Source organism: Macrotis lagotis, chromosome 1, assembly GCF_037893015.1.
Source record: "Macrotis lagotis isolate mMagLag1 chromosome 1, bilby.v1.9.chrom.fasta, whole genome shotgun sequence".
Lineage (NCBI taxonomy): Eukaryota > Metazoa > Chordata > Mammalia > Peramelemorphia > Peramelidae > Macrotis > Macrotis lagotis.
Genome location: NC_133658.1, coordinates 72,505,089 through 72,781,371, shown reverse-complemented (window position 1 = coordinate 72,781,371; position 276,283 = coordinate 72,505,089). Strand labels below are relative to the sequence as shown.

General features: G+C 34.5%; 1 protein-coding gene across 1 annotated transcript; it reads right to left on the bottom strand.

Moving 5' to 3' along the window:
* Positions 1–33,639: 33,639 nt before the first annotated feature.
* LOC141500226 (cadherin-8-like) lies at positions 33,640–190,161 on the bottom strand. The gene is made up of 3 exons (XM_074203233.1): positions 189,811–190,161; positions 171,725–172,175; positions 33,640–33,999 (listed from the first exon to the last, which is right to left on the bottom strand). Exons 2-3 carry the CDS (start codon positions 171,974–171,976, stop codon positions 33,691–33,693), a joined length of 561 nt encoding a protein of 186 aa, XP_074059334.1. The 5' UTR covers positions 171,977–172,175; positions 189,811–190,161; the 3' UTR covers positions 33,640–33,690.
* Positions 190,162–276,283: the final 86,122 nt, after the last annotated feature.

The window sequence follows — 276,283 nt, the reverse complement described above, 5'->3', positions numbered from 1 at the left end:
AGACAGACAGACAGACTTTTCTTTCATTTTCATTTCTCATATCAATTAAAAGGATCATACTTCAGTGTCAAAAATTACAATGGAAAGAGAACTAAAGTATAAATCAGAATGATTGTGTTTCAGTCCCAGATCAAGTTTTTATTAGTTTCATGGCCTTGGACAATTAATTTCATCTCCTTGGGCTTCAATTTCTTCATTTTCAAAATTCATTGTTATGAAGCAAAAGTTTTATAAATTAGAAAGTATTTTAGACATGAAAATTCTTATGTTCAACTTGTAGCTTCTTTTATTTCCAGGTTCTAAAGAAAAAATCTCAGTTCTTGGGGAAAAAATTGAACTTGTTCTCTCTCTTGGATACCATTCTTGTCTTCTACTCTTTCTTTTGTCTCTAACTTAACTTCCTTATTCACGCCTCTCTCCATCTTCCTTCCCTTTTATCTTCTCTTTGTATGTCTCTGTATGAATTTCTCTGCCTCTCCTTTCCCCCCATCATTTTTTCTCTTGAGAAAAGTCACTATGTACGTGGATGGGGTGGGGAGATTTGTGGAAAGGTAGCAGTCATAAAATCACAAATGAAAGTTGTCCCTCCTTATTTTCAGGCTTCTCATCATTATTTTTGGGGTCCCATTAGTGCAGTATTCCTACATATGCTGACAGGATGGGATGTTTATGTTGATATAGTCTGTCCAACTTGGATAGAAAATTCTGTTTTCCCTTCTAAATTGGAAAGGAAGATTTGCAGTCGGGGGGGGGGGTGGGGGTGGGGGGGAGATACTGCATTGACTCTCAGTAATCTCCACCCAACCACTATCTAGCCTGTCCTGTAGGAATTCTTTTCTTTGTACAAGCTGCCTTCACAGCATACATACACATATATTGAAATATGTGAGAATGTTGAAGTATTCATGGAAACAAGATAGATCATCAATCTTACATCATCTTGTAGAAAAAGAAAATGAAAAATGTTTTAGAGAGCTGACTGGGGTGAAAGTGAATTCACATTACAAGGATTTAAATTGGACAAACATCCAAAAAAAAGTGTTTCTTCGGGTTGAATTTCATACTAACTCACCTTGCCCTTTTCCAAGATTCTCAAATTCTTCAGCTTTCTGCACTTAGGATAGAGCCATGGACTAATCATATGTTTCTTTAAAAACTTTCTTATCTTCTATTTATTTTGATAGATTCAGTACTTCCCTGTACACTTTTCCAGTGGGTGAAAATTAGCTTGAGGTTCACTCTATAGGTTGAAATTCCAAAACTAAAAAATTGCAAACCCTAATCATGGTGCTTGATGTTAAGATGAGGTCAGAAGGCACAAGGAGCCCTCAGCAAAGGCAGTTACTAAGATTGCAAGGCATAACTAGCAAGTTAAAACATTCCTCCCTTATATTTGTAGCTTAACATCCTACAAATACACTCAGTGTCCAAGGGAAAAGTGATCCTAAATTTAGAGTAAAATAATAATGAGCTGATCCTAGATGGTGCTATAGAGATTTGCTCAGGAAAAATCTCCTCAAGTATAGAATCTCTGTTGGAAGGGCTCTTCAGTTGACATCTCAGTGACAGCTCCTCTTGCAAGCTTCTCTATTGATTATCAGGATGGACTTCACTCTATTCCATAGCCAGTCATCTTCTTGGGTGTTTACTGTCCTATGCTTTGATGCTAACTGAAAGCTGCCTTTCTCTGGAAAGTAAGCATTTCTTATTTAAGATGTGGTATATCTTACTTTGCAGCAAGATCACCATGGGGTGATAGGAGAGGGGAAAAAATAACATTAAACCAACCAACAATAAAACAAAATTTCAGGCTATTTCTTGCTGAAGGTTGAAGAACATGTGAATTCCATCTTTTAAAGAGGCATGGCAAGTTTTTGCCTCTTCAAATTGAGGGGGAGGGAAATGTCTTCACTTCATAACTGGATAAGAAATGTTAATACTTTCTTGACACATTAAAGACATCATCTATAATTATGACTGAGAGGAAGAAATCAACTGGTCAAAAAAAAACCCCACTCCATTTTATACATGCATATATATGTGTATACCTACCTATATATGTATATAATGACATGACACAGTAGTAAGATCAATGGGCCTGAAGTCAAGAAGACTCCTCTTCCCAAGGCAAATTTCTTAACCCTGTTTGTATCAGTTTTTTCATCTGTAAAATATCCTGTAGAAGGAAATGGCAAGTCATTCCAGTATCTCTGCAAAGGAAACCTTAAGAAGAGTTGAAAATGACTGAAAGTGACTAAATAACAAAAAATACACACACACACACACACACACACACACACATGTGTGGATGTATCTCTATAGATATATACATATATATTTAAATTACATAAATTTAAGCCATGCCTTCCTATGGGAGTGGAGGGCATGAAAATAATACCAAAATTCAGTCAAAAGAGCATATTAGAAACCTATCTTTTACTCCTTGCTTTACATTTAATTAATCATCTATCTATCTTTAGGCAAAATCATTTCTCTGTAAGCCTTATCTGAAAAATGAGAGAGGTTCATTAGGTGATCACTAAGAACTAATTCCATGTTTATATAAAACATATATAATGTTGCATTAAAGCTGTAAAAAAAAATTAAGTTTGTTTGAAGCATAATGCTTATTTACTAAATGGAAAAATAGATAGTGATCTCCATATCAATAGCTAGATATTTCTCTATAGCTATAGATCTATATGCTTATCAGTTTTTCAATCTAAAACTTTTCCTTTCTCTTTCATTTATTTTTTATTTTTATTTTTAGTTCCTTCCTTCTTCCTCTCTCTCACTCTCTCTCTCTCTCTCTCTCTCTCTCTCTCTCTCTCTCACCTTTTAAATGCTTAAGAACAAAAGTCTTTAACTCTCATCCTGTTCATCACCACCACAAGACTTCTCTTTGCTAACTAAACATTCCAACTTGCTCCAATTAGTTATCATATACCATGAACTTCAGGTTTTTCATCTAAGTTGCCCTTCAGATCAGTTAAGGTGTGTGTATGTGGTTAGGTGGGGAAGGGTGTGATTGCTATCCAGGATGTTTAGATTTGCCTAAGAACAGATTCCATTGCATCTATGGTAAGCATTTCAGTGGCACGCATATCAGAAATACATATTGATATTTCCAGAACAAATGGTGTAAAAGTAAACTAGGACCAGCCCTGCCAAAATTTGTGGAAGTAATGTGTAAGGACTTGAAATCAGAAGGCACATAATCAAACCCAAGTTCTGCCTCTCCACTACTATGTGGACATGGGCAAGTACTTTGGGTCTCAATTTCCTAACATGTAAAATGGAGGGAAAAAATATAGGAACTGCAGAATCACAAGATTTCTGTGAAGAAAGTATTTTGTAAATTGACAAGTCCTATATAAATTTAAACATCTATAAAAGGTCAGTATGTAGCCACATATTCTATCATTAAATGACTAAAAATATTTTTAAAATATTTCACAAAATCTATTCATGTCTTAAAGGCAGTATTCAATGGAGATGCATTCTCTGTCACTGGGAAACACCACCTAAGCCCAGATCACAGCATATGGAGAGTCTCTGATAATAACAGTAAAACCCAACAGCCATAGGAAGAAAGTCTGTCAGGGTAGTCTGATATGAAACCTCTGGAGTAAGATTCCTCTAATCTTTGAATCTGGGTACCCCCAAGAGTCTCTGACACATATGCAATCTAATGAGGAAGGAGTGGCTCAGAAGGTGTTCTTAAGGATATAATGATTATTGACCTAATCACGCAGATGAGTCACAGTTAAGACTATGATATTCCCCTTGCCTCAGATTTCAGACATCTGAGCAGAATGGTCCCAAACATAGGTCCCCATAGAACAATCACAGCATGGGAAAAGAACACAACATTCAGAAGAGAAGATATTTAGGAACATCTGATCCCCACAGCTGGATTGTTCTGCAGCCACAAAGTTTTTAACTGCTTCTTCTAAAACTCCAAGGTTCTGCACAAACAGTATCTTTTCATTGTCAGTGAAAGTTCTACTTGAAAGGTAGCCTGGACAAATGGATTGAACCCTTGAATTCATTTTAATGAACCAGTTTTCTAATCTTTAAAACAGGACTACTACTAGAACCTGTTATTGAATTACTTGTTTGTTTAGTTTTTTAACTTGTTTTTTAAAGTGATGAAGCACTAAAAATCTGCATGTGAAACTTAATTTTTAAGAATTTCCTGATGGAAATAACAGATTAAGTGCATTCAGAACCACATGGCCAGTATGTTTAGGGACAAGACTTAAATTCATATTTTACTGACATGAGACAATCAATTCTAAAATGACATGCACTTTCTCTCTCTCTCTCTCTCTCTCTCTCTCTCTCTCTCTCTCTCTCTCTCTCTCTCTCTCTCTCTCTCCCTCCCTCCCTCCACATATACCCACTTACATACAAAATGTATGCATATATATGTACATATAAAATACAAATAAAACATTTATAAAATAAGTGTGTGTGTATATATATATATGTATATATATATATCCCTTTATGTACCTTTAAATGATACAGAAATGCCAGTTAATTGCCTCCTAAAACTAGAACTAAAGAAAGCTCAAATATTATCTAGTGTTGATTTACAGATGAGGAAACAGAGGCCCAGGACAGTTCAGAAATTTGCTCTTGATCCCAAAGGCAGTGAGTGTCAAAGTTGGGATTTGAACCCACGTGTACTTATTCCAAAGCAAGTCCTTTTCCCTCTGTAACACGCTGCCCATGTTTTTTAAATCTCATGTATTATCTTTAAACAGTCCCATTGTAGGAGGGAGGCTGAACCCTCTGCAGGGTTATTGCATTGTAGTCATCTATTCCTGTCTGCCTCCCCCGAGAGTTGTCAAAGTCAGTTCCAACCAGCAGAAATTATTGTTAAATTTTCAGTATGAGACTTTCTTTGCACTTTGGAAATCTGAAAAAATGCTATAAATTAGGGCTTATTTTATTGATGGCTGCTAGTTTAAGAGTCTAGACTTAAGAAAGTTGTTAAGAAAATGTCAATAATACAGATGAGACAAAAGGGTGTTTCCCTATCCAGTTGTTCTGCACTCATTGTGCCCCACCCTCAGCTGTCCTTCCTTCATACCAAGTTAGAAGAGTCTCCTACAATTGTGGGATCATTGAAATTATGGAAGAAATGAGAATTCTCCACTACAATCCTCCTCTGAAGCTTCATTGTCCTGGGAAAGTGACTGTCTGAATACTCTGAGGTCATGGTAGAAGAGCATGGGCTCTAGCCTACTAACACTACACCTGGAAAGACTGAATATCAGTTTAGAGCAATGGACTATTTTTTCAGTTAATCCAAGATCCAGTTTTTCCAAGTGGCAGAAGTCTTATTACCAGAAGCTAAACTTTGGGATTTTTGTTATCACAACCCACGAAGATTATCTCCTCTCACCTGGTGGTGACTGGGGTATCTCCACTAATAAATTCACAACCTTTTGAAATATTAAGATAGTGAAGTAGCTGTGGTGAAATTATTTTTAATCTTATGAATATTACTATTAGTTTTAATAAAAAAAATCCTTTACTCAGAATGATATATGGGATTTGGAAGAGATTTGTTGCAATTTTGGAACCTCTTATTTTTATTTCATTTTTTTTTTACTTAAGGCAATGGGGTTAAGTGACTTGCCCAAGGTCTTACAGCTAGGTACTTATTGAGTGTCTGAGGTCACATCTGAACTCAGTTCTTCCTGACTCCGTGTCTGGTGCTCTATCCACTACACCACCTAGCTGCCCCCCACTCTGGAACCTCTTATAATCTACCAAATTCTACCGGAGGTCATGCTGACATTGAAAAAGGCAGAATGTTGCTCTGGAAAAAAAATCAATGGATACAGAGTATACCTCCAAGACTCAATAAGAGAAGAAATAGAAGATTGTCTCTGCTTTGTGGCCATTTAAATAAAAGGTGAGAGCATTAGATTTAATGTTAGAGGGGCACAGTTCTAAAATTTACTACTTGTGTGATTCTGGGGAAATCACATCACATTTTTTGCAAACTGTAAGGATTCAACTACATTTGTCATTCAATTAATCAATCAGCAAGCATTTATGAAATATCCATTCAGACATTGTTCTGGGAAGCAAATCCTCGTCTTAAGGAACTTAACTTCTGATGGGGAGACAACAAATATAGATATTTGCAAAGGTGAACAGGAAGGTTCTCACATCTAAGGTGAATCCAAAAATTGAGTAAGTGTCAATAAGAAAATAAACCCTTAATTTGAAACGATCGTAGGGATTTGTGTCACTGGAGAAAAGCAGATGATACCACAAAGGAAATATCTTGTGACTAGTTGAAAATATTCAAGCATAATAAAATGAAAATAATAATAATAACAATAATAAACAATTATATAAACTTTAAGTTTTGCAAAGCACCTTACAAATACTATTTCATTTCACCTTCACAACAACCCAAAGAGGCTGTTATTATCATTCTCATTTTATATGTAAGGAAACTGAAGCTGCACATGTTGATTGACTTGACCAGAGTTACAGCTAGTAAGTTAGTAAAGCAAGATTAGTGCTCAGGTTTTCTTGACTTCAAATCAGTACTCCATCACAATTCGATCTACCTCCCATTCAGCTCTACATTAGAAGGAGCACAGAAGGCAAATTGTGGGAGAGATTTAATTTGCAGGATTGGATATGGGTGGGGCAAGTGATTTATAAAGTAATCTCTGAGACATCTTCTAACTCCAATTCTATACAACCATGTCCTGTGGAGGGATGACAGAATTTTTCCCCCCTTTATTAGCACTCCATTATGTAGTAGTTTTTTGCTTGCATTTTGTTTGCATGCTCTCCACCCCACCCCCCCAATTAAGCTGTGAGTTCCATGATGACAAGGACTTTTGGGTTTTTTTTTTGCTTTTCTTTGTATTCCCTGTCCTTAGGAATGGGTCTGGCACGTAGTAGGCAATTAAATTCTTATTGAATAACTGGTTGCTGGCATTCTATGAGAACTGTTAGAAAACCACCCAGTCCCATGACTGGTAGCAAGTAGGAAGGTCCCCATTGAGGGGTTGGAAGGCATTGTATCCATCCCTTCTGATTTTGTTGCAGTTCAGGCGTATTGGTCACTTATTCATCAAGGAGACAAGACTATGACTAGTTGCTTATAAATTTAAGTTGATTGGCCCAACTTTGTGATTTTAGGATGCTAAGTATCTTTATAGAGGGTCAGTAGGACCCACATAGTTCTAAGGGACTGAGGAAAGTTACTGATACTATGTTGTCTAGGTTTCCAGAGGACAAATACTCATGATACTATTGAATCTCTAGGTCATTTACCAAGTGTCCTCACCAGAAAGAAGACTATTTGAGGGAGATTATATGTATGCATGTCACTTCCCTAGTGTCTGCTTTTCTTTTACCACTACTTAGTATCATCTCTGTGTGACAAGGTCTCAGTATTCCAAAATGAGCAGTGTTTGTTAAGGGTCTCTGAAGGTTTTTAAGAGTCAGCCCCAGAATCACTTCTCCTTCTCACCCTCCCTTAAAGGGCATCCTTAAGAACCCAGAGGGTAATGAACACACAAGATGATCCAGATGCCCTTCTTACTTCTAGGTACTATGACCACAAAAGAGACACTAGGCTGAGACTAAAAGGTCATGGCTATCACCTATGGTATAGTACCTGGCACTCCTAGGACTGAAATGCCCTCCTGAACCACTACATAGAGAAATATAAAATGCAATGTTATTTGTTGTAGCTGCCATATAGCTGTTTCTTTGACTTTTTATTTTTTTATTTTTCAGGGCATCGGAAAACAGCCTCTTACTAATGAGGGAAGAAATGTAAGCTTGTCTCTGCTTTATGGCCATTTAAATGAACCACTGAGTCCAGTGTAGATTTTCTTTTAAAGAAAAATAAAGACTTCAATCATCCCACGTTAAATTCCCCTTGCTACAATGAATATTATCATTTGTAAGAAAATAAAATGAATTTCATAAAAATATTAATGATTAGGTTTTTTTTAGAACATAGTCATAACATATGGTATATGTACCAAAATAAACAAAACCCCCAAACTCAACAGGAACCAGGTGGCAAATACCTCTCAGATATTTTTATTATCAATATGCTAAGGTTTTGAGTGCTGCTGTTATATAGAATTCAAATATAAATATATTTAAATAGGTGTGTGTACCTGTGTATATATGTATATATATATATTTATATATATATATATATACATATATATATATATATATATATATATATATATATATATATATGGACAGGTGACCATTGTTTACAAATAAAAATACTCAGGGGCAAAAGATCATCAGGTTTTTTATTCAGGATAACATTACTTATCCTTACTCAGCATTTAAAAGCAGTTGTTTTTGAGGAAGAAGAAAATTTGGGATCTTTTGTTATATAGGAAAACACTGATTCTACTGCTAATCCTAATATTATTACTAATCAACAATCAGTCAATAAGCATTTATAAAACATTTTCTATATATCAGGCTGTGCCAGGGATTAAAAAAAAGAAAGACAAAAGACACTCCCTACCCTCAAGTAGTTTACAATCTAATAGGAGAGATAACATGAAAACAAGTGTATACAAAGCAAGCTACTTAAGCTATATACAATTTAAATAGGAAATAATTACTAGAGGGAAGTCATTAGAATCAATGGAAGCTGAGAAAGTTTTCCTGTAGGAAGATGAAATTTTAACTGTGACTTAAAGGAAGACAAGGAGATCAGTAGTAGGAATGAAAGAGAGAGATCATTATGATTATATTGTAATTACATTTTATCATTAATTATAATAATATCAAATTTCTGCTATTTGTAAAATAGTTTATAACACTGGAAACCAATAATGTTGATTTAAATGAGTTTTTCCACTTGTTATTGGAGTAACCTTTCTGGATGTCAGTTTCTTTATGAATAAAATTAGGAAATTGGTCTAGATGACTAGAGACACAGGTCTCTACCAGTCTAAATCTATAACTCCATGTATTATATAATGCAAATATTTTCCATGTTTTTCCTGAGCTGATTTTTTCTGTATACTTTATAATTTGTGATGTGATTAGTACAATTGTCTCATTTGATCCCCTACAACATTCCTTTGAGGTAGTACAGGTATTAGTAACAATTTTATACAAAAAAAAAAAAACAAAAACAAAAACGGAGGCTGAGTGGTTGTGATTTCAGAAAACTACTAAAGTCCAAAGATAATTAAGGAAATTGGTTTCCTCTGGATCCATTTCTATTAGAAAACATTGCCTCTCCCCTGTAGTTACAAGTTCCTTCAGAATCAGTTTACCCTTTGGGCTCATAGATGATTCCATGGGCTAATATGAGGCTGTAATGGCATAAGGAAAGAACACTGAATTTGGACTCCAAAGGCTTAGGTTGAATGTCCAGTTTTTCCCACTTACTACCCAGAAGAAAACTTAAGACAAATGACTTCTTATCCATGTGGTTGTGTTTCGGTATTTCAACTGCATTTTCATCCCAAAATTTTCTACAATTAGTCCACAAGGACTGAGAGAATGCAGAGCCCTTCTGAAGCATAAAAAATAATGATTTTGCTTTCTGTATATGAGTTTGGATCTTTTAACTTTTTATTAAAGAATTTTATTTGTCCCTACAAGACTTATTTTGATATTCCAACCTTAAAGAAATTAATAACAGAACCGATTTAGCTGACTCATTCTTCCAAAGCCAAAAAAAGCAAATTAGTAATAAGAAATTATATATATATATATATATATATATATATATATCATGCTGTGTTTAAATCTACAATGATGTTTGTCCTTCATTCTCAAAAAAGACCGTGACATCAGTGAGGTGATGCCATGACAATCACATGAATTGGATTTGAGTGAAGGGGTGCTGTGCTAAGTCACCAACCTCACTTTTTCCTCCAGAGCCATCTGGATCCAGTGACCAGATTTGAATCAGGATGATTGGAGATGGCCTTGGATGTGGGGCAATCAGGGTTAAGTGACCTGCCCAAGGTCATACAGTTAGTATCAAGTGTCTGAGTCTGGATTGGAACTCTCATTCTCCTGACTCCAAGGCCAGTGCTTCATCTACTGTGCCATCTAGCTGCTAGGTGGATAGAGTCCCAGCCTCAGAGTGAGGAGGACCTGAGTTCCAATCCAGACTCGGACACTTAATAATTACCTAGCTGTGTGACCTTGGGCAAGTCACTTCCCCCCATTGCCTTGTAAAAAGCCAAACAAAATCTACAATATGTACAAAAACAATAACCTTATCAGGTAGTGCAAAAATTATCTTCAACTTTATAGAATGAGAAACAACTTCAGAGAGGCAAAATGACCTGTCAAATAATTGAAAAGTATCTAAGCCTGAACGTGAATTTAGATCTTCTCACTGCTAGTCTAGGGTTATTTCCAGTCGCTTAGAATTCCAACTTGTCTCTCTTTTTAACTTGATCTAGTTTACCTTTCTCCTTTGACAACTTGTTGGCCTCCCAGTTCACTGTGACTATGCCCACCTGATCAGCTTAGTCCACTGCCTCTCAGATCTCTTCAAATGAAGAGATCCACCAGAAACATGCTTCCCCATACCTGGGATCAGAGGAGTGAGCCTTGAAGTTAAGTCACCTTGCATTTTAAGTACTTTTTTATTTTTATTCATTTATCTATTTATTTACTTATTTGTTTGTTTATTTATTTGTTTATTTTTTAGTTTTTGCAAGGCAAATGGGGTTAAGTGGCTTGCCCAAGGCCACACAGCTAGGTAATTATTAAGTGTCTGAGACCCGATTTGAACCCAGGTACTCCTGACTCCAAGGCAGGTGCTTTATCCACTGCGCCACCTAGCCACCCTTTAGGTACTTTTTTTTAAAAGCATATTTTATGGCACTAATAATAGTTATTTGTTTTGGTCAAAAAAGAGTAATGAAAAATAAATATATTGTATCTTCCCTGCCCCCCAATTTCTTTTTCTCCATCATAGCTATCAGAAATCCTAATATCTTATAAGAATGAGTTTATTGCATGACAGTCTAAACAGTCGTTAATCCTACATATTACAAGGAGATTTTATAACATGAGAAAATTTATTATACTTTTTCAAAAAGACAATCAAATTTCTTAAAACTCATCTGACTGTTCATGTGAATTCAATAATAATCTCCATGAATTTACCAGTTCACTTAGTCTCATTCACTGAGGAATGGTATCTAAAGGATTTCTATTTTTAAGGGATCAATCTTTTGACAATTAAGCATGAAGCTGAGTGGTAGGGGAGGGGGAGATTGAACAGAAAACAAATAACCCCATCTCCGGCAAATATTTGGGTGCCTAGTTTGCCAGCAGAAGGAACCAAAGACTTGCTTTGCTGTTGTTTTTTCTTCTTTTGTATGAACCAATCTTTACTAATTATTGCAAAAGTAGCAAAGCACTGTGTTAGGATACAAGAGATTTGCTTAGGAAAGACATCTTCTATTTTACAATCTTCAACTTCCTGATCCTTATAAAGGCATTGGGCTAACAATTCTAAGATCCAAATTAGTTCCGTCATTCTCCATTTCCAAAAACACCCTTTGAAGGAAGTAGTAGCTGTCAGATCAGCTGTCCTGCAGGCTTGGATTTCTAAACCTGAGATTTAAAAGGAATCTTTGAGATCATTTAATCCAGGCCCCCTCATTTTGAGGATAAGGAAATTGAGACTCAGAGTAGAGCATCAATTTGTTCAGTGTCATTCAAAAAGTAAATAGCTTTGCCAGCATCCCAATATTCTAATTTCATCATGCTGCCCTCAAGTAGAAAAACAAATTCTTGTGTTCCTTAGGACTTGGTCAAAAGACTGATATACCCAAAGATGGTAAGGAACACAATTTAATGGAACCCCCAAGCAGTGAATACAAAATTAAAAGATGAGAATTCAAAAACTTGAAATACATATATGTATTTCCTATGTGTATATAAATATATAGATGTGTGTGCATATATAAACATATATATGTAAACAATTTTTTGTTGTTCAGTCATTCAATTGCCAATACTGTGCAAGGAGTTTCCTTGTGATTTGATATTTCCTGCTCTAGTGATTTTTTTTAATTTTTATTTAAGGTAATGGGTTAAGTGACTTCCCTAAGGTCACACAGCTAGGCAATTATTAATGTCTGAGGATGGATTGGAACCCAGGTCTTCCCAACTCCAGGGCCAGTGCTCTATCTACTGTGCCACCTAGCTGCCCCTGCTCAAGTGAATTTAAATAACAGAGGTTAAGTGATTTGCCCATTGTTGCACAGCTAATAAGTGACTCAAGTGGGATCTGAATTCTAGTCTTTCTGATCCAGTTAACTCAGAGTAACTACTCTAGGCTTCAATTTCTTCATGAGTAAAATTAGGAAATTGGTCTAGATGACTAGTTAATTAGATCCCTACCAGTCTAAATTGTTTCCATGTATACTATAATACAAATGCTTTCTGTCTTTTTTTGAGCTGATGCTTTTGGTGTACCTTATCATTTATAATGTGATTTGCACAATTATCTCATTTGATCCCCCACAATATGCCTTTGGGATAGTACAGGTAGTACTAATGCAGGTAATAGAAATTTAATTTTACACAAAATACCCAGAACTCTTTCCACTGAGACATGACCTCCTCTATAAATAAATAACTTGATTCATATTTTCAAGGGATATCATGTGAAAAATATATTAAAATTAATCTGCTTGTCTCCAAATATAAAAGTAAGGGATAGTAAGTTGAAGTTGTAAGGAAACACATTTCCCAATAATTAGAGATGCCTAAAATGAATCAAAATGACTAGGGAGAAAATAGGTTCTTCACCAAGTTACTTTCCAAGTTTGGGAGCTGTTGTGGTTAACTGTCACCGTGGATCGTGTACTGGCCTCAAGTCAGGAAGATCTAGTTCAAATTCCCCCTCAGATACTTACTAGCTTTGTGAGCTTGGGCAAGTCACTTAACCACAGCTTCCTCACCAGTAAAAAAAGGGGCGTATTAATAGAACCCACATCCCAGGGTGGTTGTAAGGTTCAAATGAAGTACTAATTGTAAAATGCTTAGCACAGAACCTAGCATATAGTAACTACTATATTAATATCTATAAAGGCTTAGTCCCTTCCTTCTCAAAGTACAAAAAAAGACATTTGATACATGTTTGATAAACTGACTTCTAATTTTACAGTGGAAAAAAGTGAAGGCCAAAGAATAACAATGATTTGCTCAAGGTCAGAAGATGAGTCTCAGAGACAGATAGGTGACACAGTGAATAGAGCACAGCCCTGGAGTCAGGAGGACCCGAGTTCAAATTTGACCACTTAATAATTACCTAGCTGTGTAGCCTTGGGCAAGTCAGAGAGAGAGAGAGAGAGAGAGAGAGAGAGAGAGAGAGAGAGAGAGAGAGAGAGAGAGAGAGAGCAAACCAGATAGTCATTAAGTATTCTGTCAAGGTTAACACAGCCAGGAAGTGTCTGATTCTGAAGTCTTTCTAAACTCAAGTATAGCCTTATATTCTTCCAGGCTGCTAACTAAGTCTTGCAGCCTGAAATCAGAAAAACCTGAGTCCAGCTCCAGCCTCAGTCCCTTACTACTCATGAGACCTCATAAGCAGGTAGCTTAACTTTTGATATCTGTTTATTCAACTATAAACTGATAACCACAATTGCACCTATCTCCCAAGATTGCTGTGTGGATTCTTTTTTTTTTTATTTTACGTTTTGGCAAGACAGTGGCGTTAAGTGGCTTGCCCAAGGCCACACAACTAGGTAAGGCCAGATTTGAACTCAGATACTCCTGACTCTAGGGCCAGTGCTCTATCCACTGCGCCAACTAGCCACCCCTGTTGTGAGAATTCTAATGATATAATACTTGCATAGCATTAAGTATAGAAGGCACTTTTAAAATGGTAGTTATGATTCTTGGCTCCAGACCTAGAGCTCTACAGACTGCTACCTGCTCTAAGGAATAAATATAAAAACTATCCAGCCCAGACCTTTAAGAAGCTGCCTTTCTAGTAACTGGGAAAAATAATGTGTACATTTAGTCCTTCAGGTAATTCCTAGAACATAGTAGGTGCTTCATAAATGTTTATTGACTGACTGTCATATGTAGAAATACAAAACATTGCTATAAAATGTAATTTTTTTTTTAAATAAAGGAAAAGGAACTGCCAATTAGGAAAGGTCTCATTTGGGAGTTAGCATATTAATTGTACAACTTATTCCCTAAGGTTCTTATAAGAGAAATACTTTGTAACTTGTAAAGCACCAGTGGCAGGTTAATATTCATTATTATCATTTCCCTGCACTATAACAGAGACACCAGGAACATGCACAGATAGGTCTTGTTTCCACTGCATTTTAACATTGTCACTTACTCTATACGAAAAATGTGTAGAAAACATTGATATTACTTTCTTGTATTCTAAGGCAGCACCTATGCTAACTGTACATAACATAAGAAAAACTCTCATTAGTTGATTATTGCTATCAGATTATTCTGTCTAGGTGAGGAAAGTGACAATAGAGTCAGTGCCAAGAATTGAATTCTGTCCTCTATTTGGGAAACCAAAAAACACATGACCGAAAACAAAGAAAGGCAGGATGACTGCAGGGTACCTTATTTCCACTGCTCGGGATTCATTTTGATAGATGTGGTCTGGAATAGCAACATGATATTCAGAGTGATGACTCTCTCACTCTGACCCAAGTGATTATTGTCCCTTCTCTATTCCAGGTCAAAGAGATGTATTGTCCCTTCACAAGCCTGGGGAGAGGAACATTTTTTTTTTTCTTCTGTCTCTCCATTTCTTGCTTTTCCAGAACTCAGGGTTACTAGTAACAGCTGAAAATATTTCCTCTCCATCTATCTGAGTTTTATTTGGGGTGGGGGAATACATAATATGCTATTATTCCTGCATGACAAATATAAAGTGGCTGTTTATTTCCATCTAAGCCATGCCCCACCTATCCCCCCCCCCAAAGAAAATAAGGGCATAAGGAACATATTTGATTTTCAGTTTTATTTTCTGATGCACTAAGAAAATGAATTCACATTCACTGGGTTCCTATTGTTTGAAAGCTGCTCAGGAATCACAGAGCCCGTATATGTTAGAAATGTAAGAGATCATAGAAGAAATAATGTTTAAACTTAGAATATCAGAATTGGAAGGGATTTTTAAAACATTGAAAATTGAAAAGGCAAAGAACTTTAAAAGATGAAATGGAGGGGTAGCTAGGTGGCACAGTAGATAGAGCACTGACCCTGGAGTCAGGAGGACCTGAGTTCAAATCTGGACTCAAATACTTAATAATTGCCTAGCTGTGTGACCTTGGATCACTGAACTCCATTGCCTTGTAAAAAAAACCAAACAAAGAAAAAAGATGAAATGGAAAATTTGAAAGAGTCTTCAGAAAGAAGAATGTTAGTCTTCAGGACAATAGTAAATACCAAATTGAAGTTAGAATGAATTTTAAAACAAAAAATGAAATATGAGAAGTAAAACAAAGAGTATCTAGGGGTTATTGATTAATGCTAGCAAGCATTTTAGAATTTAGAATTTTAGAACTACCATGCACCTTTGGAACACTAGGTCTGGAAAGGACCATAGAAAATAGAATGCTTCAAAGGTAATTACAGGGTCAAAATTTGGAGCCAAGTCTTATAATTATAAAATTGTCTTTTAATGCAAAAATTTGTAACCATTCTACTACACTGCACTTCCTTCACTAATTGGAAGTTGCAGGGGAAAAAAATTCGGCTGAATATAGAGAAAATCTTAATGGAGTAACCCAATAATTGTATGGGAAGGCAGTGAATTCATCATCTCTTCTGGTTGGGCATCAAAGTTTTGCTTAATATTTACCTTTTAAGGGAATTCTACTAAGAATGGGTTGTTATAGATCAACTTTGAAATATCTTCGAAATCTGAGATTTTAGAAAATGATATAGAATCTCAAAAGAAAAATAATTGCATTATACCACATGTAGTTGGGAATCATCATCAGTGACCTGTAGCTATGGAGAACTACTTTTTTAACAAATATTATAGACATTTCCACATTCCCCCTCATGTAATCTAATATTACTCTGCCAGTCAGTCAACAATCACATATAAAGACATGGTGTACCAAGCTAATGTAATCACTGTAATGGATGAAGAAATTTTAAGTGTATGAAAAAAACAATTTTCAGAGATCATTAGAAAATTTGTGACCATCTTCAGTTATATCAAGGAAGGGGAAAACTCATTGGATAGCCAAACAAGCTAACTATATTTTGAGGGTGTTAAATAATTGAAGAAATTTCAACAGATGGTAGTTTAGCAATAGTCAAGCAAAGGAAGATTCTGGGCTCTGCAATATGTGAGTTTGAATCTGGTCTCAGACACTTACTAACTGTAACTGTAGACAGTAACAACTTCAGTCTACTTCTGATTCCTTATCTATAAAATGGGAAAAATAATAGCTTCTCTTGTAGAGGAGGAATTTACTTTGATTATCCCCATGGAACAGCATCAGAAATACCTTGGTACAAGTTGCCAAGAGGTCACTAAATTTGATGTCAGCAAAAACTTGTAAAATGATTTACCTAGATATCTGATAGATTTGTTCTCTCTGGAGATCTTTAAATGAAGGCTCAGAAGAGCACTTACTTAAATTTTTTTATTTTGAAATGTTTAAATATAGTCATTTTTTTGGTATGGGTTATATTATATATCAACTTAAGCCCCAAAACAAATTAACCTATTAAAAAAGTGGATGAATAAACAATTGTGCATGTGTGTATTTTTACACATATAAAATACATGTGTGTACATAACCACAGTTTTCTTTGTATAGCTACTTAAACTATACTTAAAGCAATAGGTCATTCTGGGGTATCAAACAGTGTGGCCCCAATAAGATCAGTTCAGATTTATGCTCATAAAACTAAGAGCACCCTATATATACTTATTGAATTTAAATTAAAAATTTTAATTGAACAATTATAATGTTACATTTGTTTAAATCTCTAAATATATAGATGAAAGTATTTTCAAAGAACAACTTAAATTTTGTTTAGGTTTCTCAGAAAAAGCCTGTTTTTCCTTCTGATAAGACCATGAATGCCACTAATAAAACATTTGACCAATATGTAGCATATACATTTCAAGTCGAGTTTATAGTATTTCAGAAATTTGAGTTACTGTGTTGCTTTGATGTGCCATTGATTCATTTCCTTTGCAGGCAATCAGTGTGAAGGCTGAATTGTTTCTATTTCTCCTCTTCTGATACCACATAATCACGTTTCTTAGAATGAGTAAAGAATGATAAGTATGTCCTAACAGTACTAAAAGATGAAGGTAATTTAGAAATGCCTGTATATAGATAAATAATTTTATGTATTCATTTAAAAAATGCTATTATCAGAATTATTAAATAGAACCCCAATTACTATCACCTAAATACAAAGATTTTGTAGAATTGGTTGTGGCAATTGCTATAATATTAAATGACCAGGTTAAAAAAAACTCTAATTTTTTCTGCCTCTAACATCATGAGTTTAGAGATTAGCTTGACTTAGACTTCAGCTTGTCCAACTCCCTAATTTCACAGATGAAAAAACTGAGTCCTAGAGAGGGAAGTGACTTGGTAACCATCAAATAAGTTGGAAGGTAGAGACTTATCTCAGACTTAAGAGTCTCTGACTCCAAATCCAGTCTATATTCCACTTTACCTTGGATTACAAGGTAGCCTGAAAAAAGAGATGTTGAGAGAAACATTGTTCATTCTCTAAAAAGTACTTATCATTGGCTAATTATTCAAATTTCTTAAAAATAATTTAAAGTATTTCAAGTTGTATTACACAAATGATGTAGGACTTATAATCATACTAAAGAAATATCAAGCGTTGGATGCTAGAACAATTTAAGGCCATTTATTGCTCAATTAGATCCCATTCTACTCAAAATACAACCATGAAGTAGAGGTGATGAAAAATTGTATTACATGTGGATTGATTGAAGGAGAAGTTGTTTTGTCTAGAAAAGAGGTTTTTTAATTGTTGTTGAAGGTTGGACTCATTGAGAATTGATGACTGACTTCAATTGTATGAAAGCTGAAGTTAAAAAAGGGATTCAATTTATTTTTCTTGATCTCAAAAGGTGAGAATTAGGAACAGTTGAAAGAACTATAATGAGGAAAATTTCAAATTGATATAAACAAAAATGTGTTAAAAATTAGAACACTACAGAAATAGAATATGTTTCCTCAGAATTCCCTTTAGTGGAGACTGTCAAGTAAAGGCTCATGAACTGCTTGTGAGTGGTGCTGTAAAAGATTTCTGCTCAAGTATGCATTGGACTGAATGATTTTGAAAGTCCCTTCCAACTGCAGCCTGCTATTATAAGAGTAGAATCAATTGAGTAAATCAACCAAATTATTCCATTCCACCTAAAGTAGGTGATAAAATGCTATACTCTAGCCCCCTAATCAGGTGAGAACTTGCCCAATTGAAATGAATCAATCAAAGGCATTCCAACTAAGTATGAAAAACCCATAATCAATTTAGCTGTCTCTGTTGAACCACTGGGTAAATTAGAATAATGTTTACTGGAAGAAAGAACAGATTGGCTGAGGAAAAAGCCATGTCTCAAAGCTCTTCTTTAAAATAGCAAACCAATACAAAACTGAGATATACAAAGATTCCACTCTCCGTAGGAGGGAGCATTACAACTAAACAATCTGAAAAGTCATTGGTGATTAGGGGACAGGAAGGAGAATATATTAATTTATGTATTAGTCACTACCACCTGCTGGAGCTAGAGTGGAGGACAATCAGAGTCCCATAGAACTTCCATCCTCTCTTTAGAATCATAAAATCTTCGAAATAGCTGTCAGTCTTGTTGACACCAGAAACTAAAAACAGACAAGACACTGATTCATGACTCCCTAAGGAACCTAGAAAAGATACAATATTCATAAGGTAGAATTAATGGAAATATGTTTTCTAAACTTAAGCCCATTTTTCATTGGACTCTATAAATTTGTGGAAATGTGTGGCATTGACTATTGAGGGGATGCTTGTGTAAATTATTCCAACTGTATCATATTAATAGTTATGCCTTAATAAAAGTCAAATAAGACAGAATAACTAATGAAAATACACTCATGATCATGGTGGAAAGTTTATTTCTGAGTTCTCATGAGCTGTATCAATAGAAAGGAAAATTCTTTAATTACTTAGTAGTATTCTTAAAATCCCAAGGAAAAATTGTATACATGTTAAGGGACTCCAACTCATCTCAAACAAGAATTGGGTTAGTTATCTCAGAATGTGCTCTTAAATATTATTCTAAGTACTTTTAAATTTTAAGCCTCATTTATTCTATAATTCTTTTATCTCACACCATCACAAACATTGCCTACCAACTAATACCCCAGAAAACTTCAAGAAAATTTCCTCTAGAAAATGTACATCTTGTACACACCTAGGGTACAAGGGGAAAACCAAACATAAAAATTCTATACAGATACTGCAAGTAAGTTTGAACACAAATAAGTCTTCCACAATTAGGAAAATTACTTAATCTTTGGTTTTCCACTTATATATAGGATTATAAAATATTGAATCAAAATTCTTCTTCATCCTCTTTTTTCTTATTTGTTTTCTCTTTCAATTCTTCTTCATCTTCTCCTTTTCCTTATTTTCTTTCTCTTTCTCTCCTTTTTCCTCTTCTCTGTCTCTCTCTCTCTGTCTCTTTCTCTCTCTCTCTCTCTCTCTCTCTCTCTCTCTCTCTTTCTGTCTGTCTGTCTTTCTGGCTCTTTTACACACACACACACACACACACACACACACACACACACACACACAAACACACATCCCGTATAATGGAATCTTTCCACTGGAATCAAGAACAAGTTCATCGCTCTTTTAAGTGAATAAAGCACTGGTTTTAAGAGTTAGGAGGTAAGGAGTTCGGATTCAGCCTCAGACTCTTGCCACTTACTAGCTGTGTGACCTTGGGCAAGTTACTTTACCCTTATTGCCTCACATCCAGTTATACTGATTCATATCTGGCCACTGGACCCAGATGACCCTGAAGGAGAAAGTGAGGTTGGTGACACACAATTTATGTGCTTCTCATGGCATCACGTGCCTGATGTCAAGATCTTCTTCAAGAAGGAAGGACAAACATAATACCAATCTCATATAAACAAATCTTATTCTCAGTAAACCTCTTCTTAAAGTTAAACAACCCCAAATGTCCTAGTTTTAAATTCTCCAATTATCTTTGATAGTCTGTTCTAGGTGGGTCTTTTATATATGACCTTACTGACAGAGGTCAGTAGGTCTATAACCTCCTTCATTCTGAATACTTTGCTTCAGTCCAGGTCCTTTAAGATTCCATTATGTTGTTTTTGTTTTTAGTCTGTAATGTTGTACTATAGATTCATTAAGTTTGTAGAACACTAAAAAACTGGTCTTTTCCAGATAGACATTATCAAGATACACATTCTCATATTCAGCTTATTAAAGTGATTTTAACCAAATGTAGTATTTTATGTAGTATTTTATTTCTATTTTTATTCAAAAGCTGTCAGATACCCATATCATTATTATTTAAATTCACATAAACTTTCTTAGAATGTAATGTTATCTTCTTAAAGCAGAATGGATACTTCTCTCTGCACCCTATCTTAGAATTTGTGAACCACACATATTATAGCCATTCAAATCAGGTAGAACAACATGAAGCCAGCTGGTTTCCTTTTGAGAGTGTTTATTTCAATCCACATGATTTCCCACCCATGTTTTCCCCAAGAATTTCAATTTCATTCAAGTCTCTCTGAATCAAATGAGACAAAAAATATAATCAAAATCCATCAAGTTTCTTTTTTTCTGTTTCAATTTTACAGCTCTTTTTAAAATTCTATTCAGTGCTACTGGGTTCATTTGAATTCTAGACCACTGACTGGAATAGAATCATAAACTCTAAATTAAAATAAAGAAATATGTTGAGATTAAGACAGTATGTAACTGAAAGCATATTTTAGGCTATTGAACTTGTGTGATAAGACTAAGAAAAATAATTAAAAGAACTCAGAAAACTGAACCACTTAATTACTATTTTAATTTAATATCTGGGCATAAAATGCTCTGTCTATATGCTGAACAAAATCTGGAACAGTATTGTCATGATTAGCCAATTAATTTAAACATTTACCATGAGTGCATAAGATTTAAATTATACATAAAATTATACATTTTGTAGGTCTTAGTTAATTTTTAATGCTAGACCAATAAACATTCTAATTTTAAATAATGTTTGATAGCTATATATTTACTGCAATTTGTTATAACATATGGGAGAATAAATATCTATTTATAGCTGTCCTATATCCTGTGTGTATGTATACATTCAGATAGATATATAACTACATCAATATGCAAATATAGATGTAGACAAAGATGTAGATATAGACATAGACATAGATATAGATGTAGATGTAGTAATTAATATAGCTGAATATATTTTATCCATAGATTTACTTATGTGTATATTCATACACATGTAGTTGTGTGCTTGTACATGTTTTTATTTTTATTTATTTTTTTAGGGTTTTTATTTGCGAGGCAGTTGGGTTAAATGGCTTGCCCAAGGTCACACAGCTAGGTAATTATTAAGTGTCTGAAACTGGATTTGAACTCAGGTACTCCTGACTGCAGGGCCGGTGTTCTACACTCTGTGCCAACTAGCCTCCCCATTTGTACATGTTTTTAGCAGTTATAAGTATCTAAAATGGAATTATACACAAGGACATTCTGTATTGGCTTACCAAATGTTTTGGTATTGCCTCTTTTCATTGACCACAATGTTGAAACTGGTTAGGACTTTATATATGCTTGCCTAAGACATAGTCACTCTGTTTTTTGTGGTATCCAAGAGTGAAGGGCTTGTTTGAATACAGCAAGTATCCCATGAAGTAAAAGGAAAGAGCCCGAGGTTCACCTCTTTCCTGAAGCCAGATGTCCCCAAGAACACAGGTTTTGGGTTTTGTTCTTTTATTTGCTCTTTTCAGTTCTAGATATAGAGAATAGGGTTCCAGACTTTGAGATATCCACTTCTGGAGACATTAGAGCCTAGGCTTCCATACAAGTTTATTCAAGCAATTCAACAGGGAATCATTGATAAACCAAGTTCCAGACCCCATAATCAGGGACACATTATGGACTTGGAGCTTGGTGTGATAATGCTTAATCATGGACATATTTTGGACTTGGAGCTTAGTGTGATAATGCTTTGTATTTGCTAAGTCAATTTAATCAAGTGAAATGAATTCACTTAACTTTTTCAAAGATTCAAATAGGGCAGGGGATTATGACACTGAGGCACTGAGCAAAGAATGTTCCGGTCATACTCTTGAAGCAAATATTCTGTTTTGAATATTTATTGAGGCAAATCTAACTGTCATGTGGTGAAAGACCTAGGGTGAATGGACCAATAAAGTTTAAAGGAATACAATCAGTGGAGGTATGAGACAAAGGCAAAGCTAAGAGACCCCAACTCCCTTCTGGATTCTGGGGAAACTTGGGGGAGAATCACTTTATTTATATGTATGCCAACACTTGGGTCATAAACACTATATATCTATATAGGTGATTTAGATTGCATAATGTTTGCATGTGTGTTTAGAAATGCATGTATCCATGTACAAATATTCTGTGATGAATACTCCAGAAAACATTTAGATATTCTCTGACTATTCCAAGTTTCTTATCACCTGATCAGAACTGAGCACAAAATACCACAATGATTTAGTGCTTTTAGTGTCTAACTATATTCAAAACTTAAGGCAGTAATTCTATAAGTCTTCAGTTAGGAGAGTACTAGGGACCTATAAGTTGAAACTTGTATTGACATGAACATATGAACACATGACCCTACTATTGTTTCTGTCTCTAATTGATATATTTTTCTGCTTTATGTGACAGAGGGCTTGGCACAGAGCAAGCACTTAATATATGTTCATTCCTTGATCATTAGAGATGGAATGAACTAGATGAACTAGGCTATGATCTTGTGAACTCAAATGATTGAGGGAGCCACCAGAGATCTGAAGATTGAGTCCATGACAAGAGTTTGTGGCCAAAAACAGTGTGGTCAGTCAGCTGTCCCAGAGAACTGGGACCTTACTCTTGGACTGATCTTTAAGTCAATATGTCAGCTTCTACAAAGTCTTTTCCATTGACTGTCATTCTTGTAAAAAAAATTGATGGGATGTAGCACTTACTTTAAAAGGCTAAATTCATTTTTTAAAGGAACAAGATGATTTGATGTGAAGCTATTCCTATTGGGGGTGATATAAGTTATCGTTCTGTTCTTACTATATCTTGCCATGAAATATCCTTCTGTAAAAGTTAGCTATTCTTTTTTGGATAGATGATGTGAGGGCCCTAATAAATGAAATCAATTTTATTGAGAACATATTAATAGAATTGATTAGATGATGTTGAAGTGACAAATTGTGATTGATTTTTAAAACAATATGCCATAATGGAGGCTTATAACTGTAACTTCCATGTAGACTTCCTTTAAATACAGATGTATATGTGAATATAATATGTGTTCATGTATATATATATATACATATATATGTATATACATATAAATGGCTATGGAAATATATACATGTATGTATTATAGAAATGTATTATATAATCAAATTAATTTATACATACATATACATGTATTGATGTGTACATATGAACTCATGTATTATATACACATACACATACACAGGGCTTTAAGCTATTAAAGATTAAAGCTTCACTAACAATATGAGAATGTATCATAAAAATAAAGGAATAGATAAGAGTGGGACCTTTAGAAAGATAGATGCATATATAATATACATTTACCTACTATATATGTATATGAACACATTTATCTTCAACTAAATCTGAAATTCATCAATTTGAACATCCTTTTGAAAAACCTCAATGCATTATGTATGCTTTCTCATTCTGTGTGGCTTCTGCCTATGCTATCTGATGTTACATTGCCACAAATGCACGATCTAGAGGGTTTTATCATCCAACTATTCAACTTGGAATCTGGGCTTAATTTTCTCTATCCTGGTTGAAAACTTTCATGAATATTTGGAGTTGTATGAGATTTTATGTTTCACCTATTCTTTGGTTGGAAGCTAATAGAGCAAAGCATCTCTCTTGGTATATCTTTGAAGGAATCTCAAATAATCATGGTGATGGTTAGGAGAAAAACCTTTAGGAAAAGAACCATTATTTTGATGGGCTTTATTTAAAAAGGTCTTATTAAATATCCAACAAATTATAAGCACAATGCAATTGTATTCTTTATAATTCCCAATCAGTTTTGTAGAGGCCAGGATTTGACCTACAGTGGAATATTTTTGTGAAAGTTTGTCTATGACCTATTGATATTCTCTTCAAAAATGCCTTCCTTATTTGCATGTAGACAATTGTCTTTTTTTAAGTGCAAAATAAGACTTAAATGTCAGGGTTCATAGCTGTACTCCAATCACTTATTTTTATTATTAAAAAAAAGTTCAAGATTTTTCTATATTTTAGTGTCTTCCCCTCCTTCAGATACCTTATGATTCTGTCCCTCAAAACTTAAACAATTTTCTTACCCTCAGCATGGAGGTTTTCCTACTTAATTTATTATTTCTTAACTACTTATTTTTCCTGTCTATGCTTTCTCTAATGCCATTTTTACCTTCTAAACAAGAAAATAGAAAACTAGATATTTAGATAGATAAATAGATGACAGATACATAAATTCATAGACAGACATAGATAATATATAGTTATACAAATAAATTCAAAACACATCTAAAAAGAGAATATACCTAAGGAGTGAAAAACATTGTACCTTATTAATAGGAAATTGAAAGAACATCCACAAATATCAATTTATATGTTTTCCCATCTATATTCAAAATGAAGGGAACCTTTTATACATGCAGTGAAATGATCTGTTATGTAGGTGTCATTAGAAAACATGCAAACTTTCATAAGTAGCACTTCACCATAAATCATATCTTAATAATAACAAAATTTGCTGGAAGTTGTATAAAATATAAGATGTGTATATATGTTTTATATATATGACATATATACATGCATACATATATTTGCATATGCATGTAACTAAATTTATTTAATATGCAGGGCATACATACAAACTCATGTTTCATATGGTAAACAGCATCTTAAAGATTTCCTTAAAAAATCTGTGTCCCATTCATAAATGATAATTTTAAAGATTCCTTGAAAGATCTAATAACAGTTATATAGATAACAAGTATATAAATAATATTGCTTAATTATCATTTGGCTAGGTTATGAAGTGAGGTATAGAACATGAATATGAATAAATAGATATAGAGACAGAGACAGAGACAGAGACAGAGATAGAGATAGAGATAGAGATATATTGATATGGAGTATTTTTCCTAATTTTCAGAACATTTGTTTCTAGGATAAAGTTCATCATCTCTATGAATTGTCTTTGCCTATTACTGACTATTCTATTTTATATTTCTTGTTTCATTTCTTCCAGTTACACTTAAAATCTTTGAAGCCAAGTATCTTTTTGTTTGTTTGGTTGTTATAAACAGACTAACTGTTTGTTAATCACTCTCTTCTTTTTTAGTTTACTGACTTGTCATCTCTCATTCCAAATTCTTCTTCGTTGTATTTAGTGTTGTCTTCTGTTAACTCATATCCTCAATTTCAGTTTCCAGACTGGAACTTGTGCTTGGTTCAAACTTTACTTCTCTACTTCTAAATATTGCTAAAAGTCCTTCTTTGTCCTGAAACTAGTGCCTAATATGAGACACTACCTTCTGAAAGAATCTTTTGGATTTGCCTTCTCCTGTACTTAAGGTTCACCCTACCTCCTTTAGATGTTGATTTAGGTCTGTCTCTAACTGCAGGCTAAGTTATGGAACTTCTCTGTTTTAATCAGTACTTGGAATCTCTTTTCTGTTTGGTATTTAGGGATATTCTGCATTGAGATGGAGCTGCTTTGCACACTATTTCTTCCTTCTAGCCTGGATGATCTATGTTTAGGACTTTTGTAGCATTCTGAGTTTGGAATATGTTTTTCCTAGTCCTGCACTGGATAGAGGAATTTATAGATGATTTTGTTAATTTAATACATTTCACAGCTTTATTAAGGTGTTTTCAAAGAAGTTGACTTCTCTAGGTCCTACCATACTACCATCTTCTCACATTACTACTCATTGGGTCACCAAGAGAGTAATTTATTTGTTTTCAGACAAACAGCCAGAATATGTTAGAAGCAAAATTTGTAACTAGCCATTTTTAATTCTATGGATATTTTCTATGCCACTAATGTAATCATAGAATAAAATTATTATAGAACAAATGATTTTGTTCTCTTACACATTAAATGCATTATGACATCTTCTACAGTAAGAGAAAGCCATGTTATTTCAGAAAAGAGGAATATAAAAGAGTGAATAAGGTAGATAAGACCATTTAAAAGTTCCCCCTTAATCAATAAGATTCCTTCTTCATGTTTTATCCATAGGCTACTCTGTGTTCTCATAAATTGTCCCAATGATCTATACCTTTATAGGTGATTCTTTCCATGTCTCTATTTGTCTCTGCTTCTGTATCTTTGTCTCTAACTCTATCTTTTTCCTGTCTGTTTTTCTGTTATGTGTATTTCAGGTTTGTTTGAGTTTTCAATGCTTAAAATTGAAATTAAAATTTATTTAAAATTAATAATTTAAGGAAATGCTAATTTTTAATTATAGATTGGTGAAAATAAAGTTTCATTCAAGTTCATGAATTCCCAGAAATTTAACATTAGATCACTTAGGAGCCATATACTCAAGAAACTCTGTTATACATGAAGATGGGGTCAACAATTTCAGCAATCCTGTCTCAATTTTTTTTGTCATTTTAGACAAGGTATAGGAAATCTTTTATTCTGTCAAGGGCCATTTGAATATTTATAACATCATTAACCTGCTATATTTAATTAATTCATCCCTAAAAAACTCCTAAATATATTGAATTTCAAATCCTGTCTAGGGTTGCCATGGTAGTGTGAAGTCAAAGGATTTCATAAGCTTTATAGGGCCCACTGACCAGAACATCCCCCCAAATCCCCCCACTTTAGATAAAAGTTGTATTTTTAATGATCACATTGTTACTGAATAGTAGTTGAGAGGAGTCAAAGTGACATCATATCTTCTACTCCAAACCTAGCTGTTAATTGACACTCATAGCTATTATTTTAAAGATGCTGTCCTGGACTCATCATTAAATATTTCAGTTTTTTCAGTGATGGCAATGGGAATAACTAAGTTTTAGAATAAAATTAAATAGCAATGATTTCTGGTTATGGCTGTAGGAAAAGCACATTAAAACAAACAATCAGAAAAAATCCCTCTCATCCAATTCCTTAGCTATACTGAACTGTATCTTGTTATTAGAGTAATTGAACTATGCATATATGTTTGAGAATTCAGAAATTAGTCAACTTGAGTCAATTCTGCAAGCATTTATTAAATTATAATGAGTGTCTCCCATGTTGATGAATGGAATTTGCATCTTCCAAAGATTCTGGTTAGCACAAAGTTCAAAAAAGAATATAATTTGCTTTCAATGGTGAGATACTCTCTATGTTCCTATTATCTTGTAACACCACACTGCTTATGTCAAGCACCAAACATTATCAAGTCTCCTAAATAAGGTATGTAATTATTCAAACAGAGTTAAGTTTAATTATTACCATAGAAAAGCTCAAGTGGATGAAGAATGCCTGTTGAGCTGGACAGACAGCCTATAGAGCTGCTTCATTAGTACATGTCTCTTGGACAGATCCTACATCTGGATAACGAATCTGGGTCCAAATTTGAACAGCAGGAGGAGTCCAGGCCAGAGAGCCTTTGTGGACCTATGAAGTGATGTTAATGAACACAAATGTTTCCCTGAAATAAAGGTACACATTCCTAACATTGACATTTTTCTTCTAGTCATCAATGAACTATGAACAAAGACATTCTCCAAAGAAGTAAAGTTATGTGTCATTTAAAGAACAAATCAAGAAAGGTTCTAGGAGGAGTCTGTAACCTATTTACAACAATTAATTTTATAGGCAATTTGAAAAGGCATATTTATCTAGTGAAAAGCAAGGGACAACTCGTGACAACTCTCATTTTTCACTAGTTTCTATCCAATGTCAAGAGATTTAGGGGAGAGGATTTGTAGAAGAATATAGGCATTCAATTTTTAAAAAAGTTATAACAACATTGAGATAGAAGTCATGAATGGAGAACTAATTTAAGAAGTTATGACCTCAGGGTGGCTAGGTGGCACAGTGGATACAGTACTGGCCTTGGAGTCAGGAGTACCTGAGTTCAAATCTGGCCTCAGACACTTAATAATTACCTAGCTGTGTGGCCTTGGGCAAGCCACTTAACCCCATTGCCTTGCAAAAACTAAAAAAAAAAAAAGTTATGACCTCAAGTCTTGCCTGTGATGCATCGTGTCAGCTAAGTTCTCCTAGTGTCTGAGTGAACTCCCAAAGACTAAAAGTTGTAGAAGTGCTGTTGATATGCATTATTATATAGAGTTTCATTTTGGGGAGTTTTCTTTTATAATACAATCTCAAGAGCAGCTCAAATAACCACATCAAACAAGTATTGTAAGTATGCAATGGCATTTTCAGATTGACAAAATATTTCACATTCTAGTTTAGTGGTGAACAGATAATGACCTGCACTTTTGAAGGAACACCCACATTGATGTGATCACAGACCTTCCACCTTTCAGAGCAATGCATAGTCTTGCTTATTGTATGTGTACCTCTTCTACTTAGCAGGGTGCTTGGAACTAAGTTCTTAGCAAATAATTTTTCATCCAGCCATTCTTTTCATTCATTCATTCATATAGTTAGCATACAAACCAAAATTCAAATCATATTTTTTCATTTAGAAGTCTTGTGTCCTTTATTCTATATATACCATCTCAATGAGAAAATGTGATGTCTCTGACCTCAGAGACCTTATAAATTAATGAGAAGAGACTATAAAGTAAGGAAGCAAACTTTAAGTCTCTATTTCATGAGTCTTAACTAATTTAATTTAGCAGAAACATTTTTTGCCCATTTTATTTTGTTATGGATTGAGAAGACTTTTTTGTTTGTGTGCTTAGTTGGTTTAGTTTAGTAGTAACTGGAAAAAAAATACATCTAAAACAAATCCACATTACATCTATGTGACTGTATAATTAAAAAGTGATTAACATCTTAAACCAATTTTTGGTGAAAGGAAGTGACATTGGAGTTGAAGATGCATATACCAATTTCATTTGGAGTGACTGGTAGATAATAAATCTGGGGAAAACATAATTAAAAAATAAAATCCAACTCTGCTATACCAGTACCTTTCCTCAACAATTAAGTACAAAGAAGACTGCACAAAATAAATGATTTTACTGTACAGTATTTCTTTAAATGATCCTGCTATAACTTTCTTCCATGAAATTTGTGTCTTTTAAATGTATTTCTAAAACTGTTCAGCTGTTGTTTAGGCAATATAGGCATATATATATATATATATATATATATATATATATATGTATATGTATATACATATATATATATATATGTCCTGAGAGTTCATAAGCTATAGAAAATTGTTAGAAATCAGGTTTATTTCAATTTGATATTGTTAATTTTTACAATTAGAATTATTCTTGATTGTTCATTGAAGTAAAAGTATATGAATTCACTTGGCATCCCTAGGAATTATGGTGCAAAAATTAGCTTTATGTTGAGAAGGAAGGAATAAGGAAAAATGAAAGGGAAAGATGGGAGAAGATGAGAAAGTGAAAAAAGAAAGAGGAGGAGAGAGAAGAGGGATAGGGAAAATATTATAGTCATTGACATTTAGCATCATATTCACCTACATGAGAAATTAAAGTTATAATTTTTATTTATTAGCAAAATAGTGATTTTTTGATCTGTATTACCATGATTGAAATAACAGATGTGGTTGTGATAATGTTTGTACAGGTCAGAGAGAACCTGAAAAACTTTAATTCTTATGCCCAGCTTAAGCTCCTCTAAAATTAAACATGCCTGACTTATGTTTCTGTTTATTAGCTTATTTGTTTAGCTTATATTTACAGCCTCAGAGATTACAAGGAATGTGAAATTTCTGAAAAATTAAAAGAGAACTAAAAATTCATTATAGTAGAAGGATTTCAAAAAAGTAAGAATTTAGACAAAATTGTATATATTAGCAGCCAGGTGGCACAGTAGATAGAGCATGGGAACTGGAGTCAGGAAGATATGAATTCAAATTCTATTTCAAACACTAATAAGTTGTGTGGCTCTGGGTAGGACACTCAGTCATGTTTACCTCAGTTTCTTAATTTGTAAAATTATCTGAAGAAGGAAATGTCAAGCCATTTCCAGGTTTTGTCAAGAAATACCTGAATCAGATGTGACTGAACAACAACAAAAATATTATTTGTAAAATATTTTTATTTATTAATTCTTATATTAAGAAGTCATTTGGGATAGAGTTGGGAAGACTTGAGTTCAAATGTGGCCTCATTCACTTACTAGTTGTATGATCCTGGGCAAGTCATTTAACCAACTGTTTATAAACAAATAAAATAAAAATAAAAATAAGTCATCGAATAAAATAATGCAACCATCATTGTTATTTCTTTGTTTTCAAAATCCTTTCTTGGGAATACAAGTCCCTTAAAATTCACATACATCTTTCTTCTTTCCATGAATGTTTATTGTATGTATTCATTGGATTCACCCAGCATTAGTTTATGCTATTAAATCATGCTATTAAAAACAGGTTTTCCATGAAGATTTATTTTCCAAAATATGAAAAATATTTAACCAATCTTTAAAGCAATTTAATCAATATATATTTAAATCATGAGGGCCTGAACAATAAGTTAAGTACTACCTGTAGCTTCTGAGGCTTCATTTGGGGTAGTAAAATGGTAAATTGGATTTTGAGTCTGAAGATTTGACTTTAACTCTTGCCTTTGCCATCTGCTGCACATGAAACTTTGAACAAGTCACTTAACTTTCATGGTTTCCTCATCTGTTAGAACAACAACAATAACAGCAACAGAACTGTAGTATATAATCTCTAAGAACCTTGCTAGTTTTCAAATTATATAGAATCACCATGCCAGCTGCCTCTATTATGCCCTCCTTTCGGTCAACATTGAGCTCCTTCTTTAGCGTTATTTTAATTTTGCTCTCAGCATACACTTTTTTTCTTCTATTTCTCAAAATCAATTGCCAGATACACAAGCTTCAGCTTTCTTATTTGGAACCTGAAATTATTACCTTAAAAACCAAAAATATCTATAGATAGCAAAGGTTTTAGGTAAAGACTCTTATCTTATTCATAGAGAAACTGAGGTTCAAATAGCAAGCTTCTCAAGGTTTATGTATTTGCATAAGAAGAAAGTTATTTTGGGGGGAGGCAAAGTCTACTATTTAAAAGGAGGTGGCCTCAACTGAATTTTGTTTTGGAATTTCTAGGGAGTAGGGGTTAGCTCCAAATGCTGGGGACATTGTTAGCTACCACATTATGCAAATTAAATGTGAAATTGCAGATACATACAAACACATATGTACATTTTTTTCTGCTCTCAAATCTACCTGATGTCTAATTATTCGATTTAGATCTGACCTCACACTGAACTTGCCAGCTTTGCCCTTTGCATATTGATCTCCGAGTTTTGTTTGCATATTTGGGACTTACTTCCTATTTCTGGTCACTGTCTGACAATTTTTTAAGAAGAGAAAGTTTGTTGTCTCACTTGAATTACTCCTTGCTTCTTGTTTGCTGTTACCAGAACTATGACTGTTAGCAATGTCAACTATACCTGTCCAGTAAAGATTATTCTGCTAAGTTGCATCCTGATCCAGAGAGGGCTATTAGAAATCTCTTTTAAAGAGATCTGTTCTTGGACCCAAAATGGAGAAGGAACAAAAGAGAAAAAATCAGATTCACAAATGGGATTAGTGTCGACTCCAACTTTTCATTTATTCAAGTTTTCTCACTCTAGCTACATTGAGAAAAAATGAAAAGTGCCTCAAATTTAGGAAGTAGACCAAAAAGGAAACTTTATAACTGAATACTTATTGCACAAACATATATGCATGTACACAAATTACATATGTATAATGTATATATAAAAAAGCATGATTAGTGTTAATTATGGTGCCATTATATCCTTAGAATATTATGTATCATCAATAATCATTTCACATTCAAAGCCTAGGTTCCACAAATAAACTGTAGATATCTAGAGATTAATGTTCTTTGTGATATTTCTATTCCTTCCACCCACATAAAACCAAACTTTAATTGCCAAGGCAATAGGAAATGAATAAATTACTGATTGCATCTTATTTGATTGGTGAAATTCCAATGTATCATTTTGTCCATGTCACACTTTGACTCAAATATCATCTGGAATTTTCCATTTTCTACCAATCAAATTCTTTTTGATATTAAATATCATACTTACAATGTATAATATGGTGCTAAACTCCCTTTCCCTTCTTATTGTATATTATGCATGCCCCCTTTAGTATTTTATGTTCTAGGCACACTCATATTCCATATTTATTTCTTCTGACTTTTCCTACCTTTGCTTTTTTTGAGACTATTATGATCCTTCAGGATGCAATTTTTATGCCTCCTCCATGTAGACTTCCTTGAACCTCTGAATGGAGGTTTATGTCTCTTACTAAATTTATTATATACCTTTCCTTTGTCCCAAATACACTGCTTCTGTAACAATACCTATGTTATATCATGTCCATATTTGTAATTCCATGAATTAACATGGGACTATGTAGATTATAAAAATTTGTTCAGTCAAATTGATTTAAATACCTATTATTACTTTGCTTTCACTTATTAAGGGAGTACTACAATTATGCTATTTATTCTATATTATGATTAGTTGTCATTTTTAATATGTATGACTTTTGATATCAATAGATTCTATTATTATATATATATCTAAAATGATTCCCTTTAATTTGACTTTTGGACTTAAATTGGCTTGACATTTTGAACTCAAGTTAAAATAATATATAAGATGTTCACAAAATAGTTTATATAGTGACTTCGCTAAAGTCACTTTTAATTTACTAATCTATTTTCCAGTGTCTAGTTTCCAGCTCAGTTCCTGTTTTTGGATTATGACAGTTCAATGTAGACTTTTTCTCCAAGTGTGTAAGAACTACATCTGCATGTGAATATAAACAAACAAATAATTAACCAGCAAGCAAATATCAATAGGATTAGCCTAGCATGTTGGAACAAATCTTGATAAATCCTCCTCAGTAACAATACTCTAACTACACCATCATGAATAGAATATAAATTCAGTCAATTGAAGTATTGTTGTGTCAGGAGAGATATTTTAATATAATTGTTAGTCAGCTTCTATTAATGGAGGACTAAAGCTATTGTGCTGCCAATGGAACTTGGGCCAAAAAAAAAGGGAACTTGAAAATGCAAATGTGAAGAAGACAGTCATAAATATATTTTATTCATCAACAAACCCACACTGATGCAAGATGCTATTTTAATGAGTGACTTTTAATAGTCTTTTGTATTTCTATGCATACATACCCAAAATGGACATCTCTGGAACAGTAGCATGATATGGTCCATTAAGAAACTCCGGTGCATTGTCATTGATGTCTTGAACTTTAATAATGAATTCTGAAGGAGGCTCCAGAGGTTTGTTTGTTTCCCAATCGACTGCTTGAGCTGTTAGCGTGTATTCAGCTTTTTCCTCACGGTCAAGTCTTTTTATAGCATGAATATCTCCTGTTATGTCATTGATCTGAAAGATAGTCCCAGCTCCATCTCCCGATAGAATGTACTTGATTTTTTTGCTTCCAGGATCCAAGTCAGTGTGGAGCTAAAATAACAAATTAGTATTTTTTTAGTGAGGAAGCATCATCCTACCTTGCTCTGTGGCAATTTAATCATGCATTTCTTCAGTTATCCTTTTTGTAACTTAATCTCAGTTTCTGTAATCCCTATCTCAGTTGTAATGTACAGAGGCCATGCATTTATATGCATACTAATCAAAGTGGAGTGTAATCATCAGTACCTAATGAGTCTGTTTATTTAAAAAGCAGTTAATATATATATTCATATATATATAATTTTCTCCTTAAATATGAATGTTTTTTGAAGAATAAGCATCCCATTCAAATAGTTGATTAAATGATTAGATCACAGTTTCTCACATTTTCATTTCTGATCTGACTTTTACCAAGTCCTGCTTTTTTAATGATCACTTTCACTTGCCACTCTTGAAAACATGAAGAAAGGCAACAGCACAAAATTCCACTGGGTACTATAGCAAAAGGTTGTCTCCATAAAATGTTAGTAAATGAAAACTGTTGTTCAAATACACATATAAAGTGTTCACTTCAGTTATTTAACTAGTTAATACAACTAAACTTTTCTTAATCTGGCATTCAAAACCTAAACAAGAAAAGAAACAAAAATACTGTATGGAAGATTCTAAAAATTCAAAATACAACCTTCCCTCAGGGTTCCTTTTTATATTCCAAACAGGCTTTTTTTCCTTTGTCATTTGAAATTTTGTTAAGGACTTCAATAAATAATAAGAAAGGTTTATCTAAATAACAAAGAAAAACTCCAGATATATTCTAGTATGTGTTATTTGAAGTTTTTTTCCCCCCTTAAACTCAATGATCAGGTTACATCAAATATTTATTGAATCTTAAAATGTATTCTTTTCTTTTATTGCATTAAATTTATTAACAAGAACAAATATTGAAATGTTACCTTATCTTAATGAGTATGGGATTATAATTCATTTAATATGATATTAATCCTAATTTGTGATCATTTTAATTTATGTACATACTTAACGTGTCCATTAGCATTTTTATTAAAAAGAGAATTTGAATAATATATCACTAATGGAGGGTTTCCATTCATATGCAAGACATTCTTATTACATAAAAATAGTTTAGGGTACTGATTAATATACTAGAAGCCTCCTAGTAACAACTGAGAAATTTAAATTGCTTTGGGGTTCATTTGAATTTTTCTTGGTGATGCTAGAGAGGATGGACTATTATCTCCGAATCTTTCAACCATATCTATCTGTCACTGTTCTGATTTGGAGATGTTAGTTTTGAAACTCAATTTAGATCTCAAGTGCTATGATATCAAAAATCTCAATCAGAATTACGAAAACTGAAACCCTTGAGAGGTGATACCTGTGAATAATTCTGAAGTAGGACTATGTCAAAATAATGCTGTGTGTGACATTTTGCTTCCTATGTCACAAAATTTTAACTTGGAAGACTGTACAAATGGTCGCTTTAAGCTTTTTGGCTCAATATTTTTGGAAGTGGGATGGGAAGAGAAGGTAGGTTGGGATAGGGAATCAAATAATTTCAAATACATTTTCTGCCATCTTAAGATTTGCAAATCATTTCTTACCTAAAAAAGAACAGATTGTGCTTGATAATACCATGAAAGTAGCTGCAATGTTGTGCTCTGATCAATACAATGATCCCAAACAATTCCAAAGAACTCAGGATGAAAAAAAATGCTACCCATCTCCATAGAGAGGATTGATGAAGTATATTCTTTCACTTTATTTTTCTTACCTTTTCCCAAAATATAGCTAATATGGAAATATGTTTTACATGATTTCACATGAAGAATTGATAACATATTTTTTTACGTTTTTGCAAGGCAAATGGGGCTAAGTGGGTTGCCCAAGGCCACACAGCTAGGTAATTATTAAGTGTCTGAGACCGGATTTGAACCCAGGTACTCCTGACTCCAAGGCCAGTGCTTTATCCACTATGCCAACTAGCCGCCCCTGATAACATATTTAAGGGAAAGAATTTGGAACTCAAAATTTAAAAAGAAAATAATGTCAACAAGAAACAAATAATAAATTGGTGTGTTTAAAAAATCAAACTGTGAAAACTTAAAACACTCTGAAAACAATTTTCTATACATTTTCTATGTCAATATAATTCATATGATTTATTCATTTACACACTTGTTTTTATTCCAAAAATTAAAAAGAGATAGTGTGTTATAACATATAAAGTGTTGAACTTGGTATAAAGAAGATAGGTTTTAACTTTAATGTGATACACTAAATGGTATCCTAATGACCCACTCCTGATTCTTTCTAGCTATGTAACTATAGGCAATTTATTTAACCTCTATAATCTCAATGTTCTCATTAGAAAATGGACACAGTAATATCTTTAATTTATACCTCTAATAGGATAATGAAAGTAAGTTGTTCAGTTGCTTTTCAGTTATGTCTGACTCTAAGATCCCATTTGGAGTTTTTGGCAAAGATGTAGGAATGATCTGCAGTTTTCTTCTCTAGCTCATTTTACAGAGGAGGAAACTAAGACAAACAGTGTTAAGTGGCTTGCTCAAGGTCATATAGCTGGTAAGTGTCTGAGAATAAATTTGAACTCAGGAAGATGACTCTCTATGTCTCCAAGTTCAGCACTCTATCCAATGAGTAAAGTACTCTTCAAAATTTAAAGTGCTATAATTTTTGTGGGTTATTATTATTGGTATAACAAATAGTTTAGTATCCATTTATCTAGTTTCCTTATAAAAAGAAAAACTTGTGCAGGAAGTTGTGATCTTGCCTAAACAACTAAGGTCTCCCTAGAAACCTCTCTTCCCATTACTTTCCACTATGTACATATCAGTTATTACTAATCTGAGTATGCTCCTCCAACTTTTAGCTTAGTCACCCCCCCCCAATCTCACCAAGATTGATTCCAATGATGCAAATTCATGGCTTTTTAGGGACATAGTGCCCTTGGATTACAAATATTTAAAATTTCCTAAATCATCTTGAATTCCATAACCATATCCCCAAGAACTGAATTAATATGATTTATAAGCAATGGAAAGGAGAGACTTTTAATAAAAAGAGAGACCGGAATAGAGTGGTTCTTTGGGTTAACAGTATTTATAATTATCATCATCATCATCATCATTCAAAGAAAATATTTTTTCAATCTGAAATTGGGATATCATTGTAATTTCTACAATATTAAATTCTACTACTCAATTTGACTGTAATTTATAAGCTCAGAAAACTGCTTAGGGGAACTGAGAGGTAAGTTAAATTGTCCATGATCACACAGCCTTTTGGGGCAAAAGAACTAAAACCTTGGTCTTAGTGACTCTAGCACACAAGTCTAGCACTCTATTGTATCAAGGTTCTTTCCCTGACAATATGATCAATACCAATAAGGTGTGACATTTCTTAAGCATTTAATAATTTGGCATAAATTGTTATAAGAATTGAAAGCTTACATGATACATTGTCTCACTATATAATGTGTCTTTGGATTTTTGAGGTTTACACCATTATCTTTATGAAATAAATGGAAAGGGAAAACAGAATATTGACAACCAGAAGAAAACAAAAGAGAAAAGTAAGATCAGGAGAGATTAAAAAACTTGTCAAGGGTTAGTAAGTGTCATACGAAGGATTTAAACATACATTATCTCTTAGTGCTGTGTTCCTTATACAGCTCTTTTGCTGCAGTTTCTAACTTTGAGAGATAGTTTGGACAAGGATTGTTATCTCAATGGATAGATGGAGAAATTAAAATGAATGACATAGAGAGTTATGGAACTAATTAATGGCTGAGTCTGGAGTTGAACCTGGTACTCATCCAGCAAAGCAGAAAAGAAAATGAACATCAAAACTTAAAAATGCCTCTAAGCAACTCTTAAGAACCAGCTGCTTTCAAGCTGAGTGAGCTACAAGGGTAAAATTAGAGATATTGAAAAAATAGAATAGTGAAAAAGGGGATAGTATGAAATGGCCAAAGCTGACACAAATACTGAAAAGCCAAATGGAAAGTTAATGTCTCCCCAAAGAGATCATAAAAAAGGGGAAAACATTCACATGTACAAAAAATATTCATAACATCTATTTTTGCAGTGGCAAAGAATTGGAAATTGAGGGGATACCCATCAATTGGGGAACGGCCGAACAAATTGTGGTATATGAATATGATGGAGTACTATTGTTTGGTTCTTCAGGAACTCATGAGGTGGTAGATTTCAGAAAAACTTAGAGCTGAGTGAAGAGAGCAGAACTAGGAGAATATTGAACACATTTACGTTAACATATTATGATGAATAACTATGATAGGCTTAACTCTTCTCAGCACTACTATGATCAAAGGAATTGTATTGAACATACTATCCACATTCAGAGAAAAAAAACTACTGAATGCAGATCAAAGCATATTATTTTCAATTTTTCAATTTTGATTTTTTAATTTTCCCCCTAATGGTTTATTTTCTCTTTTGTTCTGATGTTTCTTTTACAACATGACTTATAGGGAAATATATTTAACATTGTTAGATATATATAACATATCTTATTATTAATTTATCAAGGTGGGAGAGGAAAGGTAAGGAATGAGGAAAATGTCAAACTCAAAATTTTACCAAAACAATGAATTTTAAAAATTATCTTTGCATATAGTTGGAAAAAGAAATTAATTAAAATTAAAAAAAGAGAAGATAGAAAATATTCTAAATTTTCAATAACAATGATTCAATGTTCAGAGAGCTAAGAAAATTCTTAATTTTTAACACAGGGTTCTCACAGCTAGACATACATCACAAGGAGAACAAAAATAAAATTAGTGTTCTATGCACCCAAGTATTTATAGTAGAAACTATTTTTTTTATTTAGAAGCAGAGACTAGGAAACAAAGTAAATGATAATGAATTGTAAAATAGCTAAACAAGATACTTGAGCACTGGATTTACAGTTCAGGAAGACCTAAGTTCAAAACCTACCTTTGATTCCTGTAAGCTGGATGTTTAAGAACTTACTTTTAACTCTCTCAAGCCCAGTTTCTACATCTTTTAATTGGAAATAATAATAGCACCACCTTCACAAGTTGGTTGTGAAGATCAAATGCAATCACACGTTTAAAGTGCTTTGCAAATTTTAAAGTGTTAATTAAATTCTAGTTATAATTATTACCAATATAATAAGCTATTGTAGGAAATAATGAATAAGGAGAATTTAGAGAAGAATGGGAAGCATGAAATAAATTTGCTTGTATGAGAAAGAAAATAATTTAGATCATGAAATAAATGGAAAAAAACAGGACAACAGCATAATAACAACAAAAAAACTTGATTCTACATCTTTATAATGACCAAACTTGATCCTGAAAAAGAGCTGTGAAACTACATATCACTCCTTGCCTTGTACAGGTGGTAACGTATGGATGCAGAACATTTCACAGACTGTCAGATTTTGTCCAATATGCTGATTAGTTTTACTGAATTTGAGTTTTTCCTTTGCTTTCTTATTTTCTATTATAAAGAATGATTTTTGGATAAGGGAGAGAGAATGAAATCTTTGGAAATGATAATGTTAAAGGAAAAGATCTCAATTTTTAAAACTGATACCCCAAATCATCCAAAGATATAACTAAGGAGAAACTGGACTTTAGAGGGAGACACAAAATTAAGGATTACAGAGAGCACTTAATTTTTTTAATAGGCAAAAAGCAACTAAAGATAGTACCTTGTCAATATTAATTACTTTAAATAGTATGCTTTCTATCTTGGGTAGTCTCATCCTAGTTCAGTTCCTCTTCAAACTGGTCCTCTCCATCATGTACCCCATGATCTTTCTCTCCCAAGATATTTGTCTCAAAGTCAAAGAAATCTTTAAAGTTATAACACCTGCTCCCCTAACTGAATTTATGTTTACTGATTGTTTTGCATCATCAATCATGGTGATGACCAAGCTCATGTGTTCATTCCTTAACTTTGTGTTTACTCATTCTGCCATCCCCCTCTAACAGAAATACTAGTTATAGCTCTGAATTCACCCAATAGTTTGTGGGATTCTCCCCTTTGTTTAAGGCATGTGATGATCTATCATGGAGGATCACTATGGGACTTAATCAGTATACTAGATGGACCTCTGTTGGGAATCTATGTGAGTCACTGCATTTAAATGGAACAATCACCCCATAGATTTCTCTTTTGAGGACTAATCATGGCCCATGATTATATGGTTATATACCCGGACTACCACACCAAAGGCCACTCAAAGTTTCTTCCTAGCCACCTATTTCTCTTTTGCACAAAGCTATAAAGGAATCCTGAGAACAAAATTTAATGTTCTGCAGCCGTGATATACCAAATGGTACCCTAGTGGCCTGAAGCATTTAATGGTCCCTAAGTGTTCAATTTACTAGCAAGCATGATGGTAAATAGGAGCTAGATTTGAATAGACCCGTCTAGACTTGTTTGTGCCTCCTACTCCTATTCCCACCTCCCTCCATTCACAAAGGTGGGGGACAGGTCACCTTTCAAACGGTGGAGATCTGACTCTTAGTATGGCCCCCAAATATATAGCTCTCTATACACAATATTCCCAATGACACTATTGTAATGTCTCTCTAAATGCTTAAATATCTACTATGAAAGGCCTCAGGCAGTAGAGAGAATCAGGATCATTATGAAAGGTAACAGAGTTTAACAGTGATTAACACAACCTGAAACAGCTTCACTTGCTTAAAATCAGTATTAAACAAGTATTTATGGAATCCTAAAACATCATTGTTAGGACAGAATTCTGCAAACCTCTGGATGTGATATACTAGAAAAAGTATTGGATCTGGAATCAGGAAGAACTTGAATTTCAATCCTGGTTCTGCCATTTTGTAGCTCTGTGACCATTAACAAGTCATTTTCCTGAGTCTTAGTTTTATCCACTCTAAATTAGAATAGCATTTCTCTTGCTACCTACCCCACAAGGATCTTATAAGAAGAATAATTAGCAGTGATAAAATTGTTGTAGAAATATGGATTTTTGGTGGTAGAGTGGCATGAAGGCAGGAATTCCCAGAAACTCATTCCCCCCAAAACTCCAAAAGCTGTCAAATGATGACTCTAGCCAAAATTTGAGGGGCTGAAACCACAGAAAGATGGAGTGATACAATTTCTCAGTCCAAGACAACTTAGAAAATCCACAGGAAAGTTCTGTTTCACCAGGACCAGGTGTTGGAAAGAGCCACAGCACAGCATCCTCACAGACCAGAGTAAAACGAGCTCTTATCTTCAAGGAATAGCCCACAGGGCTTCTGGGTCCCTGGGAGCACCTGAGTCTCTGGCAGATGGAGTGGTTTCCAGACTTCTTGGCCCAGGAATCACCAGGGATAGTTTAAATGGGCCGTGAGAAAACTCTGGAGCAACAGAGTGAGCACCAAGTACGGGTCTCAGAGCAACCCTGCAGTGAGAACCTGCAGCTGGAATTTGCAGAGCCATCCATCACTTCCAGAGTGTCCAGCCCAAGACAGGTGGGGAGAGACAGTAGAGGTCTCTCTGTTATCCCTGGGGTACTCTGGGCCCCCTTACTACCATAGTGGAGCAAGGACCCTCCTCACAGCTCCAAAGCAGAGGGGAGACTCTGTGGTCGTCCATACACCAGAGTCATGTCAAGAAAGTAGTCAAAGACTCTCATAAGACCTTGGAGGAATTAAGGTCCATATGGGGTGTCCCAAAACCCACCCAAAGCCTTAGAAGTGCAGTAAAGTGGTCATAGGCTGAAGAAATATGCAAACAACAGAAAAAGAAGAATCTGACCAGAGATAATTACTTTGGTACCATGGAGGATCAAAATATACACTCAGAAGATGACAAAGTCGAATCTTCTGCCTCCAAAGCCTCCAAGAGAAATAGGAAATGGGCTCAGGCAATAGAAGAGCTCAAAAATAGTTTGAAAAACAAATAAGGGAGGTAGAGGAAAAAATTGGGACTAGATATGAAAGTGATGGAGGTAAATCATGAAAATAGCCAGCAGATTGGTGAAAGAAATAAAAAAAAAATACTGAAGAAAATAACACTAAAAACCAGTTTAAGCCAAATGGCAAATAAGCAATCCAAAAGGCAAATGAGGAGAAGAATGCCTTAAAAAGCAGAATTGGACAGCTAGAAAAGGACATAAAAAAGCTCTCTGAAGAAAATAACTCCTTCAAATGTTTAATAGAGTTAAAGGAAGCCAATGAATTTGCGAGAAATCAAGAAACAATAAAGCAATGCTAAAGGAACTAAAAATTAGAAGAAAATGTGAAATATCTCATTGGAAAAATAACTGACCTAAAAAAACAGATCCAGAAGAGATAATTTAAAAATTATTGCACTATCTGAAAGTCACAACCAGAATAAAGAGCCTAGACTTCATTTTTTTAAGAAATAAGGCAGCAAAATCGCCCTGAGATCCTAGAAGCAGAGGATAAAATAAAACTTGAGAGAATTCACTGGGATAAATGGAAAGGAAAGGAAGAATGGGTTAAGATATTTCACATAAAAAAGTCAAGAAAAAGCTTTTGTAGAAGACTGGAATGGGGGAAGGTGGGGGTGTGCATGAGTGAGCCTTCATTCTCATCAGAAATGTCTCAGAGAGGAAGTAACATACACTCTTAATAGGGAGTAGAAATCTACCTTACCCTAGAGAAAAATGAGAGGAAAGCAATGGGATAAGAGGGAAAGGGGAGATAATGGGAGTGGATGAGGGAATAGGAAATAGGAAAGAGGGAAGATCATGGAAGAGGGTACTCAGATTCAAAGCACTTTTGAGGATGAACATGGTGAAAGGAAAGAGAGAGAATGGAATAAATGAGCATAGGGAGGAATAGAATGGAGGGAAATATAGCTGGTAATAGTGACTGTGGAAAAAGATATCAAAGCAACTTCTCTGGTGGACTTATGATAAAGAAGGCAACTCATGTCAGAGACAGAGCCTCTGGAATCTGAACACAAACTGAAGTACATGGTTTTATTTCTCTCTCATTATTCTTGAGGTTTATCTTTTTTTAGGAGGGGGAGTTTATGTTTACTTTCACAACAAGATAATTGTATTTATATAAAATAAACCATAAAAGTAAAAAAGTGTGGGCCACAAGATGGCACAGTGGATAGAGTACCAGCTCTAGAGTCAGGAGTACCTGAGTTCAAATGTGACTCAGACACTTAATAATTACCTAGCTGTGTTGCTTTTAGCAAGCCATTAACCCCATTGCCTTGCAAAAAGAAAAAGTGGAAAAAAAAATAAATGTGGATTTCTGAAGACTTTTTTGGCTATTCCATAAGCTACTACCTTCAATCTTCAGTCATAATCCTTCATAATATTTTGAATAGGAGCCCATATTCTAAGTTACTTTTATCTTTTTTCTGTAAGTTTTCCCCACCTAACAAGGAAATCAAGTGTTTGTTGACTTGCAGGTTCCAAGCTCTTTCAACCTTCCCATTATGGCAACTATTCTGCTTCATTTAAATTTCTGTTAAAAAATAGTGATAATTGGTGCCTTTATTTTTGTCTACCTCCTATTTTTTGGTAGTGGGCAGATTGTTTAAAAAGTACAAAAGTACTGTTAGACAATGGGGATTCCAAAACAAAAAGAAGACAGTTCTGCACTAAAGGAAATTATTGTCAGTGGGATTTGCTATAATCATGCCTATTTCTTCTCATTTTTATTATTCCTTTTAATTCGCCATTTATTTTGACCTTTGATCTAACTAGTCAACGATTTTCCTGCACACATGGCTAATTCTGAAGTTGCTTCCACAATAGTAATTTATCAGTTTCACTTGTCATTGTTAGTTTGGAGTTTTTTTGGTAATATTATCTGGTGTTCTCATGTTCAATGACTTCTATTATGATTTAAGTTCATAAAACTTGTGAATATTCTGTCCATCATTAGCCTCTTTCAATTTTTGATCCAGAATCATATTTTCCAATATAAGTTCTGCCATCCCTTCCATTCTCTACTTTCACATTGCTCTAACCAAGTAGCGAGGCATATGTTGACTTTGCTTAGAGGATCTTGTCAAGTAATTAATTGAACCATTTTCTTTCTTTATCAGCTTTTGTAATATATCTTGGTTCCTATATTGGCCTTTAAGATGAAATGATCAATTATCAACTGTCTATTGTCATAGAATCAAAAGCTGAGAATTAGAAGGGACTTCAAAATTCCCTTAAGTGTTATTATTCGTCATTTTCCTGGGAAGGAAGTTGTAACCCAGGAAGGTTCTGTGATTTCTTTAAAGACACACCAGAAGTAAGCATCAGAGATGAATTCTGAACACAGATTTCGACACCTGACCTCATTGTAGCGGATGGGGCAAAAGTTCCAAATCTCTCATGAAAATGTTTTTCTTCCATCATTCAAATGGTGAATCCATCTCCTCGACTTTATTTACATGAGCTGTCCACTCATTCAAATATAAATTCAATGTTACCTCTCATTTATGTTACAATGAGAATATCAATATAGTTGAACACCTCCATTGCATATCACCTTCTTGATTATTGGACAGTGGTTTTATACTGAGTATCAACCAAGAGTACAATTTATGACTTTGTTTAGTGTAAAAACTGTTTAGTTCTTAACATACTATTACCCTCCCCAACTACTGCTTAGTGATCATACAAGATTTCTAATACACTATTTTCTTCCTTTTCATTAGTTTTATGAATCACCAGAGACAAAATCACCATCTTGTATAAATCATATTTCTGATGATAAGCATTTCTTTTTTGTTTTTAGGTTTTTTTTTTTTGCAAGGCAAATGGGGTTAAGTAGCTTGCCCAAGGCCACATGCCTAGGTAATTATTAAGTGTCTGAGACTGGATTTGAACCCAGGTACTCCTGACTCCAGGGCCGGTGCTCTATCTACTATGCTGCCTAGCTGACCCATGATAAGCATTTCTATATTTCTTTTGGATGTGTCTAAATAATACAATTTAGAATATCAGATTAACAATTAGAAAGATAAATACACACACATTCACACATGTATAAGACCCAATCACAGTTTAACACAGACAGGAACAATATAGTGAAGAAGAAAAAAATCCTCAATTTTTGTCAAATTATTTTCCTGAGCAAGAAATATATACCACTCTAGTGGTTCATATTGCTTCCTAGCTCTATGTTGAAGTTTCTAGCTTGGAGGATTAAATGGGTTAGTCAGGGGTTCCAGCAGCCTTAGCACATTGAAATATAGTATTGGCAGAGGTTCAAGGTGAACTGTTAAAAAGGAGGAATACATTCCCTGAAACACGCTGCAGGAAATAAACTAAAGGGGAAACACATTTATTGATGCACACCGTAGGAAATAACTCGAAGAGGGCACACATTTACTGAAGATTGGATGCTTGAGTGAACCAGGAAATTTTATAAGTGTGAAGCTTAAAAGAGTGTGTACCCAATCTTCTGCTGCTATATGAAATTCATAAAATAAAATTATGGTATATTGAGGTGATTTATAACAACACTACATTTTTTCTGGGGCTAAGACAATGCCATTTGGTCCCTGCCTTTACTGGTAACTACCCAGGAATTAGGAACTAGTTTTGGGTAGTTTTTTGTTTGTTTGATTTGGGGGTTTTTGTTTTGTTATGTTGTTATTTTTTTTCTTTTTGTGGGGGATTGTTTTGTTTTGTTGGGTTTTTTTTCTTTTTTTGGGGGGGGGTGAATGGTAATAGTCATGAAAAAACATAGTTCATCTTATTCCACTGTGAAGCTCATAACAAAATGTCCTGATGAAGACATATTCTCAGACTAGTCCTTCCAGGTGCAATGAATGAATTCAATCTTGCAAGCATTTATAAAATGCCAACTATATGCAGTCTAGAGCCTTGAGTGAGTAGAAATGGAGATCCTGCATATGCACAACATAAGCGTACAATTTGTTGGCACCCAATGTGAGCACATTTATGTGACTGATAAAGAACAGGAACAAAATGTGAGCAAAAAGAAATGTATTTTAAACAGATAAGGAAATATGTTCAGCACATATTCCAAAGGGCAATGAGCAGCAGGGTGTTTGATAGTACTGTGGGAAAAGGAGGAAAAAAAATGATTAGAGAAGGCTTTCTCTATGTTCTTTATATTTCAAAAGAACTTAGTTAACTACAGTCCTGATAAGAGTCAAAAATACAAGATAAAATTCCTATTTTGCTAATGGCAATTAGTTTATAAACAGAATGTAATCTGTTATTCAAATAACCTAAATGGTCCTGCAGAATGGAGGATGGGTCTTACAAAATGTCATTAGTGATACAGGCTTTCCAACACCAGTAGAATGTAAGCCATTTAAGGACCTGGACTTTTCAACTGATTAATTGATCAATTAAGAAACATTCATATTTCAGCTAAGTGGCATGGTTGATAGAGCACCTGCCCTGTTTTAGGAGGACCTGAGTTCAAATCCAGCCTCAGACACTTAAAACTTACTTAGCTGTGTGACCTTGGGCAAATCACTTAATCCCATTGTCTTGAAAAAAAAAGAAAGCTTTATTAAGTGCTTATTATGTTCCAAGCACTATGTTAAGTGCAAAGGATACAAAAAAGAGATAAAAGACAGTCCCTGCCCTTAAGGAATTTGCAATCTAATGGGGAAGTCAGCAAACATTTTTTTATATGTAGTATGTATGCATATGTATATGTATTATGTGTGTGTGTGTATACACACAAGACAGGCTATGTAAAAGATAAATAGGAAATGATTAAAAGAGAGAAAGTACTGAAATTAAGAGGGGTTATCAGAAGGCTTCTTGTAGAAGGTAGAAATTTAGCTGAGCCTTATAGGAAGGCAGTGAGCTTAGTAGATCAGAGAAGTGAAGCATTCTAGGATTGAAGGACAGAAAGACAAAATAGCTGTTGCTAAGAGAGACAGAGTGTCTTATTTATGGATTACATAGGAGACCAATATCACTTGGCTGGATCAAAAAGCAGAAGAATTAATATTTGATCCTGGAGGTATGAAGAAACCAGTAGGGTTTATTGAGTAGAGGAGGTGACATGATCAGACTTGTGTTTTAGGAAAATCACTTTGGTAGCTGAATGAAGGATGGATTGGAGGGCAAGCAAACCCAGTAGCAGACAATTACAATTATCAAGGTAGGAAGTGATGAGGCTTCCAGTAGTGTCATTGTCAGAAAAGAAAAAGGACTTATTTCAGATATGTTGAAAAAGAGAAATTATCAGATCTTGATAGCATTTTGGATATGGCCATGAGATGGGAAGGGGGAAGGGGGGGGCAGTGTTAAGTGAGAGATAGGGAGGAATCCAGAATGGCTTCTAGGTTGTGAGCCTGAGGACCTGGAAGGGTGCTGTCAGCCTATCATAATAGAGAAGGTGGAAGATAATGAGCTCTGTTTTAGACAAACTGAATTTCATATGGTCTACTGTCATTCAGTTTGTGATGTCTGAAAGGTATTTGGAGATGCAAGATGCCAAATAGAGATTGGGGTAAGAAAGATAGATTTGAAAATCTTCAACAGAGAGATGGTGATTAATTCCATTGGAGCTGATGAGGTCCCCGAATAAAGTATTACAGGTAAAGAAAAGAGGCTCAGACAGAAAAATCCCCTAGGGATCTGAACTCATGAGACTCTTCTATACCCACAATGCCAACTTCATCTAAATAATTCAAATTCCTTAGTTTGGCATTCTAGACTCCAGTTATATGATTCCAGTCTGCTTTTCAAACTTTTTATTAGAGTTGTTTTTTTTTTCCCTTTGTATTCCTTACCTTCCAGACAAATAAGACCATGCTTAATCTCCTTGCCCAAATTCTCTATTTGCCTGATTATTTTCTCTTTGCTTCAAAAGACTCCTCTTTCCTTCTCAAATTCTATTTCAGATTCAACAAGCACATCATAACTTTGTTAGGTTTTTCTTTTTCCCTTCCTTAAATTTGAAATTAATGAATCAAAAACTATTTTAACAAAATTTCAGTATACTAGTTTCTGTGTTAATGTCCAGGGAACTCAATAAACCAAAGAAAGACAGATTGAATCCTTATGGTGAAGAAATATAAAATTTTAGTTTTTTTTTTTAATTCTGAACTTACCAAAAAAAGCAAAAAAAATATTTTCCATATACACAGAAGAATAAACGAATTATATGCCAAACTATTTCAATTTTACACTACTACATTCTTCCTTTAAAAAAGTATAAAATAAATTCTACATGTTTTTTTTTTCCAAAACTCTTCTGTCTCCTAAATTTCATTCTATGGTTTTCTTTGTAATTAAAGGAAAAAAATTTTTTGGCTTCTCTCTTGCTAACTTTCCTCTTTCCCCCAGCTTACATGTTTCTTTTTTTAAATAAAATGAAAGAGAAACAAATAAGAATGGATAAAAGAGGAGCAACTAGATGGCACAGTGGATAGGGCACCAACCACGGAGTCAGAAGGACCAAGTTCAAATTCAGCCTCAGAAACTTAATAATTACCTAGCTGTGTGACCTTGGCCAAGGCACTTTACTCCACTGCCTTAAATAAATAAAAAAAAATTTAAAAAGAATCAATAAGAGAATCAAATCTATTCAGTGACTATTGAAAAATCTATATACTTATAGATTCATATACATTTCTATTTATATCTATCAATTGGGGATCAGCTGTCAAATGTTGGATAACATGCTTCCATTATAATAGCAGGAGACAACTCATAAGGGAGTGGTGACCAGGAAAGACCTTTTTGGGTCTGGGAAGCTATGGGAATGTCTAATGGAAAAATTGAGAAGTAAACTGGCATGATTTTACAAAAATTAATTCTGGTGTTTATTATTTGATTACTATAGGGTGTGGAGTGGGAAGAAATAGCAGAGCACCAGGTCAGAAAATGAGTGAAATAAAAGATAACAGGTATGAAGTCAACTAGTGCAGGGCAGGAAATACAGTATTTCTCTCTTGGTACTTCCAAAGACCTTCATTTATGGACTTATCTTATGTAACTCTTTATGAACCTATGAATTTTTTCTTAGCAATTATGTTTATATAGGCTTATGTCATAATCCTTCTACCATCACTCCCCAACTAATTGTAAGCAGCTAGAGAATAGAATCAACTGATTTAATCTTAATATCTCTCCTAGCTTTTAGAAGAGTATTCTTCATTTAATATTTGCTTAAATAACATTCAGGAAGTTGAATTTAAATCAAATTGAATCATTATTATCTCTCAAAATTAAGAAATAAAATAATTTCTTTGTAATTTTGATCCATTTCTTATTTGGAAATGACACTAAATTTGAAAAATTCATGTTTTAATATCATTTCAAGATGGACAGACATTGACAGAGATATAGAGCATTTATTAAGAACTTACCTGTCAAATGTCATATAAAATACGGAGAATACTAATATAAACATGTCTGTATTGGGGTGAAAAAACAATGGAGAGGTGCTAGAAAGGGAAGAGTACATACATCATCATGGCCCTTATCAAAGCAGCCATGGGAAGAATCCAATGTCAACAGTTTAGGAAAATGAAGATAATGGTCTAATAGAAGAAAATACAGACTAGAGACATCTGGAAAATGGCATGGAGACCCAGACCTTAGTAAGTTAAGATGAAATCTCATTAAGAGCCTTTAAGGTATACAGGAGCAGAGTCCTAAGTTCTGATGAAAAAAGCATTTTCTTCATAACATCTCTGTGAATCTGATTCTGTAAATATCTTTGTGTACCCCTCTTTCCCACCTTTCTTTGTTCATTTGGGATAACAGGTGAAGGGTCCTCCTGGTTTCTGAAAGTTGACCACATGTCTCTGGTGAAATTTAGTCATTAAAGACGGGGTAACCTTTGGGTGAGAAAATATTAGTCAATGAAGAATAGAAAGATAATGTGACTAGATTCCTTTTTTCCATTCCAAACCTGTCTGGAAGAGATTGAGGGAACTTAATTATCAAGTAGCTAGGAAGTTTAGTTGGTTAGACTATTTAACTTAGAGTCAGTTTGAATCCTGCATTAGATAATTTCTAACTAAGTGACCCTTGTCAAGGATTCTACTTTAGTTTTCTCATCTGTAAAAAATGGAAATAATAATATTAAAATATCTAAACAATACTAAAATATTTAAATTATTTGTAATTATCAAATGATATAGCATATCAAAAGCATTTACAAACCTTAAAGTCTAACTGTTGCAGTAATAATACTATAATACCAATAGATTATTTTAGTTATAATTACTATTTTATAATCTATTTAATTTATTATTTGGTTAGAAACCTTATCATAAGATTATTACTTCACAGTAATCATTCTAAAATCCCTGGACTTTGTCTCTTCTTTGTCTCTCTGTCGCTGTCTCTGTCTCTGTCTTTCTGTGTCTCTGTGGTTTTCTTTTTTCTTTTTCCTCTGTCTCTCTCATCTTCTTACTTTCTGTTTCTTCTATATATAAATAACTTCTACATACAGTACACACACACATATATATATATATACAGATACATATAAATATATATGTATTTATATATGTATAATCTTGTATGGAATTAGTTATTTACCTTTTCTGCCTCCCATTAAAATGTGTGCTCCTAGAAGGCAGAATATACTTTTGATTTTCTTTTTTACCCCCTTGTCCAATATAGTTGGTACTTAATAAATGTTTGTTGACTGATTTTATATTCATTTCTATGTTGCCTTATAATCTACTTTTAATAGTGGGGGGAAGTGATGATTTTTTTGCCCAAATGTAGAAAATATTTTTCCTCCAAATTCAGAGAAATAAAATTTGAATTTATATTTAAACAAGGAAAGTGAAGGTATTATGTTAGAGATAATGGAGGAATTAGGTTTTGCTCCTCAATTCATGAGATTGATCAAATATAGTAATTTCTGTGTGATTCAATTCACTGACTTATTAAATGTGGGAAAATCATTATCGTGAGCCAACATACCCAATATAAAAAAAATATGTTTTAAAATGAATGTTTCTAATCAGGCCCATACCTATGAACTTTTGTTATTCAAAGGGGTCCCATTTTATGGCTTGAATTTAAACTCAAGACTAATTGCTGTTTAGAATTGTTTGGAACCTTGGAAAAAATAGATCAATAGTTCTCAAAGTATCATTGTAGAAATGCTAGGAATCCCTGAATTTTTTCAAGGGCCATCTATAAAGTCTATTTTCATAATAATATTAAGACATTTTAATCTCTAAAATGGTAGATAGATTATAATTCAGAGAAACAAAAACTTTAGGGGATTATCAATAATTTTTAAGAGTTTAATGGGAACTTAAAGTTTTAAACCTCAAGGTCAAAGCCCTTCTTTAGCAAAGAAGGAAACCAAATCCCCTAAAAGTCAAAGGGCTTACCCAGGTCTGAGATTGAACCTGACTCCTCTGACCTCAAAGACCTCTGATCAATGTGTCTATCTCTTTGTAATTTTTTAAAAAGCTCATCACAAACAGAATCCAAGTAGAACTTTCCAGTCTGGCTCCTAAGTAAGGCTCAAATAGAGTAAAGATAGGAAATCATGGCTAAGTCTGGAATAATTGTATGACTCCTAATTTACATGTGAAATCAGTAAATCATATATATATAAATATGCATGAATGATACAGTACCAATACCACTACTTTTCCTTTTCCAAAGAAGAAAATGTATCTACTCATAAACATATCATTGTAGTACCATATGAATATATATATATATATATATATATATATATATATACACACATTCATATGATGATTGATGTCTGTCCTTCATTCTTGAAAACCATGACATCCAGGAGGTGATGCCATGACAAGCATATGAATTGGATTTGAGTGAGGGGTGCTGTGCCAAGTCACCAATCTCACTTTCTTCTCTAGCAACCATCTGGGTCCAGTGATCAGATATGAATCAGGATGACTGGAGATGGTCCTAGGCGCATGGTTATAAGGAATAAGTAACTTGTCCAAGGTCATATAGCTAGTTAGAGTCAAGTGTCTGAGGTCAGATTTGAACTCAGGTCCTCCTGACATCATGAAGAGTGTTCTACCTACTGTGTCTTCCTTCTTTCTATGAGATGATACAAAAATCTTAGTTCAGTTTTTAAACTTTTAAACCTTAAACTGTAATAAAAAATGGGGTAGCAAGATGGCATAGTGAATAGAGCACCAACCCTGGAATCAGGAGGACCTAAGTTCTGAGTTTAAATCTGGTCTCAGATAATTAATAATTACCTAGCCGTATGACGTTGGGCAGGTCACTTAACCCTCATTGCCTTGCCAAAAACAAAAACTGTACTAAAAATTTTGGTACCTTTCATAAATGTTCTACCATGATGACTATCATCACTGTCATCATAGTTCTTTAATCTGTCAGAGATATTTTTTTTATCAGGGAAATCATTCTCTTTGTCATAGTAGCTAGCCTATGTGTATTGGTTAGACTATTTTATTTCTAATGGGGAAAGTCATTTTGTGATGTACCCCAACACCTGATTAACCAGTTTCTTGGGTTTTGAACACCAAGTTTACCTCACAGTTTTTCCCTGAAGTCTTTACAACTTGTGAACACTGATAAACCATATACTCTATTCAGTATCACCATGCAACAGTACAATTTTAATAAATAATTCTTCTTTTAAAGATGTGAAAATTGAAGCTCATGGGGATTTTATGAATTGTCTTTAGTTAACTTGTAAATTGAAATCATAAAATCCCCAAAGTTTATAGTTTGAAAGATTACACAATCTCAAACAATTCCTTTCATTCAGTATGAAAAAAAAAACTCTACAGAACAGGATTTCTTTAGAAAAGGAATGAATAGGGGGCAGCTAGGTGACCCAGTGGACAGAGCAACAGCCCTGGAATCAGGAGGATCTGAGTTCAGGGCTCACCTCAGACACTTGATAATTATCTAGTTGTGTGACTTTGGGCAAGTCACTTAATCCCACTGACTTGCCAAAAAAAAAAGAGAAAATGAATGAATAATGAAATTTTGAATTGATTATACCTGCAAATATTGAACTGCTCTTATTGATATAAATACAAGTAAGACATCATCTTCCCTGCAGGATATTTTCCTGAAGATTATTCAAATGACAAGTGAAGGAAATATAAAAGGGAGGGAACACTAGCAATCTGATTTGAGAATAACTAGGAAATTACAAAGAGTGCTAGTTCAAGGAAAGATAAAGTGAGACTTCACCTATCAGAACCCAGATTTCCTAAGGACAGAGTTGAGGAGATGTGTTCTACTAATTTCCATTAGTAAACCTGCAATGTAGGGTGAAAGAGGTGCATCTATACATAATCTTCTAAATGCACCCATTTCAATTTTGGATATCTCTTAATTCTTAGAGAATTTTCCTTTTTTCCCAAGTTAAACATCTTCTTAAAACCTCTTGCTTTTGAGTCTGTCCTCACAAGGAACAAAGCTCTTACTATGTCTTTCGTCCATGACTTTGGCCAAGGTTCCTCTTTTAATGATCCCTAGTTCCTGTAACCTATTCTTGTCCACTAATGACTTCTATATCTTGGTTGCCTTCCTCCAGATGACTTCTAGGATGTAAATGTGCTTAAACTTTGGTGCCCAGAAGTAAACACTGTAATTCAGATATGATCTGATCAGGGCAGAGTGAAAAGGAATAATAACTCTATTTTTTTCTCACCAGAAGCTAATGCTTCTCTTAATGCCACCAAGTATATTAATTCTATGTCCAATCATTTTATCATTATTCCACTCTATTTAAGAATCTCATGGAAAAAACATTAATCTCAGTCCCAGCATGTGATCAACTAGTTATGATGTTTGCTGTGTTTCTTTCTGCTGATTTTTTTATCATTTTATTTTGGTTTTGGTTTTTTTGTTTGATTTTTTCTTTTTAGTTTCTTTGCCCCCAGAGAGTCCAATCTGTCCTTTTCATATCTAATTTGTTCATTGTTCCCCTTTTTATACCGAAAGGTTTTTGAATCTTTCTCTGTACTTTCTGTACTTAGCAAAGTGCTGTACATATACTACGTACTTAGTAAACAGTAAGTGACTGAGGAAAATAGGGAAAGGAATTGCTGTATGTACTTAGAGTCCAGTGAAACCACTGAAACCACAGATCCTTGAAATATCAAAATCATAGGAATAATAAGGTTTATAAAAAGAATTAAGTGAACATGTTTTCACAAACCTTTTAAATGTTGGAGAAAGACTGAAAGACACTTAGAAAAATGGTTATACTTGGTTCTAATAGTGAATTTCCAAGGTCTCTGATCCAAGTAGCTTTTAAATACATTAATGGACTTTGATCTTAAATATTGAAACACTGTAGTAAACAACCTAAGAGTCGGGAGATTGATTCCAAATGCTGTGTTATCTGGTGTAGCAGACATTTTACTTTCACATTTTGTAGGGTTAAATTGCCAGGGGAAGTAGTTTTGTTCCAAATTCTACATCCAAGTATCTTAGCTTTCTAATAACAACCTCTCTGTTCTACAAGTGTTGAGGGAATAAATAAAACACTACAATCCAATATAATCATCAAGCTTCACCAGTCTGCATGCATGTGAAGGTTAAAGACCATTAAACTCATCATTATACAAGGTCTAGATGGATGATGGAAAGACAATCAGTTTAAATGAATGCTGGTTTCTGCTTTAAAAAGAATAATAAATGCTTAAAATGGATGCTTTTTTCCCCTCACATTTGCTGCCTTATTCATCTCAATTCTGTCTGAAATTCAACCTGCTATTTTTACTGTCTTGGACTATTTTAGCAAGGAAGCAAGTTTAAACAAAGGCTCCTTTAGTTATCTTAAGAACATGCAGCTTTTCATGACATCTCTATTAATGTAAAGTCCTAATCTAGTTGCTAATTGTTCATTGTTTTAATATTCTTTATTTTAAGAAGTAATGAGATGCATTGAGTATTGTAAATATCCAACAGGTAGAGTATATTATTCTGTATTAGCATTCACATTATTATTCAACCATAATTAATGCATTTCTAAAATAGAGTGTTGACAGCACTCTTATTCAAATATATAGCATATGTTTATAGTCTCACACATCGAAGTACACACATAATTACAATATATGTGAGAGGGAAATTGCAATGACAGCCTCACAAACACTTGCCAAAGAGAACTGTGTATTGCACTAATTGAAAAGTGCCACAGTGAACAATTACAGCAGGTGAGACTATCAGATGAAATCACTGTGAAACATAGACCAGGTTAACCTGCTAAAAAGCCCCATTGCTCTTTTTCTTCATAACAAAGCTACTGTACAACAGAGCACAAATTATCATTTTTTTAAAGCTAGAGTAAGATAGGTTCTAAATGCAATAACTGGCTATTAGCTTGTACAGTATCTGAGAAATTGAAAAGTTGTGACTTAACGTTTCACCAAAATGTTAGGGTTAAAATAAAACATAAATGTCAGCCAGAAACCACGAGAAAATAATTTTCATTTATTAGAGATGTGCTTTTGGATATTTTTAATTAGGAAAAGAAAAAAAATTGTTCCATTACAATTTTTTTACATTTGAGTTCATTAGGGAGTAATTAATTCATCCGTGTATAATTAGATAGCTATTACCCAACACTTACTCCAAAGTATTAAGCAACATGCTTTGTAAATGTAGTTTAAATTTGAAGTGACTCCTGCCAAAGTATCAGATGTTATTCTGGGTTTTCAGAATTTCTAAGGTAGCATCATATTTTTGAGTGATGCCTAGACTTGGAGTCAAAAGGTCTGGGTTCTAAAATTGTTGCTATGATTTACTTTAACTGAACATAAGTTCATATACTGCATTGTAGGGAAGTTTTAAGAGGACAACCAGTTAAGGACCCAGAAGAGTACCTATAGACATTATAAGAGGTTACTTAACATCCTCTTGAGGAATTACTTCACCTTCCTTCATCCTAGTGTGCTTTCATTACCTATCGTTTTTTCAACTGATAGTAATTAATGATATTGATCATTTTATAATGATATATAGTGTAAATATAAAGACTTTAGGGCTCATCAAAACCTATACTCAGATTATCTCATTTGATATACAGAAAAATTCCTTGAAGAAAGTAGAAGAATTATTGTGACCTCTATCTTGCATATGAGGAAATTAAGACTCAGAAACTAAATGACTTACTACTTATGGATACATAACTAATAAAAGTCACAAGCAGGATTCAAATCCAGACCTCTTCAGATTCCAAATTCAATGTTCTCTCTACTACACAAAACCAACTCATAAGATAATGTTGGTAAAGTACAGTGACTATATAAAATGCTAGATAAATGTCAGCTACTGTTTTTCTCATTGTTCTATAAAAATTAATGATGAACCCCCTGTTCTCTGATTCTTTCCTCCTAAAAAAACTCTTTTCTCATTATGTTTTCACTTCTTCACCATTATGAAAAATTCTTCAAAAAATTGCATATATTTTCTCTCTTTAAAATAAAATCAAAACAAAATATTATTTAGTCTCCTATGGTGCTATTCATTCCTGTTTTGAAATATAGAGAAATGCAGAGGGGATGGAGAGAGAGAGAGAGAGAGAGAGAGAGAGAGAGAGAGAGAGAGAGAGAGAGAGAGAAAGAGAGAGAGAAACAACAAATACACCAGTCTTGTCATCTCGATTTGTTTCCATATAACTTGCCCTCCCACCCTGCTAACATCTTCCTAAAGCTATGATTCTGTTCCCTGTTAGATCTCCCTTCTAGAGAGCTAACTTTTTGTATTCACTAGATAAATGAATACCTTAAGGTGGTGGAAGAATAGTGTATTTTTGCTTTGTTTGGTCTTGGTTTTTTTCTTCTTAGGTTCCTACAACTATGACAGATGGAATATGTACTCATGAATGACCTAAGATTTAAACAATTGTTCTTTATTAGACGAGTGAGACTGGGATACAGCTTGTTCATTCACATGGCAGAGTTCTTAAAGGGTTCATAATTTTGATTCAATAGGGTCTATTGTTCCCTTTGTGGGTCTACATAGGTCTCATTATTAGTAATGGCAATTATATGTGGAGACTGGGATCCAGTATGTGGTGAATTATCATGGAGCTTCTTAGTGGGGAATGGTTAGAAAAGGTCTCATTTAAGATGTTATACTCTTAATTTGAGTCAGCTAATTACCACTATTCAATTTTGTCACTATTACCTTTTAACTATAATTTCAAAATAATCTCAAGGATAAAATGTGAAAAGAAACAAAGATATCAAATATATGGACTATCAGCTATGAATTAAGTGTAATGCAGTTTAGAGTTGGAGGGAGTACCTTATTTTCCTTCAAATCCATTGCTTCAAATTCTTTAACATTTAATTTGTAGTAATTTATCTTCACCCGTTTATAAAAAAAAATTGCCTTTTTATTTACAGTGCCTTCCACATAGGCATGTAATATTTTTTTGATACAAACTTGTTTACCTCACAGTTTTCTATGCATATTTCCATCTGTGGAAAATATTATCATATATGATCTCATAACTCATGTATAAATAATGTTTCCTTCCCTTAGAGCCCTGATGTAGGAGAGCTAGATATTCATATCTTCATGTATTAAAAAAAACCCTCAGAGAGTGGAAATTACTTGATCTGGATAATTTCTCTGGTAACCTGGAATTAGAACAGATTAGTCATTTTCTTTTCAAAACTAACCAATTGCTGTTTAGGATATAATGAGTAGGTTTTTATTTCAAGTTCAAAAGCCCTTTAAACTACATCTTACTATCAATGATTATTTTTTAATCCAAGAAATTATTTTTTTATTCATTGTCTTAAAATATCCTCATTTATTTGAACTCTCCTATCTCTGCGCCCTTCCCCAAAAGCAATGCCTACTCAAATTCTTTTGCTAAAAGCATATTAAACAGAATTGTGAAGCTGTTTCAAATCTATAAAACACATTCTCAAGTGAGTACCATAACTGTTTTTAATAATAATAATATGCACTCCTAGGATAACAACCTCAAAATAGAAAAGCAACAGTTAATCATAATGGAACCACAGTGGTAATTAGAAAAGACTGCTCAGTCAACCTTGTGTTGTGAAGCACTGATCAACAAGGAAGGAAAACTTAATAGGCCAAAAATGTATGAATAGTAAAAGTAAATCCCTTACTAATTGTGCTAATTAGGGGTGAGGACTGTCTAAATTAGTCTAAAGTCTGAATTATGGAATTAGTTTAAAGGCATACATTTTTTATTATGTTCAAGAATATTTTATAGAATAAAAAATTTGTTTAAAGGCAAAGAAATAGGGAAATAGGCGAATCAGGAGACCTAGTTTCCAGCTCTGTCTTTAGCTGATGCTATGACCTTGAAGAAGTCACTTCAACTTTCTTGTCTTCATTTTCCCCTTTGCATGATAAGAAAATTGGACTAGATGAATGAAAAGAACCTTATCCTGTTCTAAAATTCTCCTATTCACCCTTAATAGTTTTATTACATTAAACAATATGCAGTGCTGATAGGGAGAAGGCTAAACATCTTTTGCCTAGAGAACATCAATTTCTAATGAATAGATGTAACCGATTAGTCATTTTCTTTTCAAAACTAACCAATTGCTGTTTAGGATATAATGAGTAGGATATGAGAGTATAAAATAGGAAATAAGGCTATATCATCCTTGTGACTTTAGCTCTAGGGAAGGCTTTGTGACAATCTATCTCCTTCATTTTACAGGTAAGGAGACCTAGGGAAAGTGCAAGGAAAGAGTGGTATCACACAAAGGGTGAGGTACTTAGAGTAAAAAGAGAATTAGGTTGTTCTTTGAGGACTACTATATAAATATATGTATATGTATATACATATATATATATATATATATATATATATATATATATGACTTTGGAAATGGCACTTAACCTTGTAGAGGTCCAATATCATCATCTATAAAAAAAAGATAAATATACTTCTTTGTGAATGTCTGTGTGTGTGCATATGGCTAAGGTAGAGTTTATTGGGGAGGAAGGATACCTGATCATTATAACACACTGTCTTTGAAGCAGGTGAAACTGTTTTTTCAGAACAACAAGGTTGCTACATCTGGCAACCTTGAGAAAAATGATATAATCTAAAGACCCTGAGGGAAGTCTCAGTCCATACTAGGGAGAGTAGTGTGATCAGAAAGTTATTCCTTGTAGGATAAATGACTGGGGAAGGATGGGGGAATGTTCCTTCTGTAATCCTTTCTTCTTTCCTGCTTCCCTTATAGCATCCTGGACAAGATGCCCTCCAATCCCCAGTTAAGTTCTTGGTTGTAGATCATAGGCCCCTCTAAGTAAATAATCATTCTAAATTCAACATTCAAAAGCCTTCAGAGCATTTCAGTCAGAATCTGAATTCAGACAGTGTGTGGGCTTTTATTTGCCACAAATAAAGTATAAGCTCTAACTCTGTCCTGTAAAGAAATGTTTCCATTTTAAAACAACTAAAGTAATAGGTTGCATTATGTAGTTCCTTTCTCCATGGACCTTAAAGTATTTTTACAAATACCATCCAGCTAGTTGAGAAAACTGCTCTCTAGGTGGTGACAGTATGAGGAGGTACCCAAGGGTATCATTAAAGTATCCGTCTCTGCCCTGGAGCAGTGATTTGTGCAATGGCCTGAGGGGCCAGAGGGACACAATCTAGGTTTCCAAAAGTACCTCACTTGCTTTCAGGAGCACCTGGTTGGCTCTAAATTTGAAATTAATATTTAGAACTGTCCAGAAGCTAGACAGGTTGCCAGTCCAATCAATTCAAATGATTGCCCTGGGCCTCCAGGCCTGCTATAAGGTTCAAGACCCAATAGCTAACCCTTTGGATCAGATAACTCAGTAGCAAAGGATGCAGGGAAGGGAAGCAGACAAACTTCGGCTGATTTTCTCCAGTTTCCTCTTTTCCTGTCCTCTGCCAGCAGAGGATAGTTTGACCCATTTGTAGAAATGACTGAAAAATAGAAGAGTGACAGGAGGGGAAGGAAGTTGGAGGTGACAGAAAAGCCTTAATATCTTTGCTGGTTAAGCCAATCATAAATCTGAAGAGAAAAATGGGATATAGGTGTTCATAGACTTTCATCTAAAAGGATGAGATAATAATGGTAATAATCCAAAAGCATTTAATGAGTTCTTACTATGTGCCAAGCAATTTGCTAATTGATGGACACTTATCACGATCATTATCAACATCATCATCAAAAGAAAAAATAACCAAAAAACTTGCCTTTATGTAGTCCTCTTATGATGGGAAAGCACTTTTATAATCTTTTTTGTGCTTAACAATCATATCTTTGATGTCAACTAAATTCAACATTAATTTATTAAGTTCCTATTATGATCCAGGCACTCTGCAAAAGGCTGGGGATCCAAAGAAAGGTAAAAAAACAATTCCTGTTCTCACAGAGTTCATAGTCTACTGGGAAAGACAACTTACAAAAAACTAAGTACAAAAAGCTACACAAGATAGACTAGAAATAAACAGAGGGAAGGCATTAGAAGTAAGAAGATTGGTAAAGTCTATTCAAAAGTTCGGATTTTAGCTAGAATTTGAAGGAAGAAGAGATTAACTTAGAGAATTTTAAGTTTGGAGGAGAGCCAGTAAAAATGCTCAAAATATGGAGACTGAATGTTTTCATAGCAAAGAGGTTGGTATCATAGGACTGCAGAAGTAATAGAAGACTGGAAAAATTGTAGGGATTCTGGTTATGAAGGGCCCTGACTGCCAGACTGAGGATTTCATATCTGATATTGGAGATAATAAGGATACATTAAAGTTAAGAGACACCACAATTAGAATAGGTCAGATGTGAATTGAAGAGAGAGGGATTTATTGACTCCATTTTGCAAATGAAAGAAGTGAGACATCAAAAAAATGATTGGACCAGAATCTTAGAATCCTAAAGACAGATCCAGATGTTCTTATTTCTTAATTCAATCCGTTTTCATTCAAAGAACATTAAGTTATTCAGTGTGGTGTAATGGGAAAAGTTCTAGGTTTAGAATCAGAGAATCCTGGCCTTGTCATTTTGCTACCTATATAAATTTGAGAAAATCATTCAAATTTTGAGGTTTCAGTTCCCTCAACTGTAAAATGAGAGTTGGGCTAGAAAGCTCTAATGTCCCTTTAAATTCAATGTTTATGATTGAAACCCCTGAAGTGTATACTGTACCTAAGGCACTATACAAGGACCTTATACTTTGAAGGAAAGAAAAATGAGTGCAATAATGTAAAAAATATGAGAAAAATAAAGATAATAGTAATAGCTAACATTCATAAAGTATGTGCCAAGCTAAGAGAACTTCAATGATTATCTCATTGGATCCCCAAAATAACCCTGTGAGGTAGGTTCACAAAGTGATTATTATCTGAATTTTATTAATGAGGAAACTGAGGTGAACAAAAGTGAAGTGACTTCCCAGAATCATACACCTAGTAAATGTCTAAGGACAGATTTAAATGCCAGTCTTCCTAACTCCAGACCTGGTATTCTATCCACTGTGCTACCAAGCATATCACCTTCCTAAAGAAGGAAAAGGCAAAAAAACTAATGTAAATTGAATGAGGAAAAGATCATGGAAGAAGAGAAAAAAGAGATTTTTATGGGGAAAGGTAGTTTCTAAATAGAGTCTAGAATGAAAAGATTCCAAGAGAGAAAGTGGGTAAGAGAATACAGTCAAGGACATTTCAAAGAAAGGAGTAAGCGAATTCATGGAGATAGAAGGGTGTACTCAATATGAATACCTATTAAATATTGCTAAGATAAACTGATGCTGAAGGCAAAAAGGAACCCACATTTCTGTATATTCTTTTCTCAGCTCCAGATCTCCAGATATACCATTGACTAAGTAAAGTCATTACAGGATGGAGTTGGCTAAGGGAAGGAAGAGATTAGAGTGTTGTGTTCATCCATCTAACATGAAGAGAGTAGGTTCTTCAATAAGGTTGGGTGCATCAGTGTGTTAGTAATCAAAATCAAGTTTATAATACCTCATTCCCCTCTGCTGCCATGGTTTCCCCTTGGTATTGATGAAAAATTTCTACACTGAATTGAATTTTCCATAAATACTCCAAATGAGATGCAATGAAATGGCTCAGTAGATACAGTCTCAAATCTGAAGTCAAAAACAAATTCATCTTCCTGTGTTAAAGCTAGCCTCAGATACTTATATCACTTGACCATGAGAAGGTCAATTAACCATGTTTGCCTCAGGTTTCTCATCTTTAACATGAGCTGGAGAAGTAAAGGGTATATCACTCCAGTATCTATGACCCAAATGGGTCACAAAGAGTCAGACACAACTAAAATGACTGAAAAACAACAAACCAGTATATCAATACGAATAAGCATTGGTCTTATGATTTTCTTGCTATAAAGAGTTTCTGGTGAGGAGCTTACTCTGTCAGTGCAAATATACACTTTCTAAAAGTCTTGCAAAATGGGGTTAAGAGAGTTAACATAATACTCCATATATGAGCAAACAAAGTCAGAAGGCAGCACAGCTAAAACTTCCTTTTTCACTCTCTTCTTAAAGCTTAGGTTTACAATAGCTTTCTTAACTTTATCACAATATTAATTGAAATTATTTCTCTAATCAACTGAATTGCCCAGATCTTTCTTAAATTAGTCTCTAATCAAACCTCCCCTGTCTTGTATTTAGGAAATTAATTTTTTGGTCTAAAGTGTTATATTTTATATTTATTCTTTAAAATATTATTTTATATTGCCCACAGATTCAAGCCATTGGCTTATTTTTGTTCTTATTTCTGACTCTGATGTGACTTAACAATCTATGTAATCTGACAAAAATGAAATAAGTTTAGTCTGTCATGATTTTATCTTGATGATAGCATATAAATTCTGTGTGTCTGAGACCACTATTGTTTTTTGCTTTTGTTATTTTTGGTTTTGTTTTGTTTTTTAATGTTTACCAATGATCCTGGAATAATACAATTTAGAATATTGATAGTCATCGAATGAGTTCACTTTCCTATAGCATGGAGATGTGATAAATCATGCAAGTGTCAAGGATAGGTTCAAGAATAGAGTGATTAGAAAGTCAATCAACTCTATGAACTTTATAAAACTTAGATAATGATATGTTTGTTTCTGAGATGCAGTGTGACTTAGCAGATAGATACCTGATTTCAGAGTCAGGATTATATATGTTCGAGTGCTCTTTCTGACAGAGATTAACACTATAAAGATGGCCAAGTCATAAACTCTCAATACCCTCACACAGATCTGGAAAAAAAAGTTATAGACTAGGGATTAGATCATATCAATGGAAGAAGTATTACTTGTAGATGGAGCCAAGCTGGTGACACAAAACTGGCATGCTCCTAGATCTTTTCCTGACATAACTTTAAATGAATCCTTTACACAGACCTTAAAACTAAAGATCCCACAAAAAAGGGAAAAAAGTCCTCAACTCAAGATATCAAGTAAAGGTTTGTCTTTTGTGGGGTAAAGGGAAATATAGCCCGGCATAGGTGGGAGAGTTTAAAAAGTCAGTGGGAGGCTCTTAGCCACAGCAAAGCTCAGGTCTGAACTCAGCAAGTCAGCTTGATAGCAAGCCAGCAGCAAGGGTCCCAACCCCAGATAAAGTTAGAGACCTGGGAAAGTTGGGGTAGCAGGCAGGATTGGATTGGGAACAAGCTACTGCATAGGCAAAGCAGGGCCATAAAAAAAGGAAACAAACATCTTCATAGGCAACTCCTGAGCTGCACAGGCAACCCCTTGGCAATAGATTATCCAGGGACCAGCTAACAGTGGCAGAACTAAAAGCTTGGGACTTTACTCCCTGTACCCTAGGAGCAGAGCTCAATGAACAAAATAAGCAAAGAAAAAAAAAAGCAAAAAACAAAAACAAAAAGAACCCTAACCATCAAAAGCTAGATAGAGATGATAAAAATACCATCTCAGAAGTAGAAACCAGTGGCAAACTACCTGCATGTGAATACTCAGAAACTTATGAATTGACCTCAAATTCAGAAACTCATGGAAATACTTAAAAAGAATTTTAAAAACCAAAGAAGAGAGGAAGAAGAAAAATGGGAAAAAAGAAATGACTCATGCAAAAGAATTATGGAAAATTGACTGAAAATATCAACTTCTGTAAATGTATAAATGTTCATCAAAACTCATCAAAAATTATATTGGCCAATTGGAAAGGAATGAAATTCATTAAAAAGTAAACTTAACCAAGTAAAAAAAGGAAAACATAAAAACTAACTGAAACCCTATAAAGTTGAATTTAACAAATGAAAACTAATAACTCACCAAGATTCCATCAAATAAAAACAAAAGACTGAAAAAATAGAAGAAAAGGTTTTTTTTCTTTTAGGAAAACACAGATCCAAGAGAGATAATTTACAAATTATTGGTCTACCCAAAAGCCTAGTTCACAAAATGAGCCTGGAAAATATCTCTCAAAAAATTATCATGGACAACTGCTCTAATTTCCTTTAACAGGATGACAAAAGAATCCTTGAAAGAATTCTCAGAACACCTCCAGAAAGAGATCCCAGAATAAAAATTCTGAGGAATATTGAAGTCAAATTCCAGAATTCTAAACTAAAGGAGAAAATACTACAGTCAAAAAAACCAATTTAAATACCAAGGCAGTACATTCAGAATTACATTAGACTTATTAGTTTCAACATTAAAGAATTAGAGAATCTCCAAGATGACCAAGTAATCCAAGGTCTCCATTTATTGAATCAAATGCCAGTGCTTAAATATCCTTCCCAGTCCCTTAATCCACTCCCACTCCCTTAGCACTTAGTAAAATAAGGTTCTGATGCTCAAGGACACCAGGTGAAGATAACTTACAATGCTCCCACACACAACCTCCCTAACAGAAAAGCCTTGGATTACAACCAAGAATTCACTACCCTGAAAAAATTCTGTATTTTCTTTCAGGGGAAAAGATGGATTTCTATGAAATAGTGGACTTACAAAATTTTATGATAAAAAGATCAGAATTGGACACAAAATTCAATCTTCAAATACAAGACTCAAGAGATACACATTAAAAGGTAAACAGAAAGGGGAGAAAATGCTGTCAAGAACATTAAAACATATCCATTTCTATAAGGGAAGGTAATGCTTAAGAATTGTATTTCTCTTAGAATGGTTAAAAGAAACATACTTAGAGAGAAGTTATGGGCATAGGATGACCACAAAAGTATTGAGCCTTTGACTAACTCCTTAGCTAATGAAGCTTGAATATGGTTTCAGGGATTGTAATTAGCGGATATGAGTACAAATGGATTTTGAGGGTAATATTTTCTATTAGTACAGAGGGAGAGAGTATATTTGGAAGGACTGGACATAAACAGATTATGAAATAATCTTGTGTAGCTGGAGTACTATAGGAAAAGAGAAGGAGAGTGAGCATGACAATTTAGTTAAGGAGATGATAGTTCTATGGTTGGAGGGTTTTAGGGACAGAGGGAGAGAGTATGTCTGATACTTTGGTTGAGGAGGGTTATAGTGTTGTGGGGTACTATAGGGGGTGAAGGAAGAGAGTGTACTTGGAGGGACTGCTCATAAATAGATGATGAAGTGATTTTGCTTTTCCTGATGATTTGGCTACAATTAGAGGGAGTGTACTTGGGAGATGGGGATATAAATGGTTCATGAAAAGATTGTGCTTTGTGATGCTTGGCTTATGAGGATTGTATGTCCATGGAAGGTACTTGAAAATAGAATGTGATCAGTATTGACTATGATTTGATGTTATTTATGACTCTTGAGAAGAGCATTTCTAATGGGACAGAACAGGGAAGTATACTTAGGGAGTGACTAAGAGTCAGTGTTCTTTCTCCTTAAATCAACCAATCAACCTTAAGAAAGATATTTCTTTCAAGACAGATAAAATGAGGATATTTTGACAGAAGGGTTTTAGATAAAAGACATGACTAATACAATAAAGATATGAAAATAAGGATTATAGTAAAAGAAGGCAAGCATTAGAAAATAAATTACACCCCACAAAGAGGCAAACTCTTCTACTTATGGTAGAGGGAAAGAAGGGAGGGTATGAACACTCAGAAAATCCTACTGTCAACAGATTTGACAGAAAGAGGGAATAACATATCTTTCCAATTGTTTTTTTCAAGGCAATGGGGTTAAGTGGCTTGCCCAAGGCCACACAGCTAGGTAATTATTAAGTGTCTGAGGTCATATTTGAATTCAGGTACTCCTGACTCCAGGGATGGTGCTCTATCCACTGCACCACCTAGCCACCCCCCAATTGTTTTTAAAAAAGTCTATTCTAACCTTCAGGCAAATGGGAGAGGGGAAGGAAAATAAAGGGGAAGAAGGTACTGATAAAAGGAAAGGAGAAAATAAAAAGCAGAAGTAAAGTTAAAGTTAAAATTAAAAAGAAAAGTTTAAGGAGAAAGAGAACAAAACCATGGTGAAGTGGGATAAGGGGAAAAGAAGAGAAATGTATAAATAGGGGAAGAAAGCAAGGAGGGAAATACAGAGTTAGCAATCCTATAAATGTTAATGGAAGGAACTCTCCCATAAAATAGAAATGGCATAAAAAAATTAAAAACCAGAATCCTATACTATGTTGTTTCCAAGAAACAAATTTGAAGCAGAGATACACACAGGCTAACAGTAAAAGCCTGGAGCAAAATATCTTATGCTTCAGCAGAAATTTAAAAAATTAGAGGTAGCAATCCTTATCTTAGATAAAGCAAAAGTAAAAAAAAATAGATCGCATTAAAAGGGATAAGGAATGGGGAGGCTAGGTGGCGCAGCGGATAAAGCACCGGCCCTGGAGTCAGGAGTACCTGGGTTCAGGTCTGGTTTCAGACACTTAATGATTGCCTGGATGTGTGGCCTTGGGTAGGCCACTCAACCCCATTTGCCTTGCAAAAAAAAAAGGGATAAGGAAGGTAGTTGTATCTTCTTAAAAGGCACCAAAGGTAATGAAGTAATATTATTATCAAACATTTATGCATCGAATAGCATCCACATTCTGAGAGGACAAGCTAAACAAATTACAGGGAGATGTAAACTGCAAAATTATAATAATGGAGAACCTCAAACTACCTCTTTCAGTATTAAACAATCGCACGAAGGTAGGATTTATATCATATAGGAAGGGATTGTTCAATATTAGGAAAACAATCAACATAATTGATCATATCAATAACAAAACTTGCAGAAATCATAGATGCTGAAAAACTTTTAACAAAATGCACACCCATTCTATTAAAAAAAGAGAGAATACAGGTATACATGGAATTTTCCTTAAAAAATAGTCAGTATCTGTCTAAAACCATTAATAAAAATTATATATAATGGGAATAAACTAGCAACATTTCCAATAAGATCATGGGTGAAACAAGGATGCCCTTTATACCCACAGTTATTCAATTTTTTTTGAATTTGAATTTATTTGAAATGTTAGCTTTAGCAGTAAGAGCAGAAAAAGAAATTAGAAAAATTAGACTGGGAACTAAAATGAGGAACTAAAATTTTCTCTCTTTGTAGATAATATGGTATACTTACAGAATTGTAGAAAATCAACTAAAAAATCTATTTGAAACAATTAACAACTTCAACAAAGTAAATAAAATAAATCCACATAAGTCATCAGCATTTCTATAGATGAACAATAAAGCCCAAGTGCAAGACATAGAAAGAGAAATTCCACTTAAAGTTACTATAGACAGCATAAAGTACTTGGGAATCTACCTCCCAAGAAAACCCAGAAACAGTATGAACACAATCACAAAATATTTTCACACAAATAAAATCATATCTAAATCACTGGAGAAACATCAGCTCACAGTTTGACTGAGTTAATATAATAAAAATGACAATTCTACCTAAATCAAATTACTTGTTCAGTGCCATATCAATCAAACTATCAAAAAATTATTTTACAAAGCTAGAAAAAATAGTAATAAAATTCCTCTGGAGCAACAAAAGATCAAGAATATCAAGGGAATTGATGAAACAAAAAAAAATGCAAAGAAATATGATTTAGCTGTACCAGAACTAAAACTATTTTATAAAGTGGCAGTCATCAAAAGTGCCTGATACTGGTTAAGCAATAAAGTAGTGGACCAATGAATTAGAGTAGATAACAAAAGAAACACTACAAAAATGACTATGGTGATCTATTGTTTGAGAAACCCAAAGACTAAGAACTCACTGGGCTTGGAAACAACATAGTATAGGATTCTGCTGGGAAAACTGGAAAATAATATGACAAAAACTACATCTCACAAAATAAGACAAAATTGGGTACAGGATTTAGACGTAAAGGGCAATACCAAAGGCCAATTAAGAGATCAAGAAATATTCTGTGTCGGATCTATGGAAAGGGGAGAAATTTATGACCAGGCAAGGAATAGAGAACATTATAAACTGCAAAATGAATGATTTTGTCGATATTAAATTTTAAAAGTTTTTGTATTAATAAAAGCAATGCAGTCAAGATTAGAAAGAAAATAGAAAGATGGGAATTTCAATAACCACTGTTTCTGATAAAGGATTCATTTCTAAAATACATAGAGAAGTGAATCAAATTTTTAAGATTACAAGTGATTCACAATTGATAAACAGTCAATGGATACAGACAGGCTGTTTTCAGATGAAGAAATTAAAGATATGTTTAGTCACATGAAAAAATTGCTCCAAATGGTTATTAAATAATGAAATGCAAACTAATACAACTATGAGTTACCATGTCACACCTATCAAATTTGCCAAAATGACAAAAAAAGGAAAATGATCAGTGTTGGAGAGGATATAGGAAATTTGGGATAAATTCACTATTGGTGAAATTGTGAAGTGATCCAGTCATTCTAGAGAGCTATCTGTAATTATGGCCCCAAAACAATAAAAGTGATCATACCCTTTGACCCACCAATACCATTATATACATAAAAAATCATAAAAAATTGGGGAAAGTCTTACATGTTCAAAAATATTTATAGTAACTCTGTATTGGCAAAGAATTGGCAATTGAGGGGATGCTCATCAATTGGTGAATAACTGAACAAGTTATGGAATATGAATGTTCTATAAGAAATCATGAGTGATTGAACATTAGAAAAGCATGGAAAGAATTATCTGAACTGATGCTGAGTGAAGAAAGCAGATTCAAGAAAATATTGTGTACATGAAGAACAACATTGTGAGATGATCAACTATGATGGATACAGCTTCTGTCAGCCGTTCATCGTTTTATGACAACCCTAAGAGTCCTGCTATGGACAATGTCATCCACACCCAAAGGAAAAAAAAATGTGGAATCTAAATGCTTACTATATTCACTTCTTCAAAACTTATGTTTTTTCCTTCCTGTCTCATGGTTTTCTTTCTTTCCCTTTAGTTCTAATTCTTCTTACATATAAAGAATAAATATATAACTATGCTTAACACAAGTGTATACCAGACTGTTTACCACCATGGGAAGGGGGTAGGAAAAGGAAGATGGTAGAAAAATGTGTAGCTTATAAATCTGAAAATGGAAGAATGTTGCAAATCTACCATAGCATTTAGTTGGAAAACTAAAATAAAAGTTCAATTAAAACAAAGAAAAATTTCTGTTTTTCAAAAGCTGACAAATGAAGGGTTTATATGGAATTTTTAAAAGTTTTTAAAAATGCAAATTTACTCCCCAAGCTAATAAGACTTAAGAAAAGAAGAAGAAAGAAATATTATTTGTAGTCAATTTTTTAAAGGAAAGACAGGTGGCTGAGTAACAATGAGGCAGGTTTGCAAACTGCCTCATCTGGAAATTCCTAATAGTTTAGTGAATAGAAAACTGGATTTAGAGACAGGAAACCTGAGTATGAATTTCTATTCTACCACATAGTAATGTGAGCGGATCATTCTTCCTCTCCGTGCCTTAGTTTCTTCCTGTATAAATTAAAGGGATTTGACTAGATAATCTCTAACATCACTTTCAAAAACAAGTTTAACATCTTATCTTTTCCATTAGGATTTAGGAGAGAAAGTACCTGTGGGATTATGCCAAGAATAAGAGTTCCTTCTCGTTCTCCTTTAGAGTCAAGAAAAGCTTTACTCCTAATTCTACCAATGACTGAATTTGTCTATCTCTTTGAAAGACAACTTCATCTTTTATGAAATGGAAATGCTTCTTTCCCTATCTGCATATTCATCTAGATCCTCTAATAAGATTGTCATTTTCATTTTTGGTGTTTTAACCTCCAATTATTTTAAATGTTGGGTACTATACTCTCATAAATTTCTCTCAAACTTTACATGAAACATGTGATGCAGGGTTGAAATCTCAAGTATAAACATGAACCTGGGCTGCCACTTAAGATGGGTGGATCTAGGCTAGGGGGAAGCCAAGTAAATTCAGGAAGTGTGAATGACCCTGGTTCCATCAGATTGGATCAAATAGCATAGAAAATCTCCCCATATACTATTCCAATATTCTTGGAGAAGATGACCAAAACAAGAGGGAAAATTGACCCATGTGTGGCCACTTTCTCAGTAGAAATATATCAGGAATTGTTTGTACGGTACATATCTGTGATATATAAAATGCCTAATTAGGAGTTCTGCAAACTGCTTTATGTTTTCATGAGTGTTAAAATATCATCCTCCTAGCAGATTGTAACAGTATTTCAAAGTTAGTGAATTCTGTTTTAAGTTGTTCTATTAATATGTGCTCTAAGTCTTATTTATGTTTAGCATTTTATTTGTGTATTAGAATAAATTACCAGTCCCATACCTGATTGATTGTGTCCACTGAGTGAGTACTTTTAACTTTCTGCATTTTGGCCAAACCCTAGATGTGAACTTTATTTTAAACTATAAGCAATTTTCCCTCAAGGGACCTTGGGGTAAGGGGTGTTTTATGAACCAGATAATCTGAGAAAAAAAAGGACCTAAATGCTCTCTTTAAAGGCCAGATTCTTCACACCCTTCTCCCATTCTAGAACTGTAATTAGTCAAACTAAATACTTGGGTCCTAAGAGGAGAAAGACCACTTCGTGAAAAACAAAAAGATGATATCTCCTACCCCCTGACAATCTAGCAGTGATGTCTCAAGTTTATGGTATGATTCTATGATCTTTATTTTTCAGGGAGGAAATAGGCTCAGAAACCTTAAGAATATGGCATCATAGTATAGTAGAGATAAGAATAAATTTGGAAGCAGAAGAATTCAATTCAAATCCTTGCTCTGTGATTTATTTACTAGAAGTGTAATCCATATGCAAGTCCCATCATCAGTTTCCTCATCTACAAATTAAGGGAGTTAGACTAGACAAATCTCTGATTTTTTCCACTTCAAACCATACACTACCAAAGCTGACATATATTAGAGCTACCCAGGTAAGTCATATTAATTCAGACCTTGTCTTTCCAGAATAAAAGGCTTTCTTTCGTTTCCTAATCTTTCTTTTTTGGTTTGTTTGTTATTTTGGTGATATACTTAGTAACTCATTTCATCCATAGATTGAAGACAAAAGTTATCTTCCTAAAATTTCACAATGAACGTTATAATCAATAAATCTTAATAAAAAATCTTCTCACGGAGTTATATACTCTTACATGGAGATGACTTTAAAAAATATATTTTATTGATTTCTTTTGTTTTTACATCTCCAGATTTTTCCTATGATTGCTTTCCTGCCCCTTTTCAGAGAACCATGGCATACAAAAATAATGATAACTTCTTATTGTGTTTTTCTCCCTCCTTGTCAACCTTCTCCTGAGGTTTGTGGACAATGCTGTGTATTTTCACTGCAGTGTTTGTAAACGGGGACTTAATATCTAAGGCAGACAGATTAGATCTATTTTAAAAAAAGAAGCTTTTTTCAGACAATTGGCTGTTGAACACATTTTGAATTTTAAAATGCAAACATTAACTATCCAAAGAGCTTTTGTATTAGAACTAGGAGCCATGGGGAATAATGCTACTGTGTCAGGGGGAGAAGATGATTGGGTATGGATTGGGAATGAGATTAAATTATTGATTATAATGTTCTAAGTACGTTGGCATAAGACTCAGCAAGTGTTTTATTTTATAATCTCCAAAGGAAAACCTATGATCCATAAGATTTAAATGAGTATTCTATTTAAAAGCTCACATTCCTAACAGCTCATGCTTAACATAATCATAAACATTTAGATAGATACTCATGCAGAAATGCTGAATTGAAGAAACTAAGAAATGAATTATGTGTTACAGGATAAGATATTTGATTTAGCTAGATTTCAAACCTTAGATTTCTGTCAGAGAGTAAAACTAGTTCTAAGGGGAGTGAAGATAAAATAATGGGAGATTTCAATTTAGTATAAATTAAATATAAATTCCTAGTATTTGAATCTGTTAAGCAAAAGAATTGAATGATTTAAGGTGGAGTGAATTCCTGGTTATTAGAGGTGTTCCAATAGACTAGAGGCTCACCATTAATCAGAACAATAGTAGTAATGAATATATACAATATGTGATAGATTGCTAACACATTATAAATGTGTTAGGATAAATATGATGTATAAGATATGAATTTATGTATTTGTGCATATGTGTGTAAATATATGTATATATAGTCATCTATGTATTACCATGCATAATTATCTTATTTGATCCTCATAAGTGCAGTATGATATGAGGTAATCATTTTCTGTATCATTTCCAACTTACAAATGAGAAAAATGAGCCTGAGAGATAGTAAGTGATTAAGCAACATTGAATAATACAGACTAATTAATTAAATTAAGCCATGGAAATTCTATTAAGACAATCTTAAATGACACAATGAAAAAAAAGCGTTAAATTTGGAAACAGAAGACCCGAGTTCAAATGTCTACTACAGCACTGCCGATATGTTTTTTGAGTAACTCTAATAGCCTACCTGAGCCTCACTTGGAAACTTTGAATTTTGTCATTTGTAAAAATAGGATGAATGTAGTAACAAATCCTTTTTAGCATGTCCAAAGACTGAAGCAATCACACTGCTTAAAAAAGCAATTAAATATAGCAGTTAGGTAAAACAGTGGATAAAATGTTAGATGGAGAGTTAAGAAGATTTCAATTTCAATTCTGTCTCAAATATTTAATTAACAACCCTTAGCAAATTACTTAATCTTTCAGAATCAGTTTCTTCAGCTGTAAAATAGGAATAATAATAATAATAATAATAATAAAACCTTTCTCCACAGGACTGTTATATCAAACAAGAGAATACATGCATAGTACTTTGAAATCTATGTGTTGTATAAATGGTAACCTTGGGGAAAATAGCTGGTTCATTGGATTGAATGCCAAGCCTGACCTCAGATACATACTAGCTGTGTGATCTTGGGCAAGTCACTTAAACCCTATTTACCTCAGTTCCTCATCTGTAAAATGAGACAGAAAAGGAAACGGAAAACCATTCCACTATCTGCAAAGAAAATTCCACGTGGAGTCATGAAGAGTTGAATACAACTGAATGAAAACAGCAATTACAGTGGGGGAGAGGAAGAGAAAATAACTGCTTGTTAAATGAAGAAAAAATTAAAATATACACTTATACACATATACAGGCATGTATGTATATATAAAGCATGATTCTATAAAGAAGGGGTTCATACATTAAGTAATGTTAAACTTCATGATCTTCAAAGTTTGAATTTTTGTTATTTTATTACTTCACTTTGGTTTGAAAAGTCATATTCCTCCATTTTTTGCTAAGACTCTTCCCTATAGAGGTTCTCTGTGAGGGTAGGAAGTCAATTCTAGATGACACTACCTTGTTGGCGACTTTTCTGCCACAGCTCTTTTTATTTCCTTACCTCTTTTCAGGATAGCAAGCTTGGTGATCATATTTCAGTGACATTATTTGCAGATAAATGATGATTTACCCCCTCTTGAAAAAGATTTGTCCACTAGAATTAGTAATCATTATACTCTCAAATGTATAATGATCATATAATACATTGTTGTTAGAAGTCATATCTCCCCACCTACCTAATGAACTTAAAACTAGTCCTCAGTAAATGAGTATGAACAGTAATAAATAGAAATAAACCTATAACATTAATTGACCTAGGAGAAATTTAAATTAAACAAAATAATAAAAGCAATATGATTAAAAACAAAATTAAAAAAGACTCTAGGTCCAGGACATTTAGATTCTGTCAGAGTCATAGAATGGCAGTCTTTCGTGTACAGCCCATATTTAAAAATGAATTATCTTCACAATGTATCCAAGTGGCCATCCAATTTTTGTTTTAAAGTTTTCAATGAGGAAGGACCTCCTGAGGAGGATCAATTAACTTTTTCAATAGCTCTAATTCTTAGACCTCCTTTAACCAAGTGAGAAGAGGAGAAGCCCAAATTTACATCTTCACAACATTCATACATCCACCAGTTCTGTTCATTAGCATCAAAGTCTAACTCTTTTTTCACATGGCCAGTCTTCAAATATTGGAATAAAACTTTCATATTACTCCCTTAATCTCTTCTCTTGATGGAATACAACTAGTTTCTTCAACCATTCAAGTGTACTATACTTAAAAGTTCTTTCCTATCTTGATTGTCTTTCTTTGAAATCCTTCCAGCTTTCTGATTGTTTTTCAGTCACTTCAGTTATGTCCAATTCTTAGTGACCCTATTTCAGATTTTCTTGGCAAAGATACTAGAGCAATTTGCTATTTCCTTTTGAGGAAACTGAAGGATTAAGAGACTTGCCCAGGCTCACCCAACTAGTAACTTTCTAAGGCCATATTTGACAAGTCTTCCTGATTCTAATCCCTAGTCCTCTATCTATTGTGCCAACCAAATGCCTAGCTTTCTGTTGTCCTCTGTATATGTGACAGTCATAACTGATGATCCTGCCTTTAAGGTAGGATCAAACAAGTAGATTGTGCTTACATTCTTCGAACTTCCTCATTATTTACTTTTGGAGAATATTTATTATTTATTCATTTATTTATTAATCTCTTTGGACCTTAATTTTCTCATCCAAAAATTGTGGAAGGGGGTGGAGAGTACAACTGAAGATCTCTAAAGTCTCTCCCACTTGTGACTTTCTAAAATTTTAAATATAGTGGTCTTCAAGAATAGTATAATCAAGAAAAGGAGAGAGAGAGAGAGAGAGAGAGAGAGAGAGAGAGAGAGACAGAGAGAGAGAGAGAGCAGGAAATACACCACATTGACAGAGCCAATTAATTTTGCCTAGTGTCATTAATTGCCTATTTTATCTTGACCAAGTTGTTAGATCTTGGTTTCCTCCTCTGTGTGTTTGTGTGTGTGTGTGTGTGTGTGTGTGTGTGTGCACGTGTGTGTTGGGGGGAGAGAGTTGTGAATTATATGACTTCCAAGGGTTTTTTTGTTTTTAGTTAAAACATTCTCATCTTTTGTTATCCCATCCCTAAACATTACAGGAACTACTTAGATCACAGGAAGACCTACAAGCTGTACTTTTCTTTGTTGATCATTGCAAGCATTTACTTAATTTAAACACTGCTTTATATAAATTATAATAATGGAGCTTCATACTAAATTTGTTCAGAGAATTTAAGAAAAATACAACATAAATGCATGAATCCTTAGCTCCTATTTTGAGGTTTCATAAACTGGAGAGCTAAGATTATGATGTGCTAAAGAAACTGAGGCATAAAAACATAAATCTAGAAGAAACAGAACCCTGGAGTCCTGACAGAGTCAGAGGCTGATTCTCTAATCACATTTCCTTTTCATACCAAGGTACACCTGCTCTTAATTGCTTTCTTTATTTCTATTTGTATTTTTAGCCTGGAGGAGTGCTAGGAGGATTAATTACAGCAGTTAATGTTTCCATTTGAAGGGAGATGATACCTTATAAGTGCTAAATATTATTATATTTAATAGAATTAAATTGGTTTAAAAGAGGCAACTGGTGCATTTCAAATGTCTCATTGAAGCCCAGGAAAACTCCAACACCTCACATTAAGTAATCTAGATAAAGTAATGGAGATACAATCTCAGCCAAATCGTATATAAAATAATTTCAACATTGAGTGTCTCTCTCGCATTACTAATGAGCCACAGATATATGCAATACATTGGGTAGCTACAGACGTGCTGATGAGGAATGAATTAATTACCCAGTTATCCCAAACGGCACCTATTTTATTATATACATGATTTCCATATTTTTAGCAGTCATTTTTTAAATTGTAGGAGTTCATTCACAGAGAAAAATACCATGAAATTGGAACTATTCACTATCAGATTTAGCTACTGGTGATAATATATTTTCCCATACTGTCTCGGTCTCACTGAAGGAAACAATCTTTAGGGGGATAATGAAGGAGTAAAGAAACTTTTTCCAAAACTGATTTATTTCCAAGTATAGGCATTTCCAAATGGTTTTGCATATTTTGGTTTTGAGAATTAATCTACATTATATAATGTAATGGGTTTTGGTATAGACATGGAAAGGAAAACTGTGCAACAAGGAAAGGTGAGGATGAGTTTGTGAACTGATTTAATGAAGGTGATAATCTATGTTTATGAGATTTAAAATATTAGAAATATAAAAAAGAAAAACATTCAAGGATGCTAATAACAAAAATCATTAAATTTCATTTTGGGGGTACCAGAATTCAAGAATATCAAATTAGAGACACTCAAAGAACTGAAAGAATCCTTAGCTATTATAGTTCAACTCCCTCTTTTTATAGAAGAGAAAAATGACTTAGCCAGGATCACACAGATAATGAAGGTCAGATTTAGAATTTTTCTAATTCCCTTTCGTTAGTTATAGGCGTTCCAAGATAATCCACTATTTAAAGTAGTCATCCCATAGAGTGATGGGCCTGGAGTCAAGAAGATGTGATTTTAAATTCAACCTTAAATACTTGCTAATTGTATTACAAGTCAAGTCACTTAACAAATGGGATTCACTACATTAGTGGTGAAGATAAAGTCACTATTGAGCTTTTAAAAACTTAATAGTTGACTAAAAGTGATCAAAAGTACAAGAATTCCCAAATATGAGAGCAACACAAAAGCTTTTGCATATATCTGCATATCGTTCCTCTCCAAAACTAAGTTAGCACAGTGTCTGGAACACAGTAGACACTTAATAGTTATCGATTGAATCCCTATTTTAAAACCTTCAGTGTTTTCCTGTTGCTTCTGGGAGGAAGAAAAAAGACAAAATAAAAGGAAATTCTTCCATTTAACTACTAAAAGTCAATTGTAATCTAGGTCAATTTGACTTCCCCCAGGCTTATGTCTTGTTATTGGTCTTTATGTACATAGCACAGGATGTCTGTGGGTATAGAATTTATTCTCTCCTCCACTCTACCTCTGAAATCTTTTAACTCCATTCCAGGTTCAGTTCATGTATTACCTCCTCTGAGAATTCTCCCCCAAGTCCCTCAGCTTTTACTGCTCATTTTTCAGTCATTTTTCAGTTATAACTGGGTCTTTGTGATCCCAATCGAGATTTTCTTATCAAAGATACTTAAGAGGTTTGCCATTTCTTCCTCCAAACTCATTTCACAGATGAGGAACTGAGGCAAACATAATTAAGTGACTTGGTCAGGATCACATAGTAAATCTCTAAGACTGACTTTGAACTCATGAAGATGCATCTTCCCCATAACAAGCCCTGAGATCTATCTACTACACCACCTACTTCATCCTCATTGTCATATTTATGAATATATGTATACATATATTCTCCTTCCTTTATTCCTTCTTCAATAGAAGAACAATTTCTGGAGAGCAAGAACTGAATGTCATTGTGTCCTTCCCAGAACTTGCATATTTAATTGCTTCATAATTACCTTGTGGGCTGATTTATATTTAGCTAATTAATAATAATAATAATAATAATAATACCTAACTTTAATATATAACTTAACTATATTCTAGGACCTATGCTAAAAGCTTTACAATTATTTTCATATTTGATCCTCACAACCCTAGAAGATGGGGCTATTATCTCCATTTCACAGAAGAGAAACTGAGGCACACAGAGTTTAAAGAACTTGCTCAGCATCATACAACTAGTAAATATCTGAGATCAGATTTTCCTAACTCCAGATCCAGCCCCCTAGACACTATGCATGTGAGACCTAGATGCCTCTTTGGATTAGATTGGATTTGACCAGCAATAAACATGCTTGGGCAGTGAAAAAGTCTGTATTTAATTCAACTGAGTTCAGGTGGTTTCAGTTCAATCCAAGTAAATAAATACTTATTGTGTACCTATTAAGTGTAAATCTCTAAGCTCACTGGAATCTGACCTTTAACATATTATTCCTCTCCAATTTCTTCATTATAAAATGAGAAAGTTTGCCTATAGTATTTCTAAGACCTTGGAAAAAATAAAAATTCTCTGTTCCAAATCTTCATCTAGCTATATTCTAGACTCTTAAATACCATATCCCTTCTGGATCTGATATTTTGTAATTCTGTGATAAATATTTGTGCTTTAATACAGTCATTTCTTAATTACCAAATTGGGCTGATCACAAAAAGCTTATCATTAAAAAATATCCTTTGAATTTGTGTTATGTACATTTTCTACCTCCTTATTCACCTTGACCCAGGCAAGATATCTAATTTTTATACAATAAACCCAAATATTCTAAGGCTACTTTGTCTATTCTGCATTTTACTGGAACAATGGACATACAAATTATACTTGCTATGGAAGTCCTTGAAATAATAATCCACTACTATGCTAGTTATAAACTCATTCTCACCCCATTGCCCTTAGAGATAGGATAAGAGAAAGGCAAAGCATCTCTAAATAACCTAAAGACTCATTTCTAAGATACCAAGGAAGGTAATGGAATTTCAAAAATAACATCTGAAAAATCCTTCTACATAATTATTCAAATATAGTTCTCCAATTATACTGTTACAATTAAAATAAGATCTCTTTGAAAGGGGAAAAATCAAAGCCACAGGTTCTATACTAAAAAACAACACTAATGTCCCTTCCAGTCTAATCTTAGGATACTCAGTTCTTCTACAGGTGATGTTTGACTAAAGATGAACTAATACAGTATTTGGAAAAATATTTCTTCTCATGTTTCATTTTCTTTTTAGATAAATAGTAGGTTAGGAAAATAACACTTTGTTTAATGTATAAAAAAAATTGAGTGAAATAAGGTCCTTTCTTCCCTTCCTTTCTTCCTGTCTTCTCTCCTTCCTTTTTTCTTTTATTCTTCCCATCTTTGCCTTCATTCATTCTTTCTTTCTTTCTTTCTTTTTCCTTCCTTCTTTCTTTCCTCCTTCATTTCACCTTTCCTTCCTTTGTTCCTTCCTTCCTTCCTTCCTTCCTTCCTTCCTTCCTTCCTTCCTTCCTTCCTTCCTTCCTTCCTTCCCATGGTCATTCAATAAGTGATTAATATTGTGTTGGGTGTTATCTATGATGCAAAGAAATCTATTTAATATTGTCTGTGAGGATATAATAAAGGAATATATAATTCTTTGACAATAGGGTGTTCAAGAACAATTGAATTCAATTAAACAAAGTATTTTACTTTGTATAAGACTCTGTTCTAGGATCCTGGAGAAATAATGAAAAAATAAAAATGATCACATCCCTGCCTTCACAGAGTATGTGTTCTACTGGGGGAGGGGGTGGGGATGGAATGTAAAAAAAAATAAGTATATATAATATAGGTTGATACCTGCAGGTTTTCCAAGACAGCAACTTTGGCAGGTAATGAAGTAGAGGTCTGGAAGAGGCCAAATAATTAATGTGTATAGTCATTTTATGTAAAACCTGGAGTTCCCAAGTTCCTCTTAAAGGACATGAGAATTTATTAAGTGGCTAATGTGCTTTGGGTAAATGCCTTTATAAAATACCTGATAGTAAAACCAGAAGTTTATTGAGTTATCAATCAATCAATTATCAACCATTTATGAAATGCTGTTTGTGTCCAGATACTCTGCTAAATTCTAGGGATCAAAGATAAAAGTGAAATCTGCTCTATTCTGAAATAACTTCATATATATATATATATATATATATATATATATATATATATTCATATTTGAATTAATTGTACCCAATACATAGAAATGAGATAAAAATTAATCTTATAGAGTAAGGGACTAGTAGAATGGAAGGGGTTTGGAGGAGACCAGGATAGGCTTGAATGAAACCAGGGATTCCATGAGATGGAGGTAGTAATAGAGAATATTCTGGGTATGGAGGATGAAGGACAGTCAATGAAAAAAGCATAGACCCAAGAAATGTAATCTCATATGTGAAGAACAGTACGAGATGTTTTAAATACTGTCATCTATTATAGGAAGTTTTTAATTTAATTCATTATAACTGAATAAATTGTGTTTTATTAATAAAATGAAATGCCATAAGAAATGAAATGGAAGATGTTTTCAAAAAAACATTGAAAGGGGAGCAGCTAGGTGATGCAGTGGATAGAGCACCAGCCTTGGAGTCAGGAGGACCTGAGTTCAAATCCGACATCAGACACTTAATAATTGCCTAGCTGTGTGACCTTGAGCAAGTCACTCTTAACCCCATTGCCTTCAATAAAAATAAAATAAAAATAAGATATTGAAAGGGGCACCTAGGTGGCCCAGTGAATAGAGCACTGACCCTAGAGTCAGGAGGACCTGAGTTCAAATCAGACCTCAGGTACTTAATAATTACCTGGCTATGTAACTTTGGGCAAGGCTTAAAAAGACATTGAAAGACTGATATGAAATGATACAGAATGAAGTAATGATAATCAGAAGAACAATTTGTACTATGATATTAATATTATAAAAATGAACAACTTTGAAGATTTTTATAAATCAATGAAGAATAAAATAAGCACAGGACTGGGAGAATGGTTTATAAAATAGCAAATTGTAAAGATAATGGCTTTGAAAGTGTAAGAATGATGATCAATATCATGACCATTCATGATTCTAGAAAACTGATGGTAAAATGCGCTATCTTATGACAGATATGATGAATTTAAAAAACAGAACAAAAAAGGTATATTTGTGTATATAGCTGTTGATGAAATATGCTTTGCTGTACTGAACACTGAATTTATACACACCTTTCAATGATATTGGATTGAGAAAGACAGAAAATATTTTTTTCTTAATGTATCTTAAATTAAGTAATGAGGGAAGGTATCATGGATATGAAATAAAACTTAATTTTTCAGGAGAAGTCACTGTGTTACATTTTATTAATTATTGAATTTTGTTACAAAAAAAGCTCTCATAGAGTAGGGATACAACTTTGAAAATATTTAATACTCATTCAACAAATTTTTATTAAACCTCTATGAGGTAAACGTTCCAAGTTTATCAATGAGGAGGAAAGGTGGAAAACAATGCCCTTGTCAATTTTACTAGCTAAGAAGAAGATAGGTACAAGGCATGTAAAGAGATGAGTATCCTGTGTATTAGAATGTGATGGGGGCAAAAAAAAATTATTCAATGTGATCAAGAATAATATGAGAGGAATCAAAAATTTTCAGTTAGAAAGGACAGAGAAAGTTTCATAGAGGAACTGATGGCTAAGATAGACAGTGAAGGAAGGGCTGGGAAGACAATTCAGAATTAGACCATGGAGAGTTTTGAATACTAGAGAAACAGTTTTTAATGTTTATAATATATATACATATATCAATGTTTTGAGTAGAACAGTGATATAATTTGCTTAAAATTAAAATGTAATAGGGCCTGTCTGAATGGAGAATATCATACTTGTCACTGGGGGAGAGATAGTACTTTAATAATAATAAATGTTCCCTACCCTCCTAGAGTTTATGTTTTACCAGTAGATAATTCAGATAAAAAATGATGATAAATATTATTCCATAAAATGTACATTATCAAGATAAAAATCAAAGTTTTGTGTGAAATATAAGGAGAAAATGTTCTGCTTAGAGGACCACCTTGAGAATAATGTAGCCGTTTAGCAGATTTGTACATTGAAAAGTTTACTTGGAACAGCTCTCTTGAGAATGAACTATGAAGAGAAGGGACTGCAAAAAGAGAAGCATTAAATATCCAGGGGAGAGTTAATGAAGGCCTGACTAATGATCTTGTCAGTCAAAAAGATGAATATGATAGATATTTCAGAGAAAAGGGGGGCACAGTTTAGCAACTAGTGACAGTTGAGGGCAACAGAAGTGATAAAGACAGCTAAGGGATTCCAAGCCTAGTAGAATGAGAAAATGGTGGCACCATCAACATGTTTCACTACAGTGAACTATTTGTAAACATCAAAATATAGTAAAACATATTTGATGTTGGCTAATCAGATGCCAAAAGATTTCTGGAAATAGCTTCATCAGATTTATTATGGTTCATATCTGTTTGTGTTTGCAATGCATAAAGTCAAATTGAAATAAATTATCTTTGGGATGGCAATGCATTTCTTCTCTTTTGCAGAGTTCTTCTGACAGCCAAGCTTAATTTATGCTATTATTTGGTATATTTTCATCAGGTGACTTTTACTCTGCTGTTGGGAAATCCAGCTCTTATTTCCTAACATAATATTATAATTTATTAGCATTCCAATTAAAAACATAATTTATCTATAACCTTCAAGTTTATTATTTATATTGCACCATCCTAATAGCTAATAAATCATTTGTAATTGACTTTAATACCAAAAAACTAAATACCAAGCCCTACAATAATCTGAAAATGATGGGCTATGCAAATAGACCTGCCCCTTCCTGCTACAAAGTGAAGTTAAAGGAAAATGCTTTGAGTAATCTATGAGGCAAAAAAGGCTTAACAATATGAAAAAAAAAAGATCTCTCTGTAGCAATAAATAAAAAGTGATTCATTCCTTCTGCCCAAAGGATCAACTTCCTAATTAATCAATTTTCAAATAATCTTTAATAGCAAAGACAATAGTGAAAAAAACAATCAGCTGTGCTATCCAATTTCTTAGTTTGTTTATTGAGTTCCTTATTCTAAAGGAAATCACATATCTAAGATAATACAGTGTGGATGATATTACCTCAGCTATATTCCTTCCTCTCAATCTCCAGCTCATATTTGATCCTAAATGAATCACAGCATGATTAAATCACATTTTTTCCTTTTTCTCTATCTTATATTTATTTGCACATTAAAGATCTCATTATTGGCCACAAATGGGTTCTGAATGCTTGTACTTCTCATCATGGTCATGATTTAGAGGTTTAGCCAGAAAAGCTTAGCTAATAGGTTGCTTTTTCACCAAGAAAGTCCTGAGCCCATAGGAAGAGGATGCTGGAAGCCCTAATCTCCTTCAGCATGCTGCATAACTACTGTTGATTAGGGAGCAACTTGTTGGCCAGAAGGCTCAGCAGGCTCAACCCCAGGAGGTCTCCCTTCCTCATTTTTTGGTTTCTGTGTGTTAAAGAGCAAGTTAGTCTTGAGAAGACTCAGATAAGAACATAAGAAACAGATGTGGGGGGGAAATAATTAGGATGATTTGGAAATAAGAAGTGAGCATATTAATACCATGTCATTTTTAAACAAGTGTCAAACTCAATCAAGTTGAACTTGACACAAAGAAAAATATATAGTAATTTCACGGTAATGCAACACTGTTTTCATATAATTATGTAGTAATTCACAAGAAAAATCAGCTCCCTCTGAGAACTGCATTCCTTTTTTGTTCCACATTTTCCTGATATGCAGGAAAAAAAAGCAAAAAAAAAAAAACCCAGGCTCAGTCCTACGATGAAATTTTCATAAAGATAACCCCAAACCACAGCAAATCCTTTCTATTTATTTCAAGTTTAGTCATGAATACCTCAAGCAGCCCTTGCTTCAATCAGAACTCATTTTTAATAATAAAGAAAAAGGATCCAAATATCATCACAGGCAGCCTAATAATAGGGAAGAAAGTCAATTTATTGAGATGAATTTCAATCAGCTAATCACTGGCATTAAAAAGTGTAATTCTGGGGATTAAGTCACTTGCTGTCCTACTACAGGCTAACTCGTGACTAGTCGGAGGGTTACAGATGAAGCCCACATTTCCGGATCTCCACCTGGAATTCCACACTGTGATCATTCTGGGCTCTGTCAGACCTCAGCTGCTACCATGAATACCAAATTATCTCTCACCAACCTCTAGTCAAGAACTGGGCTTAGAGGGAAGAAACTGAAGTCACAGCCCTTCTGGAAATAAGAAAAAGAAAAGAACTTCAATATAGGAGGTGACACCATAGTTGCCCTTTTTTAGCACTGGCAAAAAAAGGTGGTGCCACTCAAGTGGTAGACAGAGAATGAGAATGAGAAATGACTGGGATGAAAACTTCAATCTCTTGAGACAAAAGAAATTCTTTATATTCACAGAAAACTGGGACTCAAGACTGACTGATGAGTTTTGGCATTTGTATTTTTTCTTTTGTTTTTTTGTCTCTGCCTCCAAAAGAGAAAGGGGGTGAGGGATTAGCAAGATAAGAACAAAATAAACAATGTAGATATGCAGAAGATCTGGAGAGATGAATATAAAGATATAAGGAAACTGGAAATTTCTAATCACAAAACAATAGAAAGATCTGGAAAAGATAAATCAGTAAGCATATATTAAGTTCTTGCTATGTGTTAAGAGGGCTATGTTAACCTATGAGTCAGTCCCATTAGAAAATGAATAATATTCATCTTGATAGCATATTGCTAAGCCCTGTGAATATAAAGACAAAAATGATAAAAAAAAAAAAATCCCAGTGCTTACATTTCACAGTAGGAGATAAGGAGTATACATACAAGCTTATATGGAATATATGCAAGATGAATAAAAGATATGAAAGATAGGTGTGGGTGGAGGTACTCTAGAAGCTGGGCAAGCAGCTCAAGGCTGTATTTGAGATAATTCTGAAGAAAAATAGGGATTTCAAAAAGAACAGGCAAGGTAGAAATTCATAGGGGACAGGCAGGTCATAGACACAGAAATGAGAGTTGAAGGATCATGCATTTGGTCATTCCAGCTGGATAACAAAGTAAAAGAAGCATAAAGACAAGGAAATTGGAAAGGTAGTAAGGGGACAACATTTAGAAAACTTTAAATGTCAAAAAAAAAAACAAGCTTCTCTTTGATCCTTGAAACAGTAGAGAACCATGGGGAGCCCTGGAGGGAATAGAAAGGGTATGATCAGACTTTTTTAGAAAATCACTTTATTAATTAAATGTGAGATGGATTGCAAGCTCTTGAAGTTAAAACAGAACAGCTATAGTAGGTATAATCATGGAAGCAGAGGAAGGAGTGTTCTTTTACCATCACTTAAGCAGTGACAGAATGGGTAAGAGAGGGTTAGTTGGCAGAACCACAAAGAGGAGAAAGAATGCAGAACAAGAATTATAGTATGCCTGCTGGTAAACAGGGACCTTTTGGCATGTCTCTGAAAGGTATAATCCAAAATGGGTAGAAGCCAACATGGTAGCCGACTATTTGTATTGAGGAGTCTCCTGAGATTCAGAGTCAAGGGTTTATATTCTGAGAAAGATTAATAATATTCTTCTAAGAAGAAGGTAAAAGTAATTGCAGTATGTTTTGAAGGAAGGACTTAAACCTAGGTAATTCTTGTTTCTTGGGTTGATTCTCTACCCACCATGACATAGTACTTCACATGTGATTTTACATTACAGTTTCATTGTTTGTTTGTTTTTTTGCTAAAGGTCATACCTCCTTTCCACATTGTTAAGTTTGAAGGGAACAGATCACTTATTAGAACTTTTCATTTTCTCCAATGTATATACCATAGTGCTCAACCCATAGGAAGTGCTTAAGACCCGCTCATCAAAGAGAAATGTACCATACCTGAGTGATTTAGATGTACTGAGTTGACCCCTTGGGCAAGGCGTGTGCTCCTCTTAGGAATTTAGTGCTAAAGCAAGCAGTAGGTAGAATGAACAATGGGGAGATCCATTGGGCTTATTCTGACTCTTACTACTTACTTCTCTTACTTCTCATCAAGTCAAGAAAGTCCTGTAGAATTCCATTGATCCATCCCATTTTGTCATTTGTTTTTACTCCCAACAGTAATCTGGCTATATAAAAAAATGTAGACCTGAGTGAGTTTTGCCCAAAGTTTATCTTTGGCACCTCCAACTGTTTAAGATTTAATGATTTGCCTAGACAAAGGATATCACAGTAGGTTAGACAGCCACAGAGGTTCTGACATTGTCTTTAGGAAGTGCAAACACATGGGCATGACCATCGAAGGTTAAAAGAATAGCTTCAAGGAACAGCAGCTATTCCAAGACACTGAGGAAAAATTAGAAACGACCAGCTGGTGCGAATCAAGGAAAATATGCTGCTAAAAGGTGGGGGAACAAGTTGTTTACAGATAACGCAGCTTCATAACAGCTTTCACAGACATGTTTCTCTCCCCCCTCCCCTCCTCCTCCCAAATCCTTCAGAAGGGAGCAGAATGAATGGATAGAAAATGTGAAAAGAAACGTGCCTGATTCAAAAGGATGTCTTGTGATTTCTCTTCAGTTTAATAAGTAATGGGCAGAATGGATCTCATCACATCCACAATAAGTGCCTGTCATTCTATGCTACTCAAAACCTTAAGCCCATTTTCTTCTGTTTTCTACCTTACTGCCAAGCTCACAAGCTTCCCCCCTTGGTAGTTAAATCTCGGTTTTTTTTTTCTCCCAAAAGCAAGTCCCAAAAGTCCAATATAGAAAGCCCAAGGCAAAATTATTACCCTGCATCTAGACCAGAGGTCCTTGAGTCAGAGTCATTAGAAAATTAATAATATTCACCCTGATAGTATGCTTTCCTGTAGTGTTCTGAAAGTTTTGTTACATTCCTTCTTTAAATTCCTTGAGGCAGGGACTATGGGATATATGCTTAGGATTTAAGACATGAAGTGGAAGATTGAATGAAAAGGCAGGGTTCCATCTAAACAAGTGGTCACTCAACCTCCATCTCAGTGTTACCAGTCTCGGAGAGTGCACTACTTCCTCCTTGCCCCAAAAGCAACACATTCCTAAAATGATGGGGTTCTCTCTCTCTCTCTCTCTCTCTCTCTCTCTCTCTCTCTCTCTCTCTCTCTCTCTTTTCCTTTTCGCCCTACAGATTTTACAGATGAGGAAACTGAGGCAAACAGGACTAAGTGGATTGCTAAACTATTCAGTATCTGAGGTCAAATTTAAACTCAAGAAGAATCTTCTTCATGCCAGGTCCAATACTCTAGTCACCTAGCTCCCTGGTTGACCTTCATTTTCTCATAGCACCTGACAAAATAATAGAAACATGGCATGAACTAAATAAGCATTCTTTTTTAGTTTAATTTACTAAAAGCATTATGAAACCAGAGCCAGGAAGAACATCACAGAAATCTAATGAAACTTTCTCATTTAACCTATAAAGAAACTGAAATTTAGGGAAGTTAAATGACTAATGTAAGGTCACACAAATAGTAAAGAGATGGAATTTGAACCCAAAACCCTTGACATCAGAATTCTGTGCCTGTTCCATACTGCTTCACTAGTTTTATTAGCCTTCCAAAGAACTAGTACACAGACAATTTAAGTAGGTAGAAAGATAGATAGACAGACAGATAGATAGAGAGATAGAGAGATAGAGAGATAGAGAGATAGAGTACTCAAACTTTTTTTCAATGTCTGATGTCTTCCCTCTTTTAGGCTAAATAACCACAATTCTTATGTGCATTTATATATGCATATATATATATATATATATATATATATATATATATATGTGTGTGTGTGTGTGTGTATATATGAAATTGAATTTGTCCATCAGATTGGATAATAATAGTTAACATTTATTATACAGTATTTATTATGTGACAGATGCAGTGTTAATTGCTTAACAATGATAATTTCATTGAATCTTCACAACAACCTTTTGTAAGTAGGTGTTGCTATTATTATATTACAAATAAGAAATTAAGGTTAAGTAGCTTGCCCAAGGTCACACAACTAGTAAATATCTGAGGCTGAATTTTGAACTCAGATTTTCAACAGTGCAACTTGAATACTCTATCTACTGTGCTATCCAACTGCTATTAAGATTCAACAAATCCATTTGTTATTAGCTGACCTTTACATTGTATATCCCCCTAAATAATTGCTCAACTTTTCCATTCTCATATCTAAGTCAGTTAGAAAGAGGAAACATAGTAATTTGGGTGTCTGGTTTTTGTTTGCTTTTTGGCTTTTTGTAGGAGGAGTTATAACTCGAAGTCATAACAAGAAGATCATCAATTCTAAAATTAACAACTACATAATTTTTTTACAGAAACTGCCATATTAGAGACTAGTTTCTCCCTGGATTTATCTGAAGCTTTCCATGAGTTTAAACATACCTTTTCTAATGCCTGTAAGCTGGAGACATGGGTTTTGTGAGTCTCCAGGAATGCAAAGGATTTCAAGACCCCTCAAGTTTAGTTATCAAAGATAAAATACCATGAAACTTTTATTATTTTTCCCACCCACACCAATTCTAAATTAAGACACATTTGGCTTTGGGCATAAGCACTATTGTTCATGCCGTGATTATGAAGAAATAATGCAAGTGGGAATTTTTCATAAGCTTTGTCTCCAACAGACAATTACTGAGCTTTCTTTTGAAAAAATTACAACAGTTTGAGTAAAGATTTTGTGGAATCCTTCAAAAGATAGCGATAGCCTTATATGCACTGAGTACATGTTTATACAACCAAAAATGTAAAATTAGATTAAATTGGTTTTCAGTAACACTAATGTTGCCTTCTCGTTCATACTGAAATTATCTAGATGCAGGAATACTGAGCTGTGAGTTCTTTAAGATGCCAGACTTGATACAGGACATGTATTGGAGGGTGATATGGGGTGAGGGGGCATAAGAAAAATGCACACTATCAAAATGAGACAATCTTTTTAATCTAACAGTAATCCATTTTGATTGATCCTTCTTATTTCATTGTGATCCTGAACTTGTTCCATTTGTCAGTCGTTTTCCCTTTCCTTTTGTCCTGACCACTTTGGCCATTTCTTCCTGGCACCATGCTATATTTGAACTTTCTTGAATTGGTCTTTGATCACTCACTTAATCCATGGTCTTCACTTAAGTTTTCAAAACCTAACTTCTGTTTTTTACAGACTCTTCTCTGTACTCTTCCTCAAAGCCACACAAAGAATCACTTAATTCCTATTTCCCTAAACAGAAACATATGAATACATACTAGTGGCTTCTCCATTCAACTTATACTGCCCTTAATGACCATAACACATTGCTAATAGGTCTTATCAGTGGTTCATTGTTGATCTGGCTCAAATAGGGCACAGATGCCCTCTGCTGGTTTCTGTTGGTTAACTCCTGTCCTCCCTACACCTATATAAGGACTCTGATAGGAATGTCTTTTCAATCAAAGGGGTTGAATTCTTTGAAAGGGTGAAGCATCTGAGCTCAATTGCAAGTTATGTAAGTAATAGATTTTCCCTACCTCCACCCCTGCTAAATGGAGTGCAATATTTATTTTCAAAGTTAATACAAGTTTATTCTATCAAAAAGTCAATACATCATGGATCTGTTATACATCAGTTTGGGAAGTCCCTTACCTACAAAGATGCAACCTGTCTATAATTTAGTACATAAATCTTAGTTGCCTGAGGTTCAGAAGAGGTGACGTGATTTGCTTATGGTCTTACAGCAAACAGGAGTCAGGAACAGGATACAAAATCAGGTCACTTTCATTCAAAAGTCAAGAACTAACCATTATAACACATTGCTGCCCCTATTTAAAAGGACTGATTTCCTTTCTTACCTTCTATTTATTAAAAAAAATAAAATGTATCCTGATAACTCAATAAAGATCAAGAGATGTTAGCTAAACTTTATTTGTTACACTATCATCATCTCAATTATGTCTGCCACAAAATGTAATTCCAAACAAAGTAAACAATGTGATTAAATCTCACCACCAAATGATTTCTTTGATCTTACAGTTTCCTAAGTAATAAAAAGAGCACTGAATTCAGAGGATCTATTTTCCAATCCCCATTCTCCTATCTGAGTTTCCTTGGTTAACTCACTAAATCTCTCTATTCTTCATCTTTATCATCAGTAAAATGAAGGGGTCAGAATAGAAGTACTTGTTTCTTACAAATCTATGATCCTTTGAATTAAACTCTATCCTAAATTCAATATAGTCAAACAAATATAAAGAAAGAAATATAAAGGAAACTAAATCAAGGAGTCTAAATCACTTCTCAATTCAATGTTTTCTTATATTTTAGCATTTTCTTTTATTTCTTCTTTTACCTTTCAATATATAAAATTAAACACAATATTTTATTCTATAGGAACATACTCCTGATTTTGTAATAGTAGCCAATAAGAACTTATGATTTATGTTACAAAGTCCACTTTCACCCTTTCTTAATATGTATATAAATGTCCAAGCTGAATGCAAGCCTTTTCCAGACAGAATATTTAGTTTTATTTTAATTTGTATACACTGTCTAGAATATAGTAGAGTTTATTTATATTTATATATATACATACATACATATATACATAGATACACACACATATAGTTGTGTGCATGCATATATGCATATGGAATATGTATAGTGGGATTGAATTGAATTAAATTGAATTGAAATGAAAGTGTACCCTAAATTTATGTGAGTGAATGGAGGGAACTTTTCAGAAATATACTTTTTCTTGCAAAATGAGGGATATGTAGTCATTTATTTCAAAAAATAGCACAAAACCATTGGTGTAGAAAAATTATAGATAGTAGATAGATAAATATGATAGATAATAGTTGACAGATTTAAATATGTATATATATATGTATGTATATATAGGTGTAGATAGCTCATAGATATTGGGAACCTCTATAGTTTGTCTATTTAGGAGTTCCCAATTAATAGCCTACGATCATAAGATTTCAGTTGGGGGAGAACCTTAGAGATCTCAAATACAAAACCTTTTTTCCCTTTTACAAGGGAAAAAACTAAGATACAAGTAAAGGAATTATTACATAGAGAGTAAATAACACAACTGGTATTTAATCACCGGTGTTCGGATTGTAAGTCCATTGCTATTTTCACTATGGAATGCTATTCCCCAAAGTCCCATATGACATATCTCTTAGATAATATTAGTTCTTCTCAATAAAATGAATATAAAATCATTTGACACCTAAGATTGCTGAGAAAAACAGATAATATTTATAAAGTGTTTTTAAACCTTAAAGAACTATATACACACTATTGTTATCAATTGTAAGATATGGTAGCCAAAATGTTAATGTTCTTGACAATTAAGAGCAGTATGGTCTCCAGAACCTAGTAAGGCAATGATAGTTCTTCTCTCAGTATGCTGTCTTAACATATCTTCTGGGGAATTGTTCAGTTTTGGACACCAAATTTTAGGAAGGATATTTATAAAATGAAGAGTATAACTGGCTTGCCAAAGGGACTCAATATCATGTTATATGGTGTTCAATCATTTTTCAGTTGGGTCCAGCTCTTCCTGAGCCTATTTGAGATATCCTTGGCAAATATTCAAGAGAAATTTCTTCTCCAATTTTTTATACAGATGAGGAACAGAGGCGAATGATGTTAAGTGACTTACCTAGGTTAATATAGCCACTAAGAATTTGAGACTGGATTTGAACTCAGAATCTCCAGACCCCAGGGTCAGTACTTTAGCCACTGTCCCACCTGGCTATTCAATATCATAACATATGAAAATCTTTTGAAGAAATTTGGATGTTTTGTCTGGAAAAAATAGATACTAGATGCATAAGAGATGACTTAGAGTATCTGAGTGGTTATCCTTTTATGGAAAGTTTCGACTCAATCTGCTTAGCTTCCAGGGTGAGGAGAATTAAGAGAAATGGGTAGGAGTTACAAAGTAACAAATGCTCACTAAATATTTGGGGAGGGTATATTCCTAAGAATTAGAACCAATGGTTAGGTCAAAAAATACTTATTAATGCCTCACAATATGACAAACATGGAGGAAAGAGAAGGAAAGGCAAGGGAAAGAGAAACAAGCAAGAAAAAATAAATATATAAAAGAAGAAAGGAAAGGAAAAGAAAAGAAGAAAATACAGAGATCAGTATCTGCTTTCCAAAGGTATGTGTGAATACATACATATACATATATATTCATGTACACATAAGCACTTGCACACATATACACATATACATATAGACATAGATATGCTACATACACAAAAACAAAATAGACACATATATATGCTGATACATTTGCACATGCATATACATGTGTGTGGATACTAATGGGCTGGGTTATCTTGAATAGAATATGCTGCCTTGGTAAGTAGTGCAGAATCATTTTTAGAAGTTTTCAAGAATAACTTGGTTATATTATCCAGGTATAGGTTGGAATGGATTTGAGGTTTCTTTCAACTCCAAAATTCTATAAACTATTAGTATGTGGAATTTTTTTTAAGGGAGAGGAGAACTATAACCAGAAGAAAGGACTTCTTTTCCTATGATACAAATGATCAAAGATTCATAGAATCCCAGGTCAAAGAAAAAAATATTAGAAATCATGAAATTCAACATCTTCATTTGATGAAAGTGGAAACTGAAGTCTCTACTTGTCAAAAAATCAGTCAGTGAGGAAATGACAGAACTAAGACTTCTTAGCCCTTCTACTCCCAAGTCAGTTCTCATTCACTCAATCCCTCCAGTTTCAAGAAAGACTTTCCCATTTGCAAAAGTCTTGTCTCATTCCATTCCAAGATGGTGGTTAAAACAATTTAAAACCCCTCATCCCTGCTCTCAGAAATTGTTCGGAGTTCCAACTTTAGAATATAAAATTATCCAGATTAAAAAAAAATCAGAAAATTCCTGTCAATAATCTAGGCATTTCAATAATAAAAGCATTTAATGCAGTGTAGCCAAAATGTTCAGATGGTTCCCTGATTTCTAATCTTTCTGCTCTCACATTTTAATATTGGATAGCTATGGCCTTTATCTGTTCTCTTTATTCTACATCACTTTCCTTGACTGACGATGTACAAGAAAAGCCTCCTTGTCAAGTGATTTTTACTTGGAGGCACAGAACAGTGGAAACCTTTGAACAAGGAAATCCTAGCAGGACATATCTTTTAATATTCCGTAGGAAATCAAGATCATTTTTATTATACTGCATAGATTCCTAAAAAGATATATAATCCTTATAAGACTCATGGGAGAATTGTTGCTATTCAGCTGTCTCCATGGTAAATACTTAAATATAAGAGGATGAATTCGACCATTAAATGTACCAATATTAGTGGATTCTAAAGAAGGTTTGTGAAATATAGTAAAAATACTACTGTACAAAACAATCTATTCTCATTAACATATATTTTAAGTATCTTTCATTTAGTAATATTTCATTATACTTATTTATAGGGGATGTTGTAGATATACACAAGCATTAATTATAATTTCATTGAATAAATGTTTCCTGACAAAGGAAACATGTATTACTGACATTTGATTAGATGTCTACTATATGCAATGTGTTGTTTTAGGTGCTGGGAATGATGAAAATAATATGTTTATAGAGCACTTTCCAGTTTACAAAGTTTTTTTTTTTCATAAAACTCTTGAAAGGAAGTTCAAGTGTTATAATACCCATTTTATACAAGAAAACATTGGATAGACCCAATTCAATCCATGAACCATATATAATATATTCCATTCATAAATCTCCATGCTAGATTCTGAACATACAAAGAAAAAAAATTAAAAATAATACTTGCTATTCAAGCGCTTTAGTCTGCTAGGGGGGAAAAGTGAAGCAAATTTATCAACCACACTGAAATAATGCATGCATCCAGAATGAGTGGCACACAATGCTAGCGCTGCTAGATTATTTTCCATTTTTGTCTATGTATCTGTCTCAAGTGCCTAGCATGGTGTCTTTCACAGAGTAGAGAGAAATGAATTTTAATAGATTGAATTAGATCTACATTTGATTATCATTTGATCAAAACACATTAATTTTACAAATGAGGAAACCAGGGCCCTTAAAGTTAAAATGCTTTACTTCAAGTTTCTGATCATAATGTGTGTATACAAATATTTGTGTATATTATATATATATATATATATATATATATACATGCACACACATATATATATGTATATAAATATAAACATATTTATGTTCTACTCTAAGACTATGATCTCATGATCCAATTGCTGAACAGGTAGTGAAAATCAAAGCAAGCATTCAAAACCAAAACTCTTAAATCAGGTTGGTGTTTTTTCCTATGCCATGCTGCTATCCAGGTATTTTTATTTCATATCCAGTGCCCTTCCCACTTCCCTCTAATGTCTCAAAGAGGAAAGATGACATATCATATATCCCTATATGTTTACATATAATAATTCACAATAAAGAATCTAATATAAATATAGTCAGTTCCCTCCATTCTATGATTTCTTTACTTTTTGAAATCAAAGGCCAATTTAAATGAACTTTATATTTCAGAATTCCAAAATAATTAAACCCATACTTAAGTCTTTAAATATAGACAAGACACTGGGTAATTATCTGATTCAGTTTTCCCCATTTTAGTTTATAGTTGAAGAAAGTGGTCTAAAAATAAGCAAATGACTAATGTCAAAGTTAGCAAATGTCAGATGCAGGATCTGAACCCAGGTTCTCTGCTTCCCAGTCCAATATTCTTTCCAATACAACATAGTTTCTTAGCAAAAATATTTACTAATTTTGTTTGTTTAACATTAAACTCCAAATTAAGCAAGTGGGTAAGCACATTTTAGAGTTTATTATGTCAAACCCTTGGGAGTATTAAATGATTTGAAATTTTCTTTGCTTTCACTTTCTTTGCCTACTCTGCAACGTCTAAAAACAAAATTATTAGATGCCTATCATGTCTAAGATATTACTGGAGGTCCTAGAGATAAAAGGCAAAATAAAAACAGTCCCCATTCTTGAGAAATCTATATTCTACTATAGTTCAAAGTTCTATTAAGCATTCAAAAGTCCTGACATTTTTTCATCCATTCATTGTGTCTACTATGTACTTGCAGCAGTCTCTACCCTCAGGGGTATATATTCTATTGGGAGAGATGCTGCACATACACATGTAAAGAAATACCAAATAATTTGGAAAATAATTTCTAGCAGGAGGAAGAGAAGGTATATTGGGAAGGACTTGATTTGAATTATAAGGGAATTTAAATAATAAAAGAGTTAAAAGTAAAAAGAATTCATTACATGCATAACGAATTCTGTGTCCAAAGTCATGGAAGTGAAAGATGAAATATTTTGTAAAAGGAACAAAAAAGTAGACAAGCTTGACTAGTATATAGAATTGATTAAGGGAACTAACATCTAGTAAGTCTAGGAAGTTAAATGGGACCCAAGCAATTCTTTCTCACTATTTCTCATTACCTGCCTGAAATGTATTTTTTTTCTTTGGCATTCAAAAATCTCTTAATACCTCTCTTTTGACCTTTCATTCTCTACTTTTCATTGTGGATATATGGCTTCTTACCATATCAATCCTATTAAACTAAGCTCCCTGAAGGTAGGGTCTCTGTTTTACTTTTGTTTCTCTTATAGAGTAATGTTCTGCATATAGTAGGTTCTAACAAATAAATGTTAATTGAGATTAATTTGATATAATTTATTTGTTTATATCTGTCAATGATCACCCAGACAAATAGTGTGCCTCTTGAAGTCTTCAATTGTAAATAGAGTGTTTTTTTTTAAATAAGCAAGCTATAGCCCTCATATGATAAAGGTAGAAACTTGCACAACAAAAGTTGACAAAAAAAAAAAACCTAGATTAAAAATGGGCTGTGATTAACTCAAATCATCAAAGGTGAAATTTGTTTTAGAGGGAGGAAGAAGAGAAGATGCAAACAAAAGTTTCCATGAGACTTACTTTAGATCCCATTTTTGACAAAAGCAAAACACCCCAATGCAATGCAAATTATGTTTCATAATGACAAATAAAACCTTAGTTTTCATCAGCATAAAGCAGAATCTATTTTTACAGTTAAAAAATACTGAATCCCTAAGCAATTTTGAGGCGATATCTGCTGACAATTTTGTACTTAACGGGCAAGAAGAAACTATTTTACATATCTGATGTGAAACCAGAAAGCTGTGATAAAAAAATGCTCAATTATGTGAAACTCACCTTCATCCCCAGAACTCTGTTTATTGGTGTGATTATTCAAATCACTTTGAGTTTATGGGGACAGTCCTTAGGCCCTTCTCAGCATACAGGCTTCAGGGCAAGATCTGACATATTATTAAACTCAAGATCCTCTTATTACTATCTGTGTACAGTCACTTTTTCTTTCAATTTTCCTTGTGGAAAGAGCAAAGGATATGAATCTGTGCCCTGGGATATTTCCCATTTTAATGATATGATGCCAAAAACAATTGGATCCCTCAAAGTTCTATTTTTTTATTCAGGAAAATCTAGAATAAAGAATGGTTTACCCTAGGGTCAGAAGAATTGGGATTTGAAATTAGGACCTTTGTATTAGTTTTTTGAGGTGTATAAAAATCTAAAATTAATAATTTCTGAGAAAACAATGTTGGAGTTTATCAAACCCAGTCTTGAGAATTGAAACCTGATATTTTTTTTCCTCTTGAATTCTATATGACCACCTTGACTACCTGGGCAATTTACTATTTCAAACTGATTTTCAAAGTAGATTAGGTGTTAATGTAATATTGCCTGGCAAATCATTTCAGTAGAAACTAGTTATCAGAAGTGGTTATATATTCAAAATTAGGTTTTGCTCAATTGATTTCTAATTACACAATAAGAGACTCAAGAGATCAAAGTTAATAGCTCCTTTCCCCTCCCCTCAGACATGGATATATACATGTAAACACAGACACATGGAAGCTCTCCCTGCTTTCCAGAGACTCCACCAGCCCAGCAGTATTTGTCTAAGAATAAAGCTTCGAATGTCTAAGCACAGACCACCTACAGTCTATCTGATTGTTCCCTTCAAGTAAGCGAGAAAGAATGTCGATTTAAGAGCTATGTACGGCAGTTAAGTGTACTTTAAAGGAAAATCATTGGAAACCCCTCTCTTCTTGGCAGGTCTACTGTTTCAGAGAAAGAGAGAGAGAGAGAGAGAGAGAGAGAGAGAGAGAGAGAGAGAGAGAGAGAGACTGAGACAGACAGATAGAGGCAAAGACAAACAAAGATGGGGGGGTGGGGGGAGACAGAGACCCTGATGGAGTCAGAGATTGAGACAGTGGCAGAGAAGAGAATGAATAATAGTTAATCCAATTTGACCATTTACAGACAAGTCATGGACCTAACAGGTAACTCATGAACAAATTTAGAGATCTTAAGATTTGAGAATATGTGTCATAAAATTGGACCTAGTCATTACAAAAAAGATGTATATGATCTTGTCGTGTTCTCTCTACCCCTTTTCTTGTCTAGATCCAATGGTACGAGGGGGAAAATGTCATATCAATAGTTTGAGCACTGTATTCAAATTCTAACTCTTACTCTTGCTATCTATGTAACCCTGGGCAAGTTAATTTCTCCAGGCTTAATTTTCTTCAGTAAAATGCCAGGAAATGAATTAAATAATCACTAAGGTCCCTTCCAGTTCAAAATCTATGAACCGATATCTGATGAAGTCTTTCTCAACCTGTCTTTTCTGAGATCCTTTAGCACTGTGATAAATAAAGAGAATAAAAGGAAGACTTTTTGAGCCCATTGGAGATCTCCTCTCAGGTGAAAAATAGAGTAAAATCATATGTTGGTGATTAAGGAGTTTATGAGGAAAAAGTCTGGAGATTGTAGTGGACTACAAACTCAACATGAAAAAGTGTGGTTTGTCAACTTTTTTTTAAAAAAGTGAATTTTGATTACATTAACAAATATAGAATTTAAAGGGAAGGCTTCAATAGCCTCAATGTACTCTACCCTGGTCAGTCCACATATATGGTAGTATATTTGGTTCTTGGAGATACATATTAGCTGTGACAGTTTAGAATCCATTAAATGGAGTAATTGAAGGAATTAGGGATGTTTATTCAATAAAAGCAAAGACCTAGGAAGGACATAGTAGCTATCTTCAAGAGCTTGTAAGTTTATCCTAAGGATTTATCCCTTTTTTTCTGCCTAACACCAGGGTATAGAACTACAGCTGATGAACATAAGGTGGAAGAATATAGAATTTGTTTCAACTCTGAAAACTGGGGTTTTTCAAAGGTGAAATGACCTGCTTCAAGGCTTTGAAATCCCTAACAGGGAAGTCTTTAAGAAACTAGGTGAACACTTTTCCAGGATGTTGTAAACATGAATCCACATTTGAGTGTGGGTTGGTTGGGCTAACTGACCACTGTGGTTCCTTCTAGCTATTAATGTCTATTATTCTCTAACAGCTGATACACATGTATGAGGATATAGATCTTTTAAAGTACCAAAGTAAAATGTGAATAATTCATTTCAGTAGTGAGCCACATGTATGGCTTGATAATGTTTTGCTTTAGCAATTTTTTCGAATGGGTATATTCATAGACTCTCAGAATTGGAAGAGAACTTCATCGTTATCTTAATCCAATTTGTACCTTGACAAGCATCCTCTTCATGACATGCCCAAGGAGTAATCTTTCTTTGAAAACCTCTGAGAGGGAACCTACTACAGTTCAAAAAACCACCCATTCTAAGCATTCTTTTTAATTGGGTCTTCCTAACCCCACTTCCTTTAATACATATCTCTCACCTTCTTCTTAGCAACTTAAACCTATTACTTCAAGTACTTCCCATTAGGGTCACACAAAACAATTCTATAGAAACCAGTTATATACAGTATAAATTTGAAATTATCAGGAGAAGCAATTGAATTTAGAGATAGGAAAATACTTATTTTAGAAGATGGGACCACAACACTTGTAACAGTAATTGGAGGGGGGGGATTCATACATGAATAATAGTTATCTTCTAAGATGGGGGAAATAACCCCACCAAGTGAAACTATTTTCCCACTGTCTTTGTTGTTCAGTCATTTTTCAGTTGTGTTGACTCTTCATGACCCAATTTGGGATTTTCTTAGCAAAAATGCTACAATGGTTTGTCATTTCCTTCTCTAACTCAATTTTACAGATGAGGAAAGTGAGGCAAACAGGATTAAGTGACTTGCCCAGGGTCACATAACTAATAAGTGTCTGAGATCAGCTTTGAACTCAGAAATATGATTCTTCTTGATTCCAGGCCAAAAACTCTACCCACTGTATTATCCATAGGTTCATTTCCATACTGACAAATGTATAGGTCATAGTTTCATCATAGGATCATAGGTTTAAGATTGAAATGATCCTAAAAGGGTATCTAATTTAACTCTCATCTTGTCACAGATGAGAAAATTAAAGTCCAGAAATTTTCAAGTGGCTAAACTAAAGTAATATTTGTTGCTGTCTCGGGTCAAATTTGTTTTTTGGTCATTTGAGACACCTTTGAGGTTTTCTTGGCAAAAATACTAGAGTGGTTTCCATTTCTTCTCCAGATCATTTTATAAATGAGGTAACTGAAGGAAAAGGGTTAAGTGACTTGCTCAGGATCACACAGAGATCAGGTTTGAATTCAGTTCTTCCAACAAAAGGTCTGGTATGCTATATTCACTTTATCGCCAAGCTGCCCTAAAGCATGGATACAGAATTTTATTTTTCTAGATCTATATACATATACATATATATTTGTTTTTCAAATGCTTAAATACGGCATGATTAAGTAAACATAAATTCATCAAACTGACTTTTTTTAAACCTCAGTCCCTTTTAGACAATCCCCTTGTTAACTATCACTTATAATTCCTTAATTTTAATGATACTCATTCTATACTTCAATCTTTGAAGACAAATATCCATCAAGTACCTTTTCAAAAATCAGTTTTCCAGAGCAAATCTTCTGCTAAGCTTCCAATAAAATAAATTCAAATCACCAAATGATAATATATATCCTGTAGATGAAGAATTAGACATATTACTACTTGAAATTAACAATTGGCGAGAGCCACAGAGAGATAAATACATAGAGTAGGAAAAAAGTAGTGCTTGCTTACATGTTTTAGACTCTCTTTGATAGTGCTGAGTTTCCCCCTCACTGAAAGGTTTAACTAGAGACTGGATAATTAAGCACATGGTAGAGGGGATTCCTCTTTAGAACAGGTTATACTAGATGATCTCAAAGGGTTTTTTTGGGGGGAGGGGTTTGTTTATTTTTGGTTTTGCAGTTTTGAGATTCTATAATGAGTTGCAATTAAAAATTTAACAGGTTATACTAGATGATCTCAAAGGGTTTTTTTGGGGGGAGAGGTTTGTTTATTTTTGGTTTTGCAGTTTTGAGATTCTATAATGAGTTGCAATTAAAAGTTTAAAAGTTTCCACCTAAATATCTTCATGGTGAAAATGTTGAGAAGGGTACAGCAGCAACTAGTGTACATTTGGAAGAATTGCTTCTGCACATCTGTGATGAGGTTTACTCATTTGCAAATGGGCATTTACCAGAAAATGGGCTATAATGCATATATTTTCTATGTAAGTTGCATCAAACAATACTGAGAGGAAAAATGATTAGCCAGTGTGTAAATTATCCTTCTGTTTATGCTACAATTGTGAAAACTAATTTTTGAGATAAGTTCTTATGATTTTTCACAGCTGTTACCACCCAAAAGTATTTGGTAAATATTTTTACCTGGTGTAAATTATAAGGCATGGTAATAAAATATAAAAATGAATTAAAGTACATTTTTTATTTTTATTCACATTGACAGAACGATTCTTATTTTAGAGGAATAAAATAACCTTGATGATAAGTAGTCAGGCAGAACCACAATCTCTGAATATTACTCTTTCCCTTCTGCTACAGACATTAGATCACTAAAATAAACTACAAATGGAGTCAATTTAGTGAGAAAAATAAGCAATCACCTTTGGCATCTAGTAGACCAAAAGTTACACATGTAGATTTGATTGAATTGGTTGAATTGGTATTATATGGGTTTTATTTACATAAGACCAACAACATAAGACCATGTAACATTTTGTTCACCCTGCTCTACCTTGAACTCTATTTCTTTCAGCTCTCTTAATACACTCACCATGAATTGTTGTGTATCATAATTATCTGTTTATCCTCCTGCACTTCACAGAAAATAGCTAAGTTGTACAGTAGAGTACTAGGTTTGCAGTTAAGAAGGCAAATCCTATTTCATACATGTGGTCAAATCGCTTAACATTTCTCAATTTCCTTATCTATAAAATTAGGAAGTTAGACCCAATAGCTTTTAAATTTCCTTCCAAACCTAAATCTATGAGTTCCATGAAGGTAAGGAGTTTGTTTTACTTAAAATTTACATCTTTTTCAACATCCTGCACAATATTATACATGCAATGACAATTTAGTAAATGTTTAAAAGATTAAATTGCAATAAAAAGTAAATAGGGAAAGATCAGCCTATCCAGAAATTTTGCTTAATTAAAATTACATTGTTGATGACAATTTTTGACAGTTTAATATTATACTGGTGTTGTCTAGTCACAGACTGCATTCTTCCACTTGGATGTTGACTATAATATTTAAGCATTTGTTGGAGTTTAGGTGATAGTTTTATATAGATATATTCTTGATTTCAGATAAATAGTATTTGTTTTATTTTATTGGTATCTTTTGATTTTTACCTCATCATAGTTTTCTCTGCCTAACCCAGAGAACCATGACATATGACAGCAAGTGTATTTAAAAATGGAAAAAATGAATAAAAATAATCAAAACTTATTGAGGCAGTAAAAGCATGTACAATATATAACACTGGTGGACCTCTCACTTCCATTATGTCTATATCAATTTTTCTTTATTATATTTCTCAGTGTCTCTGTTCTCACATAATTTGTATCACTGAAACCCTTACCCAGAATTTGGTCTTTTGATGCCAAAATATAATTCCATGAACTTCAGAATTTCATCTAGTCTATATCTATCTAGATCTTACTTCTCTAGTTTCTGCATTTATATATATATATATATATATATATATATTCACATATTTAATCATATACAAATTCTTCTTTGAATTCAGTGACTATCAATTCTTTGGGTCAATCAAATCTGTTGATGAGAGTGTGATTGTCAAGCTACAAACACATCATCTGAGAGCCTGTGGATTTTAGTGGCAAGAATAGTGGACTTGGAGTCAGGAAAAACTTTTGTTAGAATCTTGACTTTGGGATCCATGGAATGATTATGAGCAATATATATATATATATATATATATATATATATATATATATATATATAGAGAGAGAGAGAGAGAGAGAGAGAGAGAGAGAGAGAGAGAGCTTACTTCAAATTCAGTTTTCTTGTCATAAAATGTAGGTCTATAGGAGGAAGAGGAGGATATAATACCTATAATATTTCTTTTACAGGGTTGTTATATAGAGCAAAGAAGATATTTGTGTTTACATGCTTTGAAATTTTTAAGGTGCTATGTGCTAAGGTGCACTATTCCTTACTCTTTTGTAAAATGAGAGGATTCTACCTGTCCATCATAAGTATAACATATGTTGAATTGTACTAGGAGTTAGATTCTTTTATGTCTGATTTGACCACTTCTTTCCCCAATTATAATTGTATTTAAGGATAAATGGACTGTGCTGTCTCAGAACTGGTTGAAATCTCAGTGGGTTCCAGCCTGAATTCCCTCTACGGGCATCTCTCAGACATAATCAATTAGCCTCATCTTGAAGGGTAGCAGAGTAAAGAAACTAACAAGTATTATCATGAAAACAGCATGAAGCAACTTGATCCAGATGAAAAATGGTCTCATCAACATGACCTTGCTAAAAATGATCCAACATCATCATCACAATCATCACAAAATTTACATCAGTTATATGATCATCCCCATTTTATAGATTTAAAAATTGAGGTTTAGTAAAGGGGAATAACTTTCTCAGTTATGGTTTTTTGAACTTGATCTGAAACCTAGATGTTTTGGCTCCATAGCTAGAATTGTACACAAGGGGAAAACACATCTTGGACTTTAAGTTCCATATTTGAAAAAAATATCAAGGAGATGGATGTGGTGGTTCGCATCTAAAATCTCAAATACTGGAAAGAGTAAGTCTGGTGGATCACTTTAGCTTTAAATTCTGAGTTTTGAGTTTTAGTAGACTAAGTCGATCAAATGGCTGCACCAAGGCTAGTATCAATAACAAGCATACTCAAGAAACTTCTGAATTTCTTAAAGAGAGTGAATCAATCCACTTTGGAAATAGAGTATGTCAATCATCCTAAATGTATAAGTAGTGGTTTTGGGTTCATGATTAGCCTTTGAATTTTTATCTTGAAAGAAATATGGAGATCAAGTTTGAAAAAACTATTGATATCTATATTTCCCCATTATGGACTATGAACAAGGCAGTGTAGTACCCTGGATTGAGAGCTGGCCTTAAAATGATGTCTATGTTTAAATCATCCCTTTGCTACTGACTCTTCAACACTAGGAAAGTCACTCAACCTCATCGATGTCCCCAGACAGCTCTCTAAGATTAAGCTTCAGAGAAAGTGTATATCTGAAATCACAAAGGGTAGCTTCCTCAATAAAAGTTTTGTTTCATATGCCAATGCATCTGTTCCACTTTCCAGTACATAAGAAGTCAAAGAGGATTTCTGAAAAATTTTTATTCTTAATATCTTAAGATAGCAATGTTAAATCTGAAAGGGGTCTTAGGTCACATAACCTGTTAGAACATGGAACACAGACTATAATAAAATTCTTGGAAGGAAATTTAGATCACTGAGACCAAGTGTTCTTAGTGTGGTCTTTAAAAATTTATTTTTTACTTTAAAAATTATTTCTGATAATTATTTTAATGTAATTGGTCTCCTTTGTAATATTATATAGTTTATTTAAAATATATTAATCTGAGAAGAGTTCCACAGGCTTCACTAGATAGCCAAAGGGAACTGCACCAGAAAGAAATCCAAGATATATTCAAAGTCTTTCATTTTACAGATGAGGAAACAGAGACCCAAAGTGTTTAAGTATTTTGTCTGAAGTCATTCGTTTACAAAGCAGCTGAGAGAGAATTCAAACCCACATCAAATCCACTCGAAATGCAATGCTCTTTCTACTACATCATTTAGCATTGTCAGAATAGAATTTCTGTGGTTTAACTTAATAAATGAGGCATCTTTTTTTGTCTCTGAGCATAATAAACTCTCATTTGCACTGACTAGATTCATAAATTCACGCTGTTAAAAACCTGTTTCTGTCAGGATTGGCCCAGACTCCCATGCCTTTCACTCATATTCCAATTCAGAACAGCAGGAGGGAGTTTGCCCATCACAAGCATCAGTTATCATTAGCTCATTTCTTTCCCTGCTGTTGGAGGAGGCGACATAGACCCTGGCGAGCTGCTAGCTGCTCATCTCAGATGAGGTACCTGGTATTTACAAAGGAGTTTGTTTTGCCCACATAATGCCCATACTTCCTGGCAGCAGATCAAGCCGAAATGTTAAGACGGGGTCACACAATAAACTCAGGTACCTAATAAGAAGGGAAAGAAGACACTCACTATTTTATTAGAGATAGTGATTTCTATAAGCAGAGATACAACAAAAGTAAGACATAGAAAAGATCACTGTACCTGGTGCCACACATCCAAGGTTGTAAGCCAAACCCTGCCATTGCATAACCTCAAATATTTCACTTAACTTTTATGCATTTCAGTTTTCCTAATCTGCAAAATGTAGTCAGTGATAATCAGTGGTACTTGATTTACTAGAATGTTGAAGACTAAATATAAAATGGTACATTATTATAAGCATTTATTGTGCTATATTTTTAAAAGAGATAAACAAATAATTTGATATGAATATAGACTATTCTGAAATATAGGCTATCTAGAGAGTGATTGAGGAACTAGACCTATGAAGTCTCTGGTATTCCTAATGTAGGGAAATCCTAGATGAGGAAACTTGCCTTCTATAAAAGCAGATCAGTTACTTCTCTGAAATATATTGATCTGGAAAGCCCCTTAGAGTTCCAAGAAAATAAGGGACTTGCCCAGGATCACACAGCTAGTATGAAGCAAAAGTGGATCTTAAACCAATGCCCTTCAAGCAATAAGGGCTTGTTTTCAATCCACTATTCCATACTGTTTATCTTAAAGTAGGTAGGTAGATAGATGTGAGAGCTATCCTGTAAAAGTTCACACACACACACACACACACACACACATATATATGCAATATATATACAAACATACGTTTATATCTATTTACATATTTTGTATATATTATGTATATTATATATAAAATGAAATCAGAGAATTGAAATTTATCAACAAGCATTTATTCAATGTTGACTCTGTGGTTCTATTTCTCTCCACTGGAGTAAAGCAGATAAAGCTGAATTCTTCTTTCACATGAGAAGTCCTTAGAATACTTGAAGACAACCAAATTCTTCTTCAGTCATTTTTTCTCTAAGATAATTTCTTCAAACAATACACACATGTCATTATCTTTTCCCCAATGCCATCTCCTCTTCTTTACTTTCCTTCTCTTTTGAGTATCAACATTCTTCCAGCCACCCAGACCTCAGAGTGACCTTTAAGTCTTCTTTTTCTTCCTCCCTCAAATCTAATTGATGTTGTCTCCATAGAATCTCTGGTATTCATTGTTTCCTCTCCAATCATGGGACCAATCTCTTAATTTAGGTCTTTATCATCTCTTTTGTGACTTACTGCAAAATATCTTAATAAATATCTCTTCATCTCCCCCCCTCCTCTCCACTTCATCCTTCATAGAGCTTCAAATTTGAAATCACTAAAGCATAGGTATATCCATGTTCATCCTATGATAAAAAAAATTCCAAGGGCTCCTATTTCTGACTATGATAAAATACAAACTTCTCCATTTTGACTCTTAATATTCTGAAAAATCTTCCCAAATAAGGTTGTTCTACTGTCTACACTCGATTCATGATATTACACTTTCCACCTCCAATCCCTTTCACAAGTTTTCCTTCATGTCAGAAATTCACTAGTTCTTCAATCTCCATCTCATAGAATAGTTAGTTTTTCTCAAAACTCATATCAAACTCAGAAATGACCTTGAGTGTAGTTTATATTTCATTTTCTATTTACATGCTGTTTCCCCTAAGTAGAATGTAAGCTCTTTAAAGGAAAGGATTATTTCATTTACTCTCTACATTTCCATTACATGAAAGTGGGGAATACAGAAGCTAGGAATATCTGTGTTCAAATATCACTTTTTTTTCCACATTCTTAGTGGGCAAACCATGTAACTTCAAAGGACTATGGGTAATGACCTGAGACTTGAAGTTGAAGAAAAATTAATGACTTATATTGGTAGAGGTATTTTTCCTCATCTCAAAATTCCATTCATTAAGAAGCAAAAATCTATTTTTACCATTTCTATCTCAATGAATAGTTATTTGGGTAATACTTATCAAATTGAAAGATAATTTATAATAAAGGTTCTTAAACATGTTTATGTCATAGACACTTTGGTCGATCTTATGAAGCTCACAAATCTCTTATAATTATTATGATTATTAATTCACTAAATAAAATTAATTAATAAGATTATTACAATATAAATTAATTAAATGAAAATATAGTTATCAAACTTTTAAAAGCATTCTGTATAATCCATGTAGTTGCTGAAATATATTTAATAATCAGCTGTGATTCTATTACCCCCAAGTTAAGAGCTCCTTAATTTAAAAGAACTAAACATTGTAATAAATTTTATTCATTAGTAATTAATTTAAAATCCCCAATATATTGATTTGGACATATAAATTGAATTATGACCCACATGAAAAGTGGGCATGATTTTGCTTGGGTCAAGTATATGTTTTAGAATTTATATAGAGGGATCATTCATCTTCCCTAACACAGTAAGCAGAAATAAGCCTTCATACCTCTACAAGAGATGGAGACAGAGAAAGGGGAAAGGTATGTTTATGCAACTGGAGTTTGCCTGCTTTTCTTCTATGTTGTTAAGCTAATGTGAGATTACAGCTCCAAATCAGATGGGGATTTTTTCTAGGTCATGAGATTTTTCAGGATTGTAGCCCATGGTCAAAAAGTGTCCTTCTTTTATATACCCAGGAGATTCTTCTATATAAACCTTGTGAAAACTGAAAGGAAATTGCAGCCTAGTCTGTCCTTGATTGTATGCTAACATCTCTGCTGCCATATAGAATTTTATGCCCATTCTGCAGACATCATTTTCTCTGATTCTATGTAAAGAATGAAAAACATAGCTATTCACAGCCTTTTAATACCCACTGAAAACACAAAAAATTAGCCAGTGCAAGTGACAAAATGAACTCCACTCAAATGCTCTAAGTGGTACCTTTATCATGGGCAGTAATTCCAGGAGTTGTGACATCCAGGATGATAATACTCACAAGATCTTAGATCAGGCAGAGAGCTCTAAATGCCAATTCCATCTGCTTGGACAGATGGCAAAGTGCTCCGAAGTTCCCTGAATTTCTTTATCCTTAGTGCACCATCAGCACATTGATTTCCTGATAAGACTATAAGAAGGGTTTGAGAACAGAAGGTTTTGTATTTTTCACACAATGTATTGACACTAAGTCTATTATTCTTCCTGACATGACCTTAAGAGTAATGAATGATTGTTTGTAGGGTGACTCTTTTATGGGAAGAAAGATGTATATGACCTGAGAATAATAGAAGACACCCAGGATATAATGTATTATGCAAAAAAAAATCATTTGGTTGGAGGAAAAACAGAGGAAAACCAGGAAGATCCATTGTTCACTTTGTTTTTCTTTAAGTAATCAAATTGAGAGAGTAAGGGTGTCCCTTGGTCTATGAGATTGTCTAGATGGACCAGAGACCAAATTATGCTGCAACAAATGATTCTTACACTCACAAAGACTGAGTTTTGAACATCAGAAAATTCATAAGAAAAATTAAAATTCAAGGCTTCTTGTTGTTTAGTCATTTAATTGCATCCATCACTTTGTTACTCTGAACCATACAACACCAAGCACTTCTTTCCTCCACTTTCTCCTGATGTCAAATTCAAGGCAATTCAATTCACTTTAACAAACATTTGCTGTGTTTATTGTGTATAGGTCTTTGTCCTAATAATTAGAAATAAAAAGATGAAAGCTAAAAGAATCTCTTTCCCCAAAGAACTTATAGTCAAATTGGAAAGATGACTGAGCTATGAAACAAGGGAAAATAAGGTAAATACAAAGAAGAGCTCTAGAGAAAATTTGAAGAGTGAGAAATTACTTTTATTTTGTGAGGTTATAGAAGGGCTTCAACGAAACTATAATAATCAAGTTAGACCTTGAGAAAAGAAGGAACTTCCACAAGCAGGTGTGAGGCTAAACTAATTCAGGGCAGGAGGAATTATACAAAGGCATCAAATCATGACAAAGCAAGAGAGAATGAATGGAGGAGGTGTTATACAGTCCAGTTTTATGAAACACAGAGTATATGATGTATTCTCCTGTTAAATATGCCTTTGTCATGCTTTCATGACCAATGGAACAAACTAAGTTAGCAGTCTGGGGATTTTGGTATTAATGAGAGGTGTGAGTCTTGGCCAGAGTCACACAGCTTAGTGTCCAAGTCTGGATTTGAACTCAGTGTTTCCAAGATTAGTGTTCTATCCACTATACCACCTAGCTGCCCTCTTAGCATTTACACATCTGTCAAATTTATATTCCTAAAACATAAGTCTGATCAAACCTTTCCCATGTTAAAAAGCTTTAGTGACTCATGCTTGTCTCTAGCAAAATATAGTGCCTATTTTTAAAACCCTTCATAATCTGGCTCCTGTATCTCTTTCAAGGTTTATTGAATGTGACTGGCAGTTAGATGGTACAGTAGATAAAGTACTACACTTGGAATCAGGAATATTAAGTTCAAGTCTAACCTCAGACATTTACTTGCCGTATAACCCTGGGCAACTCACTTAACCTCTTTCTGCCTCCGTTAACACAATTGAAAAAAGAGGAAAATAATATTAAGGCGCTCTCCGGGTTGTTGTAAGGATTAAATGGATAATATTTATATAGGTCTTAGTAATATACAATAGATGCCTAATAAATACTATTTCCTGTGTTCCTTTTTCATTACTTCAAATCAAACAGTCTAGGTGCTGCCTTTTCTTAGATGTTTCCCTTAATATGCCTGTCTTTGTACAGACTGTCTTTCATTCTGTGAATATACCTGTTCTTTAGGTCTGATTAACAGAATTTTCCAGCTCCTTAGGCTTGATCAGGTTTCAAAAGATGTTAAGGTGCTTTCTTTACCACCACACCCCACCCCCATCCATAAATTATCTTGTTTAAAGTCTGTGATTCTTTCCGATTTACTTTTCTGGATATTGTTTGATTTCTTCCTATAGACTGTAAGCTCTGCATTGGAAAGGGCTATTTTATATTTTTAACTGTATGTGGGAATTTAATAAATGCTTCTTAAAGAATGAATCATAGGATATAATTGAGTTCTTAATGTAATGAACAGTAAGCACAATATCAATTGCAAGCATTATCATAAAATTGCAGAATGTGAAGGAGCACCAGAGGTCATTTAGTCAACACCCAAATGATAAAGTAGTTTTGTAATAGCTTCCACAGGCTAGGTAGTTCTGGTCTCCCTGAACAAAAAGAGCAAATATACTCCTTATTCAATCAATTAGCACTTATTTATAAGCCCTTATACTTGAAACTATACTAAGATTTTGTGGCAAAAAGAAAACAAAAACAGAATTTCTTAGAAAGTTATCTTTATTAAACCTTTCTCAAACACTGATTGTGTCTCCTCTCTCAGTTTTTGATTCAGATTAAATAGACTTATTTCCTTCCTCAATACTTAGATGGCTTTATTTCTAAATCTTCACTATCTTAGTTGTTACCATCTTGTCTAAGAAGGAGGATGAATAGTTGAACTATTCTTGTATGACTTTATTTCCAATCCTTCACTATTTTAGCTGCTGCTATCTTGTCTAAGGAAGATGAATAGTTAAACTATTCCTATATACTTTATTGTCAGCCCTTCACCATCTTAGTTGCTGCCATCTTAACTAAGAAAGAGGTTGAATAGTTAAACTATTCTTATATGACTTTATTTTCAATCCTTCACTATCTTACTTGTTGCTATCTTGACTAAGGAGTATGAATGGTTAAACTATTCTTGCGATTAGTCCCTTGTTATTCATGCCCATGATACTCATTGTGCTTTTTGTCAAGGAGATATCCAGGCAGCAAACAATTCAAATATATCTTAGAAAAAATGCAAACTAATCCTTTTGAGAAAGGATTTTTGAGAAAATGAACTGAAATACAGACATTGAGTTTAAATACTAGTTTTCAGCATACCTAATAGCACATGCAATCAATGGTCTTCGGAACAGCATATTTTAAGAAGGAAGCATTGGAGAGAATAGCATGCAGCAATTGGAGTCAGGAGACCTTTCTCATATAGAATGTATCACTGACTTGCTGTGAGATTTGAGACAGCTCACTTAACTTTTCAATGTTTTAGCTCATTTTTCTCATCTGTACCCTTCTGTTAGAGTGATGCTGAGATTTTATCTTTTAGGAACCTTTGGGGAAAAGAAAGAGTGTTGTATTAGTATAAGATTTTTTACTGTATTTTTTTTCAACCTCCATTTACCTCGAATGCTTCCTCAGAATAACCTGATTCAACAATGGAGAAAAGTCATGTCCTGCTGATTAGAGAGAATAAGGGAGATGGAATGAGAAACCAATGAGGAAAGCAGCATTTTGAGGAACCAGCTCCAGAAAGAATCTTCTTTTAAAGAAGGGTTAAATCAGGGAACAAGGTGAGTTTGGGGAATAGGAAGACATTTACGTCCATATAGTCCAGGGAAGTTCAGAGGTGTGGGGAAAGTGTGAGCAGTCTGACATATAATATCCATTCGGTATTACTTTAAAGCATGGAAGTAGAATATTATTTTCAGGTAACAGAGAGAAAAGACAAGGCCAAGCCAAAATTTTTCATCTTTACCTACTCCCTAATTCTAATTTGATGCCAGAATAAGTGGTATATATATACATATATATATATATATGTATATATATATATGTATGTATGTATATATGTATATATATATATAAAAACAAAGTAAATAGAAATACAATAAAATATATCAATATTTTATTGTATTTCTATTTATTTTGTTAGAAATACAATAAAATATTGATAATAGTACATTTTAAAACTATCACTATGTGGTCAATAGGAATTCTTATGTGCAGTTTAGTGCCCCCATTTCAATTTGAGTTTGATACTTCTTCAATATATAACTTCCCTTGAAGAAGACTATGAATTATGTTCAAATCTCACAGGATATGTCATAAACACCAGATCCTGTCCATCAGACCAGGGGAAGAAAACATAAGTGGCTGTTTACATTATTACATAAGCCAAGTAACACCACAGTTACCATTCTAAAATTAGGTCAAAATATGTCTAATAATAATGGCAGTTTATATGTCTCTAGAGTTTAATTGCTAAAAGATGTTTGTGCATGAATTCTCTCTCTCTCTCTCTCCCTCTCTCCACCTTTCCTTGTCTTCTTTTAGGCTTTATTTCTGCCTCTAATCCCTCTGACTTTCTCAATCTCTGTCTTTTCCTCTGTTCCTCTCTCAGTCTTTCTCTGTTTTTCTCTCACCTTCTCTCAATTATTGTTCTAATCAATATTTGTTTTGAGCTGAGCTTACAATTTCACCAGTACAGACAATGCCCAGTATAGCAACTCCCTCTTTCAATGTGAAGTTGGTACCTCAGACATCTATCTGGGTTACTAGGAGCTCAAAGGACTCATCTAAGTTATGTAGGATCCAGAGTTACCAAAGAAGAAAGTAAGTTGATCTCTGCATCAGCAAAAGAACTTTGTGTGCCATAGGCAAGATTTAAAAACTGACCTCCTTCCTGGCTTTTGAAGCTAGAGCTTTGAAAATACGTTATCCTTCACCAGAGTCTACGAGTTTCCCACTATATCAAGAGGGTGGCAGATCTGGCACCAGAGAAAGTAGAGTTGAATTCCAGCTCCCATATTTGATTACTGGGTGGTCTATGCAATTGTCTTTCTGAATTTCAGTTTCCTCATCTGAAAAATCAGTAGACAAATCTTCAAAAATATCTCAGTCTTTCTGTGGGTCAAGTGCTTGATAAACCTTAAAGGTAAACTGAAATTAAAATGAAGATAATGATATATTATCAAACCCAGAGGTTTGATATGAGTAAGGTACAGTGCAAACTTCATAGCATTTCATCAAAAGGAGTTATAAATAAAATGAATATACATGTTCTCCCACCAGAGGTCATTTGACATAGTTGATAAAGTAGGGAACTCCTGAGGTCAAGACTTGTCTCTGAGCCATATTGGCTACCAGGTAGTAAAGTGAATAAAGGTCCTGGACCTTGAGTCAGGAAAACCTGAGTTCAAATCATCCCTCAGGCAATTATTAGCTTCTCAATTTCAATAAGGGTTATTGTGAAGACCAAATAAGATTATATTTGACATCATTTTACTTGATATTTGGCAGATACTTCATAAATGTTCTTTTCTTCTTTGGTGACCTTGGGTCCTTCATGACTCCAGAGGAGTCCTTTGAACTCTCAGTGATCCAAAAAAATATCTGAGGTTCATACTGTCCTGGTAGAGGGAGTTTCCATACTGGGCATTGCTTACAACAGTGAAATTATATGTCCAGCTCAGAAAAAAACTATTAATAATAAAATGTTCCTCATAGAAAATAATATATAGGGGCGGCTAGGTGACACAGTGGATAAAGCACCGACCCTGGAGTTAGGAGTACCTAGGTTCAAATCCGGTCTCAGACACTTAATAATTACCTAGCTGTGTGGCCTTGGGCAAGCCACTTAACGCCATTTACCTTGCAAAAACCTAAAAAAATAATAATATATAACCCTTAGATTTCTATAATTATCCATAATAAAAAAAACATTAAGGCTTCCTTTTTTGCAAGTGTTCTAGGCACTGTCAATACAAGACAAAAATAATACATTTCTTTCCTTCACTGAACTTTCATTCTACCAAGGGAAGCAACACAGAAAGATGTGCCAAATAAATAAAATAAATGTTATTATATTAAGCATTAATTTACTATAATATGAATAAAAATAAAAGAAATATAAGCCTTTTGGGAATGGGGTGAGAGGAATGACTTTATGTAAAAGGTATCATTTGAGCTATGCTTTAAAGAAAAACTAAGGAAGTGGAAGATGGAGTAAAACTTGTAAGGAACAGAAAGGTTATTTTGACTGAAGTACACAATACGGAAGATGAGTAACTTGTAGTATACGAAAAATATTTTATTGTTTTGTTATCACTCAGTGACATTAATTCATCACCAAATTCTGTTTAGGGAGGGCAGAATTTCTTGGCAGTCAAAAATGTATTCTAAAAACAATATAAATCATCTGTCTTATATTCCCCTGAGTTGTGTATTCTTAAAATATTGCCTTGATTTATATTTACTAGCTCTCTGCCTCAACTTCCTTCTGTTTAAAATGAACATAATAAATAATATGTGCCTCCTAGGGTTGTTGTGCAGATAAAATGAGTTAATATTTGAAAGCCTACATAGATACTTGCTATCTACATATAAATATATATAAAATATATATATATATTATTTTATCATTTTTATTATTACCATAGAGCTCTGAGTAACAACTTTTTTAAAGTACTTTATTGTGAAAAAAGCACAGAGATTCTGAGTCCAGTTACATGACTGAAGTGTGAGAATGTCAGCCCAAATATAGCCATGGAATCAAAACATGAGCCCTACTGCTGCTACTATAATATTTCTTGGAAAGACGCAACAGAAAGTCTACAAATGAAAAATATGACATTCATCATGTTGATTGTGTAGTTAACTTTAAGTGCTAGGGCTTCCTTCATCAGTTGTGGATTAAGATTTTAAAAGACATTTACAGTATAATTACTGATTCCCACAGCTTTCAAATTGTTGCTTATATTGAATTATAGATGAGAGTTGTTAAATTATACCTTCATTTATTGATAAATCAAATCAAAATTCTTAAGGGCAAAAAAAATGTATTTGAAGCAGGGATCAGGAACTTTTGTCCAGAAACCTTCCATCACCACCCTACCCTATTAAGACATGATCTTTTGCTATAGACTAACATTGATCACAATCCCATAATTCACTTAGCATACATTATAATTATTTGAGTATGCTTCATATGCTCAATCTTAATTCTAATCTTAATGGGGGCAAGGATCTTGTCTCACTGTAACTTTTAATCTAACCCAAAAATAAAGAATACTTTTCTAACCATAGAACTAGATGCCTTATAAAAGTTTGACAAGTTTAATGTTATATATTAAGAGATATTAATAATTTGATCTAGTTTCATGTAAATGTCCACTTGGACCCTAAAATAATAACTCATTGTTATCACCTGTATCTATCTGTTCATTACTGTCTCTTCCTGCCTTTCCAATCATTATACATTACCTATTTACCACTCCTTCCTAAAACTAACACACACACACACACACACACACACACACACACACACACACACACACACAATCTACTATTTAGTGACACTAATCTCTTTTCTTTTCTTTCCATAAGACATCAATTCCTGACTGGCAGCATTTCCACCAAGCCTACAATTCTATCTCTCCTATTCTCTTTCTCTTAATTTTTATCCTTTCCTTCCAGTCACAGTTAAAATCCCATAGTCAGAAAAAAGTCTCTCCCAATATCCCTTCCTTGAAGAATAGGGAGGTGATACAATGACCAGTACATGAGTTGTATTTGAGTGAGGAGATGCTATGCCAGGTCACCAGTCTCTCTTTCTCCTCTAGAGCCATCTGGGTCCAATGTTCAGATATGAATCACAATGACTGGAGATGGTCTTGGATGCATGACAGAGTTAAGTGACTTACCCAAGGTCACATAGTAAGTGTCAAGAGATATAGATATGAATAAATAGATGTATCTTGTTTATAAATAGATATTTGCATTTCTCTCTCACATTAGAATGTGAGCTTGAGAGAAGCTTTTTTTCTTTCATTTTTTGCCTTTCTTTGTATCTTTGAAACAGCACAATGTGTGACTCATAGTGTATACTAAATATATATATATACATATAGATAGTTATTGACTTAAACAGACTTCATAATTGTATCTCTTTTTATAATTCTTATGTATATATATATATATATATATATATATATATATATATATATAAAATCTTATTTTATGTACACAATTCTGTGGAGAAGGTAAGGCATGTATTACCACTGCCATCTTACAAATTATCCAAAATATGACTTGCCTGTGATGTAGGGGAAAAAATTGAATTTCAAAGATCACACAGTTATTAAGTGGTAGTCTTTTAACTTCAAGCCCAGCGCCCATTCTATCATGCCATAGAATAAATAGGTGGGAAGGATAAGATTTGGAGAACTCAGTAGCTTAAAACTCCGATTATCATAGTTTTCAGCAATTTGGTTTTGTCTACATATGATCATACTTAGTCCACTAGAATTGTTTTGTCTAAAAAAATCATCACTTACTGGTCATTAAGAGTAAAATATTATAGACAGAGCTAGTAAGGACATTAGAAACTATTTAATTCAAATCCCTCCTTTAATAAATGAGGTAACTGAATTTGGGAAAGATTAAGTGATTTATCCAGAGACATAGGATGAGGAAGTATTCAAAACAAGATTTGAAATTGGGACTTCAAACCCATGACTCTTTTTGTTGTACCACCAGATTGTCAAGGAGATAAATTTCTCAACATTTAATCTGGTCCCTAGAACAAGAAAATTCTATGACAAGTCTCTTTTTTTTGAAGATTTTTCAGGAGGATAAAACTTGTGAGAGTTTAGGATTTGTTGACATAGCTTTTGAGAACTCTGAGTAACCTCCACTCTATGAATAAGAAGTTGGAGGAGTACCTTAGTGGAGGTGCAAATTTATTTCCTGAGAAGGAGTCTTGCCTTTCTCCTACATTTCAAAAGAAAATTGGACTTGCTTAAGTACTATATAAATACACAAGACAAATACCAGATATATCAATATCTATTGCATGCATATTCTGAATAGTCATTTGGGCAGCATGGATTGATTAGGTTTTTCTATATCAGCAGGATTGAGACTAGATGAAGAATAGAATTTTGCACAGTCTGAACACTCATAGTTGCCTCTTATTTCTGATACTGATTTCAAATAGTTTTATAAAAAGAATGGTATATTTAATTTCTGAGAAGAAAAATAAGTAAAGTATACAGAAAAGTAACCTCTCAATTCAATTTAGAATTTCCTGTTGTTTATCTTGAGATCATGAGTTTAAGGTTGAAACTTCATTGAAACAACATGAATAATGACAGTAATGTACATTGAAAGTCCAAGGTGTCCTATTGAAACACTGTTGTGACCAAGTGCTGTAAAAATAGAAAAATGTCAATGTTTCTCTACAAAATGTAAATTTTTTAAATTTTTTTTATTAATAAAGTAATGTTTGATGAGTCAAAAGACTTAAGTACCTCACTGGACAACTTAAAAGTTGAGAAGAGAAAACTGATTTTTTAGGGTTTTGTTTCAAGATTGCTTTTGAGGAAATTTGATCTAGAGAATTTCCTTCTGACTCAAAAATTTTAAGAAGTCACATATAAGTCCTATTTTTAGACACTCTGCAATCTATAAATTCTCATTTGATTTTTGCAACAACCCTTTGAAATATAAATAGCACAGAGAATATTATTTCTACTTTATAGGTGATACAAAGGAGGTTTTGAGGGAAGAAGTGATATTCCATATATAAAAATATAAATAATGAATTAAGTAAAAATGTCCATAATCCATATAACCATAAAGCTCATATACCTCAAATGCTGATGGGCATTATGTGTTATGCCTTCAAATGAGAAAAGGGAAAAATAAGTAAATGTAAAAAGTTGTTGCTGTTGCTTTAATAACATCCAGTATAAATGATATTCCATACCATTGATGTCTGAGAAATATGTATAATACTCATAGCTTAATATGCCATAATAACTACTAAGCATGTAGTCAGGAAACCTGAGTTCAGATACTAGCAAATTATTTTGTCTCTCTATTCTTCAATTTCATCATCTGTAAAACTTAGGGTTATTGGTTCATTTCTTGGTCCCTTTGAGTTGTGTAACAATCTGTTTTATATTCTTACATTCTGCAATCTTAGGTCCTTTCCAACCTTAATTATCAATGCTGAATTAATGTGATCTTCTGATTACAGTTCATATGGACCAGTTAAATGTTATATGTCATCAAGGTCAAGCTTACATAAATATACGAACAGTTATGGTGATGTTGTTGTTGAGTTGTTGTATCTAATTCATCATGAACCCATTTTGAGATTTTCTTGGCAAAGATACAGTAATGGCTTGCAATTTCATTTTAAAGATGAGAAACTGAGGTAAACAGGGTTAAGGGACTTAGAGTCACCCAGCTAGCAAATGTGTGAGGTTGGATTTGAACTCATAAAGATGAGCTCTATTCATTGTGCCACCTAGCTGTTTGTATATATGTATATGTGTGTGTGTATTTGTGTTTGTCTGTGTGTGTGTGTCTATATCCTTGATAAGTTAAGTGCCTTGCCCAAGGACAGACAGCCTCAGTTTTACCATTTGTAAAACTGAAATGATAGGGTGGGGAGTATAGCATTTAGGATTTGAGCTGAAAGTTTCTGCCTCTAAATATAGTGTTCTTATATCACACCACATTGTTCTTCTAGGATCTTTGAATCAATGAATAAAGAAGAAATTATCTTGAACAGTATGTAGTATTATATACTAATTCAATAATTGAAGAGATTCTCAATGATCATAGTTAAACAAAAATTGAGATATGAGATGATGAAGAATTTTTTTTAATTTAATCCATAGGAACCACTATTGATTGGATTTTAGAAAGACTATGTAAAGGATAGAAGATATCAAATTGAAATTGTCCTACAAAATCTGGGATAATTGATCACTATAGAATGTAGTCTTGGTCAATTAAAATGTTCAATTATTCAAAATGTCAAATAACTCAAACTATAATGACAAACATGAATTTACTGCTTTCTCCTCTTTTCAGTTATGAATCTGATATTTTATTTCTTCCAAATACATATTATGAAAGCTTTTCAACATTCATGCCTATGTATATTTTTAAGTTTCAAAAGTTCCTTCCATCCTCCCTTCCCACCTGCCTCCCCTCAGCAGTAAACAGTCAGGTTAATATTGTACATACACAATTGTATTTAACATGTTTACAGATTAATAATTTTTGGTATGAGGAATTAGGATTAAGGGAAAGAAATCCAAAAGAGGTTTTTTTTTAAAAAGTTAATTTAGTGTTCATCAGATTCTGAAGGGTTTGTTTTGTTTTGTTTCGTTTTTCTTCTTCTGGTTGGGGATAGTATTGTCCATAACCAGTCTAACGGGGTTGTCCTAGCTCTTTGAACTGCTGAGAGGAGCTGCTTCCCTCAAGGGTGATCATCTCACAATGTTTTGTACATTGTTTTCTTGTTTCTGCTCCCTTTGTTCAGCTTCAGGTCCTCTAATTCATTCCATGCTTCTCTAAAGTCCAACTATTTATGATCTCTTATAGAACAATAGCATTCCATAGTATTCATGTACCATAACTTCTTTAGCCATTCCTTGATTGATGGGCATACCCTCAATTTCCAATTCTTTGCCACTAAAAAAAAAGAGCTGCTATAAATATTTCAGAATATGTAAGACTTTTCCCATTTTTTTTATGATTTCTTCTGAGCATAGGCCTAGAATTGGAATTGTTGGGTCAAAGGGAATGAACAGTTTTATTGTTCTTTAGGCATAATTCCATATTGCTCTCCAGAATGTTTGGATAATTTCACAACCCCACCAGCAACACATCAATATCCCAACCTTTCCAACATTGATTATTTTCCAGTTTTCCTCATCTTAGCCATTCTGATAGGTATGAGGTGATACATACCTCATAGTTATTTTAGTTTGCATTTCTCTAATCAATAATGATATGGAGCATTTTCTTCTTCTTCTTCTTCTTATTATTATTATTATTATTATATAGCTTTAATTTTTCATTTGAAAATTGTCCATTCATATTCTTTGACCATTTATCATTTGGGGGATGACTTGCAACCTTGTAAATTTGATACATTTCTCTGCATCAGAACTTTATCAGAATTCCTAGTTGTAAATATTGTTTTCCATTTTTCTTCTTTTCTTCTAATTTTGGCAGCATTGATTCTCTTAGTGCAAAACCTTTTTAATTTAATATAGTCAAAATCATTTATATATGTACTCTTATTTCTTGGTCATAAATTTGTCTCCTTTCCTTAGATCACAGAGATAATATCTTGGTCTATTAATTTATCTAGGGTGTCACCCTCCATGTCTAAATCCTATACCCATTTTGACCTTATTTTGGTATGGGGTGAGATGTGGGTCTATGTTTAGTTTTTGTCATACTATTTCCCATTTTTCCCACAATTTTTGTCAAATAGTGAGGTCTTATCCCATAAGCAAATGTCTTTGAGTTTGTCCAATGGTAGATTACTGTGGTCATTTACTTCTGGTACTTTTGAACCTATCCTAACCCACTGATCTATTATTCTGTTTTTTAACCAGTTCCATGCAGTTTTGATAACTGCCACTTTCTAGTACAATTTTATATCTGGTAGAGCTAGGCCACCTCCCTTTAGATTTTTTTTTCATCAGTACCATTATTATTCTTGATGTTTATGTTGCTGAATCTGGGAATCTCAGAAAAGTTCCAGATCCAGAATCCCCAAATTGGAAAGAATCTCAGAAATCAGCTAGCCTATTCTCTAAGTAGGATTATTTTTCTGCAAAACATCTCCCAAGTAGTCATCAAATCTCCACTAAGGAATTCTCAGAAATAGAGAACTTACTGTCTTCCAAACTGTTTCATTCTACTTTTGAATGGCTCTAATTGAAGGAGGATTCTTCCTTATATTAACTAACTTCTACTTCTTTGGGTTTGTGGTTCAGTCAATAAATTGAGTCAATCAACATTTAAGAAGTGCGTATAATGTGCCAGATACTGTAGTCATTATGAAATACATCAATTCTAGTTTCTATCCGGGGGGATCAAGAAATGCAAGTCAAATTATTTGTCCATATGGGAGCCCTTTAAATTTTTGAAGACAGGAATTAAGCCCCACCCCCATTTTAACTCCTATGATCTCCAGACTAAATATTCCCATTCCTTTAAGTGATTCAAATTTGATGTGGTCTCCAATTTCTACTGCAATCACTTAGCACAGAATGTGTTCCATAATTAGTGCTTAAAACTTTTTTTAAAAAATTCATACATTGGGGCGGAGCCAAGGTGGTGGCATGAAGGCAGCATTTCCTGGGAACTCCAATCCCCCAAACCCCCCCAAAACAAACAAAGGATGACTCTAGACAAAATTTAGAAAGGCAGAAACCACAGAAAGACTGAGTGATACATTTTCCCTCTCTGAGATAACTTAGAATTTCTGCGGAAAAGGTGTGTTTCACTAGGACCTAGGGTTGGAAAAAAAAGCTGCGGTGCAGCCCAGCGCAGCCCAAAGATCACTGGCAGCAACTTGAAGGGGTGGGGAGAGAACTCTGCTGCACTGGGTGAGTGTGGAGTAAGGAGAACGGCTGCAGAACCTGCAATAAGAATCAGGAGAAAACAGCCTGCACCCCCAGAGACAGTAAAGGAAGTATGCAGAGATTTCCTCTGCTCTCCCTGGGGAAGAATGTGGCTGTTTGCCTACACTAAGATAATGCAATTTTGGCTTCCATACTAAATAACCAAGCTGGATCCCTCCTTATAGCCCTAGGGCAGAGGGAAGTACAGGGGCCATTTACATATCAAAGCACTGGCTAAAGAGCATAAGACCTTGGAGTAATAAAGATCTCAGGGGTGTACCCCCAAAATAAAAACAACCTCAAAGCCTGTAAAAGTGCTGTAAATTAGTCTTGGGCTGAGGAAATGAGTAAACAATAGAAAAAAAAAGAATCTAGCCATAGAGAATTACTTTAGTCCCATGGAAGATCAAAACACATACTCAGATGATGACAAAATCCAAACTTCTGTATCCAAAACCTCCAAGAGAAATAGAAAATGGGCCCAGACTATGGATGAGCTCAAAAAAGACTTTGAAAAGCAATTAAGTCTGGGGCATCTAGGTGGCACAGTGGATAAAGCACTGGCCCTGGAGTCAGGAGTACTTACTTGGATTCAAATCCAGTCTCAGACACTTAATAATTACCTAGCTGTGTGGCCTTGGGCAAAGCCACTTAACTCCACTTGCTTTGCAGAAAAAAATAATTAAAGAAAAAAAAAAGAAAAGCAATTTAAGGGAGGTGGAGGAAAAACTGGGAGGAGAAATGAGAGTGATACAGAAAAAATCATGAAAACCAAATCAAAACCTTGGTGAAAGATATACAAAAAATACTGAATAAAATATTGTTAAAAACCAGTTTAGGCAGGGGGTGGCTATGTGGCACAGTGGATAAAGCACTGGCCCTGGAGTCAGGAGTACTTACTTGGATTCAAATCCAGTCTCAGGACACTTAATAATTACCTAGCTGTGTGGCCTTGGGCAAAGCACACTTAACTCCACTTGCTTTGCAGAAAAAAATAATTAAAGAAAAAAAAAAGAAAAGCAATTTAAGGGAGGTGGAGGAAAAACTGGGAGGAGAAATGAGAGTGATACAGAAAAATTCATGAAAACCAAATCAAAACCTTGGTGAAAGATATACAAAAAATACTGAATAAAATATTGTTAAAAACCAGTTTAGGCAGGGGGTGGCTATGTGGCACAGTGGATAAAGTACTGGCCCTGGAGTCAGGAGTACCTGGGTTCAAATCCGGTCTCAAACACTTACTAATTACCTAGTTGTGTGTCCTTGGGCAAGCCACTTAACCCCATTTGCCTTGCAAAAAAAAAACAAAACAACAGTTTAGGCCTAATGGAAAAAGCAAAACAAAAGGCAAATGAGGAGAAGAATACCTTAAAAAGCAGAATTGGCCAGCTAGAAAAGGAGATAAAAAAGCTCTCTGAAGAAAATAACTCCTTCAAATACAAAATGGAACTAAAGCAAGCTGATGACTTTGCAAGAAAGCAAAAAGAAATAAAACTTTGCCAAAAGAAAGCCAGAAATTAGAAGAAAATGTGAAATATCTCATTGGAAAAACAACTGACCTAGAAAACAGATCCAGAAGAAATAATTTAAAAATTATTGGGCTATCTGAAAGCCATGACCAGGAGAAGAGCCTAGACTTAATTTTTCAAGAAATAATAGCAAAATTGCCCTGAGTTCCTAGAAGCTGAGGGTAAAATAGAAATTGAGAGAATTCACCCCAGTCACCCCCTGAAAGAGATCCCAAAAGAAAAACTTCCAGGAATATTATAGCCAAATCCCAAAACTCCCAAATCAAAGAGAAAATTCTAAAAGCTGCCAGAAACAAACAATTTAACTACTGAGGCTCCATAGTCAGGATTACACAGGATCTAGCAGCATCTACATTAAGGGCTTGTAGCAATTGGAATATGATATTCCAGAAGGCAAAAGATCTTGGTTTACAACTGAGAATCAACTACCAAGCAAAACTGAACATCCTCTTTCAGGAGAAAGGATGGACTTTCAATGAAACAGGGGACTTCCAAACTTTCCTTTTGAGACAACCAGAGCTGAACAAAAAGTTTGATCTCCAAGTACAGGACTCTGGTGAACCATAGAGGGAGTGGAAGAGACAGACTAACTATGAGGAACTTGATGATGTTGAAATGTTTGTATTCCTCCATGGGAAGAAGATATTGATAACTCATATGAACTTTCTTATTTATATGAGCTGTTAGAAGGAGCATATATAGACAGGACATAGGAAGGAGTGGAATATAATGGTATGATGTGGTAAAGGTATGGAGTCAATGGGTGATGGGGAAAAGTACTGGCAGGAAGGAAAAGGAGATGAAGAAGAAGCTAAGAGATTTCACATAAGAGTCAAGAAAAAGTTTTTTTCAATGGAGTGGAGTGGGGGAAGGCAAGGGGGAATGAGTGAGCCTTCATTCTCATCAGAAATGGCTCAGGGAGGAAATGACATACACACTTAATAAGGTGAGGAAATCTATCCTGGACTGGAGAAGGATGGGAGAAAAGAGATGGAATGAGGGGGAATGGGGGGGGGGGGACAGGTGATAGAAGAGATGGAAGATCAAGGGAGAGGGTGCTCGGATTCAACACACTTTTGGACAGGGCCAGGATGAAAGGAGAGAGAGAATAGAATAAATGAGAGTGGGGATAAATAGAGTGGAGGTTCATCTAGTAATAACAACTGAGGGAAAAATATTGAAGCAACTTCTCTGGTGGACTTATGATAAAGAAAACAACTCACCCCAGAGACAGAGCCATTGAACTCTGAACACACACTGAAGTACATTCTCTCTCTCTCTCTCTCTCTCTCTCTCTCTCTCTCTCTCTCTCTCTCTCTCTCTCCTTGAGGTTTCTCATCTTCTTGGGGGGGGGGGTTATGTTTATTCTTATGTTTACTCTTATAACATTCAATTTGCATCAATGTATGGCACGGAAGCAATGTAGAGACTGTTAGAAAACATTCTGTGGGAGGGGAGGGAAGGGAGGAGGGGAGAAAAATTGTAGAATTCAAAGCCTTACAAAAATGATGGGTACATATTGCTATTGTATATAATTGGAAAACAAATAAAATGTTAAAATGAAAAAAATATTAAATCTTAAAAATTAATAATTCATTCATTCATTCATCATCCTCTGAATCTTCACTGAATCATCAATAACTACCCTAAGATGTAGTTCTTTCCCAAATCTGGGATTCTAGGATTCCATTCACTAAGTCCCAGTTATGTCAAAAGGAAGAATATAATAAAATGTTCTGTCCAGAACTTAATATTATGCTGCAGGACTATCACTTCTGTAACTACACACACAAACACATACACACACACACACACACACACACACACACACACACACACACACACTATACACTGTACTTCTCTTAATATAGTCAATGGTGACATTTTTCTTTTGTGCCTGGTATTTCCAGTTCCTGGCTTATATGGATATAATCTGCTTCTGGGGGATTTAGATGGCTACCCACATATGCATGCAAACCAGTACATTCATGCATACATATATGCATGCATGTGTGTTACTTAAACCAACATGTTAATGGCAAAAAAAAGCCTTAAATATAGGAAGACAAATCCAAGCTACAATGAATATGTCATCCTTCCTGAATATAATTTCAGCCTTAATTTGAACTGAGTATATATCTCCTAAGAATTCTCTTCTGTAAATGGAAATCTCCACCCAAACAGAGAAATAGTGTTAGTGCATTGGTATTCGAGTCAGCTCTACACCAAGTGGCATATACAAAATATGACTTTCTCTCCTTGATTAAACAGGTGCTCTTTAAACCAAGCAGCACTGCATTTTAATTGTAAATATTCTTGTAATAACAGTTTAAAACCACCGCAGATAACATGTAGCAGTTAGTCACAGTGCCAGGGGCTTCCTCAGGCCTATCTTCTTAAACTATAAGTATGTTCTAAAGAATTATGTATATGGATGGAAGGGAATTCTCCCTGAGGCAGGGGATGGGGAAGGTAAATATAATCACAGGTGAAAGAACCCTGTTTTTTGGTTCTGTTTCCTCTGTCCCTTTTTATTTTCTCTTATGAATATGAAATAAGAGCTGTCAGATAACTCTTTTCTAGAGATTGGAACCCTGATTCTCAAACCTCTTTTAGGCTTTTGAATAGTAGGCAAGAATTTTCAATCTGAGACTGAATGAGGAATAATGAAAGCTGCTGAGGTCATTAATATTAACACACAATGCCACTGCATCAATATAATCCAACATAATCTCATTAAAATATTCTGGGAAGAGGGAAGACAAAAATAGGGCACAGAGAGAGAAACCTGGGCTATTAGGGACTATATATCAAACAGGAAAATAAGAGGACATAAGTTTTATATTCACTAGTAGGGGCGTAGAGAAAATTGAGGGAAGGGAAGATATATACATTATATCTCATAATTGCCTCAGATACAACAAGTCTAAAACCAAACACTATTGGATTCCATTCCATCTGCAGTATTGCTATCATTGGCCTCACTATGTTTGATTGTTTTTCCTATGTCTGTACCATTAACTGAACAGATTCCAATACACAACCGTCCTCCTCATTTTTACTTCCTGGAATTGTACTCATCCAACAAGGTCAAGCTTAAATTTCACTTCCTTGGAAAAGTCTTCCTTCATTCCCAAGGTGACAAGTTTCTGAAAACTTATATACCTTTCTTATCATTTTTCATAAAAAAGGAGCATGGTGTAGTTGAAAGAACTAAAGATTTCGAGTCAGAAGATCAGGTTTTGTTTTCATGGTTTTGCCACTTATATGTCCCACTGACTTGGGGAAAATTACATATCTTTGAACTGATATGATATAAACGTGTAAACAGAAGATAAGAAAATAGAGCTTTTTTTTAGGCTCTTACAGATTATAATCATATTTGAGGTCTAAATAAAATAATTTATGTAAAGTGATTCACAAATATTATGGGTCTATCCAAACATCAACTATTACTAGCAATATTTAATGAGTCAAAAGAATTCAGTTCAAGTCCCCGTTCTTCCATTTACTAGTTTTGTGTGATCTTTGACAAGTCATTCTATCCTGCTGAGATTGAGTTTCACCATCTGTAAAATGGAGAGAAAACTCTATGTGCTACTGAGCTTAAAGGCTTAATGTAAAGCTCAAATAATAATATATGTAAAATGCTAGAATCTTTGAGCTAAAAAATAATTCAGAGGTTATAAAGTCTAATTCCTTTCTGAAAAGCTAGGTCTCACCAGTTGTTTCCCTTAAAAGCAATAATTCCCTTCTCAAGTTTAAGCCTTTTACTAATGGGAAAGTTCCCAATTCCCAAGGCAGTCCATTCTACTTTGAGACAACTCTAACCATTAGGTTATTATATTTCAGATAATATCCTTCAATTTGCTTCCCTGTAGGTGCTACCCATACAGTCTAGTTCTGCCCTGTAGGGCCAAGTGGAACAAGTTTAATCTATCTTCTATATACGAAAGTCTTTCAAATATTTGAAAACAGTGGTAACCTCCCACCCCTGATCTTCTCTTTTTCATACTAAATATCCCTCCAGTCCTTTCAAGTTATCTTCAACTGACATAATTTCAATTCAACCAAATTGGTTTGTTGAGTTGATTTATTGAATTATAGACTTGTTTCCTCCAGCTACTCCTTTTGCTCAAAATGTATCAATGTGAAAAAGAACCAAAGGACACTGCCATTTGAGTTCCATATATCTACCTACACTCTCCTGCAAGAGTAGCTGTACCTTTGTCTTTTTTTTTTTAAAGAGAGGTAGTTAAAAATATTTCAGATCAATCAATATCATGATTGATTGAAAAAGTACAGCACATATAGGGATTGGTAAGCAAAAAATTGCTGAGATCAGATTTTTTGCCTGAAAGATCTGATAGAGCAGGGAGCTCCTGAGACATGGAGAGATATTGAGATTAATAGGAACTTTTACAGGCTGTCTGAGAATAAACAGTGCAGAGTCAGAATGAGGAGGCAGGAATATACTTGCCCAGGAATAGCAGAGGGTTGCATCATTTCAGCTCTCCTGGGCAGGAGACAGGTTTTGGCAAGCATGGATCCTGAATATTGGCAACTGTAATTCAGTAATGTCTTTAGATATCTGTCAGTACTTCCTATGATTTATCTTGGAGGTGATGAAAAGATTAACCATATAGAATTGTATTACAGACCAGGGAAGATTGAGCAAGTGACTGCTCTTTCCTTTCCTTTGTTTTCTTATAGTAATAAATTAAGCACTTACAAACATTAATTAAGCCTTCTCTGAAACCCTGGGAGGTTGTGTTTAAGAGAACTATTTTGATAATTCTCTCTGTTAAATATGGCCTTATTAGGAAGTTGAATGACTTGCAAGATCATATGATAAGAATTGTTAGCAGTAGAAATAAAGAAATCTATGTTCTTGTCATATATCCTGAGTTGGGTTCTACGCCTGGAGGAGGAAATAATCATTTTATTAATTATTGATATTAATTCTTCATGATTTCATCTTTCATTGCTGTGCAGACTAAATCCCAATTCCTTCACACTTGAGCCATATCAATTGGAGGATATCCTACTTTTGATGAGCCTCTGAGTCTTTAGCTAAAATGGTCCTGATAATAGTCACACAGTCTATAGCCAAACTCAAGACTAACAACTTTCTAACTTGCTAATACCAATCAAAGTTTGCTTCCCATTTGGACAGCCTTCCAGGACCTTGGATAGCTTCTGTACCACGAGGAGGCACTAGAAAAGGATTCCAGTGGGAGATAGATATTAATTTTTAATAGCAAATGCACAGCTATTGAGAAGTAATACTAAAAGCTTATATGTCTATCATGCCCTCCAAAGAGAATTGCATCCATTATCTTATGTGATCCTCAAAATAGCTCTTTGAGGTAGGCAGACTACATTTCCCCCCCCCTGCAATCCCCAACCCCCATTTTACAAATAAAGAATCAATTTAATCTCAGAGGTGATGCCCAAATTCACACAGGGAGCAAATGACAGCCCTGGGATTTGAAAGCAGGACTACTAATCCTAAATCTTCCTTATCCTTTACTTGTTCTGAAGCTCCCTATATAGAAACAGCATCCACTCAAGCAGAATCAATTCATCTGTAACTTATGATCCTAGAAAGCAGCTTAGAGGATTAAGAAATCAAGTGACAGTTCTTGAACCCAGGTTTTCCTGATTCTTGTGGCTATCTCTATATTCATTATTTCATGTTGTTTCTTGCTAAGCTATTCCATTTCTCAACCAAAAACAATAATAGTTCCTCAAATTTGTATTATGCCTTTACTTTAAAAAGCACTTTATGTAACTACATATTATCCTTCAGCAGCCCGTCATAGCAAATATTAATATTATTCATTTTGCAAATGTGAAAACTGAGGCATTATGTGACTTGTCCTACAATAGATATTAAGTAACTGAGTCAAACATCTAACTCAGATCCTTTTATCTTTTTATATAATTTCTTTCAATTATTTTCACTTATGTATAAACATATATCTTATTTTACTTGTATATATTAGTTTTATATATGTATATAGGCATATATATATATAATTTTTACTTATATGTTAAACATAAGAATAACTTTCTGTTGCAAATTATACACATGAATCTTGTATTGCACATCAAAGGATAGCTACCTTCATTTTAGGAAAAACAGAACTATTTCAGTTTAAGTTTTGTCTCTCCCATATACATTTACTCCCACATTTCTAGGCTCCAGGAGACAGGCAAGAACATATTTACCTACCTTCATACTTACAAATGATATTTATAAATTTCTGAATTTCTCTTGTACAAAAATGAGATACTGATATCAGACATTTAAATGAACTGTTTTTAATTATAATAACTTATATTTTCATAGCTATCTGAAATTTTCAAAGCATTTCATACATGTTATCTCCTTTGATCCTCATGACAACCCTCTGAAATAGATGCTCTTCTTTTTTGTCATTTGAGTCAAATGAGATTAAGCCAGTAAATAACCAAGGAAAGATTCAAACTCAGATCTTCCTGATTCCAAGTCCAGAACCCCATTGACTGCATCATCTAGCTGTCCATAATCTTATTGTATTCCCTTCAAGTAATCAAATAAGATAGGATCTGTAGTTGGGATAGACCTTAGAAACCTTTTCTTACAGTTCAAGAAAATGAGACCCATAAAGGTTAAATGATTTGTTTTAAGCCACTCAGTATTAAATAGTCTCTTGATTCCCAATAGGGCAGAATGTGCCCTTTTTTTCTGCTCCTCTCCTTTTTAAATTTCAATCCCAAGTGACTTGTTTGCTTCCCCACCTCCTGGAGTATCTGGAAGGTTTTGCGCTCTTTGGGAATGAAGGTCATGGACCTCTTTTTTTTTTTTCCCTTCCCCTTCAAAAGTCAGACTTACAGTGAGAACACCTAGAAATTCATAGACAGCTAGACTGGCATGAATCTCAGTTTTGTGGAAGTCTACCCTTTAACCTTGGACATATCACTGCCATCTTTGTCACAGCCACCCCACCCTCCTTCCCTGGGCTCCAATGAAGAAAGCATTTTGGTATACTGCTGTTTTATGAGCAGAGGACTCTAATGCTCCACAACTTATCCTAGAAGCACATTAAAATAAAATTCCAATATGTGGGCCTGGAGTGACACAATAATTGTATGGTTTTTATTTTCTTCGACAATCTTGTTGAAGTTCTAATTGTGTCCCACAATACTTCCTATCACATTGCAGGTCTGTCTCAAGGTTAACTTTGGGTCCCAGTGAGATAAAGAAAAATGAATCTCCATTCAAAAGATTTGATTACTTGTATAGGATCATGCTCGTTCTGTTGTTTCTGGGCATGACACTGCTGGGCCAAGTTAGATTAAAGAGGGAATACGAATAGTGTGCATACAAAGAAAATATTTTCCAATTATGTTTTGTAAGAAGTAGAAAATATTATTTGTGATAGAGGATTATGAATGAGATAATTACCTGGAGCTTAATGTACCTAAAGCTTCACTAAAGAGGAGAGGAAAAACATTATTAAGTGACTATTGACTACTGTTCTTTCTCTTTAATGCTAAAAGGTTACATTATAGGCCCAAGGACAAAAGATGGTGTAATATAGGGAAAATGCAGGGACAACGGGACTTGCTCTTTCTGTTACCCATCAATCCATGAAAAGAAACAGAACTAGATCTATTGCTTTTTGTTCGTCCTCCTCCTCAAATGTTTAATAAGAGATTTTTCCATTAGCAGTCGACTGAAATTAATAAATTAAAAGGATGTAGGGTACAATGATTGATGGTGCAAATCCTTTTTTACATTAAGATGACCTATTGCATTACCCTGCACATCACCTCTCCCAATAATGAATTTTATATTTGGTGTTGTTATTGTGGTTGTTGTTCTTATTATTTTTCCAGCAATGAAACGGAGTTAAATTTGAGTCAGTGGGGATACATCAAACAGGAATGGAAGCAGGAGCCCTGAATTCAAGTTCTCAATTTGACACTAATACACTTGGGAACTTTGTAAAGTGACTGGAGAGAGGAAGCAGACCATAATGGATAAATCAACTGAATTGAGATCAGGAACATGAATTCAAATCCTGTATCTGACACTTACAAATTGTGTTATGCTGGACAAGTTGCCTAAAATCTCCTCATCTTTAATATGGAAGATTGGATTCAATGGTCTTTAAGTACCATTCCATCTATAAATTTACAATTCTCTTAGTTCCCACGTCCCATAGCTGTTTGGTCTTCTGTCTTTAGAGGCATTATCTTAGACCACTTACAGTTTACCTTCAAAGGTATAGAGCAGTCTGGATACACCATGATTTCAATTCAGTCTCAGACATTAATTAGATATCTAATGATAGGAAAGATACTTGACCTTCCCTGCCTCAGTTTCCCCAATGGTAAAATGGTGAAATAAGTAGCATCTACTCCCAGGGCTTTTGAGATTTTGAGCTTTTGAGGCTCAAATGAGATATTTGGAAAGTGTTTATCATGATATCTAGCACATAACAGGATTTAACAAACATTTGTTCCATTCCTAAGGATTATTTTAGCTACAATATTTTATTTTTAAGTATTCTATATTCCTCAAACAGTTGTATATGGTAAACATGAAGTCTTATGCACAGAGACCAAAGACACTCAGCTGAGTTCAATAACTTGGCAACTTAGCAACTATATGGCTGTAGATAAGCCATTTCACATTTCTCTGTTTAAATTTTCTTTCCCTTAAAGTGAAAATAACAATTCCAATAGGATCTGCAAAAATACAGAGTTATTTTAAGAATCAAGTGAGAGAGTATTTGGAAAGAAGTTTACAATTGGTAAAATGTTAACGAAAATGTTCAGTTTTTAGTATTAAGCTTCTTTCCACTTTAATATTGAATTTTCTTTGTTTCCTTCATGTCCCAAAGCAGGAATTTTAACATTTTTCAGGAACAGATGAAACCTATGGTACCTTCATTTTCACAATTATGTTTTTAAATTCTTAAAATAAAATGTATTGTTAAGGTTATAGAGGATCACCTAGGGGAAACCAGTTAGTTAAAATCTAACCTGAGAAACTTACCAGATGTGTTACCCTGGGCAACTCACTTATCCCATTTGCTTCAGTTTTCTCATATATAAAATGAGCTGGAGAAGAAAATGAAAAATAACTCTAGTATGTTTTCCTAGAAAATCCCAAATAGGATCACAAAGAAGAGGATATGATTGAAAAGCACTGAACAATAGCAACAGCAACAACTAATTACAAAAGAAATCAGTAATACTGAAATAAAGTTATAAATTAATTTTAAATTCATAGAACCCAAGCTTAAACTACTATATTATAAAGTTTTATGCTTCAACATTCTTTGTTTCCAGTTCTTTCCTATGAGAAACAATCATAATATAGCCAGAAAGCTGACTTCAGAGTCAGGTAAACTTGAATTCCAGTGTTCACTGTCTGAGTGATCTAGAAAAAGACACTCAGCAATTTATTAAGTCTACTAGTAATAGCAAGTACCTAACAGTTTCAACTGCACAACACAAGATACCTCTCCCAGATTAAGTTCATCAATTCTAATCTCATCACCCAGTGATTTATTCAAGCCTTGACTATCACCATCTCCCTCAGCTTCTTCTCCCTTTTTATTGGAAATCTAGAAGGTGACATAGCAAACTCCTCCTAATGCTTTCTTTTATAGAGGGTGGGAACTGGACCTTTGGCTCCCTCCAGGCTACTACTTTACCTGCTTTCTAACTCAACAAACAAGATGACTGATTCTTGACCAGATAACTCTTGATGACAATCCATTCCTACTTTTCCTATATATTTTTGTGTATTGTCTCCCCTTTAGACTGTACATTGTTTCCTGTTTAGACCATAAATTCTCAAGGATGGGGACAGTTTTTACCAGAACTTAGTATAGTTCCTGGCACATCCAAGGAACTTAAATGGTTATTGGATTGAATTGGGGATAATTTCCTCATCAGGAATTCCCTACCCAAAAATCCCATATTTTTCAAAAGTTTCCTTTGAGTTTTAACATATTGTGACTCTGTTATAAGAAGAACTTTAACTTTTCTTATAAAAAGTCTAGTAGAGAATATTGGGTCTGGAGAAGGGCCTGGAATAAGTTGCAGAGATGGTCAGAAAACTCTGGATTTGCCCCTTTTTGAAATTGTCAGTCTCCTGACAGGTACAATAAAGTAAATTTAGGAGGACCCATCTCATTAGTTCTTACCTGGAAAAGTGAACTCATGCAATATTAATGTCTACTATTTCTAGTTATGTAGCAGTTGCCATTCCATGCTCTGAAGATGTTCCAGAAACAGTGACCTAGATCAGGGGTCTCCAAGTGGCAGAGAAAATCTGTCCCATTTAGACAATGTGCTTTATAGAGTTGCCTCATTTTATGCCATAGAACTGACTGTAAAAAAGTTAAGTGGGAATAATTTTCCCCTCTAACTTAGAAAATTCCAGGAACAATTATTCTATTACTAATAGATCTTTAATCAGAAGATTAGTTTCACTGCCCCATTCATCTCAAATACTGTTAGTAATTTGTAAACAAACACTTCCATGAATTGGGAAAATTAGGATTACAAAAGGAATTTTAAAAAAAATAAAACTTTAGGGGCGGCTAGGTGGCACAGTGGATAGAGCACCAGCCCTGGAGTTAGGAGTACCTGAGTTCAGGTCCCGCCTCAGACACATAATAATCACCTAGCTCTGTGGCCTTGGGCAAGCCACTTAACACCATTGCCTAGCAACAGATAAATAAACAAATGAATGAATGAATAAACAAACAAACAAATAAATAAATAAAGTTTTTATAGACATATAGTCCCCCAAATTGTTAGAGCTGCAAAGGACCTTAGAATAAAATCTATTAGAATAGAGATATTGTACAATTTGACTAGAAAGGCAACTGGATCATAGATAATAGGATGTGTAAAATAACTGAGAATTAAAAGTACAGGAGAACATAAAACAACAAAAAATTTTTAAATTGAAGTAAGTGAGGACAATGTGTGTGTTTAGTAGAATATGGTAAATATGTAAGAAAAACAAAATACAGTGCAATCAAACAGGGTAGGACAGACCAGTCCCTTGATGTGCCTACTTGGAGGATAAGGAAATACACAGAAAAGAAGTGACATATCAAAGAACTGAAAGGTTCTGTTTTTCTGGATCTTAGACACAAAGAAAGCTATGTTTTTAGTTCAGTATATTCTGTCATTCTTTCTATCTGTTGTGCATCAAGTGAAATATTTAGATGTTCCTTACCAACATCCTTGTACTTATTCCTCCACAAGTGTTAAGCATACTTGCTACTGTGGTATCCTTTAAAATGTTATCTTCTTTTATTTTGTCCCAGGTGGACACATGGACAAGGCACTTAGGAAAATGGTATATGGAAAACTGTATTGTTCAAAAAAAAGTATTGAGACTCAAAGTCTCTGTTTTGACAATTACTAGATGTATTATTTGGGCAAGTCATTCTGAACCCTATTTTCTCCACTACCAACACAAATACCACTGTACTACTACTACTACTACTACTACTACTACTGTTGATGATGATGATAACACAAATAATGATATCATTAATCATAATGATACAAATAATTATACATTAAAGTCAGTAATAGTAACAGTCCATTCTACATAAAAGGAAAGCAGATTGTGAAGTTTTGACATATTGGAAATTTAACATACTGGCACAACTTTGAAGTACTATAGAAATGTGAGTCATTATTATTAGCTCTTTGACATCCAAATCTTGAGTCAAGCTTTCACTTCTTAAAGTGACCTAGACTGACCAAGGGACAAAGTTGATCACCTGGAGTTTAAAACTGATTTCTCATGGTCTAAGATTGGCTCTAAAAGTATTATCTGAGGACCTCTTGGAGTCTTTGAGGCCCTTTCAGTTGGGCTACAATGCCAACACTATTTTCATAATAATTCTAAATCTTTTAACACTATAATAAATGTTGGGACATATAACCATAAACAAAGTTCTTTGGGAGAGTTCTCAATAATTTTTAAGATTGTAAAAGGCTCCTGAGATTTTAAAAAAAAGTGTTAGGGAACAGCTATTCTGTACCATGACCTCAAATGACTCATTGGACTGAAAACTTAAGTGAAATCAATAAAGAAAAAAATAAGCCTGAGGAACCTTGAGGATAAGTGTGAAGTGAATGAAGACACTAAAACACTGGTATACTACATGCTAGAAAAGTTCACTAAGGACATGGTTTTAATTAACAAAGAAAACAAAGTGAAAATATGTTAAATATTCAATATTTGAGAAAAATTGATATTCTAGCATCTCTGGAAACCAATGGTGCAGCAGACTTCATCAAATCAGGGTTCAAAGGACAATAGAACTCTAACTCTCCTAAAAGGCAGCCCTAGATTCTATTTTTAGGTAAGTATTTTTAAAGATTTGTAGGTATTAATGGATTTGTGAACTCAATGTGAATCAGTCATGTGATGAATTATTCCAACTGGGTGGCAGAGAAATGCACAGGAAAACAAAAACATTAATATCAATGAAAGCTCAAACTATTGTAGGAAGTTACACTTACCTCATATAAAAGAAATGATAATATTATTGTCTTCTAACACCAGACCACATCTGGAGAAAACCATTCCTGGTTTCCATATGTCCTATGAGAACATTAATAATTCTCAACTTTTCTTGAGTTGTATAATAAGGACTTTAAATTTCTGAAAATCATGGGTGGTAAGGGTTGATTGAAAAAACTAGCAGTATTTTATCTTGCGCATCTAGGTGGCACAATGGTTAGAGTGTGAGTTCTGGAGTGAGTAGGACCTGAATTCAAATCTGTCCTTAGACAGTAGCAGGGTGACTTTGGTCAAGTCACTCTTAACCTTATTTACCTCACTGCCTCACATCTGTTAATTGAGCTAGAGAAGAAAATGAGAAACTACTTCAGTAACTGCCAAGAAAACCCCAAATGGGGTCATACAGTATCTGACATAAATAAAAAGACTCAACAAAAAATTAACTTGAAGAATGTAGGGTTCTACTTCATTCAAACTATTTAAGATTATTCCTATTAGGGAGAAATTAATCGTTCTAAAGGCCCTATGAGCAAAAGGTTGAAGTCATATATTGAAAAAATTAAGTTCAATATAAATAAAATGTTCTCATAATTAAAACTGAAATTAGGATATATTACTTTGGGAAATAGTGAGTTTCCCATATCAGCTCTTCAGGGAAAAAACAACTGCATGTATATTCCTTGGAGATGTTGTAGAAAGGATTTTTGTTCACGTACATGATATTTTTTAGTTCCCTTGCAACCCCTAGCTTCTGTTGTTCTGTATCTTAGACCAGTACCTGATACATGGATTGGACAAAATAGCTTTTGATACCCCTCAAACTTTGAGAATATGAGGTTTTATTGTAGAGTCATCAAAGAGGGAAATGCTTCAGCCTTTAAAGCGTCAAACACCACAGGAGTTCAAGTTACATTCTTCAAAATCTTCTGTGTATACTTCAATCCCTCCTGCTGCCTCCCCCATCAAGAGAAAAAGTTATTCTCATTTAAAAACCAAGCTGCTCTATAGACCAGGCTATAATTATGCACTTGATGATCCTCCATGGCCACCTGAATATCTTTTAAAAATCCTAAGGCCAGAGCAAAAACATATAAATGTGACTCACATAATCACAGACTTTACAGAACACAAAATCTGAAAAAGCAAAATATCATGAAGCAAGTGTTTTTCTATGAAACAAAAAAAAATGATATAGTGCAGGGGATATTTTAGCAGAAACTATGTGTCTTTGGTCAAGTTGCTTACATTCTCTTGACCATGATTTTTTTTTTTAATTTTAAATACATTAATGATAAAAATTTATATTTATTATAGCTCTTTAGAACTTATAAAACATCCTCATATACTATCAGAAAAATTATTCAGAGTAATAGAACATTGTGCAAATTATGCATATCTTCTCAGATTCAAATCCTCATCTCAAAACGAACAAAAAATATAAACACATTTTCTAGTATAGTAACTATTATCATTGGACTTGGAGTCAGAACACCTGGTTTCCATATGTCCTGGGTTTTAGTATTTATTTTGACACTTTGTAGTCTTGAGACTTTAGCTAATCATTGTATTGCTCAGAACCTCATTTTTACTAAACTGTAAAATAAAGAAAATAATACTGGAATTTAATACCCAATTATTAAATGAGATAATGGATATGACTCTGAATGAGTACTTTTCTTATCATTTAGTTAATATACAGTTTTTTATGGATACTTTTCCTTCTATAGTAAGGAAAAGAAATGAATCATTTTTAGGAAAAATAGATGTTTAAAGTTTCATAGAACTGACACGTTCTTTGAATAATTTCAATGCACTCAAATAGTTCACATTCATCCATTCAATGCATTTTTCCTTGATTCAATTAATTCAACTTAACAATCATTTGTTAAACTCTAAATTCAGAGATTCTTAATTTTTTCATTTTATATATATATATATATATATATATATATACACCTTTGACACTCTGTTGAGTCTCTGGACCACTGTCAGAAAATCAATCAATAAATAATTATTAAGAACTTTCTATGCTTATTGAGTGCTAAGTCCGGGGAATACAAAAAAAGAAAAGACTATCCCACTTTCAAGTATTTCACTGCATATTGAGGGAAATGACAAGCTAACAACTATATGCAAACATCTTATATAGATAATTAACTGGATTTAATCAAAAGACCATGGATTTTTTTAAAAATTTTAAATACATTAATTAACAATTAAGAGGGATCAGAAAAGGATGCCTGGAGAAATTAAAAATGTTAGTTGAGACTTGAAGGAAGCTAGGAAGGAAAGATGAGAATGGAAAACATTTCCAGCATGAAAATAGTAAAAAAATCTGAAACTTGGAGATGAAATTATTTTTTCAGGGAATACTGGATGACGGAATTTTAAATCCATAAATATCCTAGGCAATTTATTGAAACCAAAAGGAAATTGGTAATTGATAAATATAAAAAAAATTGTTCTCCTAAATACAGCTAAATTATAAAGTGGAGCATTTGTGTTAGACTGTGTCCAATATGAAAAATTAAGGAATTCAGTACAAAATAAAACAATTGATTTAGCATAAAAAAGCTCACATTGTTTTAAATGTCATCATGTCCAAAATGAGAGAAGCAATATTCCTACTGTATTTTTCTCTGGTCAGACCGCATTTAGTATATTGTGTTTAGCATCAAGTACCACATTTTACACATATCACTGACAATTTGGAATTTCTCTATAGGGTAATGACCAAACTGGAGAGGACCCAAAACAATACCTTAGAGATAACATGATACAGTGGATAAGATGATAAATTCTTGATCAGAAGTGCTGAGTTCAATTCTAATTTACTAACTACATGATTTTCTCTATGAAGCAACACCTCTGGACATGAGTCTCTCATCTGCAATATGAAGAACCTAGGCTACATTAGCTCTAAGGTGCCTTTCAGCTTCAAATCAAGTGAATTAATCAACTGAAGAAATTGGAGATATTTAGCCTAAAGAAGAAGATGGTTCTAAGAGGAGGGCAGAATGAACACTCTCACTTTCCTCAAACATTGAGGGCTGGACAAGTAGAAAAATTGTTCAGATATTTCAAGATTAGGATTCAGATTTGAGATCTAGATTCAGATGTTCTAGATGTCCTAGGCCACAGAACTGGGACTAGTGTTTATATTATATCTGAAATTCTCAAACTATACCAAAGTTTGTTGGATCCAGGTTTTATAGGCACCTTTTGAAAAATGCAAGCCTAAGCTGTCTCATGAACGGTTTATTAACAGTTAGTTAACAATAGAAGTTCTGTCTCTAAAAGGTGGAGAGATACTAAGTATAACTGTGTTTCATAAAATTCCTAAGGGTATCAAAATCAGAAATATCACTTCTTTGGCTTATTTTCCAAGTGTTGGCATGCTTAGAGAAACATACATAGACAGACCAATTTCATAAAAACTTTGAGAAATCACAATTATGCATTCATGCATTTCTATATTTCCAAAGTATCACCTGGGTCTTAATAACTCTGAAAGCAAGCCAATCTATTATAATGCTTCAGAAGTTCAAACACTCGGTTTCTAACTGCCAGCAGCAAAGTCCACTTTTCCTCCTCTTTAAATATCCCTTTTCAAACACTATCCACCCCCCAACAGTGGCCTAAAGCATTTTCAAATTCTGTAGTTCTAAGTACTTGCTACACTCATGCCACTGGCCATGGTGCTGACAGGTTGAAAGTTTCAAAGAAGATTACAGAATCCCAAACAATATAGAAATGTATATCCCAACAATTAAGGATATGCAACATAATAAGGACTGCCTTAGGAGATAAAAACATCCTAGCTATTAGTGTTCTTCAAATAAAGCTAACTGATCCTTTGTTGAATATATTGAGTGAATTTACTTTTCAGGTAGGGTTTAGGTTTAGACCTCTATGATTTCTCCCAACTCTAAGCTTCCATGATTTTGTGCCTAATTCTTGTATAGATTATGGGTTAATCTACAGAGATAAGCCATGTTTACATAAAAAAGATGAACATTTGATTTAGATAAGCAACATTTTCTACAATCTATGGCATAATAAGTTATTCCTTTTACTCAAACAATCAACAAATATTTATTAATCACCTACTATATACTTAGCACCGTGTTAGTTGCTAAAGGTACAAATAAAAATAATTGATTAATCCCTCTTATATTTTCACAATGCTTGGAGAAATCATGCAGAGTTGCAATATGTTGGTGGAACCTTTAGGAACCCAGGGTAACTTCTCTGCCACAATGATGTATTAGTCACTTGAAAGGCATATTTTTCTTTCATACATGACCAGATAAAATGATGATAAATCAACCAATGATCCCAAATCTATTTTGTTCTGTTTAGCTAAAAGAGTATTTGTTATTTTCATTAGTCTGGATGGCAACTATTTTCCTGAAATGTTCTAGTCATCTTGTTTGCCCCAAAATTATGTTTAAGAATGACAAGGGGGTAAAAGCAGACTGGACTTTAGAATATTGAGACAATTGACACGATTATTACAGAAGGAATTCAAGAACTAAACTTTCAGAAAAATATTGTTTTTATACATGAATATCCACCAACTATATGATTTTTTAAGCTGTCCCATGAAGACAATGAACTAAGGTAAATCTACAAAACATACATTCTGATTTTCACTTCATGCTTAACTTGTAACTAATAATGATTTACATAGCGATTCCTTGCCTGCCTAAATAAGTTGCACTAGCTTTAATCTATGTGCTCCATGGAGAAGTGTTAACTCTTTCAATTCAGACTGGTTATCATTAGTAAATTTTGTCCAGTAATGAATGTAGTGAAAGGGATTGGCTATAATGAACCTTGGGACTGAACTGGGTATAGCATAACAACATTCAGGAAATCATTCAAAAATATTTAATAGTAGTAACTAATAGTTACAATTAGCCCAGCATTTTAAATTTATAAAATGCCTTATATGAATTATTTCATTTGAAACTCACAACACCCCTGTAAGATTTACTAGCATTTTGATAAAAAATAAATACAAAAGGAAGCTAAATGACTTGCCCAGGATGACACAGTTAGCAAGTGACTGAGGTAAAATTAGAATGCAGATATTCCTGACTCCAAGTCTGGTACATTATTCATTATGCTCAATAATCACACCTGTTAATAAGGACTTATTATGTGAAGAGAATTGTACTACAAACTGAAAGATTATAAGATCTCCTTCCCTCATGGAATATACTGTTCAGTTTAAGGACTGGAATTCTAAACAGACAATTATAATACACAATGCTACGCTATAAACTGAAAGTTCATTAGCACACAATGAGGAATAATTAGCTATCAAGGAGTAAAAGAAAGCTTCCTCTATAAGGTGTTATTTTAATTGTATTTAAAGAATTAAAAAAAAGTTCAGCAGATTATGAGTTAATATGAAGGCATTCTAGGCATTAAAAAGCAGAATGAATAAAAGTGTAGAGAAAAGAGATTAATGTCTTTGTTAAGGACTTAGGTCTAACTCAAGTGGGTGGACTTACAGAGTGCTTGGGGCGGGACAAAATAAAAGAAAATTTTATAAATGTTTGTGTCACCAGATTCTAGATATCTTGGATTTTCAGACAATGAAATTTGAACTCTGAATTGTAGTAAAGAATAATAAGCCAGAGAGTGTTCAGAAAAGGATAATTTGAATAGTGAAGATTCTCAGGCCCACATTATATGGGAATCTGTTTAAGGAATTGGGGATGAATAATCTCAAAAAAAAAGAAAAATCAGAGAAGAGAAGATATAATAGTTACCTTTAATTAATTAAAGGAATTATTAGATTTATTAATTTTGATTTCAGAAAAAGAGCTAAAATTTTTAAGAGGTGAATTTGGGTTGATGCTAAGAAAAAAAAATTTCCAACAATGAGAGTTGTCTCAAAATGTTATATGTCTCCATTGGTTCTGTTTCCCCCTTCTTGGAGGTCTTCAAGTAGAGGCTGAACGCTCATTTGTCAAATAAGTATAGTAAAGATTCTTTTTATGTGTGTTAGATTGAATGGCTCCTGAGGTCCCTGCCAACTTTCATTCTGAGATTCAATTGGCATCTCTGAACACTTTTGAGAAGAATTATTATATGACCAGATATATCAGTAATAAAAGTCTGTCTGGCAGTGTTGTAAAGGGTGACTGTTAGAGAAGTTGACATTGAAAGCACAAAAGTAGTGAAAATGATGAGAAATACTTTACTTGGATGTGATAGCTGTCCTTCCTTCTTTGGGCAAAGAAAGGAGAAATATCAAAGTAGAATGACAATGACAAAGAGATATGGGTAGAACATCAAAAACCTGGAATAATCAGGATGATACATTGTTTGTAACAAACCAGATTAGCAATGATTTATACCCTATATTTAGACTGATATCAGTTAGTAAACAAAATGCTATAATGATCCCTAAAGAACACTACTTTTTGTTATTTTTTGGTGAAAGAACATAATGTAGAAAATTTTCAATGGACTCTATCTTCTTTGCTTTACTATCCTTAAATTAGAACTAGATTAGACTTGAAAACTAAATGAAAGTTCAATAATGAATAATTCAAATGTCCTAGAAAATGAGTTCTTTACTAAATTTGGAATTTTCTTGGAAAAATTTAAAATAACAATAGGCCAATAATATATTTCATTGTGTGAAGTAATCATAATAAAATTGAACTAATCTCTTATTTCCTCAAATTCTAGTGGGTGCATTTTATTTTTTTAAAGTTCATTTAGTATTTTATTTTCCCCAGTTAGATATTAAAACTATTCTTAAAATTTGTCTTAAAAGCTTTCAGTTCCAAAATCTCTCCTTTCTTTTCTTTGCACCCCCCATTATTGAGAAGACAAGCAACTCAATATGGCTTATACGTGTGTCTTCATGTAAAACATTTCCATATTAATCATGTTATGAAATAAAACATAGAGCAAAAAAACTCAAGGAAAAGAAAGGAAAAGAAAGGAAAAGAAAATATCCTTCAATCTGTATCTACACACCATCAGTTCTTTCTCTGGGGATGAATAACATTATTCATTAGTACTTTAGAATTGTTTTGGATCATTTTATTGCTGAGAATAATTAAGCCATTCACACTAAACATCTTACAATATTACTATTATTTCTTATACAGCACATTTCACTTTGCATCAACTCATGTCTTTCTAGGTTTTCCTGAGAGCATCCTGCTTATCATTTCTTATAATCCAATAACATCCCAACTTAATTGCAAACCACAATTTGTTCAGACATTCCCCAATTGATAAGCATCCCCTCAATTTCTAATTCTTTGTCACCAGAAAAGAGCTGCTATAAGTATATTTTGTTCTTATAGTTCCCTTTTTCCTTTGGATTTTATCCCTTTTAGGATGTAGACCTAGGGGATAATATTTAAAGATATTGCTAGGTCAAAGTGTTTCATGTTTTAGAGCCCTTTTGGCATAGTTTCAATTACAGAATTCTTGAAACAGTTCATAACCCCATCAACAGTGCATTAATATCTCATTATTCCCACAACCTCTTGAATATCTGTCATTTTCCTTTATAGCTTTATTAGCCTATCTAATAGATATGAGATGGAATCTTGGAATTGTTTTAATTTGCATTTCTTCATTCATTGCTGTTAGGGAATTTTTTCTTATGGTTAAAGTTAGCTTTGATACTTCATCTGAAAATTATTCATACCTTTTAATCATTTATCATTGGGAAATGATTCATGTTTTGACTCAGTTTGCTATGTGTATGAGAAATGAGGCCTTTATAAAAGAAATTTGCTTCATGTTTTTTTTTAGTTACCATTGTGTTTTTTCCCTCCATTCTAGTCTCCCCTTCCTGTTTATTCTTTTCTCTCTCTCTCCTTTTACCCTGTTCATCCTCAAAAGAATTTGCTTCTTATTACCCCCCCCCCAAACTTCCCTCTCTTCTATCAATCATCCCCCCTTCTCATAACTCCTTCCTCTTCCACTTTTCTATAGGGTAAGATAGATTTTTATACCCAACTGAGTATGTATGTTATTCCTTCTTTGAATCAATTCTTATTAGAATAAGGCTCACTAATTACCCCTCACTTTCCCCCTCTTCTCTTGCATCATAAAAGCTTTCTTGTCTCCTTTAAGCAAAACAATTTACCCCTATTCCACCACTCCCTTTCCCTTTCTCCCAATACATTCTTTTCTCATCCTTTAATTATTATTTTTTGGAAATTATCCCTTCATATTCAGCTCAGCTTTAAGAAAGGTTTACCCCTGCCTATAGATAGATATAGTATGTATGTATATATACATACATACATACATACTCCTAAATAACAAAATAATTAAAAGAGCATTTTTTCATTATTATCAAGGAAATTATCAAAAAAAATATCCTGATTTCCTAGAACCAAGAGATAAAATAGAAATTGAAATAATCCATCAAGCTTCACCTGAAAGAGATCCCAAAATGAATACTCCCAGAAATATTGTAGCCAAATTCCAGAGCTCCCAAGTGCAAAAAGAAAATATTGCAAACATCCAGAAAGAAGTAATATTATAGAGTCATAGTCAGGATAACGCAAGAGTTTGTAGTTTCTACCTCAAAGAATCAGAAGGCTTGGATGTTTCCAAATGTTCTGGAAACAAAAAATGCTAGGATTATAATCAAGAATCACCTGTACTGGGGCGGCTAGGTGGCACAGTGAATAGAGCACCAGCCCTGGAGTCAGGAGTACCTGAGTTCAAATCTGACCTCAGACACTTAATAATTACCTAGCTGTGTGACCTTGGGCAAGCCACTTAACCCCATTTACCTTGCAAAAACCTTAAAAAAAAATCACCTGTACCACAAAACTGAATATAATCCTTCAGAGGGAAAAAAAATGGATACTCAGTTAATTAGAGAGCTTTCAAGCATTCTTGATGAAAAGACGGATCTGAACAGAAAATTTGACTTTCAAAGATAAGACACAAGAGTAGCATAAAAAGGTAAATAGGAAAGGGAAATCATAAGAGACTTAATAAAGTTAAACTACTTATATTCCTATGAGGAAATATGTTACTTTTAATTCATATGAATGTTTTCATTATTCTGTCATTTAGAAGGAGTATATATGTATGTATGTATGTTTGTATGTATATTTAAAGGAATGATTTCCAAAAAATAAAGTTTTATAAATGTATTTGGCTTTTTACATTATGAACATTTACAAATTACTCCCACTACATAAATGACCTTTTATAACAAAGTAAAACAATTCAATAAAACTAATAATACAGTTATTTCATCTGAAAGTGCATACATGTGGGCAGCCGGATGGTTCAGTTGATAAAGCATCAATCCTAGAGTCAAGAGGAACTGAATTCAAATCTGACCTCAGACACTTAATAATTATTTAGCTGTGTGACCTTGGGCAAGTCACTTAATCCCATTGTTTTACCAAAAAAAAAAGAAAAGAAAGGGCTTGAAACATGTCATATGTTTTATACATCTTTACCATTCAAGAAACAAATTTATTTTAACAAATATGGAGAGTAATGCACAACAAATTCATCCATAATATAAAACATAAATTCACAAAAATATATTCACAAATATATAAATGGCTCATTTTGCAACCTCTAGTATCTGCTCTATGTAATTGATAGCATGTTTCTTCATTGATTTTCTGGATCATGAGTGGTCATTTTATTGATCATGGAACTTGCAACTTAAAAAGTTGTTTTTATAATATTGCTTTCATGCTATAAATTGTCCAACTGGATCCATTCTTTTCATTCTTTATAAGTTTGTAAAAAGTATTCAAAAATGCTTATATTCATATTATTGTTGTAATAAATCATTCATTTTGTTAACCATTCTTCAATTGATGGCCATCCCCTTGGTTTACAGTTATCTGCCATAAATATTTTAGTACATAAAGGCTTTTTCCTTTCTCTAGCCTCTTTTGGTTATAGGACTTTCAGTGATGCAGATGGGTCAAAGGATACAATTTTTAAAACTAATTTTTGGTGTTTAATTTCAAATTGCTTTCTGGAATAATTGTACTCATACACAATTCCATCAATAGCATGTCCACATGCCTATTTTCCCACAGCCTCTCCAATATTTCTCATTTTTTGTGAGTCATCTTTGCAAATCAGATAATTGTGAAGGAACTTCAATCTTTTCCCTTTCTAATTTATTTTTCATAAGGATGCCAAAATGTTTTACTGAACTATGTCTTATTACTCCATTTTTGTTGAGTCATTTTAGTCATGTCCAACTCTTTGTCACTGCATGTGGAATTTTCTTGGCAAAGATAATGGAGTGATTTGCCGTTTTCTTTTCCAGTTCACTTTATAGATGAGGAACTAATGCAAACAGTATTTGGTTAACTTTCTCAGGGTCACAACACCAGCAAGTTTCTGAGGCTGGATTTGAAATCATGAAGATGAGTGCTTCTGATTACAATCTAAGGCTCTAATCACTATGGTGCCTAGCTGCCCACACTATTCTATGATCTCACTTTAGAAATTTCTGTGTCTTCCTGTTACTTTTAAGAAAAAATATAAACTCCTTAGTTTGGCTCTTAACCCTAATAATATTTCACCTCTAGATTGCCTTTTCTGATACATTTCAAGTCATTTTTCCTTCATGAACTAACTCAGTATTTATTCAAAATGGCCAACTTGTTATGCTAAAATTGACATGAACCTACATGTCTTTATACATATTGATCCTCATGATTGGAGTGTCCTTTTTTGCTAACATCTATCTCTTAGTATTCTCAGCTTCCTTCCAATGTTCAATTCATGTGACACCCTACTCAGGAAGTCATTTCATATCTTTCAAATAATTGATGCTCTCTTCCTTTTCAAATGTTATTGTGCTTATTTGGTTTTTTCTTGGTGTTGTTATGTTCTCTACCTTCCTCTTTCCCCCATGCAAGTAAAGTATAAATTCTTTCAGGATAGGGCTGTTTTCCTATTTCCTTGTATATGAGTGCTTAATTAATGAATGTTGAATTGTACTGTATTTCTTGTCATGGAATTAAATTGAATCCAAGCATGTATTTAAATAGCTCATTCCTTATCATATGGTCTGATGATTAGTTTGTTTCTTTGCTTTTATGATATAGAGATTTTTCTTTTTTTTTAAAAAATTTATTATATTTTAAGTCTCTCTCTCTCTCTCTCTCTCTCTCTCTCTCTCTCCCTCTCTCTCTCTCTCTCCCCTAATTAGAGAAGGCCACCATATGACCATATGACACAAATATATAAATATATGTAAAAAGATATTATGCATACTTTTATTCTTCACTTCTTTCTCTGGAGGTGGATATCAACTTTAATAGTTCCTTAGTAATTGATTTGAGTATTTATAATACTTAGGATAACTTCATCATTCACAATGACTCTTTGAATGATTGATGTTATTGTGTACTTTCTCTTGGTTCTGCTCATTTCAGTCTTCATTATTTCATGCAGAGCTTTCCATGTTTTTTTTTCCCTAAAATCAGCCAGTTAATAATTTCTTATTAGTAGTAGTAATAGTATCTTATTATAAGTATTAGATCAGTAGTATTCTATCATCATCACATACCACAACTTGTTTATAAATTAGTTGATTTTATAACACAGCATGGCATAATGAACACAAGTTCAAACCAGAGTCAGAAAGAACTGAATTCCAATCCTACTTCAATAACTCTAAACTAGTCATTGAACCTCTCTGTACTATGATTTCCTCTTTTGCAAAATAAAAATAATAATATCAATTACACAGGGTTGTTATGAGACTAAATAAGATTTTGTAGCTCAAACACTTTACAAAGTGCTATGCTCTGTATAAATGGGAGGTGTTATTGTTACTAAAATTATCTGGGTAATTCAGACGAATAATACACATGGGTATGAGACCATATAATTGTTTAAATTAAAAGCAAACAAAATAAAATAAAATTCCTTTCCTAATGTACTTGGGATAATTGTGGTCAATGAGTATTGTTTGACCTCAATTTTCTGAGTAATTTGCAGGTATAGAGTCAGTCTGTATTTAAGGACAATCCTAGTATATCCCAAACTTCTAGTTCTATATGTTGAAGGACTCTACTGATTGAGGTTTTTTTTGAGAATTTGTTTTTTAAGCAATTGAATATAGTTAGAGCAATTTAGATGTAATAGCTTTTTGAAGTGTTTTTATATGCTGCTCTCTTTCTTCAGTCTTCTTACAAAGCTGTATAGATTTATACATTTCATTGTAATTAGTATTATTGTGATGATTGTGATTTGTATTTATATTCCAAGAATACTCCATAATACCTGGGTTCCTTGTGGGGGAGGGGAGGAGGGGAGGAGGGAATAATTGTACCTCCTACACAACTTAAAGAAAAGATCCTTTGTTGTCCATGAGTTCTTGGGAGGTGGCCTTCAGCAGGGGTGCTGAGGTCTGTTCCATACTGAGGGGGTAGTTCTTAAAACATTAATCCCCACCACACATAATACTTGGTCCTCTTGACACAGTGACATTTTTTTCAATAACATAACTATTTATGTAGCTTTGTTCTGCCTTAGTTCTTTTTCCTGAATCTCTTTCACAACTGGTGAATAATAACAATTAAACACATAATTAAATATATGCCTTCCTATGGGGAAGCAAACTAAGAAGGAAAGTTCTTTGTTTCACTAGATTTATTTATTCCTTAAATTGAGCTCATTGTAAATTTGAATGACTAAGAATTATAAAATCATACTAAGTTAAAATTGGAAGTGATTGCAGAATATAGAATGTCAAAGTATAGGGCAGAATTTTAGAACTTTGGGCAGAGATTGTGGAAGACACAAATGCAGAATCTTCAAATATATAACAGACTATAAGAATTGGAAGAGGTCTTAGGACATAGAATGTAAACAGTATTTGTGATTGTATAACTAGAAGGGATTTTAGAAGACAGAATGTTAACACTGGGAGGGAAATTATAGAACATCTAGTCTATTCCCTTATTTCGTAGTTAAGAAAACTGAAATAACAGAACTAGCTAGAGAATGATAATCTGAAGAAAGTATATTATATTAAATAAGAAAGAAATCCTGAGACACAAGTTGGTTTCCATTCAAGTTAGTCCTGAAATAAGACACAGAAAGATAACAAGTTAAATAATGGACACAGAAGACTTTTCTCTTGATCTTTAGGGGTGATTTCTATTAGAGTGAGTTATATTCTCCGTGAGACATTTACCCCATGAGAGAAAAGGGAGATCAGGGAGGTCATTGGGGGTGACAAGTACAAAACAAAAGTCTTAGACACTTATGACTGTTACACATAGGACCTTCTTGTGCTAAGCATCATCTATAGAATATGTGTATGCTTGTAGATAAATATGTATATATATATATATATATATATACACACACATATACATATGTGTGTATGAGTGTGTGTGTATTTGTACGTGTGTCTAGAGCTGATTGTGTAGCCATAGTGAATGTCTCAATCTAATAGACATAAGACAACCCAGTCTCAATAAGATTACTACAGGTGGGCTTCTGTAAATGGGAATTTATAACAAGCAGGGGAGTTCCGATTGGAGATTTTAGTTTAACTGGAGACATTTCAAGTAGATCTTACTGAATGCAAAGAGGAAACCTGGCCAACTGATTTTCACCCACTCCTTTGGTATTTCAAGTGTTGTAGTGACAGGAAAAGGAGCAAAGGAAGGAAGAAATAAGAGGGAGAAAAGAAGAGATGGGCAGAATTTAGCAGAGAGAGAAAGAAGGAAAGACATAAAGGAGAGACAAGGGTTAAAAAGAGAAGATAGAAAGTAGAACAAGGAAGACAAAGAGTGAGAATGAAAGAGAGGAAAAGGAAAATGGGAAGAAAAAAGGAACAGAGGGTTGGCTAGGTGGTGCAGTGAATAGAGTACTGGCCCTGGAGTCAGGAGTACCTGAGTTCAAATCCAACAACAGACAATTAATAATTACCCAGCTGTGTAGCCTTGGGCAAGCCATTTAACCCTATCTGCCTTGCAAAAAAAAAAAAAAACCTAAAGAAAAAAAAGGAACGGAGACAGAATACAGGGAAGAGAAGAGTAGAGAAAGGTAAAGAAAGAAAAAGATGGGAAGATGATTTGAAAAGGATAAAAATAGAATGAGATTAGGGAGAGTCCAGGGAGCAAAAAAAGGGTAAAACAAGGATTTGGGGAGAATGAAGAACTGGAAGTTTTGAAGCTGATGGAAAGAAGTGGATAAAAATGGAAAGAAGTGTATGTTAGAGGGAAGGGTTGAACAAAAAAAGGTGATAAGTGACAGTGACAGGGAAAAGGGAGAATATTTTCTGACTAAATGTGACTTTTTGAGTTACATAATCTTTCATTTGTTTGTTTTTGTGGGGCAATGGGGTTAAGTGACTTATCTGAGATCATCAACCAGTAAGTATCAAATGTCAGAGACCAAATTTGAACTCAAATCCTCCTTACTCCAAGGCCTATATTTTATCCGCTGGGCCACCTAGCTTCCCCTGAGTTATATAATTTTTTATCATGGTAACAGTTTAGTAAAAGAGTATGGGGGGGGTGGCTAGGTGGCTCAGTGGATAGAGCACCAACCCTGGAGTCAGGTGCACCTGAGTTCAAATCCAGCCTCAGTCACTTAATAATCACCTAGCTGTGTGGCCTTGGGCAAGCCACTTAACCCCATTTGCCTTGCAAAAACCTAAAAAAAGGGGTTATGGGAGGTATAATTGAACCTCAAAGTCAAAAAGACACATTTTATAGTCCGGACAGTCCAAGATTCACAATTCTCAAGAAGAATGCTATCTCCCAAAGTTCCCTACCAATGGCAATCACATCACCTGGTAAGCCACCTCTCTGTAATTGGAATTTCTCATCAGAATTTCACAAAAACATGCTTTTATTTCCTTCCTTCCTTTCCTCCTTCCTTCTTTCCTTCCTTTCTTTTTCCTCCTTTAATGATGCCCTTCTTTTTTTCCTGCTAGTTTCCAACTAAGAATCCCAAACTCACACATATAAAGTAAATCCCTGCCAAGGAATTGGCTCCTGCTGCCAGCACTGCCTTTCCCCCTGCAGCTAAGCTGGTGACCACTTCCCATACAAAGATTAAACTGTGCAGCCTTTTCTGGACCATTAACTAGAGAGCAAAAACAGCAGGCTCAGATTTGTGGTCCCCAGGTCCAGCGCACAATGTCACTCTGTGCTCTCCTGGTGCCACCAACACCAACTGAAACACAGACTCCAGTTTCTAAAAGCCTCATTCTTTAATTTTTACTTAAGCTCAACAATTATTCCTCAAAATTCTTATCACACCTTTTTAGGTTATGGGTTTTTTGTTTTTTTTTTGCATTCTAAACAGGGATTCTGAATGCTTCCAGGCTTTCTGAGATACTACAAAAGCTGACTAATAGGATGCTGCCATTTAAAGGCCTCAGCATCAGATACATACACATCTTTCTAGCAGTGGGAATTTAGCTGAGGTTAGACCTTCTGTGAATGCTCAGTGGCCCAAAGAAATGAGGGAGTAATATTAAGACTATTCCCAATGGATGCATCTACTTGGCAAAACATTATATGATCAGAGATTTAGAGCTGGAAGGGGATGAAGAGGTTGAGGAGTCCAATCCCCTCATTGCACAGATAAGGCAAATGAAACTGAAAGAAGCGATTTACCCAATATTACACAGCTAAAAGTATATGTCTCTCAGGGAGGACTTGAACTCAGTTTTTTCCTACCTTAAGGGCACGCTATTTATTAAACTACTTAGCCTCCACTCCCATGTATGTTGCAAAAGGAAAAAAAAATTGAGGAAGGGAGGGAGGGAAGGAATAAAAAAGGGAGTGAAGAAAGAAAGAAGGAAGGGAGGGAGATAAGAAGGAATGGAGGGAAGAAAGAAGGAAGGATATAAAGAGAGGACAGGGAAAGCAGAGAGGAAAGGGAAAAGGAAAGGAGGGAGGGAGGAAGGAAAGAAGGGAGGAAAATATTGTAAGGGAAAGCAAAGCAACATAGAACCCAAGTTTTCCAATAAGTTCAAAAACCATATATTTAGAGTTCCTGAAAAGTTAACAGAAATGTGGGCCGGCTAGGTGGCGCAGTGGATAAAGCACGGGCCGTGGAGTACCTGGGTTCAAATCTGGTCTCAGACACTTAATTACTTAGCTGTGTGGCCTTGGGCAAGCCACTTAACTACATTTGCCTTGAAAAAAAACCTAAAAAAAAGTTAATAGAAATGGAATTACTGATAAATTGAGAATTGTCTTTCTCTCTTTCTTTCTTTTTTTTTTCTTTTCTTTAATGGAGATCTCCTTCTCTAGGTTAGAAATAGTAAAACTGTCTATGCTTTCTCCTCTTCTCTTCCTGCCTCCCCACTCCATCCCTCAAGAACCTTTATTCAGGTCTTTTTTAAGGAAGGAGAAGGGAGATCAGGACTTGTGTATGATCCCCTGGGATGTGGGTATATTCTGCAACTTGGAATAATTGCTCACTTTGAATACAGTCTCCTCCTCTTCAAAGAGATAATAAACACCCTGGAGCAACTTACCTGGAAAAAAAATTAGGTGTTTAATGGGGAAAAAAGGGACTTTGGCAACCTTAAATACTTATAAATATACTACTACTACTACTACTACTGCTACTACTACTACTACTACTACTACTTCTACTACTTTAAATGCAAATTACATATTTAAATCAACTTGTAAAAATAATAGAGTCATGAACATTTTACATATCTTAACTTTTAAAATCTCTCCAGTCCATCTCCCCTGAACTTTCTTACGACTTTGAACCAATTCAACTTTAAGCTGTCCTCTTCATTTGAAACTCTAGTTCTTTTCATATGACTGACCATAAGGAACCAAACCTCAGCCCTGGATAACTCCCAATAATCATTGTATTTGTACTTTCAAATATGTTTTGCATAGTGCCTGGCTCATCGTAGATGTTACTAAATATTTATTAAATTGTGTTTCTGATGATCCAAAGTGGGGAAAAGTATGCAATCATTTGATAGTCAAATTTGTTACATAAACTCAACTGGGTTCTCTCTTCTACTAGATGACCCTATCTCCCTTATCAACTCACTATCACACTCTCCACAATAGCTCAGTCTTCCTCAAATCTCCCATGGTTCCATCTCTCCCACTCTCTCAACTGGGAACCTTGCCTTATTCAATCCAGGGGAAAAAAATGAAGTCATTTGCTAAGATCTCTTCTTTTATTTTCTTCACCTCCTATCACTCAGATGCTTTCTGCCACTATCCCCTCTTGTATAATGTGATGAGATGACTTTACTTTGTACAAGAGTGATCCTTCTACTTTGTTCAAAAGGTTCCATTTCATCCTTTCTCCAACAAATTGACTCACCTATCATCTCCACTCTTTCATTTATTTTCAATTACTCTTTTTAGGTATTTCTGACTATCTACAGACATGCTTATATCTCCTCTCTGAAAAAAAAAACACATTTGATACTTCCATCCTTGCTCTTTCTATCTCTTTTTCACTTTGTAGATAAACTCCTTAAAAGGTTATCTACAATAGGTGTTTCCACTTTCCTCTCACTCTCTTTAAACCCTCTTACCATCTGACTTACAATTGACAAACCCAATGGTCTTTTCTCAGTCTTCATTCTCTTTGACTTCTTAATGCTATTGATCATTCCAATTTATACTCTTCTATCTATATTTTTGGGACATCATTCTCTTTCTGGTTATCTTCTTAGTTATCTTGCTACTCTTCTCTGTCTCCTTTGCTGGATCCTTCTCCAGATCTTATCTTCTAACTAGGTATCCTTTAGACTCTAGTCTGAGTCATTTTCTCTTCTCTATATAGTCTTTCACTCAATCTCATCAGCTTCCATGGATTTAATCACTACCTCTATGCTGATGATTCTCCATCACCTTTCCTATTCCAATCTCCTTCCTAATGTCTAACTGATGTCCAACTGATTTTCAGTTATTGGAAACCACATGTCCAGGAGACACCTTAAACTCAACATACAAAACAGAACCCATGATATTTTCCCCAAATCTCCCCCATCCCTAAATTTCCTATTATAGTAGAGGACAACATTCCCACCCCCAGTCCCACAGGCTCACAAACTAGGAATCATCCTAGATTTTTCACCATCTCTCACCCCACCGCCCCCCACCCATCCACTTGTTCTTGATGTTGCACTATCTCTTATATAGTTCCCTTCTCTCCTCTGACACTGCCACCAATCCTTCTCTACTCCAGGTCATCCTCAATTTAGGCACTAAAGTGATTTTTATAATATGTAGATCCAATCATTTCACCCCCTACTCAAACTACTTTGGCTTACTGATGCCACCAGAAATAAATACAAAATGTTCTGACCTCTTGGTCATGCAGAAGAAGAAACACCTCTCAGATGCAGATATTTTCTCTGTCTGTCCCCCAAACCTGGAATATTCTCCTTCCTCAGCTCTGATTACTACTTCCCTAGCTTCTTTTATTTTCAAACAAAAATCTTGCCCTCTACAGGAAACCTTCCTTATTTCTACATAATTTTTGTACCATCCTTATTTTATTTCCTATTTATTCCATATATAAATTACTTTGTACATTATTTTTTAACTGTTGTATCCTCAATCAGATCATAAATTCTTTGGGGATATTGACTGTTTTTTATTCCTAGAACTTAAAATGACACTTAATAAATGCTTATTGATGAATATAAAAAACATTGCAATTTATAATGACAATAAGAAAAAAATTTATTATTGTTATTTAATTTTTAATTTATGGAATAAAACAAGCATTTCCAAAACATAATTTAATAAAAAAGTGATTACTCTTGAAACTGCAAATCTCTTATGTACAACTTGCGATTCCTTTTAAATATTTAGTTGTTATCATGTAAATTTTATTTTCCTTTTTACTCTCTCCTTCCCTGTAGAGATAGTTACCATTTATATATATATATATATATATATGCACACACATTTAAATGTAAAACTATTCTATACTTAATTCTACATTACTGAATATAAGTCAGACAATATTTGTTACTTAAGGATTTAGAGAAATTTAAATCTGCATCTTACTCATTCTTTGCCATTAATTCTCTGTATACCTCATCTAAAAAAGTTGAAGTTCTGTGTTCAAATTTTAACTGATTAACTGAATGACTATTGTCAAATGTCTGATGCACAGATCACTCACTAAAATTTACTTTCTCCATGACTAGCACACATAGTAAACACTGAAGAAATTCTTGTGGACTTGACTGATGGTTGAGCATGCTTCTAAGTATATAGAGAAGCTACCTCAACTGATAAATCCTAGATCCTTGGCGTATTAATATGATATATTGATAATTGATCTGTCTAGTTGACAGGGAAAACTATGTGGGTGATAAATGGTATGGTGGAAAAGGAATGAGACAGGAAATGAGGAAATTGGAGCACTTGCTTGTGGACTCAAATTGAACTTGGACATAGCCCTTCCCTTCATTCAGATCAGCTAACCTCAACTGTATGAACAAGGGACTCAATCAGGTGATTTCTTTCATCCTTCCCATCTCTCAAATCCTGTCCTTCTCTTTGACCTACCTAATTCACATAACTGGGTGAAAGAGTAGATGGAGCACTGGACCTAGAGTCAATTCCTAAGTTTAAATTCAGACTCAGACACTTAATACTTATATGAACCTGAGCAAGTCACTTTATCTCTATCAGCCTCAGTTTCCTCAACTCTAATCTCTTATCTCACAGATTATTATGAAGATCAAAAGAGATAATACTTGAAAAACACTTTTATTGTGTGACTCAGCAAAAGTTTAATAAATGTTTATTTTCTTCCCCTTTCCTTCATGAGATTATTGTTAAGATCACAGTATTTTGGGGCAGCTAGGTGGCGCAGTGGATAGAGCACCGGCCCTGGAGTCAGGAGTACCTGAGTTCAAATCTGATCTCATACACTTAATAATTACCTAGCTGTATGGCCTTGGGCAAGCCACTTAACCTCATTTGCCTTGAAAAAACCGTTAAAAAAAAACAACAAAAATAAAAAAAAAGATCACAGTATTTTGCTAAGGAAACTCTGAAGCTATGCAAATGTAAAAGGCCATGATTACTGTAACATATTCTTGTAGGAAAAAAGAGACATTTTTTTTAATGCATTCCCAATATATCCTAAGAAAGGGGGAGGAGTGGGTAGGGAAAAAAAATGTGTGTCTTTGTGTGTGTGTGTGTGTGTGTGTGTGTGTGTGTGTGACCAAACTGCCTGTCTTGACATTGAGATCATTCTAAATGAGTCTTTAAAAATCCAAGACAAAAATGGCTGTGTGCTCAGCCTGGAAATGCAAACTCTAATGAAATAGCTTATTTCTTCTTCCACTATTCTAAAAACTGCTCCAAGGTTTTGGGGGTGCTTTGGGAAAATCTATAGGTTTCAACATGCTCTTCCCCCATATAAACTAATGTCATGGTAGATAAGTTTGAACCTTGGAATAACTTTATTTAATGAGACAATGTCAGACTATTCTGCTCCAGATGTGACCTAAGGTAAAATGTGCATGATCTAGTTTCTGGCTCCTGCCCAGTAAGAACGTCATTTTAAAAGCTGCTGTTTTCTCCCTGGAAAAGTTTAAGGGGGGGGGGGGAAACTAAGGGGAAAAAAAATCACCAACATGTTTGCAGGTTCCCTCAAATTGTTCTGACTCATTCGCCTAGTGCTGCCAGCAGGAGTTATTCAACAAATGTTATATGCCAGACCCTGAATTCTCCTTTTCAGGAAAAAAAATGCCATTCATGATCACAAATGCCATGAAATTATTCATTATATTTAGGCCAGGTTCCTAAAAGAAATCAGGTTGAGACTAATAAGTAAGTGAATGAAAATTTCAAATGTTCTCGTTTTCCTTTTTTTCCTAGTTTTGCTTTGTTCTGTTTTTTTGTTTGTTTATTTGTTTTGGTAAGGGTTGAAGACAAAGGAATCAATCAGAACCCAAAACATTTTTTTTAACCTGGAACAAATAAAAAAGTATTTGTGGAGAGGGTTTATATGAAGGACAGATTGCCATCAATTGCAATTGTATTGGAATAAGATCTCAAAGATGCACAGTTTGGAAGTGGAGGTATCACAGTTAAAATCTTATGATCTTGAACATTTTATTTCCCTATGTATTTTTTATTCCCTTCACCTGTTACTGCTGCCCTGCCTGCCCTCCTCTTCACAGTGGACCAACAAGGATCATACAAAGGAGATCTCAGTCACTCAAGTTCTGTGCTCTCTGAGATTGTGAGTCTTCAATTTCTTGCCCCTTTTCCAAAACATTCTCCATTTCTCACACTGCAACTACTACCTTCTTGCTCTGAGAAATGTAATCAAAGGGAACACTAACAGCATCATTACCTCCAGAAATTCAGTGTCATTGGATGATCCTATTGCCCCATTCTCCATTTCTATAGGTTCCTAGATAAAGGTACCTTTTCTTGACTATTATTCCCTTTATGAGTTGTTTTCTATTAGGAGAGATTCTTGAGTGCTGTCTTTTGAATCTACATCCCCAATGTTTAGTATAGTACTCTGCACATTTAATAAATGCTTATGAATTCATTCATAGATTCAAACATTCTCAGATTCAATTCCCTTTTGTTTAAAAGGGAGGCACTAATATTTCTATAACTTACTTCACAGGAATATTTAAGGGTTAAGTAAAATATTGTATAGAAAGTACTATTTAAACAGGAGAAACTTCCTTAGCATTAGAGTCATCCAAAAATGAAATGGGCAGTCTTAAGAATTCACCATCCATCAAAGGGAATTCACATTTTTGAAGAGACAAAAAACTGCTTTATAAAAAGGCAAAGTTTGCAAGTCATCAAACCATAAGGACTTCAAGAGGAAAAAGTGAGAGAAATCAACAACAAAAACAAAAGAATGAGAAAAAAGCAACAATCAGAAGTTTATTTATACTTTCCCTTTCAGAAGAAATGGGGAGGAGGGAGGAGAGTAAATCAAAGAGACAAAAAACTCTTTCGTAAATATCAACTACACATTCTAAATAAAGCCTTCAAATGGCAGTGTGATGTGTTCTACTTTGTGGTGTGGTATGATCTGGACTTCTTTAATGCCACTGATTACTATCCCTGTAAATGATTTTCTCTGAAATTCTTCTCATTTTTGTCTGGTGTTCTGGCTACCTAAAGTTTCCCATCAGTGGAGTGACCTTACGTCAACATAAAGCACTTTTTTCTTTTCTTTTGCAAAAGTAGTGATGGAATGGGATAGATTAAGCTTTTGGTAGGCAACAGGAAATTTGTAGAGCCAAGGGACTTTTGAAGACACGCACCAGAGGGTCCTGGCGATTACAAATGCTACCCGTTATCAACCTAAGATACCCTTGACCAAGTTCCCTTCTGGTAGAGCGAATTGTTACTGAATTATTTAACTTTAAAATAATTAGTTGAAACTGTAGAAGAAGAATTTGTTGGTTTTCTCTGTTCTTGTCTCTTGGTTTGGGATTTGGATTTTCATTTTGCTCAGACTAAACTTGGAGTTTAAAGAATCTTCATTGTGCCCTATTTTTGATCCTTGGCTGAAATGGAATCAGGGTCTGGTTTATAAATCCATAAAATAGAATGTTCACACTCAGCTCTTCATAAGGAAAATTGTTTATATCCCTTAGGCAGGCTATGCATGCCATATAAGGTAGAATATCCATATCTTATAAGGAAGGAAGCTTAAGGTCTTTAGTTCAAAGAGCAAATATCCTAAAGCATACCACACACAACCCTATGAGGTATCCATGCATTGAAATCTTTTAAAGATCGGTGGAACATATACCATCATGTACCATAAGGCCCTGTATTAATACTATAAAAAAGAGGATATGTGTGCTTCATATAGTGGATTGTGTATAACCCAGGAGTCAGGGTATAAATGCTACAACTTCTGCCCAACCATATAATTTTGTTTGCTTAGACATAAATGAGACAAAGCAAAAAACAATGGTTGTTAATAAAAGGAGTTGAGTTACACAAGCCTACATTTCAACCTGAAAGTAACAGAAAATAATATTTTCTTCCTAAATGGAAAAATCAGCAAGTTTCAATGGTCTTTATTTTGCCTAACAATATCTTTCCTACTAGTCTAGTAGAATGATGACAAATGTACATATAATATATACGTGGACTCCATGATATGGAAACATGGAAAGAAGCATGACATCTATACTTTGGTTTCTATCATGCAGTTCCTCATATTTCTTAGCTCTATTATCAACTTCATTGTGAATTCTACTGTTGTCCCACTGAAAGAACAGTGACATTTGATACACCACAGATTTCATAGCACATCTGCCGAGGAGTTGTAAATGCAGACCAAGGAGGCTGAGAAGGCTCAGTGGCATATATCACATAAAAGTTCCCTCTGACTAATCAACTCTATGGGGACAGTCAGCAATGTCACATAACACATCACTTCAGAGCTGAATGAGATCATCAGTTACCCCCTCCCAAAAAGCTACTGCCACCCCTTCCAACCTGCAGTAACCAAGGCTTAAAAAAAAAGAGAGAGCAGAGACATGGGTCTTTTTGTTTGTCTCTGCTTTCCTTTCTCATCATTATATCTGGTAAGAATGGAAGCCCTTTATGAGGCAAATATTTGATGAAGCATTAATTCACCACCACCATTAATGCACATTCAAAATAATTTCCACTCTGTTGATCCTTTGGGGGAATAATAATAACAATTAACACCTAAGTTTTTCAGATCACTTTATAACTATTATTCCATTAAATTCTCACAACAGTCTTGGGAGGAAGGTGCTATAACTCCATTTTACAATTGGGAAAACTAAGGCAACCAAAAAAAAAACTCTCCAGGGACATGCAACAATAAGTGTCTGAAGTTGGATCCTGAAATAAAGCCTTCCTGCCTTGAGATTCAGGGAATTATCCATTAGATCATCTAACATTAAACACCATTCAGAATCAAACAATTGTTTCCCTTGACCCTGCCCTTGAGGCTGCTTCATTTACCTAATCTTCCCTTAATTCTCTCTTCCTGGGTTTACATCCACCTCTTTGAACTTAAATTTTCCCCCAAAAAATGTGAAACAATTTGTAAGTCCTTCACCTGATCCTCCACCATACTGAACTTTGGCGGGAGTTCCTCCCTTCTTTTACATTCTCTCCCATGTCCTAGGTGATATTTGTACTTTTTTACTGTTCCTTACTAGACTTACTGAAGTTCAAAGTTCCCAGCAAACAATCCAATTAGCATATGCTATTTAGCTCCTGCATTTGGCAAGCTTTTCATAGAATATCTCCTGTGAGTCTCCAGGGCCCAATTCTACTTCAGTACTTCAAAAAATGATCACCACTGACCCTGCTACATGGAAATATGTGAATCAAAAGAAAGAAATCACAGGATGTAGAGGACAGGGGAAAGATATCTTTTCAAGCAAGCTGGGTTTATTTATTTATTTAGAAAAAAATCATTTTAGGTCTTTACAAAACAGGAGTAAGAATTCATCACATCCTAAGGCTTTTTTTTCCTCATCCAAGGTGAAAGCATAAAAGGAAATCCTACATGTATTAGAATAAGTGATATGTAAGCTGAATATGAAGAAATGTTACCCTTCCAAATATTGATGCATTTTCTGAAACCTGCATAAAGTTCCATGATTTTCAGCTGGAAGGAATCTAAGAAAATGGAATATTAAGGGCTTTGGAGGTCAGGTAGCCCAGTGATGTAAAACACAGAAAGAACCTGTGCAACACTGTCCAGTAGGATGCAAACTAGATTAAAAAGCAACTGGGAAATGTTTAACAAAATAAATAAAAATACAATAGTGCATAGACAACGTTAATTTTTGGCTAAGTCAAAATATGGCCTACAGTGATTCTTCTTTATGATTTAATAGTCCTATTTCTATTTGAGTTTAGCAACTCTGATCTCATCCAACCTACTCAAGCTTATGATTGAATATCATAGATCCACTTATTAAAAGTACATTTGCCAAATATTCTACAAGAAACATTTATATAATCAAAATATCATGGAATCTCAGAAATAGAAATGACCTCCATTGCCAATTAGTTTAACCCATAGGAGGACAGTAATTTTCTCTATAGCATCCTTACATATGATCATCTAGTTCCCATGACTTGTATTCCTCTGGTAATGAGAAACTCATTACCAATTAAACATTCCATTTTTTGACAACTTTCAAAGAATTTTCTTCCCTTACACCTAGAAGAAACCTACTAGTCAACAGCTCCCAAACATTCAGGTCTAATTTTTTTGTATCATAGTTCTTCAGATACTTGAAGACAGCAATCTTCAATCTTCTCTTTTCCAGACAAAACATTTCCAGTTCATTCAATAGATGCTGTATGGCATAGTGTCCCTCCTCATCTCCGCCTTCTAAGTTTCCTGGCTTCCTTCATTTCTCAGTTAAAATTCCACCTTTTGCAAGAAGCTATTTCTGATCTCCCTTAATCTTAGTTTTTTTCTCTATTGATTATTTCCAGTTAATCTTGTATATAGCTTGTTTGTACATAGTTGGTCCATTTGTCTCTCCCCATTAAATCACAGGTTCCTTGAGATCAAGGGCTTTCCTTCATCTTTCTATGAATCTCTAGTACATAGCATAGAGTCAGGTGCTTAGCAGAAACTTAATGAATGGCTGGCTAATAAAAGTCAAATCAATTTGTTCAGTCTCCAGGATCTTCATTAGCCTGTCCTCTGCACATGTTTTAGTATGTGAATTTTTTCCCTAAATCTTCCTTGTTTTCTTTTTTTTCCTACATAAGTATGTATTGTATAGGTAAATATGTTCTTTCATGTACAATTCAAATTTTCAAGGTCTAATGAATAGTTGATCTTATAAATAAGACATACTATATATATATATATATATATATATATATATATAAAATGTAGGTATGTATGTATATACATAGATACAGACATATATATGTGTATATAAGTATACACATATATAATGTCTGTCCTTCATTCTTGAGGGAAGATTATGATATCAGGGAGGTGCTGCCATGACTTGCACACAAATTGGATTTAAGTAGTGGATGCTGTGCTAAATCACTAGACTCATTTTCTCCTCCAGAACCATCTGGGTCTAAATGGCCAGAGATGAATTGGGACAACTGGAGATGACCCCGAATTCACAGAGGCAATCAGGGTTAAGTGACTTGTCCAAGGTCATATAACTAGTAAGTTTCCTAAAGCTGAATTTAAACTTAGGCCCTCATGACTTTAAGGACCATTAAACCATCAAGCTACCTACATATATTTGCATCCAGGGCCATCTCTAAACATTCTGAGTTATATCTGGCCAATGGACCTAGATAGCTCCTGATGAGAAAGTGAGACTTGTGACTTTGCACAAGTCTCCCTCACTCAAATCCCATTAATATGCATGTCATGGCATCACCACCGTGATGGTACAATCTTCTTTGAGAATGAAGAATGAATGACTATAGTAACACACACACACACACACACACACATACACATGTTTACAAATATATAGGTTTAGTAAATATATACCTATATTTGTGTACACATTATAATATTTATATAAAGTACATTGTATAATATATATATATATATATATATATATATATATATATATAAAATATATGCCTAAATACCAATGGTCACATATTTTTCATAGATCATCATAAGATTTTTCTATGCCAAAATTCGATCTTTCTGTATTTAGGACCAATAAAACACATTCCTCTTTTTCCTTGCATGACATTGAGCTTCTGTCAATTTTTATGTACATTTCATTCTGTAAAGATATATATCATATTTTTACAAATGCTACAGAATTGCAGCATTTCTTTCTCTCTGAGCAATTCCATTATAAAGACTGTAGAAAAGCATTTGTGACATCTTAATTTGTTGATTAATGAGACTAGTACTTTCAGGTCTTATGAAAATTCATTTAAAATTCTAAATAAGATTTTTAAAAAGAAAATTCTATTTACTGAATATTTTTTCTTTAGAGTCCATTGCTTTGATAAGAGTCAGCAAATCACATTTGCCATGCCCTGATTTTCATTATTGAGGAATACATTATAATATAAACCCAAAAAGTTATCAAAGAAGTAAACGTGGGTTCAAATTACAAGACCTGGATTCAAATTCCTTTGTATCACTAACTGCCTCTGTGATCTTTAGTCAAGTAACCTCCTTGTGTTCAAAATTTCTATAAAATGAAGAGAGTAAGCTAGATGATTTCCAATGTCTATTCCATAGATAGGAAGATCATGTAATAAAAGCTGACATTGATATATCACTTTGGAGTTACAAAGCACTTTGAGTATGTTTTCTCATTTGGTCCTCTTGATCACCCCATAAGATAAATAAATATTGTTGTTGTTTGGTTATTTCAAATGTGTCCATTTCTTTGTCACCCAATTTGGAATATTTTGTCACCCAATACTAGAGTGCTTTGCCATTTTGTTCTTAGATTCATTTTTCAGACAGGGAACAACCCAGGAAAACAGGGTTAGGTGACTTGCCCAGGGTCATATAGCTATTAAGTGTCTGAGACCAGATTTGAACTCATGAAGAAGAATCTTTCTAAGTCCAGTGTTCCACTCATTATATCAACTAGCTTCCCAGTACAAATATTATTTTTCCTATTTAGCAGACGAGGAAATTTAAGCACATAGAGATAAAATGATTAACTTGGCAAAGGTCACTATTTCCCTGTGATAAGATTTATTATCATTTATTATCATTATTATCATATTTAGCAGTGATTTGCTTAATATTTCTTTTTTAAAACAACTACAGGAAGCATTATAAAGAGAATTCCTATTTGAGATAAAAGTTGATGATCTCAGAGATATTTGTCAGATCTGATATTCTTCAATACATATAAAAGTTCGGAATACTAGAAATAATTCGAAATTTATTGAATGCATAAATTAAAAGGTATTTTAAGTGTTTATTTAAGTGCTTATTGTGCCAAATACTGTGTTATATCCCAGTAATATAAACAAATAAAAAGCTAGTCTCTACTCTGAAGGATCTTTCAGTTTAAACACATATAAATCCTTAAGATTTACAAAGCACTTTGCTCATGAGTTTCGCAATTGGATAAATTCAAGTATTATTGTCTTCCCTGTGGCTCAGAGATTGAAATTTGGTCATACGTCTATATAGAAATTGTAATTACTACCCCTAACACCTATAGAATCCTATGATGTAGAACTGGAAGGAACAAAAGTTGAAGATCAAGAAATAAGTTTCACAGGGTGGGAGTAACAACTGATTCCTGCCCATTGGCTTCCGAGGTAGTTAGCAGACCAGAATTGGGATCTGTCCCCCCAGGTCCCCTTATTCTAATTCCAACATTTTCCACTATCTTTAACATCTCTTTATACAATATATTCAATTTTTAGAAATTAAAAAAAAAAAACCTCAGGAGCTGAAAGGTGAAATGATCTATCCGTCAGTTTCAGAACCAGGTCTTGAACTAAAGTTAGTACAACTAGTATTCTTATCCAGATACTGTGATGATGCTTCACAATCAGTATTATTACCTGGACCTGGGACTTGAACAATGTTTTGTTTGTTTGTTTTATTACAACTTTACTTTTTCAGGTTACAACTTCTTGTTATGTTCTGACCAATTTCCTTTGAGTTCAGGGCTCTAGGATCTATGCTAATTTGTGTAACTGATACCATTCAATTGATTTTAATCAGCTTTGGCACCAAGCAATCTTCAATAGTATAGAGATTCCTGGGTTTTTTGTTGTGTTTTTTTTTTTTCCTGTGGAACAGTCAGTCAGTGGGTGACTCACAGGTGTGAAGAAGGAGATATTCTGGAGTCCTGAGTTAGGGGGAGGAGATGCTGACTTGCAATCCCTGAAAACAGGCTGGCTGGCACACCGACACTGAGTAGGCAGGAGCTTTACTGAACCGAAAATGAATTGTACTCGCAAGACTGGAAATACAATTTTACTCCAACTATTTGGCCCAGTACACTTAACATGCAAACGGCCAGCAAAAATAATGGTATGTCAAGTGTAATTTTCTCAGCAGCCACTGACACTGTATACTATAATGCAGGGTAATTATTTGGTATTCCGTGTCCTTCATATAAAGCACCACCCAAATGATTTGCCAGTTAAAGCGAAGGAGGAAGGTTAGAAGGTCAAATTTAAAGAGAGAAAATGAGTCAGTGCCTTGGAGGGAGAGAATTATAAATAGATGTGGCATCACAAGTGAAGGAGCTATATCCAAATAAGGAATTATTGGGAAGGACCAGGTAGGAGGAAAATATAATGAGGAAAAGGAGAGGGAGAGAGAAGATAATGAAAGAAAAGAGTTTAGAATAAGATGGTACTGAGTGCCAAGAAGATACTGTTCAGGTGGATCCAGAACTAGGGGATGGGGAAAACAGGGTTCATCTGAGCAGGTAAGAAACTACAAAAGATCATGGAATCAAACTGATCTTTCTATATCATCTCTGGCAAGTAATCATCCATCAGCTCCTTGGAGTAAAGGGGAACCCTCCTCCCCAAGTCTGAAAGCAGCTCCTTCTGAGCAGTTTTATTAGCATGTTTCCCTTTAAAGTGAGCTAAATTTGTCTCCATATAATTTGTGTCCCCTTGCTCCTAGTTTTGACCATTAAGCTTAATAAAACAAATCGACTTTCTCTTCTTCATGATGGATGTTAAGTAGCACAGAATGCTCACACACCCCTCCCCACCTTACGTTTTCTCTTCCTCAGTTCTTCCAATAGATAATTTTTTTGACCAAATATTGTGTGAAATTAGACTGGAGCAGAAAGAGACATGGTGGAACTTTCCCCCCATTTGTCTCCATTAATAAAATGTTATTCAGCCCTTAAGAGGATCATTTTTTCAAAAGACCTCTGAATTTCATATATCTTGCATACATATGGAGAAAACCTTCATCAATTTGTACTCCATGACTTTTGAACTTGTGATAATTTGGAAAAAAATTGGGCTGGTATTTAACATTTTTTTTCTAGAAAACTCTTCTTTCCCAGAAATTAAAATCAATAATATAAACAAAATTGCAGATTTTGCAATTGAGATTTCTCTCAAGATTCTTGAGAAAACAAATTATGCTCACATTTTTTTTTGGAAATCCTCATTTCTATTAATAACAATGAAGATTCTTTAGAAAACATGCTCATCTATCAATTAAACTACAACTAATAGAAATCATTCTTTTCATTGTTTGAGTTATTGTATGTTTTTGAAACTGATAAAATAATATTTCTAATGTTCTATTACAAGAGATTGGACTTGTTCTGCCTAGCCCCAGAAAGCAGGACTAAAAATCAGTTGAAGAATGTTTCAGAGAAGTCAAATTCAGTTCAACATCTAAGGAGGGAAAAGGAAAAAAAAAACAACTTCCTAGCAATTAGACCTGGTCAAAAGTGACATGGGCTGCCTAATAAGAGAATAAATTCCCCATAAGTGAAAATCTTTGAGTAAAAGCTAGATTGTTACTAACTAGGGAATGTTTGGGGCATAGACTATGTCTCAATAGGAGGTTGAACTAAATAACCTCTGAGATTTCTTCTCACTCTGACATTTCAAGATTTAACAAAAAGTAAGGATTTGTAGCAATCGAGATTGGTCTCTGCCACCAGTGAGTTTTACTTTTTAAGTTTTTGCAAGGTAAATGGGGTTAAGTGGCTTGCCCAAGGCCACACAGCTAAGTAATTATTAAGTGTTTGAGACCGGATTTGAACCCAGGTACTCCTGACTCCAGGGCCTGTGCTTTATCCACTGCGCCACCTAGCCGCCCCTACCAGTGAGTTTTAAATTAATTTAATTGAGTACTATATCTTATGCTTCATTTTTGTGCCAAGAAAATACTATGCATTTAATAAACATTCTATATTCAAAGATGTCTCATGAATAAAGTTTCTTATAACTAACAAAATGGTGTCTTGTATATTGACTCCAAAATACTACCCACTAGACTCCCTTTATTTTTTGCTGTCTTTTTTTTCTTTTAGGTCTGGGAAATTCTGAATCTAATCATAAAAGGGAGAACAATCAGATAATGAGGAGAAGAAAAGAACCTTTAAGAGAATCTTTAATCGGAAATAGGAGCAACAAGGTAAAAATCAAGTCCTCAAGGCTTTTAGTTAGTTTAATGATGCTGAATGATACTGGTAACATGATACCAGTTACTGAGCTAGGCAAAGATTAAAAACATTAGCAGCAACAGTCCTCCATCAAGGCTTTTGTGGTCCATATCCACAACAAGGTGAATGTAAAGGACATTCTGAAGGAACTCGAGACTTGTAAACCAAAAATCAAGTTCAATTTTCTCTCAGGTGCTAAGTATTACCTTGAAAAGTCATGTAACTGCTTTTGGCCTTATTTTCCATTTCTGTCAAAGAAGGAAATAAGATTAAATGATGCCTAAGGTTTCTTCCTGTCATAACATTTTTTACTCTCTGCTCTATCATTCTATATTTTGTCTTCTAATATGCGATATTCTAAAATCTCATCTAGCTCTAAAAACCTGTTTTAAATTCTCTCGTAGTTCAGAGTTCATATTTTACATTTTTTGAGATCAAATTAGAAAAAACAAAAACCAAAAATGTTGATCTAGTCTTCAGTTAAAATAACTTCAATCATCTTCCAGTCTAATAACACAAAAGTTTATGTGAAAATATTTCAAAAAAGCATGTTTTATTTATTAATATTAAACAAATAAGCAATGTTTCCCCACCTTGCTCCTAGGAAGAGACTCAGTGATGAATTGGATTAGTATTAAAAGTGGAGCAGTATACAAAAAGGGAGGGGGGGAAGTTATAATAGAAGGTGTAAGGACCCAAAAGCATATTGCTTCAAGCACTTAGCCTGCTCTTATTCTGAAGCAGTAACCTGAAATGTATTTTTGACTTAGCTACAATTCAGTTCCACAAAGACTACAGTAGAACTGTGCAAGAGCAGTTTTCTTTGAGAAGGAAAAAAAAAGGGATTATTTGAAGTGCTTTTTGAAAGTTTTTTTTTCTCTCTAAGTTCAAGTTTAGAATCAATTTAACTCTCCTAAGAAAAAAAGGTTAGGATGTGCCATGTTCTTAGGAATGATTCTTCCAAAGTTCTAATTATTTTGGTGTTTATTAAATACTAATGAGTAGCTTTGACAAATGCCTTTCAATGGCATATTCAAGATTCCTAGGTTACAAGTGGGGTCAGGGCATTTGGATTTTAGAGGGAAAATCTGTGTTTCCAAGGTTTCATTTGAAAAAATCAGCAATATTCAGGTAGAATTTGAGGGTGGGGAAGGAGAAGAAGTTTTTGATGCATGAATGGCAAACCCAATTATTGACCAATTGAAAACATCATGACATCATGGAGACACTGTTTGACTTGGTATATCAGGAACATGGGTTCAAGTCCAATCTCAAACAAACATATCATTTGGCTGTGTGGCCATAGACATGTCATTTAAATTTTCTGTACTAATGTATGAAATAAGGCCTCTTTTGCATTAGCATGTAAAATACTACAGGAATGCCACTTATTCTCATTAACCAAGAAATGCTCCATCATGAAAAGACATACAATGTTATAAGGAGGATAATGTAAAAAATTTACAAAGATGATATCAGCAAATATTATATCTATGACAGAGAGTGTCACACCTAGACGTTGCCTTAAAGGATAGATTATGATGACAAAGAATGTGAAAGCTGAAAGAATCCTTAAAGGACAATCTTATTCAATTCCTTCTTTTTAAAGAAGAAATTATAACCTGAAAGATGTGACTCTGTCAATATCTTGATGGGTATTAGTGAGCACAAGCTAGAATTCAGATCTGCTGAATCCCAGGTTCCTGTTTTTTTTTTTCCAGTCTCCAAAGAGTAATGTAATGGTTCAGCCCAAATAAGTCAAATGAATGGAATTTGATAACAGGGCCAGTTGGACATTTTGGTGGTGGTTAGGGAGCAAAGAACCATTCAGGTAGAGAGGGTCGGGGGGGGGGGGGAGAGAGAGACAGACAGACAGACAGACAGACAGACAGACAGACAGACAGACAGAGAGACAGAGAGACAGAGAGAGAGAGAGAGAGAGCCATTCATTTTTCATTTTGAGTTGCAGGGCTTTTTTCCTCTCTCTCTCTCTCTCTCTCTCTGTCTCTCTGTCTCTCTGTCTCTCTGTCTCTCTGTCTCTGTCTCTCCAATTATAAAACACCAGGCTTTGAAATCCTAAGTAGAGAAAATTACAAAATTAATAATGACCCCACAAAATAGTGAATAATGTTTAAGTGTTGCAATTTATTTCTTACAAATATTTTAGGATTTGTGCAATTTGCCTTATCTAGTGGCCATAGAACACTTTTATATCCTATCAAAAAGAGATATATATTCTGGGTTTTTTCTTCATTTGCTGTTGTCATACTGTCAGTGGTCTATGTGTGAATTTGTGTGTGTATATTTCTTTTAGTGTTTAAGGATGATAATATAGTTTTCTATTATCTGTCATATCTAGCATTATGGTTTTCACCTAAGTTTTCTGTGGATCCAGAACTAGTCTTTCTGTTACCTGTCACATAGGGTTTGGTAACTGCTTGTTAGAAATGTATTCCAGTTGTAGAGTTGGAATTGTAAATGGAGGAGATTTCTGGAGAACAATTTCAAAAAAACATAAGAGGTTCACAAGCAGTATATGCACTTTGCCTTATTTATAGTCCTACTTGTTCTCAAAGATCCTAAAGAAATCAAAGAAAAAGGTGGGGGGGGGGGCGTCCTTAGAATGACTCCTTTTGTGCAGACTAAAAAAACCTGGAAACTAAAGAGATGTCTATGAATTGGGAAATGACTGAATAATTTGTGAAACATAATTACAATAGAATGCTATTCTACTGTAAGAAGTGGGGAAAAAGATTATTTCAAAGAGACATGGACAGACTTCTATGAACTGAAACAGAAGAACAATTTATGCTATAATATCTGTGTTATATAAAAAATGGATAATTTTGGCATATTTAAGAAGTTTAATCAACTAAATAATCAAACTTAATTCCAAGGGATTGATAAGAAATAATGCTGTCTATTTCATGACAGTGAATGGACTAATATGCAAAATGACTGATATGGAAGAATGTTTTGCATAACTGTTCTATTTTCCTCTCTCCCTCTTTCCCTCCTTCCTTCCTTCTTCCCTTGACTCTTTTCTTCCTTCCTCCTTTCCTTCCTTTCTTTTTTCCTTTTCTGCCCTTCTTTCCTTCTTATTTTTCTTACTTCACTCTCTCTCTCTTTTTCTCCTTTCTTTCTTTCTTTCTTTCTTTCTTTCTTTCTTTCTTTCTTTCTTTCTTTCTTTCTTTCTTTCTTTCTTTCTTTCTTTCTTTCTTTCTTTCTTTCTTCTTTCCCAGAAAATATGAGGGAAAATGCTAGATTCTTAAAAAAATTTTTTTTAAAATGATTTCCTCTCCTCGATCACTCTCTTAAATGTTCCTATTCATTGGAGGTCTGAGTCCTCAATGCTATCAATGGGAAGAACATGTCTATTCCAATATAAATCCCTTTGGTCAAGAAAGATGGGAGTTTTCTGACATTCAGGATGTTTACATTTTTAACATATATATTAAAACTAAAACTTTATAGCACTGCGAGTGTTAGATTTGGTATCAGATGATCTGAATTTGAATAATTGTTGTCAATTTCTACCTGTGTGACCTTGGACAAATCACTTAATATCTTTGTACCTCAACTATCTCATCTGTAAAAGGAAGTAGATGATCTCTAAGGTCCCTTACATTTACAATTCTATAACCCTATTTCGTCTCACCATCCCCTCACTTGCTGAATTTGATACCTAACATTAGTTCTGTCACTAAAGACTGACTGAGTAAAATCTTAATTAGGACTGTATTAGTCATTAAATTTAATAATTCTGTATAAAATAGTTTGATAGTTGAATTCCAACAATAATTCTATAAATAAATTATGCCATTAATTATTTCTTGTGACATAGATTTGAAGTCTAATGTAGTGGAAAAGTATATGGAATTCAGAGCCAGAAAGCTCGAGTTTGAATATTGTCCCTGTCATTTATTTGTATGATATGGAGCAAGTTCATCGAAGTCATTTATGCCTCAGTTTTCTCATTTGTAAAATAAGAGTCAGAGTAAGAATCTTTTACTAAAATTCCTACCAATTCTAAAGCTTATTCCCCTTCACTCTTTCTTCACCAGGGTCTCTGATGTGTGATTTAGGTCAAAGGAAAAAATCGAGCCCCTTCTTGAAGTATATTGCCACTTTCAAATCCCTGAGGTAACAAAGGGGAAAATGAACAAGATGCTCACTAACATTTTTTTCAACTTTTAAGATTTTTATGATTCTAATATCCTCATCAAGTTGGAAGAGCTAATGAAACTCTCAAAGTGCACTATCTAATCTCTTTGATGATGTCCTTTCGAAGAAGGACTTGGCAGAGTCACATCAAGATTTTTACTTATCAGAAAATAAGGCATGTCAAAGTCCCTCCGATCATGGCGAGCTTTGTATTTGGGAGCATTTGGACAGAGATTGAAGAACAGTGCCGAGCAGCTGTCTGGCATTTATGGCATCCAACAGAGCTCCGTGTAATTTAGGCTAGCAGATAGCACGCTTCTAGTGATCACTGCTCTTGCCCAGAAAATGCTGATTGAGAAAAACAATCCTAGCTGGGAAAGAAGGGGGGGAGAAAAGGAAGCCAGACAAGATTCAAAAGACTCAAACATAACAGCTATATGTTATCCAGGCAAATATAGACACACACACACACACACACACACACACACACACACACACACACACACACACACACACACACACACACACATAAAGAAAAAACTTCAAATTACTCTATGCCCTAATATTTCCCACTGATTTATGAACCCTACTATAAGGAAAATCAAAATCAAAATGTTGTGAATCTCAATCCATAGCCATTAAAGCCTGATTTTACCAATGCTTTTAATTACCTTTGAAAAATGCCATAACTTCATCTCTCACAAAGCTGCAGAAGCTAGAGCTGAAAGGGATCTTAGATGATCCAATGATCTTATTTTCCAGATTAAGAAACTGAGTCCTTAAAAATGAAAACTATCATGCCCAAATGAGGTCTGAAGAGCAGAGAATTGTCTAAGTCATTCATTTTAGGTAGTTATTAAATAAATGAATGGAAATGTAAGCCTGGGATAAGGAATAACCTAAGAAAAAGGTTAAATGTGACCCCATAGGTCAGGAACCATGTTTTGGCTTTGTCTGTGTCCTTTCTACCTGATAAGTACTGTATACATAATTGGCACTTACAAAATACTTGCTGAATTTTATGTAATTAATTTGATTTGAGAACAATTGGGTCAGACTGTATATCAATAGAGGGAGGGAAGAACACACACACACACACACACACACACACACACACACACAAACACACACATTTGGGTTTAAATTTGGATCTGTTTGGACCACTTAATCTTCCTGAGTCTCAAATATTCTCATTTATAAAACATATATAACACTTATATTACCAACCTCCCTGAATTGTTGTGAGAAAAAGATTGGAAACTGGAAAGCACTTATATAATTGGGAATTTATTGATATAAGTATTATTTCCTTTTTGTTGTTACCGTTAATATAAGTAATAAAATACAACTCAGCAAAATAAGTAGTATTTTCAAGGCATTATGTAATTTGAATACTACAAACCTGAATACAAAGATAGTTCTACTTATAATTGTTAAGAAATCTCACTAATGCTCGGAGATTTCATGTACTCCATTTTACCTGGGCTGATTAGCTTCCTTCCTTTGGGATCCAGGTGCCATTCTTAATGAAGGGATCTGATAATTTTAGCCCATTAATATACAGACACCTCAAGATGAAGAGATCTAAGATGATCCCAACAATAATAGCCATTAGAGGTATCTGGCAAAATCTCTGGTTATTAAAGAAACATTAAAAATGAACCTTTTGGATAAGCAAACAATTAAAAAGAACACCTTAATTTTGTATCAATGACTTTAATACTATGGATTGACCATTAAGCTATTATTTAAAAAAAGAAAAAAATAAACAGCTTACCCGGCCAACTAGTATTGGTTCAGGTCCAGAAAATTCTTCCAGGACAAACATTTGATTCCAAACCCAACCTCTCTTGGATCGGTTCAAAACTCGCTGTTCTTCACCCAATCCATTTAGTCCCAAACTGGATCCACTTGGTAAAACCTGAGATGGGGCCATTGGAGCCATATAAATATATGGGAGAACAGTAATCCACAAGATTATTAATGGAGTCCAGAGATCCAAGAGCATTTCTGCTAGACGTTCTGGCATTGCACCCCCAGTTAAGCAAATTGCCACAGAAATGAAACAGTTATTTTGCCTGCCTCCAGTCTTTGGCCATCCAATTCATCATGTGGTACCAAACATTCATTTACTGTTCTACCAGGCGTTTATGGCACAGGAAACATGAATAAAAACAGTTCAGAGTAGAAGACCACAATCCATCAGATTTCCTGGTCATTGAAGATTCCTGCCAAAATAATGAAAATACCAGCTGACAATACATAGAAACAGTTCGCAAAAAAACGTCACTTACATTCAAAATTCTGTAACTGAACATTTTAACTGGCCAGTTTAGGTGCTTCCCAGTTTCTTCAGGTAAAAACAGTATTTTTGTAAATGTATATCAAGATCATATTAATGGAATTTACAAGTATTTCCTTTCTACAATGACTTATCAAATAATTTTATCATTTAGAAGGAATCAAACTTATCCTTACTGAAACCAGAATACTCTTTAAAACCTGCTGACAAGTAGAAGAAATGGGTTTTTTCTCAATAGAGATCTTCGAGTCAATCCTGGCTAACCACTTGTGGGGGGGGCAATTATAAGAGGGATTATTGATCAATCAGCAAACATTTATTAATCATCTACTTAAATGTCAGGCACTGGGGATACAAATTTAAAGAGACAGTTCACATGGTCAGGCAGATATTGGATTAGATGACCTCTGAGGTCCACCCCCCAACTCCAAAATTCTAATATTCTGGTCATTAAGTTGCCCTTTAAAGACCACCATTGACATAGAAATGACTTTACATAGATTAAGACAGTTGGGCAGTTCTAATTATTTTTTCTTTATATTGAGCTAAAATTTTTCTCCCTGTAGCCTTTCCCCAGTCCTTAGAGTTATTCTCTGGGTCCAAGGCAAGTTTAATCTTTCTTCTTCTTGAACTACTTATTAACAAGAACTGTAACAGGGAATTGTTTTCTTTTCACATTTTTTTAAAGGGAAGACAAATCAATTTAAGGTTTTGAAAATGCAAACCTCCATGGAAGTTAATGAAACTATTGTAACCTTATTTCTTCATAAGAATTCAAACATTATTTCCCAAATTTCATGGGAACAATTACTACCATTAGGCAAGCTGGACAAAGAGAATAACTATTGATGTAAAAGAAAAATAGCCTATGATTTCAAGAAAAAGAAAAAAAATTTACACTGCAATCTTCTACTGTCACCACACACACACACACACACACACACACACACACACACACAGACAATACGTTTTAAAAAGTTGCTCCAATTCAGTCTATAAATGTGTTTCTCCTCCATGCTACTAATAGTGATGGAATAAAATTAGAAAGCTCCCAGAAAAAATTCTATAGTGTCCAGTTTGTACATAGAGATAATCAAGGTCATGCCAGGGCTCTGAAACTAAATGCACAGTTGAGCAGGACATTTAAATTACGTAAGGAAAAAAAAGTCATCCTTTGGGAATAAAATCTGTTAAAAATGCAGTTTTTTTTCAATTGGGAAGATTCAGAAATGGATGACCAAAATAAAATAAAATAAATAAAATAAAAACCCATTACTGGAGATGTCAAATAGTTGTTTTTTTGAGTTGTGTATTTTTTTTGTCATACCTTCTATGTGACAAAAATATATTTATTTCCCCCTAAGAGTATATTTTTTAAAAGGACATACAATCACTCTAGGTTTTAAGAAGAAATGCTTCTGGATTGGATTAAATGTGAAAGTAATTCTTTAGGAAACAAAAAGAAGTGGTTGACTCAGGGAATTCATAATAAGATAGGGAACCTTTCACTTTTAGGTCAACAGTTCAAATCTGACCCAGGACTGCAGTGATAGAAAGTCATTACCTTTGGATGAGCTGGTTAGCCACCTATGTGAAAAAGAGCTGATTGCTTTAGGGCTGATTCTGCTACAAATAAAGGCAGTGTCTCTAATTTAACAAGATGACCACTGTAATCACCCCTCTTGTCACTCTTCCCATGGGCTCAGAGGTTGAATTGAAGTACATTTCACCTCAATGGGTGGCTCTATCCATAAGACTGACATTCTGAGGAGGCTTTAAGTAAAGCAAACCTCTCATAGAAAAGATAGACAGCTTCCAGGGCTAGCCATCACATTTTTTTTTCCAAACCTGGATACCCAAAGCACAGCTCAGGGAAAATGGTCATTTTTCTAGAAATTTGAAGTCTAAATTCATAAATGCCATCATCTCCTTTCCTTTCAGGTGTTAATTCATAGCTTTGAATTTTCATGTGAACAGTCTACTTCAAGCTAGTAATTTATTCCAAATAGGACTAAATGCTCTAAGAAATTATTTTTAAAGGACCAAAAGGAAATTCAGAAGTGTCAATTTTAAAAGTAACAAAATCTTAATTGTTTATAGGTTTTGATTAAGTCAAGAAGCACATTGATATTCATATTCTCATTTGACCCTGGAATGTAAATATCAATAGTTCCCTTTTAAAGATAAGGTAACTGAGACTTAAAGAGATTAAATGATTCAGTCCCAGATAGTTTAACTAGAAGCTGATGAGCAGGGTTTTGAAATGAGGTCTTTCAGATTAGGATTGGAAGAAATCTTAGAATTTACTTAATTGTTAAGTAAAATGAAAGGACCTTAGAATTAACTGACCAACAAATTTCAATTATGCAACTAGCAGATTTTAAAGCACACAAAACAGAATATCAAAGATGATAAAGACTTCACAACACAGAATGTAGAGCAGAAAGGGCTCTTACAAAAAATGTTAGAGTGAGCTCCCCAAATTGAAAGTTAGAATGGGAAAGGATTTTAGAATCCCTACAAAAAATTGCAATCAGATAATCTTAATCCTAATCCAGAACAAACAATATTTTGTTTTGAAGAAATTTTGGAATATAGGATATTCTGATATGTATGTTAACATGAATGAATGAATAAATGAAAATATATTCAGAAAGTATTTACTATGTTCAAAACACTGCTAAATTCTGAGTATAAAAATAGTTAAGTGGAGATAGTCTTTGATGTCAGGAAGCTCACATTATATTGGGAGACAAATATACATGGTAGGGTTCAATTGCAAGTCACAGGTCTAATGGTCCTTAGGGTGCAGTGCCAAGTCAGACAGTAATACATCTTCTTTCAGTCCCATTTCTATTAATTAAACTATATCAATTTTAGATATTTGAATCATTTGAAAGTTTCAAGGTCTCTGAAATGAAGATGTCATGAACTGGCAAGCTGAATATTTTCTGTAAATGTATAACTTTGTAAAGAAGTAAATTCTTCCATGACATTTTCTCTGATCCTTAGAGTCAAATTGAAGTTAAAAGTGACCTTAGAATAAAGAAGGTGAGTACTTTAAAAGGTCTGAGATATCATTGAATCCAAGTCCCTAGTTTTACAGATAAAGATGCTGGGGACCAAAGACAGGTAGTGAATTTTCAAAGATTATTCTAGGAATTAAGGGTGGGATTAAAACTTGGATCTTCTAATTATGAGTTCAATGTCATTTCAGTTTTTCTAAGCTGCATGGAGAGGGTGCTTTGGCAAACACATGCATGCATCATATGTATACATATATGTATATGTGTATATACATATATGTATATATATGTATGTATATATGTATATGTGTATATATCTATATCTATATATATATATATATATATCCTTCACAGCTACTTATGCCCATTTATAAAAATTTTTAATTTCCCAGCACAAATATCAGCAAATCATAGAAAAGAGGAACAGGGAAATAAATTAAGACTATTTTATCTGAGGCACCCCAAAATATGTAAGAATGCAGAGGTAAATCTCAAAGTCATCCTAAATAGATTTCTAATCCAGTTGCTACTGTCATACTTCTATACTTCTGTTTCCACACTGGTTTTTCCAGGGTTTTCATCAGTAAAGGAGGCACTGCTGTGCCCCACATAGCCCAGGATCCTTCTGATTCCTTTCCTTAACATTGTAGTGATTACAAGATATTGAGGGAAATTAAAAAGTTGCTTTCCTGAACACACACACACACACACACACACACACACACACACACACACACACACATACACAAACAAAATTGGAGAGTATCTGAGGTAGTTCAAAGCTCTCATTTTTATAGATAAAGGAATTGAGGTTTAAGCGACTTATCCAACAACATAAGGGCTAGTTTGACTGCACTCCAATGAGAGCTCATGTCCCCTGGTACACTGGAATCCTTTAATAAGTTGGGGCAATCATTTCAATAGTATTTACTCAGTGTAAGTGCTGTCACATTTGGGACTCCATCAGTGACAGTATCTCTCCCATCTGCATTATTTCAAGCACTTGAGGGAATTGCATTGCTAGCTGATGTGACCTCATTCCCACACATACCATCATAGCAAAGAAGAACTTGACTTTCAAGAATTGAGGCTGAGCTGTTAAGAAAGATAAGATTTAATAGTGACAATTACAACCTCCCAGAATGTCAGAGTTGGAGAGGCTCTGAGGAGATCATCTAGTTCAGCACTCTGATTTTAAAGGTGAAGAAACTGAGGCTAAAAGAGGCAAAAAGACTCCAACCTCCTCATTATATAGATAAAGGTTTAGGCTTAAGAGACAGACAGTGACTCCAGCCTACTCAATTTTTAAATGAAGAAACTGAGGCACAAGAACAGGAAGTAATTTGCCCAAGCAAGGATAAACAGCAGAGAACCAATAAGGATCAGAGATAAGTGGCCTCAAAGAGATGTCCTATCACAAGGCTGAGGGAAATGGATTAAACCATTTAATCTCCCCTTGTACCTTAATTTCTTTATCTGAAACATGAGGATGTCAGACAAAGTGATAAGCAGTGTACTTTCTGACTTAAAAATATGACTTTATGAAGTCTTATTTCAACCCCACAAAGCTACTGACTTTTTTTTCATTTATTTATTTGTTTGTTTTGTTTCTATAAGCCATTACCAAAAACACTAATTAATGCTGTGGGGGATTAGATGATAGCCTTGCCTAGTTTCATGAGAGATGAGGAAATGCTAAAGGTCTGTTAGCAGAATTAATAAAATTTCTAAGTAGTTGAACATACAAACTGCTTACCTATACTCAATGAGAAATAAATTGAGTAAGGTCATAAAAGCTTGGCGGAAAAAAAATCAATTTATTTTTAGGTTTTCCAACCACAGTATATCTGTCTGGCCAAGTAATCCACTTTATTATAATGCTGCAACATTGATTCACACCCCGAAAGTGAAAGGAGGAGATTTTACAGTCTCTTTGGAATTCCTTCACATTGGATTATGTTTAGATTTCACTTTAAGAATTTCATCCTCTCCAGGGCACTTTACTGTGAATTCCATTCTTTCTTCATTACTGTTTTGTAGATGCTTCTTATTACAGGCTCATGCTAAGTCTGCTGACCCCAACATTTTATTAAGGTGAATTTAGTCAATTCTTGATTGTTTGTGCAGTTATGTAAAAATATTGGTCCATTAGCTTCACAAACAAGGTGTATTAGACTCAAATCTATTAAACTCTTAAGTCTAAACTGAATTTCTATAGGTATTCAAAAACAATGCATTAAATTATTAGAGATGACAACAAAATATGTTTTATTGGCCAGTCTCCCCTTGAAGATTCTCAGTAATACTGACTCTTATCTCCTTCACTTCCCTCATTGGAGAGACCATTTTTCTTTTCAACAGATTTTTAAATTGTATGGAAGTGTTTCGACATGTTTACACCAAACGAGCCTACAAAATTTAAGAGTGGTTCTACTTGTGCCCTTATTGACAAAACAAAATGAATATAATCCCTTTTTCTATATCACAAATTTTAAATCTTTAAAGATTTCAAATACTTAAGTCCTTTCTCAGTCTTTTTTTTCTTTATCAACAAATGGTTGAACATAACCATTTCTTTATTTGACTTGACCTTCAATGTACTTACCAGACTAACTATTCTATTCCATACACAATTCTGAATTTAATATCAGTCCTGTAATGTGGCACCTTGAACCGAATACACAATTCCAAGTGCAGGCAGCAATTAGACATTAAGAAGACCACTGGATCTGGAGTAGAGAATTTAACTTCAAATCCTACCTCTAATGATTAGTACTTATATGAACTTGGTTGATTTATTCAACTTCCACTGAATCATGAGTTTTCTTATATTAAAAGATAGGGTTCTCTTGAGGACCTCCAAAGACTTTCCAACTCTCAATCTCTAATAAGATTTTGTCTGACTGAGGCAAAATATAATAGAACAATGAGATTCTTCCTGCACCCTGAATCTATTAATGCAATCTAACAGTGCACTAATTTTTTTCATGGCCTGTCATAAAGAGAATTTCATATCAATGTTTATATCATTTCCATAAGAATTCATTGATTCTTAAACAGAATCACTACTGATCCTTCAGAGCCCAGCCTTCTACAAAAACTCATTCAGCATATCATTGCTTCTTGTTATCATCCAGAGAAACTTATGCAAAACCTACTTTCTTCTGTACTACCATTGATTTTTACATGCTTGTTAAAAAAAAAAGATCCCCTTGGGGCTAGGTGGTACAGTGGATAGAGCACTGGACCTAGAGGCAGGAGGACCAGAATTCAAATTTGATCTCAGGCACTTAATATAATTACTTAGCTGTGTGGCCTTGGGCAAGCCATAACCCCATTGCCTTGCCAAAAAAAAAAAAAAAGATTCCCTTGTCTTCTGAGTAGGAAAGAGTAGTACAGATCAATATTTCATGACTCCTCATGAGACTTTGAAATATAATGGTAATCACTTCTAACTTTTTGAACTTGGAACTTTCTGTCTTCATTTTCTTGACCTTATGGTCAATGGAAGTTTTAAAAAACATAATTTCCTAAGAGAGTTCTTATGAAAATCAAATGAGACTGTAAAGTGCTTAGCATAAGATAGGTACTTAAAAAAGGCTTCACTTCCTTCTTTATCTCCCTTTCTTCTTTCCTTCTTCCCTTTCTTCATCCTTTCTTCCCTTGTTTCTTCCCTTCCTTTCTTCTTTCCTTTCTCCCTCCTTTCCTGCCTCTTTTCTTCCCTCTTTCCTTTTGTCTCTTACTCTTTCTCTTCCTTTCTCCCTTGGCCAATCAATATCTTATTTTCCTCGAGTGCAAAAAAAAAAAGAGATAGAACTTGGATGATCTTTTGTACAAGACAGTTGTGAGGAAAGTGTTTTGTAATAAACAAAAAAATATTGATAAATAATAAACAAAAATAAAGTGTTCTGTAAACCTTATAAAGCTTGACAATTTTGATCATTTTTGTTATTGTTCATATCAAAAAAATGGGAATTTTGTCTTTCCTTGCCTTTGACATGCTGAAGTATCTCAGCGTTCGTTTTGAGAACCCTTAGCAATTTCTCCTCTGTTAAACATACCAACATTAAAACTTAATTAGTTTCATGCCTCACTGTAAGAGAGAAGAGGTTTGTTTACTTGGTCAACACTTCCTTGGCTTTTTTTTCCCCCACCCTTCTCACACTGTGCTGCTTCTCTCCACTCCTTCTTTGTTCTTTTCAAAGGAATCTACCTGTACCCCTAAATGTTTCATCCCCTCTAAAGAGGTAAATTCTTCTAACTCATGAACTCACAATATTATCTATGATCCTTATATTGAAATATTTTATAGACTTTACGTCCCATTGGGTTGTATTCTACACTTGATATCTGATGGCCTACTCTGTACTGCATTCTCAAAAATCATGTCCAAAAAAAATTAAAAGTACAGCTCCAAATCATTGTAAAGGATTATTTTCCATCTAAATTCTCCAACCAACACCCAGATGACTGTTTTTACATTTGTCTGTCTTTAATTCAGTTGATTAGTCTAACCAAGTCCTTTATTTTTACAGTCTTTTTTTCTATTAGTCATAAATCACATAATAAATAAAAATTCATATATAATTATAAAATAATATATACTATTAATATTACTCAAGATAATCACATTATTATTGAATATTTTATTCAATAATTATTTTAATAAGTATTTGAATTAGATATAATTATTGTAATTATATAATAATATATAGTAGATGCTTATATATACATATTTAAATAGCATGCTCCAGGTACTATGCTAAATGTTTTATAAATATTTTATTATTTTATCCTTAGAACAAATTTGCAAAGTAGGAGCTATATTATTATCCTCATTTTATAAATAAGCCAAGTGAAGTCAAGTGACATGTTCAAGGTCACACAGTTACCAAGTGCCTGAGGTAAAATTTGAACTCAGATCTTCCTGACTCCAGGAAATGTACAAATGTACTCTATATTCTGTGCCATCTACCTGTCCATATATATATATATATGTATACATATATATATATATATACACATATATATGCAGAGAGAGAAATATCTATCTATATATATGTTTGTGTGTGTGTGTATAATAATCCCAAATTAATCTAAAACTAATAGTATTATATGACAGATTGACCTACATTTGACTGGAGAATTTGGTGGGGGGAAAAAAGAATTTGTGACTACATTGATGACTTAAAGAAACTTAAACAGCACTATAAATCAAGCTATCAGGATTTATGTTCTTTATTCTGATTTCTTAGCCTCTTCTCTTTCTACAATGGTCTTAACATATCCACAGCTTCTTTTTTTGTCAAAGATGCATATATTATGAATCCATTATTCATACTATTCTTTTAAAATAAATTATAATTGGGACATGGATTCTAGATTGGTTATAGTTATGTTTATATCATTTCTATATGAGTCAAATTGTTATGTGATCCTGGGGAAGTCATTTTAAGTATCTGTGTCTCAATTCCTTTCCTTCCTACCTTCTTTCTTTCTTTCTTTCTTTCTTTCTTTCTTTCTTTCTTTCTTTCTTCCTTTTTCTTTCTTTGTTTCTTTCTTTGTTTCTTTCTTTCTCTTCCTCCCTCCCTCCCTCCCTCCCTCTCTTCCTTCCTTCCTTCTTTCCTTCCTTCCTTCTTTCCTTCCTTCCTTCCTTCCTTCCTTCCTTCCTTCCTTCCTTCCTTCCTTCCTTCCTTCCTTCCACATTCTAAATTCTAAACTCTTGTCCAGTACTAGTATTCTTTGATACAACTAATCAATATATGTCTTTGTCTTCTTTTTTATATGAAAAATTATGCCAACCTTCCTCAATATTAAAACATAAGATCCATTGTCCAGGTAAATATTAAAACATAAGATCTATGGTCCAGGTAATAATCTCACACATGTATATTATAGTACTTTAGAATTTAAAAAGTACTTTACATATATTATCATTTGAGCCCCTCAATAATCTTGTGAAGTGATTACATAGTTATTACCATCTTCATTTTAGAAATGAGAAAACAGATTCAGAATAAGCAATTTAACCAGAGCGATTTGAACCATTTAACTCCAAGTGCAATGTTCTCTCTCTGTGTCACACCACTTCTTAAGGGAAAGTTTAATGGGGGAAAAAAAAGTGAACAGGTCCTATGAGTATCACAGCAATCAAAGGTTTAGTATATGGCACTTTTCTTTTAACAAATTCAGCATTCTTTACAAATTTATTCCATTTTATTGTAGTAGCAATTCTGGGAAATAGAAGACAATGCTATTGCTTCCTTTCATTTGTGTCTCAGAGGCAGAAGGAGATAGTTGGATAGTCACCCTTCCCTACCTTTCAGGCCTTTTGCTTTTTTCCTCTTATACTGTAGATCCAGGGTTACCCACCTCTTTGCTGTTCCTCATACACAAAACTCAGTCTCTCTCCACTCTGAGCATTTGTACTGAATTCTCCAGCATTCCTGGTACGATCTCTTCTTCTTCATCTCTGCCTCCTGGATTCCTTCAAGCCTCAGCTAGTCTTACCTTCTGCAAGATAGTTTTCCCAACCCTTTTTAGTCTTAGTGTCTGCCCTCTGATACTGTCCTAACATATCCTGTCTATATCTTAATTGTATATAGTATTGGTGTATTGTCTTCCCTATTAGATTGCAAGCTTAATTGGAGCAGGAACTTTCTTCATAGCCCTAGTGCTTATTAGCACAGTGTCTGATATATAGGAGATATTGAATAAATTCTAATTGACTAACTGATTGATAGAGAGTCATTTTAAAAGTCAGAAAGTCCCAGATCTTGTCTGACCCTGGGCAAAATATGGAACCACTCTATACAAGTTACTCAATGTCTAAGATATAGAAAAATTACTTAACTTCAATAATAAAGGGCATTACATCATTTGGAATTTCCCTATGTCATTAAAATTTACACTTCCTAATCTTATTGATGCTGAACCTATCCAATCCAATTAAATTACTTATTCTGGATTAAATAGTCTAATACTGAGTTTGAAATGGAGTACAAACTTCTAATATTCTGAGTTATAATCTTCATTATTAAGCAGTGTTGGCTAGTTACTGTCCTTCAAATATATCATACATATAATTTTTTTTTTGGGGGGGGGGGTCAGTTTGCAGGGCAATGGGGTTAAGTGACTTGCCCAAGTCCACACAACCAGGTAATTATTAAGTGTCTGAGGATGGATCAGAACTCAGGTCCTCCTAACTACAGGTATTCTATCCATTGTAATACCTAGCTGCCACTATAATTCTTTTCTTAAAAAATAAAATATGTTTGTAGTTTTAAAAAAATGCCATACTTATTCTGACAACCTATGGTAAAAGTTTTAGATATTTCAGTTGTCAAAAATAATATTGAGACGTCACACAGAAAGCATTCTCCATATGGGGAAATAAATTTGCTTGTGAAGATTCTAAAACAGTATTTTATCTTCACATGGAAAATCATGTTAATGAAACACTATAAAGATCTCCAAGGGTGTGTTTGCACCTCCCATCAAAATACCTACAAATGGAATCATTCCACAGGGGAAAATACACCTACTATGAAGAGGGGGGAAAAAAATCAAGATACAGAGATGTTAAGTGATTTTATCAAAGGTACACAGCTACTTTCTTAGAGAAAGGAAGAGGCCCAGTATTTCTCCTCCAAGCTGAAATTTAAAGATAGAAAATCATCTTCTTTCCTATTTGTAGCTGTCCTGTGAGTGAACTGCAACATAATTCCATGTCACATCTTGAATACTAAAAGGATTACAGAGATTACTCTCTCTGAATAAAAAGAACCATTCACTTATTGAACCTGATGCATCATTCCACCTACCCTTGACCCCAATAAATTCATCTTGCATTATTTTTGGATGTTATTCAAGCATATCAAAATTTGTACAATATAATTGTTATACACTCTTTACCTACAAAAAAGAAACATATATAAAAACAGACCTCTATCTAGTAATAGCTGCAAATAATAATAGTTTTCACCCTATAAAAAACAATCAAATAATAATCATAGGTTACATACGTTTTCAAATATCTTAAAGCTATTTTAAACAAGGAAAAGCAAAACCACATCATAGAAGACTGAAAAGTTTAGTTTTTGTTCTTGTTTTTGTTTGATTTTTCGGTGTTTTCAGGACAGTGCAACTGATTTTAATCAATGCCCAACTACATAACATTGTTTTCAGGGAATCTCAAACTTTCAACTCACCTACATGCATTTAAAGTAAATTCTTTTCTATTGAAGATATTCAAAAGGAAGGAAGGGAGGGGGCAGTAGAGGCAGTCAGCTCAGAGGACATTATCATGGAAAGGAAAATCAGATACATCTCAAGTCATTTGGGTTCTTTTTTTTCACTTTACACTGAGGTAAAGGTATGGAATTTTTCTTTTTGCCAAATAGAGCTTGGGACCACACACATGACTTTCCTTTATGCCAATCTAGTCTCTGAGATCCATATACTTTTACAAAGCTCTATCTCAAATATATAATTGTATAAGTCTTATTCCACCTTTAAAGGTTGGGGAATAGGAGGAGGAAATTAATTGCATGTAAGATGAGCAAAAATCAAAAATTAAACCAAGCTATATGTAGCGGTGGGGGAACATATCCACAGAATTAAGAAAAACTAGAATGGAAAAACTTCTAAAGTTTCCCTGTTTGAGAGAGGATATTGGATATATTTGAGATAAAAAGAAAGGGGTGGCAATGGCATCTTTTACAATCTATTGATTGGGTTACCAACTACTTTTTCAATATCTACATTTTTCTTCAAAGAAAATTATTTGCTTGTTTAGTAGCAAATTAGATTGGAAATGAAATTATATTTTGCTCCATACATATATAGCATGGACACAAGGCAATAGTAAAAGTGAAAGATGTTGTTAGCAACTTGAAACTATATGTGGCTTTTTACTCTGAAAACAAAAGTTTATGTGTCACCAAGAGGAAATGTTATTGGCAACAGTTTTGGGCCACACAGTGGCAATGAAGATTTAGTTAGCAGCAACATATGGGGGAAGTATCTAAATGGCATCCCTTAAACTTATTTCTTTTCTGACCTTTTGAAGTTGCCAGGTTCAACTAATTTTCTCTCTTCAGTTATATTCGAAGCAGGATCCCAGAGGCAGGAGCCCACAGTTCAAAAGCAATATAGTTCTCATGGTAACTTTCACTGAGAATGAAATGATAAAAGGCTAATAACCTTTTGGCTAATTAAACCCCACTACTCAGAAGGTGGTTTTGTCTCTTAAAAATCAAAACTGTTTCCTCCTTCCTTTTCCCACCCCCCAACAAATGGGTATTTGCTTGTTCGAGCAAATCTATGATCTATCTGATGCTTCTAGGGGATCCTAATTTTCTGAGCTTGCCCTGAGTGATAAAAACAATAAAAGGACAAAAAGGAATTAGTCTCAATCATCTTAGTTAAGCAGGCATAATGGTAAAGGTCAGCTAAAAAATCTAGGACATAGATTACTAATGGAATGAGTAACTAATCCATGCATATTTTCAAGGAATTGACTAGAAATAGACAGACAGACAGATAGAACCCAGGGAGATAGCAAGCTAGATTATACACAAAGAAAGACAGACAGACAGACAGACAGACAGACAGATAGATGACTGATAGAAAAAAAAGAAAGACAGATAGATGACAGAAAGTGAGAAAAATCATAAAAAAGAGTTAGACTGATAGAAAAATAGGCATACAAACAGGCATAGAGATATATGGATGTGGGAGATTAGATAGATAGATAGATAGATAGACAGACAGATAGACAGACAGAAGAGAGATCGCTAGAGCCATGCTTCCCTTTAAAAGCAATAACACTGAAACATGCCAGTTCTTCAAAGATTTCTTTCCCTTCCAGTTTCAGAAGCAAAGTGAATCTCTTCCAGGGAAGCATGAAAGTACAGAGGGATATGTCTGTTTTCCTTCCCTCTTGGACATACTTAACTTTTGAGAAAATGGAAAGTGGCTAAAGTGTGTATTTGGAGCCCCAGTGAGTACAATATTTTCTAAAAGAAACCTTACAAACTCCAATTGCACCAGTAATTGTAAAGCTACTGTGCTTGCTCCTTTGCCTTCATTTGTCAGACTAAAAACTATACTGAGGGCCTGGGAAAGAATAGTGCAAATGTAAATTTGAATGTCATTTTTTTCTGGGTACAACCAAAGCTTTGAAAGGCTAAATTTACTCAAATAGGTACATGGATAAAGCTGCAAGCTATGCTACCTTTTCTATGGCAACAAGGCGTAGGAAAATGAGGACCATTAAAAAAAAAACTTTCCATTCACAACAATCAGAATATATTGATACAGTTTTGAGAATCAGGGATAAAGATTTACTTTACCATTTAAATTGGACTCATTTTCCCCAACAGCAAAATCATGCTTACCTTGAAAATACCAGTAGTCAAGAACAATTTTCTTAGTTGAATCCTTGCATGTATTTCTAAGGTGAAGGTGTTTCTTTCCTACAACAATTAGTGACTGAAAAGATCAAATCCTAAAAAGTTGATGTGTAGTCTAAGATGAAAGACTAAGTGGTTTATATGTGGTGAATAACTCTCTATAGAAGTATCTTGTTGTAAAAGAAAGGTCTGCATCTGGGGTCAGATCATCTGGGGTTAGGACCTGATTTTGAAGCTTATGAGCTATATAAACAATGGAAATTAATTTTCCCTCTCTGAGCATTAGATTTCTCATTTATAAAATGGAGATAATAATAATAATGATGATGATGAAAACCTACCTTACAAGACTGTGGTGAGGCCAGGGCTCTGTCAAGCTCAGAGTCCTATATGAATTTTAAATATAGTCATTTATGCCCCAGCCTTTCATATATATTTTCTTTGGAATAAGTTAGCTCATTCAGCCAATCATGATTTTTAGTTTCTCTATGTGCTTATCAGATACTTACTGAATGCTCAATCATTATCCCCTGAGTAAGTGCTCTAAATAAATAATATTTCTTGACAATACTGTCATTGACCAACTAACACAAAGTTACTTTCTTGGGGAAAAGGGGGCTAAAAAGTGTTTTCTTTCGGAGATGATGTTTAGGTACCTAAAAAGAATTGTTATCCTGCTATCAGCCTATTTTCAGAAGGTTATATTGACATAAGACTTCAAGGGTTAATGGGTGTATCCTTTATGCCAAAAGATAAATAAAAAAAAAGTTTGATAGAACCTATATGGAGAATTAAAGTCCTGAAGCCTAAGGATAGCTATAAAAAGGCCTTTTACTATGTTCAACCTTGAGTAAGGGGGGGAGCCCATAATGTAGAGTCGATCACGCTGATGTATTCACTTGGAATTGGTTACAGTTCCCCAGAACATTAGCTATAGCATGACTGTTATAACTCACAGAAGTTCTGCCCATTCATAAATTGTTAGAGGTTGTCTTTCTTTTTCTTATCATAAAATACAAAGAAGTAATTTTAAATGTGACCTGGACTACTCCGACAATCTTTCAATAGTAATAAGGAAAAAGAATAGTGAAGATACAATGGTATGCTAGACATGCAGTAACCAGAGACAGAGCTGAGGAATCTTTTTCAGGTCATTATAAGGGGTTTTTTCCTCACTTCTCTTCTTACCAACCCTCTTTCTCTTCCCCACCAAGGTCAAAATTATTTAAAATCCTTGATCTTTCCAACATGAAGTTTCTATGGGGATAATGGTTTTCAGATTCAAAGAAACAGAATATCAAAGTGAAATTATTGTGTTTCAGACATTTGACTAAATTAAGGATTTCCCCCAAATTTCTTCCTACTCTAGGTCTCAGGGAGGTTGGATGGAAGGGAAGAATGCTAGTTATCCAATTATTAAGGGACAAGCTCTCTCTGAAAATAACTGTATCAGTCTTTTCAATTACCTCCTCCCCCCCAGAAAAAAAAATTTCTGAATGAGATCCTTGAAAACCCTTTGTGCTGTATTTAAGCCCAGAAATGGGACACAGTTCACTAAATGAATGACCAGGCAAAATTTCCAGCTGTGTTTAGAATAGAAGGCTATGGCTCATTTTACATTCAGTGAGGTACAGCCTTAAGCTTGAATGGAGAGACAATCCTTTACCAGAATATTGCCTAAATATCTCTTTCCCACAATAGTTTTTTCAGTTGAAAAGCTCCTGTCATGAAGCCAGGAGATGAAACTGTGTAGCCACTTAGAAAGCACCCTATGTGTTGGGAAGAATGAGGTTCTAGGAGGATTGGAAAACAAAGATCAGTTCTTGACTTAACAGCTGTCTGAGGTTTGAATTACTTTAGGATATCAGAATACATTGGTATTTATGTTTAAATACATGGGAATACATACATACATACATACATGCATGCATGCATACATCTTCATTTTTCCAGCCTGGTTAAACTTGGATAATTCCATCTAAAGCAACCATTTACTGGGTGGGTAACCAGTCTCAGGGAATGGACTATGAATCTGATTATGTGGACATCTCCTCAGGTGCCAGTCACATGGAGGTGTTTCTGATCGTTGCTATTAAGGAAGAAACTCCTCGAGAATCTTCACAGGAGGATGATAAAGTTGAAAGCCTCCTTTGTCCATTGCTCCCTTCATTATCAGCGCTATCCTTTAATTGGCGCTAAAGTGAGCAGCTGCCAGCTTGCTTTTCCATTAAGGACTAATGTTGTACGTTTGCAACAATAAACAATTAATGTTGTTTGATTTCTTACATTCAGCAACCCAAGCAAACATCTGGCACCCATACCCCACGGATGCGAATGGCTAGTCATTCCTGTGCCTAGCCACTCGCCAATTGTTGAAGGTCCGCTCTAGTCAAAGTTAGAGGTCTGTGCCTACCTCTTAGGGGAGAAGAGGGAAGGGAGAGGGAGAGGAAGGGGAATAGGAGAGGAAGTCTTGGGTACCTGTTGGCATCCGTGTTGGTCGCACGGTTTCTCTGTCTCTCAATCTTGCCTTTAACACTAGAGATGTGGGCTCCATTGTATTAAACCTGTTCCTCTCACTCACAGCATGCACACCCTGGCATGCATGCATGCATGCATACATACACAAATGCAGGAAAACACCCACCAAAAAGCGCCCTCTTTTCTAAGTCGTGGCGGGGGGCGATGGTTCGCTCCAGACCTTCTCCTAGCTCTCCCTGGCGGAGAGCTCTTTCTGGAAGGAAGCCCCCAAGTAGCCTCCTGGGTTTCCCTTGGCGATGAAGGCTGATGCGGCTCAGTAGGGTTGGGAGGTTAGCTCCCCAAGTCCGGGCAGAGCTCTAGCGCGCTTCAACCCAAATGCAGGGCTGCCAGCTGGCCACGCATCCTCTCTCTCTCTCTCTCTCTCTCTCTCTCTCTCTCTCCTGGCACCCCCCCACCCCATCGCTTGCAGGGGGCTGCGCCCTGAGGGGGTGACTCTAGCCAGGCGGAGATGCTGCCTGAATGCGCCCTAACAAGGGGCAGCCGGCGGCGTGACCCTGGCTTTGGCACTGCGCTGCCTTGGGGGGTCCGGAACTGAGCCCAGATTACAGTCCTGGGGAATGCAGAGGAGAAGTGGCTGTGGCGGAGGCTGCAGTGGGGAAAGACCCAGACTGAGGTGTGAAGCCGAACAGAGAAGCTCTCTTCTCTTTCTGGGCACTGGGGTGATGGTTTCACCCCCTAGGGCGCAGCTTCACCACCAGAAGCGGGAGAGGAGCCTGGCTCCCTTCCTGCCGCCCGGGAACCCGCGCTGGGGGCCGTCGCCAAGTTTCAGGTGGGCGCCGCGTCTCCCCACGAGTGGCGGGCATGGGAGCGGGGATGCCACTTGTGGGAAAACCCCGCTTCGCCACCGACTTCCATGGGCGGCTTCCCTCGCAGCCCCGGCCACCTGCTCGCCTCCTCTGCGGCTCTACTCACCTCCCAGGGAAGTAAGTGTCTGCGGTAGGCAGAGGGAGGATCGGGGGGCTTGGGCCAGGGGCTTCCCCTCTCTGGCCTCTTCTGCTCCTTGTCTTCCAAGGATTCCATAGCCGGCTGCTGGGTGCTTTCTATTCTCTGCACGAAAACGGCACCGAATGGCAGTGCGTGGTTGCAGCCCCTGCGTGGAGCAAGGAAAGCACCCCGAGGTGCCTCGGACTCAGTAAGAAAGCCCACGGACATGGGGTAGGGCTGGGGGAGCCGGGCAGCCCGGCGGGCAAAACTCCTCGTGATCTTCCTGCACAAACCGATCGGGGGAAAGAGACTGGCAGCAGCGCTGTGACATCTCCATTAATCAGGGATTTTTAAAGAATGCGAAGGACTGAGCCCGGAAATTTCAGCCTGGAGTCCCCTATTTCTTGAGGAGGGGACACAGTCTAAGGGAAGTAGCCTGGAAAGCCTGTAACCCTGCATAACGTCCAGCAAGTGACAGAAAAGGAGCAGAGAAGGAAGGTTTTGGTCCTATCCCCAGTTTCCCCTTCCCTCCTCCCAGACAGGAGGGAAAGAAGAAGAAGAAGAAAAAAGAAGAAGAAGAAGAAGAAGAAGAAGAAGAAGAAGAAGAAGAAGAAGAAGAAGAAGAAGAAGAAGAAGAAGGGGGGGGGGGACTACTTACTCTTGCAGGGACCCGAGATGACCGATGACACCCAGTTCACAAATGGACGCGCTGGGTCGGCTTCCGAGAGAGGAGAATATTGTCCAGCCCCCGAAGGGTGGTCCGGATTCCTCTCATGCCTTCTGCTGCTGCTGCTGCTGCTGTTGGAGGAGAGGCTGGCTACTTCCACTCTCAGGTTGCTGAGCCCGCAGAGTAAAGTGCAGTTAGCATTTCTCCCTTTGCACAAATCAGTGACGGCGGCCGCGGCAGCAGAGCTCCAAGCAAGCCGGGATATTCCAAATAAATCCACTAATTCAGGGTCTGAGCTTTCCAGCGCGCGGGCCGGCCTGCCTTGCCTGCCTTCCTGCCTGCCAAATGTAACTGTGAAGTGATGTGGAAAAGTGAGCAGGGAGCCTCCCCTGACAGCTCTTATTGGGCTGATCTCGGAGGCAGGTCTACCGCTTGGAAATTCATGTAAGCAGCCCCCACCCTCCACCCCCACCCCCGGTCTCCTCTCTCTCTCTCTCTCTCTCTCTCTCTCTCTCTCTCTCTCTCTCTCTCTCTCTCTCTCTCTCTCTCTCTCTCTCTCTCTCTCTCTCTCTCTCTCTCTCTCTCTCCCCCCTTTTCCCCTCTGTCTCTGTCTGCTTCTATCTCATTCTGTTCCTCTCTCTGTCTCTCTCTCTCTGTCTCTGTGTGTATGTATGTGTGTGTGTATGTCCCTCTCTCCCATCTGTCTCTATTCTTCTTCTGTCTCTCTCTCTCTGCCTCTATCTCTCTATCTCTGTCTCTCTCCCTCTCTCTCCCTCCTGCCTTCTGTCCCTCTCCTCCCTTTCCTTCTATCTCTCTTTTCCATACTCTCTCTCTCTCTCTCTCTCTCTCTCTCTCTCTCTCCCCCCCCTCCCCCCACCTTCCGGGCTCTGCCTCCATCAATTTGGGCACAACTTTTCTCTCTCATTCTTGCAGAACGTGCTCAGCTCCAGCTCCTTGATGAGAGTCACCATGGAATTGGTTTTGGTAGGGAGCCATCAGCTCTAGTATTCCATGTCACAGAGGTGAGGGTGGCTTGGGAAAGAAGCTTTGGAGGAGACTGAATGGGGCTTATAGCATTTCAAGTACAACGTGAAAATGAGGAACAGAGAGAAGGAAGAAAGATTCTCACCTCTTTATTCATCGATGGGATTTTGGGTAGGCTATTAGAGACATTATCAGACATAGAACCCCACAACAGCCTGGTTTTGGAGGAAGAATTTGCATGAAGTTGGCAATGGGATAAGGCACTCCTTTCTGAAAACATTCCCCATGCATTTTTATATTTTCTCTGTGAACAATTTGACATCTTTAGCAGGAAGACTTAGAAGCTGAATGATATTAGTTTTCACTGTGGCAATGATCCTCCTTAAGTTTGCTTTCCCCAGCATCACTGACCACCTGGGAAAGTGAAATTAGAAAGGATAAAATAAGCAAGAGAATCGCCTACTAGGGGAAGAATTAGGGCTAGATGGGAGAGCCTTTTCTATGACCAGTAGGAAAATGTCATTAGTTCTTTCCAATATCTTTGCCATCGTATCTAGCATTTTCAAAGCCACTTAACCAAAAACCCTGGAGATGTTTGTGTAGGCTGGGAAGTAAAGAAAGGAGTTGTGTCCTGAGCAGGCTGTTACGGCCTCCTCAGCAGGTTGGAACCTATCACTCTTATTCCAGAAATTTAAAAACTTTCTAGGAAATGATACCCAATTCACATCCCTACTTCTTCCTCCAAAATAGATCCTAAATCTTAAGAAGTGACATCATTAATTGTGCATATCTGCCAGTACTAAGAGAATGGTTCAAGTTGTCAGAGACCCTGATTCTTTTTCTAATCTCTCCAAAACCCCTTTAAGAAATAAACATCTGATGTCATTTTGCTGATTTTAGTCTCTTGGAAGTGGATGCTATTTAAGGTTCATCAAAACCTAAGTTTTCCCCAAAATTGTGTGCCTGCATACTTTCTACACATCACACTACTTTTCCTGGCTAACCCTTGTACATGATAAAATTAGCAGGGCTTCTCACCTGGACATATTTCAACAAAAGGAGAAGGGATAAGGGAATAGATACTAAATCCAAAGACTTTCTTTTATAGTCGCACTCAAATTAATGAAAGTGAGTGAACAGAATGAGAAAATAAGGACAATATGCTTATAATATTTATGCAAATTTGACATTTTTGTGCTACATCCCATTGTGAAGCATTGCAAAGAATATTGACTGGATATCTAAAATTTTTATAATCTTACTGTCACAGAAAAGATGCTTAGTGAATTCTTTGGGGAGGGGCGGTGGTGGTAGAGTGCCTGCTTATGTCTTATATTGCCCAACCCTAAACAGATATTTGCTCTTTGCAAATTTGCTTTTTGTGGCTCCTCATAAAATACTCTGAAATTGAGTAATTCTGTTATGGAATAAGAACTGAATTCAACCCTAAATCAAATGATAGATGCTTCTTGACCAGACAGTCCCAAATGGGTTAATGTATAGATCTCTTCTCTGGTTGTGTGCTTAATTTTTAGGGAAGTGTTTTCATTGAGTCTAAAAGTTATGTAGCTATTTCTTCACCAGAGCTTCCAGGAGTAATAGAATTAAAACAATAGCAGTAACTTTTAAAAGGAGGGCTGCATTACTTGGGAGGGGTAAAGAGAAGGGATTGAAATAAAGATTTCCTTTAATGAGTAATCCAGGTAAGAGGAAGTGATGGTATAAAGAAAAAAGCAAAATAATATTGTGCTTAGAATCCAAAGATTTGGGTTCAAATCCTAATATTCACTTTCTACTTATTTGAATCAGGGCAATTTATCTCTTTAGTAATTCCCTCTTTTTGGAATGATGTGATGGAGGGTACTGGAATGGGGGCATCTATCTGTAAGGTTTTCTCCAATTCTAAAATTTAGGATTGCTATAACCTCTAGCATTAATATAAACTATGAATGGAAGTTGGGAAGAAACTTGAAATTATCTAGGATTTAATATATGAATATTTAAGGCCTAGAAAGGAGAGGTGACCTGTTCAATATCATGCCACAGCCAGAAATCTAATCATGGACTTTTAAAATATATTTCATTGAGAGTTTTTGTTTCTATATCATTCACATTTTGTTTTTTTTCTGAATCTTCCTCCATCTTCAGTCCAGGGGAGTAAAAAATGATTTTAAGAGGAAGAAAAGAAGATTGTAACATAGGGAAAAAATTTGTCATTTTATGCAATGTGTCATACCCATGAACACTCAACCACCTCACCTCTACAGAAGAATTTAAGGAAACAATGTCTCCATATCTCTCCTCTTTGCAATCAAAACTTAAAAACTTACTAGCTGTGTGACCCTGGCCAAGTCTGTTTTCCTCAGTTTTCTCATCTCTTAAAAAAGTGACTAATAAAAACAACTCTCTCCCAAGGTTGTTATAAAGATCAAATAAGAAAAGCAATGAGCACAGAGTAAGCAATATATAAATGTTAGCAATTAGCTATTATTATTGTAGTCATTGTTTCTTATAGCATAGTACTATTCCATTATATTCATATATCACCATTTTTATCCATTCCCCAATCAAAGAGCATCTCCTTTATTTACAAATCTTTGCCAATACAAAAAGAGCTACCTTAAATATTCTGAAGAGCATTCATCTTTCTTTTTGCCAATATCTCCTTGGGGTATATATCTAGTTATGGAATCTCTAAGCCATTTTAATCAGTTTACTTTTACAATTCTAAATTTCTTTCCAGAACATAAACTTTGGACATGTTATTACAAAAGCAATTCTCTTTATGTTAAGCTCAGCTACCCCTCACTCAAGTAGAATAAATTAAATAATTATTTAAATAAAAGTAAACTTTGTGGAATGATAGAAGGAATGCTGGTTTAAGAAGTTTTTAACTCTGTGAGGTTCTGGGCAAGTCATTTCAATTGATGAACCTCAGTTTCTCCATACATAAAATGGAGAATGATAGCATTTGTAATACTTTCTCTAACAACATGGCTGCAAAATAAAAATACTTTATCAGTCAGTTCAACAAATGTTCAATGAGTATCATCATTATGAAGAGTTTGGAGAAGGCAGGTAAAAATTTTGGATAAGGCACAAGTTCATGCCTTCGGAGAGTTTATAATGAAACCATGATTGCACATAATTCTAAGTTACAGAGAAGCAATACGGTATAATAAAAAGAATAGGGGGTTTGCTTGTCTGTTTTATTATCTATATGATTTTGAACAAGTCACCTAGGCCCTCTCTCTGGACTTTAGTTGCACTACTTGACCTTGGGTATCTCTTCCCACTCAAATTACTGGCACCTTAGAGAGTATACAGAAATCTGAGTGGAAAGGCCATTCATTAGGGACAGAAAATCTTTCCTGAAAGAGATAGTATGTGAGATGAAGTTTAAAGAATGTCATCATTCCCCAAGAGGAGAGGGATGGGACAAGACTGCTCACCTTGGCTATGTATCTTCATCCTTGAGCTAGGCTTATCTCTTTACCTATGGATGACTGCTCAAAGAAAAAAAAAAGGCTTAGATATATTTCCCTTCTGATACTCAGGAAGAAGCAGGATGAATGAGCTATTTAGAAGAGCACTGAGATCATGGGAAAAACAGTATAAGGATATTGCTAAAATAAATGGGGTTACTGAAAGAGGAGGCATTTCTGCCTCTTTAACAGTTCCACCCTTAAAGATATGCAGTGTAATCTCATAATGGTGAGAGCATACTCCTTAAAGAAAGTATTTTCATTTTGACATCCTCTTGGTGTGGTTACATTCCTTCAGCTGATGGGAAGTATTTGACTCTTTCGAGAAGGACAACTGAAGAACAGCATGGTCTGTGTTTAGAGTTTTGAGGGGGAGGATCAGGCCAAAGGAATTTTCTGATGGAGGCCTATAGATGATTAAATAGTTTAAAAAGGAACTGGCATTCACAATAACTTTAGGTGCTCCTCATAAATAATAGTACAGAAGTGGTCTGTAACCTGGATCTTAGTGAAAGACACTTTGAAAGAAAAGCTTGCTGTGTTTTAATTTTTAATTTAATTGTATTTTTCCAATTGATTTTCAACATTTATCCATTGACAAATTGATGAGTATTACATTTTTCCTTTCCCATTGTGGTGAACAATCTGGTAAAAACTGTACGTATACAATCATGTATAACATAATATCTACTTGATTTTAGGAGTTATGGAAAGCTCTAAGATAAACCCTTGAGATTGAGAAAGATTAACGAATTTTCCCAGGTTCACATAGCTAGTAAGTGTCCCAGGCAGGATTTGAACTCCTATCTTCTTAACTCTAGGTCCAATACTATATCCTCTAAGATACCTTCTCTGGAGCTGTTAAATAGTGCAGTGGAGAGAGCACCAGTCCTCGATTCAGGGGGACCTGAGATCAAATTGGAGATGACACTTGGCATTTCCTAACTGTGAGACCTTGGGTAAGCCACTTAACCCTGATTGCCTTCCATCCAGGGTCCATCTCCAATCGTTCTGATTTATATCTGGCCACTGGACTCAGGTGGCTTAGGAGGAAAAAGTGAGGCTGGTGACAAAGCACAGCACCTCCTCCCCTCCACTCAAATCCAGTTGATGTACTTGTCAGGGCATCACCTCCCTCATGTCACACTCTTCTTGGAGAATGGAGGACAAACATTAATCTAGAGCTACAGAGGTTGGGAGGGGGATTTATGTGGCTCAATGAATAGCTCACTAGCATTAGAATCATGAAGAAACAATTTGCTGAATTCAAATTCAACTCAGGCACTTAATATCTGAGGGCAGGTCTCTTAACTTTTTTTTTGCCTCAGTTCCTCACCCAGATAATGTGTTGGAGAAGAAAATGGAAAACCACTCCAATATCTCTGCCAAGGAAACCCCAAAATGGGGTTCATGCAGGACTGAAATCATACAGGACAGCTGATCTGAAGGAGCGAAAGACCTGGGAAGGGAGAAGACAGACCAGACAATTCCTAGAAGTTTTCACAGAGCAAGAAACATTTAAGAATGTTATGTTTCAGACCTCCCTGTGTTTTTATGTCATAAAAATGCTGTTTTTTCTCGTCCTTTCCCCTATCCTTTCCTTTCTTGCCTCCCATGTGATAAGAAACAAAGTAAACTCCATTCTCTGTGGCACAAGCACTCAAACCATTGAGCTTATACAAAATCAATAGAAATGACTTAGATTAGAATGATCTTATAGTAGTGGGTTATTGTCATAACCAGTGAGTCTCACCAAAAGGATCTGTTTATTCTCACCTGTAAAGTGAAGGGACTGAAATAGATAATCTCTAAACTCTTTCTAACTCATATTAATTGCAATCATAGATTGTAATGTCTATGTGCTGAGATCCCTGAAAGTCCATTGTCCAGTATTCTACCAGAGTTCCCCTGTGATTGTAACATTCTTTTGTTATAAAGACCATTCCAGGTCTAATATTTTTTATATTCCGTATTCTATGGTCCTTGGATTTTAGTTCAGTTATAAACATATTTAGAGTCATTTCATTTAAATAATATTATAAACCTCAACACCTGAAACATTAGGAAGAAAAATAAATGGAAGTTAATTAATTTTTAATCTTCATTAACATATCAGCTTCTTTTTAACCCATTAGGTGATTTAGCAAATGATCCTGTCATTATGATTCCCAAAATGTTCTGGAGGATATTTTAATCACAAACACAATTCTAAGAATTGGCAAGGAAAGATAGAATTGCTTCATAGTTATGATATCTGATGAGTGACAAATGATTATTTGGTGGTTTGGTAATTGTTTCTATAAATATTAAGAAAAATAAATGTGAAGGGAAAGGAGAGGGTAGAAGAGGCGAGAGGGGAGAGGAGGAAAAGGGAAAAGAGAAGAGAAGGAAGGGAGTAGGAAGGGAGGAGAGGAAAGAAGAGGGTAAGGAGAGGAAATGGGGAGAGTAAGGGAAAAAAAGGTAGAGGGGAAGAGAAGGAAGAGAGAGAGGACACTGCAGGGAAAAGGAAGGGGAAAAGAGGAAAGGAGGGAAAGGAGAGGGTAGCAGGGGGAGAAGGGAGGAGAGAAAAATGGAAGGGAAGAGAGAGAAGAGAACTAAAATATGATAGACAATGTGGCTAATTTCTTTACCATCCCAAATACAATCAAAGTGGTCCAAGAAGCCTTATTTTCTAAAATGTCAAGCGAGTGTTTCAATAAGAAAATAGTATTATGAAGAAAATATTTCACCAAAGAGATGTTAGTATTAGTGACACACTTACTAAGGTATCTTCTTTATTGAAACTCAATTCAGATTATATCCAATCTCATTTGATTATGTCTTGAAAATCAGGATGGGGGGGAGGACTGAGGTGAGAAGATGTTGCTATACAGGCATGTCCCACAAGATGTCATTATTGATTTACTTCAAATGGGTTCCATGAACATAACTTTTAGAAACAACTAATGATCTTCAGATCATGCGACTTCTAAATATATTTGACTCCAGAAATTATCTAAAACCGTCATTTTATAGATGAAGAAAATAAAGCTTTCAAAGGTTAAATGACTTCAATAAGACCATGCAAGTTCCATAAAAGAGAATTGGTATTGTAACACCACTTCCCTCTCTGGCTCTACATTCTAGGTTTTTTTTCCATGATTCCAGACAGGTGCTGTTCTATACTTCTGTATAAATGAGTGAATAGACAAACAACACTACACAGAGCTTTCTCAACTTCAGAATAGGAATTTGTTATTAATTCATTTTATACTGGCATGAGTCTTTCTTTTTTTCTTCTGTCTTTTCCTCTTCCTCCCTTCCTCCTCTCCTTTCCTTCCTTTCTGAATTCCTTCCTGTATCTCTCCTCCTTTCTTCCTCTCTTCCTATTGGACCTATGATTTGATACTTGTAGGAAGCTCCTAGTGAGGAACCCCCCCCCAATAATAGGAGTTTAATAAATGTTATTATATTAAACTTATTGATATTCTCCAAGGCAATCTTAATCAGAGAGGGAGCCAGTCCTAAAGTCAGGAAGACCAATATTCTAGTCCTGCTTTCATTCTAAATTTGCTGTGTTACCCTGGACAGCATTCTAAGACCATAGATGTAAAGAAAATTTCTTAAGCAGGAAGTTCCTATATCAGTAAAATCACAGGACAAGCCCCAGGGCAACTTTATCCTGGACATTGCAAGAGATAGAACATTGGTCCTGGAGTCACGAAGGCCTGAGCTAAAATTTGACTTCAGACAACTTACTAGCTATGCAGTCTTGGGTAAGTCACTTAACTTATGCCTGCCTCAGTTTCTTCATCTGTCAAATGAGAGTAATATGAATACTTATAAAGTTAAAATGAGATATTATTTGTAAAGCATTTTACAAACCTCAAAGCACTCTATAAATATTAGCTAGGGCAGCTAGGAGGGGCAATGGATAAAAGACTGGCCTTGGATTCAGGAGGATGGGAGTTCAAATCTCACCTCAGACACTTGTCACTTACTAGTATGTGAACTCGGGCAAGTCATTTAACTCTGATTGCCTTACATCCAGATTCATCTCCAGTCTGATTCATATCTGGCTACTGGATCCAGATGCCTCTGGAGGAGAAAGTGAGGCAGGTGACTTAGCACAGCACCCCTCACTCAAATCCAATTCATGTGCTTCTCAAGGCATCACCTCCTTGATGTTGTGTTCTTCTTAGAAAATGAATGCCAAAAATTATATTATATAAATATTAGCTGTCATCATCATTATTTATGCTTATCATCATCCTGGCAGATGGGTGGCTCAGTGCATAGAGCATTGGGTCTGGAATCAGGAAGACCTGAATTCAAATATGATCTCAGATGCTTTCTTACTAGCTGTGTGAGCCTGGCCAATCCCTTAACCTCTTTTTGATTTAACTCACTGGAAAAGGAAATGGCAAACCATTCTGGTTGTTGTTCAGTCATATCTAACTCTTTATGATTCCATTTGTGGTTTTATTTGCACAGATACTGGAATGGCGTGCTATTTTCTTCTTTAGCTCATTTTATAGACAAGTAACTGAGGCAAACAGTGTTAAATAACTTTCCCAGGATCACACAATTAGTAAATAAATATCTGAAGTCAAATTTGAACTCAGAGCCTTCCTGACTCCAGACCTAGCACTCTGTTCACTGTGCTAACTAGTTACTCAACCACTTCAGTATCTTTTCCCATGAAAAAGCTGAGGATGGTATTGGCGTGTTATCGTCCGTGAGTTCATGAAGAGTCAAATATGATAAACAGCAATTATCATCATATTCTTTTATATCTCTTGGTTTTTCTTCATCTATAAATTATGGAGGAGAAAGGAATGGGGAAGGCAAGGCTCATTTTATGATTTAGACAGTTAGAGACTAGTGATTTAGACACTTATGCATGACTCCATCCCCCTTTTTTCTTGTCCTTGAACTTCCATTAATTCCCTGGGAAGATTCTCCTGATTTATTGAAGGCTTTCCTCCCTTCCTGTGAACATTTTGATGATATTTGGGTAACATTTCAGCTATCCACTGCTGTGACTCATTTTTCTCACATGACTGGAAGGAAGGAAGGAAAGGACAGAAGGAAAGAAAGAAGGAAGAAAATGGGAACAGAATCAAGAAAACATTGTACACATTAACAGCAACATTGTGAATTGATCAGCCTCGAAGGATGCAACTCCACTCAGCAGTTTGAATATCTAAGACAAGCCTGAGAGACCTGTTATGGATATTACCATCCCCATCCAGAGCTAAAAAAAAGATAACGAATAAAATAACATAGAATCTGAATGGATACTATGTTTATTTAAAAAAAAAAAAACTTCTATATTTTTCCTTCCTATCCCTTGGTTTTCTTTCTTCTCCCTTGTTCCCAATTCCTGATATACAAAATAACTAATATGTGGTCATGTTGAACATGGGTTTATACGTACAACTTTTACTGCACTATTGGTGCTGTGGGGGGATGGGAGGATGGAAAGGGAGGGTGGTGGAAAAATGTATAATTAATGAATATGCAGGTGGATGAATGTTGAAAGACTTTCATGACATGCAGTTAGAAAATTAAAATGAAATATCAAAAAAGGGGGAAATGATTCCTTTTCCAAGTTTATTTCTCTTTAATGATATCTTTTATGCCAGAATTTTCTTTGCATTTTGTCCATAATTTATCTTGAGGTTTGTAATTAACTTAGAAATATTATACTTCTATATTTCTAAGGGCCCTAAAGAAAAAAGAACAGAAGATAAAAGCTGTTTGACATAGTATAGGCTTCTACCTGAAAGGTGTGTTATAGTGGGCATTCTTTACAGAGATGGGCTCAACCAGAAGGCCACCAAGATCCCTCTCAATTCTAAATTATATGAGCATTAAACATTATATGAGTATTAAACATTGCATGCATTTTCTTTGAGATAAGAAGATTGTGGTTTGCTAGACACAATGCCACAAATGATGTATACATACATTAAAGATTATTTTTTAGTTAATACTAACAGTAGATAGCATATGAATTATTCCAGAGATGAGGTCTTGTATCTTTTAAAACTGATTGTAGTTTCTAGTCTGAAGCTTACCATTAGAGTTTCAGTAAACATTATTTTTTTTTTAAAAAAAGAAAAATCTGTATTGAGGCTTTTGGAGAAGGCTTTCAAAACGGCAATATCTGACATCTTTCCAGGTGTTGGAGGGAAGATAAGATTCAACCCCAGCCCTTCAACAGAAACTCAAGAGGATGGACTGGCACAAAGCTATCACAGTAATCCTGCTGGGGGAAAAATAAAATAAAGAGGGCTTCTGGGCTATTATGGATAGCACATCTGGCATTTTAGGCTTCTGTTAGTGGACAGTTACTGAAAAGGGATTTCATCTCCTCCTTCCTAATTGTGTGTATATTCCAGGTGAAGGTGAGAAGTGTTCATTTAGTACATATAGGTCACCCTATGTCCTCTAGCTATGGTCTTTCTTCCTCTCCAGTGCCTCATAGTCGCTTAGGTTTCATGCTGCTTCAGTGTCCACCAGCCAGATATACAAATTTAAAGTCCAGTCTGTGAAAAAAGGACATGTTGGTTTGCTTACACCTTAAAAATACAATCTGAATATTCCCACAAAACTCATGCAATTATCCCATGTGTACAGACAAAAGACCATCCCACCCCACCTTGCCCCCACCTACCCTGATTTACTTAATTTTACCCAGAAAGGGGTTTACAATTCCAATTAGTTATTATTACATGAGCTATTGTGGAAAATACCAGAAAATGATCCAAGAAACTAAAAGAAAATATTGCATTAAGCAAAACATGAATAGAATTTCTTTGTTTCTCAAAGCCTGCATACATTAAGGATTTCTTTGTTTATTAAAGAATCAGCTGCTATGAGAACAGCCTAAGCAACTGTATTTAGTTCCACACATCTCTTTTTCAGGCAGGTAACTTGCCCTGGTATAGTGGAGATGAAGGGCTTCCTTTTTTTTTCTTTTTTTCTTTCTTTTTCTTTTTCTTTTTTTTTTTTTTTGTTCTTCCTCAAGTGCCCTCTAGCGTGCAATAACTAAGCAGGTTGCAATATAGAGGGGATCAGAAGGAAATATTCTAACAGCCAGGTTTCTAATTCTTCAATTGTTCTGCCATTCCTTTTTTTCTCTCTCTATCCCCTCCCATCCCTCAAAAGGGTCATTTTAACTTAAGTGTTCAATAAATGGGTGGTTTGTCGGTATATAATGGCAATAGCCATTTCTTTTATTTATTTATTTTAAAACAGGGAAACACAGTCTGATCTTTCTTGGGACTTTCTATGGAGCACTGATCATTACTTCCAGAAGGTTTGTAGATTCTACTAATCAGAAAAACGAAGGGAGGGTGTTGTTCCCTAGGAAGGATTTCTATTTTATTTCTAACACTGCAATAGACCAGCTGTAGGACTGAAAGCAAGCTGATTAACCTCTCGATGGGTTTTAAGTTGATGTCTCCATAAAAATGTCTAATGTTTCTCTTCTACCTCAGGGGGGAGGTATGAGGCCTAATTGAGGTTTATAAAACAATTCTAGCTCCTCGGATAGAATTTGATGTACAGTGAAGCCTCCCTTCATCCCATAGATCCTAAAAGGATTTCAAACTCTCTTTAGGTAGTCCACAGGGAAAGTCTTATTGAGATATGTATTTTCATAAATGTGTTGTAAAAACTGCTCTATTGTAAAGAAAGAAGACACTAAGGAGACTTTTACTAATCCGAATGAGGAAAGAATACTTTTAGAAGAAAAATATGCTTCTCTTTGCAAACAAAGTTCTCTCTTAAAAATAATAATGATAATAATAAATGCATTTCTATACTGGGTTCTGGTACCTCCATGTGATATAGAGCTGAGTGAATGAATGCTTAGGTACTCCTAGCAAACTGGAAAGGTTTGGAATGCCATCCCATTATAGGATGATAAATAAGATGCCAAGGGCTATTCTAGTTAAAAATAAAGAAACTCAAAATCAAAATAAGGTATTGGGAACAACAATCCAAACAAAAAACCCCTAAATAGTCATAGCTAGGAACAATTAAAATACTAATAACATGGGTAGCAGACACCAAAGCATCTCTAGAACTTAAATGACATCTTTGGACCTAGTCACTTTTAATTTAAAAGAAGCATAAAAAAGACACCCACTCATATATTAACATGATGATTAACTCTCTTCACTTATTGAAAAAGTCCAAATTTCTTGTGTGTGATATTCAAAACCCTTCAGAATCAGATTCCAATTTATCTTTCCACTTTTATTTTTTACTCTGTTCCATCACATATGCTATGTTCTTATCAAATTGAGTAACTTTCAGTTTAGCCACCTTATATCTTCTCTCTTCATGGTCATCAGTCATGATACCATGCTAATAGTATGTACTTAATAGATATTTTGAAATTGAATACTTTAAAAAATTTTTATTTATTTCATCTATATGCAAATGTATATTTTTAAGTAGTAACAAACTTTCCTTCCTCCCTCCCTTCCCACCCCCCTCCCCTCAGTGGTGAACAGTCAGGTTAGCATTGTATATACATATTTTTGATAAACGTGTTTACAGATTAGTCATTTTCAGGATGAGGAATTAGGATTAAGGGAAAGAGATGTATGAGAGATAATTTTTGTAAAGTGTTCATCAGATTCTGAAGACTTGTTTTTTTGTTTTGTTTTTTTCTTCCTTTGGATGGGAATAACATTGTTCTTAGCTGGTCTAATACAGTTTTCCTAGCTCTCTGTACAGCTGAGAGGAGCTGCTTCCATCAAGGTTGTTCATTTCACAATGATGTTGTTCATGTGTACATTCTGCTCCTTTCACTCAGCATCAGATCCCGTAATTCATTCCATGATTCTCTATAGTCCAACCATTTATGGTTTGTTATAGAACTACAGTATTCCATAGTATTCATGTACCATAACTTGTTTAGCCATTCTCCAGTTGATGAGTATCCTTTCAGTTTCTGATTCTTTGACACCAAAAGAGCTGCTACGAATATTTTGGAACATGTGGAACTTTTCCCATTTTTTATAATTTCTTCTAAATAAAAGACTAGAATTGGAATTACTGGATCAATGGGAATGAACTTTTTTTTTTGCTCTTTGAGTTTGTTAAATTGAATACTAAGGTTATTTTTAAATTGAATACTAAGGTAAATTTTTAAAATTTAAAAAAATAGAGTTAGGAATTTATCTTTATATATTAAGAAGACAGATTATTAAGATATTAAAAAACAGTATACATAAAATTTGAAGTTGAAAAGGATATTAGAGATCCCAAACTCTTTTAAAAACAAACAAAAACCCCAAATAGCAAACTTAGACTCCCCCAAAATACATGTACATGCCCAAGATCACATAGGTAGTTACTAGCTGAATCAATATTTAAACTCTGTCCAAATTTAGCTTCTTTTTCCTCCCCATTATGCCTATTTACTTCTGGATACCTGTTATATAAGAAATGAATGTATCAATATAAATTGCTTATAATAAAAAATATACATTTTGTGAATTTGCTTTAAAAGGAAAAAGAAGCTTTTCTTTTTTAATCACTCTAAAGTAGGATTTAATCTCTGATAGGGACATTTCCACATTTATACATATTGCTACTCCTATGTGTTTCATGAATTGATAATGGGAAAAACATTAAGTTATTTTCTTTTTAAAGTGAGATTTATAACTGAAAGAAATCTTAGGGATTATTCCAAAATTTTCATTTTTTAAATGAGGAAACTGAGGTTTACATTAAGGGAAATAACTTAATCAACCTCATATACTCACCTGTCTATCAAGTATATGTAAATTTAAAAACAGGAAGCATGATATTAATGATAGTAAGAAATCTAGCAGGAAAACAGGTGACTACTTAGATAGTTGAAGTTCTACCCTTTAGAAGAATCACTGGACTTTTCTACTTGGATTTAGAGAACAAAATCAAATGGAGAAAAGATATTAAAACATATTTTGCTTGATATAAGGAAAAATGTCTCCTTCCAATTCATATTGGGTAAACACTAAAACAATTTACTTAAGAGGTAATGAATTTCCTGTCACTGGGGGCTTCAAATACAGACTTCAAATATAGTCAATTGTCAGAGATCCTGGAGATTCCCATTCTATTCAAATAAAATTTGGACTATATTACCAATGAAGTCCTAGAAAATCAAGAAGTCTTTGATTCCACAGTGCTATCAAACCATATTACTTCCATTTCCTCCATTCCTTCCTCAGCCTTATAATTATCTAAATAAGAGTTAACATTTATACAGAGCTTTGCAATTTTGCAGAAGATTTGGAGGGAGGGAAAGTTAAGTGGCATGTGCTCCCATAACCAATCAATTTAAGGAGATTGAAGTCACAAATATACTGAATTGAATCTCTATGGAAGAGATAAGGGAGAACATACAAAGAGTCCTGCAGTTTGGGCAGGCATGCCACTGAAGAGGTAAATTGATGTTGTTAGTCCTTTCAGTTCTGACCAACTCTTCATGATCCCATTTGGGGTTTTCTTGACAAAAATACAGGAATTATTTGGCATTTCCTTCTTCAGTTAATTTTACAGATGAATAAACTGAGGCAAATAGAGTGACTTGCCTTGGGTCAGAGACCCAAATGAACCTAAGTCTTCCTAATTTCAGACATGGTACTCTATCCACTGTGCTGCCTAGCTACTCACATGGATAAGATCCTAGATTTATCTATTTTATTTGATCCTCATCTTTTCTCTTATTTTATATTATCTTATTTTCCATCTAATATTCTGTTTGATCCTCATAGCCCTATGAAGTAGGTGGCATATGCCATTTTAGTATAATGATGATGATGATGATGATGATGATGATGGTGATGATAATGATGATGGCTAGTATTTATCTGGTACTTATGTGCTAAATATTTTGCAATTGTTGTTTCATCTGATCCTTACAATATTTTAAGAGACAAGTACTATTATTATTCCCATTTTGTAGACAACAAAAATGAGACAAACAGAAGTTAAGTGACTTGCTGAGGATCAGACAGATAGTAAATGTCTGAGACATGCATCCTAACTCCAACTGCAGCACTCTATCCACTGTACCACCCAGCTATAGATAAGAAGGTTAAGGCTCAAAGATGCTAAGTAATTTTGCCCAAAGTAAGGTTGATTACCAATAGACTCATATATTTTTAGAATAAGAAGATACCTTGAGGATGTTCTGTATTACCCTCCTCATTTTACAGGGGAGGAAACTAATGCCCAAAATGATAGAGATCTCCTAACTTTAAGCCCACTATTTATTCCATTATAATGCATTCATTTTTGAGCTGTGTAAGGATGCAAAATTCAATGAGAGTCAATATAATTTTACTGGAAATAGGGTAAAAAAAGTAACACTATCATCTATCTCTCTCTCTCTCTCTCTCTCTCTATCTATCTATCTATCTATCTATCTATCCATCCATCCATCCATCTATCCACCTCTCTATCTATCTATCTATCTATCTATCTATCTATCTATCTATCTATCTATACATCTATCCACCTCTCTACCTACCTATCTGTCTATCCATTATCTATATGCACATATATAATGCATACATATAGATATAAAATATATATTTATTATATATGTAAAATATATTTTAAGTATGTACAGTTCATGTGTATATATACTCTAAATAGGAATGAAAAAAAAGTCTATGAAATTGGTGAGATAATTGTTTGATAAACATTTATTAACCACTTTCTACAGCTAGTGAGTGCCTGAGGTAGGATTCAAAATAAGGTTTTCTTCACTCTAAATCCAGTATTCTATTCATTACATTACATTACAGCTTGGTGAATCCTACTTATTCTCTGAGGTGAATAACAATACGTAACTGAGGTTAACTAGTCCTAACTTCAGTTTCTTTACAAATGGGTTGCCTGTGAATGGGACTAAGAGGGGAAGGGAATGAGTTCTTGCCAGAAGAGCTGTCTCTTTCCCTGAGGCATTAAAACAATCTGAGACCCCAGCTCATCTTTATAAGCCCTTTCTGTCCTTCAGATTTCCAGACCAGGATGTAGCAAAGGCTATGAGGGAGCAGAAAATGGTGACTGACAGGAGAAGTGTATGGCAGGCTGCCAATGTTTCCTCAGGTGGCTTGAGAGGGAAGTTCATGGACTCCATATTCCTGGCTGCCTTCTTCCTTTCTATTTTCTTTTCTGAGCAGAGGTTTGAGAATGAAATTCCTGAGAATGGTTGCTCCTTTGCCTTAGGGTTTGCCTTGTGGGAAATTTATAATGCCAAAATCTGCTTACTTAAGAGTTGGGAACTGTGTTCTGAGAAGGGAAGATATGCTTAACAGTTGACATTTCAGCTTGAGGGAAGAGGATAACCCTTTGAAAGACTAAAAAACTTAGCAAAGTTGGGGAGGGGACCCAAGAGATCTGGAACTTGCCAGTTCTGATACTGCTGTGAGTTGTGAGTTAGCAAAGCCCTGTGGTGAATAGAGAGTTGTTTCTTCTGTTGGCTCCCAAATGTCTTTAATCCCCTGGGAGATGTGGGGCTGGAGATGAGGGAAAGGGGAAGATGATTCCAATGGTCTATGTTTCTGAATACCTCTCTACTATTATTAATTGTACAGTGCTTGCTGATCTGCATTGTAAGAAAAAGTTGTTCCCCACCCCTGGTCTACTGGGGTACCCTACATCAATGAAACAACAGATCTCTTTTTTAAAAAATCATGTCTGTACATTTGTTCTTTGGATAGTATAATTATATACCTCATAGTAACTGATTTAGAATTGGAAGGGACCTTAAAGGTTACCAAATTCAACCCCCCTTATTTTACAGATGAAGAAACTAAGGCTCAGTGACTTACTCTGGGTCACACACTAATGAGTATCTGAGGTAGGATTCAAATCAAATTTTTCTTCACTCTAAATCCAGGATTCTATTCATTACAACACAATATATCTTGGTAAATATTACATTCTGAGGTAAATAAAATAGCCTTTCCCCACTTAATTCTTTTATTGGCTATTGAGTGTTTCTGAGATATTTGGGACCTTGACTTTTTACTTTTAGGGAAATCTACAAGGGCCAAATGATGAGTATATTTTAGAGAGTTCCTGGACTAATTCCATATTGGAACAAAGGGTCAAAAGAGAAATTTGTACTTTGGGATCAAACCTTCATTGCTAAATTTGATTCATCTGAATGATCACAAGAGCCATGCGAAACAACATGCTATTAAGGAAATCTTCCTCTAGAACAAGTTATCCAACTCATAGACTGCTTTCAAGCTTCACAGTCCATTCCTGCAGCATTATTGCATTTTATTACTATATTCATTGAATAATATGGGTTACATTGTAGTCATAAACAAATATTATATTGTTTATGCTACCTGTGACAAGTTTTTGTTGGCTGATATGGCTCAAAAGAGCTAAAAGGTTGGACACCCATATTCTAGAAGGAAACCAGTAGACTCTAAAGGGCTCTGGAATTTAACCATCCTTTGGACTTGATATCAGAAAAGGATACAAAAATGCAGAAGGAAGTCAACAAAGATCTACAAATTTTCTCAGGCATCCTGGACAAGCATAGGAAGATTGAAATGTGTTTCCATTTTAGTCACCAATTTCTAGATCTGACATGGAAGCAGGGGAAGGAGGCAAGAATCCTCTCCCCTGTAGACCTTGCTGCATTCTTTTTTTTGACATTCTAAAGGAAGATTAAACATTTCAGCTTGAATGTATTTGCCTGAGAAGTGTCTTTTCCAAACTCGACCATCAATCATCTCAGAGGTAACCTCAATCTCTGGCAATAAATCAGAACACAGTTGAGGGGGTTATGTCTGATCAACCAGGAGAAGGAAGGAAGGGAGAGAGAGAGAGAGAGAGAGAGAGAGAGAGAGAGAGAGAGAGAGAGAGAGAGAGAGAGAGAGAGACAGACAAAGAGAGGGAAAGGAGAGAGGAAGGAATGAAGGAAGGAAAAAGGAAGAGGCAGAACAGGAATGGAGGAAAGAAAAAAGTAAGGAAGCATAGGTCTAAATGAATCAGAAGAGACAGAGAACTCACTTGGAATAGGGTGACTTTAGAAAAGAATGGGTATAAAAAGCAAAAAAGAAATAAACATTAAGAAAATGAAAGCAAGTCAGGTGACTCGATTCCTGAGATACATCCTATGAGTTTTTCAGCTTTAAATAAATCATGCATATAAGATACTTGAGTGATTCAAATTCAATTCACAGGCATGTATTCAATGCCATGATACTATGTTCAGTCCAAGAGGTAAGAAGTTAAAAAAAATAGAGTCTCTCCCATCAAGAAGCCTGGTAAACATACAAAAAAAGACTTACTTGAAGAGGTTGACACCTGAATTGAGCCTTGAAAATATTTAAAAAAACGCATATTATTCTTGGGAGAAAATTTTATATTTTCAAAATATTGTCAAAATGATCACCTTTAAAAGACCCTTCAGTGAAATGATCAGCCATGGTTCCAGAGAACTGATAATAAAGAATGTTATCTCATTACAGAGAGTTGATGGACTAAATATGGAGGATGAGCCACATATATTTGGACACGATCAATCCGAGAATTTATTTTGTTTGACTACAAGTTTGTTGCTAGGTTTCCCCATTCACCACCACTGGGAGGTGGGTGAAAAAGAGAGAAAGTAGATGCCTCCTAAAGTAGGGCCCAAAAAATATAGACGGAAAGGAAATGGATTCCATGAATTGTAGTTATTCTGGAGTAATTTCCACAATTGGGAAAGGGTGAGATGGAATTAAGAAATAGAACATGAAACACAAATGAAAGGGGGAGAATTGGTTCCCCTCTTCTAACCTATATTTCATGTGAATAGAAAAGAAACTAACAGATAATGAGGTAACAATAGGTTTGTTACAATATATTAATCCCCAGTGATCCATTTAATTGGTATTTATTCATTCTGTGAATGAAATGGAATGGGCAATATCTTGAGCTTGACTGAAAATGCTCTACACCTTGAGGACTTTAAATAGCTAAGCCTTCAGGAAAGGTTGGGAATTTGGGTATGCTCAGGCTAAAGGCTGACTATAAAGTGGATCCCTATAGGAATTGGAGAAGGATTTTTTTCTCTTTCTATTCCTTCTCTTCTCCAATGTTCATTTTTCCTCATCTGTAGGGAAATACTCCTTTTAGCAACCAGAATGTCAGTTCAGGAATAAGCAAAAGAGTAGTCAAATAGACAGGGTCATACAGAGACAGTGACTTGAGGGTAGAGTAACTTCAAGGATTATGACCCCTGGCAACAGAGAAAGTCGAATGTAGACTCAGGAAAGAACTAGCTCTGCTAATGGAGAGTCAAACTCTACAGGGGAGATGTCTCTGGGAAGCTGTCTGGGCAATCTGCCCAGGAAGAAAAACTTTGTGAAAACTATGAGGAAAGAAAAAAATCAAGGCTTTGAAGTTGCAAAATTGTAAGTTGGTCACATTTGCTCACTAAATGGGTACCTTACTAACAGCACTCTTTTTGAGATCATTTCTTCCATTGTTACTTTGAAGTAATGGGAAAGTAGGTCCCAGATTCTTGGTTTGGGGTCATGGCAGGGAGGGATGTTTTGTGGTTACACTTCTTACTCTACCATTTTAGTAAATGACTGTACCAAGAGTTAATTGTGTCCATTGGAGTGGAAAAATAAAGATGTGATAAATACTGTGGATAAAATCCAAAGAACCTAGAAACTGATTGGATTGTGGGAAGGGGGTGGATGACTGATACTATCCAGAAACAAAAAAATCAAGGGATAGGACAGGTTTTTGGAGGAATAAATTGAATTCTATTTTATTTGAGCTGCCAGCAGTATATCTTTAAGTGAAAATATTCAGCAGACAAATGGAAGTACTGGACCACAGCTCTTGAGGGAGATTAGAGGTGAAGATATCAATTTGGCAGTCATCTGCTTAGAGGTGATAATTAAAGTCTGGGAGGGAAATAATTATTGGAAAGAACATGCAGAGTAAAGAATGATATTGTTAATATCAAACAAAACCCAGAAGATACTGAAGGAAAAATATGTGATTTTTTTCTTTTATGGAAAAAAAAAAAACAAAACAAAATACCATTAGGCATTTTTACAGTATTTTTGTGGGAATCCAAAGGCAAAAATCATGCAGATGAATCATTTCATTTTCATCCATAATAGAACACAAGGTTCTAAGAGGTAGAGTCTGTCTCAATTATGTCTCTGTATCTTCAACATTTGGCACAGTGTCTGCCACCACGGAAGGTACTTAATTTTTGTTGACTGAATTTTCCATTGACAGTACACCCAAACTCCAATCCTCATCTCAGACCAGCTCAGAACAATGAAAAGGGATTGAGTTATATTTGAGAGAAGATGATACCCTCAAATTTCCTTTCAAACTTTTAATGTTATGGAAACAGGAAAGGCATTTTACATTTACATTTTAAAATCCATGTGTATTCTAAGGAAAATTTAATCCATGCATTTCTGATTAATTTACACTTAAATCAATGAAGTGTTTTGCAAAAGCTATTTGATGTTCAAGAAGCTTTTTGAGGAAGTCTAATGAGACTTTTAAAGCTTTTTTGCCTTAAAAACAGGAACTTGTTTTTTTCCTAGAGTAAATGATTTTAATACCAAATGATTTCATTTCAAAGTTTCACTTTTGGAAAAGAACCTATTAGTATAAACATATTTATAGCAACTCATTTTGTGGTGGTTATGAATTGGAAATCAAAGGGATGTCCATCATTTGGGAAGTGGATGAACAAGCTGTGATATGATTATAATTGAATATTATTGTGCTATAAGAAATGATAAGCAGGAAGATTTCAGCAAAACCTGGAAAGACTTACATGAACTGATGCAACATTAGGTGAACAGAACCAAGAGAATGCTGTACATAGTAATAGTAATACTGATTGATGAAGAGCTTTGCAGATTTAACTATTCTCAAAAATACAATGATCCAAGATAATTGCAAAGGACCAATAATGAAACATACTATCAGCCTCCAGAAAAAGAACTGATAGCACTTGAATACAGACTGAAGCATGCCATTTTTTAAACTTTCTTTCTGTTTTTTTCTTCTATTTGAGTCTTCTTCTAGAAAATGACTAATATGAAGTTTTTACATAATTTCACTTGTAAACATATCTGATTGTTTACTCTCTGAGGGAGGAGGTGGTTACAAAAGGAGAGATAGATTTTGGAATTCAAAACTTTAAAATGTTAAACAATTGAAAAAAAGAGAAAGTTTCACTTTTAAGTGGACTTTTTTTTACTTTCAAGCATCATTCCTCCTGCCCTGCAATAGTATATATATATATTTATATATATATATATATATATATATACATATATGTATATACATATATGTATATATATATATATCTTAGGTGAGCAAATTTTTAATGATTATTTCAGTTGAAACTCTTATCACTTTATATTACAAACTGAAGGAATGAAATGTTAAAATGATCCTCCCCTCTCCCTGTATAAGAGAAAAGGTATGAATCAGGAGAGGAAAGGCAGAAATTGTAGAAGCCAACTCAAACTAGATAGTGAGTACCCATTGTTAAATTTTCTGTATAAGCATTTAAATCTAGGAAACAAATCACAACTCATTTTATTGTTTCCTAAGTATCTAGACTTTAAAAAGTGGAGTAAGATAGTTAATAATGCAAATTACACTTAAGAGTTTGTTACTGACATATTTTATACACACACACACACACACACACACACACACACACACAAAACGAGACAGTTTTTGAACTTTTACCAACATGCCACCTAGCAGGATACACTATACAGTACTGGAGTGATTCTACCTGTTCCCAATGTAAAAAGCCATGATATACCTCATTCTAATGTTACAATTATTATAACTATATTGACCATCTTCTTTGCTGGATCCTTATCGAAATCATGCTATCTAACTTAGTTATCTCAAAAATTTCCTGCTCTGGGTTCTCTTTTCTTCTTCCTCTATATTATTGTATTTAGTGATTTCATCAACTCCCATCACTTTAATTACTATCCCTGTGTTGATGATTCATAAAACTACCTTCTTATCTCAATCTTTCTGTTGACCTCAATCTTACACCTCAAATTGAATGTTCAGAAGATATCTTAAACTCAATATGTCTAAAACAGATTTCATTATATTTTCCTCTAAGTTCTCCAGAGGACAACACCATCCTTCCATTCCCTCAAGACTGCAACCTTGGAGTCATCCTTACTCTCTTGTTGTTGATGTTCAGTAATTTTTCAGTCATGGTTGACTCTTCCTGATCCCATTTGAGGATTTCTTGGCAGAGATACTGGACTGATTTGCCATGTCATTTCCAGGTTCATTTACATATGAAGAAACTGAGGCAAAGAGGATAAGTGACTTGCCCAGGGTCACATAGTTAGGGAGTGTTTAAAGCCGGATTTGAACTCACAAAGAGGAGTCCTCCTCACTCTAGGTCCAGTAGTCTATTTTCCTATGATCCACATTCACAAGATCTATCAATTTTACCTTTGCAGCATCACTCAAATGTTTTTTCTTTCCTCTAATAACACTACCATTCTACTGCATGCCTTCATTACTTCATAACAGTGAACTGGACTATTGAAAAACAGTCTACTGTTGGGACTATCTGCCTCACATCTCTCTCCACTTCAATGACCCCCCCCCCAATTCAGTTACCAGAGTGATTTTCCAAAAACACAGATCAAATCATGTCAATCTTCTATTCAATAAATTTCAGAAGTTTCACATTGTCTCTTGGAGTAAATGCAAAATGTTCTTTTCACTCAAAGGTCATCATCACCTAGCCCCCCTCCTACTTTACTAGTCTTCTTAAACCTTGACTCACTCCATACATTCTTTCATCCAGTGACACTGATTTTCTTGCTGTTTAACCAACAGGACTCTCCATCTTGTACCTCTGGGAATTTTCTTTGCCTATTCTGATTTTCTAGAAGTTCTCTCTCCCCATCTCAGATTGAAGAATTCCCTGGTCTCCTTCAAGTCTTTTGTTTTTACAGACATTTCAAACCTCTCAATTCTAGTGCATTCTTTTTAAAATAATTTTCTATTCATCTTGTATATAGTTTGGACTTTTTTTTGCTTATTGTCTTCCTCATAAGATTGTGAGCTTATTAAAGGAAAAAGACTTTTGTCTCTTTTTATATCTTCAGGGCTTAACCCAATGTCTAGTACATAGTAGTCCTTAAGAAATGTTTATTGAATGATTCACTCACTCATCAATAGGTATTGTCTTGATCAGTTCGAAATACGTAACTTGGATTCCATGGACCTGGCCTCCTTAAAGGACATTAGCATCAATGAAGTACCCACAAGTTAACTTAAAAGAGACTCTGAGGCATCAATCATTTTGAATCATATCACAGTATGAATTCAGGCAACTAATTTAGGTAGGTACAGTAGAAAGAATTTGGAGACCTATTTTCAAGGCCTAGTTTTGCCAGTTGCTCCTTATATATTTTTGGGAAGTTAACATTCTGTCTTTAGGCTTCAGTTTTCCTAACCTTAAATTAAGGGACTAAAATAAATAATTTTCAAGGCCCCATAAGGGCAAATTTTCTATTTATTTCCCTTTAAAACAAGTGCATTCTTCTTTTACTTGGCTCAATTCTCTCCATATTTCTGATCTCCAAGATACCTGGCTCACAGTCATTTACTTCTCTTTCTTTTGATACATCTAGAGGTCACAGCAATTCTTTTTTCACAACAGAGGCATAGTGTACCTTTGTTGGTTATGTTTTGTTCAACTTTGTCTTTGTTTCTTTGTTATAAAGGAAGAATCAGTAGGTGGGTTTTGGGAAAGAGGTTCTGAAGTTTTACCAAAAAAAAAAAGAAAGAAAGAAAATTTACAAGATAAAAAATTATTTTCTCAGTGAAAGAGGAAAATAATGAAACTTTAATTATCATTGTGAATACCTTAGATTTTTCTGGTTTACTGTCAAAACAACTCTAGGAAACCAAGTCGTAGCACAGTGGCATTATTCAAAGGTTCAAAAGGATCCTTGAATCTTCCAGCCTACAATACAGTACTGCCTTCCACCTGCACGTGTAACTGTGAATTAGAACAGGGCTGAATCTTTCTTTCCCCAACATTTGGGGACAATAATCATCAAAATTCAGTTAATATCTTAGATATGGTTGATAAAAATCCCAAGATAGTTTCTTTTAGGGGAAGGCCTAACTAAATAAATCAAATAAATGTCCCCAGCAGATAGATTTGAAATCAAGGGTATCAGAGTAAACTCAGATTTACCTCACGCTGATCCTGTTTGTGTTATTTGTTATATAACCCAATTTCATTTCTGTAGACTTCGTCCTTTCCAATGAAAGTTCATTTTTATTTGAGGGTTTTTTTGCCATTGTTGTTCTCACCAGTGTAAAGAGAAGCCAACATATTGCTCATAAAGTGTTAAAGTCTTTATGAACTGCTGATGGATCTCAAGTAAATACTCTAAGGATTAAAGAGGTGATATTTTGGCAAAATGTCTACTTCCACTAAATATTACCTTCAGTAGCTTTATAGCAAATATTACTGAAGAAAGAGAATATAAATCACTTAAATCCCCCAGGACTTAATGCTGAAGTGCCATATATGCGATTCTTTTGTTTGAACAAATGGCTAACAGTCTATGATGTAAAGATATACACTTTGTGAAAAACTGCAAATAGATCAAATGTTAATGTCAGAGTTGTGTTCTCATGTTTTGTTTTCCTTTGCTTTTTTTTTAAGCTAGTGGGATTTTACAAGGGAACACAGAATTTCATTGAATGATACAATATCATAGTTCTGTGAAGCCGGGGACAATTCACTCTCTGTATGGGCATGCAGGAAAAAAATAAAACAGGGAAGATTTGATAATTTATTGTTAAGGGTACAGCTATCACTCCCTTTGTGACATAGACTTGTAATTACTTATCTCACAGGCGTATTCTGTGTATAAGACCTCAAGTAACTTGGGGTAGAATATACTTCATGAGGCTCTTCTAGGGTTGCAACCTCACACAGAAACACAGGGTAACTCACCCGAATTATCATATTCCCAAGAATTTTACTGGACTGCCACAAAGAAGTCTTATCACTCTCTCTCATTCAGTTTTCTAACAAATGCTGATCACTGTAGTTTCAAGGATGATGATTTCAAGAATACCAGTCCTAATGTTTTTCTAGGAAAAATTAGACTTGCCATATTCCTATAGGCAGTTTCATAATAAGAGAAAGGGTGGCATATGCCTTCCTGTTGTTCTCATGACTCAACTTGACTTGCCTTCTTGATGTGATGATATATAAAATAATTTCAAATAATATCATAAATTATAATATTATAAAATAATATAATATAAGGATATTCAAAATAGCATGCTTAAAATCAGGTAATAAAAAAATTTATCTGTCTCCTAGGATCATCATTGGGCATATGGTACAAAATGAGACCATTCTTCATTGTATCTTCTATGAATGGAGGGTGCTGCAACTTTTAGGATACACAAGATATCAAAATATGGACTATTTGTGCATCAATGTTGATCTTACTTATGTCATTACATTGAGATTAAGGGTTCTATCTAAACAAGTATAATGTGATTTCTTTCTTATTTTTAATTAATATTTTAGGTCTTTGGTCTGAGAGAGATAGCAAATTGACCATTCATTTACTAATAACTTGTTGATTTTATAAATTAGATGATTAAATTTCTCAGAAAAAATAATATTTTATTTTCTCCAATTACACGTGAAAAGAATTTTTAATATTTTTTGAGTCCAAATTCTATCCTCCCTCCTATTATTCCCTATCCCCTTTCTGAGATTGGGGGCCAGCTGATAGATGGTGATACATGCGCAATGCATAATGTGATTTGAGGTAAATAATCACAAATTAGAAATGGAAGAAAACTGGGAGATTATAGGCACTTTAAAGATAAGGAAATTAAAACCCAAATAAAATGAATGATTTGGTCAAGATTATGTAAGTTTTTTCTTTGCGTAATAATTCTTTTGGCCTAACCACCCCCCCTTTTGACAATTGGGGGAAACAGAGGCTTAGGTAGGACAAAGTATTTTTCCAAAGGTCAAAAAGCAATTAGGCCCAGAACTCAAACTAGAACTCAGCTATCCTGTCTAATGGCTTGGGTCTCTCTTCAGTATGTCAGACTTTCAGAGGTATACCTGATCCAAATTCTATTCCCTCCTGGTCAGGCCCTGCACTTAAAACTCCTTTTCTAGGGTTAACAATCCCTCCTTAAAGGTTAGAACATTATTTTTATCATCTAGGCAGAGGAAGAGGGTAAGGTAAGGTAAGGATTAGTTTACTTGACTTATTATCCATTTATTATCACAGAATGTCATCTTGGTGGAACAGGGCCTGAAGGGAACATGTCAGAGCCTGGTCATGAATCACACCTAGTCAGATCAAGTCCCTTGAAATCTCAAGAAGAAACAGAACCAAAAATACTCAGTGGATGAGAGGGCTTCAAAAGGCAGTTTTAACAACAGGGAAGCCTAGACATCTATCATACTCTCCTCATCTCAAAAATCCCCTCAGTTAATGTGTTGCACCCCAGTTTTCTTCCCAGTTCCCTTTTCAGACTTGCCTCAGTTTGTTGAAATACAGAACCCTTTATCCCTTGTTGAAATGCAGATCTTTTTATCAATCTGATTATTGAAAAGCATCTTATTTCTCACCCTCCCTCCTCCAATTCCATGGGACTTCAGCACTATCCCTGAATCGAATATTCAGTGAATTAGCTTTTGACTTTTTTTTAAATCAATATATGTCAATCAGATTTTAAGCATTTGCAAATTTATGCTTAGTGACAAGCAAGATCATATCAATGACTGAAACTGATGGTTAATGGATTCCAAAAATGTGGCCTCAACTTATTTTTTCAGCATTATCTTACATCTACTACATGAACCTTCTGTTCCAGATGCTCCTTGAACATGCTCCTTTGCTTCTACTTTTTTTCAATCTATGCCCCATTTACCCCATCCCATCCTCGATTTTATTCACCTGATAATTTTCAAGATTCAACTCAGATCCCATCTTCTGTAGGAGACCTTTCTTCATCCCATATTTAATTCTAGAGGCAATAGGAAGTCACTGCAATTTATTGAGTAGGATAGTGACATAGATCTACATTTAAAAAAAAGATTGGTAGAAGTGCAGGAAATGAATAGTTTGTCTCTGTCTGCCTATTTTTCTCTCTCCCTCCCAGTTTTTTGTTTCTCTTCATCTCTGTCTCTCTCTCTCTGTGTCTCTCTGTCTCTCTGTCTCTCTGTCTCTCTCTCTCTCTCTCTCTCTCTCTCTCTCTCTCTCTCTCTCTCTCTCTCACACACACACACACACACACACACTCACACACTGACACACTGACTCCCTCTCTCTCTCCCCTTTTTCTGTCTCTCCCTTTCTCCCTTTCAGTTGTTCTGTCTTTCTCTTCTTTCTGTCTCTCTCTCCTCTCTGTCTTCTATCTAATAACATTTTTTCTAGATTTCTGTGACTGTAATAAAGATGTATTATTCATGGCAATCATCTCTCTTCATCTTTGTCAGAAGAAAGCAATGATGATCAATTCAAAAAGCATTTATTAAATGACTGATAAGTGTAAAGTCTAATTTTTGCTTCATCATAAGAGTACAGCTAGAGCCTCACTTAGGTTTCTTCTGAGACAGCTTTGGAAAGAAACTGTGGCCTAAAATACAGACCAATATGCTAATTGCCTGAAAGATATCACCTTCATCACTGTCTTTCTTTGGACCTTCAGTATGGATAAATACCTTGTCAGAAAACAGACAGACAGACAGACAGCTTAGAGTAGATTAAATAATCAGTCAAGTGAAAAGCCATTCTTGAATATGACTGCAGAAACACTCCTATTTCTAGAATAATTATGAGAAGCCGCAACAAAAGCAGCTATAACAGGGCTGAAACATTGACTTACTGATCAAAAGAGACACTAATACCTAATCCTTGTGGGGGGAAATTGTTAGATTTTAACATGCATACAAGAGAGACAGTGTTGTTTCTTCATTTGCCTGTGCTGTGGTCAGAGGGGATCCTTTCTCTAGTATAATCTTTCTTGTCACTAAAACCTTAGCTTTCTTCTAATGAATTGTGTTCTCTCTTTGCCGCTTGTCCCTTAATATGTCTGTCCTCCCATTTTTTTCCTTTGACCTTGTTTCTGTGGGCTGGTCCTCATTTCCCTTAACCTTGTTTCCATCCTTCTCTCTCTGTTTCTCTGTCTTTCCCTCTCTGGCTCTCTCTCTCTCTCTCTCTCTCTCTCTCTCTCTCTCTCTCTCTCTCTCTCTCTCTCCTCTCTACCCCTTCCCTTTCAATTCATCTTCTTTATTGCCATCACAAAAAACTTTATTTTCTGGCACACAAATGAATAAGTTGATGGCAAGAATGCTGTCATTATGCACTCTCCAGGTACTGAAGTGAATATTAAAGATCAATGTAAATCAACCTTTCAGGCCACTCTGGGCTTTGGAGAGTGTGGGAGAAAGGAACATCTTTTGCAAAGATGCCTTCAGTTATCGGGTACGTTGGTCAACTGTCATCTCCAACACAGTAACATTTATTTCCACTTGGCAGAAAGAGAGGGGCCCTGAGTTGTAAACTCTCCTAATTAAAATGTATGATGCTGCAAATGTAAAAAGGACAGTGTACTATAAACAAATATTGCCTTCCTGGAGCAGACAGCCTTCTGCAAAACATACACTCCCCTTTCACTAGGGAATAAAAACAGTCCTGTAAAAAAAGAGAAAAACATTCAATGCTCATCAAGAATTAAGTATTATAACTAAGTTCTCTTGACTGAATAAGCTATTACCCATTCAAGGGCCAAGAAAAAAAGTAATGGCTTCCTCCTAAACAGTCGCACACATTCCAATCCAATTCGAAACTATTTTGAAAGTTATTTATCAAAAAAGTCATGATCAATTTTTTTCTTTGTTTTTTAAACATGGATGAAATTAGTCACCTATTTTCTCAATGTGAAATTATCCAGATCAGTTAATTCATACAATCTCAGAATCATAGGAGCTGGAAACAACCTTAAAAAGTATTGAATTCTCCCCATTATCTACTCCACTCACATTGTATATGATGAAATTGAAACAGATACAGTAAATGACTTGTTCAGGGTCACAAGAGGTCTGCTAAGTGGTACAGTGGATAGAGTGCTGGACCTGGAGTTAGGAAGATGATTCTTCCCAAATTCATATCTGACCTTAGTCACTTCCTAGCTGTGTGTTTTTAGGCAATTCACTTAGCCCTGTTTGCCTCCATTTCTTCATCTATAAAATGAACTGGAGAAGGAAATGACTAACCACTCCAGTATCTTTGCCAAGAAAACCTGAAATGGCATCACAAAGAGTCAGACATGACTGAAAAAGAAAAGAATATCAACAACAATGACGAGGGTCACAAAAGTAGTAAAAAGCTGGGACAAGATGCAAATTCAGATCCTTCTGACTGCCACTGCAGTTTTCTATCCATTCACAATCTAGCTGCCTCTATTCAGGCTAGGATCATAAATTATAGATCTGGAAGAGACTACAGCGATAACTGACAAGCAGCAGCTTGGTATGGTAGTGGAAAGAATGTTGGAACTATATTCAGAAGGCATTTGGACTCAAACATTGCTTCTGATACATATTAACCATGTGATGAGGACAAAGATTACTTAAATGTTTGATCCTCAGGTTGCTTTTTCCATAAAATGGGAAAGAAAATATCATGAATTATTTCACAAGTATCATATACAAAAGAATGACAAGTGGGTCTTTTGGATGGCATTACTGGAACACAGAGCATATGAAGGGGGGGTTGTTTGAAACAACTCCAAAAAGGTAGACCATAGTTAGATGGAGAAGAGTTTTAAATATCATGGTGAAAAGCTTGTATTTTCTCCAAGGACCAATAATAAGCCACTGGAGATTCTTGATCACATGAGTGATGAGATCAGATCAGTGTCTAATCATTAGTTTGCCTTCGAGGATGATATATGGATTGGAGAGAAATCAGTTAGAAAATCTAGTGGACATAAGTTCAAGATTTATTGCTTAATTGTCAAGTGACCTTGGACATCTCATTCTGCCTCACGAATTGACTACTCTGAGGTATCCATCATTTGAAGAATGGCTGAACATATTGTCATCTATGAATGTGATAGAATTATCTTTGGCTATAAGACATAATGAAAGGGATGATTTCAGAGAAATCTGGGAAGATTTAATGCGTAATTAGGTGAGCAGAAGCAGAAGAACAAATTATATAAGAACAATATTATCGAAAAGACAACTTTGGAACACTGATCAACACAATGGCCAACCACAATTCAAGAGGAATCATTATGAAATATGATATCTACCTCCTGATTAAAAAAAATAATTCAGGGGCCATAATGGGCCTTTTTTTGACATGACCAGTGGAAAAAATTATTTTACTTGATTATAAATATTTATAATTTTTCCTCTTAAGTTAAAGAGGGAGATTATTAGGTAAGGGAAGTAAGAATGAGGGGAGAAAGAGAGAAAATTAGGACTTAAAAATAAAACAAATTGAATTTTTAAAAAATTGACACCTTCAAAATAGTAGAAAAATAATTTCATCATCAATAAAATATCAATAGTTATTTTTACTCTTGTCACATCAATACCAATGACCAAGACCAATCTAATCTCCTTCATCCTCCAAGGGAGAGGCAAGTCAACTCCACTGAAATAGCAGGGCACCATAAAGGAGATACAGGAGGCAGCACATGTAAATTGGGTCAAACTCCTGCTACCAGTTTTATCACAAACTCTCTTCAAACTCTGGTAAAGATAGAACATGATTCTGAAACCAAAAACTAGAGAATCAGTCACTGACCAACTGACCCCAAAGGTCAGTTGCATCTCCGTTCACAAGAAGAGTAAGGTTACCATCACCATCACAGACCTTGAAGCCATCATCTAGAATATCAACACTTGGAATGAGACCTGCCAACTTTCTCTGCAGTTGCTGTATTCTCTCAGCAATCAACTACTTGGGACTCGGAAACAACAATTTTTTACTAAAATCTTAGCCTCTATATATTCTTCCCACTTGCCAAAATGAGTTACTCTACACAAGTCATTGTATCCTACCATCTCTTATCTCTAGGACATTGCTCACAGCACCTCATAAAATCCATAATGTCTGGATACCTCCCACTCCAATTGCTGTTTGTTGAAATAGCTTCTACTTTCTAAAGGGAGGGTTAGAACTTTCCTTTTCTCACCTTTACCCTCTCTGTCCTATGAATTTCATCCCTAAGAATTTTCACCCTAATAATTTTATTCCTTTGTCCTTGTAAAATTCTGTCACATAGTTCTTTTTTCCCCAACTATCCTTTAACTATATCTCACTCTCCTTTGCATCATAATGACTTGTTAAGTGGCTCTTCACTGATATTAGATTTTAAGATACTTGGACACATGAAAAATGCCAGTTTTTTTTCTTAGTATCTCTAGAGACTAACACAGTGCCTTGCAAGAAATAAATGTTTAATAAATGTCCATCAAATGAGGACATGAATGAATATATTCTTTTTTTCTCCTTTGTTTCCCAATAACTTTTTTCAAATACTTTTTGGTATGATTTTTCTTTTTGTAAAACAACATTAATATCCTTGTTGTTCAAGGGGGGTCACAGGAAACCAGATATAAGAAATGAAACAAGAAAGTCAATGAGTCATCCTTTTATGTTATTTATGCTACATATACATAAAACATATGTAAGGAATAGAAAAATCCATTTGTCTACTTGTCAGCAAGGAGTCAGTATATAGGAAGGATGGGTAAAATGAGGACTTTGTAAATTATCTCTTGCAATTTCTTTCTTCTTTGACTAGGATTTTTTTCCCTAAGTTTCCATACATCTTTAAAAGTGTTGCCAAACAGCCAAATGTGGGCATTCTGCAAATGTTGTATTATTCAAAGGCCATGCCTCACTGCAGGGAGGATGCTTTACTCTGTAGTTCTCAGTTATACAAAAGGAGGAGAAAATGGTGCTTTCAAAATTTATGGATAAAGATATGGAATGTTTCAAGTACTAATCCCACTGAGGATTCTGGTTCTAAACTTCTCTTCTGATATGATCTTGTGCCATGCAGATGACCTTGAGTTCTCAAAAATTATGCTAATGGAAAGTATTAGATTCTACCAAATGAGATTCTCTTCAGCTACTGACCTGGCAATGGACTGATACTCAGTTTGTCTTCAGTGATCCAAGAAAACCAAGTGAGAGAGGCTCACTACCCAGTAGTTGGCCACCAAGCAATAAATTTGTTTAGACCATTGCAACCCAATGAAGTCAAACAACTAAAGCATGGATCAATTTGAATCTCTGATGACTTAAAAATACCCATGGCAATGAGACCATGATTATACCCACTAAATGTTATAGTATTTTAATAAGGATTATTTTTTGAAAGTCATTACAAAATATTAGGGGGAAAGAAATCATTATTTGTTGTTGTAGTTTTTTTCATGATATAACAAATGCTCTGTCTCTCATATTGGGAAGAAAAGTGGTTTGAGAATGTATAAGAGTGGACATTAGGCTAAAGATAGTACAAGAAGAGAGTTAAGGCTAACAGAAGAGATAGATTAGTCGAAACCATAATGTGATTCTTCCTCATCTATTCTGAGACATGCTTTTCTCAATAATGTTTCCAGTAGTTTAGTAGAACACATATATTTGTCTTTAGAGCATGGCTTTTAACACCATGCTGTCTATGGAAGTGCCCTCAGAACAGCTCTCATGTACCCTCCAATGGGATGCTGACTCCTAACCACAAATGGCTGTTCACCTTTCCCTGAGCTGCTTCATTTATAATTTAAAAGATTAATGCAAAATGAACTTTACCATTAACAATGCAGGGGATCTAAGATGTGGTACAATGTTTTATTTCTTAATGGAAAAAACCCAACCCTGGGAGCTTCTGAAAGATCTTATAAATCCAGAGAGAGTTGAGATTTTCTAGTTTATCAAACCCATTCAGGTTAATTAACTTTTTAAAATGAGTATGGGGAAAGACTATGGAGACCATGGAATCTCATTCCTGGAAGGAACTCATGAAGGTTCCAAATGTCCATTCTTTACATCACATGGGAATCCCCTCCTTATAGGTGGCCAGCCCTAAATTCATTACCCGATCTATCAAGTTATAAACTATCTAAGTACAAATATTATGCTAAACTTTGGGGGTTTTGCAAGAATTCTGTACATAAGAGGTAATTTTAGTAAATACTTGTCAACCAGAATTAAATGATATCTGATTTCTGCTCAGTGCCTTGAAGTGATGATGAACTTATTGCCTTCCAAAGTCTTCCATTGCATTTTGGGATAATTGTAATGTTTTGGAAAAGTATCCTCATATTAAGATTTAATTTATCTCATGATAGCTTCTATCAAATGCTCCTAATTATGAACTCTGGGATGTAATAAAAGTTGATTTCCTCTTCAAAATAATAAGCCTTCACCCTTTTAAAGTCAGTGACTATGCATCCCTTAAGTGTTCTCTTCCCATGGCTAAAATTCTCCAGTGTTTGACCAATAGTGGCATACTCATGGTTTCAGGTCCCGTTAACAATCCCAATCATCCTTTCTTGAGTACCTTAGAACTGTCTTCCTAGATAGTGGTAGTGAAAAATAAACATTGTGGCCTGACTAGGATAGATCTTTTACGAGTATCTTTCCTTCTTTAATGCAATCTGACTTCATTAGAGATAACTTTTAGTAGATACTATAGAAGAATTATTTTTTGTATGCTATGATGGAGATTTTTAAATTTTTTAACTAATATGAAAATACTATCTCTAAAAACATGGCTTATACTATTTTAATAAACTTCAATGAATTCATTATTATGGGTCAGTCTATCAATGTTGCAGATTTAAATCCACCAATCTTTCTGATCACAAGTAACTTTCGTCTGTGTCATACCATGAATCCTCTCAACAGGCTACTAGAATAGAGGAATAAAGAGAATTCTTTAGATCTCTTAAATAAATACTTTAAAACAAATTTAAGGGAAGGGGGATAACAATGAGACAATGGAAAAAATGAGCACACAGTTGTGAACATTTTTTAATAATTTAGAATCATACCTGAAGGACATTGTATACCATAACAGCAACATGAAATTGATGATCAATCTTAATGGACTTGCTCATTTCATCAGTGCAACAATAAGGGACAATTTTAGGGTATCTGCAATGAAGAATAGAATCTGCATCCAAAGAAAAACTTGTGGAGTTTAAATAAAGACCAAAGACTATTACCTTTAATGTTTTTTTTTAAAAGTTACCATGTAACTTTGCTATCTCTTATATTTTATTTTTTCCGTAAGGATATGATTTCGCTCTCAACGCATTCGATTTTGATGCATGTATCACATGGAAATAATGTAAAGATTATTAGATGGTCTTCTGGGGGAGAGGAAAGTGAGATTAGGTGAAAAATTGTAAAATTGTAAAATTGTAAAATTGTAAAAATTCAATAATTTACAATCATTTGACTTTTTCTCTCTTATTTTCAGAGTTCTTTTGGGGGAAAGATACAAATTTCATTGACAGACTTTTAAAACCCTTTGCCATATGGTAACTTTCTAGATGTATTAGATATTAGTTGTACACCTACTTCCTGTATATGGTATTTCATCTCTCCTCACCATGCTTTCTCACAGGCTATCTCTCATGATCTGCTCCATCATCTTGTTAAACTCATAGAAAACCTCCTTCTCTTCAGAACTCATGTCATCTCCTCAAGAAGATTATCTAATTGCTCCCATTGCTAATGTCATCTCCCCTGAAAAAGGAAGCCCTTCTAAATTTCCTCTCCTTAATTTTGTCTTCCCTCTGTTATCTCCAATTTATTCTGTATATAATGTGCTTCTATATGCTCAATTGCATATTCTCTCCACTATAAAATTTGAACTCCATCTTTTACCTTTCTTCATATTCCTCAATACTTAGCAGTGCAGTGCTAGCACATAGAAGTTCCTTAATTAATACTTATTAACTCATTAGAAATTACTTTGCATATATCTTGTATTTAATTTTTTAAAAGACCATAATCCCCTGGATAGCAAGGACTGTTCTGAATATTTCTTTGCTTTACCTTTTGCCTACTCCAGTGCCCAGGATATAATAGACTGCTCTAAAAATGCTTATCTTTTGAATAGACTAATTTATTTTAAATTTCCTGGAGATCAAAAAAAATGAGAAAAATACATTTTTATTTTGCATCTTACATTGCTTGTCCTCAGACCCAAGTATGACTTAGGGATAGATTGTGTCTGACTATCTTCCTAGAATAAATTAGTTTCAGTGTTTGCATTGTATATTTTGAAGAAGAAAACTTTCCTGGAGAAAGAAAGAGCTTGAAGGGAGAATTTGGTATAGGGTAGTAAAAGTGATATGGTGCTTATATAGGATGAAGGAGTCTATTTGTATGGTCAAGAGAGAGTTGATTGTAGAATCTTAAAGTGAGTAAAGACCAAGGTGAGATGAGAGAATTCTCTGAGTGTTTATGTGAGAGTGAGTGAGTGATGAAGAAGGTTAAGTCTAGAGAGAATGAAAACTCAGCTAGCTCAGAGATGATAGAGATATCCATGGGTCCCCATCTTACATACAGCTTTCCATATATCAGGAGAGAAAAGGGACAGAAATTGTGCTTTCATGTCACTAATATAAGCTCTTCCCAATTTGTTTTGGGAAGAAAAACCTAGGAAGATGTAGAGGCATTGGGTAGATAAGGAGTAGACTGCAAGAGATACTTTCATAGCTTTTTAAAAGATTGGTGGGAACATGAGTTATTGCTAAGAATGTTTGTGATAGTAGGAGGAAACTTGTAATACAAGCATGAGCCATTATGAGGAATCTTTGTAATACAGGAGGAAGCAAGGTGTAGTAGACTGGAATTGAAAATAAAGACTCAGAACTATATCCTACTTTCCGGCATTTATTTGCTCTCTGACTTTGCGTGAATCACGTTGGCAAATTGATCCTTAGTTTGAACTCTTATAAAAGGATAATCATACTTATCTTTACTTCCCAGGATTTTATGTGTTAACATATATGAAAATGTGAGGAAACTGTAAATAATTATAGAAATGAAAGGTCTTACGCTGAGCAATTTACACATGAGACATCATGAAATGATGGATAGAGAGCATGATGTGAGTTGGGATGATTTGGGTTCAAATCTTACTTCTGACAGACACTAGCTGTGTGACCCTGGTTAAGTCATATAACCTCTTGATGGTTTGGGCAATTTACTAATAGTAGAAGTTGCCGATATGAATTAGTTTAAGTAATTTTCCCATTAGGATATCTCTATAGAAATGAAGCCATAGTTATATATGAAAGACAAATAAAGAAACAGCAACAATATCACAGAAACAGAGGCCAAAAGAGACAGAGATAGAAACTCAGACTGAGGAAAGAGAATGAGAGACAAAAAAGAGAGAGGCAGAGACAGAGACAAAAAAGGGAATCAGACAGAGATTAGTGAAATAATAATAATAGTAACTAACATTTATTTGGTGCCTAACAGCAAGTCAAATATGATGATAGCTTTATTTGATCCTTACCACAACCTTGGGAGATAGGCATTATTAGTATTATTATTATTCCCATTTTCAGATTATTTGACCAAGATGACACAGCCAGAAAGTACTGAATTAAGATTTTAATCTAGTTTTACTGACTCTACCTGTAGTTAGGTGGCATAGTGGCTGGAGTGCTGGGTCTGGAGTCAGGAAAATTCATCTTCAAATCCAGCCTCTATAGACACTTTCTAGCTGTGTGACTCTGGGCAAGTCACTTCACCTTATTTGCCTCAGTTCTTCATCTATAAAATAAGCTAGAGAAGGAAATAGAAAATCATTCCAGTATTTTTGTCAAGAAAACCCCAAACGGGGTTATGAAGAGTCAGACAGGACTGAAACAACAATTTCTTGACTTTATCCACTGCACCACCTTGGTGCTCCTAAGTGGATAGAACACCAAACTTGGAGTAAGAAAGATCTGATACTTGAGATTTACTCACTGTGTGACCTTGGGCAAATCACCCAACCCTGCTAGCCTCACATCCAGGACCATCTCCAGTCATTTTGATCCATTTCTGACCACTGGACCCAGATAACTCTGGAGAAGAAAGTGAGGCTTGTGATTTAAGTACAACATCCCCTCACTCAAATCCAATTCATGTGCATCACCTCCCAGATGTCATGTCCTTCTTTTAGAATGAAGAACAAATAACAACAAAAGAGAGATAATCAAAGAAATAAATAAAGATAGTTTAATAAATGCCCAATGAATGAATGAAGTCAGGATAGCTCTTCGAAATTATTTTATTTTTATTACTTCTTTATTCTTTCTTTATTTTGGGACTCATCTTGTGAAAGTTGACACCCTAGAAACTGGGATTTTGGACAAGGGAATGAATAAAACTCTCTGCTGCATTAGAAGTAAAATTCTTAAAACCTGTGTTAATGCACACATTATGGATTGCTTTAAGCACAGATGTCTCAATTTAGTGAAATAATTTATGTTGAATAATTCACCCTAGACATGAATGTAGGTGACAAAAGTATATTCTAATGGGACAGTTCCTTGACAAAAAAATGTATTGAATTAGTTATATACCATCCTGATTTATGTTAAAATTCAGGGCCTTTCACTATAGAAGTATAAAGCTTCCCTGCTTTATTATAAACAATTGTTGTTAAAAGATATTTTCAGTGTTTTAAGATAAATATTTAGTTGAATACATCTAATTTAAAATGTTCCTTATAAATAATTCTGTAAAATTCCCAAATTACTACTTTTGCAAAACTATAGGAATTATGGTTATTAATAAGATAATTGTTCATCAAAATAAATATGAACCTAGATCTCTGCTTTTTTTTGGTACCAAATTGTTGCGTACTAATAATTCAAAAGAAGCATATTATTTGGATGATTCTATACTAGCGACTAGGGTAGCTAGGTGGCCCAATAAATACAATTCCAATCTGGAGTAAGAAAGACTCATCTTTCTGCATTCAAATCTGGCTTCAGATATTTACTGTGTGACCATGAACAAGTCACAACCCTAATTACCTCAGTTTTTTCCTCTGAAAAATAAGCTGGAGAAGGAAATAACAAACCACTCCAGAAAACTCCAAATGACATCACAGAGTCAGATATGACTGACAAACAATTCTGAGTTGATTTGAAGGATTTGAAAATCTAATTGAAAAAGTATTTTTATTTAAATTTCCCCGCAGATATCTAGCAATGAAAACCTCAGAAATTGCATGTCTGCTTATTAACATATTGTTTCAATCTGCGTTCATATTCTGATTGCCTAGAACAACATGATACATACTGTAGACGATCAAAAAACACCTATTGAATGAATGAATCAGTCTCTAATTCAGACCTTAAGTGTCTTCTACCTAAACGACTTTAAAAAAATTGTATAATGATGATGTTTAAAGGAATCCCTGATTTGATGAATTGGGGAACCTTCCATGGAGCTGGGTTTTTGCTGGCTTTTCTTTCTGTCAGCTTTGTGCTTGTGGACCTTTGATAGGAATAGATGACATAGCAAATCCTGACTACTCACTACTGACAGAGGTCTCATTGAAGAGTCACAAGGAGCTGTCCTCTCAGTAGGCCATAAGAGGGAGGAGGAGAAACAGTGATTTCTCCCACAGTTAGACTGTATCCAGTGCCAGTCCTCCTTTGGAAGTCTTATTCTCCTCTTTTAAAGCCTAATGCTTGGGCAGATCTTCCTGGCTCAGTTACTTATCATCTCTAACACATTTCCCCTCCCCTGCCTCCCAGCCATGGGGTCCAATAAGGGACTGCTGCATCATTTTAAGTCTTTCAGAGCTGAGCGAGAGCTCATGGGAGATTTCCTGCTTCAGAAATAACCCAATTCAACCTCCTCATTTCACGGATGAAGAAACTAGGCCTAAGAGAGGGAGAATGGCTTGTTTTGTCTTTTACCTTTTTCTTTTCTTTGTATCCATTGCTCAGAGCAGTGTCTGCCACAAAGTTGTCACTAATTAAATGTTTAATGAATGATTAAATTAACTAAGTTTGCATAGCATGATAGCAGTAGAACCCAAGTCCTGACTCCAAGGACTGCAAAGATGCATCATATGATAGCTAGGTAGGGAGGAAAATGAATCGAAGATGACTCAAATTCCAAAGGTACTGACCTTGCATTGTTGGTTTGAAGGACATTCCACCACTATTCCACCCTTAGCAAATTATTTTTCATTTGCATGTTCACATAACCCAGACTAAGAGGCTAGGACACTGGAGTCATAGGTCTCTGGGAAATATGCCCATCTTGTCATTAGCATTAGACCAACAAGACTTTGTGATTTTCTAGTTGCTTATATGGTACTCTAAAATTCCTACCAAGTTTTTGAGAAGGATGTTCTAATTGATAATATGTCTTGAAAACTGACTTTGCCTTCATTTATTCTTTCTTTTTTTTAATTCTAAAATGAAGTAGTTTATCTCCTCATTTTATACTAATATCATTAAACATTGTAATAGCATACCCAGTGACTTCTGGCAGAAACTAATTTTTTACATCAGTTACAGATAAAGAGAACAGATGGAAGCAGTTGCAACAAAAGCTATCCCTGCCCCCATTTCCCTCTTTTTTCTCCTTAACCTTCATTAGCACTATTGGATTTCAGGTTTCTTTTTTTTAATCCCAATACCTACTTCCCCCCCATCCCATCTAAACACAATAACTGCTAAACAAAGTACTTGCTGTTCATTTGAATATTTGCAGGAATGAGCAAGAGTTTTAATTTCCCTAATGGGAAGATAGCATTTGATCTTCTCTAAGACCCATCTCAACTTGATAATCTATTTCCTAATAAGCTCCACTTAGCATGAGCATTCCAAGGTCTCTCCTTTCACTTGAAATTCTAATTTCTCAGATCTTTTCCAGCTCTAATTTTCTATTTTTCTAAAGTCCCTAGCAGTTTTAAAATGCTAGTTTTACATTATTGTTCTATTAGAAACCAGGAGGGATGGGAATTCAGGGAAACCTGGAGGGATTTGCATGAACTGATACTGAGTGAGATGAGAAGAACCAAAAAACACTGTACACCCTAACAGCAACATGGGCGCAATGATCAACCTTGATGGACTCGCTCATTCCATTAGTGCAACAATCAGGGACAATTTTTAATGAATGACTAAATTAACTAAGTTTGCATAGCATGATAGGACTAGAACTCAGTTTTTTTTTAAGTAATTTAGGTAGAAGACACTTAAGATCTGAATTAGAGTTTGATTCATTAATTCAATATGTTTTTCGGTCATCTACAGTATGTATCATGTTGTTCATTAAAAAAACTGATCTTATTGTCTGATCTTGTTATCTCTTATACTTTATGTTTCTTCCTTAAGGATATGATTTCTCTCTCATCAATTGGGATCAATGTATACCATTAAAACAATGTAAAGACTGGCAAATTGCCTTCTGGGGGGTGGGGGTGGGGGGGGGAAGGAAGTAAGATTAGGGGGAAAATTGTAAAACTCAAAATAAATAAAATCTTTTAAAAAAGGAAATACTCTAAAAAATGCTAGTTTTAAAATGCTGTCTCTCAGAAAGGGAGATGTACTATATAATTGAAAGAGTTTAAGTCTAGTGGTCAAAAAATTTGAGTTCAAGTCTCTATTCAAGCTTTTCTTCCTGTTTGACTCCAGATAATACACAATTTCTCTGCCCCTCTACCTTTCCACCTAAAAAAATGAGGACCCTAATCCTTATACTTGCAATATAATTCTGTTCCAACGAAATCCTTTTTCTAAAGGGCTAGGAAAATGGATATTGGTGACTCAAGGTTAACACAGAGCAACTATCACATTCCTATTGGGAGCAGAGAAAATTGCCCTGGCTCTTCCACATACTGTGCTCTCTTGGTCTGCCTTGATCCAAATTGACCTCTCTGTGTCAAATGCCTAAGTTCAAGGAGACAGCTCCATAGACACACAAAAAAGAAAAATCCCTTTGGACTTCTTCTTCCATTGAAACTAAAGCTATAGTAGAGATTTGTAGAGAAAATGGAATACCTGTCATGGAATTATTGACTGTCACAAAAATGTCTTGGATGAGTGAAAGCACCTTGAAACTTTAATTCACTTATTAAAGCCTAAGGTAGGATGTGCTTCTTCGTTTTGACTCATGATATCTCAAGAGCAAAGGAATCATTGCTGCTAGAGAAAGGAAAGTCCGGGTTTAATCTTTTAGCAGTTTGAAAGGCCTTAGTATATAGGACTTTAGAGCTATAAGAGATTTTGGATCAGAGTTCTAACCAGGGGGAGATAGTTGGTACTTTGTTCCAGGGCAAGAAAATTTAAAGCATACCTCCTTAGGCTGTACAAAAACAGATGAGCTTAGATTCCAATTAACAAAAACATATATTTAAGGCAAAAGAAGCACATATTTGAAGATATTGTTCCTGGGAAAACAAAATATATCAAAAATATATTTAAAAATCAACTCTACTCTAAGCAGTAGTTTTTCAAGAGGAAAAGATAGATAAAGAAATAGAGAGATAGAAACAGAAAGAGAAAAATTAGTGAAATTAGTTGCCATGGCTTTATAACAAATTAATTTTTCCTTAGCCTCATCCTGTCCAGTTTCCCCATCATCTAGCTCCCCACCCCACCCCAAGTCCCATATCATTTCAGGGGGTTTTGCCTATGGGGACTGCTATCCAGATGTGTCTGTCTCCTTATTCAAACTCAATTCATAAGATAGAATTTATTTAAGGCTTTATATAACCCCTAAATTTATAAATATATTTACATTTAATATATATTTTATTTATATATTCATCCTTTCACTCCAAGATAACTGTAAAATTTAACATAGGGGTCAAAATAGAAAATTATAGTTTTGTTTTGGCACAGAGAATTTTAGAACTGAATGGGCCCTTAAGATTGTGTACTTTTTGATTCAATTACATTATTAAGGATCTCATTTTGTAACTGAAGAGAAGTAAGCTCAGGGAGGGGAAGCCTAAAACTGAAGACAATTGTTTTCTCCTGCTGAGTCATTTAAGAATAACAATATCAGCACCAAGGGCCCAAGATGTCTTCCACAGATTAACAAATACAGAAACATAAAACCTTAAGACTTTTCTTTCTTTGTTACATTGATAGTATAGTCATCACTGCTACTGATTGAAGGTTCAAAAATCATAAGGTAAAAATATTTTAAAGCGGTTTGGGGAAGAAAATGTCTGGAATAAGCAGATACCTGGGAATAAGACCTGAATTTCTGATCTATAGCATAAAATATAGAATTGATGGGTCTTCACTAAGCATGAAGTACATTTATCAAGGGTCATTAAAACCCTTTTTTTTTTTGGTTTCCAATGAATCTGATCCAGAGAGATTCAAACTAAAAGGATTTAAGGAAAGAAAAGCTGTTGATGTATTTCTGCCAAATCTGATATCATAGAAAATACCAGAGGCAATGTTAGAAGAAAGAATAATGGAAAGAAAAGAAATGAACAATGCAAAGGAAACAATATCCTAAAAAAGAGCTGACACCAAAACTTATAGACTTTTGCTATTAAATGTTATTATTCAATCACATCTAACTCTTTGAACTCCATTTGTGATTTTCTTGAAAAAGTCACTGGAGTGATTTGCCATTTCCCTCTCCATCTGATTTCACAGATGAAAAAACTGAAGCAAAAAACGTTAAGTGTCTTCCCCAGGGTCATATAGCTAGTAAGTATCCATGTTCAAATTTGAACTCAGATCTTTCTGACTCCAGACCTGGCACTCTAACCACTAAGTCTTAGACATCTACCTTCCAATGTATTGAATATAGGTAAGCCTCAAAAGAAGCTAAATATTAAAAAGTAAAAAAGACAAAATAGATCTCATTGAGACTGGATGTAATGGGACTTATGACTAGAAAATGGCACTACTAGAATAGAACCTCTAACAAAGAATCACAAAATATAAAAGGATTGGACAAACTTCCTTAACCAAAGAAACAGAAAGAATTGGTGAAAAGTTGAAGTTGAGTTGCCCAGGCTACTCTACCCCTAATTCCCCCCTCAGTGGGAACTCCAACTCTGAGAGTTGAATGCTCTCACAGACTGGGAATAAAAAACTACTTGATATTTTTTTTACAATTTCCAAAATGACAATGATTCAGTCCTATCTCCACCCTGTGTCACCCTTCAATAATATCTGACAAAATATTCCACCATCCTTTTCTGATTATCTAACAAGACAGAGATTGTTTATGATGCAGAGAATGCATCAGTGACATCATGATTTCTTTCAAAAATTGTAATGGTCAGGAAACATAGGACCTCTTTTGTCATACAATTTTCCCAGAATGACTTTCTCCATATAACCTTTCAGAAACAATTTCATACCATCAACCTTCCTGTTTTCTTCTTAGATCAACTGAATAACTGACCAAGAGTTACTGCTGATATCATGATTGACAAAATCACATTTCCTATGATACTAATGCCTATGAATCAACTGGTTTAAGCAAAAACTCATTTCCTGTCCTACCTCTCTATATACTCTCAATCCTATCTATCAGCCCTCCTGAAATACCCTTCCCTCAACTCTATGATTTTATATATTTAACTTCTATTGTGATCACTGGGAAGATTGATCTAACACTGTTTAATTTCCCCTCATCTTAAATCTGTTTCCTTCCATTTCTTCCATCTTCTGATGTTTTTAGAATTCCTCCCACCTCTGGACAATGCCTCATCCTTGATCACTGTTCAACCTCTGATGTGATGGTTGCTCCTGCTATAATGCCTCTTGGACATATTAGACCCAAAAGAAGAGTTAGAACACTTCATGATCCCATCCAACATTTCCAAACTATTCTCTGCTACCATAGTTCAGAAACCTATTTTTTTGTTGAAATTTACTCTATCCTCTCTATTGTCATCCATCCTCCCTTAATCATATTTTAGTACTTCACTCACTCTTTCTGTCTATCTGAAACACTGATCATACCTGTGGAATCCTAGTCTCCAAATTCATCAGTGTCAACTTCCAAAATTTGTATATTCCCATCTTACAAATGAGTAAACTGAAACTATGATTCACTTAAAGTCATAGAGATAGAAGATATTTGAAGCAGGGTTCAAACTTAGGTCTACCTAAGGTCTACAAATTCAAGGTTTTATAAAGTGAGCCCTCCAGTGTTCTGAAAATGTGGCCCAAGGAAGTGAGGTGATTTGTTCAAGCCTGCACACACAATCCTGGAGCAGATATTGAATTCAGGTTATTTTTTTTACTCTAAACTCATTAGCCTTTCTAGTTTGTTCCACATCATCTCCTTTTATGCTGTTACTCTCTTTGGTACCCAGGCTCTTCTGACCTATATATTCATTCTACCTTAATCACCCTTAGTAGGCATGGCATGGTAAGAACCATGATCCTAATTTCTCCTACTTTTCAGGTCTTGAGCTATGAAATTACATTCATATCATAATCATCTTTTCTCCAAGGTTACTGAAATCAGTTACTAACTTCTGATTTATCCAATGTTTCTTATTCTTCCAGGTTACTTTCCTTGCTATGTCTTGACTTTTTATTCTTTGGATAGCATTGACCTTATAATTAATCAGTCAATTATTTATCATCCACCCTTAAAATTCTTTGACCTCTTTTCTTCCCATTATTCAAGTCTTGACAGTCCTCAACCTTTCTTAATTCCCAGAGACAATCATTTTCTTTCTTTACTGCTATTCCTGAACTGTTGAACTGCTAAAGAAAGTCACAATTCTATATCAATTGGATTTATTACTAATTTTAGGTATCTAATTTCTATTGGCAGCACACTTCTATGAGGCAATCCTTTTGTCATTTCTAATCGATGAGTATGTTTTATCCAGTGCCAATTCAAAACTTCCTTTCTTTATTCTTAAGTTCCCAACATTCTCCTCAAATTTTTGTACTACAATACTTGTGCATGAGCTTGAGATTAGGATGAAGCTATCAAAGAAGCTGAGAGAGTCAGGGAAAGATCAACATGCAGTTTTATAAGTCCTGGTTTCTGACCTGCTTTTGAAGGCTTTGTCTAGAGAAAGATTATCTTTTCCTCAAGCTGAACAGGAGAGGAGAAGTTAAACAATCTGGTATTATAGTCTATAATATCATCAGTCCTTCCATGATGCCACCTAGTGGAATAAGGCAACCTTTATGCCCCCCTACCTGCTGTCTCTGAAGTCAGTACCTGAGATGGATCCCAGAAAAGAGTGGTTTACATGTCCAGATCATTTACTCAATTTTATTTCTCTTAAGGCAGACATCTCAAAAGCGCCAGGGATTGTATCTGTCCTTTGTATAGTACAACAAATATTCTGGAATGTTAGACTGCATAAATTCCTGGACAGAGTAGAAGAGAATTTGAATGTTTTCAAAGAGCTGTCTCTAATTATTATCAAGATTTATATGGAAGAATATTCTATGACTATCAGAGTAGAATACCAAAGATATTCTATTGGCAACACACTCTTCCACACCCTATGAGAATATTTTCATGATTACTCCTAATATTAGTGTTCTGTACCCAATTAAATACAAAATTAAAAATTTTGAAAATCAACAGAGAGATCATTAAATTTGAAAGCAAGAAAACCATTATTCTCATAAGTAGAACTGAGTTGTTTTATGAAAAATCCAATAAAATAGATAAACCTTTGTTTAATCCTATTTTAAAAGACAAGATAACCAAATTACCAGTATCAAACATAAAAAGGGTGAACTAACCACCAATGAGGAGGGAATTAAAGAGATAATTCAGAGCTACTTTGCCAAACTATATGCCAAGAAATTGAATATCCTGAGTAAAATGAATGAATATTTACAAAAATACAAACTACCCAGATTAACAGAAGAGAAAATAAATTACATAAGTAACCCTATTGCAGAAAAAGAAACTGAAGAAACCATTAATAAACTCTCTATGAAAAAGTCTCCAGGTCCGGATGAATTTACAAGTGAATTCTGCCAAACATTTGAAGAAAGTTAATTCCTATTCTACATAAACTATTTTAAAAAATAGGAGTTCTGCTAGACTCCTTTTATGACACCAACAAGGTGTTGATACCTAAACCAGGAAGAGCCGAAATAGACAAAGAAAACTATAGACCAATCTCCCTAATGAATAATGATGCAAAAATCTTAAATAAAAATTTTGCAATGATACTACAGGTAGTTATTATTAGAATGATGCAAAATGATCAGGTAGGATTTATACGAGGTACGCAGGGATGGTTCAACATTAGGAAGACACTCAACACAATTAAACATATCAACAACAAAACCAGCAGAAATCATAAGATTATTTCAATAATTATTTTAATAGATTTCAATAGATTCAAAAAGTCTTTAGCAACATACAACATTCATTCCTATGAAAAACTATAGAAAGTTTAGGAATAAATGGAGTTTTCCTTAAAATAATAAATTATATCTATCTATCTAAAACCATCAATAAATATTAAATTTAATGGGAATAAACAGAGCATTTCCAATAAAATCAGGGGTAAAACAAAGATGCCCATTACCCTCATTACTATTTAATATTGTATTAGAAGCAATAAGAAAAGAAAAAGAAATTGAAAGAGTCAGAATTGACCATGGGGAAGCAAAGTCTTCCCTTTTTGCAATGATATGATGGTATACTTAGAGAACCTGAGAAAATCATCTAAAAAAACTCCTTGTAATAATTTACAAATTCAGCAAAGTAGCAGGATATAAAATAAACCCACATCAATCATCAATATTTCTATCCATGAACAACAAAGCCCAAAAGCAAGAGATAGAAAGAGAAATTCCATTAAATATAATTATAGGTAACATTAAATACTTGTGAATCTACCACCCAAGACCAACTCAAAAACTGTATGAACACAATTATAAAGCAGTTCTCACCCAAATCAAATCAGATCTAAATAACTGGAAAAATGTCAAATGTCTATGATTAAATTGAGCTAATAATAATAAAAATGATAATTCTATTCAAATTAAATTACTTTGGTGTCATTTCTAAAATATATAGAGAACTGCAACAAATTTATAAGGTTACATAAATCATTCCCCAATTGATAAATGGATAAAGAATATGAATAAACAGTTTTCAAATGAAGAAATTAAAATTATATATAATATATGAAAAAATGTTCCAAATCATTATTGATTAGAGAAATACAAATTAAAACAACAATAAGATATCACTTCACACCTATCAGATTAATCAAGATTTGAAATAGGGAAAAATGATCAATGTTGGAGAGGTTGTAAGAGGATTGGGCAATTGATGCATTGCTGGTGGAGTTGCAAATGGATCCAGCCATTCTGTAGAGCAAAATGGAACAATGCCCAAAGAGCAATAAAACTGTTCATACCCTTTGACCCAGCAATTCCAATTCTAGGTCTATGCACAGAAGAAATTATTAGAAAAGAAAAAAAGTCCTATGTGTCCCAAAATATTCAGAACATCTCTTTTTGTAGTGGGCAAATAACTGGAAATTGAGGGGAATGATTAAAAAAGTTATAGTACATGAATAATATGGAATATTATTGTTCTAAAATAAATCATAAATGGTTGGACTCTAGAGAAGCATGGGATGACCTATAGGATCTGATGCTGAGCAAAGGAAGTAGAACCAAGAGAACAATGTACACATTAACAACAACACTGTGAGATGAACAGCCTTGATTGAGGCAAATCCTCTCAGCAGTTCAGAAAACTAGGTCAACTGTATTAGACTGGCTATGGACAATGTTATCGCCATCCAGAGGAAGAAAATCAAAACAAAACAAAACAAACACACACAGACACACACACACACACACACACACACACACACACACACACCCAAAACAACCTTTCAGAATCTGATGAACACTTTATAAAAATTATCTCTTATGTATCTCTTCCCCTTAATCTTAATTCCTCATAACTAATAACTAATATAATAATATAATAAGTAACTAATTAAAAATAATCTATAAACACGTTTCTCAAAAATATGTTTTTACAATGCTAACTTGACTGTTCACCACTGAGGAGAGGGGGCTGGGAAGGAAGGGTGGAAGGAAATTCTGTAATTTAAAAATCTCCATATGCATATAGATGAACATAAAATAAATAAATAAACTGAAAAAGTATTCATATTCTCTCCTTCTACAAATTTATATTGATATTTATGTATATGTGTATTTATGCCTCTCTTTATATACATACATATACACATACACATATATACATACGATCTTTCCACCAAGTTCCACCACCAACATTAGATAACCTAGAATAACCTAGATAACCATAGAATCTACCTTAATCAGTTGAGCAGTCAGTTTCATGGCATAAACACATGGTTTTTCAGATTGACCACTGATTTTCCCACAATCACTAGATCTTAGAAAAGATAAAAGCAATTGCTGACATATATATATTTTTATTTGAGACAAAAAGTCTTATGAGGTAAATACTACTGGTGATAGGAACCCCATTTTGAAGATGAAATTGAAACACAGAGAGATTAAATTAAATGCTTATCATCATATAGAGATTAACTATCACAGATGGCAAGTAGTTAAATCTTTTGGACCCTAGATTCCATATTATCAACTACCCCATACTAACAACTCTCAGAAATTTTTGCTCTCTGAAGCAGTTTTGGGCCTAGAATCAGGAAAATCTGGATTCAAACCCAGTCTCACATATTAATTAGCTGATAAACTTGGGATAAATCAGTTAACTCTTATCTACTTCAGATTCCTTTACTTGAAACCGGAGCAAATAATAACGACTACCTCACAAGTTGTTGTAAGGATCAAATGAGATGATTTCAGATATTGGCGGTTTGCTCAGCATAATGTCTAGCATGTAGTAGGTGCTTCATTAACACTTGGTCCCTTCCCCTTTCCTCCTCCTCAATAGCATTCCCCACTCATCTTTATAATTAGTTTAAAATATCAGTTGCTTTCCTTCTACCCCTACTTAGAATGGCAAGCTGCTTTTGCTTCTAACACTAATTAAAATTTGTTGGGAGAAGGTTTGCTTTTGTAATGAAATATTACTGAACTTGGGTGCTGTTGATTCAAGAAGACAAATACCACTGAGGATAGAAAAAGGAAAAGAGTTTCTTTTCCACCCCTTAATTCTTTCAATACAGCATTCTGTGAAAACCCTCTTTGACTTTAATTCATTTGATCAGAATTTTGATGATAGTTTAGTCATATTGTCATCAGATCCATAACCAAGGCCCTGCCATTGGATAAAACCTCTCAGAAGTTATGTTCTACCAGCATCATCTTGGAGAATACAAGATTATTCCCACATCACAGTGAGGTTTCTGAGCAATATTTCAATGCAGGATATTTTAGTTAAAATATTTGTATAATCATTTGACAACAATTAGTTATAACTCAAGGTAGAATGGGCTGCCTGGTTTCATCACTGGAGGTCTTCCAGAGGAGGCTGTATGACTCTTCATTCATGCTGTATAGAGAAAATCATTATCTGCAGATAGGAGTTGGGTTAGATGATGTCTGAGATTCCCTCCAAAGTGTAGAATTAAATTATTCTAATCAATGAATAGTCCTTAATATTATTTTGAACACAAATTATGAATATCATTCTCAATCCAGAGCTTAAATGAACTAATTTTTAACTTTTACAAAGTTTTCTTAAATATTTTTCTTCTTATTCTGTTTCCTTTGATCTTCTCTTGAAATGATTTTTTCTTTATTATTTTCTGATGCTAGCATCCTAAGTTCTGTCAGACCAAAATAAGAACCTAACAGTTAAAATACCTCAAAGGATCTATGGCTCAAAGTCTCAAATGACAATTCATGACCAACTTCTAATTCTGTGTAACTTCTGTTCAAATCCTCCCATATAAACTTTTTTTATGGGTTTCTTTTGGAATTTTTTACAAGGCAATGGAGTTAAGTGACTTGATCAAGGTCACACAGCTAGGTAATTATTAAGTGTCTGAGGCCAAATTTTAACTCAGGAACTCCTGACTCCAGGACTGGTGCTCTAGCCACTGAGCTACCTAGCTGCCCCCATATATCTTTTGTAAAAGGTCCACTCAATACCCTGAAGGTCTTCCTCTAAACAAGGGATCCCAGAGAATCTGTAATTAGATTTCAGATAGTTAATCATTTTCATAATCTAGGATAATAATATAAATATTATGTTTGAATATTGAGAATAAACATATATGTATACAATGGGTTTCTTTTGTGTTGTTATGCATGTTATTTTATTGCTTTAAAATCATAATTCCCAGGACTGATCCAAAGTTTCATCAGATATTCAACGAGATTCATGACACTAAGAATAAAAAAGTTAAGAATCTTTTGCTTTAGGGCTTTTAATATCAAATGGATTTAAAGGAATCACTTGGGCAGGGAATCTGTTATTCTCTACCTACCTCCTTTTCTGGATCCATTGCCTAGATGACAGTATCTTCTATGCCACTCTCTGTGAACAAATCATTGTTGTCATTCTACTATAACTATCTTTCAGTTGCCCTTTGGGTATCTTACAACTTAAATCTTGTGTGATGCTAAGATAAAATGTTAAAATTTAGAATGTTAGGACTGGAGGGAACCATACATTTAACTTACAATATAGAATAACTAGAAAGAAATTTGAACCACAAAATATTAGAACATGATATATAAAACCTTATCTCTAAAAAGAAAGAGTAGAAAGAATATATATATATATATATATATATATATATATATATATATATATATATATATATATATATTAGATTTTCAAGGCAATGGGGTTAAGTGGCTTGCCCAAGGCCACACGGCTAGGTAATTATTAAGTGTCTGAATCTGAGGTCGGATTTGAACCCAGGTACTCCTGACTCCAAGGCCGGTGCTCTATCCACTGTGCAACCTAGCCACCCCAAAAATATATATTTTTTAAAAATTACAACATATTAAAGTTGTTAGGACCCTTAAAGATCATAAACTTCAAACCTCTCTTTTCACAATCTAGATGTTTTTTTTCTTCTTTTTTAGTCTTTGCAAGGCAAATGGGGTTAAGTGGCTTGCCCAAGGCCACACAGCTAGGTAATAATTAAGTGTCTGAGACTGGATTTGAACCCAGGTACTCCTGACTCCAAGGCCGGTGCTTTATCCACTACACCACCTAGCCACCCTAGATGTTTTTCTTAATGTGAATTTTTTCACTATTCCTGACTGCTTGACACCAGATTGAGGTGAATAATTTTTACTACTAGTTTACTACTAGTTTCTGCTTATTATGCAGTTGCAGTTGCATTTTAAAGGCATTCATTTTCTTCACTGTGAAAAGTCAAATCTTAACTTTTATTTATAAATGAAATAGATATGACCAATTCTTTATGCATTTTAGCCCTGAATAGATAAACCTTTGACTCTGCTTTGCCAAAGAAAATACAGAAACTGGTTTGCTATTAAAATGTTCCAGTAGCCAGTAATCCCCTAACACCAAAAAAAAAAAATCTTTTTTAGAAAAGAAGTGGATGGTCACTTCTTAATGGACCCAGGGGCATACTAAATTGATTACATTTTTTCTCATCAAATATCAATACACAAATCAGATCTATTTAGGGGAGGGATAGGAGGATTGAGAAAAAAAGAATGCTGAAAGTGAAATAATGTGTGAAGTTTAAAAAAGATGGAGCTAAATTCTGAGAGTATGGTTAATTAATGGTGGAAACATCACATTTCTATATTAAGATAAGTATTTGTTTACATTAAGGTTTACAAAATACTTTCCTATCAATGATCATCTGAGATAGGTAATACCTGATTCCCACAATATAGATGGAGATGCAGAAGCACAAAATGTTGACCTAAGACCCATATACCTAATGCACATATATAGCTGGGGCTAAGACCATTTAGCTAGCATATGACTTGATTTCTTGGGGGTAAATCCAAAGGTTCTTTCTAATAGATCACACTGCATCAAAGAAAGCACTACTTCTGTCCTACCATTAATGTTACATAACTTTTCAGATAGAAGGAAACATTGGAAATGGGAGGAATTAGGAAAGTCAAAATAGACAATGAAAGAAAGTTTACTGTATATTATATAGAGATCTTGTTTAAGAATCAGGAGGATGTGATAATGAATAGTAATGAATAGATAGCCTTTTGCATTTGCCATCAGAAAGACAGGTTCAAATTCCACAACTAAGACTCGCTGTCTTTGTAACTATAACCAAGCCACTTAATGTCTTTATGCCAATGAGGAGGTGAGGCTTGATAATTTCTAAATTTCCTTTTAACTCTACATCTATAATCCCATGATCTGATATACACTGGCTCTATGACCATGTGTAAATCACTTAAACTCTTAGTGTCCCAGGAAACTCTCTGGAGACTGTAAGTCACAAAAGTTCTCAGAATGTAATTTTTAGAGGACATTTAGTTACCAGGAGAATTATACAACTGCACTGTCAAGTTGAAATAGAAATGTTTGCTTATAAACTTTAGAAAAAGTAGAATTATCTATTGTATGTACTTTTTATTTTTAAAACATTTCCCAATTACATTTTAATATGTAACATTTGGGATTTTTAACTCAAAGTCTGACACCTCGTCACTGTATTCATGTCTGCACCAAAAATATTTTTAAATTAAAAACAATAAAATAGAAATGAAAACAATAGCAACCACTATTCCTCAGAGTTCTAAGCAAAATAAAAATAAACAAAATTTATTAGCTGATTCAGTCACCTAATTCAGTCATTTGAAAAATCTTTACAGGGATCTCAAATAAAGTTAAAATATGTTAAAATAGTGAATGATATTTAATATCTTCAACTCTAAATACAAGAATTCTATTTATTACATAAATAAGATAGTAAGTATATAGAAAGAGAGCTTTCAAAACTCTTCTGCTTCCTATCTCACCTTCTTGTACTTACCACCCACTTACTAAGAAAATCTGCTTCTCTTTTGCTCTCAAACTGATTAAATAGTTACTAGCTCTTTTTATTCACAATCACCCTTAATAGGGTGCTGAAATGTTGTTAAGCTATTATAGTGTCAAGGATATGACAGTGTCTTGTTTTATGCAGAGAACATCTTTGGGCAATCTAAGTCAATGACTCTTTAATGAACAGATTGGTTCATCCAACTAATTCTCTTCTAAGAGCAAATTGTTTTCCCTCTTCCCTTTCTCTAAAACGAGCCATAGATGGCAGTAAAAAGCAGCCAATAATTTTGAGGTTTCAATGCAAGATAAAGATGGCACTGGATGCAACCATTAGAATCCAGTTTTTCCCATCAATTCTAGACTTTCTCCAGAAACTCACTAAGTGTACTATCGCAACTGGAGTTTTTCTGATTAGTTGATTCTGCTGCTATCCTATAGTAATCGTTTCCTGTTGCCATCTTAATTCAGTTCTTTGTAGTTCTTTATTTCTACTTGTATTCTGTTGACTTCTGTAAAACATTCAAAGACTCCAATCAGTGTTCAGTGATTGAATGAATTTCTCTTACTAGATAATATTCACAAACTCTACCTTTATATTCCTTTGAAAGCAATAATCAATTCATTATCCCATAGTCTCCAAACAATTATTTTATTTTTGCATTTTTTGAGAGTTAACCTTTCAGACTCTAAAAACAATTACATGAAAATGGGCCTCTGAGAAGCCACAATGAGCATTATAGTCTTAATTATTTCTTTATCATCAAAAATTGCTCTGTTTTCCTAGAAATATAAAATCTGTTTAGATATAAATTGAAAAATATCTAAAAACCTTTTCCCATTTGAATTTATCAGTTTTTCCTAAATAAAAGTCATTTTACTTTTTTAATAAACTGTTCACTAATGAAATATCAGTATAGTAAACCAGTCTCCTCAGGTTAATATAAATTTTTTCATAGAAAGATGTTTTATCCCCAGTATTCATTTTTCTCTACATCCTTCAACTAAATTGTTCACATACAAAAGGATAGTAACTGTACTATTTTGGCTTGCTTTTTCTTTTGTTATTATTTTATTTATTTAAGTCAATGGGGTTAAGTGACTTGCCCAAGGTCACACCGCTAGGCAATTATTAAGTGTCTGAGTTCGGACCTGAACTTAGGTCCCCTGACTCCAGGGGCAGTGCTCTATCCACTGTGCCACCCAGCTGCCCCTTTTGTTTGCCTTTTGAAAGAAAAATCAGGAACAAAGGTTGGAAATTACAGGTAGATGAATTTCACTCCAACAGAAGAAAAATTTTCCTAATAATAAGGAGTATCTAACAATGGATTATCCTACTTTGGGAGGAATTTTCATAACATTGGAGGGTTATGATTTTAAAAAAAATGGTATGACTGCTTATCAAATATTTACATAGGAAATTTATCTTCTGAGTCAAATTCTTAAATATGGACAAATTCTCTTAAGGCTCTAGGTACTTAATAGATGAAACTGTTCCTTTTTCATTTTAATATCTGGAATTTAATGCAATATATGGGCATTTAATAAATGTTTAGCACATAGTAAGAAATTAATAAATGTTATTAAGTTATATAATTGAATTTTCAATCTCTGCTTTTATCATGAGTACTAGATATTTACAAATAACCAAACAATATTATCAGTTTCAATTCCACAGCTTTTTATGTGCTTTTCAGGTTTCACATGGAAAATTACATATGTGCATACACACAAACATATGTATACATGTTTACATGCATACATACAGATACTGGTGTTGGGAAAAATTAAAAACAAAAGGAAAAGAGGATGATGGAGAATGAGATGCATAAATAATGTCATGGAAACAATAAACATGAACCTGGACAGATTCTAGAGATTGTGGAAGATAAAAAGACGGGTGTGCTATGGTCCAGAGTCATGAAGAATCTGACATGACTAAATGATTTAACAAATACCTGAATATATAAACATATACACAAGTGTGCATATATGTTCATGTATAAATGTATATTTTAATCCTAACAATATCAATTTATATCATTTGTACATGTGTATATACGCACACACATAAATATTCCCACATTTATACAAACTCTACTTTTTTCTCATTGCTCAGTCAGTGTACTCAAAGAAGTGTCTACTCTTATCATATTTAAATCCTAGAATCACAGATACAAGATTATACAACTTGAAGAGATTTGAAATGATCCATTCTTCTGACTTCTTATTTCACAGGTGAACTAAAAGAGGATGAGAGATCATCTAATACAACTATTTAATGACATTCACTACCAAAGAGGTTTTTTAAATTGACCTATTTGTAACTATATAACTAGATTTGCCTATCAGTAAACAAAGCTATTATAAAGTATCTAAATTAACCCATTTCAATTGTAATACTTAATCTTCTGAATTAAAAATATTTTATTAAATGACTTTTGTTTTTAGAACATAGATTGCTTTTCTGTGTGTGATTCAGATATACTCTATCACATCAGTGATTCCACTGAATTTCCCCTTGCAACAAAGAAAAGTGATTAAACAAAACCTTTGAAGACTGATTATTCAAAATCTGTACCCATAGTCTCTCTCTCCTCTCCAGCTCAGGAAGAAAGGTACATTTCTTCATCTCTTCTCTGTTCCAAGATTAGTCATTATAATTACATAGCATTTGAATTTGTTTTAGTCTTTTCATTTATATTACTGTAGTTATTTTTATAAAGTTTTCATGATTTTTCCTTACTTAATTCTGTGCCAATTCATGTTTTCCCATTTTTCTTCATTTCTTATATTTTTCATTTCATAACAGCACAATAAAATCCTATTACATTAGTATAACTGTTTAGCCATTTCCCAATTGATAAGGCACTCTCACCTCATTTTTAGTTCATTACCACAAAAAGTTCTAATGCAAATTGATATAATTCATTACTAAGCTGTCTGCTATATTCATCTAAAAGATAAGATTTAGAGCTTCAGTAACCTCTTAGACAGGTAATCTAAATGTGTGTCCTAGCAAGGTCCTAGGTAAGCTGCTTTTACATTCAGAGCCTCTGTTTCCTCATCTGTAAAATGGGGATAATAATGCTTACATTATATCTTCCAGGTTGTTATGAGGTAAGCCCTTCAAATTCTAGTTTTTCTTTTTTAATTTCATAACTGAAGCCCAAAGACATATGCCTTGCTGAATGTTGCACAGATAGATACGAAGTGGGATGGTTGATTTTTGAATACAAATCTGTTTTCAAACCTAAGATTCTTTTATAATCCTTCCTACTTCCTCAAAATGAAAGCATTCTCTTCTCCTCCAGTACAAATGGAGATCATCTTTATTTTCCCATAGACCTTTTGAACCATCTGCTCATACCACATATAGGCATAGTTGTCTCACCCTCCATCTTTCTCCAAGCCTTCTGATGGATCACAAGTTTTCATCAAGTCTTCCATCATGTGTCATCAGAATTCTTTTGTTCCTGTAGTCACAATCATTTTATTCATCAGCTTTCGTGGCAGGCGGTTAGAAATGTGGAAGAAGGTTGTCAAAGTGTGTCGACCGTTTATGGAAATCAAGGACAAAAATATGTATTTAGCATGGATCTACATAAAATTGACAAGACAATGTGCACCTGGGATCTACATAAATTTCAGTTTCCAAGTTCTAGTCCAGAGTGCTTCTCCAAACTCTCACTGCAGGGTGGTAAGAACAAAAACAGCAGCATTAATAATATTAGTGAATGGCAGGCAGTCAGATTAAGAATGTATATACTATGTTGGCATTCTGCAAAGGATTCGTTCTTAAATTATGGAAGAAAGAAAATATGTAATGAATGTTTATATTAGCATCTAACCTTTTTATAATGCATTTTTAGAGTGGATTACAAGACCACTTTCACTAGCAGACTTTGTCAGGATATAATCTTGCTTAGGAAGCACTTTTCAAAGAAATTAGTCTGTAATGATACTACTCAGTAGAAATGCACTGGTATTCTGATATTAAATAAAGAGCAACCAAATAAAAGAAAAAGAGGATGTTTTACTGTCCTTTCATAAGCTTCTTTTTACTCTCCAACTCTCAATTCTTTGCCATCACAAGGGGAAAAAAAACCAGCTGTTTAGTGGCTCTCTGGGATTAAGGGGTTGAAAAGTCTGTCACAATTGTCATCATGTTCCCATTCAGGAAGGTAATGCATCGCTTTCTTCCTCCTGTCCCGGTTCTCACAGTTAGTCACACACAACATCAATATGCCTGGCAAGAGGAAAAAGATACAACAGTAGCTACAAAAGGGAAAATCAATCGTTTCAAAAGTTGTTTTTCTTTTTCTTTTTTTTTCTCCAGTGCCATCGATCTTTCATTATTTTCACATTGTGACTTTCTGAATCCTGGTTGGTTTTCTGATATGGAGTTCTTCAGGGTCTTGCAAGATGGAGATGGTCTCACTGAAAATAAATAAATAAACTGATAAATACACATATATAGATATCGATCTTTAGAAATATAGAGATCTAGACTGTGTGTATATGTATAAATAGAGTACCTTGTTTATGAGCCCTGGAACACACATTTTGTCTGGTTTCCATTATCTAGGGATTGGATAAAAATAGAAGACAGAGTAGGTTCTCTAAGGTAAATGCAAATACACAAATGGGTAAGTTATCTAGATGCTCTACCTATGAAAGAGTCGTGATTCTTGGTGGCTCTGGGCAACTTGGAAAGTGAGTCATTTAACCTCTCTGTTGTGCATTTTGCTCTGTAAAATAGGCCTAATAACATTACATTATTAAAATGTATGTTATACCCCAAAAGGAAGCCCATTTTGTGTTAGTGGAAGTTGATTTATTAGCTTTTTTTTTTACTTGAAAGAAACTGGAAAACTAAAAGAGAAAGGAAGAAGAACTGGAAAACTAGAACAGGAAGGAAGAAGAGAAGGAAGCCTATATGTTTTATAAGTAGTAGGAATCCTTGCTGGTAAATGTTTTTGTGGTGTGAAAAAATAACCCACAAACCAATGTCTGGGGAAGTTTGATCTAAGAAGGACTACAATGGAAGGGTAGTTTTATAGCAATAAACGGAATTTCTCTATTTTTTTGTGCCGTAATCTTTTTGCCAGTCTAAATAATCCTCTGCACCCTTTCTCAAAATAATATTCTCAAATGTCTAAAATAAAATGTATCAGATTACAAAGGAAACCAATTCTTTTGAAATACTTTCATAGAAATTGCATTAAAATAATTTGGCCAATATCTTACAATATGTATACAGTAAAAAAGAAAAAAAGAAAAAGTTCACACTTTGGAATCAGGAGACTGGATTATTTTAGGCTGTCTCCACTTCCTCAAGCCACTCAAATATGTTATCTGGAGATTTGGTTTGTATGTATTTGTTTGCTTGCTTGCTTTCATAAAAAATTATAAATTCCAAGAGGGCAAGGACTATCTTTTGTCTCTTTTTGTAGCCATATTGCTAAGCAAAGTTCCTATCTTTAAGTAGATAATTAAATGTTTACAAATTGCCCAACAAACAATTCAAATTGAAGTGGGGTGAGTCATTTAACCTCTCTGAGGTTCATTATTCTCATCTGTAAAATGGGTCTAATAATATTATGTTTTTATAATATTGTATTTTATACCTCAAAAAGGAAACCCATTTCACTTTAGTGGAAGTTGATCTGTTGGCAGTTTTTTCCTTGACAAGGAAGCCAAATCCACTTTTCTCTAGGCTCCAGAGAACAAGTATAATCCTCTTTTTCTTTTTTAGGATTTTTTCAAGGCAAATTGAGTTAAGTGGCTTGCCCAAGGCCACACAGCTAGGGAATTATTAAGTATCTGAGCCCTGATTTGAATTCTGGTACTTCTGACTCCAGGGCTGGTGTTCTATCCACTGAGCCACCTATCCACACCCCATATCCTTTTACTAAATTGATACCAGGATACAAAATTATATAACTCAGGGGCAGCTAGGTGGCCCAGTGGATAGAATATAGGCCTTGGAGTAAGGAGGATCTGAGTTTAAATTTGGACTTAGACATTTGATACTTATTGCACTATTCACTGTGCCACCTAGCCTCCCCTCTAATCCCTTTTTCACAAAGCTGTTCTTAAAGACTCCCATGTCTTCTTTGCTTTTTCCCTCTCAGGCCAAAACACTCCTAGATATTTCAATAGGTCTTTTGATTTTCATATTTCTTATCCGTCTACATTCACAAGCCCCAAAATCTTCCTTGGTTTATTTTGTACTTCAAGGAAAAAGCAATAGCTTTCTTTTATTTTCTGCAGTTGCCATTTTTCAATTCCATTTTGGTCTCCCTCTCCCCCCATTTTCTTCATGTCTTAAAAGTTGTCTTTAACACTATTAATTGATTAGTTTAATACTGTTAATTATAAATCAGTATTTGCAGGGGACTTAAATAGGGGAAGGTCTGTGATTTATACCTACCCAAAACTAGTAGAATTGCTGAATTTTAAGGAAAGCAGACATTCAAAAGTTTTGTCTACCCTATATTAACTAGAAATAGTCATATCACGGATCCAATTTTCTCTTAAGATCAAATGCTAAGTATTTTCTTTAAGATCAAGTGGTCAGTGAGAAGTTTGATTTATCTCCAAGTGAGAAAGTTCAGAAGTATAGTGGAAAAATCAATCAAAATGAAAATGTAGTGATATCGAGGATATATAAACAGTTGTATTAACAGTAAGCCCATACTCTGGCCCAGGTGGGCCAAAATCTGAAGTAATATCAAACATATGTAAGGAAAACTCTGGATTCATTATGTTAGGACTCTGAGGAAGGGAGGGCTAAGACAGCAGCTATATTATAACCCAGAAGAAAACTCTGATCATTATCAGATGGGGGAGAGGGAAGAAAAAGAGGAAGGAGTATCTGTAGACAGTACATAAAATCAGAGAGAAGGAAGGCCAATACTGTGGTTGTTAATGTAAAATATCATCATAAAATGAGTATTTAGCTCTATTATCTGGGAAGAGGGAGAGGGGATACCTGTAGGAATTTCTTACATTCCTAGCATTTTTGTGTATGATAGAATGGTAGAAAGAGAAGAAAACTTGAGATCATCCAATCTTATCATTTTACAAAGAAGAATCAGTCATAGAAAACTCATCCAAGATCTTTCAGAAAGCCAAGGTCAAACCTATAGCTTGCACCAAGGTTTCCTAATCCAAAGTGCTTTTTTAATCACATTATTTCTAAGGAATTTTTTTTCCCTGTCCTGATTATTCTCAGTTACCTAGGTTGGAACAGGTCATGTTGTTAAAATGCATGACGTGTGTGAAATAGAGAATTAGTATGTCACAAAGTCAATCATTAGAATTCTTTTTGACAATATTTCTGACCCATTTCCTTTTCTCAATGGCATCTTTGTGAGAGGAAAGGAGGACTTTTATGGGGATTCTGTTTTTTTTTAGGCTGATCTGATGACAGGGCTTATTAAAAGTTTTCTCATCACAGAGAACTATTCTTAATTCTTTCTTGTGAAAAATGATGTCTTTTTGCAGATATAGCATTGGACCTATAGTCAGAAAAAATTGAGTTTAAATCTCTACTCACATGTTTATGTGGAATGTGACTATGACACAAAACTATGTGCCATAATTTCCTAATCTGAAAAATATAAGTAATAAAGTACCTGTTATATAAGCTCATGACTAAAAACAAAGTGGTTATGTAAAAGGAATCATACCATTTTTAAATGAAAATTTTTATCTTTTGCCTGTGTAATGAAAAAAAATTTTTAACATTGTTTTTAAAATTTTGAATTTCAAATTATATCCTTTCCTTCTTTCCTTTCCTCTTCCTTAAGAAGGAAAATACTTTGATATAGATTGTATACATGCAGTCATGGAAACATATTTTTATATGTTTTGTTATGAAAGACAAAAAAAGAATTAAAAAACTATACTTGTCTGCATCAAATTCCATTAGTTCTTTCTCTAAAGGTGGATAGTATTTTTCATAAGTCCTTCAGAATTGTCTTAGATCATTGAATTGCTAAGTCATTCAGAGATGATAATACAATATTATTGTTACTATGTACAATGTTTTGGTTCTACTCATTTCATTTTGAATCAGTTTATGTCTTCCTACACTTTCTTAAACTATTCTATTCATCATTTCTACACAATAGTATTCCATCACAATCATGTAATACAACTGTTCAGCCATTACCCAATTAACTATTTATCAAACTGAAGAATGACACATATTCTTAAAAATTTGACTAGCTTCTCTATATATTTTCAAAATGAGATCTTTATCAGACAAACTTATTGCAAAATATTTTCCCCAGGTTCTTTCTAATCTTGGTATTACTGGTTCTGTTTGTGCAAAACCTTTTTTTTAATTTAATTTAATCAATATTATCTATTTTACATCCTATAAGACTCTTTATCTCTTATTTGGTCATAAAATTTTTTCCTTATACTTAGATCTGTTGAGTAAAATATTCCATGCTTCCTTAAATTATTTATGATGTTATCCTTTATTTTTAAATCATGTATCCATTTTGGACCTTGTCTTGAAATATGATGTGAGAAGTTGGTCTGTTATCTAGGTTTCAGCTAAACTTCTTTCATCCTTTTCATAACATCACCTCCCCTGATGAACTGGTCTTCTTCTAGATGAAGGACAATCAGCAACAAACTGCTTTCCAGTTTTACCAGCAATTATTGTCAAATAAATAGTAAAATCTTGCCTTGATAGCTTTCATCTTTGCACTTATTAAATGCTAGATTACTATGGTCAATTGCTCTTCTCACCTAATTTATTCCACTGATCTATGCCTCTATTTCTTAGTACCAACTAGTTTTGATGTTGACTATGTTATAATACAATTTAGAATTTGGAATTTCTGGGCCACCTTCCTTAATTTTTTTATCTATTCTCTTAAAATCCTTGACCTTTTCTTCTTCCAGATGAATTTCATAATTATTTTTTCTAGATGTACAAAGTAATAATTTAGTGGTTTAATTAATATGACACTAAATAAGTAAATTGATTCAGGTAGAATTGTCTTTTTATTATATTGACTTGGCCTCTCCATGAGCAATTAATATTTCTCAAATAGTTTAGATTTGATTTTATTTGTATTGAAAAATACTTTATTATAATATTCATTTCATCCCTAAGTTTATCTTGGCAGGTAGAATTCCAAGAATTTTATATTATCCATTGTTATTTAAATGGAATTTTTTTCTATTCTTCCAACTGAACTTTGTCCACAATATATAGAAATGCTGATGATTTATATTCTGCAATTTTGATAATATTAATTATTTCAAATAATTGTATCTGATTCTCTAAGTATATCATCATACCATCTGCAGTGATCGTTTTTTTTACGCCCATTTAAATTCCTCCAACTTATTTTTTTATCTCCTACCATCATAAACTAGTTTTTTTTCTCTAGAACAGTTTTGAACAACAGTAGTAATAATGGGTATTTTTGCTTTACCTTTGAACTTACTGGGAGGGTTTCTAACTTATCTTTATTAAATTAAAAATAATGCTTGCTGAGAGTTTCAAATAAATACTATGTTCATTTTAAGACAAACTCCATTTACTCTTAGTGTTTTTTAAAAAACTAAGTATTGCACTGTCGAAGGCTTTTATATGCATCTATTAGGATAATCATATGATTTCTATATTTTTGTTTTTAAAGTTAATACATCTTAAAGTGAATTAAATTAAATTTGAATTTAAGTAAAATATTTCTACAATTAACTATCTAGGTGTCACAGAAGGGAGCCTGTTGGACTTGAAGTCAGGAAAATAAACTTGAATGTAACCTTGGAAACTTAAGTCACTTAAATGGTAAGTCACAACTTTTTTTAGCCTCAGTTTCTATATCTATAAAATAGAAGCCACAGTTAGCACCTACCCCAAAGGGTTGTTATAACAATCAAATATGATAACATATATAAACCTTAAACTGAATTGTAAATGCTAGCTATTATGAGGATGATAATGATAGGAGCTGGGAGAAGGTGGAAGGTAGGATTTGTGGATAAAATTCATGATCCTATAATAGGACCAGTCAAAAGAGAGTTTTTCTGAAATGAAAGAATTATCAGTCATTTTTATCTAAAAAAAGAAAATCTATGAATAAGGGTCCATGGAAACATGTTTTTGTAGTTATTTTAGGGAATAAGAACAGCCAGACACCAACTAAATTCATTCTCAGTGTATGTTTATGGCACTGGTAAAATAGCTAGCATAGGATTTCAGCTGTTGATGGGCAGATCCCTATTAGTGAGGTGGTAATGTTCTTTTAGGAAGCACTTTCAAAGAAATTGGTCAGTAATGATAGCACTCAGAGGAAAATAGGTGAGTTGTAAAGTACATTTTTAACACACTGGATATTCATTTGAAAAAGTGAGTGGATTCAAGTCAAGGTGAAAGTTGACTTCATAGGCACAAACAGGACCAAACAGACTGTATTGTATTCCCCTGCAGAGCCAAGGAAGTCACCGCAAATCATCCCTGTGTGAGGAATGCAGGCAAGGAATAATAGCTAGGATGGTCTTTTCTTTTGTACTTGTCAAGGGAAATACTCAGAATCCACAGATATGGATTAGAATAATGGATAATCCTGGGTAAATCAATTCACTCAGTTTCTTTCTCTGTAAATTAGAGATAATAAAGATTCCATGTCACAGTGAGAAGAGCAAAAGACTTTGAACCAGGAGATGGTTTTCATTCCTGCCATCAACACATAAAGGCAACTAGAGATGGTTCCAGATGCATTGAGAAATCTTGGATTTTTTTAACCTAGGACAAAACAATGACAACAATTAACAACATCAATGCATAAAAGCCTAGTGAACTTGAGTGAATGTTTAATGACTGTGCTTCCTCGTGTTTAAAATAGGACTAATAATACTATACATAGTCACTTCATAGGGTTGTTATTAGAATCAATTGAGTTAGTACTTATGTAGCCTTTGGGATATAAAGCCAATAAGCTCCTTTCAATCTTAAAGTATTTATTGATTTACTTCCACATTGCTCATCTTTTAAAGGCTGTTTATGTGTCCTGTTATATGTTGATCTATGTTAGTGCTGTCATGAAGAATTTCAGAATATAAATTTCATTTTAATGCATATCACCATTCTGTGAACCAGGGAATAAATATTTTTTATATCTGCATTTACAAAGAAGGAGACTCAAAGAACTTCCAGTACTCACCAATCATGTAATCAGATAATGGTAGAGTTGAAAGGGGGACTCAGGGGTCAATTAGTCTAAATAGTATGTGGTCACAAGTTAAGAAAGTTCAGAATCAGAAGGAACATGTATGTCTGAGGAAAGCTTTCTAGGATAAATTCAATCAATGTTCGAATGAGGATAAGGCAGCTTACTCACTCATCAGAGCTCTTATTCTATTTTTGCATATTCTAATTCTTAGGAAGTTTTACTTTGCACTGAGACTTTGTTCACCTCTTTGCATCATTGCTCCTATTCCAGAATAAATGGAATTCTTCTTTCAGATGACAGCACCTCAAATACTTGAAGACAATAATATCTCCCCTTAAGCCTGTTCTAATCCATGAGGATTTAGATTTGATTTGATTTTTATTATTTATCAGTTCTTTCAACTGATAAATCAATCAGTCAACATTATTCTTCTTCTAGGAACTGGGAAATACCAGTCCAAAGAACAAAACTATTCTTACTTACATGAAGTTTACATTCTAATGGGAATGTAACAAGTACATATTCAAATAAATACTGCACAAATAAACAGTGAAAAGACACTCCCCCAATAGTTAAATGTATGAGAGAGGAAAGACTCCAACAGCTTGAGAGATATCTTAAAAAGAAAAGAATCTGAGGGCAGAACTCAGAAATGAATTCTATGCATGTGGGATGCATAGTGACAAGGTAAGGGGATGGAATATTGTGGATCAAGATCAACATTTTGGATGGATCAGAGAAGGGAAGGGAAGGAAACACCCAATGAGACTGGAGAGATAAGTTTGGGGAAGGTGACCTAGGGCCTTGGATTAAAGGAGTTTATATTAGGAAAAAACATAGGTATTTACTGAGGCTAGTGACCATGTGGTCAGATAAGTGCTTAAGGAATATTACTTTGCCAGCAGTAGAGGTAGAATGGATTGATGTAATGTGATATTTTAGAAAAGGAGACCAATTGGGAAGTTGTTGCAGTAATTTAGGTAAGAGGCAATAAAGGCCTGAACTAAGATGAGAGCTATATGAAGGGAGATGTCAGAAAGGTGTTGTTAGAAATGGCATGATTTGACAAAAGATTGAATTTGTGGGGTAAGAGGAATGAGGTGTCAAGGATACGTAAAACTGACATTCCAAACCTGGGAAAGCATAAGATGGTGGTGCTTTCAATAGATGCTGTGCAACTTGGGAAAAGTGAGTGAGTCTTGGTTAAAAGAAAAAAAGTCTCTTTAGGTATGTTGAGTCTAAGATATCTCTGGAATATAGAGTTTGAAATATTTAATAGCTAATATCAATTGATGCTTTTAAGACCCTCACTCTTTTGGTCATTCCCCTCCTATCATCTTGTCCAGTTCATCATTAAGCTTTCTAAAAATGTGGCAGCCAGACCTGAAAACAATATTCCATATGTGTTCTGACCAGGGCAAGTCAATTAGGCTGTTACTGCTTTAGTCCTGGATTCTGTGTCTTTCTTCATCCCATTAACTTTCTTGGTCACCACATTATACTGGAGACTGATACGTATAACAACAATTGACATTTATGTTGTACTTTGAAGTTTACAAAGCAATTTGAATGTGAGATCATTTATACTCCCATGTAATCCTTACAAGGTAAATGTTAAAGTAATTATAATATCTATTCAACAGATCACTAAACTGAGAGTCGGAAAAGTTAATAAACTTGTCCATTGTTACATAGATAAGTAAGTGTACATGGTAGCCTCCATACACAGATTTTCCTGATTTCATGTCCAGAGAGCTAGGTGGTATAGTAAATGGAATACTGAACTTGAAGTAAAGAATACTTTACCTCTGTCTGCCTCAGTTTCCTCATCTATAAAATCAGGACCACAATAGCATCTACTTAACAGAGCTTCTATGAGAATTAAATGATATAACATAAACTGTTATCTAACTACTACTATTGCTACTATTATCTAACACTGTAACTATTATCCATTACAAGTAAAATAATCATCTACTACTATCATTACTATTACTACAACTCCTCCTCCTCCTACTATTACTATTATTATCGCTGCACTACCACCATTTCCGCCACTACTATACTACCATCACTAACATTATGTAAAACTATCAGGTTGAGGTCTTCTCCAGATCTTTCCTCCTTCACATATCTGTTTTTTTCAGTTAATCTTAGTTTCTCCATCATGTACTTGTTTTTTTGAATCAAAGAGCAAGACTTACATTTATCAATTTTAAATTCCATTTTGGTTGAATAGGTCCTATGTTCTTGTCTAAAAGTCACTGGTACTATCAGATGGCTCTGCAACATGCTCTATAGTGATATTCCTTCTAGTTATGCAAATACAACATAGCCATACCTATCCATCCTCTACTACTGTTGTCTATGTCCTATAAATTAGTCATAAGAGGTTAACTAATGCGAAGGTGGTATATACATAAGTGAATATGTGTGTGTGTGTGTGTATCATTAATATGTTTATAGTCTCCAAATTGGATCATGTGATTCCACAAGAAACTATATCCTGAAGTTCTTTATTTAAACAAATTCACAAACAAAAACAAATTCACCAACAAAAAATCAATTTGATGTAATTGAAAGTTGCATATTTATACAAATTTCTCTAATTTGCATATTTCTGAATATGATGGTTTTTCCAGGTCACATTTTTAGTGTTGCTATATATCAGATATATTTTGGATAGTGACTGAATGGGCAAAATTTCCAACTGAGAAACAAAAGGTATTGATGATTCTCTAGTTAGGACGATGGTAACCATACACCTTATTTGAAAAATCCTCAGGTCAAACCCTAACCTTCCTCTTTCAACAGGCAACTTCAGTTTTTGTCTTCTGCCTCCATCCCTTTATACAAACAATGACCTAAATTTTTAATTCATTCTCTCTGCAATCCTACCTTGTAGAAACCATGACTTCTTTCAAAGGTTAGATTAAGTGGTACCTCCCCTTTCTAGTCACTCACCCTTAACTCCAATAATTCATATTCTCTTCTGCTTACAAATATTTTCTATGGCTTTGGATATATTTTGTCTTTATTTACCTTGTACATGTTTTATTACCTTATTCTCTCCAGTAGAATATATGCTTTTTCAGAGAGGAATAATTTTCCTTTTCTTGTCTTTATATTCCTATTACCTAATACCAAGTCATAGGCATAGGAGGTATTTAATGAATATATGTTAAACTTAACAAAATCAAATCCTCCCTCAACTGTCCTTTCCATGCCTTAAGCTTTCTCTATCATCATTAACTCACCCTGACCTGATACCTATCAGTTTCATAAGATTTTGCATCTAGGGGCCAAAATACCACATTTTCTTGTACAAATTAGGTGCATAATTAATTTTTGGTTGTTGTTGAATTAAATTAAAATCACACATATCCACACCTTTAAAAAAAAACATAGAATGCATCCAGGATATTGTCAGGCTTCTACTCTCTACAGAGTTGGGTCTGACACTTGCCAGTGATTAGATCTAATTAACAAGGAGAGAGACTGTCTAGGCAGAAAAGAACATGGTTCAAGGAATGATTTCCAATGGGTAAACTAAACTTTGTAGAAAGGTTAGAATGAAGACTTCAATGAGGTAAATAAATCTGGGGACTTGGTAGGAGTAATAAGCAGAGGTCAAATGCCAGAGGAATACTGGCATAGATCAAATCAAGAAAACATGATGGAGGGAGACCTCACATAGTTAAAGATTATTGTTTGTCATATGAAAATTCTACTTAGGACAGCAGGCTTTTATAATGGGGTATTTTAGCAATGTCCCATTCCTTACCTAACTTAATTAATTCTACTTTAGGACTGAATAATCACATCTAAAGTAGCTAAAAATAAAACTCAAGGTTTTATTTCCATAATACTGTTTTAAGGTAGAACTCTAATAAATAGGAGGATTTACTAACTGGTTCTGTAGCTAAAGAAACAACAGCAAAATAATAAACAATTAAGTAATCAGTAATAACAGTTCATCAATCTCACTTTATTTTGTTTAAGTGACTCTAGGAATGATCTGATTCTGGGACTAAATTCAATGAATAAATACCTGCTTCATGCAACTGATTAAGACTCAAATAGTCTGGAGTTCAGCCTTAATTCAGTCACTTCTTAGCCAGGTGTGCTGCATTTCATCTCATGTCTCCACATCCTTTGTAAAAGGATGAAGCTGGATCAGATAACCTTCTAGGATCTCTTCCATCTTAAAACTACTTGTCTGTGTTTGATAATTCAAAACATACATAAAGACAACCCTACTCTTTGCCAAAGTCATTCTTTATCATCATTCCAAATGACCTTCTTCCTCTGTAAATTCTATATTTACATGTTGCTCAAATTAGTCACTAGTTCATTTTTGAGGAAATTAAAATACCACACTTCCACTCTGAAGACTTTGCAAATGTCGGCAGCTCCTCTCTCCACATGTCTCTCTCAAAGATCTCTGAAACCACATCTGGCTCTCTCTGAATAAGATCTGACACCAACTCTATCCTTGTTTCAGGATCATAGTATAGTATCAACATTCTCTATGGTGAGCCTGTCAAACTTGCACTGAGCAAAACTCTTGAGTTAGTTTGAACAGATTAAAATGTAGTCAAGAAATGTTTAGTAAAAAAATGAAAATGCAATACAATATAGATAGTTTTAATTTGTGGTTTTCTGATATATAGACCTGGCAGTGAAGTGTTTCTATTTGAGTTTCACATCACTTCTCTACACTATCCAATTAAGAATCCAATCTCTTTTCACATAAGCAGCCCCCCACATGGTCTTGTAAGGTAAGCCTAGAGACATAGTTTGTGGATTTGTAGGCAATAATCTGGTCAAATTCCAGTAAATCTAATTCAAACTCCTGAACTCATTTCTAGGTGATTTATATAGGCAAGAATGGAGAGTTAGATTGGCTTCAATCTTATATTAGGAACAAGGGGAAGGTTAGAGCTCAAAGGACAAACTGAGGGTTGAGAATTGAATATCCAAAACATTTCCTTGAAAATATTAGGAAGAGGGGGCGGCTAGGTGGCACAGTGGATAAAGCACCAGCTCTGGAGTCAGGAGTACCTGGGTTCAAATCTGTTCTCAAACACTTGATAATTACTTAGCTGTGTGGCCTTGGGCAAGCCACTTAACCCCATTTGCCTTACAACCCCCCCCAAAAAATATTAGGAAGATGTTCTCTTGCCTTCTGTTGTGCCTGAAAAGAAAAAGGGTCATTCAACACGTTTGATGGAAAAGGGAAACATAATAATAAACTTTGTATTTCTTGATTGCCATGAGTAAGACTACAAGGATCTCTGGGTTGACTTTGTTGGGAAGGTCATATTTTTCATATATTAAGTTTTTTAGTCTGTAGCTTTTTAAAAATTTATTTTTGCAATTATATGCAAAATTAGTTATCAACATTCATTTTTGAAAAGTTTTCTCCCTTCTACCCTTCTCTCTTCCCATACTAAGATGAAAAGTTAATGATGTTATACATGACAATCATGTTGCAAATATTTACACATTAGTCAGGCTATGAAAGAAAAATCATAACAAAAGAGAAAGAACATAAGAAAGAAAAAACAAATTAGAAAATGAAAATGGTTTACTTTGATTTACAATGACTCCATAGTCTTTTGCTGCATATGGATGTCATTTTCCATCACAATTCACAATGGTGAGAAGAGCTAAGTCTGCCATACTTGATCATCACACAATGTTGTTATTACAGTATACAATGTTCTCCCAGTACTCCTCACTTCACTTTACATCGGTTCATGTGTTTCTAGGTTTTTCTGAAATCTACCCAATTCTCATTATTTATAGAACAATAATATTTCATTTCATTTTACATATGCAAATTGATTAAATGATTAAATACAACTTATTTAATCAATCCTCAATTGATAGGTATCCCTTCAATTTCTAATTCTTTGCCACCACAAAAAAGAGCTGCTGTGAAAGTTCTCATACATGTGGATCATTTTCCCTTTTATTATGATCTCTTTCTGATGCAAACCTAGTATGGTATCTAGACCAAAGGGTATGCACAGTTTTAAAGCCCTTTGAGAATAATTCCAAATCACTTTCCAGAATGGTTGTATGGGCTTGCAAATCCACCAACAGTATATTAATGTCCAAGGTTTTCCACTTTCCCCTTCAGTGTTGATCATTTCCCTTTTCTATCACATTAACTAATCTGATAGGTTTGAGGTGGTACCTCAGCATTGTTTTAATTTGCATTTCTTGGGGTAGCTAGGTGGTGAAGTGGTTAGAGTACTGGCCTGAAGTCAGGAAGATCTGAGTTCAAATTCTGCCTCAGACACTTAATAATTGTCTAGATATGTGAGCCTGAGTGAGTCACTTAATCCCATTACCTTAAATAAAAAATAGTAATTTCTATTTCTCTAATTAATAGTAATTAAGAGTATTTTTTCATATGAATATAGATAGTTTTAATTTCTTCATCTGAGCACTGATCATTTCCTTTGACCATTTATCAATTGGAAAATGACTTGAATTCTTATAAACATGGCTCAGTTCTCTGTATGTTTTATAAACAAAGCCTGTATCAGAAACAGTGACCATATATTCATTTTCACTAGAGAAAATGATTAGATTTGTGTATGTTTTCATGTATACATATATACATATATATATATATATATATATATATATATATATATATATATATATATATATATATAATATTCCAAGTATATGTGACATCACTCTAGTTAGGTGAAACTGATAGAAAGGTATTAAGAGGGAAAATATGTTTTGTTCATACTTTGACTTTCAACATTTGAAGCAAACTATTAATCATAGGGAAGGGAAGAAAGGCCAAATACAGATAGTTAACCTTTTGGTTTTAACAACTAGAAATTATTTGGTATGTGTTTCTAAAGACGTAAATAATATGCTGTAGGAAGATATCTCAAAATGGTATTATGATCATTACTCCAAAACCCTAACAATTAGCCAATGTCCTAGAACATGGAAAAAATAGTAAAGGTTTATTCCACTGCATCATTGTCCTTCCCAACTGTCTTGAATTCCCTTTGAAATAGCTGTGTGCAGCTATGACTACTAGAGGATGGGAACTGGTAACAAATTCAACATTCAAAAAAAATATTTTTGTTGTTGATGTTTTATTTGTTTCTATTTTTCTTTTTCCCTTGTAGGAAGTTATGATAAGCCTTTGTGCAGATCTCATTTTTTTTTCCTCTATCCTTAAATTCAGCATAAATAATACAACCCAGAAAAAGTTCATGGAACCATGGAATCATTTTCACTAGCTTCTCACAGATAAGATGATGCTTCTGGATGAAGGAAGATGCAACTTTACAAAGTCTAATTTGCTATGAAGTAGATCATTCTTATTTTGCAAGTATGTGTTGCATGAAATACCTACGGGCTTCATGAATGTTTATATTTTTTTCTTCTTTGTTGTTTCAAACCATCCTATCAAAACATTTTCCTTATAGAATAGAATGCTTTGAGACCATTTAAAGGAGTTCAACCTTCCTGATGCCACATTTTTTTTTTTTGATTCACAGAACTGCTGACACTGGTTTCCCAATGATAAGGAAAATTAACTTGGAGTCCAAGTCATTTTCCTACTTGGTCACTTGTCTGATAATCCTAAAGTGTGTAAATTCTTCTTTGGTTTCTTGACTCATGAAATCCAGGAGCTTGGTCTACAGGTTCCTGTGGAACACTTTAAACATGAAATCTGAAATAATAGTAGCCAGGTAGCAAAAAAAAAATCTGATAGACATAACTCTTGATGATGCTAGTCTTGGCCATGCCCAATCCTTTATCACCAGTAGCTTACAAAGATGTTGCTTTTGTTGGTTCTGCATTCTGCCTACTTCTAATCTGCCTTGCTATTTTCCTAACGTGGCACGGATGACATGCTTGACCAAAGGTGCACAGTATTTTAGTGACCTTTCATATACTTCCTTTAATAGGTTAGAAGTGGGGGCAGCTAGGTGGTGCAGTGGATAGAGCCCCGACCCTGGAGTCAGGAGTACCTGAGTTCAAATCTGACCTCAGACACTTAATAATTACCTAGCTGTGTGGCCTTGGGCAAGCCACTTAACCCCATTTGCCTTGCAAAAACCTAAAAACAAACAGGCAAAAAAAAAAAAACTGATCAGGCTAGGCTGGGCTTATATTTGAGACTAGAACAGAATGAGGCATTCATAGTCCATCTAATGGTTAACAAAAGCTTTATTTCACCAAATCATGAAAAGGATATTCAGCAAAGAAAAACGATATTCATCCAAGGATAGAACATGTAGTTTCCCTATCTCTGTGTTGCCCATTGTAACTCATAGGTCAAGGACAGTTTTGATATATTTTAAGAAAAAAAAAGAGCCCATTCCTCATAGATAGGTACTCGGATGGGTAGGTTTTCCTGCTATTATATTTCTTTAGTCCAATTCCAAATCTTGACTGCATAGGATTAAACAGGTCAATGCAACCTGAAGGCTTGTGGTAACCAAAGAGAAAGGTGAATAACCTAAGCATTGACAGGTTGAGCATCACATGAAGGCTAGAAAGCACACCACAGCCCTTTGTGTAACTATTTCATGTGTAACCCAGAGACACAGTGAAATGCCTACTGGAAGGGAGGGAATTCTTAGAGAATTTTATTTATTGAGTAAATAACTTAGATGTTCTTTCTTCCTAATTGCTTGATTCAAGTGATAAGCTGTCACCCTATATGTTTAAGTAAGTTAACATATTAGCTGATTTGAACTGCTTACATTCTAATATCACCAAGGACCCCTTGTTGGACACACAGGAGACAGTTGCATAAGAATTTCGAGAGGAAAAGAAAAATACTAATAAATTGACTGATCAGGAAACGTCTAGTAAATAACTGGGTGTGAAGTTAAAGGTTACAAAAAAGAAAGATGGGGAAAGAGTACATTCCAGAATTAGGTGAACACTTTGCTAAAGACACAGAGGAGGTAAATGGAATGTCAAATATGGGTGTGTCTAGCAAGTTAATTTGACTAGAAAAGTATAAATAAATAAAATTGGAAATATAGGTGGGAGTCAGACTGTATTATGCTTTTAAAGTAAGCTTAAGGACATATTTTTATGTTAGAAACAAATGGGACTCATTGAATATCTTTTAGTGAGTGAAATAGTCAAATTATGTTTTAAGAATATTCTTTTGCCTCTGTTTGAAGAAAGGATTGAAGAGGAGAAAGACTAGAAAAAAGTAAACCAATGAGGAGATAATTATAATAGAGCATGGAAAAAGTTAGATCAGTGAAGAAGCAATTATATTAAGTCCAGGAAAGAGATGTCAAGGGTCTCAATTGGGGAAGGCAGATAAGTGAATGGAGAGAAGAGAACAGGTGGGAAAGTTGTATCATTAACAAGATTTGGCAACTCATTGTGTAACGGAATAGAGAAAAAGAGAAAAATCAAAGAGTGGATGGTGGTTGGAAGCTGAGTTGCTGGAAGAGTGATGTTCATTAAAAAAATTAGGAATTTAGAGGAGGAATGAATTTTAGAGAAAATATAATAATAATAATGATAACAACAATAATGATTTCTATGACATTTACTGAGCGACAGGCATTGGACTCTTTGTTTTGGAATATTTTGTTGTTATTGTTGTTAATCCTCCATTCTTAAAGAATGCTAGTGACATCAGGAGGATGATATCTTGCCTTGCAACTGAATTGGATTAAAGAAGGTGGAACTGGGTAGTCTTTAGCCTCACTCTATCCTCCAGAGTCCTTGGAGAACAGTGACAAAACATAGGTCAGAATGACTGGTGATGGCCCAGGATATGGTGGGACACCTTGACCTTTTCACTCTAATATCTTTCCTAGGTCTCAATTTAACTGAGGCAACACATATTCATTAATTAAAGGCTAGATAGGAACTAAGGTAAAAGAAGACCTCATTTGTTTTCACTAAAGAATAAATCTGGGAGGGGAAGAACCTCAGAATTTCTGGCTAGAACAGAAACAATTGCTATTTACACTCTCTCTGCAACATCAAATCCAAGCAATGAGCAAGTTAGACCTGGGCTGGGACCCATTTTTGACCAATCAGTGATAACCAGAGTGATTTTAGGCTTTATCAAAGCCTGTTTTTTTTTTCAGAACTATATTTCAAGAAATCATTAATGAAACCCACATTAAACAAAAAAGTTAATTGACCCTGTTGAAAAAAAATAGAATAACTAGGAAAGAAAAAAAATCTAGCCCCCAAACTCTAAGAAACCTGGTGAAATATAAGCAATGAAAATTTGTATTATTTTAGATAGAAGCACTGACATGTAAGGATATGACTCCCCATATGGACAGAGGGAGAAGAGAAAAAGGGGAGATGAGGAGGGGAAGAAATGCCAACATTGCCCAACTGGAACTGGTTGGTTGGCTTCCCAGGAGTCCAGCTTCTATTATTCACAGATTGTTCATTCTTCATTCTCAGAGAAGACCAATAACATCAGGAAAGTGATGTCTTGATTTGTAAGTGAATTGGATTTAAGTGAGGCAGAGCTGTGGAAAATCATCAGCCCCACTTTCTCCTCCAGAGTCATCAGCATCAAATGCCAAGACATAGGTCAGGACTGCTAGGTGATGACCCCCAAAATTAATAAATGTCCTGACTGGATAAGTTTCAAAACAGTAGTCTTGATCACATTTTCATATGGACTCTCCTATTCAGTAATTACATCTTCAAGTGAATTATCCAGTTCTTTCAGAGAGTTAACTTCATTGACAATATTATTTTAGATCTAACTCCCAAAATTCAAGATACCTTGCAAAGTATAATTACTAAAAATGTATATTCCTTTGGACAGAGCACCCATATAAGGTTATTACTCCCAACATGAACAGAGGGAGAAGAGAAGTAGGGGATGAGGGGAGGAGGAGAGGGGATGAAGAGAAAAAAGAGGAGGAGGAAGAGGAGGGGGAAATAGCAGTACTGTTTCCTTGACTCTATCTATCCATCTCATCCCCTTCTATGCCCTTATCCTTTTGTGAAGTCTTCAATGACTCTAGAGAAAAGAGTGAGTCTGACTTTGCACAACTGTGCCTCATTTAAATGCAATTCAAGACATCATCCCTGTGGTGTTATTGTCCTCTTCATGAAAGAATGATGAACAATAATCTCTAAGTAGCAGTAGCTGCCTCCTGGTGAAATAACCAGAGTTCCAGTTGGGTCTGACAATAATTATTTCATCTGATCCCCACAACAACCCTGGGAGATGGGTGCCATTGTTATCTCCATTTTATAGATAAGGAAACTGAAACAAATAAAGGCTAAGTGATTAGCCAAGTGTGATACAACTAATAAGTCCCTGCAGCTGCATTTGAACTCAAGTCCTTGATTCAGGCTCAGCATTCTATCCATAGCTGACCCATAATGAATTCAGCTTTGGACAAGAATCTAAAAGTATAATATTTTTTTCCATTTTAAAAATAAGTGTCTTGTTTTTAACTATCTCTAAAATATTTTTATTGACACATTTTATGATTTGAAGATCCTAGAAGAACCTTCATATGAAGGTTCCACTTAGAAAATAGGGATCATATTTGTCAAATCAAAATCAGAGCAAAATACTGGAGATCATAATAATCTTTCACATCCCCAAAATGCTTTGAGAATTATGTCATAAAGTGATTTCCCCTCAACCATGCTTTTGAGGTAATTAGTAGAAATATGACATTTATTTAACAATGAGGGAACAGAGATTAAATGATTTGTTCACAAAGATCTGGGCTATATGTTAGGATATCTTGACCCTGAACCAGGACATGTTTCTCTACAGAATCATTTAAAAGAAACCTTTGTGATCATATTGTCTAAAATCCTTATTTTACAGCTGAAAAAACTGAGAATCATTGAGTATAGGAGTAAAATCCATAGTTTTATTTTAGTGTCATTTTGAGAACATTAGTTTGGCTGCCTAGATATAATTCCTAGTTCTTTCATTCATAACAAATCAGATTCTTTTAAGTGAGTCCTTTACCTTCTTTGTCTCTCAGTTTCCTGTCAATAAACTGAAAAGATCACACAAGATGTCTTCTACCATGCATTCTATGATTTTTAGCCTAATTCTCTTTGCATCTTACCAGACCTTCTTTCTTCTTTCTTGTCTTTCCCAGACTCTAGTGTTGAACATATCATTGGCATTCAGCAAATATTTACCAATCATGGGGAATACAATCTATACTTTCCTGGGAATTTTAACATAAAAGGATACAGCAGCTAAAACTTCCAGTACTTTGTTGAGTAGGAATCAGCTAGAATAGGCAGGTGGACAAATATAGACAGGAGTAGAATTATAGAACATTACATATAGAACAAACTTCAAAAATATTATTATCCATCCTTCTCATTTTACAGAACCTAAGGATTAGATAGTCACTCAACTGGTTAGAAATAGACTAAGGAAAGAACCAAATTCTCTGGCCTCCCATACCAACATCTTTCCACATCAGTGAAGAATGAAGCTAAAAGAGTTAATGAGAGCATTTTCTTCTAAGGGAACTTTTGGTTTGCCTTGCACTGGATCATCATAGGATAAAATTCAAAGAGATTGTTAAACACTCTGCCCCTATGCTATGGTAACTTGAAGTTCCAAGACCAATTTGAGGATTTTTTAAAGAGACTATGATAATAACTTTGAAACATAACAAGAATGGAAATGAACCAGGGAACAGCATCACTGTTCCCTAGATTAAATTGCTGATACTTAGTCAGTTCAAAGCATTTCTGAAAGGAGAGGTACAATTTCCACTCTAGTGGAATTATGCTACTCATAATAAGCATGTCTCAGAGCAGATAAAAATATATTATTTCAGTTTATGAGAAAAAACAAAGACATACAAATACAAACTAAATTCGCAAATAACTAATTTTGTAGTGATTTCTTTAGGAATTGCAAAGCATGATTTATCTATCAAAACTATATATATATAATAGGTGTATATGTTTATATATACATGCATATATATATATATATATATATATATATATATATTTGTATACCTGTGTGTAAAATCCTATTTGATATTCATGGACATAGTATAAATACTATTATTACCCAAATTTTTCAGATGAGGAAACTGAGGTTCAGAGAAATTTAATGGCTTGCTCAGGGATACAAAGAAGTAGGAACAAATTTGGAATTTATCCATTCCAAGTCCAAGACTCTCTCTCTCTCTCTCTCTCTCTCTCTCTCTCTCTCTCTCTCTCCATATATATATATATATATGCTACTCTATAACACAGAATGATTTCAATAGACTAATAATGAAAACTTAAACATAGAAGATGACTTTAGAGACCATCTAATCCAATCTAGACCTGGAGCCAGGAAGACCTAAATTCAAATCTATCCTTAGACATTTATTATCTGTGTGATCCAGAACAGGTCACTCATCCTCTGTTTGCCTTAATCTGGAGAAGGAATTAGCACACCACTCCAATAGCTTTGCCAAGAAACTCCAAGGATATGATTGATGGACTATGGTCCATGACATCATAGTCAGTCACAAATAAACAAGAAATCCAATCTCTGATTTTACAGAATAAGACACTGAGACCTAGGGAAATTAAGTGACTGACCCAAGGTTATATAGACAGTAATAAAAAAAAGGGAGAATTTGAATGAGGTTTCTCTCTCTCCAATTTCAGGACCATTTTTAATTCTTTTTTCCTGATAAATTTTCAAGTCAAGTTATGTATGATTTAAATTCCCTCACCTAGATAAATTATACATAATTATTTAAATGTTTTTCTCTTTCTTTTCTTTTCTTTTTGGGAAGGGAAGGAAGAGAAAATAAATGTTTCTAATTGAAAGAAAAATCTCTAATAAAAAAATAATAAATCCCCCTCACCCATCTACCCAAGGATCCTACTGAACAGAAAACTATCTCTTTGGGGGGAAATGAGAGACAATGGCTAAAAATTATAAATCAGAATTAGAAAGTGTTTCCTTCAGAATGATTTTTATTCAGTAAGCTGATCTCTGTGTTTCTTAGGTTCTGGCAGAGTTTAAGGACAAATGTCATGGACTGGATTTAAGCTCAGGTGTCCATGGGATTAGATGATCTCTGAAGTCCCTTCCAAATCTAAGATTTTATGAGGGTACAATGCTTCAATTGGAAAAGAGGAGAGCTAGATGACCTTGGAGGTTCTTTCCAGATCCTAAATTCTATCACATTTTATGACATTATTATAACTAGATAAAGGATAAAATGAAATTGAAGTACAATAAGCCAAATGAATCTGTTTTCCTTTGATTTGTCCAGGGATCTATCTTTTCATCATGAAGCTAACCACATCTTATGATGGATTAATGTAGCAAGATTCAGAAGAAGGAATGAAAGCTGTTAATTGTCCTCTGCCCTAGTCAAACCAAATCTCTAGCCCTTTTTCAATTCTGATCAAGTAAGGATTAGATGGAGTATTGCTTATGTATGGCAATGGGGCTTGGCAGTCTTGGAAGAACTAAGAATTTAAGATCTTATAGAACACAATGGAGAGGGATAAATGATAGATGTGATTAGCTATAGTATATAACTGTTAAGGAATCCTAAAGAAACACAGGATTAAGGAAATATAAGACAGAAAGAGAAGGTAGACTGCTCACATGCTGAGGGTAAAGGTATGAGCATTTTTGGAAATGGTAGAAAGAATATATTTTGCTTATTTCCCTTTATCATGAAGATTTTTTTAAATTCATTGATTTTTTTTTGTTGTTGTTCATTTGTCTGTGGGGGGGGCAACTGGGAAGGAGAGAAAATAAGTGCTAGTGAGTTGAAAACATAATAAATATTTAAAAAAATATATGCCTTGGGGCAGCTTGGTGAGGCAGTGAATAGAGCACCAGCCCTGTAGTCAGTAGAACCTGAGTTCAAATATAACCTCATATACTTAATAATTACCTAGCTGTGTGGCCTTGGGTAAGTCACTTAACCCCATTGCCTTGCAAAATATAAAAATGAAAATATAATATATGCCTGTCTCAGTCAGAAAGAATTATGTAGAATGATTTCATAAATCGGATAAAGCAATAGAGATTTTGCTAAGGCAGAAAATTTATAGGTGTCTGGTTATATCATTCTAAGGTCATTTTCTCCCTTCTCCAGTCCCATTCATGTGATCACTAAAGCTACATTCTGAGGGCGATTCTCCTTTTGACAGCATATGAATCTTGTAGTGTCTCAGAATGCTTCTTTCCCCCTATGATTATAGCCCTAAGTGATCTTACCCTTTCAATTTCACACTACTGTCACTTATCCTGAATATAGTAATTAATGTTCATATTTTTATGATATAGATGATTATTTGATGATATCTACATATTACCATATTAAATGACTTTGGGCAAGTTATTTAACTTTGCTGGCCTCTTTTATAAAATGAGGGAGTTAGGTTAGATGACCTCTGAGTTTTATAATAAATCAATAATTCTATGAATTCTTTTCCCATTTCCTAATAGTCTCTTGGATTTGGTTTTCTAGTATGACATCTTTTTCTCCCCCTTTATAGTATAGAGTTGGAAGGTTATTTCTAATTTTGTTAATTTCTATTAATTATTGGTGCCCTCTAGTCATATTCTGCTCCTTTCCCTATATGCCTGACTGAAGAAATAATTTAAAATAACAAAGATAAAATAGGAGACTCTGTTTTTGCATAAAAAAATATTGGGCAATTTCATCACTTGCCACTGATCAGAAGTTAACCCCAGCTAACCAAAGCAGCAATGCATCATAAAAGAGACAGGCAGAATTTCAATCATCCAAAATGTCTCCCACCCTATCTCCCCTTAAAAGTCAATGTAGGGGCAGTTAGGTGGCGCAGTGGATAGAGCACTGGCCTTGGAGTCAGGAGTACCTGAGTTCAAATCAGGTCTCAGACAATTAATAATTACCTAGCTGTGTGGCCTTGGGCAAGCCGCTCCACCCCATTGCCTTACAAAAACCTAAAAAAAAAAAGTCAATGTAGACATCCCTGGATCTGAGAGCTTTAAGAAAAACATCTTCCATACCCACTTCAAATTCATATATGATACTTCACAGAATTCTTCTAGAATTCTTCAACCATCAACCAAGGTAGAGTTTCATAGTCATAACTTCTTCCAGTGCTGTCGCCATAGCTACTGAAGAACCAGAAAAGACACTAAAGTTCTTTCTACTAAATTCTTTGTCAGGGTTTTTATATGTATATTTATTTATTCATAGAGATACCTGAATTTATTTACTAGTTCTGCAGCCATTTTCCCTTCTATTGTTAAGGCTTTCCCTGTTGATTTATCTGCTTATACGCAATGTCTTTGAGGTTTTGTTTTTCTTTTTGATATTTTTGATCATTTTATTCTTCTTTCTTCTCATATTTTCCCTTGTTATACATTTTCAGATTCTTTTCCCTGATGGTGATTTACCTGAAGGTTAGATTTGAAGGCATTTCTACCTCCTCTCACACTAAGAAATTCATTGTTCTGCCCTAAGTGAATTTTTGAGAAAAAGAACTGACCCCCAAATGGGGTTGGAAATGGAAACTTAATGGAATACCAAACAGCATCCCCTCACCCACAATAACTTATTCCATTGCCTCTTTTTCTCAGTTCAATGACCTAGCAATTTCGTGTGATCAAGATGATGTTACTGAAGCCAGACCTGATTCTGCTATTTAAAGTTTGTATTCCTCAGGTGTTAGGAAGAGAAGAAGTGTGTTGAGGGTAGGGAGTTGAGTTCTATTAAAAGCCCAGACACTTATTCCTTTTCTTTTGTTCCCCCACTCTCTTATAGAGGTCTATTATAATACAGAATGCTTCCATGGAGTTGGGAATAGAGGCCTAACCAAATTTTTTACAGTTTGAAGCTTGAACCTCCATGGCAATGGAAAGAGGGAGAGGAGGAGAGAGTAGCTCAGAGTATGAAAATGCATTTTGTTGAAAACCTGTGGTTTAGTAACTAGTAAAATCTTGCTGAAGATAGGTCTATAGGGGAGGAAATACTAAGTGAACTCAAGTTGGGCATTGGTTCTTGGGGTTTTTAACCTTCTGGATTCTTGGGATTCTAGCCCACGAAGACAACATAAAGAGTTTTGTTTTCGGTACATAATTTCTGCTTTGAAGAAGTTGGAGAGATCATGAGGATAACAAAAAAAATAAATCTAGGCCTCCATCTTGTTGATTACATGACCCTCTTCCACACTGACAAGTCATTTAATATCAGAAACATGGTTTTATCACTGGGAAAATTCCTAAATAAAATGATAACCACCTGTACCCTAAGGATACTTAAGTCTTTTAGTCTTACCTTCATCTGAATCCTATTCTATGTGTTAAGTCCACCATTAAAGGTTAAGCTCCTTGAAAGCAAAACCTATTTTTCCTAAATGCCTACAAACATGTTTCAGAGAATCCCAGAATGACAAATTTAGGAGAGGTTATCTAGGCTAACATGTGTTTAAAAGGAAATATACTCTAACACTGATGCAACTATCATTTATCTAGCTTTTTCTTGAAGACCTTCAAGGAGGGAGTCCCTACTACTTTCAGTGAATATTATTATCAGATATCATAAAAATTGGTTGTAATTATAATATGGGAATAAACTATAACTATTAGTGGAAAAATAGGACTGGGTATAGGGATATCATCATTCTGATTCTGGTTCTTCTATGAATTAAATTGTGACCTTAGGTAGGTCACTTTTCTATACTGATCCTCAGTATCTTCATCTAGTCAATGATAGAGTTAGATTAAAGGATTGGGAAAATCCCTTCCAGTTCTGACATTCTGTATCTGAAAGTCTCAGCCAAATCTACCATTTTATGCTTTTATGATTGTATTATTCTAATTCTCCACCAAAAATCCTATTCTTGTGACACACTGTAACTCAAGAAATTCATTTACTAAGACCTGGAGGGATTGCAAGATAGATTAGTAGAGAGTGCACTTTAATAGTTGAAATCACAGATCTTTTGAAAGATGGTAATTACTACTCTGCTGAAAAGAGAGGAAAAAAAAACACCTTAACTAAATAGAACAGAAGTTTTAAAAAATGGAACATATGGTACTATTGGCTGAAGAATGCTGAGAACTTGGTAAAAATATGGATATGCCTGCATTATTGAGGTACTAAATAATTTAAGCATTCTTTGTGTATTTAATAAGAATATTTTGAATAGATAGCATTTATATAGGATTTCATTGTTGCAAAGTAGTCAAATGCAGTACTCATTTGATCTCTAAAAGCATCTTGAAAGAAATAGAATATTCTATTTCTTTCTTTTTTTTTAGATTTTTTGTTAGGCAAATGGGGTTAAGTGGCTTGCCCAGGGTCACACAGCTAGGTAATTATTAAGTGTCTGAGGCTGGATTTGAACTCAGGTACTCCTGACTCCAGGGCCGGTGCTCTATCCACTGAGCCATTTAGCCACCTACTATTTCTTAAAAGTAATAGAATATTTCCATTTTATAAATGAAGAAGCAGAGCAACTAATGGTAAGGACTAGAATCCAGGTCTTCTGATTTCCCAGTTCAATTTTTTTTCCATTAGAGTCAGAAAGGTATATTAGAATGCATATGTTTATAGTTCTTGTTCATTTGTTTTTAGTCATTCCCTAATTTTCCTGACACCATTTGGGGTTTTCTTGGCAAAGATACCAACGTGGCTTGCCATTTCCTTCTCTAGTTCTTTTCCTTTTGTTTTTTAGATTTTTTTTCAAGGCAATGCATTTAAGTGGCTTGCCCAAGGCCACACGGCTAGTTAATTGTCTGAGGTCGGATTTGAACACAGGTACTCCTGACTCCAAGGCCTGTGCTCTATTCACTGCACCACCTAGCCACCCCTCTAGTTCTTTTTCACAGATGAAGTAACTGAGGTCAACAGGATTAAGTGACTGGCCCAGTTACACAGCTAATTATTGTCTGAGGCCAGATTGGGATGATTCAGTCTTCCTGACTCCAGATCTAGTATTCTATCTCCTGAACCACCTAGCTATCACAGAAGACACTAGATGGAGTATCAGAGGATGTTTTTGAATAGTGGTGGTCTGAGTCTCAGTTTTTACTTCTGGAAAATAGGAGAAATGAAGAAGATCATTCTTTTCTAAAATTTAAGAGCTCCTACTCTTATGAAGGGGACAAGTATTGCACTCCAGCTTTGTGCCAAATGTTTTATAAATATTATGTCATTTCATCCTCACAACAAAACTACAAGGTAATTACTATTATTAGTATTCTTCCCACTTTATTATTGAGAAAATTGAGACCAACAGAGGATAAATGATATGCCTAGGGTCACACAGCTAGTAACTCTCTGAGATCAGATTTTTATCCACATTTCCTGTCTCAAGACTTTGTTACAGCATGAGAGTTAATTTTATTAGATCATGATGCTAGTTTAGTGGCTTAAGAATCACATTATTGGCTGAGAAATTAATACAACATCTATCTGAATGACAATAGCATAATTTCTAACACTTGTTCCTTTCCTTTAAATTTCAGAGAAAACAGGCTCTACCAGATGCACCTGGGTGGGGAATTTAACTGAGTTTCATTGTTCAATAAGAGGTATAAAGTGAATAGTCCAGGAGGGCATGATATATAGATGTAGCTGTCAGGAACAATGTGGATTCTAAGAAACTCATTTCTCCAATGTGATAATTGCTATTTATTCTATAAGGCAGCACATGACATATCATCATTAAAGGAGCTCCTAATTCTCTTTTTATTATTAACCACACTTTTCAATTCTTTATCGACCACAAGAAAGACTATTTTCTTTCTCACAACATCAATAGAAAAGCTAACTCCAGTTTGCTTTAATAGAAATTAATCTCAAAGCTATTTCCACAGTTTAGAGGTAGCTCATTTGAGAACTTCAATGGCTGCAGTTGGGGATGAAATCTGCCTTCCAATGACTAAAGGAAGTGAGAGTTGGATATAATAAAGACAAAATCATAGATGTATAGTTGGAATGAATCCATACAGCCATATAATCCTACCTTTCATCCATAAAGAAATTCTGCCTCTACTTAAAAGATGTCCAATGGGGAAACCCATTGGTTCTAGTACACTTCAATTTGGGGTAGCTCTAATTGGGGCTCCAGCTCTTTCAATCAGACTTCACACAACTTGAATTCAAGTGTCTTCACCATTGTGGTTGTCTTGTGGATGCTTTCCAATTTAAAAACATCTTTCTTAAAGAGTGATTCCTAGAATTCAGAGTAATTCTCCAGATGTAGTCTGACCAGGGCAGAATGCAAAGGGACCATTGCCTCCTTCCTCCTGGAAACTGATTTTCTTTATGCAGCTCAAGATGTCATTAGCTTTTTTGGCTGCAAAATCACAGTGCTGACTCATCTTGAGTTTTTAAGAGTCCACTAAAACTTCCAGTTTTATTTTTAATTTTATTTTGTTTTGGGACAAACTGCTACCTAAACATGTCTCCATAAATCTTATACTTATGAAATTGCTTCTAGTGTCTGGCATTTCTACAGAACTTTAAATTTAAGGTTTGCAAAGAATTTTGCTCCCTTTTGGGTGATCTTTTAGGTTTGGTTTATCCTCATTTTACAAATGAGCAAACTGAGGCTCTAAAAAGTGAAGGAGTTAACAAGATTAGCAAGTGTCATAGGGAAAATTCCATCTTTGGTCTTCCTTACCCTTAATTCAATATGCAATTCATTCTACTGAATTACTTCATCACCAGAGATGGTTAGAAAATCTCTAGTTAATCCCTTTCACCTGAGAGATAAGGAAACAGTGAGAGAGGAAGAGACTAAATTTATGTTTCATAGGAAATTAAGTCATAAGCCTGAGAAATGAGCAGTTATTTTCACTCTCAACTAAGTATTTTTCTCATTACAGAAAGCAAACTTATCCCAACCCAGTACAATAGTTACAGAGTCAAAAGGTACTAATAAATGTCTGACGACAGATTTTAACTCAGGAATGTGTATTCTTCTCAGGAAGAAGTATTCTTACCCAATTTCCTACTGAGAAAACCAAGGTAAAGAGAATTTATGAAGGAGAGTTAGAGTCAGAGATAATGGTCACAATGGATACAACATGGGACTTGAAGTCAAGAGAATCTGAGTTCAAATTCTGCCTCTGACACACAATATTACTGTGACCCTGGACAACATAATCTGTTTATCGACCCATAAAATGAAGAAAATCACAATACCTATCATCCAGGATTGTCATGAGGATCAAATAGCACAAAATACTTTTGGAAGTCTTAAATATAAGTGCCAGATATTATAGTTATTCAAATTCCAAACTTCTATCTCTAGATTCACAACACATTCTGAATCACTATGAATCATTCATAACCATTCTGCCTTCCTGGTCCTGAAATGAATGAACATTTACTAGGTGCTTGTATTGTGTCAATAACTGGGGAAGGGCAGCTAGGTGGCACGGTGGATAAAGCACCAGTCCTGGAGTCAGGAGTACCTGGGTTCAAATCTGGTCTCAGACAATAATTACCTAGCGGTGTGGCCTTGGGCAATCCACTTAACCCCATTTGCCTTGCAAAAAATAAATAGGTAAATAGATAGATAGATAGATAGATAGATAGATAGATAGATAGATAGATAGGCAGACAGACAGATAGATAGATAATTGGGGACACAAAGACTAAAGTAAAAGACCCTACCTTTAAGAAATTTTTACTCTAATGTAAGAGTTATAGCACTAATTTAGTATCAGTTATCCAACATCTCTCTAAATCTTCATGACTAAAATCCTTGAGAAAAG

Bases quoted from the DNA above. Each gene is read 5' to 3' on its own strand.
- LOC141500226 (XM_074203233.1), bottom strand. From the start codon at position 171,976: ATGCCAGAACGTCTAGCAGAAATGCTCTTGGATCTCTGGACTCCATTA. The intron at 34,000-171,724 runs GTAAGCTGTTTA...TTGTTATTTTAG, and splicing joins AACCAATACTAGTTGGCCGG to CTCCACACTGACTTGGATCC.